At 41.7% G+C, this 288,358-nt stretch overlaps 3 protein-coding genes across 6 annotated transcripts; all 3 read right to left on the bottom strand.

The window, feature by feature from the left end:
* Positions 1–14,016: 14,016 nt before the first annotated feature.
* On the bottom strand, positions 14,017–17,618 carry CYP26A1 (cytochrome P450 family 26 subfamily A member 1). Its single transcript, XM_075842401.1, has 7 exons — positions 17,409–17,618; positions 16,938–17,162; positions 16,116–16,400; positions 15,882–16,028; positions 15,632–15,766; positions 15,272–15,427; positions 14,017–14,605 (listed from the first exon to the last, which is right to left on the bottom strand). Exons 1-7 carry the CDS (start codon positions 17,595–17,597, stop codon positions 14,264–14,266), a joined length of 1,479 nt encoding a protein of 492 aa, XP_075698516.1. The 5' UTR covers positions 17,598–17,618; the 3' UTR covers positions 14,017–14,263.
* Positions 17,619–50,054: 32,436 nt separating this feature from the next.
* On the bottom strand, positions 50,055–64,795 carry CYP26C1 (cytochrome P450 family 26 subfamily C member 1). The gene is made up of 7 exons (XM_075841008.1): positions 64,723–64,795; positions 63,759–64,159; positions 62,652–62,876; positions 61,832–62,107; positions 58,446–58,601; positions 54,335–54,910; positions 50,055–53,228 (listed from the first exon to the last, which is right to left on the bottom strand). Exons 2-7 carry the CDS (start codon positions 63,963–63,965, stop codon positions 52,857–52,859), a joined length of 1,812 nt encoding a protein of 603 aa, XP_075697123.1. The 5' UTR covers positions 63,966–64,159; positions 64,723–64,795; the 3' UTR covers positions 50,055–52,856.
* Positions 64,796–71,172: 6,377 nt separating this feature from the next.
* On the bottom strand, positions 71,173–281,392 carry EXOC6 (exocyst complex component 6). 4 transcript variants are annotated; one of them, XM_075841004.1, is made up of 23 exons: positions 281,277–281,392; positions 220,214–220,385; positions 213,572–213,619; positions 213,396–213,486; positions 210,220–210,265; positions 197,273–197,477; positions 196,276–196,431; positions 195,019–195,087; positions 184,598–184,681; positions 184,464–184,510; positions 183,838–183,958; positions 179,931–180,002; positions 166,159–166,256; positions 162,258–162,363; positions 160,194–160,303; positions 155,660–155,771; positions 154,195–154,329; positions 152,051–152,230; positions 145,068–145,097; positions 127,053–127,194; positions 114,741–114,814; positions 72,581–72,693; positions 71,173–71,798 (listed from the first exon to the last, which is right to left on the bottom strand). In XM_075841004.1, exons 1-23 carry the CDS (start codon positions 281,390–281,392, stop codon positions 71,666–71,668), a joined length of 2,460 nt encoding a protein of 819 aa, XP_075697119.1. In that variant the 3' UTR covers positions 71,173–71,665. The 4 variants fall into 4 exon arrangements, with proteins under 4 accessions (XP_075697119.1, XP_075697120.1, XP_075697121.1 ...); XM_075841005.1 differs by lacking the exon at positions 281,277–281,392 and adding an exon at positions 266,389–266,622; XM_075841006.1 differs by lacking the exon at positions 145,068–145,097.
* Positions 281,393–288,358: the final 6,966 nt, after the last annotated feature.

Here is a 288,358-nt window from a genome sequence, read left to right as displayed (position 1 = left end):
GTTCACAGCCTCAGCGTCTGCAGAGAGGAAGCTCCGTGTCTAGTCCTCCCCTGTGTCCTTCTCATGTGCCCTCCTCCTCTCCTGTGTCACTCTTCTGTGTCCCCTTGCTTCCCTCTCCTGCCCCCCCTCCTGTGTGCTGTGTCCCCCTATTTGTCTAACAGACCAGCTACTTCTGCAGCTGGTTATATCTGCTGTCCTGGGATGCCTCTGCTGCTGCAAGAGACTGCATGAGAGATCCTACATAGAAGGTAAGTGTGTGTATGAGTGTGTAAATGTGTGTGTGTGTGTGTGTGTGTGTGTGTGTGTGTGTGTGTGTGTGTATATGATTCTCGACTATATATGAGACTGTCTGCATTACCTTACAGATCCTACATAGAAGGTAAGTGTGTGTATGAGTGTGTAAATGTGTGTGTGTGTGTGTGTGTGTGTGTATATATGATTCTCGTCTATATATGAGACTGTCTGCATTACAGATCCTACATAGAAGGTAAGTGTGTGTATGAGTGTGTAAATGTGTGTGTTATATATATGTGTGTATATATGTATATATAATCTGTGTGTATGTGGATATATATGATTCTCGTGTACATATGATACTGTAAGGACATTCACACATTGTAGTTTTGCAGCAATAATTTAGAAACTGTTTTTGCTGTGCTTTTGTGTAAATAGTGGGAAACTGATGTGTAGACTATATAGTGTATATACTGGTATTGTGTGTGTAGACTGTGTAGCAGTATTGTGCGTAGTGTATGTTGCAATATTATAGGTAGTAGCGTAGCTATAGGGGTCGCAGCGGTCGCAATTGTGAACGGGCCCCAAAGCCAGGGGGGCCCACGGCCCCCCCGCACCACATCAATAAAAAGTTACTATAGTAACTCGGGCCGCAGGCCCCTGTTACTATAGTAACTGACGGTACTTACCCTCCTGGTTCCGGAGCGCAGTGGAGGTCCTGACGTCACAGCGCTGTGCGCAGCGCATGACGTCACAACGCTATGCGCCGCGCACAACATCGTGATCCTGGATAGAGCTAGGACAGAGCTTCCGCCGCGGCTGAAGAGGAGGGTAAGATTAATATCCGTCTGCTGAAGCTGATTGGCGGGGTCCGACTCCCGGGAGCCTGCCAATCAGCTGTTTTGAAGGGGCCGCAGGGTTCGTACGAGAGCTGCTTCCCCTTCATTCCGGTCACTTCATTCCGGTCACACTGTGAATCGGTGTCGGCAATTCACAGTGTGAGCAAGTAAGGGAAATGAAGGGGAAGCAGTTCTCGTACGAGTGCTGCGGCCCCTTCAAAACAGCTGATTGGCGGGTCCCGGGAGACGGACCCCGACACATCAGCTATTGATGGCCTATCCTGAGGATAGGCCATCAATGTTTAGGGACTGGACAAGTCCTTTAAGCCTACGATGTAGCAGGTTTAGAGGGTCCATGAGACAGGATCACAGATTGTGTGATGCTGTCTGCAGGGCCCTGTATCTAAGCCAATCACATGGTAGGCTTAGATACATGGCCCATGTGTGATCCTGTCTGATGGGCCCTGTATTACTGTATAAGATTACTTTCTGAGTGACCCTGTATATAAGCCTACCTTGTGGTAGGCTTAGATACAGGGTCCCACAGACAGTATCACACATGGGCCTTATATCTAAGCCTAACACATGTGTTACTAATCGTTTTTTGTGTGTTTTCTTACACAAGATTTTAGATTCCAGGACTACTTCGATGACGGCTTTTTTTATTATCAATAAAATGGTTAATGAGGGTTGTGTGGTTTATTTTTATTTCAATAAAATATTTTTTCTATGTCTTTGTGTTTTTTTTTAAACTTTATTACTACCGCCTTAGTAATGGCCGCCGGCTGAGTGACAGCATCCATTGCTAAGGCGGGGCTTAGTGTTAGCCGGTGCAGAGGCTAACACTAACCCCCTTTATTACCCCGGTACCCACCGCCACCAGGGGTGCTGGGAAGATCCGGGTACGATCCAGTACTTGACCATCTGTAGTGATGGTCGGGCAATGGGGCGGCCGCAGGCTGTGGAAGGCCTTATACAGTGAGCCTTCCCACCCTGGTAATGCTAGGCTGCTGCTGCTTTATTGTATCTGGCTGGTTATGAAAAAAGGGGGGGACCCCACGTCATTTAAAAAAAATAAAATACAAAATAATTGGAAAGAACGATGTGGGGTCCCCCCTAATTTTCATAACCAGCCAGATAGAATACAGCAGCAGCAGGCAGCATTACCAGGGTGGTAGGGGCCACTGTTTTTGGCCTTCTCCAGCCTAATACTACCAGCCTGCGGTCGCCCCAGTGTCTGGCCGTCACTGCAGATGGTCGGGTATTGGTTCGTACCCAGCTCTTCCCAGTACCTCTGGTGGCGGTGGGTACCGGGGTAATAATGGGGGTTAGTGTTAGCCTCTGCACCGGCTAACATTAAGCCCCACCTTAGTAATGGAGGTTGTCAATCAGCCAGCGGCCATTACTAAGGCGGTAATAATAAAGTTTAAAAAAGCACAAGCACATAGAAAAAATATTTTATTGAAATAAAAAAACAACCCCCATTAACCATTTTATTGAGAATAAAAAAACGCTGTCATTGAAATTGTCCTCGAATCCTAAGTCCAACTCCGAACCTGTAAAAAAACACAAACACACAAAAATAATCAGTAACACATAAAGAAGCAAAATTATTATTCTTACCTTTCCTGGGTCCAGCGCTGGAGCCGCAATGTCAGCGTGCTGGGCCCTGTATCTAATCCTATCATGTGTGATACTGTCTGCTGGGGCTCTGTATCTAATCCTATCATGTGTGATACTGTCTGCTGGGGCTCTGTATCTAATCCTATCATGTGTGATACTGTCTGCTGAGCCAATGTATCCTATCCATAGTTTATAGGGTCGTAGTGCTATACACACACACACACACACACATTTTTTTGGCCAGACACATATATATTGGGGCTATTTCCCCTGACATTTTAAGCCCTTAGTGACATCCCTGGCTGCTAGTGCTGCATTGTTGGGTCACTTAGGAGACCCAGCGATGCAACTGAAAGCTGCAGACTGTCGGCCATGAGAAATTTGTGGGTGGGGGGGACCCAATAAGAACTTTTGCATCAGGGCCCATGAGCCTTTACCTATGCCCCTGATTATAGGTGTATGCAGTATATAGCGGTATTATATGTGAGTGTAGTATATAGCAGTATAATAGGTGTGCAGTGAATATAATGGTACTATATGTATACAGTTATAGCAGTATTTTTTATACAAACAATATGTAGTGGTATTATATGTGTACACACCTATAACACCGCTATTTAATGTACAGAGTATAAAGTGATTTGATTAATTATACCTGCGGCATATGTTGGACTCTATATGTACAATATATGGCAGCATTTTATATTTATATATATATATATATATATATATATATATATATATATATATATATATATATATATACAGTACATGGGGGTATTATTCAGTCACTATGCGGTTATGGTGTGGTGGTATTATTCAGTAACAGTATGGGGGTATTGTTCGGTCACTATGTGGTTATGGTGTGGCGGTATTATTCAGTCACTATGTGGTTATGGTGTGGCGGTATTATTCAGTAACAGTATGGTGGTATTATTCAGTCACTATGTGGTTATGTTGTGGTGGTATTATTCAGTAACTGTATGGGGGTATTATTCAGTCACTATGTGGTTATGGTGTGGAGATATTAGTCAGTAACAGTATGGGGGTATTACTCAGTCACTATGTGGTTATGGTGTGGCAGTATTATTCAGTAACAGTATGGGGGTATTATTCAGTCACTGTGTGGTTATGGTGTGGAGGTATTATTCAGTAACAGTATGGGGGTATTATTCAGTCACTATGTGGTTATGGTGTGGTGGTATTATTCAGTAACAGTATGGTGGTATTATTCAGTCACTATGTGGTTATGATGTGGTGGTATTATTCAGTAACAGTATGGAGGTATTATTCAGTCACTATGTGGCCATGGAGTGGTGGTATTATTCAGTAACAGTATGGAGGTATTATTCAGTCACTATGTGGTTATGGTGTGGCGGTATTATTCAGTAACAGTATGGTGGTATTATTCAGTCACTATGTGGTTATGATGTGGCGGTATTATTCAGTAACTGTATGGGGGTATTATTCAGTCACTATGTGGTTATGGTATGGAGATATTAGTCAGTAACAGTAGGGGGTATTACTCAGTCACTATGTGGTTATGGTGTGGCGGTATTATTCAGTAACAGTATGGTGGTATTATTCAGTCACTATGTGGTTATGATGTGGTGGTATTATTCAGTAACAGTATGGAGGTATTATTCAGTCACTATGTGGCTATGGAGTGGTGGTATTATTCAGTAACAGTATGGAGGTATTATTCAGTCACTATGTGGTTATGGTGTGGCGGTATTATTCAGTAACAGTATGGTGGTATTATTCAGTCACTATGTGGTTATGATGTGGTGCTATTATTCAGTAACAGTATGGGGTATTATTCAGTCACTATGTGGTTATGGTATGGAGATATTAGTCCGTAACAGTATGGGGGTATTACTCAGTCACTATGTGGTTATGGTGTGGCAGTATTATTCAGTAACAGTATGGGGGTATTATTCAGTCACTGTGTGGTTATGGTGTGGAGGTATTATTCAGTAACAGTATGGGGGTATTATTCAGTCACTATGCGGTTATGGTGTGGTGGTATTATTCAGTAACAGTATGGGGGTATTGTTCGGTCACTATGTGGTTATGGTGTGGCGGTATTATTCAGTCACTATGTGGTTATGGTGTGGCGGTATTATTCAGTAACAGTATGGTGGTATTATTCAGTCACTATGTGGTTATGTTGTGGTGGTATTATTCAGTAACTGTATGGGGGTATTATTCAGTCACTATGTGGTTATGGTGTGGAGATATTAGTCAGTAACAGTATGGGGGTATTACTCAGTCACTATGTGGTTATGGTGTGGCAGTATTATTCAGTAACAGTATGGGGGTATTATTCAGTCACTGTGTGGTTATGGTGTGGAGGTATTATTCAGTAACAGTATGGGGGTATTATTCAGTCACTATGTGGTTATGGTGTGGTGGTATTATTCAGTAACAGTATGGTGGTATTATTCAGTCACTATGTGGTTATGATGTGGTGGTATTATTCAGTAACAGTATGGAGGTATTATTCAGTCACTATGTGGCCATGGAGTGGTGGTATTATTCAGTAACAGTATGGAGGTATTATTCAGTCACTATGTGGTTATGGTGTGGCGGTATTATTCAGTAACAGTATGGTGGTATTATTCAGTCACTATGTGGTTATGATGTGGCGGTATTATTCAGTAACTGTATGGGGGTATTATTCAGTCACTATGTGGTTATGGTATGGAGATATTAGTCAGTAACAGTATGGGGGTATTACTCAGTCACTATGTGGTTATGGTGTGGCGGTATTATTCAGTAACAGTATGGTGGTATTATTCAGTCACTATGTGGTTATGATGTGGTGGTATTATTCAGTAACAGTATGGAGGTATTATTCAGTCACTATGTGGCTATGGAGTGGTGGTATTATTCAGTAACAGTATGGAGGTATTATTCAGTCACTATGTGGTTATGGTGTGGCGGTATTATTAAGTAACAGTATGGTGGTATTATTCAGTCACTATGTGGTTATGATGTGGTGGTATTATTCAGTAACAGTATGGGGTATTATTCAGTCACTATGTGGTTATGGTATGGAGATATTAGTCCGTAACAGTATGGGGGTATTACTCAGTCACTATGTGGTTATGGTGTGGAGGTGTTATTCAGTAACAGTATGGTGGTATTATTCAGTCACTATGTGGTTATGGTGTGGTGGTATTATTCAGTAACAGTATGGGGGTATTATTCAGTCACTGTGGTTATGGTGTGGCGGTATTATTCAGTAACAGTATGGTGGTATTATTCAGTCACTATGTGGTTATGATGTGGTGGTATTATTCAGTAACAGTATGGAGGTATTATTCAGTCACTATGTGGCTATGGAGTGGTGGTATTATTCAGTAACAGTATGGAGGTATTATTCAGTCACTATGTGGTTATGATGTGGCGGTATTATTCAGTAACCGGTGGTATTATTCAGTAACAGTATGGGGGTATTATTCAGTAACCGGTGGTATTATTCAGTAACAGTATGGGGGTATTATTCAGTCACTATGTGGTTATGGTGTGGCGGTATTATTCAGTAACAGTATGGAGGTATTATTCAATCACTATGTGGTTATGGTGTGGCGGTATTATTCAGTAACAGTATGGTGGTATTATTCAGTCACTATGTGGTTATGATGTGGCGGTATTATCCAGTAACAGTATGGGGGTATTATTCAGTTACTGTGTGGTTATGATGTGGCGGTATTATTCAGTAACAGTATGGGGGTATTATTCAGTCACTGTGGTTATGGTGTGGTGGTATTATTCAGTCATTATGTGGTTATGATGTGGCAGTATTATTCAGTAACAGTATGGGGGTATTATTCAGTAACAGTATGGGGGTATTATTCAGTCACTATGTGGTTATGGTGTGGTGGTATTATTCAGTAACAGTATGGAGGTATTATTCAGTAACAGTATGGGGGTAATATTCAGTCACTATGTGGTTATGGTGTGGTGGTATTATTCAGTAACAGTATGGTGGTATTATTCAGTCACTATGTGGTTATGGTGTGGGGGTATTATTCAGTAACAGTATGGAGGTATTATTCAGTAACAGTATGGGGGTATTATTCAGTCTCTATGTGGTTATGGTGTGGTGGTATTATTCAGTAACATTATGGGGGGTATTATTCAGTCACTATGTGGTTATGATGTGGCGGTATTATTCAGTAACAGTATGGAGGTATTATTCAGTCACTATGTGGTTATAGTGTGGTGGTATTATTCAGTAACAGTATGGGGGTATTATTCAGTAACAGTATGGTGGTATTATTCAGTAACAGTATGGGGGTATTATTCAGTAATGGTATGGTGGTATTATTCAGTAACAGTATGTGGTATTATTCAGTCACTATGTGGTTATGGTGTGGCGGTATATTCAGTAACAGTATGGGGGTATTATTCAGTCACTATGTGGTTATGGTGTGGAGGTATTATTCAGTAACAGTACGGGGGTATTATTCAGTCACTATGTGATTATGGTGTGGTGGTATTATTCAGTAACAGTATAGGGGTATTATTCGGTCACTATGTGGTTATGGTATGGTGGTATTATTCAGTATCAGTACGGGGGTATTATTCAGTCACTATGTGGTTATGTTGTGGCGGTATTATTCAGTAACAGTATGGCGGTATTATTCAGTAACAGGATTTGGGGTATTATTCAGTCATTATGTGGTTATGATGTGGCGGTATTATTCAGTAACAGTATGGGGGTATTATTCAGTAACAGTATGGGGGTATTATTCAGTAACAGTATGGGGGTATTATTCAGTCACTGTGGTTATGGTGTGGGGATATTATTCAGTAACAGTATGGGGGTATTATTCAGTAACAGTATGGGGGTATTATTCAGTAACAGTATGGGGTATTATTCAGTAACAGTATGGGGGTATTATTGGTAATGTTGGTGTTACAATCTATGTAAATTACTGTGGTGGGGGCTGTGGGGAAGTGTGAGTGTGGCAGCAGATGATCAGGGTAAGAGACAGTCTGCAGAGTGGCATTTGATGACTCTGACATGTAGGTGATACTTACGTGTGGGATGTGGGCACATAACTTGTGTACAGCCCAGGGCCTAAGATCATATTAATCCACCACTTGCATCAAGTCAGCACAGGCAGACCACTACAATACAGCAGGTAGAGCAAAGAAACCAGCCCAGGACGTGCCGCTTCAAAACAGCGCTAAGCGCGATCCGTCCTGGACTGGCCTGAATGTAATTGCAGAGAGTGACGCCACAAATGAGACTGGCTGCCGCGGAGAGATATGGGGCCGTGCAGGGCAGACTGTACTATTTGCACAGCTCTGATTGGCAGTAAGAAGAATTCTTTAAATATTTTCCATACTTCAAACAGCACTTTAAGGCCCTGTTCACACAGAGTTTTTTGCAGGAGGAAAATTCTGCTTCAAAATTCCGTTTGAGATTTTGAGGCAGATTTTGTCCCTTCCTGCACGTCGTTTGCTGCATTTTTCGCCGCGTTTTTCGCTGCGTTTTTCGCTTGCGCCCATTGAGTGCTATGGGCAAAAAACTCAGCGAAATACGCTTTCTCTGCCTCCCATTGATGTCAATGGGAGGTCAGAGGCGTAAACGCGTGAAGATAGTGCATGTCCCTTCTTTCTCGGGAGGCATTTTCAGCTGTTTTTTGACGAGTTTTGCGGAGCGGTTTCCGCGCCAAAAAACTCGTCAAAATACTCCATGTGAACAGGGCCTAACAAATAAACATCAAATGTTTTCCTATTTAAAAAATTTATATATTGCGTGTTTGTGTAAAGCTAGTAATATGAAAACTCTGATAGATTTGGGGGGTGGCGCCTTTTTATAGTCCGCCTCAGGCAGCAGAGGGGCTAGGTTCACCCCTGGGCAAAGTGAGATGCTCTATACAATGTTATGATGGGAAACTTTGGCCTACTTCTGCAGAATAATGCACCCTGCTACACTGCAAATATTGTCCAGGAAAGGTTTGAGGAGCATGACAAAGAGTTTAAGGTGTTGACTTGTCCTCCAAATTCCCCAGATCTAGATCCAATTGAGCATGTGTGGGATGTGCTAGAAAAACAAGTCTGATCCAAGTCAGCCCCACCTCAGAATTTACAGGATTAAAGGTTCTGCTTCTAATGTCTTGGTGCCAGGTGTCACAAGACCCCTTCAGAGGTCTTGTGAAGTCCTTTCCTTAATGGGTCAGAGCTGTTTTCGTATTACGAGGGGGACCTACACAATATTAGGCAGGTGGTTTTAATGTTTTGGCTGATCTGTGAGGTTAGAGAATAAGAAGCATAAATGGTATGTAATAATCGATGTGTACTAGTCACAAAATAGATAATAGAGATTACTCATGGGGATCACAAGTGCCTAAATAATGTAGAGAATTTTGTCAGATTGTACAGCAACACAGCCACAGTAATATTTATATCATGGCCAACAACGAGCCAGTAAAGAAACTTTCTAAATATACGCTAAAAAAAGACAGTAAGCATTAGTGTGAAAACCATCCCAACTATTTCACATTGGTCTACTTGATGTTATATCAATAATTTATTATACATTGATATGTTGTACAGCCAAGTATCAAGCCACGCCCCTGTAACACCTTTGCCACGCCCCTTTGAAAGACAAAATTATGTTTAGATTTTTCATTGGGGTGCAACTCAAAGCTTCATCTTTATCATATATATTTAGAATCAAGCAATAACAGCTTGCTTTAGGAAAGACTGTTCTGATCTCACAGAACTGGATCCAATCACTAAATATGGCCACGTGAACATCACTTAATTGGTCATTGTTGTTTCAACAAACTTTGTAAAAAGCATAATACAAGAAACTTTGTAATGTGTCTTAATAGAGAAAATTGCATCCTTCTCCACTTAAGAGCTACTTCTTCTCCTCACCCCCGGCCTCCTGCACTGATCATTGCCTCTCAGTTCACTGCTTAAATCTATCTTGAGAGAGGAGAGGGATTACCAGCTCACTGAGGGATCAGGTTACAGAAAAAAATCTATGGAGACAGGAGGAGGGAGCTGCTGGAGAGCCAGACACACTGCTGCAGCTTCTGCTAAGTGTTTTATCTCACCTCAGTTCTAGATTCACAGCTACACTGCTCATTACTGCTGTATAATGTTCTACATACTGCTGCTGCTTCTGCAGGTGTGTTACAGAGAGAAAGGAAGAAAGGAGAGCAGGATCTCTTCTTTTCTCTGTGTGCAATGTATAGGAGACATCATAACAACTAGTTTCCATCACCTCTGGAACTGAGCTCAGTAGAAAATGACAATTAGGATTAGAGAATACAGAGGCAAAGACTGGTGACAGATGATATATACAGGTCATATAATAGCCAGAAATAGTGTTATTCCTCATGTACACACACAACAGCTTATTTAGAAAATGTACCTGAAACGACAGGTAGGCTTTAATGTAAAGTCTGAAACATATTTATTTATTTTAATTTTTTGTTAATGGTGATCTGGGGGAGAAAAAAACACCAAACACATGCCATACCTAGAATAAAAATAAAACAGTGTCAAAATCCCCAACAAATATGCGTGGTGTGAATAGGAATTTAGTCTATTCACTCATAGCAAACATAATTCTGTAATACGACAGGTGTTGGAGCATTCAATTATTTATTTTCTAGAAGATTTCGTATTATATGAATACTTTATTACAGATCAGTTGAAGGAATATTTTTTTATTTATACATTCCGACCAATTATGGACAGTAGGAAAAAACATGGAAAAAATATGGAATGTGAATAAAAAATCCTATTAACATAAAAAACACCATAGCCATTTTCTTGTGTGAACCCATTTAGCATTATTATAAGGAATGTGTGTTGCAGGGATATAGCTGATATATCATTAGAATCATTTTATCGATATAATATATAACAGCCTGGTTGCTGGTTAACACATCAGGATCGTTTGAATTATTGAGTCTGTAACTTTCTATAGAATAAAAGTCGTAACTGCTCAGAATTAATCGATTCTTTATATTTAAGCAATTGTCCACTTATTAACCATGTCCTCAGAACACTCAAAGAGATAGAGGATAGGGACATGCTGCTTTGAAGTGGGATATATCACATGTAACCGAGGGGACCTCAATTCATGAATCACATTCTGTGGTTTCCTCAAGATTTGACGGATCACTTTTACACAGAGGTCAGCCTCATGTGTCCAGCAGTACTGACTGATCACTGGCCGACAACATCACTTTCAAATTAATATTGTCAGCCGGCACCTCCTCTGTGAACTCAGAGCTTCATTTGTAAACTAGTATGATGAAAAGGGGAATTAATTTAAAACAGAGCGCCCATATTTGCACATCCCAAGTCATTGCACATAGGATGACACTTATGAAAAACTAGTTTAAAGGACAAAAGTGCTACAATCCAAGCGGCCGATCAGATGCTGTTATTTTCAAGAAGAGAAAATCAATTAAATGCTTAAATTGCTTAAAGGCTATGTACACCTTTGAAAAAAAAACATTTCATAAAAATGTGTATCAGTGTGTTTGGTGCAACTTTCTAATTACATTTTATTAAAAATTATTTTTACTTTTTGAGATACAGCTGCTTTGTATCCTGTATACAGAGCAGCTCTATCTAGCACTGAAACCTGTATCTGTCAGGTCAGCAGGACTGACGGGTTCAGTGACAGCGGGTCCTGCGTGCCAAATGTTATCGATCACATCTATGTTATGAGCTTAGATGTGATCAGTAACAGCTTGATCCGACCCACTGACACTGAACCCGTTTGTGCCACTGACCTGACGGTTACAGGTTTCAGCGCTAGATACAGCTTCTCTGTATACAGGATACAAAGCAGCTCTATCTCAAAAAGTAAAAATTAATTTTAATAAAATGTAATTAGAAAGATGCACCAAACACACTAATGCACATTTTTAATTAAAACATTTTTTTTTCCAAAGGTGTACATAGTCTTTAAGATGACACACATTCCACCAAGCGTTACTTTTTACAGAAATACATTAGGTATCGGTTACACACTGCAATTGTCAGCATAAAAAGATTGGCATATGCATCAATAATTAACTGTGGTTGTCAATTGTCCATCCTAGTAATCTCACTCTGCCTCTACTAAAGAGTGTCTGTAGTTGTCTACTTCATCAAAAATGATGGGAAACTACTACAATCAACATCACAATGCAATATCGGGGGGCTTACTTTTTTTTGTATGATCGCCTATTTACTCAGGGAGATGTGCTGCCGACTAGCGACCATTTTATTGGCCGCATAAAAGATCCGATCAACCGATAAATAAGCGTTTGCTCGTTCATCAGCTGATCGTTGCCCTGTTTGCAAATGGCAACCATCGGTAATGGGCGTTCGTATGAGAGTTCGCTTGCCCGATTCTTGATCCATGTAAAAGGACCTTTAGAGACATCTCAGTTATCCAATTTGAACTAAATCCTAAGGTTAAGTTTACGCTAGCGTTAGTATACATTTACCTCTCCTCTGTCAGAGGAAGAGAGGATCGAAAGTTTCAACGGAAAGCAACAGTTCCGTTGGAATTACCATTGATTTTAATGGTAATTCTTTTGTTTCAGTTGCTTTCCGTTTGTCTCCGTTCGCTAGGTTTCCGTTTTTTTGACCGAAGCAAAAGTGCAGTCTGCAGAACTTTTGTTTCCGTGAAAAAACACTGAAACCTAGCGAACGGAGACAAACGGAAAGCAACTGAAACAAAAGAATTACCATTGAAATCAAAGGTAATTCTAACGGAACCGTTGCTTTTCGTTTAAACTTTCGATCCTCCCTTTCCCTGACTGGAGAGGTAAATGTATACTAAGGCTAGTGTGAACTTAGCCTTAGGATTAGCCACAAAATATAACAAATAAAAAACGGACCTGTAGAGATCACCTAGGAAGTTGGGTTAAAATAGGGGGTCAGCGTGTACCGAGGCTGTCCATAAATTCCAGTTAGCTAGGAATTTAAGGCCCTATGACATGGCCATTGATCATTCAAACGAGCGTTCATATGAACGCTCATTCCTCATCATTGACCTGTGTAAACAGGGCAACGATCAGCCGATGAACGAGCAAACCGTCATTCATCAGCTGATCATATAGTTTATGCAGCAATAAATATCATTGTCGGTGGCACATCTCTCTGTGCTGTCAACATGATGGAAATACGTGGGGCGAACAATCATAGCAACGATCGCTGGTCCCCATACAGAACCAATCATTGCTCCTTGCGAAAGGAGCAAACTAGCGGCGATCTGTCCCGTTAATCAGCGCTCATTTTCACGACTAATATTGTCCTGTGTTAAAGGATCTTTAGGGGTCAGTTGTTTAGTAGACCTAATTTTTATGAATGTGTCAAATCCACTGTTTAGGGAGGTTGTATGTTCACACATTGCAAAATGGTAGTTTTTGTAGGTGTAGATCCTAAAAGAGAAGTGTAGAGGACAGTCCCGGTTTCAAACAAATTGTGCCATGTGATAAAGGACTAAGTAACAAGGTTGCCCCATTATCATCCTATCTACTTTGCATCCTGAAGGTTTTAAGATGTTGTATGTAATGCAGATTCCGACATTACATACAATGACGTACATTGGGTACAGTCAGGGTTATGAAAAAAAAGGAGTGGGAAAAAAAAAAAAAAACAAAACAAAAAAAAAAAAAAACGGCACGAGCAAGTTTAACTAGTGAGGTTAATGTCTAGCCTTCACTGCGAGATGTGCTCATAGAGATAGGAGTGACAGGACTAAGCTTTCACGAAGGTTAACAAAGGTTCAGCAGGTCAGGACAAGGCCATTTTATCAGTCACGTCAGGCGGTGTTGATGTAGAGAAGTCGTTTTCCTCCCCGGAATTATTTCAGTTCATTCATTTTGGGATTATGAGTAAACATGAACGTTCGAAGACAGAGTTTAGTTTGCATGCAATGGATTTGTATTGTATTAAAAAAAAAAAATTACTACCAGTTTATTAGGAGGGGTCTATTTGCCCCATTGTTGGATGGACATACTCGATATTCAAGTTGTTTGTCATAATACGAGCAGAGATTTTCTTGAGAAGCATGACCTTTGTTACAAAAGTGTGCTTTGATTTTGCAAAGTTATAAAAACGAATAACCAAAAAGGGTTCCTGCCAAACTTAAAGGGTCCAAGTCAATACCCTTTACCGACAGCCAATGGTTCAGGGCATCTATGGGGGTCCAAACTGGATACCCTTATAACCAGATGACTATACAAAATATCCAGGGTGTAAAAGAGTACGGGAAACATACAACTTTTCTTGGAGATCAAGGCTTTATTGTAACACATGGAATTCATATATATACAGAAATGTACAAAGATACAATATTGCCCAATGATAAATGCAAAAGGGCTTTTAATACAATTTATTTATCTACATATATCATGGGCAGATGCCCACTTTGAGTGCTCAGAAGTTTTACGGACACAATATAAATAACTACAGTACTGTACAAATTAAATATAAAATAAATGGATTTATAAAAGCAGCTATATACAGTAAGATGCTATGTATATATATAGTTTTGTGTTTTTACATGAGTGAGTTGGCTCTTAAACTGTGCTTTTAAATGGTTTGAATTGTGTGGGAAGATTGTCTACTGGATAGACAATGGGACCAGTCTTCATAGTTGGTGGCCCATTTAGGAGTTCCCAATCACAGTTTCGGCACAACTCAACGATAAAAATCTTCAGGACGATCTTGGCAAACTCTTTGCCCACACAGTTCCTCACGCCTCCTCCAAATGGAATGAAACTAAATCTGGAGGAGTCTTCGGGGAATGGAGTTAAGAAACGATCGGGGTTGAACTCGTCTTTGTTGGGAAAAATCTCAGCAACATCATGTGTGTCGGCAATGCTGTATATAACATTCCAGCCCTTCGGAATCTGATAGCCCTTGTAAGAAAGAAGAAATACATAAAAACCAAGGCAAGGTAACGCAGGTAATAACACTACGTAGGTGCGACATGCAGCACTGGCCAGTCTTACAGGATGCTATAAAACAGAAAAAAAAAAAAAAAAAAAAAAAAAAGCCTGCAATTAGGGTCACCATGAGCCAATTGACAAGCATGAAATTGCCTGCAAGTTGTCAGATGTTCTGTTCACTGCTGTAAAGGACCTTGTGAACTTACCAGGGTTAGATCAAAGAGTAGTGCACTCTACATTCAGAAGAACATACAATAAAATAAAGCCAACAGCCACCTCCTACAATAGCTCTAATAAATACTAGCCCTCAAATAAATTCAGGTTCCCTTTGTAGGTCTGTCAAAAGAAACAAGTGTGCGGGCCGATCGAGAGGAGACACATGCCATCTAAATTCATAGAAGGGTTTTATCCAGCATTTTGGAATTTCTAGCCAAGTTACTTATTTTGAGTCGGCTGAAGTGTTACCTTTTGAAGCTCACATTACCCCATTTCTATAAAAATTTCATAGACCCAATTAGGTTACTTAATATGTAGGCAAGAAGCTTTGATGCCATTCAAGTAGGTTTATGGTTGAATACAGTGTATGTGAAGGCTATATATTAACCCAATTCACATTTTATATGTATATAGACTTACATTCAAGACAAAAGTCTTCAAAGCAACTCGAAATCCTCCAGGAACAGGTGGGCTGAGACGAAGGGTCTCCTTTAAGACACAGCCGGTGTATGTAAGTTGCTGTAATACATCCAGTGTCAACGCTTTCTTTTCTTCAGGATTACTTAATAAGAGACCCTATAAAAGAAGCAAAATACAAACGGTTAGAGAATGTAATGTGTGTGAAGAGGAAATTTACAATAAGTCATGCCACTTCTAGCATTTTTGAAACCCAGATTCCTTTTTTGATATCTGCCAACGTGCACTACATGGCAATGACACTGGGTATTTATGCAGCTATTTTATTACCACCCACAGAGAACAAGGTCAAGAAAATCTTACCTTAGAGTCCAGCTCTTGACGGACTTTCTGCACAACCTCCTTGTGAAGTCCAAGAAACGTTATGAGAGATGTGGCAGCACTAGCTGTGGTGCCGTGTCCACCAAACAGCAGTTCAGTCGCGGATTCTTTCAAAGCCTAAAGAAAAGAAAAAAAAATGGCAACGTTTTATTAGACTGAAACTTTAAGTGATATCACAAGCCTACGATGCAGCTGTAGACATTTTAAAGGAGAAGCAAGCTAAGATACATACCTGCAAGTTCACAGGTTCTCCAGCCTTCCGGCTATGGTCAATCAGCAACTGCAAGGCGTCTTTACAAGAGTTCTCTGGCTCCCTCTGCAACTTTTCTTTTATGTTTTCTTCAATTTTAGCATGAATTATATTTCTCGCTCGCAGACCCTAAAACGATGCAAATAAATAAAAACTATTACAATCTTTTAGACAAGTTCTAAAAACACAAGACATCATAAAATCCTTAGCGCTCACCTTGTAGAGGCCACTGAATGGGACATCGATGGGAAGGGAGAAGAGATTCCGCATCATTTCCTCAAATGCTTCCACCAGTGGTTGCTCATGCGCTGGGTCCATTTGTTCAGGCTCAAAGCCCAGAAGAAGTCTCATGGCTATACGGAACATGAGGCGCTTGACGGCTGGGTAAACCAGCACACAGGAATCATTCTGCATCCACAGATGAATGGCATTGCGCATCTCCTCCTCCATGACTGGCACATATTTCTCCAGAGCGTCCCGGGAGAAGGCTTGCATGATGACCTAAGACAGGAGAAGAGACTTGTTACTACCAAGCCACCAACATTTTTTTCTTCCGGAGGATTATATGACATTACAATATGTTAAGGACTTTTCATTAATAAGAGGTTAAAAGGTTGCTGCATATCTAAGTAATCCTTGTTGGTAAATGAGTTACCCCCCCTGGAAGCTGCACACTGGGGAAGGGATTAGTGCCCCTCCCTGTCCCAAGCCTAATGCAGTAAATGGATTAATCAGAACCACCCAGAGAGCTGCACTAAGACTTCATTAAAAGTTCAGTTACATCCTATAGAAAATGTGGATCACAATTAACATGTTGACCCAGGAGCAACAGGTTATTTGCAGTTTCTAAACAGGCCAAAGGATGGCGCTGCTTCCACACACAATAACTGTGACATAGAAAAACATAAAGCCACCCAAATGTATCCGGATACATCGCACCTACATCATATAATAACTGATCTAGAATCTGAGCACTGCTCTCACGCGTATTTACGCACGGGAACCGCATCCGCTGTCTATAAATCCTGATCCACTCACCTTCTTCATGTGCTTGTGCTGGCTGCCATGCAGGTTGGAGAGGCATCCGGACCCCAGGATGGTACGGACAGAAGCCGGCCAATGCACAGACACAAGCTTGTGCTCCCCAAGAAGGATCTGGCGCACATTCTCTGCGCCCATGATGCGCACTGTGGGAGTTCCAAAAAGATGCGTCTTGTAGATGTGCCCGTACTTTCTGCGCTTCAGTTGGAGGAATTTGCGTCTCTGGAAATAAGACAAAACACGCGATCAAGCAATTGTCCAGAGGAATACATCACAACCCATGTTTTCCCCGTTGTACTAAACCCGTCTGCATCTGCACCTGGCTATAACCTGTCTGTTCCAGTGCAGGTGCACTGCGCACAGTCACCTACTGCAGCAATAAAAAGCATCCACAAAGAGGATACAAAACAGATACAGTTTGCAAATACTAGCATGCGCTGATGTACGTCTTCTAAGGAATGCACCTACCTGTAGCACCATCTGCAAGGTTTCTCCAAAGAAAGGTAACCCCATAGTGCCAGGAGGCAGCGGGTTCTGGCAGCCAGTGTCTCTACAGCTGTAACAATACAGTTCCCACAACTTGGCTGCAGTGAGAAGCAGCAAGACTGGTAGTACCAAGGTGCACAGGGCACTGGTGACCAGAGTGGACAGCTCCATGTCGATAGTAAGTGATTGTGATCAGTACTGGGCTCCCCTACACACTGTTTGCAGACCCCAGTGTCGCCCTTATATAGCACTTTCAGGTCTGCCCCCTTTTTTTTCTTACCTTGCTCAGATAAATTAGTTCACACAAAGTTCATCTTTAATTGCAGATTGTAGCATCAGTGCAGGACTCCTCCCCCAGGGACAAGGCTGCCCAAAATCTTTAACCATTTGGATTCTCTTCCCACCTCCAGAGCTTCACACAATCAGCAGCTTTTGCTTTGAAAAGGTGTTAATTTCCCCAGCACAATGTCCAGTCCCTTAGAGCTATGCAAGTAAATGGTCCATTTAATAGAAGGGTGTGTGCTATTTACTTTTCTAATGCATCCTGGACTGAGGCTTAATCCCAATAGAAAGAGAGAGCTGGACATCCAGGAATAGGGAGAAGACACAGAGCACTTTTCCCTATACACATATAGGATCACTGTATGGTTACATTAGAACAATCTATTCCCCAGAATCTCACCGGATACTGATCAATGGATGAACATGTCTTGCTCAAGGCCTGTTTACGCTAAGCAATTACCAATAAGTGATCACCAATTTGCCATATTCTTCCATTTTTTTAGACTTCTATTTACTCCTATTGAGCAGGACAGGAGATGATTCAGACAAAATATTTTATAAATTAGAATAATTTTATAATTTCTCATAAGGACGTTCATTTTTATTCAACTTCTTGTGAATGCATAAATCTGGAGAATCTTGTATCACAGATCATGTAAGGCTCTGTTCACATCTGCGTTGGGGTCCCGTTCTGACATTCTGTCAGAGCTTTCCGTCAGAAAGGGACCCTGAATAGACACAAACCGACACAGACGGAAACCAGAGGTTTCCGTTTCCATCACCATTGATTTCAATGGTGACAGATCCGGTGTCCATGGTTTCCGTTTGGCTCTGTTGTGCACCGGACCCGTTGTTTTCCTGGAAGCAATAGCGTTGTCGACTACGTTATCGCTTCCGGCAAAACGACAGGTCCGGTGCACAACAGAGACAAACGGAAACCATGGGCACTGGATCCGTCACCATTGAAATCAATGGTGATGGAAACGGAAACGTGTCAGTTTGTGTCTGTTCAGGGTCCCGTTCTGACGGAAACCTCAGACGGAACGTCAGAATGGGACCCCAACGCAGATGTGAACAAAGCCTTATGAGGACACCTTCTCCTGGTCCAAATTTAGTCCAGATCTTGATACTATAGAAATTACCACTAGGATCCCAAAATGATCTACTTCTTGACTAAAACATATTTTTTATGTTGCCACAGTCAGGATATGCTGCAGAGTTTCCGAAACAGAATTGTGTGCGGAAATTCTGCAGCATTTACAGTAGCAGCAAAGTAGATGAGCTTTCTGCAAATGTCAGCCACACGGAGCAGGAAAACAAACGCAGAAAAGTCATGAGGAAAGCGTTCTGCGGAGTGGCTTTTAAATCCGAAGCATGTCAATTTCTGCTGCATATTCTGAGCGGAGATGCTGCGTGTTAAGGAGCATAAATTCCGCACTGAAATATGCAAGTTGAGTTTTGTTGCAGTTTACCGCGGAAGATTCGCAGGTTCATGAAGATTTGCTACAATGCTTCACACTTAGGCCTGATTCACACAAACGCTGCGCATCTCAGACGTGAAAAATTGCAGTTTTTCACGTCCGAGGTGCATCCGTGCTCAGCGCTGCGGGACGCGATGTCACGCATCCACCATAGATGAGAGTCTATGGAGGGATGCGTGAAAAGATAGGACATGTTCTATTTTCCCACAGACCCTTCACACGGTCCGTTGAAACAACGGCTGTGTGAACGGTCACATTGAATTACATAGGTCCGTGGGACGGCCGCTGTTTCAACGACCGTCCCACGGACGTTTAACACGCTCGTGTGAATCAGGCCTTAAACTTCATGTAAAAACCCTGCTGAAAATCCCCAATGATTTCCGCGTCAACATTGCATTTCTGCAGTAATATTTGTTGCGGATTTCTGTGACTAACTTACCAGAATTTTTCTTAGAATCCGCTGCAGATTTTCCATTGAGGAAAATCTGCAGCATATCCTGCATGTGGGAGCATACTTTTAGGGTACGAATACACACGGCATATTCAGGGCCGGATACACTGCTCCAGCCTCCCTGGATGACGTTGCAGGCCATGTGACCCCTGCAGGCTGTGATTGGCTGCAGCGGTCACATGGTCTGCAACGTCATCCATGGAGGTTGGACTGGAGAAGAAGCAGGGAACTCTGGGTAAGTATAACTTTATTTTTATTTTTTTCTTACTTGCGATTTTTGCGGCAGACTCTGCCTCAAATATCGCAACACACACCACTTTGTTGCAGGTTTAAGCCCCCCATTGAATTAAATTGGAAAACCTGCAACAGAAGAGCTGCGATTCCGCAGCATTAATTGACATGCTGCAATTGAAGAAACCGCACTGCAGGTCAATTTATGTGCGTGAATTTTTTGGGGTGCCATTTTTCCGCAGTCTGGGGAGGATATTTATTGAAATCTCACCCACACTGCTGCTACTGTAATACGCTGCAGATTTTCTGCAATTAATCTGTTACGGAAAATACGCAGTATTTACGCTGTGTGTTCGTACCCTCAAGCTGCATGCACATAGATGTCCATTTGACTAGCGCGTGCACTGCGGCAAACTGAGTCCCTGTGCTTCTAGGGAACATGGTGCATGCCACATATAAAATCAGAAGCATACAGTGGGGCCCCATAGACTGCAATAGGTGACGTTTTATGGTTCTGTATAAGGGTATGTTCACACGAGGGCGTCCGTTACGGCTGAAATTACGGGGATGTTTCAGCCTGAAAACATCCCCGTAATTTCAGCCGTACAGGCATGTGCAGGCGCTTGAACGCCGCGTCCATTACGGCCGTAATTAGCGCTGCTATTCATTGGAGTCAATGAATAACGGCTCCAATTACGGCCAAAGAAGTGACAGGTCACTTCTTTGACGCGGGCGTCTATTTACGCGCCGTCATTTGACAGCGGCGCGTAAATATACGCCTCGTGTGAACAGACAAACGTCTGCCCATTGCTTTCAATGGGCAGATGTTTGTCAGCGCTATTGAGGCGCTATTTTCAGACGTATTTCGGGGCAAAAACGCCCGAATTACGTCCGTAAATAGGCCGTGTGAACATACCCTAACTCTGAGTTTGCACAAAGTTTCAGACAGAACTGTGATCATTTTCCAGTCTGGAGAATCGAATTGTACAAAATATCCTTATATCTAAATCCAACTGTGCACAGAAGACTTGACACTATGCCCAGTAACCTGCATAAAATTAGTTTTTTTTGTTTAGGCAAAGGTGTAGCAAGGGGGGCTCCTGGGTGCCGGGGGGGGGGGGGTGCTAACAAGCTACTTTGCATTAACCAGGATATTTAAAAACAGGGATGGGGCAGTGAACAGAACTTTGAAGGAAACCCTAATTACAACTCTAGTTTAGACCGGGGCTCCATGCAATGGCACGTGATGCGATCTCACAATGCAAAATCACATTCAATAATTAATTTGCAGTTTATGCACATAGCAGATAACATGCATAACATTTTATGTGCTTTTGAATGAGATTTTTTGCAATTCAGGCTGGTTTTAGGTGTCTATATTGTGGCCGCATTTTAGCATTAATTTTAGCCTAAGAGCCCTATGGAGATATAAGTTCAGTAGAACCACAGGAGATCCAGGTTTTGCAGCCGTAATACAGACGCTATTGTACGCCCCTCTGATAGTGTCATGATAGTGAAAAATATTGGCATGTTGCTCGGTTTGAGTGCAAATCTTCCTCTGTCTGACCAGCTTAAGGCCAGGGCTTGACCCTATGTTGACTATCTTGGCTGAACTTTTCATAGTGCCACCAATATGAAGCATCGCCGTTGTCGGGTATTTAGTATCCTCTTTGTGTGATGAATATTATTTCAGAAATAAACCATAAAAATAACGATAAAGTTCTATGGAGATATTGATTGACATTCCGAGGACTGGGGTAAGATTTGGGCATATTGCAGGAGCTTATAGAGCATAATGAGGTGCTTAGATGTGGAACATCAAACACTGTGTACAGCCGGAGACATTCCTCCTATGTTATACCATTAGCCTGGCCTGCAGTTCACCCCTGTTCTCGGATTGTATTTACGTTCAGGGTCCTGAGAGGAATAAGCAAGGAAGAGGAGCAAGTTCTTAAACTTATGATGCAGGGCTAATCGCTGGTTCAAACTCAGGTCAGCAGGGAAAGCAAGGTTATATTAATAGGTAAACAGCCAGCTATTGCCTCCCACAAATAGATCACATCCTCACTGTAATACTATGTCCTATGGGGACATCAGATGATCATAGGAGAAGAGAGGGAAGTGTATTGCCCCTGGAAATCACCCTGCAATGCATTATATCATCATCACCCATAATGCTGAATATACATCAACAAAGTTCATTGCAACTACAATGTCAATCAAAGTCATTGCCAGACCTATTATACCACTGTATGTGCAATACTGAATGTAGCATGTAGCAGCACAGGTCGCCGGTTTGTGTATTTGATCTTAGTTATTTATTTTTATTTATATTTTATCTATGTTTTATTTATTTTTGTAGAAGTACCAGCAACACAATATTATGTATTGACTCTAAAACAGGATATATAGTATAAACGAGACTCACACTATCTGGACTGCTGTAATTTTCTCATGCATATGAAGTACGACTAGTAAGGTTTGCTGGAACTTGTAGTCTTGCCTATTGTTTGTGTTTTACTGCAACCCCCCCCCCCCCCAGAGGATAGAAGCTTATAGCTATAGAGATGATGTATTAACTCCATTTACTCTTTATAATGCAGGGTATGCTGAGTCTTGTGTCACATTGGAAAGTCATAAGTTTTTCAAATGTACAAAACCGTAAGTCTGGCTGGGTAATAGGCCATGTTGGGTGTTGTAGTCTTGAAACAGCGGCAAAGTCACAGGTTGCAAATGTGCAGCCACGTGTAAGGCTGTAAATACCTGCAGTTTAGTTGCTGTGGAAATAATCAGGAATGTCAAATTATTGCCCAATGTTTCATATATGTACATATCATAGTGAGAAAATATATTATTGCATTGCATCAGCACCAATGCAGCCTGATTCCGATGCGGTGAAGGAATTTCATGCCCCGTCATTACACATACGTGCCACCATTCTCCCTGGGATTGGGGCTGGATTTATAGCAGACCTTGTCTTTCATCTGAACAGGAGAGGAATTGATCAATGGTCAAAGTTGTATCTGCAGCCATCTCATGGGGCGCTCACTACAGGGCCCTAGGGTGCAATCTCGAATAATATAATCAGAATGGGTTAATAAGTATTCCATACATCCTGAAGTCATGTGAGATATAATGTTTATTGATGGGAATTTGATTACCCTAAAATGACCCTGTAATATGACTGGGTTTAGGAATCCAGCTCCGTGCTGCTCACCCTGCAGGGTGTAAGAATAAGCCATATGTATCTCAGTAGGTACAATTTGGAATTCAGACCTTCTGCTGTGTTTCAATGAATGAAGTAATTTAATACCAACCTGTGTTACCTTACCTGGCTGTGCAATGCTGGGCATTGTTGTGGAAATGTGCCCCTCACACCTGACTCCAGGTGGCATTATTGTCATTTCCATACATGGAGGTGAAAACATTAGGAACAATGTATCCAGGGCGACTCTGAATGTGCATTTAAAATTCATCGGTGGGATAATGATACTGGACGCTGGGCCCCGCATTTAACACAGAGGTCATGTTTTGGCAAAACAAACTTCTCTGCTCTTTCCATACAAGTCATGGTGTTGTTACTATTCTCCCATTCAATGGGTTCACTGAAAACCTGCTTGGATGGTGATATCCTGGGAAGAGGATGAATAAAGTTTGTCAAACGCAGGGAGTATTTTTATTGGAAACAAATGTACAGCTAAAAAACAATAGTGGAAACTAATGCCATAAAGGTATGTAATAAAAATCAAAACAATCACCTATAAGTATAAGGCATTATACTTGTGATTTATGTCCATGTTCTATCCGTTGTTCAACGGACAGCACACTGACCTATTGATTTCTAATGGCCCCATGCACACGACTGTGGTTTCCACTGATCAATGTGCGGGCCGTGGGACAGAGACGTAAAATTTAGAGCAGGTGCTATTTTTGTCCATGTTTGTAGCTCGGTCCTATGGAACATACGGAATGGATGCAGAGGACACACTGATGACACACACACGGCAACAATGGACAACGGGTCCGTTGTTTACAGGCTGCAAAATACAGACGGTCATTGCATGTAGCCTATTATGCCTCGATTTACGCCTGAAAAGACGGCTCCAATACGTCGGCAAACATCTGCCCATTCATTTGAATGGGTTTGCCGATGTACTGTGCCGACGACCTATAATTTTACGCTTCGCTGTCAAAAGACGGTGCGTAAAATAACAGCCTCGGCAAAGAAGTGCAGGACACTTCTTGGGACGTAATTTGAGCCGTTCTTCATTGAATCCAATGAAGAACAGCTCCAAATTACGGCCGTCAATGACGCCTCGCAAAATGCGAGTACATGCAATTACGTCTGAAATGACGGAGCTGTTTTCTCCTGAAAACAGCTCCGTAATTTCAGCCGTAATGGTCGATCTCGTGTGCACATACCCTAACAACTATTGTAGTCTCCATTACAGCTCCCACAAGAGTTGTCATCCAGCTTTCACAGCCTCCTGAGTGGTATTATCCATTAGCATGTTCACAGCATAAGGACCTGTGGAAAGCTGGATGACAACTGTGGACGTGCTGGTGAGGAGGAACAGGCGACTAAAAAACCTCCATACTAGCGCTTGATGGGCGTCCCGATGGTCTAACATTTATCACTTATCCTACGGAAAACCCCTATGGCATGAATATTAAGCTTGTCTGTACTCACATGTTATTTCAATGGAGAAGACCTTACATATCTGGCACCGCTTATGTCGAGGAAAAACAAGAGTACAAAAAAACGAACAAAAAATAATGAGGTTTTTTACTTTCAGAATTTTATGACATCTTTTTTCTGCATTGAAACAACATAAATGTTACAAAACTGCAAGAGATAGATCTGGCTGAAATTTGACAAAAACACATGTTCACATATGGTGCATTTATCTGACTCAAAAATCCAATCACGTGTATTATGTCAGAGATTTTATCCATTTCAATGCAGTGGGTGAAATCCGTGACATTTCTCCTTGGAAACTGCAGCAGAATAGACTATTTACAAATCATGACCCCAAATCTCCGCAAATTTGCTCCACAGAATATGAATTTATAAAACATGACCTGCATTGCATTGTACTTTATTGCAAACAATTCCTGATGGGGCAAATATTGTTCTTTGAGTATTGGGCATAAATCAGCTGGGGGGGGTCGTCGTAACTCATTCAATTAATAAACGTATGCAGTGCCGGAGATGGACGTGACTGCTTTAGAAATGATTTAAGCCATGGGATAATACTCCATGTTTTCCATTTTTCAATACAGGGGATTGTGCAACTCCGGTAATATTGTCCATGTGAACAGCTGAGGCGAGCGGGCACTGCAAGTAATGATCTCATTGCCTGTACAGCGCTGAGAGCTCCGTCTGGAACACCACGTGAGAATATATGGGGTTCCTAGAACGAACCCTGAGAGGTGAAAGATTTGCAAGTCTCAAAAGTTTTGCATAATGTTCTAGGAAGGAAGGTGCAGATTCCGAAAGAAATAGAAGTCTATGCAAAAAGACAAAATGTGCTTCACTGTTGGGCTATGTTCACACGCTTAACAAAATACGTCTGAACATACGGAGCTGTTTTCAAGGGAAAACAGCTCCTGATTTTCACGTTTTTTTAAGCAAACTCGTGTTTTTCACTGCATTTTTTACAGCCGTTTTTGGAGCTGTTTTTCTATAGATTAAATTAAAAACGGCTCAAGAAGTGACATGCACTTCTTTTTCGCGGGCGTTTTTTTTACGCGGCTGTATTTCCCATTGAAATCAATGGGCAGATGTTTAGAGGCGTTCTGCTTCCACTTTTTCGGCCGCCAAGGTCCGAAAACGGGCGAAAATAAGCCGTGTGAACATACCCTTGGGGAGAAAGTTCCTTTTGGGTGGATAACACGCAGCGTATTTAGGAAAAAATTCCACGTTTTGAGTGTCGTATTTCCTGGCTTCTTCAACAGCGCTTTTTGGCTGAAAAAATAACACTGTGACGAGATGTTAGCTTAGAGACAATGGGGAAATATAAAATGTCCTAAATGTCCGTTTTTTTAGCTCTTTTATTTTAAATTTTGTCTTCAGCTTTTGTTTCAGTGCCGTTTTTTCTAAATCGCATCAAGCCTGCATTTAGTGGCGTTTTTCTCCCATAGACCTCCATACTTTTTTTTTGCCTCGTCAAAAAAACTCATGTGTCCACGTTTCTTTATGGCGCTTTTGGTAGCATTTTTCTTTCAAATAAATCATCTGTAGCAAATAGGAATCTTTGCATCACATGATCTTTGAATCACACGATTTGCAATGTGAAAGCGCAACCTAAAAAAAAAGGCAGGTGGTAAAACACTATATTGAAAAAAAGCCACCAAAATCACTATATTAAAAAACGCATATACTATTAAAAAAAAAAAACTTTTTTTAGATGCGTTATTTGGGGGGAAAAAGCTACACGAAAAGTGTGTGTGTGTGTGTGAAGGATGCGCAGTGTATCCCACCTGGAACCTGCGGAAAAAAACTGCGGCAAAAACCTCTGCGAAATACGCTCTCTCTGCCTCCCATTGATGTCAATGGGAGGTCAGAGGCGTAAACGCGCGAAGATAGGGCATGTCCCTTCTTTCTCCCGTGAGGTGGTTTTACCGCTCGCGGGAGAAAACCGCCCCGCCTCCCATTGAAATCAATGGGAGGCATTTTCGGCCGGTTTTTGACGAGTTTTGCGGAGCGGTTTCCGCTCCAAAAAGCTCGTCAAAATACTTTGTGTGAACAGGCCCTAAAGTATTCAGCACTCATATAAATAAATATGGTATTGAAGACCTTTCCATGGTGCTGAAATTTGCAATCAATATTGTTCGTGGCAAAGTCTTATTTCAAATCTCTGCCAGACTGGGGGTTTTCTACTCAGACCAGGGGGACACTGCACTTCTCACTGCTGAGTGGGGATACAACGTGACAACCTCTGTTTTGTCACTTTTATAATCTTGCCCTCTCTTCCTAGAGGCGGGTAACACTAATTCTGCACTAATTCAGGCGTAATAATTCTTATGTAATATCAAAACCTTGTTTGCAAAGTGATGTTTGAACCCGGGATTGTAGAGCTTCTTCTAATTCTAGGAAATGTTGAAACGTATGGCAACTGACACTGTCCCCCATAGACGCCTAATGGGTAAATTAAGGACTATAGGTTTAGAAAATATAGTTTGTAATTGGATTGAGAATTGGCTCAAGGACCGTATCCAGAGGGTTGTGGTCAATGATTCCTACTCTGAATGGTCACCGGTTATAAGTGGTGTACCCCAGGGTTCAGTGCTGGGACCACTATTATTCAACTTATTTATTAATGATATAGAGGAAGGGATTAATAGCACTATTTCTATTTTTGCAGATGACACCAAGCTATGTAATATAGTTCAGACTATGGAAGATGTTCATGAATTACAGGCAGATTTAAACAAACTAAGTGTTTGGGCGTCCACTTGGCAAATGAAGTTTAATGTAGATAAATGTAAAGTTATGCATCTTGGTACCAACAACCTGCATGCATCATATGTCCTAGGGGGCGCTACACTGGCGGATTCACTTGTTGAGAAGGATCTGGGTGTACTTGTAAATCATAAACTCAATAACAGCATGCAGTGTCAATCAGCTGCTTCAAAGGCCAGCAGGATATTGTCGTGTATTAAAAGAGGCATGGACTCGCGGGACAGGGATGTAATAATGCCACTTTACAAAGCATTAGTGAGGCCTCATCTAGAATATGCAGTTCAGTTCTGGGCTCCAGTTCATAGAAAGGATGCCCTGGAGTTGGAAAAAATACAAAGAAGAGCAACGAAGCTAATAAGGGGCATGGAGAATTTAAGTTATGAGGAAAGATTGAAAGAATTAAACCTATTTAGCCTTGAAAAAAGACGACTAAGGGGGGACATGATTAACTTATATAAATATATTAATGGCACATACAAAAAATATGGTGAAATCCTGTTCCTTGTAAAACCCCCTCAAAAAACAAGGGGGCACTCCCTCCGTCTGGAGAAAAAAAGGTTCAAGCTGCAGAGGCGACAAGGCTTCTTTACAGTGAGAACTGTGAATTTATGGAATAGCCTACCGCAGGAGCTGGTCACAGCAGGGACAGTAGATGGCTTTAAAAAAGGGTTAGATAATTTCCTAGAACAAAAAAAATATTTGCTCCTATGTGTAGAAATTTTTCCGTTCCCTTTTCCCTTCCCTTGGTTGAACTTGATGGACATGTGTCTTTTTTCAGCCGTACTAACTATGTAACTATGTAACTATGTAACTATGTAACTGTATGGAGAAATGTTGAAAGTATAATTGAACTTCACCCATGTGCGGCATCTTCAGAATCCTGTAAAGACAAATACATGGAGTCAGAAGTGTCATAGGAATGATGCCAGGGTGACTATCGGAAGGTGGGGCACAGACTATTGCTCCATAATTTTGACTCCTATTTAACAGTCAATCCTGACAGGTTAATAACAAGTTAGCTTGTTACGTAGGGTCATATAGATGACCACACTATAGAGGTTATAGGAGAGGTCACTAGATTTATATAGTTCTTTATGCAACTATTGGAGAAGAGACAGCAATATACAGATTCAGCCAGCATGTATACAGTGTTGAGTCGAGTCCCGTCCCGTCCCCCTCCACACCCTGAGAACTCATAATTGGCTCAGTTCTGCATTTCAACACAGAAGTATTTTGCAATGACCTAAATGTTTTGTAAGGAAAAATAGTTTTTATTGTAGCAAAATAAAATTGTAAAAGCAATAATCAGAATACTAACTTGAAGCTTCTGGGCTCCAATGCAATCCGTAACAGGGCCCCACCTACCATGGGCCATACATATTGGGCTGCGTTCACGTGTGTCAGGACTCCGGTCATGGGTTCCGTTGGACCTCTCCATCAAGGGAACCCATGAATGGAATCCAAACTTAAACAAACGGAAACCATAGGTTTTCGTTTGCATCACCATTGATTTCAATGGTGACGGATCCGTTGCAAATGGTTTCCGTTTGTCACCGTTGTGTAAGGGTTCCGTTGTTTTGACGGAATCAATACCGTAGTCGACTGCACTATTCATTCCGTCAAAACTATGCTTTCAATTTGGATTCCGTTCATGGGTTCCCCTGACGGAAAGGTCCAATGGAACCCATGAACAGTCTGGACGCAGATGTGAACGCAGCCTTACTGGTGTCTTCTTATGTCTGTTTTATATACTGATGACCTATCAAAAGGATAGGCTATCAGTATATGATCAGTAGGGGTCCGACGCCCGGACCACGTACCGCTCAGCTGTTCCGGCTGCCTTCTACGCCGGAAGCAGAAGGCTTTGGTCACAGTATATGACAGTATATGCTGCAGCCTATTCAAGTGAATAAGAGCAGAGCTGCAGTAACCCAGAAAGGCCGCTATACAGTGGTTGGAGCCATCTGCTTTTGGCATGGACCCATCATAGCTTCCAACACCCAGAGGAAGCCTGAGCAGCTGATCGATGCGGGGTCCAGGTGTCAGACCCCCACGAATATATACGAATGACCTATCCGGTGGATAGGTAATCAGTATAATAAACAGCCCCCAACCTGGACAACCCCTTTAAGGCTTCTTCAGGCACCAGGGCCTAAGTGTGACTGCTACAGTGGCACCCCTCCCTCATAGCTACGGCCCTGCCAATAATGGACCGATCTCCTCCTACATAGTCTAATTCTCAGCCTGATCATTACATAGGATGCTAGATTTCACCGTCTGGGGCACGCTTTACAGATCAGGTCATATGAATTATTGGACAACTCTGCATGTTTTATTATGAAATTGCATTATAGGGAATGATCTAATAGGTTTGTATTGGAAATGCTTCCTATTTTAAAAAAAAAAGAAAAAAAAAAGGTGATTCCGATGACGTGAAGTCACACATGAATGGCAATAAAATCGATCATGACACAACTTCAGTTGACTGTGCTGGAAATTTTGCAATAGTTAGAAAGTGAGTTGATCCGACCATGATTTTACTGCGACTCGTGTGACTACATCCCGCCGTTCTGCCCCAACCCAGAGGCTCATTTACATGGGAATTATTATCAAGATTTGCTGATTTTCGATATCGTCGTTCTTTATCAATTATGATCCATCAAAAATGTTCAGTATCGGCGACCAATCTAGAAATTCCGCTCATAGCAACATTTACGATAGTTATTGCTACCTAACACATGCCTCTCACGAAAGTCATCGCTAGACAACAACGACTTTCTTAAAGGGACCCTCCTGTTTTGGTAAAAATGTTATGTTTGCTGGGGAATGCAGCGTTTACTTACCTGGTGCCCTGTGTTCTTGTAAAGCACCGATGCCCAGGCATCCAAGATGGCCGTATCGCCTCTCAAACTACGCAATGCACACTGTGTTCAGTAGACACTGTTCCCTGCTATCCGATTGGCTAGTGCTGCTCACTATTTTGTGTGTGAACATACCCTAAGGGTATGTGCACACACACTAATTACGTCCGTAATTGACGGACGTATTTCGGCCGCAAGTCGATGTACGATGTACGATGCTAGAAGTCCCTGCCTCGCTGCAGGACAACTGTCCCGTACTGAAAACATGATTACAGTTGTCCTGCAGCGAGGCAGGGACTCCTAGCATCGTACATAAGTATGATGCTAGGAGCCCGGCTCCCTGCACTGTGTTCGGTCCGGTACTTGCGGCCGAAATACGTCCGTCAATTACGGACGTAATTAGTGTGTGTGCACATACCCTTAGGTGGCAATAGCTATTATACACATACAATGAAAGTTGGCCTGAAGTGGTCGATCTTGACAACTTCGACTATTACTTAGAAAAAATAGGGAAATTATACGATGGCCGACTGCTGTCTGCCAAAAATGTGATCCGTCTCTTCGTCAACTGTCGGCTGAAATTACACTGATCATTTGCCACTTTGCGCAGGGCTTACATATTCCTTTTTTAAACTGTCAGTTTAGCCTGGCATATTGATGGTCAGATCAGTCACACGAAGGCTCATACAAACAATCAGACGTACGATTGATTAGCCGCATTGCGCCGATACTTATCGTATGTGTATGGTGATGGAAATATCAAAAGGCCTTCATGATCTTTGCTAAAATTAGAATGGTATTGCATAGGGAAGATCTTTCGATGAGATGCTAGATTTGTGGTCGGAGTAAATTGCCTGTGTATGGCCAAATCACTCTGCGACAAAGAGATCGCTCATCAGTCGCAGCGTCTCCTGCAGCCACACCTCCGGCCCCGTCATACACCCGCATTATACAGGACACAGGGCCGGCGCTGCTGCAGGTTGTCGGCGCTGCCGGGCTGTGCACTGACACATGACCCCGGGCTGCTCTCCCATTCCCAGGCGCTGACCTGCCGCTGACCTGCACAGCACGGACCGTGACATGTGGGTGAACCCTGCAGCAGCCCGCTCGCCAAGTTCACTGCTCCTCAAATAACGAGCAGCGATAATTAGCGCAGGAAAGTCTCATTATCTCCACAGCCCTGCGCCCTACAGGCGGGAGAATAGCACATGCCCGCCAAGGAGAAGCTTGGAAAAGGGTCAAGAAATTAGCGCCTTTTCATGGCTTCATAAGAAAAAAAGAGAATTAATTGCTGGTAACTCTTTGTTTCCATTTGGCTGCGGCAAGCGAATGTAAACTGGAAGCAGAAGCAATTAGTTCCCCTCTCAGGCTGGCACTGGGCGAGCCTGGCACCGGGGGTAGGGGCTGCATGTTAGAAAGGTGGGTAAAGAAAGTAAATTACCTCAGCAAAAGGGGGGGGGGTGGAGTCATTTCCTGGGCAGTGAAGGGTTAACTTTTTACTGCTGGACTGCCCTGCAGAGCATCTCTCATATAATACTGCCCTGCAGAGCATCTCTCATATAATACTGCCCTGCAGAGCATCTCTCATATAATACTGCCCTGCAGAGTATCTCTCATATAATACTGCCCTGCAGAGCATCTCTCATATAATACTGTCCCGCAGAGCATCTCTCATATAATACTGTTCTGCAGAGCATCTCTCATATAATACTGTCCTGCAGAGCATCTCTCATATAATACTGTCCTGCAGAGCATCTCTCATATAATACTGTCCTGCAGAGCATCTCATATAATACTGTCCTGCAGAGCATCTCTCATATAATACTGTCCTGCAGAGCATCTCTCATATAATACTGTCCTGCAGAGCATCTCTCATATAATACTGTCCTGCAGAGCATCTCTCATATAATACTGTCCTGCAGAGCATCTCTCATATAATACTGTCCTGCAGAGCATCTCTCATATAATACTGTCCTGCAGAGCATTTCTCATATAATACTGTCCTGCAGAGCATCTCTCATATAATACTGCCCTGCAGAGCATCTCATATAATACTGTCCTGCAGAGCATCTCTCATATAATACTGTCCTGCAGAGCATTTAGTATATACCTCCACTGTAGCATTTTATATATATATATGTCCAAAGGGAGCTGGTGCTGCTGGACGGTGGACTACCTATATATATATCCTCATACTGCAGTGCTATACTGTCCTGAACACTTCACCTATATCCCCATCATATTACACTGTCCTGCAGCATCTCACACATAGTCCCAGATGAATATATTTCTCTGCAGAGCATTTCACACTTGGCTACATTATTTGCACATTGCAGGGCAATAATATATTACGGGTTATAGGTGAAATGCTCTGCAGGACAATGTGGCAGTAAGGGGTTAATGCTGTTTTTAGGATGGGGTGGGGGTGGACAATAGACACAGGAGCCCTCAGTAGCTAATTAAAGTTAGTCATTGACGCCTGTACCCACCGCCTACTGGTGTAAGCACAAAGATTCACCTTAAAGACAAGGTCAGCAGGACAGAAGCTCCTGGTTCACATAAGGGTCAACCTGCCAACAACTGTGTGTGCAACCTTCTGCAGATCCCTGTCACATCAATGGAGGCTTTCAGGTCTCTCACAATAGGAAGAACCCACAGACAGGAGAATTTGGGGAAGATGAGGTGACATGGGGGTGTCTTCTCCTGCGATGGGGGTGGAGCTGGTGACGTCACAGCAGCACTTTATACATTTCTAATTCTACCTGTGCAGGTGGTGAGTAGATGCTGTCACCCCTATATTACTGCACGGGGCTAGCTGCTTGTTCAGATAAGGAATCTGTGAAGGTGACAAGGACATTCTTGCAGGTTGTTGCTGGAATATGTTCAGGAATGTTCTGTACAAGGCACTGACTAAACACTTTTACTTTTATGTCTTGCTGCTAGATTTACCTGTTCTGTATTAGTACAGCATCGGGGGTTCTCCAATATTAATGTGTTTTGCCAAGTTATTGGGGGTTTGTTTGGGGACCCATTACTTCCGAGTGGTTCAACCATACTTTTCAGAATGGGAAAAGTAGTGGAAAACTTTTTTTAGGCTGTGTTCACATCAGCGTTGCCCTTCCATTGAGGGGTTCCATCTGAGGTTTCCGTCGGATTAAACCCTCAGGGTATGTTCACACGGCTTATTTACGGACGTAATTTGGGCGTTTTAGCCCCGAATTACGTCCGAAAATGTGGCTCAATAGCGTCGGCAAACATCTGCCCATTCATTTGAATGGGTCTTACGATGTTCTGTTCCGACAGTCGTTTTTTTTACGCCCTGCTGTCAAAAGGCGGGGCGTAAAAAAGACGCCCGCGTCAAAGAAGTGCCTGTCACTACTTCAGACGTAAATGGAGCCGTTTTCCATTGACTCCATGGAAAAACAGCTCCATTTACGTCCGTAATTGACGCAGCGAAAAAGCGCCTCAACATGCCATTACGCCTGAAATTACGAAGCTGTTTTCTCCTGAAAACAGCACGTAATTTCAGCCGTAACGGACGCTGCCGTGTGAACATACCCTTAGCGGAAAGGCAAACTGAAACTTTAGCTTCCCTTTCCCTCACCATTGATCTCAATGGTGACGGAAACGTTGCTAAAGGTTTCCGTTTGTCCTCGTTGTGACAGGGTAATGTTGTTTTGACAAATCAATAGCGCAGTCGACCTCACTATTGATTCCGTCAAAAACAACGGAACAATGGTGAGGGAAAGGGAAGCTAGTTTCAGTTTGCCTTTCCGCTGAGGGGTTAATCCGACGGAAACCTCAGATGGAACCCCTCCACAGAAGGGTAACGCTGATGTGAACAGGCCCTTAAAGCTAAATTCACATAGAGTGTTTTCCTGCGTTTTTAATGGTGTTTATCTCTGGTTTTTTTTAGGTAAGAACCACCAGATGTTACTAGACTATTGTGAATTATTGAAAGGACTACATACCAAGCATTTTGGTTTGTGGCTTTTTTGGGGACAGTGGAGATTTGTTTTTCAAAACACCACATGCTCTGGGTATGGCTCCCCCCCCCCCCCCCCCCATAATCTTCTCTATAGACATTGAAAAAATGCTTGTACAAAATGGCACTAAACAAACGCCATGAAAATGCATGTAAAACCGCTATAAAAAAAACACTCCTTGCCCTGCGCCATAATACCAGGGCACATCTAGTGTGTTGCGGCTTGCATTTAGTTAACGTGAGCTGCTGTTCCATTACGGGGCTGTGACGGCAGACCACTTGCAGGTGTTGGCTGTAATATACTTGTTAGGAAACGCCTGTTCCCTTAAGATTACCATGACTACGGTTCTGGCTTCTGGGCGTGTCTGTTTTACCTTGAGCCCATCTCTTTTGTCTGTCCTTTTGCCTGTCAGGTGTAAATTTGTATTTAATCCCACCTTCTTCCACCTCTCCCTTGCTTGTGATTCTCCTATCTTCTGGTGTTCTGATCCAGCTCCTGACATTTTCTGCACTTTTGACTTCTGGATCTCGTGAATACTGACCTCAGCTTTTCTCTCGATTACCCTCTGCTTACCGATTCTGATTATCTGCTCCCGGCTGGTTCTGACCTTTGTTTTGCCTGATTACCACTTACTCTAGTTTTGGACTTTCAGTTAACCCTCTGGCTGTCTGGTTTCCAGCTCAGGTTTGCCTGCATTGCACCTCTAGTCCAACACAGTACTCTGCTAAGACAACCTGGGTTCCAAGCAGCAAAGACCATCCCACCTTGCGGTCGGCTCTGGCGAACACCTTAGAGTAGCCTTAGACTCTGTCGATCAGAGTGGTTACGGATTTGAGGTTGCGGTTTTACATGCACGCTCTCTTCTGGCAGACTCCAGCAGCCTTTGGAAAATCGATCAAACTTGCATTGCCATAACAATACTAAGTGGTTACCTCACCTCATCGCTGCTCTGTAAACGCGACCGCAGTATGCAGATGGGTAACTATGGCAGCTAAGGGCCTAACAATGGCCCCCAGGTCTGTAATACATGGAAGCATATTTGGTTTTATCAGTATATTGCACAAAATAAGTATTGCAATGTATTATACACAGTCAAGTCACATTATTATGACCACCAGCTAATAACCAGAGTAATCGCCGTGTGCAGCATGGAGAGCAGCTAGACGGGCTGGGAGTGACTCAATAAGGTGCTGGTAGGTTGTCTCAGGTATCTGGAACCATGCTGACTGCAGTGCATCCCACATTTGCCGGAGGGTGCGTGGGGGAGGATCCATAGATTGAACAAGGTGATCGAGTTGGTCCCACAGATGCTCAATTGAATTCAAGTCTCGCGAATTAGGGGGCCAGGGAAGTACTTGGAAGTCTTGGTCGTGCTCTTCCAACCACTGTCGGCCATTTCTATCCGTGTAAGATGTCGCATTGTCTTGCTGGAAGATTTCATCTACCCCAGGGAAGACAATCGGCATGTATGGGTGGACGTGATCTGCAACGATGGATTCATACCCAAATCGGTTCAGAGTCTTCCACATGGATGAGTGGTTCCAGAGAATGCCACGGAAAAATTCCCCAGACCATAAGGCTGGATTCACACGAGCATGTTTGATGAATAACTATGTACATAACTATGATGCTAGGAGCCCGGCTCCCTGCAGTGTGTTCGGTCCGGGACTTGATGCCGAAATACGTTCCGTCCTTTACGGACCGAACATGCTCGTGTGAATCCAGTATAATGCTGCCGCCACCAGCTTGTGTACTTCCAGCAATGGTTGCAGGGTGTTTGTTCCCTAATGTTTCTTACCTGACACGCCAACATCCATCCGTTCGATGAAGCAGAAAAAGTGACTCATCAGAGAAGGCAACCCTTTGCCAATCATCGGTGGTCCAGTTCCAATACTGCCGTGCAAATTGAAGCTTTTTTTCCGATGCACCTTTGTTAGCATAGGAGCAGTGAGCATCCGTCTGCTTCAGAGCCCCATACGCAGTAGGGTTAGCTGAACTATTTTAGACACACGTCTAATAGCCCCCTGGTTGATTTTCACGGTGAGCTGCTCCACTTTAGCGTGTCGTTCAGCCCTCGCGCATATTTGTAGCCGACGTTCCCCTCTCACATCAATGGCACATGGTGCTCTGCAGTTTCCACGTCGGTTATTCCCAATGGTGCCATTTATCCACTCACGATACACTGTCGCCACAGCAGCACGCAAACTGTTCACAAACTGCGCTGTTTGAGAAATACTTCCAACCTTGACCCGAAAGCCAATAATCATCCCTTTTTGCAACTCTGATCGCCCCTTTTACCCTTGGCAACAACGAGTGATATGTGTTCAGACAGCCGACCGCACACCTTATATGCCCACCCCACATCACTTCCTTCATGGGCCGACGTCGATAATAGAAGGTGGTCATTATAATGTGACTCGACTGTGTATAGTTGATCAAAAGGTTAGGTGTTCAAGTCCCATAGCGGAACTATAAAAACATGGAAATATTTTGTATTTGGAAAAATGTTCAAAAAAAAATGAAAATCACCTTATCTTCTTTGCGCAAATCCTTTTATTTTGGACACAAGTGTAAAAATTAAAAACAATACATATTTGGTATTGCTGCATTGTAACGACCAGTACGATTAAATGGACGCAATACTGATACCACACCGTGAAAGCCGTAAAAAGGAGACTAAAAAACGATGACAAAATTACTGTTTTTTCATCAGCATGCCTCCCAAAAGGCAGATCAAAAAGTGATTAAAAAAATTACTATGCACCCCAATTTGTACATCAAAAAAACAAGCCCTCCTAGTAAGAGCTCCTTTGACTAAAAAATAAAAATGTTAGGGTTCTTTGAATGCAGAAAAACAAAAAATTGTTCTAAAAAAAAAAAGTGTTTTTATTGGGCAAAATTAGAAGAGAAAAAAATATACGTTTGGTATCACAGCAATTGTTTGTACCGCATGGTAACCGCAGTGAAAACAAAACCCAAAAAACAATAGTTAAAATGCTGTTTTTTTTCCTGCCCTCCCCAAAAAAAAAGTTAATAAAAGTTATACATTATATGTACCGCAAAATGGTGCCATTAAAAAAAAAATACATCTTGTCCAGCTACTTTCTGGCTGATAGAAAAATAAAATAAAAATGTATGGCCTTTCGAAATCCGGTGATAAAAAAACAAACAAAAAACAATTGCTGCGCTCTTTGGTCGCAGATTTTTTTGCAACAAAATCTGCCGCATGTGAATCCACCCTTAGGAAGAATCAAAAACCTCCAGTTTGTGTGGGGGGGGGGGGGCGGGGGCTGTGTAATATAACCCTTCATACACACATAAACCACAAGTAGCCTGCAGTGCTTGTCACAGGGGGTCAATAAATCTATAATTAGTAAATGTGGACCTCTCGCTTTTAAAAAGGGAAAAAGGCATGCAACATCTTAAATTAAGGGTTAATTTACACCCCGCCAAATGTTTCACCATTAAAGTCTAAGGGCAAGTCAGCATATGCAGTATATCTTAAAAGTATTCCCTGATGTATACTCTGACCGTGCACCACAGGCAGGGTGTGAATTAAGCCTGTTGTATCAGATAATTGCATGAAGTAAAAAAACGACTCCCCAATATTGTCATTACCCATTTAGCAGCGTAAGTATTAAAAATTCTAGCATACAGATTCCCTGCACAACTACCTTGCAGATACTTAAACAGGATGCATAAAACAGTTTCTATGTGCTGATGGGCAGAGATGCAGGTCATTAGGGGTTAATGTGCAAGAAAAAAAAAAGATGTCTGACAGATTTTTACTACAATTGTTTACAGGGCCGGCGTCCGCACCCGGCGAATCCAGGCAAGTGCCGGGGCCCACTGCTCTTGGAGGGGCGGCCCACTCAGCTCCGTGTGCCTTACGCTGCCAAGCTGCAATTATATTTAACATAGCGGCGGGGCGCGGCGCCAGATTGTCACCCCCGTAGGACCGGAAGATCCTCTAGTAGGCCAAGCCACTGAGCTGCATCGGTAAGCTTTGCTTACTAATGCAGAACAAACTCTCTGCCCCACGGCTCACACTCAAGGGACAGTAGCATACCGGTGCATGTGTTGTAATCACGTCAGCGTGACGTGATTACGTGACTGCGCCGGGTACCAGAAAGAAGACACAGGACGGAGTGACAGGACCCATCAGCTCATCGTGGGAACGGGTAAGGTGAGTTTTTTTTATTGGCGCAAAGTGGGCCTAACATCTATATAGGGGCACAATCTGGGGGCACAAACTTGGGGCCTAACTTCTATATGGGGGCACAAAATGAGGGCCGTTATACTTCCGCCGCGTTTCACTATTTCTTTTTGCTGTTTTTTATTTTTACTCTACTTCTATAAATATTATATTACTTGAGATCTACTAAGCAAAACACAGCAAGTTTCTAACGCAAATCGTGCCAAATCGGTCAGTGCTCTGCGTGGCGTAGGGTATTCTAGCAATGATCTGCAGTTTCGGCTAATGCCTGCTGAGCATTGACCAATGTCAGAAAGGGGCTGGTTATGAGAACTGCCGCTACCAGCTAGAGGCTATAAGATTGGATTCACATTTGGAGTATTTTTACATCACGGATTTGGCCGCAGGGAATCTGTATGTTTTATATGTGGATTTTGATGCCAAGCAGCATTTTCGCTGCAAATTCGCTGTGGCCAAATCCGTGAAACACTTTTGTAATTTTTTTTATATATTTATCTATGTTATTTATATGTGTGTGTGTGTGTGTGTATGTATGTATATATATATATATATATATATATATATATATATATATATATATATATATATATATATATATATATGTATATGTATATATGAGATAGAAAGCAGCAGCACTCCAGTATGAAAAAATTGTGGTTTATTCAGTCAAACACACAGCTATATATATAATATAATTACACACTGTTGCAGTTCTTTAACAGTTAGCATTCTTCACTCTCCAGGAGAGAGAAGAAGTCTAAAGCGTTAAAGAGGCTCTGTCACCACATTATAAGTGCCCTATCTCCTACATAAGGAGATTGGCGCTATAATGTAGGTGACAGCAGTGCTTTTTATTTAATAAAACGATCTGTTTTCACCACTTTATTAGCGATTTTAGATTTATGCTAATGAGTTGCTTAATGCCCAAGTGGGCGTATTTTTACTTTAGACCAAGTGAGCGTTGTACAGAGGAGTGTATGACGCTGACCAATCAGTGACCAATCAGCGTCATGCACTCCTCTCCATTAATTTAGACAGCGCATAGGGATCCTTTTAGATCGCTATGTGCTGTCTTATACTACCACATTAACGATACTGAAGTGTTTAGACAGTGAATAGACATTCCACGGGATGTGTATTCACAATCCCTGCACTTCGTTACTCTGTCTGTGGTAGTTACAGCAGAGGAAGCGTAATCTCGCGAGATTACGCTGTAGATGACAGGTTACAACGAGATTACGCTTCCTCTGCTGTAACTACCACAGACAGAGTAACGAAGTGCAGAGATTGTGAATAATCGTCCCGTGGAATGTCTATTCACTGTCTAAACACTTCAGTATCGTTAATGTGTTAGTATAAGACAGCACATAGTGATCTAAAAGGATCCCTATGCGCTGCCTAAATAAATGGAGAGGAGTGCATGACGCTGATTGGTCAGCGTCATACACTCCTCTGTACAACACCCACTTGGTCAATAGTAAAACACGCCCAGTTGGGCATTAAGCAACTCATTAGCATAAATCTTGTAGATAGCGCGCGCACACACAGCCCCCCTTGTAAATAGCACCACACAGCCCCCCTTGTAGATAGCGCACACACAGCCCCCCTTGTACATAGTGCCACACACAGCCCGCTGCCCCTTTCTACATGCTGGGAGGGTGCAGCACGGGAGTGGACCAGTCCAGTCCCCTGACCTGAGTCATCTGACCTCATGTCACTGACGTGAGGTCAGGTGACAGGTAAGGTGACTGGACTGGTACACTCCCTGGCGGTCACAGGACCCAGTCAGAACGCTGCTGCGTGATTTCCTGGCTCTTCCTAAAGCTGCTGCAGGTGTCCGACATACAGGGCGCCTATTAGCAGCGATCAGCTGCTCTGCAGTGCCCCCCCTTCCCTACCACCTAGTTGCGCCTGGGGCACATGCCCCGCTTGCCCCCCCTAGCTACGCCCCTGCTGTGGGGCACTATCTTCCAGGGGGGTCTATATGTGAGGCACTATCTACAGAGGTGGGCTATATGTAGAGCACTATCTATAGGGCAAGCTATGTGTAGGGCAGCATGGTGGCTCAGTGGTTAGCACTATTGCCTTGCAGCTCTGGAGTCCATATGTGGGCACTATCTACAGGGGCTTCTATGTAGGGCACTATCTACAGAGGCTCTATGAGGGGCACTATCTACAGGGGGCACGGTGTTTGTGTGGGACACAGTGTATGGTACTATAATAATCAGGGACACAGTGTATGGCACTTTTATAGTTAGTGGTGCAGTGTATGGCGCTTTATTATCCATAGAGGTGTGGAGAATTTTAACTTCGTTTATAGGTGCAGAAATGTTTTAAAAGTGAGAAGCTGAAGACATCTGTGCAGAAAACTGCAGAAATGGGTCGTGGCCGGGAGAAATCCATTATAGAGGTCTGGACCGGAGGAAGGAGAAAAAGAACTAGAATCTGAGACTTCACCGGTGAGTCACTTAATATAAATGTCTGTTCTGCCTCCAATCAGTACTCTTGTTACTGTATGATCTGCAGCGAGATGATGGGTGGTATGATTTTTTTTTTTTGTGAAACAGCATCTCCCAGCATATCCTTACCATTGTTCGGGTCATGCTGGGAGCTGTAGTTTTACACCGTACAAACCTATATGGCAGGGGTTGCACTAAATTGAGCTGTGTTTGTTATGGTGCTGTATATTTGTACTGAGCTTGGCTCTCATGACGTATATATGTACTGAGCTTGGTTCTCGTGCTGTATATATGTCAGAGCTTGGTTCTAGTGCTGTATTTATGTACTAAGCTTGGTTTTGGTACTGTATATATGTATGAGCTTGCTTCTGAAGCTGTAATTATATAGGATATATTTATAATAACAAAATTGCAGGGCAGATGGAATTGTTCTCAATTCATTGTATATTTCATGGGAACCTGTCTGGTAGTTTTAACCCTTTGAACCGCCACCATGCGGTAATACATGACCTGACAATATTTGCAAATGTATGTTTTTTTCAGATGCAGCAAAATCTTTAAAATTAACTTTTAAAACGGCGCACACTATATGCTAATTACTCATTAAAGGGTCATGGGGCGGTGCCACTATCCTGAAGAGTCACCTTTCCATGTTTGATTGACATCCCCCTGGCTGATACAACTTTCTCGGATGCGCCATTGCCTTGTACTACTTGGGGGGCTGTGTGGCACTATACACAAGGGGGGCTGTGTGGCACTATACACAAGGGGGGGCTGTGTGGCACCATACACAAGGGGGAGCTGTGTGGCACTATACACAAGGGGGAGCTGTGTGGCACTATACACAAGGGGGGCTGTGTGGCACTATACACAAGGGGGAGCTGTGTGGCACTATACACAAGGGGGAGCTGTGTGGCACTATACACAAGGGGGAGCTGTGTGGCACTATACACAAGGGGGAGCTGTGTGGCACTATACACAAGGGGGAGCTGCGCGGCACTATACACAAGGGGGAGCTGTGTGGCACTATACACAAGGGGGAGCTGTGTGGCACTATCTACTAGGGGGGCTGTAAGGCACTATTTACCCTATCTACAGGGGGCTGTGTGTAGTGCAATCTACAGGGGGCTGTGTGTGGCACGATCTACTAAGGGGGAGGGCTGTGGCACTATCTACTAAGGGGGATCTGTGTGGCACTATATACAGAGGGAGCTGTATAGCGCTATATACAGTGGGGGCTTTATGGCGATATCTACAGGGGGCTGTATGGCACTATCTACAAGGGGGAGGTGGGGGGCACTATCTACAAGTGGGGTGTGACATTGTCTATTGGCTGTATATCACTGTCTACAGGGGGGCTGTATGGCACAATCTACAGGGGGCAATATCTATAAGGGGGGCTGTGTGTGGCACCTAGGAGGCCCCCAGTCAAGAGTTTGCTATGGGGCCCAGTATTTCCCAGTTACACCCCTGGCCATAACGTTTTTATTTTTTTGTCAATAGAGTGGTGTGAGAGCTTATTTTTTGCGGGAGGAGCTGTAGCTTCTATTGTCACCATCCAAAGTACCATATAATGTACTGGAAAACTGAAAAAAAAAAAAATTGTCGGGTGGAATTGGAAAAAAAAAATAAAATTCCTCCACTGTTTTTTGGGTTTTGTTTTTACAGCTTTCACCATGTGATAAAAGCGACAACATAAATTTATTCTGCGTCTCAATACGATTCCGATAATACCAAATTTACATATATATATATATATATATATATATATATATATTTAGTTTTTATTATATATTTTACTACTTTTACAAAGAAAAAACTATTTGTTAACAAAAAAAATGGTTCTGTTCCACCACATTCTGAGAGCCATAACGGTTTTTATTTTTGCGTCAATTGAGCGGTGTGAGGGCTTATTTTTTGAGGGATGACCTGTAGTTTTTATTGTTACCGTTTTTTTGGTACATATGGTTTTTATTTTTTTTGTTTTTTAGCTAAAGTGACCAAAAAACAATGATTCAGGTGTTTTAATTTTTAGTTTTTTTACGCCGTTCACTGTGCGAGTTAAATAATGGTATATTGTAATAGTTCGGACTTTTACGGACACGGCGATACCAATTTTTTAAATTAATATTTGTAACTTTGTGCTTGGGGGAAAAATGGGAAAAAAGGGTTGTTTTTTTTAAATTGTAATATTTTTGGATTTTTATTTTTTTTTACACTTTTTTATTTTAAAAGTATTTAATTTTTTTTTGCACATTTTATTCGTTTCCCTGGGGGACTTGAACCAGCGAATGTATTGCAGTATATTGTCCCTTTTAGAGGCTTAGCAGAGGCAGACAGAAGGCAGACAGAAGGCAGACCTGGGGGCCTTTATTAGGCCCCAGGCTGCCATGAGAACCATCTGCGCTCCCCGATCGCGCTGCGGGGGGCCGTTGGGCTGTCGGTGGGGGCTGCGCCTCCTCCTAAAGGTTTAAATGCCGCGGTCGCTATTGACCGCTGCATTTAACTAGTTAAACAACCAGGGACAGCACGATCGCTGTTCCTGGCCGTTAGAGCAGCGTGTCAGCTGTAATACACAGCTGACAGCTGCAGTGTATGGATCGGGCTCCAAGCATCCCCCCGGTCCATGACGTGTATTTTCGTCATGGGTCGTTAAGGGGTTAAAGAGCCGTAATCTGGCCATACAAATTGGATGTATGTCGGCCAAACCCGACAATTTTGGCGGGACTAGACGACCATCTAATGTTTATGGCAGCGTCCCGACTGTCCCCCGTCGAAAGATGTTGGGAGAGGGAAGGTTCTGGCATGTTGAAATTCAACATGCCTGATCTTTTTGTTCGTTAGTAGATCAGGCAAGCAACTTTCTCCCTATTGAAAACCCAAGCACAATCGGCCGAGTGTGTATGGGAGAGTTGGGAGGAGTAGCTGTTGGCTATCTAAACTATATGGCCAGCTTTAGATCCTACATAAAAGACCTGACAACAGAGGGAACTGCAATAATATCAGCAATAATGTCAACATATACTAACCATAACCATATTTAGGCCCAGCTCAATGTATCAAATTAGATTGAACCCACCAGCCCCAGATGTAATTTGTTGTGTCTACTGTTCAGATTGCAAAGGTGAAATTATGTCAAAAGCTTATGGAAACACTTCTTCTCAAGGTTTTGCATGTTTCCTTGCAGCAATGTAGTCATCTCCATCCTTTCCTTATGTCTATATAGGACAATGACAATCACTGCCTCGCTGCGGGAAAATTGTCCCATACTGTAATCATGTTTTCAATACGGGACAGTAGTTCCGCAGAGAGACAGGGCCACCTAGCATCATAGATAACTATGATGCTAGAAGCCCGGATCCCTGTACTGTGTTCGGTCCGGGAAATGTGGCCGACATACAGACAGTAAATCACGGATTGAACACGCTCGTGTGAATCTGGCCGGTTGGATGCTTTCATCTATACACTCACATTCTTGAATCTATTTTCCTAAAATGTATTCTTTGGTTTTGATTATTGTTCAATTTTCCTAAATTATCTTTGTCTTTTAGATGCCCTGTTTTTCCCTCCCTTACACCCTATTTCCTTCATCACTCTTTGCATGGCAGAGCACTTCTCAGCAGTTTTTCCCTCCTTTCCATTTTTAAGGACGTTGCAGCGATGCTTGTCGTTCAATTTCTTTAGGCACCAATTGCACTCTTGTCCTTACCTTGAATGTTTACCAACGTTAAACACTTAAATTCTCACATCCAAAAAGGAGAAAGTTCGAATGAGAACTCCCAAAGTCAACATTCTTCTTGAAAACGCATTTTAGAATATTTTAAAGTTTCCCTCTCAATATATCCCGCTAACATTCATGACAAAGGGCACTACAAAAAAATCAGATGTTATGATCTTTTTCTCCTGCACATTCTGTTCAGTAGGCTAATAGTATTTAGATAGCTGTCTAACCATGTGTTTGGCTTACAATCTCTTGACAACTTAGATGTTGCCCACTAAATACATTTTCCCTGACCTATAACCTATATAAGGGAGCACTGGCCGGCCTCTCAAAGTCTCTCTGTAATAAGGCGTCTGATGGAACACGGCACGATTTTCATGCGATATTCGACATAAAAAACCGTCTGTATACCTCCATTAGTAAACCTCACCACTCTGCCCAGAAACAGCCCCATTCTTGTCCCTGGGCTGTGTCTGATGTTGCCACATCGAAAATCTCATTACTGCATTGGTCCGTATTAACTTCTATTCATTTATCATGCGATTGAAGTTGCAGGCTACCTCAGGCTCCAGGAGCACATTGTCATGCGATATCTCAAACTGCAACTTTTGTAAGATAATTTTATCTGTAAGAATAGATTTCACAACGTATTGCAACTGTGACACATGGACCGTGAAAACCAGCGCCAATCAACGAGACAGCTCGTTGATCGGCACTCATTTGCTCCTTTCACAACTCCCTGAGGTGCTGCCGACAACGATAATATTTTATGCTGCATAAACGATACAATCAGCCGTTGAATGAGCGTTTGCTCGATCATCAGCTAATTGCTGCGCTGTTTACACGCTCATTTGCCAGATCATTGGTCCGTGTAAAAGGGTCTTGAGTCACTTACAACAGTCACGAGACACCAAGGCAGTAGTGCAGCTTTCCTCCAAGTCCTTTTTATGCAGGGTGGCTCCATGTGGGAAACACAAGAATTTTCATTGTTACAAATGCTGCATTGAATAACCTCTAAAAGGCGACACCTGGCCTCCTAGTTACATATAACATTATTTTTTTATTGCTATGTGACCAGTGCATTATACTGTATCAAAGTTTGCCCTTTACTTGGTTACTCTTTTGTTTCACTGTTATATGTGAATGGGTAATTAGATGTAAGGTAATTAGGATTATAGTACATCATTTCAAACGGCAACTTTTAAATCCCCTCTCAATGTGCTGCAAGGCCGTTTCCCAGGGAGAAGCAGTCCCTTTCAAATGGATGGGGATTAAACCTTCTATATGGGGGGGAAGGGCCTTCTTAGAATAATGAATGAAGACCCTAATGTCAGAGGGTTCACCCTTTTACAAAGTAATCTGTATTTTATAAATTAACTTCTCAAATAAATAGATAGATTGACATGTGAATTGGCCCTAGTTTGTTACCAACAGTGCTAACTAAAACCTAATGTACATGCCAGCTTTAGGCTGGATTCACACAAGGAGTCTTTGGCCTAAAGAGTTTTTTTTCCATCGTGGACAATTCTGGCATATCCACTGGATAGGCCATAAATGTCAGATAGATGCTGGTCCCACCTATGGGACCCGCACTTATCTCTAGAATGGGGCCCCTGACTCCTGTCCTGCCTTACCCAACTCCCGCTGCTACCCGGCCACTGTCTCATAAGGTGGTCGAGAGTAAGAAAACAGCAAAGCTTGCTGAGCTACGCTATTTCCGTCACTCCCAGAGAAGTGAATGAGAGGTATGGAAACAGCGAGCTACGATATTTCTGAAACTCAGGAGTTACGAAAACAGTGCAACACTCCTTGCTATGCTGTTTCCGTTACTAACATTTACTTCTATGGGAGTTATGGAAAGAGCGTAGTTCAGCGAGCTTGGCTGTTTCCGTACTCCCGACCACCTCGTCAGACAGTAGCCAGGGAGCGGCAGGAGCCAGACAAGGTGGGTGGGGGGACGGGTACAGGTCCCAGAGGTGGGACCTGCATCTATCAGACATTTATAGCGTATCTTGTGGATATGCCATAAATCTCCAAGATGGGGAAACCCCTTTTAAAAACTGCATGAAAACAAAATGTGTGACTGCTTATCTCCGCAGGATCGGCTGACTGTCTAATGTGTATCAGGGTGTTCCAACCCTATCCGGACTGCAGATCTTGGGGGGTAAGAAGGATCGGGAATGTTGGATTGCAGAGGGCAACGACTTATTCCCCTCTGCCCACTGAAAACACACATGCGATTGGTCAAGCAAAATAGCATTCGGCTGACAGCTATTGTAAGTGTATGGGCAGCTTTAACTAGACAAGGTTGTGTATTGTCAATGCATAAATACTTAGAAAAGTACAGGTCACCTTTTAATATTACTCTTATTACTATGTATGTAAGTCTTACTGCCATTTTCTCCTTGATAAAAGCCCTTCTAGTGTGGGGCAGCTCCATCTACACAGTGTAGTGTATGATTTAATCTTGGTTGTGTTTAAAGTGTAACTAAACATCCGACAAACTTCTGACATGTCATAGTGATGTGTCAGAAGTTTTGATTGGTGGGGGTCCGACCACTAGGACCAGCACTAATCGCTAAAACGAAGCTACAGAAGCGCTCGTGTGAGCGCTCAGCCGCTTTGTTTCTGTTGGGCCTTTTGTGGAAATCATTGTATCGAAGTACGGGCACAATAGAAAGTCTATGAGCCTGTATACCGATGCACCAAGTTTCTGAAAAAAGCCGAACAAAAACGAAGCGGCTGAGCCCTCACACGAGCGCTTCTACAGCTTCGTTTTAGTGATTGGTGGGGGGTCTCAGTGCTCGGACCCCCACCAATCAAAACTTCTGACACGTCACTATGACATGTCAGAAGTTTTTCGGACGTTTAGTTACCCTTTAAGGGCTTGTCTGAATTTTTCTAGAAACCGTGCCATTCTTGTCTATAGGCTGTGTCTGGTATTGCAGCTCAGCTTCATTGATTCATGTGTCCAGTTTTATCCACCATCATCATCTCTTCCATTTCATTGGAAGAAGCAGGAATGATGTTTATAGAGATGAGTAAACCTTGCCATAACGTGACTTTTATCATCATTGGGTACTCCAGTGGCATAACTGCCACCACAGCAGCTGCTACAGGCACCATGAAATGACTTAAACGAGCGCCAGCACCTTGTGTGCGGCGCACATAACACATTTTTTTTGGTGTGGGGTCTGAATTAATTATTTAAAGGGTCTGAATTTATTGAAGAGTCTGTTCTTGGGTCTGACTTAATTTTGGATTCTGGGGTCTGAATCGAGCAGATTTAGGAGGGGGGGGGGCAATGGAAATAAGCGTGCCCTAGAGCAAAGATTCTGTGCTTTAATATGATACCAAGATATAAGCTGTAGCCCATATACTGTAGTTGTGGCAAGTGTTTCATTTTACATATGCCCTTGGTACGGAATGGGTTAACGTTTAATCATAACATATAATTATATATTAAAATAGAATGTGTCTCAGCAAGCACAGGAGAAAGGTAATTGTGTATATGGCTCCGTGCATGTAGTGGGTGTATGTATATTGTATGTGCGTAAATATCTGTAGTGAACATGTGTACGTGTGTATAGTGTCTGTGTGTATACTGTATGTGCGGAAATATATGTAGTAAGCATGTGTATATGTGCGTGCATGTAGTGAACTTTTATATGTTTGTGAATGTTTACGCGCGTGTGTGTGTGTGTGTGTATATATATATATATATATATATATATATATAGTGGGTGCATATATGTGTTAATGCATTTGCGTGTGCTTGTGGTTAGTAAATGCATTTGTGTACATGCATGTAGTCAGTGTGTGTATGTTTGTGTATTTATGCAGTGATCATGTATATGTAGCGTGTGCATATATATATATATATATATATATATATATATATATATATATTAAAATTGTGTTAAGGGCACTGTTTTGCGTGTAATATTTGGGCACTTGGTAATGATATTATTTAGATCCAATATGGTATTAATTTTTCTACTCCTTTATTATCTGTTCACCATATGGCAGTTCTATTTGAGCATTTATGGCGCTATTCTTTTTTGGCATTGTGCTTTTTTTGGTGTTATTGTTGGTTGACATTGTTATATTTTGCATTTATTTTTGTAATGTTGCCATTATTATTTATATATAATATTGTAAACATAAAGTGCTGCACATTGACTGAAGGGACAAGTGCCTAAGGCACTATGACCTATTAATATGGCCCAGCTTTCACATGGAAGGGCAATTAAAAGTTTTCTATAGGGGCCTGAACTTTCTGGTTACACCCTGGTGTACTTCATGGCTAACCAGACATCTATAAGCACTCATACCGCTATGAATACATTTATTATGTATAGTGCTGCATAGTAACCATTGCAGGCATGTCATACTTCAGTCCGGCATGCATACCCCTTATGAGTCTGGCTGTATACGGTACAGATCACATGTTCTCACTAGTCTGGACAGCATGGCTGCTTGTTACCCATATTTAAAGAGGCTCTGTCACCAGATTTTGCAACCCCTATCTGCTATTGCAGCAGATCGGCGCTGCAATGTAGATTACAGTAACGTTTTTATTTTTAAAAAACGAGCATTTTTGGCCAAGTTATGACCATTTTCGTATTTATGCAAATGAGGCTTGCAAAAGTCCAACTGGGCGTGTTTAAAGTAAAAGTCCAAGTGGGCGTGTATTATGTGCGTATATCGGGGCGTTTTTACTACTTTTACTAGCTGGGCGTTCTGACGAGAAGTATCGTCCACTTCTCTTCAGAACGCCCAGCTTCTGGCAGTGCAGACACAGCCGTGTTCTCGAGAGATCACGCTGTGACGTCACTCACAGGTCCTGCATCGTGTCGGCACCAGAGGCTACAGATGATTCTGCAGCAGCATCGGCGTTTGCAGGTAAGTCGATGTAGCTACTTACCTGTAAACGCTGATGCTGCTGCAGAATCAACTGTAGCCTCTGGTGCCGATGTGGCCGACACGATGCAGGACCTGTGAGTGACGTCATAGCGTGATCTCTCGAGAACACGCTGTGTGTCTGTGCACTGTCAGAAGCTGGGCGTTCTGAAGAGAAGTGGACGATACTTCTCGTCAGAACGCCCAGCTAGTAAAAGTAGTAAACACGCCCCGATGTACGCACATAATACACACCCACTTGGACTTTTACTTTAAACACGCCCAGTTGGACTTTTGCAAGCCTCATTTGCATAAATACAAAAATGGTCATAACTTGGCCAAAAATGCTCGTTTTTTAAAAATAAAAACGTTACTGTAATCTACATTGCAGCGCCTATCTGCTGCAATAGCAGATAGGGGTTGCAAAATCTGGTGACAGAGCCTCTTTAAGAATAGAAATCAAGAAAAATTCACCTATTTTAATATAGGGACTATGCGACGTAAACATGAAGCCGGTATTTGCAGGATATCTTACAAATAATGTTATATCTAGACCCACACACACTGCGGACACCTCCAAAACTTTTATTTCCTTCTAAAATCAGTGCATTTCCAGCAAATCAAGGCACAATAGTTGGCATGCATTGTCATCCCCAAAATGTCTCCAATTAGCTGCCCATAGACATTAGAGGGAAGAGGACCGTTTTATAGACAACCAGTCATATGAAAGCCAAGTTATTAAGTTGATAACACCCAGAATACCCCAGACTGTATCATCCGCTGACGTAAGTCTACGGTGCCCTACACCAAAGAGTATGGGCAAACTACGAAGGTAGGAAAGGTATCCAGTATTGGCCAGCAAGCACAAAAATAGTTCAGTCTCTGATGAATGGTGAAAACATTTGTTTGTTAAATTTTAGAGTAAAAGTTTCATCCAGTTGAGTTCAAATCATGAGTTAGATCACACTTTTATCTAATGTCTTTGGACAACTGTATACAGACATGACTACAGTAGCACCCAGACGGCAGTGTTTTCATTATCTGGGTTTTTTCTATGTATTGACGTGTAACATAGGAATGCATGATTGATATTCATAGGTAGTTATGAGCATTAATTAAATTTCTTAATACATACATTATAAAATTATTACCACTGCTGTAAGAGATTTGCTATTTTGGTGCCATGCAAGTCATCCAACACCAACAAAATATGCAGTTGTATATTGTTCTAGCTCTCCATGCCAAAGCAAATACTACATTTCCAAACAAGGCTTTAGTTTTTGTTTTGTCTTGTTTTTATACAAAGTTATTTCATATGTGAAAATAGTATTTGCATTCATAATTAGTGTGATATATGTGCATGTAATAAGCTTACAATCAGCAAGCACATCAGTTATATACAATGTATACTGCATGACTATGGCTGGAAGAATTTAGTATACTTTAGTTTGGAAATATTTTGTAATGCAATGAATATCAGAATTCCCTCATATCCTGTTATTATTTGAATCGTCCCCTTAAGGAAAGTTCCAATTATTGTTATTTTCCAAAAATGTGAGTGACTTACAAGATGTAAGTGTAAAATGTGAAATTCTCTTGCAGTCAATGGTATACGTGAAAGAAAGGTGGCCCCCATGCAAAGATTGAAATGGGCCCCCCATTATGGTGCCAGATTAACCCAAGCACCTAGTGTTTGTTTCCAACTCCACGCTCTTCTCATGACTCCTTGGTCACTTCCATATTCGCTTGTTTGCTGAAAATGCAGTTCCTCTGGAGAGAGAAGTCCTTCACAGGTCTCACCACCCAGGACAATATGATAGGGATAGGACCAACCGACCTTACTCCAAGGGACCCATAGCCTCTATTGGATCAACGCCTTTGCCTGCAGCATTGCTATAAGAGGAGACCACAGTAATAACACTAGACTAGTTAATTGTTTTTCTGCAATTTCGTAAAATATTCTTTTTGGGTCACCAAAATTGACCTACACTCCCAGATTTATTAAATTCAATTGTTCACAATTATAGACCCAATTACTGTTCTCCATTTATAGCATGATCATTACTTCTGCTAGTCATCAAGCTATCGACATTAGATAGAAATCTGCCGTCAGATATTACCAGCCGAACAACTGCAGATTTGCCTTATATTCCCAAATACTTCTTAGACAATATACAGCCAAATATCATCATGACAACAAGTGACGAAAGCATGTTCTATTATAACATCTGACTTTCTTCAAAAACCCATCCATGCAATAAACTTACAGTTGATTATAGGACGACATTTTTTGGACACGGCACATTAAGTTTTAAATAGATTATCCGTCTAGGGCTGGCATTGGGAGTGAAGAGACGTGACAAGAAAGTGACTGACTTTTGGCATGTATAGCTGGCTGAGGTACCTATTAGCCAAGTTTAGACTCCGTGTTATATATGTGGGAACCAAATGGTTAATTAGTCCAACATACTTCTTAAAAAAGTGAAGCCATTGCATCTTTCTGTCAAATACAGCACTATTCTAGCCCATGGGCTGTGCTCATTTTTATTCAAGTGAATAAGGCTGAGATGCAATACCAGACACAACCTATGTATAGGAGTAGCGCTGTTTCTTTAAGAAAGCAGCCATGGTGTTCTAATCTCATGAAACCCCTTTAGGTTGGTCGGTTGGATATTTTATCCCTTTGTGTTGATTGGTCTGAAAATCAAACTCTGTATGTTGGGCTGTTGACCACATATGACTACCACCATTGGTCTAGATTGTTTAACATGTTGGAGAATTAATTTCTTTCTTTTTCACTACAAATCGGCAAGGATCACAACCTTGCGATGATGGCAGCACCACTGGTGGGAGATGGCTCATCATGCATAGGTGTTGGAGTAATACCCTCATCATTCACGGCTAGCCTTATGTAATTCAATATCCAACTAATATGGTATCCACCATATCTTGAAGCAGATCTTCTAGATCTGTTGTTTTGCCTGTTGGGTCGAAAATACCCCAATTATGGTGGATGAGAAGACATTTCTAAGTAGACATGTTTGTAAAGCAAACTTTATACAGTTCAGAAAGGTCTTATACAAGATCAATACAAATGGTAAAATACTAGCATTAGATTAGTGTGTTTTATGAAGATACCTCTTTATATTTCAAGCTGAAATACCCAGAATTCAAATGTCCGAAATGTTCTTCTTTTTACAGCTCAATATCACCCACATCTCTTAATAGCTAATTACATATAAATATTACATTATAAATAATATAATCTCTTGAACCTACATTACAGATAGTACAGACACCCTGCCTGGAATTCCGAACAAAATAATTTAGGATAAGTGTTAGGAGCATTGATGGTTGTTCGGATCGATGGAGCGATCATACTTTCTCAGACGCTGTGTCATTGTCACTAGAACTTAAAAATCGGAAGATGAGCTGCAGTCCATCTACGGGGTGCACTATAGGGACAGTTTGCATTTTAGGGAAGTTTGGTGTAGCTAATTCCCATTTAGCAGTGCCCACAAGATCTATGGCGAGGATTTTCAGTATGACTTGTGCAAGTTCTTTTCCAATACAGCTACGCACGCCGCCACCAAATGGAATATAATTGAATCTGCTGGCTTTTCCATCATCTCTTTCTGCAAGGAACCGATCGGGATCAAAAGAGTCAGCGTTCTGATAAATGGCCGCGGTTTCATGAGTATCTCTAATACTGTACATAACACTCCAACCTTTGGGGATTTGGTAACCCTGCAAGGTATAACATTTAAAAAATCAATACATTTAAAGCAAGGAAAAACAATTGCATAAAATCACTGGAAAAAAATGACAAAAACAATGTTTCACAAAGGTAAGTAAATATGTATCATTCTGGTAAGTAAATATGTATCATTCTGGTAAGTAAATATGTATCATTCTCTCATTCCGTCAACAGCAGTCTCTCTGGTTGAAAATAATCTACGATTCTCTTTTTAACCAAAAGGGGGAGATGAAGGAACATCCTTGTGATGAGGACATTCCTTGAGATTCATGGGATTCCAAGACCTGAGGTTAGTATCAGTACAGTTAGTTTCTTGGTCGCATTGCTGTATATTTAGCAATTCCAAAAGTAGTGGCAATTCCCACAACACAAGAGTGTGGCTGGTATACGATATGATATATAAGGAAGGGTAGAGCAAGGAATGCTACATATACATAAGGATGTATCATAGACACAATTAAGCTATTCAAGAGTCCCCCTAATTGCTTCAGGATCTCCGTTAATTCTGTACAAGTTGCTGAGTTGACCTAAGCGTCAGGTCATCTTCCGCTCAAGTGCCAGATTTATGACGGACTTTGGCATCCTTATGTCACACCAAATGAAACACTTGTTCTTTTGAGGGACTTTTTTTTGGCTGGATTTAAGGTACGCTTGTCATTGGTTAAAGCAATAACATGTACTGCAGTTGTAAATGATGACATATTGTCAGTATGGTCTGTAGAAGGTTATATTCCAACTATGTGTTCACCCTGCCCAGTAATGACCTTGTATATTTCAGATGATTATACATTTTGACATTAATTTGATCTCATGATACACTATTAAGCGAACTGCTCTTATATGGTTTAAATGTGGTAACATCTATGGGGAACCTTAAGACCCTGAGGGTTCATACTTTCGACACACATGTACATAGGGAATTGGCTTATATATTTATAGAGCACCAGCTCACATAGAACCATACATTAAGCCCTGCTTGCTGAATATCTGTTTCATACAAACATGCTACAATAAAGCACTGAACATGTCCATAGAGAACCAACTTGTACTCCATTTCCCCTGAGATGTAACCTGGAAAGTAAAAGTTCATACTCACATCCAGTTCAAAGGTCTGCAACGCCGTTCTGTAGCCTCCAGAGACAGGTGGGAGAAGTCGCAGAACTTCCTTCACTACACAATCCAAATAGTGAAGTCCCTTCAGTTTCTCCAAACTCAGGTTCAGCTGACAACGACATTCACATGTGAAGCCATCCTGTTCTTCTGGAAACTTGGTAGAACCCAACTGGTCAGGTGAGTCCTTCTTGTATAGTTCATTATTACAGGGGTGCTCCCATTGCATGCCATCTTGGGATCTTTTCCTTAAAATGTGTTCTCTTTCATTTCTGTCTGCTAAGATGAGTTTTGTCTGCTCCCATATCTGTTTCACGTGTCCTTCTGAACCTAGGAGGACAGATGAATGGCAACCTGCGATCAAACACTCCTCTTCTGCACAATTGTTATTGGGATTGTCTGAAGAATGGAGACACTGGCATTGCTTGATTAACCCGTGTGACGCCAGTTCCTGTCTGAGCTTGGATATGGCAGATGGGTGTTTGAGTAAGAGAAGTATGAGCGAGGTGCTGGCACTAGCGGTTGTGAAGAAGGCAGCGAACATAAGCTCAATGGCTGATTCCTGTGTAGTGAGACAACAACAATTAATGTCATCCTAGAAGCTGATATTCACAAATACTGAACACTTCTGGGTTCTTTACTATACCTGCTGAATAAAATGGAGCTATATAAACAGAAGATAATAACAATAATAAAGCCAGCTACATAAAGACTGCCGCCATAAGGGTATGTTCACACAGGAATTTTGAGGCAGACTTTGACCTGCCTGCACTTTCTTTTGCCGTGGTTTTTCGTGGTGTTTTTCAGCCGCGACCATTGAGCAACGCAGGCAAAAACCGCAGCGAAAAAAAGATTTCTTAGCCTCTCATTGATTTCAATAAGAGGTCTGATACAGAACCGCGGGAAGAAAGCGCATGAAATCAATGGGCGGCGATTTCAGTCGTTTATTGGCGCGGCTTCCAACGCGGTCTCTGCATCTAAAAAAAAGCGCCCAAAAAAAAACCACTACGTGAACTATGCCTAAAAGTCATCATTATGTGTCACAGTCAATGGAAAATAATACTGTCGTTTGACAGTATTGCATGGTCCAAATGACATGAAAGTTGTGTCAGGAATCTAAGCACACAACTATAAAAGACATATAGAAGCGTAACTATAGGGGTGCAGAGGATGCAGTCAAATCTAGGGCCTGATGGGGTCTACAGGCCATTCTGATACATAAGGGAATACCAGTGTTTATTATCACTGTACTATGACACCATGTACATTTTCTTTCAGGTTTATCACTATGTGTGTTACCCCTGTGCTGTGACATCACTTTATTAATTTTATATTATAATAACTTTACAGTGTACCGTGACATCACTATTTGTAATTTTTATGCTGTTATTTTTTATTGTGAACTCTTTATTGTGGCATCACTGCCTTGATATCCACTGTACTATTATATCACTGTGTTTGTTATGCACGTACTGTGACATCACCGTTTTGGTCATTGTCTCTGTACTGTGACATCACTGGGGCAGATTAACTATTCTAATTAAGCCAGAATTCTGGTGCATGTGCCGTGCACCACATATATTAACAATTTTAGACACTTTTTGCACCTTGTTTGACAAGGGGGCATGGCCTAGACAAATGGGGTGTGTCTAACAGAAAGGGGCGTGGGTTAAAATGCACCATGGTTTAAAATTTGACATGTAAAACTGGCATAAACTAAGCCAACCAAGAGGAGGTATAACTAAGAGAAAGTGTCTCACATGTCTAGCTAGATGCGCAAAATTACTCCTACAGCGTGCACCACTATGATCAATTTGGCGCATCTTTCTGACTACCTTGTCTAAGAACACTGTCTAAATCCTAGACCGTATTAGTAAATCTGCCTCACTTATTATCACTATGCTGTGACCTCACCATGTTTATTATCACTGTGGTGAGATATCATTGTGTGCATTATCCAGGCTATGTGACATCACTATAAGAATTATTTCTGTGCATTGACATCATTGCATTTTCAGGGATGTAAGTATATAATATAGAGGTTAGTTACAGCTGGTGCCTGAGGTGGCCCAATGGTTCCTCTATTACATAAGAGGAGACCAGTTATATGAATTGCATCTGCATATAAAATTGGGTAGCCCTGTTATAGATTTTGTCTCGGGGACCAGGAACTTCAAGCTACGTCTCTGCTGATATAGCAATAGCGTGGTAAAATCTCCTCTTTTTTTACCTCTATTGCAAGTTTAATGAATTATGTGGCGGCATCCACAGTTTTACGATAGGGCTACACAGCGACTTTGTTTGTGTGACATAAGGATGTGGCAATGCAATATCGCCAGTCATGATTGTGAATGTAGTCACGTTACGACAGTCGCAAAATAAAAATCCAAACTCGGTTGGTTCTTGCCCGCAGATCGCAAGTCTCTCGTGACTTTACATAGATTGTAATGTAAGTCACGTGAAACTTTCCTGTGACATCTCAGCAATTTATATTTTTTGGGACTGTCGCATAGTCCAAATCGCGTGCGACTGGCAACCAAATCGCATTCTGGCAACCAAATAGTAATGCAAAAGTTACAGACTAATCACAAAAATTTTTTATTCAGTCGCTCGTCAATGTTTGCAAAGTTGCCATGTAACCCTAGTCTTTCCTGGGTAAGGTGACTGCTAATATCTCCTAAGTGAAAGTCCTTGTAAATCCAATGCGGCAGGAACTATGAAATTGAAAATGCTGTGAATTTGACATCTGCACATTTCACTATAATTTATACATGCAAATTTCATCTGAATTTATTTTAAACTATATACTACAAGTTCCCACTGCAGCTGTTATTTACTCCTCCAAAGGAATTTGAGAAATACGTTTAACATATTTTAAGACTTCATACAACTATAAATATAAGAGAAAATACAATGAAAAGCTAGGGGCGTAGCGAAGGGGGGCTCCCTGGGGGATTTGTGTCCCGGATATTGACTGCCGACAAGCCAATCTGCCTTGTACATAGTAATTAAATACAGGACTAGGGTACCAAACTGAATTTTTGCCCTAGTTAAAGAAAAGTCTAGCTGCGCCTCTGGTAAAGCTTTAAATAGATAGTAATTAGAAGATTAATATGTTCTATGTGTTGTATTACTATATCTTGGCACTAGCTTTACTTATTTTATACCTGTTATTTATATATAGAACCAAGATATTCTGCAGCGCCGCACATGGTATGTACAGCAGGTCCTCTTTCCAATTGGGCTTGCAATCCCTTTTCTTACATGCGCATTCACATACTAGCACTAGTATATTTTTAGAGTGTAGGCGGAAACCGGAGTCCTCATCACGAGTAAATTGAAAAAATAGTTTTTGAGTCCAGAATCAAATCCATTTTTCACTTTATTCACCTAGTGCCTCCCCTGCCTGTATGGTAATGTAAATTAAAGGGAACCTGTCACCAGCATTTCTCCTATTAAACCAGCGACACCTGCTGGTAGTGGGTGAAAAATCATTTCTATATAACCTATAATTGTCTTCTTAGTCGGCTCTGTAGCTTTAGTATTCAGTTTTTTAGTGTTCCCACGCCATATGCGAATGAGCACAAGAGTCAAATCTTTGTTTGAAAAGAGTCATATCTTCATTCCTCAAGTCTTTCCGAGTTGACTCCGCCTCCTTACTTCTGATTGACAGCTCCTCGCCTTCACCCAGCCCGCAAATCCCGCGCTTGTGCATTGATGTCCTCTTCTGGTGTGTGCACACAAAGGGACACCGGATTATTACGATAAAAAGCGCAAAATGTTTGCAGACCGTTATTTAGAGTCGGAGGAGGAGTTTAGGAGACGGGATAACGGCAATGAACTTTTTATAGCAGCGGCCAGTGAGGGATAAGTAAAGTTCTATAGGTGAAACGCTGGTGACAGGTTCCCTTTATGACTCTCCTCTCAGTGATATAAAAAAATGAATTTAAAGGGTCGGTTGCTTTTTCTTCTAGACTACTCGGATATTATTTATATGCAAGTGGTGTGTTATTTCATGTATTTGTTGTGACCTTTGGATATGTTCCATGTTTATAGTAATGAGAGAACATTTTGACGCAGTATTGTGATTGCTGTACCTTTAACTCTTGCATGTTTAGCTCTTTGCCATTCTCCTTTGCGCTGTCTATCAAATAGTCCAGAGCATCTTCACATACTTCAGGATCTCTACTTGAGATTTTATCTCTAATAGCATCTTCCATGTATTGATGCAAAGTGTCCCGTGCTTTTATGCCCTATGGGAATACAAAATCCGTCAGCACTGAACAAGAACTAACAATATAAGTTCATATACATATAGATGGATGTATGTATAGCAAAGATATAGATAGATAATGAGAGTCTATATATCACTGTCAGTGGCTGCCACGATCTTGAAATAATCAAAGCACTCTAGCATAAGAGCCTCACCATGCTCTTCATTCAACAGTATCTGTCCATTGATGCAAGTTTGTGCACAGAGAAATAACTTTTTCCAGGCTCAAACATGTATGAACTAATACTCACAGTACCAACTTTATACGTTAACCCTCCTATGGAACTTTTTTTGAATGTTTGAAACATGTTTAAAATGATTCCATCTGAGAACGCTGAGTCCTTCACCTCAAACCTTCTCACCCCTGAAACGTGTTTAACAGAATACAAAGGATCCATTGGAGGGTTTCATGTACAAAGCTGTTAATGTGACTATGACTTCATACATGTTTGAGCCAGGAGTAAGGTATAACCCTGTGCACAAACTTTGGTTTGTAGATAGACATGTTATTAAAGGGAAAAAAATACATCTAAATCTTATGCAGCTTGAAAGTCTATTTTTCCTGTAAGGCATGATGCACACGACCACATTGGTTTTGCGGTCCGCAAAACTACGGGGAAGTTGCGGTCCATCGGACCGCAAAAAACCCTTGTTGTGCATCTGTCTGTCTTTAGGACTCCCGGATCCACAACAATTCAGCGGTATTGGTGAATCCGCAAATCCGGACCGTAAAAGGAAGTTTTTGCGGTTCCCACATCAATTTTCAGCGGTCAGAAAATCCCTTTAACAACCGTCTTTCCTCTTCCTGGCTTATTAGGGTGCAGTAACACACAGCAGATTTTGTTGCAGAAATTTTCTGAAGTCCCTTCTACAGCAAGTTTATGGATTTCTGCAAATTCCATTCAGATGAAAGGAACTGCTTTTCAGTGGCAGAAAATTTCTGCAACAAAATTTGCCACGTGTGACTGCCCTTTTAGGGCTTGTCCACACGTAGCGGAATTGCTGCATATTTTCCGTCCGGAATAGCGCAGCGGAATACAGTAGCAGCAAAATGGGGGAAATTTAACAAATCTCATCCACATGCGTAAATATTCCGGGCAGATAATGAACCTGCAGTGCGTATTTTTTCATACCGCAACATGTCAATTCCTGCTGCAGAATTAGACTGAATTGCTGCGTTTTCATAGGAGATGTCTCCATCTCCCAGCATTGTGAAAAATGCAGCACAATACGCACCATTTTCTGCAGTCAAAAATGCAGGAAATGGTGTGTTTTTGCCACTGCGGAAAGTCTAATACTTTCAACAGAATTGCTGCAGAAATTCCGTTACGTGTGGACAAGCCCTTAGGCTGGGTTCTGACGGGTTGGATACGCTGTGCAAAGGTACACAATGTATCAAACTTAAAACCCACATGGAATTCCAGTCGGAAAACTGCTCTAAATTGTGGTTCATATTTTCAGGCGGAAAAAAGTTAATACTTACCCAACCAGCGTTGTCTTAGTGATGCCTCCCTCTGTTCTGAGTGCAGCCTATGATTGGATACTGAAGTCACATGGGATGAAATGTTATCCCAGGGGGCCGGGCTTCGCTCAGAACAGAGGAACGTGTTGCTATGACAACACTCGGGAAGGAAGTATTTGCTTTTTTATTAATTTTAACCTAAAAAAAAAGGTTTATTTTTTTTCAGATTTGCAATTTTTTCAGAGGAATCGCAGCGTATTTTGACATGCTGTGGGTTTTAAAAAGCACACCGTAGGTCAATAAATGTTTTCCCTGCAGGTTTTTTTCTGCAGCATGTGATTTGTTCAAATTCCATCCACTTTGCTGCTACTGTAAAAGCTGCAAAATGTTCGCATAAAGTTACGTTGCAGAAATTCTGCAGTGTTTACGCTATGTGGGAACCCGGCCTAATAAAGTGCAAGGAAACGTGTAGTGGATTTCAGTCTGCATGGATTTGTAGTTCCATAGTCTGAAAATCTCAGGCCACTTAATTGTAGCAAGATTATCTTTAAGAATCATGCCATAATTCCTGCTGCTGCTAAGGTTGTTTCATCGCTTCTAGTAGTACAATACAACCAACATTGTGCCCTCGTAAAGATAATAGTCTCATCTATGATGCCAAGATTATTGAATTCTATTAAATCATACAATTGATTGTAAACTTGTGTTTCTATCTGAGGAATGTGTGAATACGTAATGTGAGGCCCATTGACCATACTGTTTGTAGATTTCTACTGAATGATGAAGCAGGTACAAATGTATTGACCTGATTTACTGTTTATTGGGTTTAGTTGTTGTTTTTGCTTCTGTAAGTGACGTAAGAATACCAGGATGGGTCAGAAATATCAGGGAGTCATTAAGAGTCTGCTTTGAAGAGTCCCTGGAGCTGTTCATTGTCTTGCACTCAGTTGGACAGTTTGTTGCAAGACAATGTTTTCACTCTTCTGTGTTTTCACCCTCACCGCTGATCTTACTGAACAATTACATAGCATGCCTGTTTGCTAAATGAGCAGCTGAACGACAGCACTAGAACAGCCTTTTCCGGACACTCGAATTACTATAGCGCACACGGCCTGTCCCATTCAGCATATGATTTATAGACCTTGATCCAGGCCGCTTGCTCTGTTTATGTCCATAAATTATTTTTGTACAATATAGGGTGCCGGTCATTATGTATAGTCCATTCATGGGGCATCACTGGCTTGTGGCGTGGTGACATTTATTGCAGTACATGTTGAGAGGCAGCAGCCCCAGCAGTCCTAAGAGGATGCTATCTGGCTAGAAGTCATATGTGTCTTGCCTTCATTGCATATCTATTCCCAGTTACTTTGTAAGTAAGCTACCGAGGGGGATGCTCTTTGTATAAAAGGCACATTGTAACTGAAAGGAAGCTTAGTTGTAGATAGTAGAACCAGGACACAAATCATGACATTCCCTTGTAGATTGTAAGCCCTCGCGGGCAGGGTCCTCTCTCCTTCTGTACCGGTCTGTCATTCATTAAGCTCATGTTTATTGTGCTTGTTGTTTTTTTGTCTCATGTTCTGTACTTAAACCCTTTTTCATATGTACAGTGCCCTGGAATTAATTGAGCTTTAAAATAAATAATAATATTGACCTAGCCCGAAAACATGGCAGTGAAGGCAGAGGAAAGGTAAACTGTAAGAATCAGCATGCATGATCTGGATGTGTACCTGATATGCAGTACATACCTTGCGGAGACCACTGAATGGGATATCTAAGGGAAGAGAGAAGAGATTCTCCACTAGTTGCTCAAAGACTCGGGCCAGCTCCTTAAACTGCTTCTCCCCCAGGCTAAGTCCTAGCAAGATGCGAGCAGCAATCCGGAAAGTAAGAGCTTTGGCAGAAGTGAACATAGAGATGGAGCCAGGCTCCCTGCACCAGCCATGCAACTCCCAGCTCACAGCCTCCTGGATACGAGGGATGTAGCTCTCCAGCGCTGGATGACTGAACACCTTGGCCATAATCTAGAAGCAAGGTAGGTGACCATTAAAAGAAAATACTGTAATTCCTATAGGAGACACGTCTATATCAATTCTATCACACATTGGGGCTCATGTATCAATCTGATGTGGGCAAAAACTGCCCCAAATATGTGAGGAACTGAAAGGCTCAAAAAGTACAAACATTTTATAAAATTATTACTGCACTAAAAAACCTACAACAGGCCAGACCTGTCATTTCAGGGTCCCTCAGAATCAGCTAAACTTCAGTGTCCTGCAACATTCTCATTAATATTCACAGCAACATATAGACTATATATAAAAATGATGCTATTGATACATAATCCCCAGTACATTTATCCATTGACATGAATACAATGACTTCACATTTATTCTGGCCATACAGAGGCTTAGAATCATTAGAAGATACATGAAGATAAATTAACTGTTACTTAACTGTATGGTCAGTGAATGTTCATGAGGCTCTTTACACAAACTATCACAAATCAGTACAGACAACACAATCCACCTAAACTCGTAACAGTGATGACTTTTAGTTGTTACTCACTTTTCTCTTGTGTCTATGGAGTTCTCCTATGGAGTTGACCAGAGTATTGGAGCCCAGGATGATCTGAGTGCTCTGTGGCCACTGTGTACTAACCAGGTGATGTTCTCCTAACAAGATCTTACGGACATTTTCTGCTCCAGTCACACGGATCAATGGTTTTCCCAGCAGATGAGTTTTAAAAATGTTCCCATACTTTTCCCTTCTGGAGCTGTGGAAGTTTGAGCCCTGGAGTGGCCATAAGAAGTCATGGTGAGAAAAGAGAATATCTCAGCACCTGTTATCAAGCTCTGGAAATTCAAATCACTGCTCAAAACTTTATTTCTATTACTAATATCTGCATGCATCTCTTGTAGCAATACATATGGTATACGGGCAGGTGATGTATACACAATTTATTTAGTAATGCTGCAGAAGATCTGTGGATTTCCAACAGTTTGTTTGGGACTACAACTCCCAGCTTGACACAGCCTAATTATACACACTCTCAAACATTTTTTATCACTTTATATTTAAATTAAAAAAACAATTATGTTCTAAAAAAAATAACAAGTTTATAGTATTAACAATTATCATAAAATAAATCCCTGAATAACCTGGGCACCCCAATGTCAGTCTTCAGCTATGCAGCAGCTAGAAAGATATTTTGGTATTTGTGTTCCCACAATTGCTAAAAAAAAAAAAACAACAACACTGGGAATTTCTAGTTATAGCAGTGTAAATCCTTCAATTATTTAGCAGTAGAAGACAAATTTACTGGGAGTGGGAGATAATCTACCACTAGAAAAGCTCTCCTGCTGCTTGTGGTTCCACAACTACTAAAATAAACTCTTAAAATGAATAAGCATGACTAGTTATAGAACTATCCATTACTGACAGTGGAATATCAAACTGTGGCTCTCCTGCAAAGGATATGTTGGTATTCTTGTTTTTCACAGTTGCTAAAAGTTAAACGTAGTCTTATAATATTAATGGATGGACATTGCAAAAGAGTAAATCTGCTACTAAAGGATACATTTGCTTAAACAACACGTGAATCCAATATATTAATAGATATATTCCTTAATAGAAACCCATGAATAAGTATACAATGCATACGTGTATTCTTACCTGTACAAGCCAGTGAAGAGTTTCTCCAAAAAATGGCCATCCCATAGACCCCTTGGGTAGAGGTAAATTGCTGCTTCGGTCTCTAGTACTGTGCCATCTCAGAGACCATAACTGGTGAGATACGGCCAGGAGTAGAACCAGGGACAGGACTGATGTAAAAGCTGCTTCCAAGAATGACATATAATTGAGGTCTGTAGTGAGGAACATCTCGTTGTCTCCAGGAGGTAGGAGGCTTCAGCTTGGTTCTTCTAATGCAATTAGTGTCACCTCCAACTGTACAGTGACTACCAGCTCTGGAGAGTCAGACTCACTCACTGAAAATGGATTAATTGACACTGGGAGGCGTGTTACTTTTCTGAGATGTTTAACACTTTGATTAATCCATGAAGATCTCCCTAGCTCTTAAATGCAAGAGAAGAAACAATTCAGTAAACATGAAGGAGACCTCATCTCTTCAGACTGCCTAAAAAAACCTCCAACATCAAACAAAGAAAAAAAATAAAAAAAGATGTTCTCTAGGTGATTTAAGATCTCCCCCTCCTTGAATGAGTTATTTTTAGTCTTGAAAGGAATAAATAGTGAGCACTGGAGACCCAGCTATGCTGATTATAAGGCTAAAATTGCAGCTTTCACATTATTATTATATATTTGGTATGCTATAGAGGGTGATCTATTTAGGTGTCCCTGTCCCCCCCCCTTTCCCATCTCAACAAAAAAAAAGCTTAGCCAAGATTTATTTCTGAAGATAAGGGGCATAGCTGCAGGCTACACATCTATAGTGCAATTTCCACATTAATACTACCCTGCTGCTTCCTTATTCCTGCCCAGAACTACAAGAAGAAAAATGTATCCACACAACAGATACATTTACAACAACTTCATAAACTTTACTAACAGGTGTTATAAAAAAAAAAAAAAAGCTACAAAGCTTCTTCTACAGGATATGAAGATAGGAAATACTCACCAGCAGGTCTATGCAGCAGCGAGAGTAGAAGAACTGATTGATGTCTTGAAGGGGGTCTAGTCTATCACTCCTTAGGACAGAGCTGAGCCTGCCTCCTAGCTAGATTTATATACATATTGGCTTATAATATGTTCCACCTTCAGGGTCTGACGTGCCTTCCTGCATATGTAAGTAGCTGGGAGCATTGCTATGATTGGGCACTTGCAAGTATTGATTGTAAGGAATGTGTAGACTTGGCCAGAAGCTAGAGAGAGAGACATCTCTGTGCCCTGTGTAGGACCAGGGTACCAGTGCCTGGTGGTAGCCTCTAGCTGCAGATTATACACTATCATTATGTGGATGATAGTTTCCTTTGATAGGCTACAAATGGAGTATATTTATTGTAAACCGAGTCATTTATCTCCTGGTGACAGGTACACAGGGCAGGTTATCAGTGAGTGTTTACTCTAGATAACAGCACATATCATTTCACTTTTAGGCTGTTGTAGTATAAAGATGACTGATAGCTTCCTATTATCTTCTATTGAACTAGATGTTGTGCCCATCAGTCATTGAATAAAACAATTAGTGCTCACACCTCATCAGAGATAAAGAAACACTTCTACACCGGGTGTATAGTTACTACAGGGTGTAAGACTCCGCTCACATCTAGAAAGTTACCTAGATGTCATATAAATTGGGGCTTGCTACTGGGGTGTGAGTACTATGGTGCTGGCTGTACTGGAAACACCTGCTGTAGTGGGAGCTGCTGGTAAACGAGTTATAAAATGCTGTGGCTATTGAAGAGCAATAGAGCCCTTTACTTAAGCGCCATAAAATACTGTGGACAAGCCCAGCACCTAGGGATACACTGGCCAGCCCCGGGTCTGGTTCTACCAGGCAATGATTTGGATGGGTGTTAGATGTTTGGGATTATAAAATATCCCGTAGTGAACTGTGTATATATAGTGATGTAGAGCATTTATATACAGAGAATACACCCTGTGTATAAACAGGAAAAATAAATACAAAATAATAATACAAAGTAAAGACATAGATGAATGGACAGATTTTATATATATATATATATATATATATATATATATATATATATATATATATATATATATATATATATATATATATATATATGTTACATAGATAGACATAAAGATAGATTGATATAGATAACCCAGTATGTGTGTGCAGGAGATTTATACCGGAGCTCTAGATAAAAAAATGCGCATATATATATATATATATATATATATATATATATATATATATATATATATATAATATTCCATCTGTGTCATATTATCTATCTATCTATCTATCTATCTATCTATCTATCTATCTATCTATCTATCTATCTATCTATCTATCTATCTATCTATCTCATCTCATCCATCCAGAGGGGTATGTGGATGCCAGGTTAATAATTAAGACCTCATTCACTCACAGGTTAATGTACTACAGACGTTGCTTGGACCTATAGATCCATAATTTTATGTTTATTTGTTAATAAGAGAAATGCACAGCACAAACTTCTGCTAAACAGAAGCAAAGTTACTGCAAAGTAGCGTCGGGCTGTGTGGTCGGGGGAAGGGTTAACAGTGACCCAGTAAACAGGAGGCACTGGCCGGACTGCAGGGACTTGTAGACCTGGGCATCTGAGCTCAATCGATAGACGTGTCTTCCCAGCATTATCCATGGCGGTGCAAACATGAAATACACTTGGTAATAATTTATAGCGCCATCAGTATAAATCTCTGGAGTTTGAGCCCTCTCTGCAGTAATTTATGACTTCAGATGTAGATCTCCCATGAAGGCCAATTCCCCAGATCACAAACTGTAATAAAAGCAGAGTAGTGTGCCTTGCACATGGCTCCAGACCTGGATACAATCTTCATCTGCCAATAGCTATTTCGAAAACCACCAAAGCCAATATTTGTGAAATGCTAAGTAATTGGAAGCGATTTTATGGAGAACAAAGGGGGAGCATCAAATCCCAATGACACACAGGACTATGTATTCTGAGCAGGGACAGCACCCCACACTTACCCCATGTGCCTGGGGTAAGCAAAAAATTACTAAAATAAATCCCCTGCTGCCTGGGACTCTGCAGATATGTAGATATGTGGGAACTACAAGTCCCAGCAAAATCAATAATGATACAATGTGGCAGGAAACAATAATAGTAATCATAATAATTATAATAATCTCTTCTACCCCCTGTAAGCTCCTATGGGCAGGGCTCTTCTAATGTATCTAGTTTGAGTGAGATTTATTGCACATGGCATAGGCTAAATTTATTACACTTTTTACAGCCACCTTAATTTTCGTTATCAAAAAAGGGGCATTGCAATTTCTTATCCATTTTGCGTCATTTCTGCCATTATGGCTGATTCATAAAGTCAGGCTTCCTGCAATACTACTGATAAATCTCCCCCATTGTTATCATTTTCCTGTAACACTCAAACCCTAAACTTAAAGGGCTCCTCCACACATAGATATTTTCTGGCTCTATACATGACTAAAAAAACTTTACAGAGCCAGCGTTATTAGAATGTAAGGTGTTTTTGGTGGCATTTTTTATTTAGTGTCATTTTGTACACACCCAAAGTATGCTGTTTGGGGGGGGAAACGCCACTGACCACAAAAATGCAACATAAACACCACAAGCAAAAAACTGTGTATGTAGAGTTTTGTTGTTGTTTTTTGTATTATAGACTATAATGTAACATCAGGCTGCACAAAAAAATGTACCACAAAAACGCCATGAAAAACGTGTGCAAAATCAGCCTTAGGGAGGATTTACACGAGCGTGTAATACGTCCGTGCAGCGTGCGTGATTTTCACGCCCGTCGCACGGACCTATGTTAGCCTATGGGGCCGTGCAGACAGTCCGTGATTTTCACGCAGCGTGTGTCCGCTGCGTGAAACGCACGACATGTCCTCTGTTTCTGCGCTGTTCGCGCATCACGCACCCATTGAAGTCAATGGGTGCGTGAAAATCACGCGCACCACACGGAAGCCCTTCCGTGGGACGAGCGTGATTCGTGCAACAGCAGTAAGAAGTATGAATGAAAACAGAAAAGCACCACGTGCTTTTGTGTTTACAAACATACAAACAGAGTGTCATAATGATGCCGGCTGCGCGAAAATCACACAGCTACGCATCATATGGTGATGACACATAGTATAATGCCTTTATAACTGACTTCCACACAGTATAATGCCCCTATAACTGCACCCCACACAGTATAATGCCCCCATAGCTGCCTTTATAGCTGCACCCCACACAGTATAAAGTCCCCCATAGTTGCCCCCAATAGTGCCTGATAAAATAATAATATACATACTCCCCTAACCACGTGTCAACGACAAGTAGAGGAGATCCCTCTTCTCCTCTGGTCTGTGCGGCACAACACAGACGGGCACGATGACGTCACTGTCTTGCGTCTGGCGATACATAGTGAATGGTAGAGCAGGGACCTTACCGTCTGCTGCTCTACCATTGGATTCAACCGTCTCTGCATTCTGAATATGCAGATACAGTTTAACCTGGGGAAAAATAATTGCTAAAAACAAAATTCGCAAGATGACGACGATTAATTGCGCTGAATTTTGATTATTTTTCGATTAGTTGCCCAGCCCTACCATGGAGCCCTAGCATAATGAAAATAGGGCTCTGTACACACTAGCATTATGGGTTATAGAGTTAATGCGCAGAATAAAGCAGCAAACTACACTAATCTGCCCATCAGGGGGAATGCAAACCTGACAGCACGAAACTATGACCCTAGTGTGAACAGAGCCTCAATAGTACATCATTTGCTTAATGGGGTTTGTTTACTTCTATTGCTGGTATCATGGATGTAATACAGACGCATTTTAGTGTCCATTGGTTTCCTTGGGTTCTGTCAGGGTTGCCAACCGTCCGTAAATTCCTGGGCAGTCCGTAAAAATAAGGGTAATTTTCCTAGTGTCTATAAAAAATTTTTTTATGTGTCCGTGATGTCGTTTACGTTTTTGAAGTTGAACGAGTTTGTGCCATTTATTGGGATTGTAATTATCATTGGATTAGAGGTCACAGTACATGCTGCTGTATTCAGATCACTCCAAGGGTATGTTCACAAGCAGTTTTTTCAGACGTAATTCGGGCATTTTACGCCTCTAATTACTCCTGAAAAACGCCCCTAATACGCCTACAAACATCTGCCCATTACTTGCAATGAGTTTTACTGTGTTCTGTTCCCACGAGCCTTAATTTTACGCATTGCTGTCAAAATACGGTAAAATGACTGCTCGTCAAAAGAAGTGCAGGTCATTTCTTGGGACGTTTTTGGGGCCGTGTTTTTTATTGACTCCATTGAATAACAGCTCTAAAAACGGCCGTAAAATCCGCCGTGAAAAACGCGAGTTGCTACAAAAACGTCTGAAAATCAGGCACTGTATTTTCAGACGTTTTTAGCCACTGTGTGTGAACATACCCTGACTATTCTAAGAAATACAAAGAAGAACCGCACCACCAAAAATAAGAATCACCTTTGTAAATGTTTCGTGTGTGCACGCCTCCAGACCACGACCAACAGTCCAAAAATTTAGGAATTTAAAAAATAGGCAGCACTCCACATCGTAGTATTCAAAAAAGTGAAAACTTTTTTATTCACCCATATGATAGATTAATTATTCTCAGTTATAGACGTATATTACTTATAATCTTTATGATTCAATGTGGTTTTCAAAATTGTCCGTAAAAAATGCCTGCTGTCTGTGAGTTTTGAATAAGTTGTCCAAAAAAAAAAAAATCAGGTCTTGGGCTGTGTGGTGATCTAAGTTTGGTTTAGTAGAGCCGCAGGAGGTCTGGGTGTTGCGGTTGAAGTACACTGGTGTGAAATCAATATTAATGAGTACCCACTGTGGCCGGATTTACACGAGCGTGTGAGTTTTGCGCGCGCAAAAAATGTGGGGTTTTGCGCGCGCAAAAGGTTACTTAACAGCTCCGTGTGTCAGCAGCGTATGATGCGTGGCTGTGTGATTTTCACGTAGCCGCCATCATTATGACACTCTGTATGTTTATAAACAGAAAAGCACGTGGCATTCATAGTTTTCACTGCTGTTGCGCGAATCACGCGCGTCCCATGGAAGTGCTTCCGGGTGCTGTGCGTGATTTTCACGCACCCATTGACTTCGATGGGTGCGTGATGTGCAAAAAACGCACAAATATAGGACATGTCGTATAGGACACACGCTGCGTGAAACTCACAGACTGTCTGAACGGCCCCATTGACTAACATAGGTCCGTGCGACGCGCGTAAAAACACACGCGCGTTGCACGGACGTATATCACGTTAGTCTGAATAAGCCCCAAGTCTTATTCCTGACAGTTTTTGCGGATCAGTTTAGCCCATTCTATTCAATGGTATGTTTAAAAAACGGACCGCAAGCGGAAGCCATGTGTGTGCGGTGTTTTGCGGATCCGTGTTTTGCAGCTGTATAAAAGGACAAGGATGTGTGCACGAGGCCTTAGCAACCTATCAGATTCCATAGCAACCAATCAGTTTTCAAGAGCATTTTACCAAATACTATAAGTAACATTGACCCTTTTTCTTGGGCCTTATTCAAACAAGCACAAAACAACCGTTTTTCATCCATGAATGTCTGCGCTGCGTATGTGTGTCATCTGGTTTTCTATCCAGCACTTTCTGGTTTCACTTTTTTGTTCTGATTTAGCAACTGATCTGTAAAGAATAGACCGCACGCTGATATTCTCCATGTGCTGTCCGTTTTTTTTCATGCATTCATAGGGGAGTCTGGTCCACAAAAAAAACGAACCAGAACAGGGCATGCTTTGAGTTTCCCGCAGCGGACACATACTCTGTTGGAAAAAATGGATGTGCGAGTAGCCTCATGACTTGTATGGGTCAGTGTGATGTCCGTTGTTAAAACGGAAAGCGCACGGATGAGAAATACAATCGTGTGAATAACAAATAAGGCCCACTTTTTTTGTTTTTTATAGAAGGGGAGTTTATATACTTCCATACGTAACAACTAGCAATGGGCCTCAATGCTAATCAGCAAATGGGCCCCACTTTACCATGAACACCTCCAGCAGCGGGCGGGTTCACGATATGAAATGTTTATGGTTATTTTGGTCTTTAATCTGTCCCTTGTCTTTTCCACAGCCCCTTCACTCTCCCCCTTCCATCATCCCCAGTAATCCCTTACTGCACCTCCCCTCTCACCGGCTGCTACGATCATGATGGCATGTGCGCCATTTTTATAGGCAGCAGAAAATTTCTGGCAAAACTCCAATTTTTAGAAGTTTACCCCAAAAGTTGCTTGGTAGGTTTAATGTTATCTTCTTAAGCCAGGAATCCCCTTTAATTTTATATATATTTTTTTAATTCGACCAGATTATAAATCTTTAAAATTAACTCCGTTGTCAGAAAAGAAACCACAATATTTAGTATTTTCATTAACATTCCTTTTATTCCTGAAGGAGATTAAAAGCAAATATTTACAAAGTATAGTTGAAAATCACAACCCCTGAGAACCAAATCTATAGTAAAAGTGGCTGCTCATACACTCACATAGGAAGACATGTCCATTCAGAAGACAATGATCGGGGTCTGCGGGGTAATCATTAGCAAACCCTTCATCTCAATGACTTCACACGACTTACAAAACTCATCTTAAAATGCCCTAGAATCAGAAAAAGTGGCAGGCGTTAGCAGCAATAGTTAAAATACAATATTTATAGTCCATTCATTTGCGGTACACACCAATGACTGGTTCCAATCCTGATGCCACTTGTTTGCGATATATAAAAACATTATAGTTACAAAAAGCAACCGTAAAAACATTTAGTCCTGTCCGATCCGACACGTAAGGCGCACACTTTATTCTGCAGCAAAGAAATGTGCTGATTATAGGCTTCTGTACACTACGGGCACCACTAAGATTGCTGGGACATCCCATTCACCAGACTTCTAAGCTGCTTCACCACGGTGTCTATTAACTTCTGTCTGTCCCGGTCATTCTTCCTGAATTGAGCGAATATATTATTCTTCTTGTTCATGTCTTTCATCCTGGGGACAGGAAGAGAAAAGTGACAGCCTGTAATTCCATATCTCCGTACAATGACACAACAGGACTGCCTTCACGGTAGAAGCTTAGGCGATGCAGGCAAATCTATACGTATTATTGGGCAGCAGGGTTACTTATTTTCAGTAGCTGGAGAAAAATTTAAATGGTAGAAAGATAGATAAATATGACATGATAGTAGATAGATATGAGATGATAGATAGATGATGGTAGATAAATATGACATGATAGTAGATATTAGATAGATAAATAAATAAATATATAATAGATAGATAGATATGACATGATAGATAGATAGATAGATAGATAGATAGATAGATAGATAGATAGATAGATAGATAGATAGATAGATAGATAGATAGATAGATAGATAGATAGAATAGTAATAACACTTCCCAGTTTTTATCATCGTAGGTTTCTATAGCCCAAAAACTTCCCAGGGACCATGTCCATAAAACACATACATGTATTAATATACTATTATTTCAATGATAAATTCCTGTTTATACCATCAACCACATACAATAAAGTGTCAGGATACAGGGGTAGCACGCCATTCTGTCACCCAAGGCAAGGTATGTGCAAGGTTCTTCACCATAGGCTCGCACACATATTCGGGACGTCTGATAATGACTGTTTGGAATATCTCATGCTTGTTGCAGGTCATCCATATACATCGGCCCCGGAGAGAGACCTCTATGTGCTATTATTCGGAGGAGGGACCGTAATTTTACTATAGAAATTATCAGAAGGCATAAAAACTTACTTCTCGAGTAGAATGAGAGCCGTGCTTGGGTTCACTCTTAGATATTTGGAGTTCGGTTGACCATAATCTGCCAGATATGTAGACCAATCCCAAATCATGAACAGGTCGAGAAGCTAAAAGACATAGAAGATCATCCTCATCATTATCAACCAAGGCTGGATCAGAGAAATTAACACTTTAATGACTGATTTGGAAGTTGCATAAATACAAGGTAACGAGTAATAAGAGAACGTCTAGTGGCTCATTGTACCAGGGAGATAGCAGTGTGTAATACTTCCGTTTCCAATGGTATTATTAGTGACAGGGTGGGGTATGTGGAATTCCTTGCTAATTTAAACCAGATTCTTTACTAGCTCTAATTAAGTGCATTAAACATCCCCTACTAGATTATCCTCAGCGGGGAATCCCAGGCTCAGAAGAAGAGCGCAAACTCCAGGGAATGCCTCCTTCCCAAACACAAATAAAATGATACCCCCTGAGCACAGATCATTATTTTAGAACTGCTCCAGAGGTTGTTGGTCAATACACTAGTAATCTTTTAAAAGCTAATGTGTCTAAACTAAAACAGCGAACCATTTATTCAGCTTTAAACCCATAATCCCTTTAAGCCATTTCAAACCCACTTCCTATCCAGTTTATAATTGTTTGCAGCACGTAAGTACCCTGCTTATAAACTTTACTGACCTTGCTGTAGCTTCCTGGGATCACCTATATACAAAAATTTACAATTACCCAAGTATGTTATTAACCGGTACATGTGATGTTATTAGCAGTGAGAGGGATCCACAAGATCTCAAAGTGGCCATGATCACGATCTTAAAGGCGTTGTCAAATTTGGAGAATCCCTTTTCGTGAGAAGGGGTCCCCCGATGATAAACCGATTATGGGGACCCCTAGTGATCACTTGTAATCTGTTTGGCAAGAAGTGCTCGGTTTCCCTGCAGCACCACTAGAGGTGAAGTAAAGCATTACACAGTGCCCATTAGAATCAGAAATGTGTAATACATGGATTTGCCGGGTACTCCAAAGAGGGAGAGAGGATCATTGTAGCCGCCCATCTCCACTTTAGGGTCCTAAATAGGGGACCCCTCTACTAACGCATAATTCCCTAATAAATGTAGCTCCATATTGAATAAAATATTAATTTCAATTGATTTATAGGTAATTGATAATACTGTGAAATACTGAAATAGGACCCACTGCTATGAGAAAGCAGCTTTAAGATGCTTACATTTTTTTTTAAAAAAAATCTCTTCCTTAAAGAGACAGCAGACTAAGCTGTACAGTCAATTTTGATATGCAATTGTGCTACCAAAATCCTCTTTGATCAGTGGCGCTCAATTCTAAACCCCATTTTTGCTCTATTGTGGCATTAAAGGAATTGGCATATTCCAATATATTGGTCATATCATGGTAATTAGAGAAAAAATAAAGGGGAACTGTAGGGTCAAAGGAGCAATAAAGCTGAGATTTATGGATTTTTGGAAACTGGATAGAATTGTGGCCTCTTCTTTGGTTATATAGTGACCTTAATGTAAACTCTAACACCCATCTAATTTAACAGACTCTTAGTATAATGGCTTTCACGCTTTCCCTATGTACATCAGACAGAGCGGGAAGTAATATTTAACTCTGGGGGTGCGCTGGAGACGTATTTTATTGAAATAAATCGAGGCATTCACAGAGTGGTCTATGGCTGAGGGTGAGGGGTGCATCTGTTCTCTTCAACTCTACAGGGTCTGCTATAGAAAGAAAGCTCGGCCTGAATGCAGAGGCTCCCACTGTGAGTATGTGATCAATCCTTCCATTTACACAATGGACCCCCCTCTGGCATATGTTAGCTTTCTCCATAAAACAGTTAGCTGTCTTTCTCTGTCAATCAAACCTAACAATTTTATTATTTCCTGAAATCTTTACTCATACTGACGGCTGTTGTGAAGGAATAAAGTTCCTGCACAAACAAAACAAAAAACACAGCGGTGCCTTATAGGAAAGGAAAGGGCTACATTCAATGAAATCAGGAGCGGGGAGACCGCAATTGGGACCCGTCTACATCCCTGGAGCACACTTTTTGTCTTATAAATAATTTGCATTGACGACATCCGGGCACTATTTTATATAAGGCCGGCTTGTGTTTTTTATGCTCGGCTACTGATCAAGAAATTAATCAGTTGCCATTACACATTAAGCTAAATTATTAAAATAAAAACAAAAAAAGGGATCCTGTAATAAAATGGACATGAAGGATTATTTAAGGCTTTATTCACATTGGTGCCATAATGCTGAGCCGGATCCACAGATGGGGATCCACAGAACCCACTGACTTATAATATGTCCGAGTTCTTTTGAGGTTTTGATAGTGAGAGAATAGCACTGAATGCTGCGTTAATTTTGGCATAAAAAATTATGATACCCCCAATTTAGGCTCCTGAGGGCTATGTGAACAGAGACTAATGAGCTCCTACCCAATAATTGTGCTGATGGAAAATGTCCATCTACTACTACAGTGCTCAAAACTATTTTTCCATTTGTAATCCGTCTTTTGTCATTGTCGGTTACTAGGCTTAATATTCGAATTTCTATCAAAAATGAGGGAAAGAAAAAGTGGAGCAGTTGCCCATTGCAACCAATTAATTCAGTTACCATTTTTGATGGCCCTTTGTAAATTGGAAACAGCAGCCTGATTCGTTTCTATGGACGACGACTCCATTATTTGTTTGTACTACTTCTACTAAATCTCACCACTAGGTTCTGAGTGAGCAGCATTTATTCACCCAGGGGCAGCGTGGTCTTGTATCCTAGGGAGCACTCCACGCATGTCCATGGACTGAGCAGTCAGGCTGTACCTTTCTTTATGTCATTCCTTGCTGCTGTTTGTGTGTATATCTTGGCTATGTGTAGTCATCTCGCAACATAGGCCTGTGATGAAACGGAGTCTGAGAGCCGAGCTGTCAATCACACAGAGGTCCCACCCTTCTTCAGCTGCTCAGATGTGCAATCCAAGTGGACAACCTCAATTTCTATCAATGGCTTTGTTGATCGTCTTAATGCAGATTTAGCCTCCAAGGAACCATTGGGCAGATTTACTAACACTGTTTAAGTTTTAGACAGCGGAAACTAAGACAAGGCAATCAGAAAATGTGGCAAATTTATGGTGGCGCACCCTGTATGATTTGGCGTATCTTGCTAGACATGTTAAACACTTTTTTTCTCCCTTATACTACCTATTAGTTGGCTTAGTTTCTGCCAAAAAAATGTTTGGAGCATTTTTGGCTCAGTGTCGCATTTTAATTCACACCCCTTCCCATTAAGCCATGCCCTCTTGCAGAGCGTGTCGATAAAAGTATCTAAAACTGTTAATAAATGTGATGCACAGCATGTATGTCAGAATTCTGGTTCAATTCTCTGTTTCTGAATTAAGAAATGCTGGATAGCAAATACGTATTGCATCCATCACACTTATTCCCAACTTTTTACAGATCCTGAATAGCTTATTACTTTTCATTGTTATACAGAATTATTCCTCCTTTCTCGCCCTGCCCTATGATTCCATCTGTGTCACTGCAGCTCAGCCATTCATGAACTAGGAGGTTCAGGATGAACAGTGCTATGTCTTCTATTAAATTAATTGAGGAAATAGAAAAATGGAAGTTGTAAGATTTAAAGGGGTTGTCCAGGCAGGGAGTGGTTTTTCATACTGATGGATAGGTCATCAGTATACGAATGGTAGCAGTCCGACACCTGGGCTCTGGACCGATCAGCTGCCTCCAGGTACCAGAAGTTATGCAGTGGTCGGTGCCAGAAGCAGATGACTCCGTACACTGTTTAGCGGCGGTGCTGGGTTACTGCAGCTCTGCTGAAACAGCTGATCATTACGGGGTGTGGGTGTCGGACCCCCACCAATCATATACTGATTACCTATCCTGTGGATAGGTCATCAGTATGAAAAATTGCCCCCTGCCTGGACAACCCCTTTGATATATAATTTTTAACAATATGTAATAATTTCATAGTGGAGTCATTTTGGGGTTATGTCTAATAATGTGCACAGTATTATCAAGGCTCTGTAATAATAATGTAATTGGGGGTGCAGCCGGGTTTGATGGGGAAAGAGGTATAAAACAATTTTTTTTCCACCGGCAGCTCAGAGAAATCACTTTTTAACCAGACCGAACATATACATTCCACTGCGCTAGACGCAATTATATGCAATTTCAGATAATGTTCCTGATCTTCTGACTCAGTAATGTGGGTATTCCTTGATGTCATACCATTCATTACAAGAAATACTCGCCTCATACAAGCACAATACATGAGCTCAGAATCCCCTTCAATTTAGACGAAAACATGGAATCTATTTAACATGAAGCTGCCGTTTCTTTCTTGTTTGTATTTGGTCCTGTTATATTAGTTACAAGGTTCGGATAGCACTAGGTAATGGTGTGGGTGCATGAGTAGGGGCCCAACCCGATCCAGTAGAGAAAAGAAGTACTATGCACACCAATATGGAATTATTTATCCAAGTAAATAATTTATTTATTTGTAGCCAGTGACAGCACTGTCACTGGCTACAAATAAATAAATTATTTACTTGGATAAATAATTCCATATTGGTGTGCATAGTACTTCTTTTCTCTACTGGTCCTGTTATATGTCATCATCATCTTTGCCTCCAGGTGGGTGCAGTTTTTGCCATGCTTTCAATGCCAAAACTTTTGTGACCGCTTATTTTTCACAGCAGCCTATAAATGGCCATAGACCAGTGATTCCCAACAGTGGCAGTCGGCTGTTGTGCTGCTGCCATACATTGAGCACCTCTATGTATCCCTATGGATTATGACCTCATGAATAATTACAAATAACTAGACATAGAATATCATGAAAAACCTAGCCGTGTCATTGCTATTAGCTGTATGCACACACCCATTTGGTCATGAAAAGGTTAAAATCTACTCCCAGAGCTTCAGCAACATTACAATACACAACAGACCCCCCTGGAAGTGAAATTGCCAATAGATGTCTTTCTACAGGGGGATAATCTGTTCTCTTCATTCTCAAAACTGAAAGTGATCTGTCCGTACCTGGCCGGCCCCATCTATCTTACTTGAGCGGTTATCTTAAGGCACTTGGCACTCACAAGCTGAGGACGATCCATTAATGGCAGGGCGATTGTGTCATGTCACCACGGTGCCTAAAATTCATTACAAGTTTCTCTCCTAAATGCTTTGTTTGTTTTGTTGTAGGAATGAATAAGGCCTAATGCTTCAGTAGGAGACAGATTTTATCTCGGTTATCCTAGATTGCAGCTAAAGCTGTCTGTACATTTTAAACCCCATTTAATTTCTGTATCTGAGATTATATTTTCAATAAGTACTTTGGTTTTTCATCATTTCCAAGGAGGCGAGAGATCTTCTTGCTGAGAAGGTATCATTTCTTTCAAGCGCATTTCCACCTTAAGTTAAAAAAAAATCCCCAGTAAATCAACTTTCTTGAGTCGTCTTCTTTTGTCAAGTTGGTAACAATTTAATTCAGCCGTTTCTTAGTTATATCTGATTCTTTCCTATGTGTTTTCCTGGAGTGACAACAGGAAGTGGCCGCCATGACAGCTCCCAAAGTAGTAGTCACCAAGTATTTCCAGACTCAAATAGAAAATCTGCCAAGTTAAACATCCAATGCTTCTATATTGCTGCACAACTAGGTAGATTTGCCATTTGCAGTCTAGGTCTAGGAACTCCTGTGAGAATAGTAATGGCAGCTATACGTTAGTAGGGCTAGACCTTAGGGATGCGCGATCTGTGTGGTTCCACAGGGTGCATTAGCTGCTATTGCTGTAGACGCTGCCTCAAATGGCCTTGCACCCTATGCTAGTGACCACCATAACTGCTTGAATGGGGATGAGCTGCAATACCAGACACAGCCGATGGACCAAAGTGGCCCTGTTTTGGGGAAAAAAAGCAGACCCTTTTCTCTGAACTTGGACAACCCCTTTAATTGAAATGCAGTGTTAGCGCAGTACAAGGTTTAAATGTGACTAAATACTTTATTTATAGAGCTGTTATTTAGTCACTGTATGTTGGTATTATTTGAGCACTGTATGGTGGTATTAAGTTTGTATGACATTGTGTGGCATTGCTATTTAGGCATTGTTCAGTATATTATTTTTGTAGTGTTTAGTGGTGGTGGCAGCTTTATGGAAGTGTTATGTGGCCAAAGTATGACACTTAAAAAACAGTTGTGTAACGGATGTTTTTTTAATGGCCGACACTGCATTTTTCAGAACAATGAAGTTCTATGGGTGTATTCACACGTTTTTTTTTTTTAACGGCCTGTGAATGCTGGCCGCCAAAAAATGTAACATCTTCTATTTTTGTCCATTTTCATGGCCCGATGGCCACCATAAAAGTCAAAGGATCAGTTTTTAATGGCCGTCTTTCAGAAAGCCATGCTTGTGACGGCCGTTAAAAACTGATCCTGGCCCTCACAAGGAGACTTAATTGTATCTGCGTCCTTAAGAATGTGTTACCGACACGCACTCACAATCCCAATGAAAACTACTCTGAAGGTCTGACAAAGATCTTCCTTGCTCTTTGACTCACAAGAGGTGTCCTGGTCACCTAGAACACCACTCTGGCATAACCCGCTTCTGCCGCAGTTGAGGGGTTCCCCTAACCCTAGTGAGTGTGCTACCCTGGGTATATTAACTTTAGAGGATGTAGTAGAGTATTATAAAATAGCTACTTTTGTGCAACTTTGGTCCAAACACCAGATCGCGACTCCTCTCAGGTTCTGCTATTTCCAGCTTAGACATGCCCTCTGATCGCAGTTTGCAGGATATAATATCAGACTATGTACAACCCCGGTGGAGGATTGGGTAACACAGGAGAGGTTGGCTAAACCATTCTCCACACTTTATAGGCAGTTGTTAACGGTAGCTTCTAATAAACTTGCTAGAGCCTTGGATCGTTGGTCTCAGACTCTTTCCTCTGTATCTCCAGATGATCATAAGGAAATGCTATCTGCTTTAACAGGTCCCTTAATATCTAGAAGGGACTGACTTTTATACAATTGAAATTTTTCCACCAAATTTACTACACCCCTTCCAAATTATTTAGAAAGGGACATATACCTACTCCTGTCTGTCCACGGTGCCACGGAGCTGAGGGCTCCTTCCTACACATGTTCTGGGAGTGTCTGATAATTAATACTTTCTGAGCTGAGGTATTAGAATTTATTGAGCTTAAAGTAGGACTTCCTCGTATACATCCAAAACTTCCTACATTGACAGCATGGATTACTCTGGTTAATTCTACCTTGCCACTCTTTAAGCTCCCTTATGAAGCCCTGATAAATTTCTGAAAGTGTGGAGCTCTTGGACAGCCAACCCTCATACTAGCTCATAGTTTGCTATTGCTCAGATTGCTTGGGTCTAGAATTGGCTGACGTCTCTCTGCGGTCCCCCGTTCCTCTGTTAACTGCTGCCATTGACTGGTTCTCAGCAAATTTTTTCTTACATTTTCTTCTGATAAGGAAAGGCTATTTGTTCAGTTTTTTATTATGTACTTACTGATATGTGAAGTAATACATTTGTATGTTATTGCTCAAAATTGACTTTGTTAACTCGGTACTGCTGTACTATTTGCTGTATGTAATATTGTTTTGTACTTCCCCATTTTGTACCGCGGTTTGATACGTGGTCTTAAATAAGTAAAAAAAAAAAATGTGTTACTGATCGGATACAAATGTATGGGGACGAATGATCGCAGTAACGATCATTCTCCCCCATACTCCCGATCACTTCTCCGTTTGAATAGAGGAAGAGCGTGTGGATCAACAAGCTTTATTTTCAATGGGCTCTCGTTATTCGCTTGTGTTTACAACCTATTATCTGCCCATGTAAAACCACATTTAGAATTGGCGATATAGGAGATAAAGTAGTGATTCTATGGGGCAAGCATTTTTCTGAACATTCTGTCAGTAATCCCTTTGAGGAGCACTACAGTCAGCTTCACCCCAGCCTGTAATGGCTTCTCCCAGACAACAAGAAATAACATTCAACTAACCGATTATCCCTTTAATATTTGCTGCCTATTAGCTTAATCCATCCCCTTAGTAGCAGGGGTGATTCTGTTAACAGAACAGACTAACTGAATTAATTCATAAAACACCAGGCTGCCTTAAATGAAGCCTGCTCTATTGCCCAATGTACTCCTGCCAATAACAGGAGCAATTCCAATACTAGATACACGAGAGGATTGCTGTTAATATACACTCCTCAACATTGAAATTGCAGTACCAAGAAGAGAAGGTTTTGTAATTGTGGAAATCACAGGATCGTTAGACATGTTAATGATATGAAATTAATAAAAAAATGGAACCAAATTATTCCAAATATCTTAAAATTATTCAGTATCAAGTTTGAGCGCCACGCGCAGAAATACATGCACTTACATGCCTTGCCATGCTATCAATGAGGTTGTTAATGGTTGTCTAAGAAATGTTATGCTACGCTGAATGCACTTGGGCACGCAAATCATCAAGATTGTTGCTGACCAATAACGTCCCAGATGTGCTTGGTGGGACACAAGTCCAGAAATGCTGCAGGCCACGGTAGCACATTTAGGCCAAGCAGGCTGCTGACAAGAGCACGAGCAACATGCGGACAGGCGTTGTCTTGTTGAAAAACGGCTTCTGGGATGCTTTGGAGAAATGGCCGTACCACTGGTTCCACGACCAAATCAATGTAAAGCCGAGCTGAAATGAAGACTAGAGGGGACCGGCTACCGTACATTATGCCAACCCACACCATAATCCCAGCAGTAGGACCGGTGTGACATTCCCTTGTGAAGACCTCTTCATGGCTTTGCCTATGTGGTCTCCAGACCAATATCCAGCTATCATTGCGTCCGAGACAAAAGCAGGACTCATCGCTAAAAAGGATAGACCTCCATTCCAGCCTCCATTGCCGTGCACCATGATAGCTTTTGTGAGCGGTGGCAGTGGTCAATGGAACACCCGTAGCTGGACATCTGGCTCGTAGCCCAATGTCGTGCAAACACCTTCTGATGGTTTGTTCCGACACTGGTTGCCACTCTAGCATAGGCTTGAGATGTGACGTGTAATTTCACTTGCAGTACAGAATGGATCACTATGCTCCATTCTTCCAATCAGCCTCCATGCACCTCTTGCTGTCATTCCCATTCGTTGTTGTTCTCCCAACCTCCGGGACACGCGACGTTGAACAGTGCTGTTATCTCGGCCTAGGCGCACTACGCTGGAGTGATGAGCCAAGGTCTCTCAGTTCAGGGATTCTGTCCCTCTCAGTTTGCGACACGTTGCGATAACTGGCACATCGACGTACAGGAGGCATCGCACAATCATCCCACACCACTTGATCAAATTTTTGAGGTTTTGTGAGGCTAAAAAACTTTTATGCCCCGCCCACATGCCACAGATTGGAGCGAGGTGCTTGAAAACTTGATAATTTGCAGATCTTAGTGACACCTGCTACTTCCTTGGTTTGCATAATCTTACGCCTTTCCCTTTCTTGGGGTTACAACTTCAATGATGAGGAGCGTGTTTCCTTACGTTTAGGTTGGGGGTACACATAGACTCCCCCAAGACAGTTGTAGTCTATTAAAATAAATTGAGTTGTGTCACAGGCACGTAAATGAGATTTTCATCTACCAGTCACATGGCAAAATATCAAGAAGAAAGAAATGGGGGCAATAAAAAAAACAACCAGGGATTCTCATTAGGGAACTGCTATAATGAGCATTTTCCTTATATTATCTGTAAAGCAGCTCCACAATAAACCTACATCACCAGAGTCCCATTGATTATTAAAGGTCCATTGTGGCTCAACAGCCTTGCACTGCTAAGGATAACAAACTTCTTTAAAAGTGAAGATGTTCATATGCTAAATAGTTTATTAAATCCTCATCATCAAGTGACCTCTCCATTTGATTGTATATGTAATTACCTTTTGTAAGGTGCAGTTTACTTGATAAACATGTTACAACACTTGCTGCTGATCTGTAGCTCTGGGTAAAAACCATCGTTCCCCAGCCCGGGGCTATCATTACCACAGAAAAAGCCGTTATAAAAACACATAGGAAGCTGAATGGGGGTGCAAGAGGAAAAAAAATAAAATCCCTTTCTGACCTCTGAATAACCCAAGCAAGAGATTAGCCCATTTCCAAGCATGTTGTCATACTGTTAGGCCAATTGCTACTATTGACACTTTGCATAAGCACCTTAAACAGGGCGCTTAAAGAGGACCGTCGTGCCAGTAACTCACTATTATTTTTTTTTTGCCATGGGATTTAAATGAATAAAAGAGTGCCGGGGAGTTTCAGCAAGTTGAAAAGGTCAAAACATTGATGGAACAAGTCATGCACGGTGCTCAACAGATATCACAAATCTATCAAGGGATGATAATTCACACACTCTTCTCATAATGCGATTAGGAATTACATGAAAATATATTCCATTGTAATTCTGTATGTATTTCCTCTCATAGGGCAACATATCTAAAGTGGGTGGCTTAGAGGAGTACAAGTTCAAAGGATGTTTCTAGTATTATTCAGTAATATGTATTTAAATGTGTCTGCGGGTTCTAAAAGATGCCCATACACATTAGATTAAGGGGGTTGTCTCAAGAAGACGACCCCTGTCCATATGCCCTATTGGGAGATATAGATGGTCTATCTAACTGGTCGTCAGCAGGGCCGCCATCAGGAATTTCAGGGCCCCCTACAGCTAAATTTTCTGGGCCCCCCTACCGTGGCACCGCCTGTTAACGGTACTCCGTCCAGCACTATATTATGGTACCCAGGGCCGCCATCAGGGGGGGTATTATGGGTACTGATGTGAGAGGCCCGGCCAAACCTAATTGAAAGGGGGCCCGGCAACTGCCGCGACTTGCCTTTGGTAGAAAAAAAACAGGCCCCTGCAATGGGGCTTGTTTTTTTCACCAAAAGAATGTCGTGAGCTGCGGGCCCCCCTTTCAATTAGGTTTGGCCGGGCCTCTCACATCAGTACCCATAATACCCCCCCCTGATGGCGGCCCTGGGTAGCATGGGGGTCGTCAAACACTGCCGCCCGTGCGACCGATCGCGCACACCCGCAAACTCCCGCGCATGCGCACCCGCCTGGAACTGCGCACCGAATTTTGAGGCAGATTTTGACCTGCCCACACTATCTTGCCGCGTTTTTTGCCCGCGGCGATTGATGACAGCAGACAAAAAACGCAGCGAAAAATGCATTTTCTGCCTCCCATTGATTTAGATGGGAGGTCAGAGGCGGAACCGCGGCAAGAAAGGACGTGCTGATTTTTCTTTTTTCCGCGACTGGCTCCCATTGATTTCAGATTAAATCAATGGGAGGAGGTTTTGGAAGTTTTTTTGGTGCTGATTCTGACGCAGTGTCCGAGTCAATATCAAGGCCCAAAAACTCTGTGAACTGGGCCTTATTGTTAGGGCTTATTCAGACGAACGTGTAATACATCCGTGCAACGCGCGTGATTTTTACACGCCTCGCACGGACCTATATTACTCTATGGGGCCGTTCAGACTGTCAGTGATTTTCACGCAGCGTGTGTCCGCTGCGTAAAACTCACGACATGTCCTATATTTGTGCATTGTTCGCCCATCACGCACCCATTGACGTCAATGGGTGCGTGAAAATCACGCCCAGCACTTCCGCAGCCGTATAAACTATGAATGAAAACAGAAAAGCACCACGTGCTACAAACATACAAACAGAGTGTCATAATGATGGCGGCTGCGCGAAAATCACCTAGCCACGCATCATACGCTGCTGACACACGGAGCTGTTATGGACCTTTTGCATGCGCACGCAAAAAGCACACGCTTGTGTAAATCCGGCCTTAGGGTAGGAACACACTAGGCATGAACGCTGCGGATTTTATGCAACACATTTTATTGTGGATAATCCGCAGCGTATGCGTATTACAGTCGCAGCCGAGTGGATGAAATTAGAACAAATCTCATTCACACGCTGCAAAAATAATGGACCTGCAGTGTGGCTTTTTAAGCCGCAGCGTGTCAATGTATTCTGTGGAATCGCTGCTCCTCTGTTGCGGAAATGCTGCGGTTCTGCCGCAAAAATCACACATGAGAAAAAAAAAAAGTGCTGGTGACGCGATCCTCTATTCCGGGCTGTGCTAATAATAGAGGATCGCGTCACTTGGACTACGGCCGGGGCAAGTCTAAACTTTTTTATAAATGTAAAAAAGTACCTTTTTTTTCTCATTTGTGATTTTTGCGGCAGAACCGCTGCATTTCCGCAACAGACGAGCGGCGATCCCACAGAATACATTGACATGCTGAGGCTTAAAAAGCCAAAAGCCACACTGCAGGTCCATTATTTTTGCAGCGTGTCGATGAGATTTGTTCTAATCTCATCCACTCTGCTGCGACTGTAATACGCTGCGGATTGTCCACAATAAAATGTGCTGCATAAAATCTGCAGCGTTCATGCCTAGTGTGTTCCTACCCTAAGGCCGGATTTACACGAGCGTGTGCTTTTTGCGTGCGCAAAAACGTGGCGTTCTGCGCATGCAAAAGGTCCATAACAGCTCCGTGTGTCAGCAGCGTATGATGCGCGGCTACGTGATTTTCGCGCAGCCGCCATCATTATGACACTCTGTTTGTAGCACGTGGTGCTTTTCTGTTTTCATTCATAGTTTATACGGCTGCGGAAGTGCTGGGCGGGATTTTCACGCACCCATTGACTTCAATGGGTGCGTGATGCGCGAACAATGCACAAATATCGGACATGTCGTGAGTTTTACGCAGCGGACACACGGACACACGCTGCGTGAAAATCACTGACAGTCTGCACGACCCCATAGAGTAATATAGGTCCGTGCGAGGCGCGTGAAAATCACACACGTTGCACGGACGTATTACACGTTCGTCTGAATAAGCCCTAATAATAAGGCCCAGTTCACTGAGTTTTTGGGCCTTGATATTGACTCGGACACTGCGTCAGAATCAGCACCAAAAAACTTCCAAAACCGCCTCCCATTGATTTAATCTGAAATCAATGAGAGTAAGTCGCAGAAAAAAGAAAAAGTAGCACGTCCTTTCTTGCCGCGGTTCCGCCTCTGACCTCCCATCGAAATAAATGGGAGGCAGAAAATGCATTTTTCCCTGCGTTTTTTGTCTGCTGTCCTCAATCGCAGCGGGCAAAAAACGCAGCAAAAAACGCAGCAAGATAGTGTGGGCAGGTCAAAATCTGCCTCAAAATTCTTTAAGGAATATTGAGGCAGATTTTTTCGGCCTGCAAAATACTCTGTGTGAACAGGGCCATACTTAAACAGCACTTTCACACACTTTACTCACCATGTCAGAAGAGCTGCTCCCACTCCAGTCCTCTTCAGGCGATGTCTTCGGTCCAGACGTCGTCCTTCACCTCCAGGCTCCAGAAAATGGCGGGGATCGTAGAACTGCCGCCGCGCAAGAACTAGACTCCTCCCCCTCTCCTTACGCAGCTACGCTCTGGAGAAGGAGGAGGAGGCGGAGTCGGACGAGGAGGCGGACGAGGAGGAGGACGAGGAGGAGGACGAGGAGGCGGAGTCGGACGAGGACAAGGAGGACGAGGAGGACAAGGCGGAGGAGGACAAGGAGGAGGCGGAGGAGGACAAGGAGGAGGCGGAGTCGGAGGCGGGCCAGCAGGTAAGTAACCGTGCGCCGCTGTCCCTGTGTGGCTGTCCTTCCCCGTCGATGTACTTGTGTTGCTCCCTCTCGGCGGCGCACCTGGTCGTTCGCACGTGGGCGCGCGCTTGCGGTCGTGCGCGCTTGCGGTCGTGCGCGCTCGTACGCGCGCAAGCGGCGGTGATGAGAGGGGGGCCCGCAGCTCGGGGGCCCGCAGCAGCTCACGACATTGTTTTGGTGAAAAGAACAGGCCCCATTGCAGGGGCTTGTTTTTTTCTACCAAAAGCAAGTCGCGGCAGTTGCCGGGCCCCCCTTTCAATTAAGTTTGGCCGGGCCCCCTACAGTACTACCCCTAATACCCCCCTGATGGCGGCCCTGGTCGTCAGATTTGATTCGATCTCTAACAGAGGCAGACAGAGGCTCTGTCACCAGTTTATAACTGCCCTATCTCCTACTTAATGTAATAGGCGCTTTGATGTAGATAAGTACTGGGGGTTTTTTTAAATTAAAAATGTTTATTTTTCACAAAGTTAAGAAGGTTTTAAGATTTATGCAAATTTGTTCTTAATGCTCAACTGGGCGTTTTTTTAACTTTTGACCAAGTGGGCGTTGTAAAGAAAAGTGTATGTCGCTGACAAATCAGCATCATACACTTCTCTTCATTTGTGTCCAGCTGTACTCACAGCACAGCGTGATCTCGGGAGGCGATGTCTGGTCATTCTCCCGACACTCCGGTGAAGTTACTGCGGGAGTAAGTGAAGGCACAGCGTGATCTCGCGAGAGCACGCTGTGCTGTGAGTACAGCTGGACATGAATGATGAGAAGTATATGATGCTGATTGAAAATAAACGCCCAGTTGGGCATTAGAAACAAATTTGCATAAATCTTAATAATAACTTTGTCAAAAATAAACTTTACAAAAAAACAACAACAACAACAACCAGTACTTATCTACATCAAAGCGCCTATTAGATTAGGTAGGAGATAGGGCAGTTATAAACTGATGACAGAGCCTCTTTAAAATCTATTTATTTGAAAAAAAAATTGTCACTTGGACACAGACTGAAGTATAACTGCTCAGTATAAATGCTTGACACAGAACAATACGTCCATTTTTGGTAGTACTACAAGACCTGCAAAACAATGGGTGACGTCACGTCAGTGACATATGTATCAGCAGGCAGTGGCACGCTATCAGGATCAGGATTATTATTATTAAAGAAGATTTGTGAATGATGTGATGAGGATTGGTGATTAAAAAATGAATGTATGAACTGTATGGGTGCAGCAGCACACAGTCACAGCAATAGCTGCCTGTGCCTGCCTAACCAACACACTCACTGACTTCTATCGCTCCATAAAATCTATCCCGCTAGCAAATTATTGTAAACCTAAATATCTAATCTCTTCTCCTCAGTATGACACTAATCCACTATCTGTATTGTGTTCTACTATCTCTCACTCTCTGTCTGACGACCTTTCTCTCCTCTCTGTATCCAAACAAAGCAGCAACATTTCCTGGTTGGGCTATTTATAGTGACTATAACTCATATGTCATCCACTGAATCATCAGTGACTCACACCCTATACCCCTAATGATTGGCCATGCTTGAGGGAGGGCCACCTGCAAGGTATTATTGGAAAGCCTGTGGGCTGCTGCCCGAGGTCATATGATCAGGGGCGTAGTTAGGGGGGCAGGCAGGGCATGTGCCCTGGGCGCTACTAAGAGGGAAGGTGGGGGGCGCCAGGGCCGCCTGCTGCTTCTCTAAGGGGAGGCGTCGCCACTGAAGCCAGCCGCCGCCACCCCCTCCTGCACTATAGGCGATAAATTTCACAGACTCAAGCGGCGCGATTACTTTGTGCCGCTAGCGTCGTTGAAAGGCGCTGATTGACAAGGCAGCATGACTTGCACTGTTAATCAGCGTCTTTCAATGATGCAAGCGGCGCGATGAGGTCATCGTGCCGCTGGCGTCGTTCAACCCCGGTAGACCTGCTCAGAAGTGAACGCGATTAACGGGAACGGGATTAAGGTGAGTATGTAAAGTTGTTTTTTTTAATCCTAATAAAAATGTGAATGACATTATCTATAGGGGGTCTCTATCTACAGGGCTCGGGGGGCTATATACAGGGGTGGGCTATATGTGGAGCACTATAGGGGAAGCTATATGTGAGGCTCTATCTACAGGGGGGATATAGGTGGAGCACTATAGGGAGAGCTATATGTGAGGCACTATATACAGGCAGGCTATATACAGGGGTGGGCTATATGTGGAGCACTATAGTGGAAGCTATATGTGAGGCTCTATCTACAGGAGGGCTATATGTGGAGCACTATAGTGGGAGCTTTATGTGAGGCACTATATACACGGGTGGGCAATATGTGGAGCACTATTTATAGGGGGAGATATATGCAGGGCACTATCTACAGGGGTGGGCTATGTCTACAGGGTGAGCTATATACTCTATGAGTAATGGCTCTTGTGAGCTAGAAATGCGTCAGAGAGGACGGACATTTTATGTATTGTGTCCACTTTGAGCTGTTCAGCCTTCCGCTGGCTATCTAAATAAATAAAGAAGATTTATTTTCCAAATTCTAAAAGGAGTGCTGATCTTTTCCTCTTGAATGCTGTTCCTATAGCGTGGAGATCACTGTCTTGTTCGTGCACCTGGGAGGATGAGCTGACATTTCTATTCATTTATATATACAGGGGTGGGCTATATATGGAGCACTAAAGGGGAGCTATACACCGCATTCCAAATTATTATGCAAATGTTATTTTTCGCTGATTTTCCTAAATAGTCGATGCAAATGACAGTCAGTAAAATCTTCAAGCCATCAACCGTTGGAGTATAATGCAAATTTTATTGAACAAATCACCTAATGATAACAGATTTTTTTTTAGAAGTAAAAAACTAAAAATGCACTGTTTCAAATTATTATGCACAACAGAGATTAAAATATTTTAAAGGTTGTAAAGAGAACTAAAATGGTCATTTGTTAAATTTGCAGCATCAAGAGGTCATATTTACAGAAATCAAAAGCTCTTTCAATAAAAAAAAACCATAACAGGCCAAGTTACATGTTAACATAGGACCCCTTCTTTGATATCACCTTCACAATTGAGGATGCTCCAAAGGTTCTCAATAGGGTTGAGGTCAGGGGAACATGGGGGCCACACCATGAGTTTCTCTCCTTTTATGCCCATAGCAGTCAATGACACAGGGGTATTCTTTGCAGTATGAGATGGTGCATTGTCATGCATGAAGATAATTTTGCTACGGAAGGCACGGTTCTTCTTTTTGTACCACGGAAGAAAGTGTTCAGTCATAAACTCTACGTACTTTGCAGAGGTCATTTTCACACCGTCAGGGACCCTAAAGGGGCCTACCAGCTCTCTCTCCCCTTGATTCCAGCCCAAAACATGACTCCGCCACCTCCTTGCTGACGTTGCAGCCTTGATGGGACATGGTGGCCATTCATTCCCCAACCATCCACTACTCCATTCATCTGGACCATCCAGGGTTGCACGGCACTCATCAGTAAACAACACGGTTTGAAAATTAGTCTTTATGTATTTCTGAGCCCACTGCAACCATTTCTGCTTGTGAGCATTGTTTAGGGGTGGCCGAATAATAGCTTTATGCACACTTGCAAACCTCTGGAGGATCCTACACCTTGAGGTTCGCGGAACTCCAGAGGCACCAGCATCTTCAAATACCTGTTTAGCTGCTAAAATGCCATTGCAAAGCAGCACTCTCCTAATCCTATTAGGCTGGGTTCACATGACCATGTTACGTCCGTAATGGACGGAGCGTATTTCGGCCGCAAGTCCCGGACCGAACACACTGCAGGGAGCCGGGCTCCTAGCATCATAGTTATGTACGACGCTAGGAGTCCCTGCCTCGCTGCAGGACAACTATCCCGTACTGTAATCATGTTTTCAGTACGAGACAGTAGTTCCACGGAAAGGCAGGGACTCCTAGCATCGTACATAACTATGATGCTAGGAGCCCGGCTCCCTGCACGGTGTTCGGTCCGGGACTTCCGGCCGAAATACGCTCCGTCCATTACGGTCGTAACATGCTCGTGTGAATCCAGCCTGAATTTGTCTGGCAGAAACCTTCCTCATTATGCCTTTATCTGAACGAACCCGTCTGTGCTCTGAATCAGCCACAAATCTTTTCACAGTACGATGATCACGCTTACGTTTTCTTGAAATATCCAATGTTTTCATACCTTGTCCAAGGTATTGCACTATTTCACGCTTTTCGGCAGCAGAGAGATCCTTTTTCTTTCCCATATTGCTTGAAACCTGTGGCATGCTTAATAATGTGGAACGTCCTTCTTAAGTAGTTTTCCTTTGATTGGGCACACCTGGCAAACTAATTATCACAGGTGTCTGAGATGGATCACAATGATCCAAAGAGCCCTAAGACACAATACCATCCATGAGTTTAATTGAAAAACTAATAATTAAATGTTTATGACACTTAAATCCAATGTGCATAATAATTTGGAACACGGTGTATGTGAGGCACTATATACAGGAGTGGACTATATGTGGAGCACTATTTATAGGATGAGATATATGTAGGGCACTATCTACAGGGGTGGACTATATGTGGAGAACTGTCAACAGGAGGGGCTACATGTGGGGCACTATTTTCAGAGGAGGCTATATGTGGGGCACTATATACAGGGGGGCTATATGTGGGACACTACAGGGAGCTGTATGTGGGGCACTATCTACAGGGGCTCTATGTAGTGCACTATCTACAGGAGGCTCTATGGGCGGCACTATCTACAGGGGGCATGGTGTGTGTGTGTGTGTGTGTGTGTTTGTGTGTGTGTGGGACACAGTGTATGGTGCTATTATAATTAGAGGTGCAGTGTATGGAACGATTATATTTAGGGGCACAGTGTCTGGCACCATGAGAACTTTATCTTTGTTTATAGGTGCAGAAATGTTTGAAAAGTGAGAAGCTGAAGACATCTGAGTTGCAAACTGCAGAAATGGGCTGTGGCCAGGAGAAGTCCTCATAGAGGTCTGGACAGGATGGAGAAGAAAAGAGAAAAAGAACCACTAGAATCTGACGTCACCTGTGAGTCACTTAATGTAAATGTTTATTCTGCCTCTGATCAGCACTGTATGATCTGCAGCGAGATGATGGGTGGTATGATTTTTTTTGTGAAACAGCATCTTTGAACATATCCTTACATAGTTTGGGCCATGCTGAGAACTGTATACAATTTAGTGCAAACCTATATGCTAGGGGTTGCACTAAATTGAGCTGTTTTTCTGCAAGTGTTGTATTTATGTACTGAGCTTGGTTTTGGTTCTGTATATATGGACTGAGCTTTGTTCTGGTGCTGTATATATATGTATGAGCTTGGTTTTGGTGCTGTGTGTGTGTGTGTGTGTGTGTGTGTGTGTGTGTGTGTGTGTGTGTGTATATATATACTGAGCTTTGTTCTGGTGCTGTATATATGTACTGAGCTTTGTTCTGGTGCTGTATATATGTACAGAGCTTTGTTCTGGTGCTGTATATATATGTACAGAGCTTTGTTCTGGTGCTGTATATATGTACAGAGCTTTGTTCTGGTGCTGTATATATGTATGAGCTTTGTTCTGGTGCTGTATATATGTATGAGTTTGGTTCTGGTGCTTTATATCTGTACTAAGCTTTGTTCTGGTGTTGTATATATGTACTGAGCTTGGTTCTGGTGCTGTATATATGTAATGGGCTTTGTTCTGGTGCTGTATATATGTAATGAGCTTGGTTCTCGTGCTGTATATATGTACTGAGCTTGGCTCTGGTGTTGTATATATGTAATGAGCTTGGTTCTGGTGTTGTACATATGTAATGAGCTTAGTTCTGTTGTATATAGAACTATATTGCTTGTAAAATGTACAAATGGCTTTATGCTCGAGTTACATTAAAAAAAATGTGGGGAAAAAATGACACCTCATTGATTGGTAGAAAAAACATACATGGTGAGGGGGAGAGGTTGGGGGGGGGGGCAAACTGAATTTTTGCCCCGGGTGCTGGAGAACCTAGCTAGGCCTCTGTATATGATCCTTAACTGTCTTCTTCTGATCTGTAAAATGGCAGCCGCCATTTTGGGTGATTCATGCAAGACAAATGGGAAAAGTTTGAGATTCACAAAAACCCCAAACTTTTGGGAATTTGTAAAGAATTTGATTTGTGTAGAATTGATTCGCTCCTCTCTAAACACGGGCATACATCCCTGCTCTGTGGCGTCAAACAGAAGTGCCGACCATTGGTCAGTGGATCTCCAGGATGCAGTAGGTGGTGAGAATGGCAGACCTCAGCGCATCCACTCATATCTCAAGTAACGGATTTTCCAAATCCTCGTACCACTGGATAAGGTTTCAGGAGTCTGGGGAATACGGTTCAGCTATACTCTAAGGCTCCCTTTTTTTCATTCTTTCTATCCCCCCCTATTTCCTGTTGTTCTTGTTTCTTCAGTGCCTATTGCTGGATTGTTAGGATACACAAAAGATGACTATGTATGTAGGGGTAACATGATCCTTTGCCGTATTGTTATGTTATTGGACTATTTTTGTCATCATCAATGGACTATTTTGAGAATTAAAAAAAACAACAACTCATGTCACTCATGTTTTAGAACTATTCAGAATAGACATGTAATAGTACATTTTCTCCTGTAGCTGCCACTGCAGTGGAAATCTCTGGTTGGCTGCAGCTGTTTGCCTGGGGAATTGGGAGCCGGAACGACATTCATACTCAAGGAGTTGTATGCGGTGAGACAACCCCTTTAATGTCTACTAAACCAGTCCATTTCAACGTGATCTGCTGACAATCTAATGTGTATCGGGGCTTCTTGACTGCCATCTGACAGTATATTTTGGGGTAAATGAGGATCAGGCATGTTTTATTTCAGCATATCCATACAACATTTGATTCCCATAGTGTATGACATTTGTAAGCCCTATCCCGGCTCTGGCTTTAGATTGCCCCCCAAACTACCAGAAATTACCTTTTAATGAATATTTGAATTAACTTCGCCCAATTTTGTGGTCCGGTTTGCAAGACATTAGTTTGTTCTACTGGAAGATCAACCACTGTGGGAAGTGTGTGGTAGTGACTTGCCTTCCTCTCTCCATTTAAACAACCGTGCAATCTTTGCAAACAGATATATTTTATGTATAGCCAGCTTTAGAACTAGAGATATAAGAGATAAAGTATGATCTCATGGGGCATATTTTTTTCTGGGCTTCCTGTTAAGACCATGTCACAGAACGCTTGTTCCCGATAATTTCCCAGTGTAATCAGAGCAATGAACAGCCGATGAACGAGAAAATGCACGTTCATCGGCTGACTGCATTGTTTTAACTTTTATCGTTTTCGGCAACACATCTCTGTGTGAAAGGAGCAAACGAGCGCCGATCAACGAGACAACTCGTGTCGGGCCGTGTAATACCAGTTTTAGTCATTCCATTGAAAAACACTGCAATCAACCTCAACTCCATCCTGAAGTGGCTGAAAAGAGGGGATAATAGACTAAATTCAACTGGTCAAAAAATTTAGATAATCGAAATCTTTTGGACACATTACAACGCAAATGAGTTCTATAGATATCTATCTATCTAACGAGGTATCGGCTTTTGGAAACATAGCTTTCTCTTTTATTGGTCTATCTTGGTCATAAATTTTTAAATCTTAAGATGCTGATTTTACGATCACAATAAGTCATATAAATTCAGATTTCCATCAGTGATGTCTCAGAATGACTAGAAGCCGATTCCTGGAGTTCCTGCTGACTACTAGTGACTTTTGCACCATTTTCTCTTCTTAGATACTTTGATCACTGAAGCAAACCCTTTCTTTTTCCCTGGGATTTAGGATTTGGAGCCCCTGCCGTGAAATGTGTATGAGGGATAATGGACAATCCTGGTTTCCCTCTTAAATGTTTGCGGCTCATGAAATGAAGTCTTCAAGGATCATGACCTGAATACGTAACAACAATGCAACTCCATGAGCCTTGTTTTATTAAACTGGAACATGTTCTATGGGCAACAAATCTCTGATGCTCAAGTTTCATGCATTCGGATTAAAAACTAAGAACTAAGTTGATAAGATTCTCAGAGCTAAGATCACACCGTAGGAATCCAGACTACAACTTCAACGTGGACTGAGCTAATCTCATTGATAGACACATCTACATTTTTCTTATTTGATGGTTATCAGGCATTGCTAACCCCAGATTACTACACAGGCGCTTATTAGAAAGCATTATATACTACAATGTTGTCAGCTAGGAGGACAAGTAAAGTTGTCCAACTCTATGGCACACTGCTGTTTCCGTATATTTCCACGTAAATTATTTTACGATGATATAATGTATTGTACGGTTCTTATTCACTTTAACGCCCCTAAGGGCTATTTTCTAGGAGGCCAGCAGCACCAACTTGCAAGTTATGGTATTAGCACTTGTCTACTGCAAAATATTAGCAGCCAGTATCGGGGAGGAAGTAGGGGCAACAAAAATTAGGTTGACTGCACGGCCTACATAGGATGTGTGATAGTGGAGGTGTGCAGTGGTTCCAGTGGTTGTACTAAGCATTTAAGAGGCAGAATGGACACCCCTGTTGCACGCTATGAGCCTTGTGGAAATTAAGATGCTCGCAGTAAGGATGGGTCTCATAGACATCAGTGTGATCTACTCGAATACTTGATGGTACCTCAAAAGAAATATGTACACTGCTGGAGTATTAGAAGGTGACCACAGTGATCACTGGACAGTGTGGAGATCCAGCCTGTGTCAACATTTTATGCTTGACACTATGAAACAATCCTACAATCTACAGACATGAGGTCCAGAAATGTTGCAAATATAACCCTAAGAGCCAGCCATAGAAGCTTGGATTGACCAAGTGTGAATGTTTATTTCAATAAGGAGAGGGGGCTAAACCGCTGCCAGATACATCTGGCAGCCGCTTATCACCCATGGAAACAAAACATAGGGCATGCTACAGTCCAACATGACTGTTCCTTCTTTCCCACTAATGGCAAACCTTGGGAGACTGTAGGGATGCCCCTGTACACATTAGATCGTCTGACATTCTGGATAAAATCAGCGGGTTCACTCAACTCTAATCTAATGGGTATCACCAGTTTAAGCCAAAACATTTATGTGACTATATGATAATAATTATAATATACATACACCCAAATATATATATAATTTTATTTTTTCTCTTGCAGTTTCAAAATTAGGTCTAAGAGCCTTACAAGAAAATGAAATGTAAAAACAAAAAATGAACTGTCCGCAGCTTGTTCTTGCACGAGTAAGTTTATCATCAATCATTAGTAATACGATTCGTCCCAGAAGTCCAATCTGATCACAGGGCTTTTTTCTAAGTTGACATTTACAATGATTGGTTTGTACATGGCTTCCTTCATCTTAGAAACATAGTTCTGCATATTTCTTTAGCCGCAGCCTAATATCATCCAGATAGAGCTGTTTAAATTTGTCTGAATATAACATTGCTTAAAGGTTTGGATCACAAAATTGTAAACAGCACTGCCATGGTAAAGTATAATAAGGGGGAGCCGAAAAAAGAGCAAAGTAACCAAGATCATGTCAAATTCCCCGTGTGTTCCTGTAATTTCATCAGCAAAGTTTACACTTCTTTTCTAAAGACTACTTAAAACCCAACATTCCCAATCCTTCTTTACTCTGCCATCGGGGAACTGTTGGGCTGCCCCATACACATTAAACCATTAGCCGATCCTGCCAAAATTGTTAGGTTCAGCCTTCCTTAATTCTGATCTGTCAGTATACTATGCGTTTGTGCCATTCGGCTAATAGGTGCTTACAAAGAATACAGTGGGCTCACAGGTATGAGTGGTGTATTCATATGGGGAGTTCACTCCCGACCCCTCAAAACAGTGACTGACTGCTTATCACTGCTGACAGGGGCTGGATCATTCACTGTCACGAGAGTGCTCCCCTTTTAAATACATGGGACTCCTAACTATGAGTCCGCTGTATTCTTTGTAAGCTCCTATTAGCCAAATGGTACAATATTTATTTAATGCCATTTGGGCTAATAGGAGAATGGACCTGCCCCCAAACTATACTGCCCTTAAACACAAAAGCATAGTAAGCAGACATCCACTTTAATCTAGTCATACGTCCTGCAGAAATTAAAGACCATGCAAAGAGACATAACTTGAAGCTCCCAGGTCCCAGTGAAAAACCTGTAACAGGGCCTCCTATCTACCATGTGACATTTATAATACTGGTGTCTTCTTATGTGGCAGAAGGTCCCCCTCAGACACCAGGTGCCACTGCTATCTCTGCACAGCATATAGCTACGCCCCTTCATGCAATTATATTCCTGTAGGAGCATTCAACCATTGTACACAGGATGTGCTGCTTATCCCAGGTGTATAAAGGGGAAGGGTCAGACTGGCCCACCAAAGTACCCTCTGGGGGGGGGGGGCTAGTCTCTAATATAATAATGGTCCTCTATTACAACAGGGCTTTAAACGTCCAGCAGAAGACAACCCCATTTGATGCTGACTTTGCCAATCACTAGGATGTACTTCTTATTTATTGACATATACTTGATGTTATGTTCTATGTCCCATGTGGACATGTATACGTTCTGTATAGATGGAGAATGGGCTCTCGAAACCACGGAACCCCAGTCTGACACTGATGTGGAGCTGCTAGACAGCCTTGAGCATATTTGGTTAAGATGTAATAAGATTGCCCAAGTTTTTGGCAGTCCCTCCCCCACCATCCTCTAAGCTAAAATGCTACTATTCCTAAAAGTGACAACCAAGATTGATGATACTCAAGAAGATCATTATTAGCTTGCCTGCTCATCTGATTGTCTCGTCTGATGTGTGTGACCAATTTTAAGGAGAGAGTTTGTGTGTGGCTAACTACCGTTAGCAACAGCAAGATGATACTGATTTAGGTTTCAGACAGCCATCAAAAGGTCTTCTTCTCCCATTAATCATGGTTCAAAAGAAGACAGAGATTATTTGGACACTTTCTCGATGTATAAAAATACTCTGTTCACTCCGAGTGATGTGTGAGTTAAATACCTTACCTGCTGATATGGGAATTCACACACAGCACTGATCACTGGTTGCTCTGCTAACCAAGACGCTAACTGGTTCCAGGCTTCTGTTACCCAGATTCTAACCTCCATCTCTTCTGATGGCCAAAAACACAGAATTGTGTCTGTTGGTAAATACTAGACCTACAAGGTCTGCAAAATAATTACCACTGAGTGTGGTTAAATACTTGTGACCATATTAAGTATTTAAGTTGTAAGTGGAAAAAAAAACCTCCCAACGTCGTGGATCCAGACTAAAAGCCATAAGTGGTGCCAGGGCAGATTTGGGTAAAAAGATTAGTGGCAAGATAGCGCTGGCTACATAGCCTGTGGCATCAGGTGGTCTTAAGTAGCTAAGGCTTTTTGTTTTGCCTAGGAGGGTGGCGTGTAGGCTGGAAAATGCTGCAGTGGGATTGGGTAATTAAGAGGGTGGACTTAGGTGGAGGATTTAATAAGCAAGCTGACTGAGGTGTTATAGTGACGTGTGGAGCTCAAAGGCGTGAATGGTTAATTGGTTGTAATGGTAGAATGATTTGGTTGGGCACAGCAAGCGAGCTGACTAGCAGGGTGACTTAGTGAGTGTACACAAGACATAAGCCAGGTTCCCAGGTAAGGTTCTGGTAGCCATTTCGTCAGCCAGATGGTAGACAGGCTTGGTCGGCCCAGCCGTATTTCGTGCTGGTGGCAGGCGTTTCTCTGCTTATAGTGTGTGGTGTTGCGATTGGTCAGGCTCGATTTTCATTGAATGGCCATGTCAAGAAATGCTAATAGAAGTGGCTACGAGCCAAAGGTTATTTTTTTTTTGCCAAGTACTTGCGTGTGATATATGTAAGGGTGTGGGTTAAAAGGAGTATAGTGCGATAGAATGCACACCTTATGCTCATTTTTCTCTATTTAACATATCAATACTACCAAAAGGTTGAATGTGGGTGGACCACAAAGTCCTGAGGTTTGACGTACGATATGCCTCAGTCACTAGAACATGGGGTATTTACATGTAGATAATCAGATAACTTAGAATACTGGCCTCCATATATTTTCCCCATATAGATTATTCTTGCTCTGCCATTAATTCTATGAGTTTACAAGGAACATGTGTTTCATGGTGATTTAATACTGCTCCTCAGCACCATTATTTATTACCGATAATACAGTTTTACTGCTCTTCATTGGTGTAACATACGGTGAATATTTAATCAGCTCTACAATATCCATCCCGAGCAAGTTACAAGCACATTCATAGTGGTGACATGTAATTTACTCTTATAACGTAGGGTTCCCTTTTCTCAGTACAGACCTGCATACATCTGTCAGGTTGTCCTAATCGCTGCATTTGTAAGTCTATTATGAATATCAAAATATTTGCACCTTTACCTAAATATAAAAAGGTGTTAATCTGTGGATAATTACCACATTAGGTTGGGGCACAGGGCAATGATTGATTTTTTACAAAATAAAAACTTTGAAGAGAAAAGCATCTTAACAGATAGTCTTCACTAAAAATCTAATGTTTTGTATCTACAGTTCCTATGCAGGCCTATGTGTCTCCATGGTAACAGACAACAATTTTTCCGCAGACATACTCCGTTTCAAGTGTCCCCTCTATTGTACTAACCTACTGAATGTCAGTTAGCAAGAAGTAGGGAACAGATGGAAAGGAGTACGTAGTAATTAACCCCCGCCGACACCACACGTCTGTGGCGCTGGTGGGAGGTATTTTCCGCACTGCACCGTAAATGTAAGTCTAACACTCTGCTGCAACGGCCGGTATCTGAACTCACTGTGATCTTAGCCATTTAACCCATTAGATGCTTTGGTCAATAGCGACAGCAGCACCTGAGTGGCTTTATAGAGGGTTGAGGGCTCCCTCTGTAAGCCTATCGGTCCCCACAAGACACGATCGCAGCTTACTGATAGCTTGCCATGGCAGCTGGATGCCTAACAACAGGCCCCCAGGTCTGCCATGAATGTAAGCCTGGAAGGTCCTGCTTAAGGCAAAGCCATATAATCTTTGTGTCAATATAACACCTACAGTTGTAGAAAATCCAGGCACACACTTGCTTATCTTTTTCTTTCTTATTTTACTGAAGATGCGTTTCGGCTCACATACAGCCTTTCTCAATGATAGAATACATGATTGAGAAAGGCTGTGTGTGAGCCGAAACGCGTCTTCAATAAAATAAGAAAGAAAAAGTTAAGCAAGTGTATGCTGGGATTTTCTACACCTGCATTGTGGGGTTTTTCCCTTCCACGGCACCACGCTGCCATCGAAGTGCTGACTACTACTTGGATTATAGTATAATACCTACAGGCCCGCTACACTGACATTCAGAAGAAATGCAGTAATGTTATTGCATTTTCAAGTCCCATAGTTGGACATAAAAATAAGCTGTAAAAAACAAAGAAACAAACAATGCTAGAATTGCCTTTTTATGTTCATCTTACCATCCAAAAAAATGACTAAAAATAATCATATGTAGATGGTGCCAATGAAAACTTCAACTCATTCTGCAAAAAACAAGCTCTCATGAAGCGCCATCAGCGGAAAACTAAAAATGTTACGATTCTCAGAATAAGGCAAGACAAAAACAAGTTAAATATGTTTTTATTGCGCAAAAGTATTAAAACTAAAAAAAACGATATCCAGAGTATATCCACCTCTGGAACCCACCAATCATTAGAACGAAGGTCCCGTGACCCCCGCTTCTTACTGTAAGATCGGGTAGACAAATTTTGGTCAGTTAGAGACTTCCGGGGAGCAGTTTTCATTGATTCCGTCTGAAAGTGCCACTGCCTCTGTTGGTCCCAGCGGTCATGACTGGCCACATGATTGTAAGGATGTCGGTAGTAGGAGGCTGCTGCTGAGCCTAACTAGACCCAGCACAGCCCTAACCGTGACAATAGTCACTATAACAGGGCTGATTTACCCTATAACTGGGTCTGCTTTTACAGTGGAAAGGTATAGTGTAAAAAACTTTTAGGGACAGAACAAAATAATGAAAAAATAATAGTAAAAATAAATAAATTAAATAAAATACCCCCCAAAAAAACCTTACCCCACCAATCATTGTCGTAACGCTAACCCTGACTCAATTACCCTAAAATAGACATGAATTATATAAATTTATGGTAGACAATGATGATCACAAGTATAAAGTAAACTTTACGGTAACACTATATTATTACTATAAAAAAAATTAGCTATGAAATAAAAAAGCATATTTTTTTAGGATTTCGAGCCTCACCAATCGCGAGACCACACACTATAAGCCTAAAAGTTATATAAAAAAAAAAAGAGCCCAAATTAGGTGTATAAAAATGCTGAAAAAAGAAACCTGCATTCTTCACGAAAAAAACGTAAAAATCACGTTGCTAGCCCAACAAATAAAAAAAGTTTTAGCCGTTAAACTAACGCATACTAAAAATGTACTGATCCACTGAAACCAGTAAACATAGCTGTGATTGTATGCGACAAGTTGCTAATAAAAGTCTGTCTGATTCCATAGCTTTCCTTCAACTTAAGGCTCTATGAACGCTGTTTGTAGTGTACGTTTGGTTTTTACGCTGAAAATATAGCTCCAACATATGAAACAGTAAACCGTAAAATAAAAAGTATTCCAACGCACATTACCCAAACGTATGCCAAAAGGACACTCCTTGGTATACGATAGGCCCAATATAGGCTATGGACACATTTGACATAAACATCAGGAGAATTTCGAGGCATATACGGTGAATGTACACTACCATTCAAAAGTTTGGGGTCACCCAGACAATTTTGTGTTTTCCATGAAAACTCACACTTATATTTATCAAATGAGTTGCAAAATGACTAGAAAATATAGTCAAGACATTGACAAGGTTAGAAATAATGATTTTTATTTGAAATAATAATTTTCTCCTTCAAACTTTGCTTTCGGCAAAGAATGCTCCATTTGCAGCAATTACAGCATTGCAGACCTTTGGCATTATAGCTGTTAATTTGCTGAGGTAATCGTGAGAAATTTCACCCCATGCTTCCAGAAGGCCCTCCCACAAGTTGGATTGGCTTGATGGGCACTTCTTGCGTACCATGCGGTCAAGCTGCTCCCACAACAGCTCTATGGGGTTGAGATCTGGTGACTGCGCTGGCCACTCCATTACAGATAGAATACCAGCTGCCTGCTTCTTCCCTAAATAGTTCTTGCATAATTTGGAGGTGTGCTTTGGGTCATTGTCCTGTTGTAGGATGAAATTGGCTCCAATCAAGTGCTGTCCACAGGGTATGGCATGGCGTTGTAAAATGGAGTGATAGCCTTCCTTATTCAAAATCCTTTTTACCTTGTACAAATCTCCCACTTTACCAGCACCAAAGCAACCCCAGACCATCACATTGCCTCCACCATGCTTGACAGATGGCGTCAGGCACTCTTCCAGCATCGTTTCAGTTGTTCTGCGTCTCACAAATGTTCTTCTGTGTGATCCAAACACCTCAAACTTCGATTAGTCTGTCCATAACACTTTTTTCCAATCTTCCTCTGTCCAATGTCTGTGTGCTTTTGCCCATATTAATCTTTTCCTTTTATTCGCAAGTCTCAGATAAGGCTTTTTCTTTGCCATTCTGCCCTGAAGGCCAGCATCCCAGAGTCGCCTCTTCACTGTAGACGTTGACACTGAAGTTTTGCGGGTACTATTTAATGAAGCTGCCAGTTGAGGACCTGTGAGGCGTCTATTTCTCAAACTAGAGACTCTAATGTACTTGTCTAGTTGCTCAGTTGTGCAGTGGGGCCTCCCACTTCTCTTTCTACTCTGGTTAGAGCCTGTTTGTGCTGCCCTCTGAAGGGAGTAGTACACACCGTTGTAGGAAATCTTCCGTTTCTTGGCAATTTCTCGCATGGAATAGCCTTCATTTCTAAGAACAAGAATAGACTGTCGAGTTTCACATGAAAGCTCTCTTTTTCATCGAACCCACAAATGTAATGCTCCAGATTCTCAACTAGCTCAAAGGAAGGTCAGTTTTATAGCTCCTCAAAACTGTTTACAGCGGTGCAAACATAATTGCACAAGGGTTTTCAAGTGTTTTCTAATCATCCATTAGCCTTCTAACACAGTTAGCAAACACAATGTACCATTAGAACACGGGAGTGATGGTTGCTGAAAATGGGCCTCTATACACCTATGCAGATATTGCATTAAAAACCAGATGTTTGCAGCTAGAATAGTCATTTAGCACATTAACAATGTATAGAGTGTATTTCTGATTAATTTAATGTTATCTTCATTGAAAAAAACTGTGCTCTTCTTTCAAAAATAAGGAAATTTCTAAGTGACCCTAAACTTTTGAACGGTAGTGTACATAACAAACGTGGTCTGAACATAGCCTAAATGAGCACTTATATTTTATTGAATCATATATTAAACTCGATGCAGCTACATCATTGCTAAATGTTACCTTATGTTTCAAGTGAATGACGCATAAACAAAACATCAAAGCTATCTGCCGTAAGACCGTTTGGGATGTCATGTGACAATATTTCTAAAAAAAGAAAACACAATCGTCTTCCTGAAAAAGTATCTGAATCATTGAAAAATGTCCAGATGTTACAAACCTGCCCTGAAGAGATGATCACGCCAAGCCACGACCAGACAGGACGCCTTGAAGTTGAGTGCTCACTACTTGTGAAGTGACAACTGCTGGACAAGTTTCGAACATTATACTCTTCATATCAAAGAAACTGTTACATGTTCCAATCCCTTCAAACCCTACACGTCAAAAAACTGTCCAGCAGGAAATCATTAAGCTGTCTGCTCAATGTGGAAATCTGATCTCCTCTGTCAAGCTCTCATGTAGAATAAACAAAGAAAGCTATTTTTCTTTAGGGATTTACACCTATACCTCACTCTTCAAAACAGTGGCTGCGGAGTGAGGTGGTTTTCCATAAGGCTAATGCCGTCCACACATGGTGATCCCATTGTTTGTATGACAAGATAATTCTCCAATCTGGCCTCATGGGTTTCAGTCAGGGACGCTGCTGTGACATCACAAGTGGGTTTCAGTCAGGTAATCAATATGACATCACAAGTGGGTTTCGGTCAGGTAATAAATATGACATCACAAGTGGGTTTGACTTAGGTACGCTTCTGTGACATCATATGTGGGTTTCAGTCAGGTATGCTGCTGTCACATTACAAGTGGGTTTCACTCAGGTACACTGTTGTGACATCACAAGTGGGTTTCAGTCAGGTAATCTGCTATGATATCACAAGTGGGTTTCACTTAGGTACGCTCCTGTGACATAACATGTGGGTTTCAGTCAGGTAAGCTGCTGTGACATCAAATGTGGGTTTTAGTCTGGTATGATGCTTTGACTTCACAAGTGGGTTTCAGTCAGATGCGCTACTGTGACATCACAAAGTGTTTCTCCCAGGTATACTGCTGTGATATCACAATTGGGTATATCCAATATCTGCCGGTTTGCCATTTTGGCTCTGTAACATTGCATTATGGTATCTATATTTGTGTTGATACTTTAATTCAGTGAATCCCAACCAAATCACCTTTGGGGAACCCATGGAAAATGTTTTTACTCCTGGGGAACCCCTACTCCCATTCGTAACTCAAAGAAGCTTTGTGTAGGAGAGGGCAAAGCACGGTTGGCAATCACTGAAATGGATTATACCACTGAACGCTAGTGCTAAGTAATTTTGCTAAAATAATAGGAAGTTTTTTATGGATCAAGAGTAACAATATTGTAGTAAGCATATCCTCAAACATTTGAAAGTGGAACAGTGGTAAAACACAGCCTTGGAAAAAACAGAAATGTAAAAACAATGTTGTGTGCACAGTAAATATCTGATCAGTACGTCATGGGGTGCACAGTGACAAACTTTAGTGATGACTTTTAATGTTTCAAATGTATTTGATGTGCCCCCCAGTAGCTTCCACAGAGTGACTGCTAAAAATGCCAAAAATTCAAGTCACAAAGTGCTTGCCATAGATGCTGTGTATTATACCAATCACAGATGCCCCCATTCCGGGACAGATGCCCGCATAGACTAACCACAGATACCCAACATTCTGCCTGTCACATGTACTCCCTGAGTGCCTGCCACAGACAAACCCAAGAGTGACTGACAGAGATGCCCCCTGAGTGTAAGCCACAGATCCCCCCACATTCCAGGGACAGATGCCCATAAATCCAGCCACAGATGTCCCTCAGAACCCTTGACATGTCAGAAGTTTGTATTGGTGGGGGTCCGAGCACTGAGACCCCCAACCATCGCTAGAACGAAGCAGCTGAAGCGCTTGTGTGAGCGCTCAGCCGCTTCGTGTCTGTTCGGCTTTTTCCGGAAATAAATGTATCAGTGTACGGACTCAATAGAAAGTCTATGAGCCCGTACTCCAATACATCGGCTTTCCGGAAAAAGCCGAACAGACACGAAGCGGCTGAGCGCTCACACGAGCGCTTCAGCTGCTTAGTTCTAGCGATTGGTGGGGGTCTCAGTGCTCGGACCCCCATCAATCCAAACTTCTGACATGTCACTATGACTTGTCATAAGTTTGTCAAACATTTAGCTATACTTTAACAGATATCGGTGCCAATGTGATTTACAGTGACATTTTCAGGGGAAACATACCACAACCAATAAGTTGCTGCCGATTTCTTGGATTCCTTCCAATTCCGCTGATCTTTTTGGCTGAATTTAAGAAAAATGCGGGATTTGTGGTCGTCTAGTTTATAAAAATTTGGTGCTTCACTGTCAAAATCGGTACACTTGGAGCGCATGAGTAAGTGCCATGCAGCAGATGTTGTCCTTGACCAGCTGTATTCAAACGCACCTTAAAAACTGGATAAGTGTCCAAATCAGAGACAGTGAAAGTGACCTCAGCAAGTACTGTTTTAAGATATTTCATACATCTGCAATACTTACCGATAAGGTGCAGATATTCATAAGGATTGTAAAGATTGCAAAATCTCAACTATTAAGTCAGATCAGGATCAGGGCAAAAAAAAAATCTGTAGGTTACTAAAATTTCTTGGTTTTTCCAAGAAGGTGTGAAGAAATATCACTAATTGGGAAGGGAATCCAAGTGGAGCAGTGACCAGCACACATTCCTTGGAGCTCAATGCATCTCCTGAGATCAATTACAACTTCTGAAATGTGTTAAGGTTCGTACATTGACCTTAACACCAGAAGATGTGAAAGGCTCCTCAGAACAAATACTCATTTTCCGAGTGCAGCATCTGGAAGCCTGAAATGGTAGGGATTATTCCCAAATGTACAGATTAGAGCAAAAGAAAACACTTTCAGATAGTCTGTGCTTTGATAAATAAGAAAAAAGTATTTCCGTAGCTTATTATCTCAGCTCAGCTCCTCAGATACATTGAAAAGCTCCGTTCAGGAGATGGAATTTTTTTCAGGTGCTTTATTTAGGGAATCAACATAAAAAAAGAATGGTTGGACAGAATATCAGAATTCTATTCAGCAACATTTAATTTCTGGAGGTGACAAGACATTGTATGGAGAGATCATAAGGCTTTACTGGCAATTATTTCCTGGAAGAGATAACCTTGTAATGTGATGACTCTTGGCAAACATATAGTAATATAATACTGAAAGAATAGTCTTGTTTTCATAGCAATATACTTTCCTTAAAGAAATTCTAATATGTGATCTATCAATCTACAGTATCTATGTATCGAATATCTGTCTTCTCTATTTAATATATTTCAAATATCTATCTATCGATCATCTAATATCTATCAATTATTTATCCAATATCTATCCAATATCTAATATTTATATCTATCTAAAATCTATCAATTATCTAATATCTATCAATTATCTATCGAATATTTATCTATGTAATATCTATCTAATAGCTTTCTATCGATCTATTTATCTAATATCACCTATACTACCGTTCAAAAGTTTGGGGTCACCCAGACAATTTTGTGTTTTCCATGAAAACTCACACTTATATTTATCAAATGAGTTGCAAAATGACTAGAAAATATAGTCAAGACATCGACAAGGTTAGAAATAATGATTTTTATTTGAAATAATAATTTTCTCCTTCAAACTTTGCTTTCGTCTTGGAATGCTCCATTTGCAGCAATTACAGCATTGCAGACCTTTGGCATTCTAGCTGTTAATTTGCTGAGGTAATCGGGAGAAATTTCACCCCATGCTGCCAGAAGCCCCTCCCACAAGTTGGATTGGCTTGATGGGCACTTGTTGCGTACCATACGGTCAAGCTTCTCCCACACCAGCTCTATGGGGTTGAGATCTGGTGACTGCGCTGGCCACTCCGTTACAGATAGTATACCAGAGGCCTGCTTCTTCCCTAAATAGTTCTTGCATAATTTGGAGGTGTGTTTTGGGTCATTGTCCTGTTGTAGGATGAAATTGGCTCCAATCAAGCGCTGTCCACAGGGTATGGCATGGCGTTGCAAAATGGAGTGATAGCCTTCCTTATTCAAAATTCCTTTTACCGTGTACAAATCTCCCACTTTACCAGCACCAAAGCAACCCCAGACCATCACATTACCTCTACCATGCTTGACAGATGGTGTCAGGCACTCTTCCAGCATCTTTTCAGTTGTTCTGCGTCTCACAAATGTTCTTCTGTGTGATCCAAACACCTCAAACTTCGATTCGTCTGTCCATAACACTTTTTTCCAATCTTCCTCTGTCCAATGTCTGTGTGCTTTTGCCCATATTAATCTTTTCCTTTTATTAGCCAGTCTCAGATATGGCTTTTTCTTTGCCACTCTGCCCTGAAGGCCAGCATCCCGGAGTCGCCTCTTCACTGTAGACGTTGACACTGGCGTTTTGCGGGTACTATTTAATGAAGCTGCCAGTTGAGGACCTGTGAGGCGTCTATTTCTAGACTCTAATGTACTTGTCTTGTTGCTCAGCGGGGCCTCCCACTTCTCAAAGGAAGGTCAGTTTTATAGCTCCTCTAAACAGCAAAACTGTTTACAGCGGTGCTAACATAATTGCACAAGGGTTTTCAAGTGTTTTCTAATCATCCATTAGCCTTCTAACACAGTTAGCAAACACAATGTACCATTAGAACACTGGAGTGATGGTTGCTGGAAATGGGCCTCTATACACCTATCTAGATATTGCATTAAAAACCAGACGTTTGCAGCTAGAATAGTCATTTAGCACATTAACAATGTATAGAGTGTATTTCTGATTAATTTAATGTTATCTTCATTGAAAAAAAACTGTGCTTTTCTTTCAAAAATAAGGAAATTTCTAAGTGACCCTAAACTTTTGAACGGTAGTGTATATATCTAATATCTTTTTATCTATCTATTATCTTTCTTTCTTTCTATCTAATATCTTTTAATTATCTATCTAATATTTATCTATCTATCGAATAACTATCAATTATCTATTCAATATCAATTAATTATCTATCTAATATTTATCTATCTATGTAATATCTATCCATCTATCATATATCTATCTATCTATCAATTATCTAATATCCATTTATCGATCTAATATCTATCTATCTATCTATCTCGTATCTATCTATCTCGTATCTATCTATCTCGTATCTATCTATCTCGTATCTATCTATCTCGTATCTATCTATCTCGTATCTATCTATCTCGTATCTATCTATCTCGTATCTATCTATCTCGTATCTATCTATCTCGTATCTATCTCGTATCTATCTATCTCGTATCTATCTATCTATCTCGTATCTATCTATCTCGTATCTATCTATCTCGTATCTATCTATCTATCTAATATCTATCAGCTATTTAATATCTATCAATTATCCATCTAATATCCATTTATGTAATATCTATCTAATAGTTTTCTATCTATCTAATATCTATTTATCTAATATCATCTATCTATTTATTTTCCTAAACTTGTAACATTAGTTCTGATAAACATTTTATATCATGCCAAATTACATGATTTAGCGGACTCTCTAACTTTCCCCTCATGGCCACAGTGCCCGCAGGAACCCTTTTTACACAAGTAAACAGCAGCGGAGCAATGATATAGCAAAATAACTGCACTGATGAGTATACAAATGGATAAAAAGTGTATACAAGTGAATACATTTTACAGTGTGATTGGTTGGTAGGATGCGAGGTAATGTAAAGTGTTTGCACTGCCGCCAAGGAAACTTAATTTCTCAAGATATAAAATTTCAAAATTAAAAAAAAACAACAAATTATGGATCATATCCCTCAGACTATGTTACTAGTACCAGTGTATGGGTTGTTGAGATAACTGGCTTCCATTAACTAGCTTGTGTGGCAGGGAGATCAAACTGTTTCATTTACAGGTCAAGTATTCTTTAGAAAATAAAGGGCAATCCTGCTGATCTGATGTTGAGCTGTGGTGTCTGCTAAAGTCCCAAACCTCCTGCTCTGCAGCCTAGATGCTCAGACGCTCATTGGTATCAGACTCTCCCTGTCATCAGCTCCTCTGAGCAAGGCAGGACACATCAGGGGCTTGACCCGGGGGCGCTGTCCGGGTGGGCAGGTAAATCCTCAGCTACTGGACCAACTTCCTTATCTTTCATATGCTAGAACCATGCAAGAGTATCACATTGTAAACCTCCAAAAAAAAACAGAAGCTTGACCTATTCAAGGAATTTTACAAAAGGAAAAGGCTCAGTTACTTTCCAAAAAACACTTGAAAAAAAAAAAAAAAAAGCTGTCATTCAGCGTATTACTGTGAGCGCATCGCACGAAAACAAACAGAAAGCGAATGATATGTAGATCTTCTCAATGTAACATCCACAGTGATCCTAACAATAACAGTACATTCCACATTTCTATGGAGCGGACCTTTGGGAACATTCCACAGTTAGATATAACGCAGTGCATTGTGGAACTTTAGATGTCAGTTAATGGGGTATTCTGATTTTATAAAATAAAGGATGTTTATTGTATCTGTCCTGGTCATGTGATGCAAACACAGGTGCAGGGCTCGTTGCAGTTACAGCTCTCAGAGATCTATCTTGTAACGAGCCGTGCACCTGTGTGATCATCACATGACCAAGACACATTGTTACCCACTGGAAGTTAACAATGGAGGTTGCCATTGAGTGACTGTAAGCAGACATCAAGAAAACTATGAGGAATTGATACAAAAAGTATATTGGAAAGTTGTAGAATTTTTCGTTATACTGTACAATGAATAACCTTTATTTGCTGAAACCGGAATACTCCTTTACACACCACGACTTTTCAAACCACCAACATATGATCAGTAGTTTGATATGTCGTTGGTGAGAATCTGATGGACATATTCTCCTGGCCGAGGAAGGAGCACCACTGTCGCTTACCGCTGGCTCTCGCCAGAGCTGTGAGCTACGTAGCAATGCCTATTGGAAATTTTGCTACCAGTTACGATTAATTGTCGTAAAATCATCATTATCCGTGGCACAATCAATCAAAATCAACTATTTTTTATTGTTTATCATTGACCTTTTTCTGCATTTAAATTGACTAATTATCATCGCTTGGAAATGTGAAAATAATTAGCTAGTGTGTGAACAGGCTCTTACCACAGTCCTTAGGTCACACATGTAATGGCAGAGTGCAGCTAAACCGCTCTCTATTTTCAAGCACGATCTGCAGAATTTTTAAATGAACTATGTATGTGAATGGAGAAAATAACATGAAATAATGAAAGAAATCAGTACAAAAACAGTTAAGCAATACTAACAATGAAACTACTCAGTCTATACACCCCCTGAACCTGTAGTTACCCTATATTAATCTACTGGCACAGAGATATCAGGTTTTCCAAAATTCATCAACTCCTATGTCCAAGTAGCATTAAAGGGGTATTCCCAACGCAAACATTTATGGAATATCCACAGGATATGCCATAAATGTCTGATAAATGCAGGTCTTAGCTCTAAGACACGCACATATCCCATTTTACCAGGTGCAGCGGCCTGAGGCCACCACATCTAGGCGGAAAATTAATGGATAGATACAGCTCTCACCATTTAATTCTATGAGAGTTATGGAAAGAGCCAAGCCTGCAATCATGATAACCTGTTGAAGGGATCTTCCAGTCGTATGTACTTAAAGGTAATCATTGTATAATTCAAAATTCTGCAACTTTCAATAGGGGGTTTCCATTTGGTAGAATTTTTAAGTTCTGAACTTGCACCTTCCTGTGGATAGGTGATAAAGATTGTTTATTGGAAAACATTGTGCTGCTTAAAGGCGGCCCTATTACATGGGCCAATGATCAGGCAAACGAGCGTTCATAAGAATGCTCATTCCCGATCATTGCCCTGTGTCATACCAGCAATAATCGTTCATCGGCTCTTTTATGAAGAATTAAAAAACCTCGTTGTCGGCAGCACATCTCCCTGTGTAATCAGGGAGATGCGCTCCCGACATGATGAAAATGCGTAAGGACGAGCGATCGTAGTAACGAGCGCTCATCCCTATACATAGCTATCATTGCGCCATGTAATAGGAGCAAATCAGTGCCGATCAACGAGCTGTCTCGTTGATTGGCGCTCATTTGCACGGCTCATGTCGTGTAATAGTACCTTAGGTGTGGGATTTATCAATGTATAATTCCCCAGTGTTGGATAGAAAAAGTAAAGTCATAGGAGAAAATGGATCAACACCTGGAACAAGCCCAGTGGGAACATCCAGGTATGTATATAGAGGAGATGTCTAATGGAAAGGTGTAAGCACTGGTTTTACTTGTACACCGTTCTTACTTCATAATCCATTTTGGAAACTGTAACCTTTCCGCAAGATTTTTTCTTCTAAATCTAGTTTTTTATTTCGGACTGCAAGGCTCAGGGGAGAAAAATAATTTCACTAACCCTGACACCAGACCCAGTCAAGCCCAAGAGGCTCTTAACGATGTAACTTAAGTATTTGCAAAGCTATGTTTTTTTCTGAGATGTGGTGTCAATTTCTCTCCCTAAAATAAAGATTTCTGGTAACGGTTATATTCACTGAAAAGCATTACCACCATCATCCATACTTCACATATTAGTGTGTTTCTTTCACAGATGGTTTATTGAATTGAACCCGATACATATTCTCATATTCATTTTCCCCTTTTCACCTTCCTCGACAGTTTTAAAAGTGTCTAGAAAATGGGGAGTAACGAAGAGGGGTCGTAAAATGCATCAAATCTATTAATGTGAATAATTTTTTTAATGAAAATTATTGATCTAAAATATTCCAGCCATGAGGTGGCGTAAGTAAGAAACTGTCTAATGTGTCTACAAATTGTGTCAAATTCATCATGCCATATACGCCATTTTGATAAATTTAGCGCAAAAATTTAGATAAATCTCTCCCATTGTGTATAAAAAAATTCAAAAACAAAGATTATATATACACTATTCAGCCAAAACATTAAAACCACCGGTCTAATATTGAGTAGATCCCCCTTGTGACGCCAAAACAGCTTGGATCCATCGAGGCATGTACTTTACAAGACCTCTGAAGGTGTCCTGTGGTATCTGGCACCAAGATGTTAATAGCAGATCCTTTAAGTCCTGTAAGTTGCAAAGTGTGGCCTCCAATGGTCGGACCGGTTTTTCCAGCACGTCCCACAGAAACTCGATCAGATTGAGATTTGAGGAATTTTGGAGGCCAAGTCAACACCTTCAACCTTTTGTCAAGTTCCTCAAACCATTCCTGAACAATTTTTGCAGTGTGGCAGGGTTAATTATCCTTTAGGAAATACCGTTGCTCAGAAGGGTTGTACTAGGGCTGCAACCATGTTTACGTAAGCGATAAGTGTCAAAGTAACATCCAAATGAATGCCAGGACTCAGTTTCCATTTACATTGCACAGAACATAACACTGCCTACACCAGCCTGCCTTTCCCATTGTGCGTCCTATTGCAATCTCTTCCCCATGTAATTGACAAACTCGCACCCGACCATCCACATGATGTGAAAGAAAACTTGATTCATCAGACCAGGCCACCTTCTTCCATTGCTGTATGGCCCAATTCTGATGCTCACTTGCCCATTGTAGGCACTTTTGGCAGTGGAGAGGGGTCATCATGGGCACTAACTATTCTGCGGCTACGCAGCCCCAAATGCAGCAAGCTGCAGTGTAATTTGTGTTCTGACACCTTTTTATCATAGTCAGCAGTAACTTTTTCAGCAATTTTTGCTACAGTAGCTGTTCTGTGGGATTCAACCAAATGAGAATTGGGCATCCATGACCCTGTTGCCAGTTAGACCCGTTGTCCATTCTTAGACCACTTTTGGTAGGTACTAACTAACACCTGCAGTTTTGCAAATGCTCTGACCAAGTAGTCCAGCCATCACAATTTGGCATTGTCAAAGTCACTCAGATCCTTACGCTTACCCATTTGTCCTGCTTCCAACAAATTAACTTCAATAACCAATTGTTCACTCGCTGTCCAGTATATCCCACCTCTTGACAGGCACCATATAAACAAGATAATAAATGTTATGCACTTCACCTATCAGAGGTTTTAATATTATGGCTGATTGGTGTATAAAAATAGTAAAAAAGTACAAATACCAGAAAAAGAACAAAAACAAAGATTGCCACCGCTAATTCAATCTATACCCCAACTACACATTGACAACCAAATAATAACATACACCAGTACCTAAGTTGGTAAAAGTAATTCCACTCTCCCCACTACATGCATGTGAACCCAGTCTCTTTTATGCTCGAGTATTTCACTGGGTTGATCGCTCGAGTCATGTGAACAGCTCTGTGTCCAACCACTGAATGAGGCAGCTCTGCCAGTCTTACATGGGAAATCCCAGCAATATCTGAAGCACCAATCAGCTGCCTGTATACAGCCGAGTCTCTGAGTATGCAGCAGTGAAAACTACTTATCACCTACCATAACAATATGCAGCCAGCAATTATTTATTACTCAGAAGGTTACAATAAAGTATGATTTACAGGAATAAGTGCTTCCCATTTCTTATCAGAGTAAGTATTTATAGGGCACAAGAGCTGAACACGGATTCTGAGTTACAGCATTTATTCTATCACAGAACTGCATTCACAATTTTTCAGGCTTCAGAGCTGAAGTCTCCCGGCAGTCCTTACTGGCTCAATGTCTGCAAAAAGTTTGGTCTATTAATTTGAATTCTGATTTTGTTCCTACAACAGCTACTGTGCAGTAATCTGATGTACAAAAACTACTGTTCCACAGCATTATAGGTGCTCAGCTAAGATGTTAGTGGTGTGTCTGTTTACAAGCTTGTCGACTGTTTCCAATAATAACCAACAGAGTTATGAATACAGCTCTGGTTGGATCTGTTCACACTTTTTTTTTTCTTCCGTCGGAGGTATAGGTCTGTATAGTATTCTCCGACATATACTTCTGACAGAAGGTTGCGACTATTGTATCACCAATAGGCTCCCATTGTAAAAAAATACCAAAAAACGTATACTGCACGGTATCTTTTCTTTACTGAATGCCTCTGTATGGAAAAGCGTAGCAGATGGTTTTCCTACACAGAAAAGAAAGTTATGCCGGCGCATAGCGTTCCAGCTTATGCCAAAAGGACACACTTTTGGCATACTCTGGGTGCATGGAACTCTATGGATACGTTTGGGATATACGCCAGGAATAAACACCAAATGTAATTAAAAAACAAAGTGTGAACAGAGCCGAAGACCTCATGGACACAGATTGCAATATGAGAGGTACGCAGACTGCAATATGGTAAGCATGAACACTGTATGAACCTATATTACGGTCAGTGTGGTTTCACATAGTGTTTCCATGCACCTCCATGTGCCACAGTATTTTCCACTAGACACAATGCTTTAGGGGAGAATATTATCTATAATACGGTATGTGTTGCATATCACATTTGTTTTCCATGGAGTCCTTGAGTAAAAAACCTCCATGTTGCTCAATGTTAAATTCAGATGTTCCCCAGAGATCCGTACAACATGGATCCTAAATATGCTTTTTACAAAGTTACTGAATCTTTCATAGAGATTATATTTATATATAACCTGCAAAATGGTGCTCAATAGTGAACACACACTTTCAATTTTAATGATTTTGAATCTTACATTTTTAAATATTTTTGTTGCATGAAGTACAGGAATATATATATATATATATAGTATAATTGAAATACATATTATATGTCAGATGATATTAGACTAGATAGTGTTACATGGTGTCCATATATATAAGGTTACCTAGAGTAAACCGCGTCCCTTGAAATGCTTTATCTCAAGAGAGGGTTCTCTTCCAAGCTATAATGAGTTCTACAAAGTAGGTCCAGTTACTGGAGATGGATCCTATAGGATTATTTTTAATACAATTACACTTACAGATAAATGAACAATACATGGATAAATAAAAAAGACATCTTACTTGTCGGAGGTCGATGAATGCCAACTGCAGTGTATCTTCCTGGAATCCGGGAACAGGGTCAGAACTTGCAAACACTGAAAAAGCAAATAAAATACAAATGGTAAATAGATCACATTGATAACTGGCGTTAATAATACATTTATAATATTCGTTGCCACCAGAGGGTTAGCCTAGCCCACCACCGTTCCTCCGCTGGACCAGCAGAAGACAACCCCATTTGAAGACAGTTTCAAGCCATTTACTTGCTGCTAGGCAGAAACCTTATGGAGCTGATTCACAAATAACCTATTAAAATGTATTAATAATGATATGTCCTCGGAGTGCAATGATAATAACGGCATAGTTTAGAATGCAGAGAAAAGCAAACCTGCAAATGTTCTGTACAGATTAGTGGTGGGCCTCATTTCCTCTGGTGGGGTCAATGTAGCATTGAATATGCTATCTAAATATATAGAGAAAGGACCATGTCTGGCACACGAGGAGCCAAAATGCTAATTCTGCCTACAGAATCTTAATCATAATGATAAATGTTATCAATTTCTACGTTGGTGATGATCATTAGGCAATCACCAGTGAAACGACCAACAAAAAGATATACTGGCATAACAACTATTGCAGGGATATTTCTGTGCAAAGTGGTTAGGGACCTCAATATGGACAAGTATTACAGATTTTTCTACCTGTACTAGTGTCCTTATCCATGTCTGTATTGTGTCTGTTTTTTTTTTGTTGCTATAAGGAGGTTGTCAACTGAGGACCACCACCATTTGTGAGGCAGCTACTCCAATCAACTGATCGCCAAGGATCCAGCTGCTCGAAACCCTGGAGATTAAATTTCTAAAATGTACACAGCACCAAGTGAAGTCAATGGACAACCAATTAATACATAGTTGCACAAAATCTTCTTTGCACTGGCTCTGTGCTTTAGCTTATAGAGGGGGTCCTAAGTAGGGGGCCCCATCTATGCATCCATCCTGAGTGGACAATCCCCTTTAATGCATCGTAAAGTGTTTATTAACACAGCCTTCAAAAATTGCAGGCAACGTTTCAACTCTTCCAGGAGTCTGTGCAACTTTTGACAAAGACTCCTGTGTGAGTCGAAACGTTGCATGCAATTTTTTGGGGCTGTGCTAATAAACACTTGATTTTTTTACCACATGGATGCGGTCACAAATTTACTTACGATAGATATAAAGATCTAAAATGTGGGATTTTTTGGACGTTGTGGAAGTTTTAGCATCTTTTGGATCTTTCTAAAGTGAGTGGTGTAGGAGTCCAAAACTATAATCCCTTGAGTCATATCCCTCTCTTTAATCATGGCTGGATGTAAATAAAGATCAAAATATTATTTCAGCCTCAGCTGACCACTATTGTTAAAATACAATACGAATAAAGACAAAAATAAAAAATACTGCCATACTGCCGAAACATTCAGGACCTTAACTATAGAGTCAATATTGGCGGCAAATTCACTCATGTGAATGAGGCCAAGAACTTGTAATCATCTCTGTCTGTAACAGAACAAGTCAAGTATACGACGCAAAGGTGAGATGATTTAAGGTGGTATTGTTGTAAATCCTTAAGGTATAAAATCATTGGCAATCATTTGTCAACTGTTATTTACAATATTTCATAAAAAGCACTTTATATGCTACTCTTTATAACTTCATTTGTTATGAGCCCCTTGTAAAATTGCCATCACACAAATTACTACTCATAGCACTAAATCTGTATTCTTAACATGTCAGTTATGCAGCTTTTTTCTCTCAATTACATTATATTCTCAAGATCTTCTCTGACTTAAGTTCAAAACATGCAACATGCTATGATCATGGAGAGGGCTTATTGATGCCCCGAGGGGAACGATTACAGCAGGATTTTGAATGATACTAATTCCAAAGCTGTCAACATATATTAAACATCTGCTTTTGTTATAGCGTCTCCTCCATGAAATAGTTCACCTCTTGTGAGACAGCCATTAAAAACGAGACTCTTAGAGGTGGGAATGAGCTTAACATGCACACATCAAGTGTAAGCCTCTAAGCACCGGCCTGGAATGCCATTCTCCACATCTAAAGTGGATGTCACCATAGAGACATCTGGAGAGAGAGAGTGATTTTTCATTGGAGGTTCTTGAAGTCTTTAGAAAAAAAACCTTAAAGGGAAGTTAAATATGCTTGGATTACCCAAATTGTAGCATCCGTCAATGTGGACTTTAGCACTACTTTGTTAATGCCTTGAAGATAACTTTAATTTCCATCGAACTTACTACCTATTGTCGGTCTCTATTGTAAGTAGGCGCTGTTCACAAATAACACCAAAAAAGACATATAAATCATATTTATAAATATATAAATAGAGTCGGCCATAAAATCAAATCATTCAACAGCAGGGCTCTCCGATATAAGATACAGGTGTGTGTCCCCCTATCCTTATAAGACACCTTCAATTTAAAGAACCCCATTTACATCACTGCCCACGACCCTTGGGAGAAACTGATGTGAAACACCAACCAGGTTGCGGGACCCCCAATGCAGTGATAAAAAAATACATCTGTGCTCCATATTTCCTCTGTTACTTTGTAACTCTGACAAAATCTTTTTTTTTTTTTAAATAAGATTTGTCATTTTTGAGGATATGAGATATATCGTTGACCAATAGTTTGCACTTACCACTTTATTACTTGGCTATTACTTGTAGTATGATATGAATTGTTTCACTGTGTAATATTTGTATATACGGTATAACCCTCCTGTTAGTGACTTTTAGTCATTATATAATTGTTCGTTATACATAGGCTGGTGTTTAGAGAACATTGTTCCTGTTACCAGGGTCTTGTTGGCTGCCTTTTGTACTTGCTCTATTGGAGTAAACGCTAAAAAAACCAGAAACCTCATGGATCCCATTAAAAGTCATTGGGATTCATCCTGTTTTTTTGGGATCCATTAGAAAATGGATCCGTCATACCCATTTTGGCTTCATTAAGAATGAAAGCAATGACAGTAGTGTGAACAGAGCCTAGCATGTGTCCTATGGAGACAATAGGACCCTCAGTTGCTTTACTCTTGTGGTTACAATACAAAGTGTAACCCGTACTATAAGAAAATATACAAATCGGAGCAAATTATAACAAATGCACTGCTCCCTAGTGTATATCAGATTCTATCATGTCACTACTAGTATGGTTGGCTAGAAAATAACAGGCAATACTACCTGGAATCTCCAGAACACGCACTATAACTGTGATTTACACTACCGATTCTAAAATAATGTTAAATTGCCCAAAAACGGAGTGAGCGCAGGGCCTGGCGGCTGTAGGGGGAGACAGAGAGGACTGATATCCATGTTCTTGCATGAGGCTTTAGGTACAGAGTTGCATATTATTTTGCAATTATTATACAAGAAAACCTAATCGCCCAGTTACAAAAAGAAGGGCACTATCTTCACCCAAAACAAACCTCAATAGGGTTAGCAAAATGATGCAACACATTTGCGACACAATTGCGCACTGATAGCATCTTGTAATAATAAATATCTTAGGACCACTTTCAAGTTTATGAATAAAAAACAATTGCACATGGACATACGGCAACCACTACCTCCATAATGCGGAGATGTCAGATCAGTCCTCGCTGGCAATAATAAAGCACTGCAGAGAAACACAGCAGTAGTAAACAGAGGAGGAACCAAGTTTTATAGGACACAAGAAAGATAAAAGTGCCTCCTATCTGCCTTATATCCTTCCCTGGGGAGGGACTAATCATGTGATCTCTCCTATACAGATGGCCATGCCTAATTTATTCTTCACATTACACACCTGCCCTTATGAATGCCATCACAACACATCATAAATCATGGCTTCCAGTTTGGAATGTCATATTTTCTCGCCGTGCATGGACTTATAATGTATAATGCACTCATTCATTGTACTTTGCGAGTCACCATAAATACATAGTATTGTGCTGGAGCCGCCTAAAGATCTGGAGAGAGTGCTATTTTTGACTATATTATTAGCAAATAAAATAGAGGACTATAGAATATTTCTTATTATGCACACAAGCTTTTAGACTATAAGGTGTATGAAAAACGTATGTTACACACCCCTGTAAATATGTCCTATTAGGGCATATGGACACCATAGAGCGGGGTCCCCCGCTCAGAACCCCCTCTATTAACCAAAAAAAAAGTAGCTGCAAGTAGTGGCTCACTTTCTGCTGGACTCATCACAGCCACGTATTAAATGGTCGTCTGTTCATTTAAATTGGCACCTTTGTAAGACTACATACAAATATAAGACCATCCAATAACTTATGGCCGGGGGTTTCAGAAGTAGGGCTTGAGAAGTTCAGCAGATGATCGGGTCAGCTTTCTTGAAAGACAACCTCTTTTATTTTTACAACCAACCAGATATCATAATTTTCCAAATTGACTTTTTTGGTTGTCATCACCTCCAATAGCAGATTTAGGCTGGATTCACACGAGGTCATTACGTCCGTAATTGACGGACGTATTTCGGCCGCAAGTCCCGGACCGAACGCAGTGCAGGGAGCCGGGCTCCTAGCATCATAGTTATGTACGATGCTAGGAGTCCCTGCCTCGCTGCCGGACAACTGTCCCGTACTGAAAACATGATTACAGTACGGGACAGTTGTCCGGCAGCGAGGCAGGGACTCCTAGCATCGTACATAAGTATGATGCTAGGAGACCGGCTCCCTGCACTGCGTTCAGTCCGGGACTTGCGGCCGAAATACGTCCGTCAATTACGGACGTAATGCCTCGTGTAAATCTAGCCTTAGGCTCATTCTTAGAAAAAAATATATAGACATAACCTTATATAGCCCTGAACTTTGAATAGAAATACAGTATACAAACCCTGCAGACCTGAGTATTGTAATACACTCCTGCGTGGTTATGGTACCCAGCCACAGCAAACCTTCTCATTACTGGGACTGTAAGGGTATGTTCACACGGGCTATTTTCGAACATTTTTTGGGCCGTAAACGCCTCCAAACATCTGCCCATTGATTTCAATGGGAAAAACTGCGTTCTGTTCCGACGGGCCATTTTTTTCACGCCGCCGGTTTGAAAAACGGCCGCGTAAAAGAACGGCCACGAAAAAGAAGTGCATGTCACTTCTTGGGACGTCTTTGGATCCATTTTTCATAGACTCTATTGAAAAACAGCTCCAAATACGCGAGTGGCTAAAAAACGTCTGAAAATCAGGAGCTCCGTATTTTGAGACTTTTTTATTTTGCGTATGCACATACCGCTAGGCTGGAATCACACATGCAGTTTTTGATGCAGTTTTTTGTGCCTTAGGAGTGGATAATTAGGGGTGGATCCAAAAAGAAGAAAAAGCATAAGGGAAAGACTGATACTTCTCCTTTCATTTGCACTTACTCCTGTATTTGATTCTAAAACTGCTACAAAAACTACATGTCTTTAGAGGAGTTGACCAGGATTAGAAAAGGATCTGCTTTTATTTCTAGAAATAGTGCCGCTCTTGTCCATTAAGGTCCTTTTAAACGGGCCAATGATTGGCAAATGAGCATTCATAAGAACGCTCGTTCCTGACCATTGCCCCGTGTAAACAGCGCAACGTTCAAACGATGAACGAGCGAACGCTTGTTCATCAGCTGATGGGATCATTTATGCAGCTAATAAAAATGGTCGCGAGTCGGCAGAACGTCTCCCAGTATAAACAGGGAGATGTGCTTCCGACATGATGGAAACGTATGAGGACGAACGATCGTAGTAACAATCGTTCGTCCCCATATTACCGATCATTGCTCCTGGTGAAAGAACCAAACGAGCGCCGATCGTCGAGATGTCTTGTCGGTCGGCGCTCGTTTTCACGGCCAATATTACGCCAAGTAAAGAACTGTTAGTGGTGTCTGTTGTTTCATCTCAGCCCTATTGACTTGAATGGAGATGACCTGCAGTACCAAACACAGCCCATGGACAATTGTGGCGCGAATTTTGGTGGATGGGAAAAAACAGTTACTTTTTCTAATCCAACCCTTCAGAAACGAAACGAAATCCTAATCTATCTCCCCCACTCTTGGAAACGAGGACTCCTGGTAATGAAGACTCAATTTTCGTGTAGGGCTTGACTTTAAAAAATGCCTACTATTGTATTGTATTGTAGTATATTATCGTTGGTCTTTTTTTGTGTTTGAGTTGTGCAGTAATAGTTGTCATACATTTAGCAAAATCTGATTGAATGCTACAAACATGTTTATAGGAATGTTCAGTCAGATATGTGACGATATCAGCGAAGCTCACATTATAATAACTAATTATTTAAGCCTCGTAATTATCACACATTAACTTCAACTTCCCTTTAAAGCCGTTTCCAAACGAAGAAATAATGATAACGAAAACCAGTTGAGCACCTCCCCTCCTGCGTCTGTAAAACCTAAAAAGCCATTTATCAATACAGTAGGAAGCTACCTGCCATTTGTGAGTTATTTGCACACTCTGAGTGCTAATGGAACTGTCACCATTGTAGCCATTAATCCCAAAATGTCAAAGGAGAAAAGCTGGAGGAGGCCGATGAGAAAGGTTATAAATCACGAGGAACACAGGGATGCACAGAATCTGCCTGACAGACCTTATGAATGAAATCCAACAATAAAAGCAGCTTTTAGATCCAGATCTGCTCCTATCTGACAATCTTCTCGCTGCACAATGAGCTGTCATTAGAACAATAGAGAGTTCTTCATTGTATTTTGTTACCATGTTGTTGTTATTCCCGACACTTTGTAATATTGTAAGCTATCATGTAACATTCACCGTCGTCATTTCGAAGTACATACATCAGCAGGAGTCCCGGTATTCTCAATAACAGCAATTATTGAAACATATTGCGGATATTCAGAGATGTTATTTGTCAGAATGGTCCATATGGCCATCTACAATCAGTCATGTGTCAATTAGCGCTTCGTAAGATAGATCTTTTATCTTTTAATGAAGCAGCAGTATGAAGCCATCACATGTTGACTGGGCATACAAATCAGAAATGTTGATCGCCTAGTATTTTACATTTATTGTGTCCTATTAAAACACTTTTTTTTTTTTTTGGGCTGACTCTATAAGTTGTTTTCTTTGGGAGCAGTAAGGAATGTTTTGTTTTTTTCCTCATTAAAATACTGTATCACATTGACAGATTCATTTAAGGGGTTGTCTGGTTTAGAAAACCCCCTTTTTTTTAAATCACCCTATTAGGGCATTCTGGAAAGAACATCTCTCTCTGGAGGACCAGGCATGTTCATCCATCACATGGACAGTCTATTGATATCATTGGCCATCATGTAATGTCTCATTTCCCCAGTGTTGGCAGTGCAGAGGAATGTAACATACTCCTGCTGGGTTTCCCCAAAGTTTACAACTGATCACTGCAGAATTGGTCCTAGCAGTGGGACACACTGTGATCAGTTTTTTTCAGGGTGGAGAGGGGTAGTGAGAGACTTTTAACAAAAAAATATTTTAACCCCTTTAAATTGGCATGACATTTTTTTTTACTAAGCTGAATCCTTGGCCAGTTTTCCATTTCCTTATTTGCTAATGGTGTAGGACACTGGGAGGGAAGAGATCATTTTAAGATCGACATCCCTTTCCATAGTTCCATAGCTGCACTGGTGGCCTTCCTTGAAAGTAAACTACTGGATATATGTCATACATATGGATCACTCTGATTATTCCTCTCTTAAGATGATATTTTAAAGATGCAAAATTTGTATTCACAACACCACACAGATAGAAAATAAACACCAACTGAAAAGCAGTAAGGAAGTATGCATATTGTTTATAAGACTAGTATATGTTGGGTGTCGCGCCCCATATATAACCAATATTGGGCAGTTTTTGACAGGCCAATAAAACCAGTATAGTTCTAGTAGTTTGTCCTGAGTGTCCAATTTCACACATACAGTTAGGTCCAGAATTATTTGGACAGTGACACAAGTTTTGGCATTTGACCTATTTACCAAAACATATTGAATATACAGTTATATAATCAATATGGGCTTAGAGTGCAGACTCGCAGCTGTAATTTGAGGGTATTCACATCCTAATTTGAGGAAAGGTTTAGGATTTACAGCGCTTTAATATGTAGCTGCCTCTTTTTCAAGGGAGCAAAAGGTAAATGGACAATTATCTCAAAAGCTATTTAATGGGCTGCATGGGCTATTCCCTCGTTGATCCATCATCAATTAAGCAGGTAAAAGATCTGGAGTTGATTCCAGGTGTGGCATTTGCATTTGGAAGCTGTTGCTGTGAACCCACAAAATGAGGTCAATGGAGCTCTCAATGAAAGTGAAACAGACCATCGTTAGGCTGAAAAAAATGAACTCCATGAGAGAGAGAGCACAAATTTTTGGAGTGGCCGAGTTAACAGTTTAGTACATTGGTATACAATGCTGGCATACAGCACACTGGTGATCTCGTGAACTCCAAAAGGCCTGGACATCCACAGGAAAGGCAACAGTGGTGGATGATCACAGAATCCTTTCCATGGTGAAGAAAAACCCAATCACAACATCTACCTAAGTGAAGAACGCTCTCCGTGAAGAGGGTGTATCAATATCTAAGTCTGTCATAAAGAGAAGACTTCATGAGAGCAAATACAGAGGGTTCACCACAAGGCACAAACTATTAATCAGCCTCAAAGATAGAAAGGCCAGATTAGACTTTGCCAAACAACATGTAAAGAAGCCGCTCAGTTTTGGAGCAGCATGAAACTAAGATCAACCTGTACCAGAATGATGGGAGGAAGAAAGTATGGAGAAGGCTTGGAACGGCTCATGATCCAAAGCACACCACATCCTCTGTAAAACATGGTGGTGGCAGTGTGATGGCATGGTGGGGGCAGTGTGATGGCATGGAAATGGTTTCCGTTCGTCTCCATTGTGCAAGGGTTCCGTCATTTTGACAGAATTATTACCGTAGTCGACTACGCTATTCATTTCTTCAAAATGACGGAACTCTTACACAACGAACACAAACAGACACCATTTGCACCGGATCGTCACCATTGAAATCAATGGTGATGCACACGGAAACCTATGGTTTCCGTTTGTTTCAGTCAGGGTTCCGTTCCGACGGAAAGCTCAGATGGAACGTCGGAACGAAGCCCTGACGTAGATGTGAACAAAGCCTAAATCACTCACTATAACCACAAATATACTGGAGCTATAATATGCCCATTGACATCTCAGTATGTTTTTGAAATTTGGTAATAATCTGCAGTACCCGGAGGAAACCCATTTACGCACAGCGAAAAAATAAAAATTAAATGCAGATTGTGCTCTTTGCCAAAATTGAGTCAATGACCCCCGTAAGGCAACAATGCTACCCATCATGATGCTGAATGTGTTTAAAGGTTTTACTCCAACTATAATAAAAATTGTATTTCGGAGGAGGCCTTTTTTGGTGGTGCCGCCTTTAAGCAAATTTCTCAGCATATTTCCTAAACAGTTCTTAATATATGTTTAACTCAGGTCATTAGTCAAGACGTAAACTTGCTGACATTAATAGGTAACCGTATAGGAAAAAAATCCAAAATATTTGTTGAATGTTCAGTAAATACCTATTCCACCCACTCAGTGGCCTCTAACCCCAATCCTTGACCACAAGAGTCGCCAGTCTGTCTGGAAACACGTCTAATAAGGGCACACAATGTGTTGATATCATGACATGCCGATGGCACTGTCGGGAAAACTTAGGAGCATTTAATGGTGATACTCCCTAGGCTGTCCCATATACTATATCTACATTTCCTTAGTGGCATAATTCATTAGTGAGATTCCTGTAGAAAACCTGACACGTCTACTATGGATTAGAATGACCTGAGTAGAATTTCCTCGGGGGAATATACACAATGACACAGTGTTTCATCAACTATTAGTATACAACAAACAGATTTGTAGCACTGGTAGCAGAATAGTCTGAGACGGGATCCTGGAATGTTCACACTTACTGCAAAAGTCTGAAATTTAACATCTACATCTAACACACTAGGGCCAATTTTCATAGGATGCTCATTGACCTCTCAGTATGTTTTTGAAATGTGACGAGAATCTGCAGTACTCGGAGGAAACCCAATTTGCACAGGGAGAACATACAAACTCAATGCAGATGTTGCCCTTGATCACATTTGAACCCAGTACTACGAGGCTATGGTCTGCTTCAACTCTCTCCAAATAGCATGTAGATGGCTATAAAACTAGGTACACCAAAAGCATATATTTATTATACACATACATTTATACACATACATTAGTGTGCAAAAGTTACAAAATACAAAGAAATCTGTTTAGATTTAAGAGTTGATACTTTATCAAGGTGTATGGCCATTGTGCCGGCCAGTCATCATAGCTAAAAAAAATACTTTGGCTCCATATTTGCACCAATCACGGGCTCAACACAGTGACCTTTCAGTTTAAATATTCCTTACATTGTGTGTAAATCTCCCAACTTACCAACTCCAAAGCAGCCCAATACCACCACATTTCCTCCTCCGTGCTTGACAGAAGGAAACTTTTACATATGTTATTCTCTTTCATCCAAGCACCTCAAGATTAGACTTCTTGGTCCATAATACTCTATCCAATCATCCACCATCCAATCTCTCTGTTCTTTTTTCCCATTTCTATTTGCCTCCTTCAATTATGGATTTGTTATTGAAGTTCTATTTAATGAAGCCAATTTAGGACCTGGATGGTTTCTGTTTGTCAAGCTAGATTCTGGTGAACATCTAATGTGAAGTTCCTCTTCTTTTAAAGATTTGTTAAAATCAGATCTTCTCTCAAAACCAGTGATTCTCAACCTTATCACCATGTGAAAAAAATTAAATTAACGGGGGAACCAATTCTACTTCCGATTCCCACCTCAAAGAAGCTAGGTGTGGGGAGGCTAAAGTATTCTATAATTTTATATTTTGTTTGAGATTTGTTGACTGTGTTGCCTGTATCCATGGCAAGTATTTGAGTGCCATTCCTACTGCTGCCATCTTGGAAACCCCTGACTAGGTACCAAGCCATTTAGAAATCACTGTGCAAGACAGTAGAAGACACCTTTGTATTCAATTTCAGCAATATGACACATGGCATAGCCTTGAGTTCACAAAACAATAGATTAACATGTTTCTTGAGAAAAGCGATTCTTTTTGACCATTTTCTTTTTGGCCAATTGACCTTTCAAAATGCCAATTCTCTACATAAGTGAAGCATGGAATCATAGGTAAATATAAAATAATAAATTGGTCATTTCAAGCAGAAGTAGTCATTATCTCTGTGTATCAGAGCTGTGTCATGTATCGAGCGGTGAACTTGTGTGTCCACTAGAAGTAAAAAATGAAGGTTCCTAGTGAATGACTACAAGCCGAGATCTTGAAAAGCCACGCGGAAATAATACAGAATGTATATAGGAAAATTTGCACAAATATGTATTTTTATTTATTTGGTGACACTTGAATAGCCCTTTAGATAATTGTCTATTAAAGCTGCCATAAACAAATAGTGAATTTAGGAAATATGACCAATTATGAGCATGCATAGCATAGATCCCCATCTGTAAGGTAAGAACAATTTCAATAAAACGAATGATACATCCCGGCACAATGTTTACACTGTGTTAGCCCTAAGGGGGTGGTGCATGACAAAGGGACTCCCTCTGTGTTTTTTGAATCTCTGTGTCATGCACCAACCCCTCAGGCCCTCACAGCTAGAACACAGTTTATACATTTTATCCTCAGTGTTCCTTTAAATTAATAACACAAATTAGAAAATCAGTTAGGGCCTGTTCACATCACCGTTCATTTCCGTTCCGGGGTTCCGTCGGAGGGTTCCGTCGGGTGAACCCCGCAACGGAAAGTGAAACTAACAGCACAGCTTCCGTTTCAGTCACCATTGATCTCAATGGTGACGGAAACATCGCTAATGCTTTCCGTTCGTCACCATTCCGTCTGGTTTCCGGTTTTCCGACAGAATCAATAGCGTAGTCGACTGCGTTATTGATTCCGTCGGAAAACCGGAAACCAGACGGAATGGTGACGAACGGAAAGCATTAGCGATGTTTCCGTCACCATTGAGATCAATGGTGACTGAAACGGAAGCTGTGCTGTTAGTTTCACTTTCCGTTGCGGGGTTCACCCGACGGAACCCTCCGACGGAACCCCGGAACGGAAATGAACGGTGATGTGAACAGGCCCTTAGTTGGTAAATTTTTGTTATTGAGAACTCATGTCATGTGTTTAGTAACTGAATGCAGAATGCTACAGGTCAGAACTATGTTACTTGTGAATATACTCACATTCACACTGGATAACATCTAGGTTGAATTGCTGAATGGCTCCCATACTGATTTGCTTCAGCTCACTGTCCAGCAGCATTTGTGTAAGTGACGTGGAAAGATGCTTGCAGGCTGACATACATGCCGTTTGTGCAACTTTTCCCTGAATTTAAAAAATAAATAAAAATCGATATAAATCCCAACAAAATTTAACATTTTTCAATTGTAAATCAGTATGGATTTCTATACATAAGGTAATTGATAATATATATATATATATACATATATATATATATATATATATACACATATATATATTACATAGGTATGTCACACTGAATTATACTGAGTGCCAACCTAAGTAATTACATTTAACTACGGCCCACACTAGTAAAGGGGTCTAAAGAAACAGAAGCAAATAATATTCAGTGAGTTATCAGATCTCCTATGTGTCAAATAACTGGCATGGATCCATCTAATGCTGAGATGAACACAACCAATATGAAAGTTCCATTCACTCAGATGAAGTTACTCTTCGAACAAACTTATTCTTAAAATGAAGAAATATATATTTACCATCCAGGCCCTCTCAAAGTTTTACAGATGCTTTATTATGCATTTGCTTTCCTATGCATATCACTATTCTTTCATTCACATCTGCGTTGGAGGCTCCATTTGGGGCCTCTGTTGAAGATCCGGCCAACATCACGGGAAACAATAGCGCAGCATGCTGTGCTATTGTGTCCAGTAAAACCACAGCCCCCCCGACGGAAACCCGATGGAACTTATTAAAGTTAATGGATTCCGTCGGCCACCGGAGGTGTCCGTGGTGCAACATAACAGGTGTGTCCGGTATTTTCGTTGCTCGGCTCCTTTGATGGAGTAGAGAAACAGCAATATCAAAAGCAGGTGTTAACATTGTTTATTTAAGAACAACTGCTCAACCACTCAAACGACATGGAGGTGATGTGACCCCAAAATTCAGATTGGTGAAGATTTTTTAGAACCAACTGTACACTGGGGTCAGCTGATTATCTCATGTGTATGGAGGCCTCCCGACAGAAGATATTGGAATTCAACATGCACCATGAATTGTTCCTGTTGGAGATAAGCCACGGTTAGAGGTTCTGGCAGCGGCTTATTCCTTTATCCCCACTGAAATACACATGCATGCTTGGCCGAGCATGCAAGTTTATGGAGTTGAAAAATAGCTGTTGGCCGAACAAGCTTGTTTTACTAATAGAATTATATATTCATTTAGATATATAGGCCTGTCAAAAAGTTTAGGATGTATTCACACTGGCGTTTGTCTACATGTTGCTCTATTATTCTATTGAATTCCATGCCATCGGTTGGCATTAGGCAGCCTTCATACTGTATCCCATTACAGTAACTCCAATTCTGTTTTGATCTGTCATGGATCTATTAAAAATGGAAGCCACTTGAGTGAAAATACGAAACAAAAAAGTGCCAGTGAAAAACAATGGGCACAACCCGGTATTGTTTAGTAGCAAGTGTTGTTCCTATCAACAGGTATGTGCCGTATTTCGGGATAAAACAAATACTGCTGCTTTCAGCTATGCCAAGAGACTTCATGCATAAAATAAAGATATGGTCAGCATGGCCAAGAAAAATAACCAGATTCCAGCTTTCATTTTCCCAGAGAATGTTGAAATTAAAAGCAGTGATCAGATTGGTTCCTTTTTGCCACTTTTTGTTAGAACATTTGTTTCCCACTGGAATTTGTTGGTAGAAACACAGCTGGGCCAAGTTGGATATTTCCTGCCCAATTCTATTGTTTTCCTTAAAATAATGGCACAAAAGATGTCTGGAGCTGCCCATATTACAAATCTCTACTGAAACTACATAAACGGTCAACTGGACCGCCATACATCTCATCGGGGGGGACATCGCTAATAAAGGGGGTTTTACACAGGACGATTATCGTGCAGACGAGGGTTCATATAACACACGTTGCGGATTATTGCCCTGTGTAAACAGGGGAACGATCAGCAGATGAACGAACAACCGCTTGATCATATGCTGGTCGTATCGCTTTAGAAAAGTGAAATATTATAGTTGCTGGCAGCACATCTCCCTGTGTAAACAGGGAGGCCCGCTGCCGACATGATAATAACGTATGGGGACGAGCGATCAGAATAATGACCGCTCGTCCCCATCCACAGCTCCGTGTGACAGGAGCAAATGAGCGCCGATCAACGATGTCTTGTTGATCGGCGCTTGCTGCACCGGCCGCTTATCGGACAGTATAAAAGGGCCTTAACTGTTGGCTGATGGCTAAGCTGCTGTTCACCTGTATCTCAAGTCACCTTAAGGCTCTGTTCACACTTTTAGTACACTGGTGTAGCATCCACGTTTTTCCATCCTTTTAAAAAATGGAAACCGGACAGACCTATTACAAGTTGATAGGGTTTGTTGCATCCATCATGGCTTCTGTAGAAATACAAGCCATGACGTCACTGTGAGCAGAGTCTAACATGCAGATCTATAAGTGATATCAGATGATACTTTATATAAGACCTTTCATACTTTATTGATTGTGAGTTGCTGAAATATCTGCCTACGTCCAGGATCACACATGCAGAGTTTGGCGCAGTTTTTGACAGAGGAGTGGACAAAGATGAAAGGAGATACATCAGTCTTTTTTTTTTTCATACCTTTCCTTTTGGGTCCACTACTGGCTTTGACAAAATAAATATGAGAAAAAAACGACTCCAAAAAGAGCATCAAGACTGTGTGTGTCCTGGCCTTAAAGAAATACTGGTGGCAGTCCCTGTTACTCTTTGGAAATTTACTAGCTGTCATAACTCCTCTGGTTAAACAAGCCTAGCTAATCTACCATGAGAATCAAGGGTTCCTGCTAAAATCACACGTCTCCTGCTCACTTGGACCCCATTACAAGGAATGTAGGGACAATAACAATCCAAATGGTAATTACAGAGATACATGCCACCATTCCCCCGGCAGAACAGTATCAGTGTGTGCAGAGAGCAAAAAATGGAAAAAAAGAAAAATCAATGGTCCACAGTTGATTTAATTACAATGTAATATGTCTAAGATACCTAATGGCTATGTCATTTTGATTTAATGGAACAACTAGTGCATTTTAGTTTAATGTACTGCTCCATTAAATAAGCTCTGTCTCCTATTTGTTCTGCAATGATAATGAAATAAATGTATAGGCTGACAAATAGGTTGTCAAGAGAAATTCTATCAAACACTTTGTTTTTCTTCTTCCTGAGGCAAATGAAAAGTTGAAGTGATTAAAGAAGAAACAGAAACTTTTTTCAAAGTTCTTCTATTACTGTAATCCAGGCCCATCCAAAAGTGGTCAACACAGAGAAATGAAGACACAGAATATGTTCTTCTAGAAACTAAAATAACTAAAAAGTTTCACCTGAACTCACACAGTAGAAACACCAGTAATGCACTGCGCAAATTTCCAACAGGAAGGGTCAAAGAACAGAAATGTGGCGTATAGTATTAAACATACAATATATAGTGAACCGTCAGAAGCCCTCTTGACCACCATCTAGAATCATATCTATAGCATTTCCCCATCATTTCTTGAGACAAGAAACGTATGAAGATGTTATGTATGAACCCTCTATGTGCGGCTCATTTGGCGAGGAATAAATAACGCTACGATAGGGGCTCCATGTAGGTTCAAGAGAACACTAGGTCCACTATTGTATAGAGCATATGAAAGAAATGTCATATGTCCTCTTATATTTAAGCTAAACCTGTAGGGACTGAGGACTTTGTTTTTACTTGGTCCTGGGATCAAATCTGGTCATCTGCATGGAGTTTGTATGTTCTCCATGAGTTTGAATGAGTTTCCTCTGGGCACTCTGGTTTCCCCCAAAAATATACTGACGGCTTAATTGGCTTTCTATAAAATTGGCCCGTGTGTGGGTCTGGGATAGAGAAATTAGCTGGTTAGCCCCACTGGAGACAAGGGCTGATATGCGTTATGAAAATTTCTGTACCATGCTAAGGAATATGTTGGTGCTATATAAACTACTGGAAATAAATACATACTTAAACCAATGGATTAGGATTTATCATTAAAAAAGATGAAACGTTTTATCCTTAGGAATAATAAAGACCAAAACCCTGACTGATTTCAATGGTGACGGATCCGGTGCAAATGGTTTCTGTTTGTCCCAGTTGTGCAAGGGTTCCATCGTTTTGACGGAATAAATACCGTAGTCGACTACCTATGGTTTCCGTTTGTCTCAGTCAGGGTTCCGTTCTGATGGGGAGCTCTGACAGAACATCAGAACGGAACCCTGACAGATGTGAACGAAGCCTTAGACTTTGTCAATTAAAACATTCTTAACAGTGTCCAATAAACCCAGAGCACGTTCCTAAATTTTTCAAAACACATAAAACCATTTATTAGGGATTATTGCACATTATAACAAATTGTAGGATTTTTACTAAATGGACCAGCTTTTGGCAATTTCATTATTATTCATTGACACACATTATTTCTAAACCATACCTCCCAACCTTTTGAATTGTCAAAGAGGGACACTCATGGTTCGCGGTGTAAAAGAATAATTTTACATACAATTAAGCATTTTTTTCATTGACAAATCTCACTACAGATATTTTTAAGGTGTAAATTGTAAATCACAAAATAATATACAAGTTTGGGTCTAATATGGGACTGTCGCTCCAAAAGAGGAACACTTGGGATGTATGGCTCTACACTAGCAGAAATTTCCTTAGATAAAAAATTTTTTTTGTTGAGATCTTTATATAGAAATCCAACATTTTCACGAACTAATTTCCAAGTGTCAGTGACAACAGAAAATGGATTTTTGTTAACTTTTAAAATTTTCTTTCTTTTTATGCTAAACACTATCTTATTATACCTATCAGAAAACTTCTGGCCAAGCATGCAAGTTTATGGTGGGGTTGAAAAATAGCTGTTGGCAGAACAAGCTTGTTTTACTAATAGAATTATATATTCATATATATGGGCCTGTCAAAAAGTTTAGGATGTATTCACACCGGCGTTTGTCTTTATGTTGCTCTACTATTCTATTGATTTCCATGCTATCGGTTGGCATCAGGCAGCCTTCATACTGTTTCCCATTACAGTAAATCCAACTCTATTTTGATCTGTCATGGATCTATTAAAAATGGAAATGTGAAAATACAAAACAAAAAAGTGCCAGTGAAAAACAATGGGCACAATCCGGTATTGTTCAGTAGCAAGTGTTGTCTATATAAAACAGGTATGTGCCATATTTTGGGATAAAACAAATACTGCTGCTTTCGGCTGTGCCAAGGGACTTCATGCATAAAACAAAGATATTGTCAGCATGCCAATAAAAATAACTAAATTCCAATTAGCAATTAACAAAATACAAAGTGAATGAACAAAAAATAAATCTAAATCCAATCAATATTTGGTGTGACCACCCTTTGCCTTCAATACTGCATCAATTCTTCTAGGTACACTTGCACACAGTTTTTTGAGCTTTTGAAGGAACTCAGCCGGGAGGTTGTTCCAAACAAGGACTAAGCACAGATCTTCTGTGGATGTAGGCTTTCTCAAATCCTTCTGTCTTTTGATGGAATCCCAGACAGACTCGATGATGTTGAGATCAGGGCTCTGTGGAGTTCATATTATCACTCGCAAGGAACCTTCGACAAACAAATTGCTTTCTGTTACAGCCAAATATTTTGACTAATCAGTCCAGAGCACCTGCGGCATTTTTCTGCGCCTATGTTTTCATGCATAGTTGAGTCGTTTGGCCTTGTTTCTACGTTGAAGGTGTGGCTTTTTGGCTGCAATTCCTCCATGAAGACCACTTCAAATAGTAGATGGGTATACCTTTTCCCACTGGTTTCTGACAGTTCTGAGCTGATGGCACTGCTGGACATGTTCCGATTTAGAAGGGAAGTAAGAATGATGGGTCTTTGATTTGCTGCACTAAGTTTCCCTGGCTGACCAGTGTGTCTTCGGTCCTCAATGTTGGCCATTTCTTTGGGCTTCTTCAAAAGAGCTTGTACAGCACATCTTGAAACCCCAGTCTGCTCTGAAATCTTTGATTGGGGGAGACCTGGCTGATGCAATATAACTATGTGGTGTCTTGATGCTGTGCTCAGTCTTGCCATGGTGGACCAGTGACATGAAGCGGTCTTCCACAACATCACCTTTGTAGCAGAGTTTGGCTGTTCCTCACCCAGTTTTAAGCCTCCTACACAGCTGTTTCTGTTACAGTTAATGATTGTGTTTCAACCTACACATGAAAATGATGAACATTATCACCTGTTTTGTATAATTGGTTAATCATACATCTGACTATAGTCCTACAAAATCCATGACTTTGTGCAAGTGTATCTAGAAGAATTGATGCTGTTTTGAAGGCAAAGGGTGGTCAAACCAAATATCGATTTAATTTAGATTTCCCTAACACTTCTATTTTTTAAAGCATTCTTACTTTGCAGCATTTTTCCACAACTGCCTAACTTATGCACAGTACTGTTTGTATGTATATATATGTATATATATATATATACACATATACATACATAATTTTCTTTTGTGAGATCTGATTGCTTTAATTAAATCTCTCTAAAGCTACAGCTACCTCTTACAACTCCTCAAACTCTTTTGTCTCTGTAAAAGTAATAACTTCGCAATCACAAATGATAACAGATCAGCTTTAAGGGCACATTGTATAAGGACCGTTTCATTGCACTATTAGGCTAAATGGCACGAAAAAAATTAGCTGTTTGGCTAAAGAATGTATTCATGATGGAAGCGCTCCCCTCATAAGTGTAGATACATGAAGATATACGCAAGCCGTGCGCTCCCCTTATGAATACAGCAGACTCATAACTTGTCAGGCTAAAATTACAGTGGACCTGTCCCCATACTATGCTGCCTTTAAAGGGGTTTTCCCACTAAAAACATTTATCACCTATCCACAGGCTAGGTGATATATGTATAACTGCTGGGACCCCCACCACTGAGAGCCCCACCACTGGGACCACGTTCTACCTAACTGCACGATTGCATTGGAGGCTTTTGAATGCAGCGGCGGTTGCGCATGTGCACTGCCGCTACATTTAATGTCTATGGGGCTGACAAAAACAACTGAGCACGGTACTCAGCTGTCTCAGTCGGCCACATAGACATTGAATGTAGCGGCAGCGCACATGCTCAACTGCCGATCCATTCAATTCCTCCTCACTGCGATCTTGCAATGAGGAGGATCAGGGGTCGGGACCTCCGATCTAATGATCTGTGAAAGTCCCAGTGGTGGGGACCCCAGCGATCATACATTTATCACCTATCCTGTGGTTATTTTATTTTTTAACCTCATACAACTCTATAATTACATATTCCAGGCAATGCTGAATGAATTTGATACGGTTTCCCCAATATTTTGCAGACTAGGTATATATGGTAATTCATGGCCGGCTCATTCTGTGTTCTGTCATCGGTCTCATTACAAGCTCATAGGAAGTCTTTGTGTTCACAATGCATCTCGTCCCCCTTATTGCGGTGTGGCATATAGTGTATTTTCTTTCTTAATGCATGAACAATAGCATTGTTCTAAGACTCCAACTTCTAAGTCAGTGATTGATGGTTGTATTTCGGCATTGGTCTCTTCCAGCCTCTGCACCATTAATCACATCTAGAGCCTGAGCACCTACTCTAACACAAAGGAGTTCTGGACAATTATTATTATGATGACACGACACGTGTTCAAGAACTCTTCCTATAATAGCACAACATAACCTATACCCAAAACAACATGGGAAGTTCACAGTACCACCACTCATCAATTTACAGGGAAATTCCACCAGCTCAAACTCAGTACCAATTACGGAAAGGATGTACAAAGTCACGCAACTTTTTATGTAATTTTTATTTGTAAAGTATTTTTCAAAATTGAATTTTTCTTTCAAGCCCTTTAATTCTAACTTAATTTCCCATTTCTAAGGCTACTTCTAGACTTGTTTTTACCATAGATTTCTCTACGCATCCACAGCAATTCTACAACAGAATTGACATGCTGCAGAGTGTCCGATCAATGTCCTGAGTTTTGCATTGATTTTTTTTCTACTACACGTGGATAGGGTTTTGAAAAACCCATTCACAAATATTGTACTGTAAATTGTTACGGACAATCTGCGACAAATCCACAACGTCTGATCTCAACCTAAGGGGAAGAATGCTCTTTGGGAACTAATTGGCAAAAGAGTGTGCTATAATTTGATGTTATATGACATAAACCATTCAAAAGAACTGCTTAGACCTAAGTATAAGTACAGTTCAATAAAAAAAATAGTAAAACATGACAAAATTCAGGAGCCCTATAAAATAATACAAAAATAAACATCACCACAATGATAACATTAGTTAATAATTGTGGAAATGAGGTTGAGATATTAAAGGGGTTTTCCCATCAGAGACATTTATGACATATCCACAGGATATGTCATAAATGTCAGATAGATGCGGGTCCCACCTCTTCGACCCGCACCTATCCCTAGAATGGGGCCGCCTAAACCCTGTTCAGCTGCTCTGTGTTGTGGCTGAATTGTGTGATTTCCGACCATGAATTATGGAAACAGCGTAGCTCGCTCAGCTACGCTGTTTCCGTAACTACCATTCAGTTCTATGGGACTTACGGAAAACCCCATTAAGTACTTTCAAGACTTCATACAGGGAAAATCCATTACACTCTATCATATACTCTTGTATTATGCATATTATATTTGTATAGATTTATTGCAGATAAGATCTATATAAATACAGGTTAGACATTTGGCTACATAAGAGATAAGAAACATCAAATGTGCCTGTATAGTCACCTATATGTTATTGTAGACTAACTTAGGGCGTCAAGTAGTTTAAATGTTGCCCTGCTTTCCATACGTATAAAATCGTATATATAAGATTTCAAGGTCTCATGCACACAAACGTATAACAGCTTTGTACAGCCACCAAGTTGTACGGAGCCATAATAGGGCACCAATAGACTTCTATTATACCCTACTGTATTTCCAGATGCCTCAGACTTCATACAAAGCTTTTTGTCAGGTTCCATATAAAATTGCACCATGTTTCATCAGGCCCTGTATTTTTTAGATATTTTCCCTTACTAACATTGCTTCTAAGGTAGAATATCTCCATAATATGGCAACATACATAGCACCATATGACGGCACAGACTACAGATCCACAGGGACTGCGTGCCTCCATCCAGCCTCTGTGCACACGGTTCTGACCTATATTTGCAAACCATTTAATTTCTGAAAAGTAGTTCAGGGTGTTACGGCTAAGACATCGAAGACATATATTACCAATTAATCTGACAGCAATATATTACCAATTACATGACCACAATGCTTCACATTCAAGAAAGGGCAGCACCTGCTTCGAACGTCTTCAGTATCCAATAGGTTCTTTTAGTAAAGCAGAAGCTCTAGTTGTTTGATAGAAAGAAACCCCTTCGACTAGGTTCTAATATTTCAAAGGAATTTGGAAAAAGGGAATCTGCTGACATCCTAAATCCTTTCTATAGTGGCCAAAAAGCTTTCATTCTGAGAACAATTGTGGTCAGGAGACATAAGCTCTCAGAAAATTCCCAAAAGGTCAGCCATATGCATCCTTCCATGCCACCTTCACGTTATTGGTCTCCACGCTCTCTAGATTCAAGCTTGATGCCTCAAAAGCAGCTTTCATCATTCACAAGTGTGTCAGTCAGTATGATTTATGGACTGCATTCAGGAAAGTCAAGGCACATAGGATGAGAAATATGACTACAATCTGCTAATTTGTTTTGCATTGAGCTACTTACTACTCAAAGACTTGAAGTCGGACTGAAATCGGCAACACAATTAACCAGCCGGTGACAGATTCATCCATCGTACCTGCCAGACTGCGCCAATCAAGGACAGCATGAGGCGACATTTGGGGAGAACAGTGAGGAGCCCTATTCTTTAACTTTTTGCTGATTGACAGCTTCTGAATTTAGCTCGTCGAGGTGGGTCATCCTTTACCCACTGGCTTTTTACTACAAGCTGTGAAATAAGGCTCTTACTGCCAATCAAAGAAACAATGACCCAACACAAATAACCAACCCCCCACCCTTAAGGAAAAATAACACAAGAGCTTAAAGGTCATTCCAAAATAACGAAACATTAACAAATAGAAATCCTCTAGAATACATAATTAACATAAATTTTTTTTGTTAATTTACATTTAATATGTATAAAGAGAACTACAGAGTATCAGATATTACTATGAATCTTAGACTTATAGAAAACATTTTATATATATGTGTGTGTGTGTGTGTGTGTATATATATATATATATATATATATATATATATATATATATATATATATATATATATATATATATATATATATATATATATATATATATATATATATATATATATATATATATATATATAAAATTATATTAAAACACTGTATGGATTCTGTAGATAGAAAAGTACATCATGAGCCACAATAGCATTGGAACCTATTTTTGTTTCAACCTGTTCTGGGGCCTGTTTTGGCAGTAAATGTCCCACTCTCATTTGTTCAAGCAATGTATACATTGAATTAAAAGTATAAAATCATTGAAATTAAATTGTATCTCAATTTAAAATCAGTAATTTTTATATTGACTGCCCCAATTGTACAATGTTATTGCATGTCTAATACAAACCCTAAATCTTTACTACCTTGTCTGAACTGCTTGAGACAACAGCTAAAGTGAATGGAGACATACATAATGTATGTAGATATAAATTATATATATATATATATATATATATAAAACAGTCCTTCTCAATGAATTAGAATATCATCAAAAAGTTAATTTATTTCAGTATTTCAATTCCAAAAGTGAAACTCATATATTCTATAGATTCATTACACACAGAGTGATCTATTTCCAGCATTTTTTTCTTTTAATGTTGATGATTATGGTAACAGTTAATGAAACCCGAAAATTTAGTCTCTCAGAAAATTAGATTATTCTATAAGCCCAATTAAAAAAAAAATGTTTAATACCGAAATGTTGGCCTACTGAAAAGTATGTCCAGTATATGCCCTCAATACCTGGTCGGGCTCCTGTTGCATAAATTACTGCATCAATGTGGCGTGGCATGGAGGCGATCAGCCTGTGGCACTGCTGAGGTGTTATCAATGCGGCGTGGCATGGAGGCGATCAGCCTGTGGCACTGCTGAGGTGTTATCAATGCGGCGTGGCATGGAGGCGATCAGCCTGTGGCACTGCTGAGGTGTTATCAGTGCGGCGTGGCATGGAGGCGATCAGCCTGTGGCGCTGCTGAGGTGTTATCAATGCAGTGTGGCATGGAGGCGATCAGTCTGTGGCACTGCTGAGGTGTTATCAATGTGGCGTGGCATGGAGGCGATCAGCCTGTGGCACTGCTGAGGTGTTATGGAAGCCCAGGTTACTTTGATAGCGGCCTTCAGCTCGTCTGCATTGTTGGGTCTGGTGTCTCATCTTCCTCTTGACAATACCCTATAGTTTCTCTATGGGGTTTAGGTCAGGCGAGTTTGCTGGCCATCAAGCGCAGTGATACTGTGGTTATTACACCGGCTATTGCTACTTTTGGCAGTGTGGGCAGGTGCCAAGTCCTGCTGGAAAATGAAATCATCATCTCCATAAAGCTTGTCAGCAGAGGGAAGCATGAAGTGCTTGGAAATGTCCTGGTAGACGCTGCGCTGACTCTGGACTTGATATAACACCTCAGCAGTGCCACAGGCTGATCGCCTCCATGCCACGCCGGATTGATGCAGTAATTCATGTAAAAGGAGCCCCGACCAAGTATTGGGGGCATATACTGTACATACTTTTCAGTAGGCCTACATTTTGGTATTAAAAATCATTTCTGAAATTGGGCTTATATAATATTCTAATTTTCTGAGACACTAAATTTTGGGTTTTCATTAACTGTTACCATAATCATCAACATTAAAGAAAAAAAATGCTGGAAATAGATCACTCTGTGTGTAATGAATCTATAGAATATATGAGTTTCACTTTTTGAGTTGAAATACTGAAATAAATTAACTTTATGATGATATTGTAATTCATTGAGAAGGACTAATATATATATATATATATATATATATACACATATACATATCATTATCAGGGTAAAATAAAATCAGCTAAAATTCACAAATCACAGGTAGAAAATAGGATCTTTGTTGCATGGAACTTTTTGGAACAAGCCTTCCAGGGACATGATTGAAAGTTAGAATCTTTCTTAAAACTTTATTTAACATAACAATGGCAATGTTATTTTGAGTGAAAGGTTACCCTTAGGCCACCTTATCTGCATATGTCACAGGGAATCTCTTTTAGGAAAATTTCTCTTGACTGACAATAATGGAACTTATAAAATGCAGTCATCTTTATACAATGTATTTACTGTATTGTGTGTGAACGTCAACGAAATATAATAACAAAACTTTACACAGCGCCACATAGGCAGGAACAAAATCAATTGACGAGTTCACTTTCACGGTCCGTTACCATTAAAAAAAAAAATTCTATATAGCATTGTGAAGTCATGATAACTGGTCTACTCCTTTCTTCTATATCTACTTAAAGGGTAACTAAATGTTCGACAAACTTCTGACAAGTCATAGTGGCATGTCAGAAGTTTTGATTGGTGGGGGTCCGAGCACTGAGAACCCCACCAATCGCTAAAACGAATCAGCAGAAGTGCTCGTGTGAGCTCTCAGCTGCTTCGTTTCAGTTTGGCTTTTTTCGGGCTTCAATGTATCGGAGTACGGGCACTTGTGCCGCTTTGTTTTAGCTATTGGTGGGGGTCCCAGTGCTTGGAAACGCACCAACCAAATCTTCTGACATTATTTAGTTCCACTTTAATGTAATAAGTCATACTATGAGCAGAATGGACAACAAAACCACAGGTCTCTACTGTATAAAATATATTTTTCTTTATCAGTTCATTTCTTTTTAGCTACAAAATTATGGAGACTCAGGAGTTTGTTAGGGAATATTTCATTTTCAACTTCGTAAATTACAAGTGTAGAGTCTCTATTATTTAATACAGATAGTACATTGGCCTATTGTGGCCAACAGACCAAACAGAACCTGGGCAAGACTGGTAGACATGTGCAAGCTACTTTAATGTTTAACTATTAGCAACTGACGAGTCCCGACAAACAGCTGATTTTGTCAGGGGAAGTCACAGCCAGCCAGGAGAAATGTTGTATTACATACAACCATTCAGATGAACGGCCGTCCATGAAATACATGGATTGCCCGAATCCTCGTCCATGATGTCCATATGGAAAGAAGCTGTCATAATGCGACAAGTTCACCTCTACTTTGGAATATATTATGGAATTCTCTTATATACATTAAACAGCTGATATGCTCCTCCTGCTTGATCCTGAAGACAAAGGTGACAGGTCTTTTTTAAGAGGTTGTCTGATTTAGAGAACCCATTTTTACATACCCTATTAAAGTCAACAGAGGGGAGTCTCTCATTCAGACCTGCCATCAATTAGCGGCTACAAAGAGCATCTCTCTCTGGAGGACCCGGCACGTCTATGCATTTGACAGACAGCACATTGATTACAATGCAAACTACGTGATGTTCTATTTCCCCTGCAGTGGTGCTGCAGGAGAATTGAACACTATCTGGAGATTACAGCTGATTGTTTGGGGTCCCAGCAGAAATCAGCTTGTTTTCAAGTGACCCTTCTAGAAAGAAGGATTATACAAGCGGACCACCCTTATATTGCAGATTCTTTAAGGTAAGCCAAGTTAGATTTTAAAAGTTGCTGTTGGGACATTTTAAGTCCCCCCCCCCCCCCCCCAAAAAATAAACTTCTAATCCAATAATTATCAAAACTGTATTCACTTTAACATGGGGAAATATTTTGCTACCATTTGAATATGCCTCTGACCTTACCTAGGGACCTGTTTGTAGATTAAGCAGAAATACATGTGACTACCAGAAAATCAAAGTAGCTTCAAATGTAAATCAAATTGGAGACACATGTTGACAAAGACATGCCGTCAGTGGCTTCATGGACCGGGAATATGTTGTTCTTGGCAAACTTTCAAGGAGCATAAAATAAACCAAGTTTCATTGCCATTGATAAGGCGACATAAAATTCTACAATCTACGGACCTACGAGAAGGTCAGTCTTCAAAAAGTATAACCCTTCCTCCAAGTCGGCAACAACAATGAAGAAGATCTTAAGACGCAGTGTCTTGGACTCCACGAGGGTTATGTGTCTGACTGCATAACGTTCTGCTCCACAAATAAAAGATTGTAATTAGTTTAGAATATCTCTAATGTTCTAGTGTGAGCCTCGGAAAGATTAGACAAACCACAGAGAGGCAAGTGGAGATTTGTAATGACAGGATTCCCTGTGCCAGTAATTCATTCTGGTCATGCTTAAAATATGTACGGGCGGCTTTATCACATTCTCATCAGCACATAATATTAAACCTGAGCTGAAGCACAAGCAAACACCCCACTCCGAGCTTGGCTAGGAAAAGGTCATTGTATTCCTCATAATTCATTCTCTACTCTGGTGACATTTACTGTATTCCCAGCAAATTAATCCCATCCCAGAGAAAATGCTAAACTACCATATTCACGTCTGGTAGAAAGCAGCACAATATATAAGATATAATATACATACATATATATATATATATATATATATATATATATATACATACATACATATACATATATATATATATATAATGTGTATGTATACATTTTTGCAAATCTTATAACACTGCCCTTAGTATAGAGCTGTTACCTACTGCGATTAGGCTAGGGATACACTCCAAACCTGCTGGATTTTTTGCGAATGTCGGGTCACGGCTCATGGTTGCAACGCGGCCACATTGACTTTCATCATCTGCGATGTAGGGAGAGCGACACAGCGATCTTTGGTTGAGCAACCGGCGCACTACCCAACATTATCACCGACATGCCCATAGACTTTCATTAGTCAAAGGTATGCCAAATATGTGTAATTTTGGTATATGTCGGGTTGGCATTCCCATCAAAAAATGTATACCATGTATTAATATTTTACAATGGGAGTGAGTGGCAGACCTATGCAAATGTATACATCTAGAGCATAAATTATAGACACACTTGAAACACCAAACATAAGTCCTGAATGAAATATGAACAAGTGAAATTCTAAATTGTATGTACAAATATATTATTATATAATAATAATAATTCTAGAAAAAAACACTACTTATCTTGAAGCCTCGAGCATACATTAGAATTACTCTAGGGTATTTGCACCACGAACATAGACTTTAGCACTTAGTAATGCAGAGTCTTGTGAGCTATAGGAACCCATGTGCCCTATTTATACTGTCACATTACATACACATGATATATTACATATGATCTGCCGGCAGTAAATCTATGCTGTCGTGTGGGCTATTTGTGCCTAGCTTGAAAACAATCCTTATTTAAAGGGCCATACACATAATTACAGTATATGAATCTATAAAATGCATCTGAGCAAATCCATGCCATCAGCTGTTTGCCTCTAAGATACAAAGCAGTGCGCACCATGCAGCAAAGTATACATTTTATATAGAGGCCGGACCTGTTTAATATGCAGAAGATACATGTATTATTCCGCAGTGATGAATGTCACTGGTTCCTCAAGATTGAATTAAAAAGCTAAGGCAAATGCAACGTAAAGATTTTTCTATGAGCCTGATATTTATAACATCAAGACCAATTTACTCTTAAAGGATATTTTAGGCTCTTCCTGTAGTCTCATGTTTATACCAATATCCCATTCCACCATCACCATACTTATAGGGGTCCAGTAAGCTGAGATATTGGAAGATATCTTAAAGGGAATTTCCTATTTTATCTAAATAAAAATGAAAGGGGAACTGACAGGTGTCCAACGCTAAAATGACAGGTCTCCAACACTACAATGACAGGTGTCCAATGCTAAAATGACAGGTCTCAAACGCTACAATGACAGGTGTCCAACGCTACAATGACAGGTGTCCAACGCTACAATGACAGGTGTCCAACGCTACAATGACAGGTGTCCAACGCTACAATGACAGGTGTCCAACACTACAATGACAGGTGTCCAACGCTACAATGACAAGTGTCCAACGCTACAATGACAAGTGTCCAACGCTACAATGACAGGTGTCCAACGCTACAATGACAGGTGTCCAACACTACAATGACAGGTGTCCAACGCTACAATGACAAGTGTCCAACGCTACAATGACAGGTCTCCAACGCTACAATGACAGGTGTCCAACGCTACAATGACAGGTCTCCAACGCTACAATGACAGGTCTCCAACGCTACGACAGGTCTCCAACGCTACAATGACAGGTCTCCAACGCTACAATGACAGGTGTCCAACTCTACAATGGCAGGTGTCCAACGCTACAATGGCAGGTGTCCAACGCTACAACGGCAGGTCTCCCACGCTACAACGACAGGTCTCCAACGCTACAACGACAGGTCTCCAACGCTACAACGACAGGTGTCCAACGCTACAATGGCAGGTCTCCAACGCTACAATGACAGGTCTCCAACGCTACAATGACAGGTCTCCAACGCTACAATGACAGGTGTCCAACTCTACAATGACAGGTCTCCAACGCTACAATGACAGGTCTCCAACGCTACAATGACAGGTGTCCAACTCTACAATGACAGGTCTCCAACGCTACAATGACAGGTCTCCAACGCTACAATGACAGGTCTCCAATGCTTCAATGACAGGTGTCCAACTCTACAATGACAGGTCTCCAACGCTACAATGACAGGTCTCCAACGCTACAATGACAGGTCTCCAACGCTTCAATGACAGGTCTCCCACGCTACAACGACAGGTCTCCAACGCTACGACAGGTCTCCAACGCTACAATGACAGGTGTCCAACGCTACAATGGCAGGTCTCCAACGCTACAATGACAGGTCTCCAACGCTACAATGACAGGTCTCCAACGCTACAATGACAGGTGTCCAACTCTACAATGACAGGTCTCCAACGCTACAATGACAGGTCTCCAACGCTACAATGACAGGTGTCCAACTCTACAATGACAGGTCTCCAACGCTACAATGACAGGTCTCCAACGCTACAATGACAGGTCTCCAATGCTTCAATGACAGGTGTCCAACTCTACAATGACAGGTCTCCAACGCTACAATGACAGGTCTCCAACGCTACAATGACAGGTCTCCAACGCTTCAATGACAGGTCTCCAACGCTTCAATGACAGGTCTCCAACGCTACAATGACATGTGTCCAATGCTACAATGACAGGTGTCCAACGCTACAATGACAGGTCTCCAACGCTACCCTATCTGGTATCAGCATAGAATAGAAGTGAAGACGCTGAGCTCGGGGATGTAAAATTTTTCATGATTTGATTCAGTATTTACTGACGGGACTTTTAGAGAAAGCCTCTTTGTCTTACATACAGTATGTATCAGTTTTTTCATCATTTATAAGATCATGGCTTGCTGTCAATGAATGATGTTTTTTAAAATTTACATCCAAAGGTGTCAAATCTATCCTGAGTGGATCAGAGCTTTCTCTTGTATTGAGTTGAGTGAGCAGAACTAGGTCAGGAGGGCTTTTAGCCTCTGGATGTTTCCATTCACTGACAACAAGTAGAGATATTGAAGAAATGAAACACAAAGTTGCAGACATTTTTTGTTATACAATGAATACCCTTAATTTACAGAAAACCACAAATCTTCTTTAATATATTCCAGAATATCCTTGACAGTTATATAGTTGGGTAAATAAATGTATAGATTTACATTATTTACTGCGGTTTATTTGATATATTTTCTTATAAATATTATAAAAGGGTGTAATACCTTTGGAATAACTCACCGATCGAATCTAAAGGCCAATATGCATGTTTAGTGGACACAGTAAATGACAATTTTACAGCTGGAAGCTACTTACCGACATAGCTCCATGGTCATTGCTGTTATTCTGAAGGGAAAGCAGCAGAGCAATGAAAACACAAAAAGGAAGAAAAGTAAATAGCAAAGAAGTGTTAGAAGCAGAGAGCAGAAATAGAAAAGCAACTGAGCAGGTTATACATCAACATTAGTCTAAGCCAGAGACACCATGGAGTTTACAGATATAGCAGACTTGGTTTGGTCGCTGTAGTAGTGCTGAGTTTGTCATTTGGTTCATTTCTATGTAATATGATGTGAAAACAGTGGTTTTACATAGGACTGCAGATAAACCTACTGCAGTATCTCGAAGGTACTATTACATCTTAGTAAGCTATCATGGTGCAAAAAAAAAGCACTAACAAGAAGTTCAGCTCCACTATATCTGTATTTACCAAGTTCCTGTTAGTGTTATGAAGGAATTATCTAGTTTACTATCATTTGTGGGTGTCATAAGAAAAAAAAGAAAAAATAATAATAATAAAAATTAATTGTATATAACAAGAAAGCAGCAATATAGAGTAGGGTGCAGTTCCTCGCCAGACATAACAGATACCGGTTAGTAAGTTGAGAGGTGCAAAATGAGGGGGTACATTCATCACTGTCTGTAGTTCAGGAAATTCACAGCTGCTGATGTCATACACACTATGTATAAATATGGCTGGCAGGATGGTAGTCCCACCATAACAACTTATAACCTATTCACAGGATATATGTGTTTTACCGCTGGGGGTTCCATAATTAGTAACCCCACCTATTATGAGAATGGTGGTCCTGAGTCCCGTATTCTCTATGGGACTGATGGATATAGCCAAGCATTTTACTCGGCTATCTCTGTGAGTCCCATGGAGAATGAATGGAGCGGTAGCACTTATGAGTGACTGTCGTTACATTCAAACAGGGGACATGGGACCTCCATTCTCATGATCGGTGGGGTGAGATCCCCACCTATCAAACACTTATCACCTGTGGATAGATAATAAGTTGTGGTGGGACAACCCCTTTAATTTATCCCTCCACCTATTTCACAGAGGGCACTGTACACCTTTATTTAGTGTGCTTCACATTACATCAGTGGGTTTCTCTAGTGTGAGAAGTTCATGCCAAACACTATTTGAAATGTACCTTAAACAGGAAACTGGAGTAATTGCTTTAATAAATCTCCCCTATGTGGAAATAGGCAAAATCATCAGATCTAGGACTTTGCTGCATATTGTGTTATTATTAAAGGGGTTATCTCATGACAGACATTTATGGCATATCCACAAGATATGCCATAAATGTCTGGTAGATGTGGGTTCCACTTAGGGACCTGCACTGATTTCAAGAACAGGGGTCCCCTGACCCCGTTCCTACCTGGTGAGGCACAGTGAGCAAAGATGTTTCAGTTTCTACCAAACTACCAAAACAGCTTAGCTGACTGTTTCCAGAAACCCAACCACCTTCACCGCCAGGATGCAGTGGCCACCTCACCAGGCAGGAACGGTTTGGAGGACCCCGTTCTAGAGATAGGTGCGTGTCCCAGAGGTAGGACCCACATCTATCAGACATTTATGGCATATCCTGTGGATATGCCATAAATGTCTGTAGTGAGATAAGCCCTTTGCGGTTAATGTATAAACCGTATGCAGTAAACTCCTTAACTCCCCCGAGTGGTGGCTGTAGACAGCTAGAATTATGTTTAACTCCATTGGGGGAATTTACCAACTTCTCTATGCCTGTTTTCTGGCGTAGAACAGTCAAATGAAAAGTCGCAAATTGCGGGACAAAAAGTTGGTGAAAGTTAGTAAAAGGGGGAAGGGCCTTACTTACTCCAGCGGAACAGAAAGCTAAGACTGGTGTATGAATTGCCAGTCTTAATCAATCTGTCCCATATGTCTATATACGGTATTTGGAACTCTAGATCAGAAAAATTTTACTTCTGCCACAATAAAGATACATTAAGAAATAATCAGAACAGAATTTTGGACCTATCTAGATATAAAAAGACGTAGACTTAATAAAGAAGGAAGTCACATTGGATGTTGTTGTCTATTTTGCTATTTTTGTTCCATCCTAGCAATATGTGCAAATCCTCATCTGAGACTGAAGAGCTAATAATGAAATATCAGGATACTCATACGCACTATTTATAATATATAGTGCAATACAAACTGGCGTTAACCCCATGTTCCTGATCACAATACAGCTATCCTTTATCAAAATGAGACCACAGATGGTAAAATGATTTGTCACTCTCAGGGCTCTAGTTAGTTAAAAGGTTTTTCCCATCATAGAAATTTTACATAAATGTCTAATAGGTGGGTCTCCCACTTCTGAGAACCCCATCCACCAGGACAACGGGGACCGTCAGACTCATATCCTGTGGATATATGCCATAAATGTCAAATGGGAATACCCCTTTAAGAGGCATACATATATAGATGTGTGAAACGTATTCAAAGGGCAAATTTTTTCCACAATTGCAAATATAATTCTTGTAGATTTTTGAACTTGAGATGAGAGAATTTGTAAAACATTGCATTGCTGGCATTTTGTTGGAAAGCGAATTGCCGTGTTTTGAGCATAAAGAAAATGAAGGCTCAAATGATGAAATACAGATCCATCTTTCACCCTCTATTGCCCTAAATGGGGAACCACGACGAAATAATAGGAAATTTGTCCATCAAATTTTCACCGATTTGTTCCTCACTACTGAACTTTTACTACACTAACCAACTTTTTACATTTTACTTTGAGTTCGATTTTAGAGATGTCTCCCGATGTAAAGACCGATTGGGACCAGTGGATTGATATTCATTGAGGATGCAGCCAATCAGTTTACTAGGGACTTATGACATCACTTCTGCAAGACATTCAGCCCATAAAACTGGTAAATAAATTCTGGAAGTGCCCATTCTTTACACATTCATGTAGATATAGAGGTTAATTAATCAAAGTAGTGTACATTTTTGTGCCTGCTAGTACAGTACCTGGAGAGATTACTGAAAACTAAACTAATGAGCTATAATCTTTAGCTCAATGTACCAAATATGTTTTATACCAAGGCATATGCCGTCACTCTGAGGATTACTATGCAGAATTAGAAATAGTCAAAGAGGATAAGTGTTAATTATCCACAGTTTATGAAGTCGGACGATGATTGAGGCACTTGACAGAGAATACTTAAAACCACTTGGGAGAAGATAAACCAAGGAAAAACAATTGTAACATTCAGAAATAATTGTTAATTGAAAATATATCAAATACATTTATATACAGGATAGATAGATAGATAGATAGATAGATAGATAGATAGATAGATAGATAGATAGATAGATAGATAGATAGATAGATAGATAGATAGATAGATATCTACATAAATCATTCAGCCATAACACTAATACCACTGACAGGTGAAGTAAATAACTTTGATTATCTGGTTACAATGGCGGCTGTCAAGTGGTGGGATATATTAGGAAGCAAGTGAACAGTCAGTTCTTGAAAGTGACGTATTTGAAACAGGAAAAATAGGCAAGTGTAAGGATCTGAGCGACTTTGACAAGGGCCAAATTGTGATTGCTAAACGACTGGGTCAGAGCATCTCCAACATGGCAGGTCATGTGGGGTGTTCCCGGTGTGCAGTGGTTAGTACTTACCAAAAGTAGTCCATTAAAGGACATCCAGTAAAAGGTCATGTGGAGTGAAGGCTAGGCTGTCTGGTCCGATCCCACAGAAGAGCTACTGTAGCACAAGTAGCTGAAAAAGTTACCGCTGGCTATGATAGAAAGGTATCAGAACACGCAGTGCATTGCTGCTTGCTATGTTGGGGGCTGCGTAGCCGCATACTGGTCAGAGTGCCCATGCTGACCGCTGAAAGCACCGACATTGGGCACGAGAGCATCAGAACTGGACCATGGAGAAATGAAAGAAGGTGGCCTGGTCTGATTAATCACATTCTTATTTTCATCAGGTGGACAGCCGGGTGCGTATCATGTGGATGTTACATTGACACGTACCACTTACCTAAACATTGTTGTACACCAAGCACAACTTTATTTCCCTAATGGTATGCGTCCTGGCACTGCAAAAATTGTTCAGAATTAGTTTGAGGAACATGATAAAAAGTTCAAGTTGATTAAGCCTCCAAATCTCAACCCGATTGAGCACCTGCAGGATGGGCTGGAAAAAATCTTCAGAATCCGCCAATTTCAGCGGGATCGGACATCAACCAAATGTGCATGGGTGCAGCCCAACAGTCCCCCAATGGCACATATGGGGTGATAAGAAGGAATGGGTATCTAATGAGGATAGAGTAGGATCGGAAAGATAAAATGCAACTTTTCTAGTCCATGTTTCTCTTCCCTTTGATGTTGTGGTACTTTCCTGCAGCCCCAATGGACAGAACATTTTCAGTGAACCGGGCCAAAATCATGATATCTGCCAATTAGAATCGAATGTCTATGACCCGGTTAAGGAGTGGCAGTGCCAGTCGTTGAAAAGCCTATTTCCTTTGTACATATAGCGTTAATATTAACATATATATTTTAGTGGATAGTATTAATTTATAATGATGTCAATCATTAGCTTGTAGCTTGATTAATAAGGTGGATGTAAATGTGGAAGCGATGTGCATGATGGATAAGTGACCAGAGGGAAAGGTTTGCAGGTTCAGTTGAGGACCCTTGACATGATTTCAGCCCTGGGCTCATTGATAATTTGCATCCCCTACTGATGACCTCAACTACAACTGCACGGGATCCTTTAGCCTATAGAATATATATTGATAGCCATGTTTAGTGACAGCAGTTATATCATTTTTTGGGTTTTGACTAAAAATGCACTTGATAATAGGATACACCAAAATGCTAAATTTTTTGGGGAAGAAAAGGAAGTCTAAAGCCTGTTTTCTATGTTACATATAAGCCAAGGTTATGAAGGGCAGCTGTTCCATTAACTTATACCTACTAACATGATAGGGCTCCTGCACTTTGCTTTATCTACCATAAGTTTTGTTTGCTCCTTTGTATCAGTATGTTTTCCTATCACAGTGTCCCAGATAGTACTCAGCTAACTGTGGGCACTTGCTCTGATCTAATAGCGCTGCCACCCACAGTCCCCAACTAAACTTCCATTCAGTCTTCCAACTAGTGACACGTTCCAGATATGTTTGTGGCGTTCATAGCTATGTTCTGGCTGAACGCGCCCACTCGCATATGTTACCATGGAATTCTGCCATGTGCACTGGCACAGTTTAAAGAGACCGCGCTGAAGTTTGTTAGGTCACATGAGCGAGTCTGGACTATAGAGAATGATGATTAACACTCCATAGCTTATCATTTTATTTTAAAAATGAGAAGACGTAAATAATGCAACAGAAAATAGTTCATTTTGATTTCAAACCTGGAAATGTATTCAATAGATGAACACAGTATGAATATAAAATGCTTTAGCCAAGAACTCCAGCTACTTACTGATAACACAGAAACCAAGTGTTTTTCAGAATTGTGAATTTAGCTGGACAAGATACACCTAGATTTTATTTTTTTGTCTGAATGAAAGTGTATCTCAAGATTTGCAAAGAAGAATTTACTCTTGTATAGTAGCGGATGATGGGGGGTGGGGGGCGATCTGAGCAGAGCAGCAGTGGGGACAATCAAATTTACTGCTGTTGCCCTGCAAGTCTGTCAGCAGAATACAGGCTGCTGTCATAAGACAACCGTTGTCTAATGACAGGCTGCTCTGTTCTGTGATCAGATTGCTCCCACTCATAGGAAGCAATGCTGATAATATAACTATATTAGGGAATTTATGTTTAATCAGATTCCTAATATGAAAGTAGGGGTTCAGCCAAGTACAGATAGTTTCATCAAAGATAAACCTACACTTTATATGAACGTCGCAGTGAGGTTTCCGTCCTAAAAACATCAATGACTTAAAGGCTATGGAAACCTTTGGTGCCTTTTTTATGTATTTTGTTTTATAATCTTATAAAAGATTTTGCTTTGTTTCGTTCTGTAGCTTCTATGTATTACTGTACATAGAAGCTGCAGAATGACATAGTCAGACTAATCCGTCAGTGAGCTGGTCTGACGGCTCGGCTGACAGCCACTCCTGTGTGCCTCTGACACTTAATCTAATCCTAATATTGATAAAATCTAATTCAGCACACTGACAGATTCGGCTGACAACATCGTTCTGCAGCTTCTATGTACAGTGGATACATAGAAGCTGCAGAATAGAAAGAAAGCAACATTTTAAATCAAAATATATGACAAAAGTGTATTCCAAAATACATACATTACATTAAATATGGCACCAAAGTTTTTTATACACCCGATATAGGGACCCTGACCAATATGGTAACCCTGCTGAAACAACTAACTGTATTATTTCAGGTTGACAACATGGCATACAACAGGATTTAATTTGACTAGAATAGGAATGAAATGTCCTCTTCCCATTCTAGAAAATGTTTCTGCATGTTTAAGCAGAGCGCAAAATGTTGTCTATATAGGGTAGTCCAGGACCCTATAGGAATAACATTATCAGATCCCTGTATCCTCTGACCAAAGGCTAAAGAGGACTGTCAGCCACATGATCGTTTGTATGACACTTATCACTCTCAAGTCTCCCAATGCTAATAAGTGGCTGGCGGACACCACAGGTGCTGCTTCGGTGGCAGAGGAATAAAAGGATCAGTCGTTTTTCAGTCAAGGGTCTGCCATTCTTTACAGACATAAGATTGTCAGTGGATCCCATTAAAATGTGAAAAGTCTAATGTCTAATGTGCTCGGAAAATATCTATCAATGCTATACTATACCAGTGAGTGGAGTGAGAATCATCATCACTATTTCTTAGTATATAAACCATTATCTGATAATAGGGTGTCAGGTGTATTCTGATGTGGGATTTGGATGCTATATTCAGAAGTAGAGAAGATGTCACAGTTATGTATACAGCCATACAACAGTGGTAGAAAAGCGTAGTAATATCTATAAACTTACAGGCAAGTTGGTAAAAACTTGAAATGTGCTTCGTAAAAAATTAATCAGGTCCATTAGGTACCCGCTGGCTCTCCCATCTGGCTCTGACATTGTCCAGTCGTAGTCCGCCAGCTGGACAAATTCATCAATTTTTTGGTTGAGTTTGGTGTAGATTTCTTCCTCGGCTGCATGCCTGGCATCCTAAACAGAATAGTACACAGGTTAGACTCTTGTCCATTACAATAAATCAAATTGGATATTTTGTTATACTCCAGAGCAAGATGACAAATAGAAATTTGCTTTTAAATTTAGATCTACAATCTCGTAACTCATTAGTGATGCCTTGAGGATAATTAATCAAAGTGTCAACGTTCCAGCAGTAACTCACTTACAGCCAAGTCTCCCGTCCATCCTTTACTGGTGAGCAAAACGCCCAAATTAGCGAGTGCGTTATAGATCATTTTTAAAAGCTTGTTAATCAGTAAAGAAATGTCCTGGAGAAGAAACCGGTGAGGGCGTAGAAAATACATTTTCTGTATGGAGGTGAAATTTACTTGAGGTCAGATGAAAGTTTCATGAGACTACGTGGACGTTTGTGTTTATTAGGAACGTGTCTTCCTTCATTACCAAACACAGAATACAAAAGCATGTCAACTTTGGTCCAATTTCATGGCATAAATCTAATTTACATACTTTCAAAAAGTTAGAATCAGTTTAAGACTTGTTGCAATCATTGACCTTGAGATACAACAACTCCCAGCATGCCCTGACCGTGTAATGACGGGCAAGGCATACAGTTATTTTTAAATACAAGTACTGCTTTACAGGGGTTCAGTGGCCACATATTGTCTACCTCTGCCCTGAAAATGCTGTGAAGGCAATGGGATAATCCTCTACTACATCAAGGTGTGGCACCTATGACATTAGGGGTAGAGCACCTACGATGCATTCCCTGTGGATGTTGAAGTGACAATGATGCAATTCTTTTATTAAAAAGGTTTTCATTTAACCCATAAAAATAGGTTTCAACAGGTGAAAAAAATATTCAAATATACTTACCGTTAAGTCCCTCGCTGCTTCTCGCTGTCATTGCAGCGCAATTACTGACTGCTGTAAATATGTTGCACTGGAGACATCATTGTGCTGCAATGACACCAGGAATTTGCAGGACACCTGAGCTACAGGGAAGTGTATTACAATTTTAATTTAAGGTAGGTGTATTACGATTCTGAATTTACAATACCTATTTTTAAGGGTTGGAAAACCATACCAACCCCTCATCTCAGACTACAGACACAGATGATTTTATGGCAGTCTGTAGTCTGTATGGCGTTAGACTGCTGTTAGATCTGTAGTTGGGGGAGGAAAGATGAACCAGAAACGTTGAAATCCTTTAGCAGCCCAGCTCACTATAATTGACAGGTCTCTTCCTATAAACCGGCGGTGGAAGCTGGAGGGGAGCCACCCAGTAGTCACTTCTCCCCGAGGCGGGCACCTAACAGTGTTAAAGTTATGTCTTCTCTAAGACACGGACAGCATGACTAAGTGACAGGTCCCTTTTAAGGACGCACAATAAAATGGCATATTTTACATATCCTAATACTACTCTCACTGACGTGCCAAGACCTGCCGCCACACAGTAAATGGCAGATTGAGTCTATGTACACACGGTACGCTGCTTCCTTCTTAAGGTGTCTACAGGTCGAGCTTTAGAGCTCAGTCACATTCTATTTTGTATACAAACAAAACTATTTACTGCACTGTGCCATCTCCTCCTGGCACCCGATAATGCACAGGAAACAAAACAAAGCCTAAAGTGCTACTGTCACACCATTATTCATCTACTTTGCCTAGGACTGCAACAAATAAGACAGATGTGAGACGAACTGGCAGGCAATTGTTCAAGGATAAAAGGAGCATATATATATATATATATATATATATAACAATTATTATTACAAAGAACAATTTCCACTGCCCAGTGACATTTTTGTTTGGTGACAATTGATCTTCCATACAATTATAATTGAATTTAAACCAATAGGTGTCCATGTAATACGTGGCTTGGCCGAGTCCTCCAGCGCTATAGCCGATGTTTGCCGCTCCATGCCCAATATTTTACTTTACACTTTGTTCACTAGGCTGTGTATTACAATAGACCTTACCTTGAAAGTGGACAGGCCATAAAGTCTTGTGGTGTGCACAGTCTCAGGTGAAATATTTGTAATATTTGTAATGAAATCCTCCAGGTATTTACAGGCTTGTTCCAGGTGCGTGGTGTTTATGATGATTTGCACAAGCTACAAAGCAGAAAAGTAACAGGTTTGTAGCACTCAGTCCCACCTTATTGTTAAGGAGCCATTGTTCTTTCAGACGGTACAGAAATACATGGCAATTACTGCATTACAGGAAACTGCACCGTTATATATAGCTGGGAGCAATGCTTGCTTCCTTACCTTGAGGGAAAACCCCAATACTTTAACAGGTTAAAAATAAGATTAAGGTCTTGTTCAGACAGGTGCTATGGCAGAAATTATTCATGACCCACATTAAACATAGTGCAACCGCCCAAAAGATACTGGAAACTTTGGAGTCATAAAGACACATTAGAAGTGTTTATTGATGGCGGTCTGTAAGCTGGGACCTCCACTAATCACTATAATGAAGGGGCCCATAGACACATCACAGGCTCATTAAAGTCTATGGGCACTGCATCAACATTAGCTCCAAGATTTTAAGGAAAGTGGAAATCTCCAAATTAAAAACCAAAGAGGCAAAGCGCTTGTAAAAGTACCAGAACGTTCACTCAATGGGGGTAGATATGGAGACTGGTGGTCAGTTAAGACATCTTCACATCCCTGACCAGTCACTACAATTATTTCCTTTTCTTATAGAAAAGTGAAGGAGTGTGTTCATTGCACAGAAATTTTCCAATATGACGAGAAATTTTATCAGTTACCCCCTGTAGGGTCAGATTCTTAGCCTTATTACTGAATTGGGCAGCAAAATGGGCTGAAAACTGGACGACCACCCACCTTTATAGATACATTTCAGATTATATATTGCGAGTGTATATATATATATATATATATATATATATATATATATATATATATATATATATATATACATATATATACATAAGCATTAAAGGGGTAGTGTCATCATAGACAACCCCTGATATAAGAGCCGATATGATGAGCCCCTCAGCAAACAACTGATTTGTCATTGGCTGCTCACTTTCCCTATAGCGGCCGCTACAGGGGAAATGTAGTATTACACGCAACCATTTAAATATAAATGGACAGACTGGGTATAACATAGTCAGACATGCTGCTTGTTAAAGGCTTTTAATTCTGGTTCATAGGGAGGGGTCCTGAGCAGGGTATATAGGGCATATGGACAGGGGTTGCCGAGAGTAAACAAACCCTTTAAAAAGAAAGGTTATTAAAAATGCCCAAGCATTTACAATGTATGTAAAATAATGCCAATACCGAGTCAGAATAAGAACAGATCAGGGAAGTCTTGTAGTATCTATGTATATGTGATAGTAGAATTTAAAGCATTTTTGTTGTCCAAAGAGACCTAAAAGCCAACTTGCTAATTCCTGCCATCGATGTTAATACTTACTTCAGTCAGACCTATGTGAGGCTTTTTGATGAGGTTTTGCAAACCGCTGCTTAAGGTTCTTGTGAGAAGTAAGTTGGTCGATTTCCGGAGCAGATCATCAATCTCTGTTGAGCTGAAATCAATCATAAATTGTGTTTCTTTAAAAAAAGAAACCAGTAAAAGTGAACTAAGGTGAAGTGTGAATTAAGAGAATGTCGTATATGTTCCTACAACATGTTCTCTGTCTGCAGCCACAAGTGTCAATCAGGACATTTACAGATTTCCTTCCACCTCAGGCGCCACTGAGAACAAACCTTTGACACTTACACTCGGATTGAGTCTCATATGGGAATTATTACAAGGACAGAATATGCAGAAATCCCAGAATACGAATGAAAGTGTTTCTTTGTATAATGACTTATCTGTGACTCTATCAACAGCGGAAGGAAATAACATTTGCTATTTACTTCACTAGAAAAATTAATAGAGGCCTATACAGACAATCGAGATACAATAAGTATATCTGCCACCTTTAATCAAAATTAGAATACAATATGACATTATTGCATGAAATCAGTACACTATTGTAATATATGTACACAGCTTATGGGGAGTATTGTAAAATGTATGCAACATCCAGATCAACCTTTAAAAATGAAAAAAAAAAAAAAACATTTGAAGAGTTTCATGTGCAGGGTTACATAATACGGTGTCAAAAAAATGCATAAATAGCAAATCCTTATTACATTTTCCATGCAAATCTGTCACAAGTTACTGTTAATGGCACTGTTTTACTTCTCTATCATGCACCCTAAAATTGTATGTGCTTTTGCAGCTGCTGCTTGGCATTCAGTGCTGCTACTTAGCTTACTTTGTTATCCCAAAATGTATTCCATTTAATAAATACGCAACCATAATATTGTTACGACCTAGGTGCATTACTTTACATTAAATTTGATCTGCCATTTACCAGTCCAGGCTACAAGTTTGATAAGGTCTTTCTGTAATATTTCAAGTCAAGTTTTGAATATTCCGCAAAGTTTTATATTCTCTGCAAAAACTACCTTTCTACTTCTTTCCATTCCATCTGGAAGGTAATTAACGAAAACACTAACTTTCTTAACAGAATCATCAGAAACGAAATAACGTAAAGCTGTCCAGACAAGGAATAAACAATCTGCCCCAGAGAGGCTGCAGGTAAGTGCTGCCATCAGGTGTATATACGCAGTACTGCAGCATGGGGCTTGTTAGGAGGTTATTGGCAGTAAACTGTGGCATTAATATGTAAGAAAGATGTTATTATTCTATAAAGTAGGGTAGTGATATTCTACTTGTCACCATTGCTCAGCCGGGGGGGGGTTATGCACATGGCAAGGCCACATTGTACAGCAGCACAAGGTTCCTATGGTTCAGTATGATGGACCCATATACACTCAAAGTCGAGTATTCTCCCCAAGAAGCCCTGCATAATGCAGAATATTTTGAATACTTATAAAAAAAAAACTACTGTGTGCCTCCACATGATATATACAGTTTGGGTTAATAGGAGTCTAGAATACGATTGTGTGCAGGGGTCCTAATTCGTCAGAACCAGTAGCGTGGCGTCCATTTACAAACCAGTTTGTCATAAACACAGATAATTTCTCGTGTACGTTTTTCAGTAGTTAATGATTCTTCACAGTTTTCATCTGCACTATTGACATTGAATGGAGCGGCAGGGCGTATTCTTGACCGCCGCTCCATTCAAGCTCCTCCTCCGGCAAGCAGACATTTATCACCTTCCCTATGGTTAGATAAATGTCTATCTTGGCACAACTACTTTAAGAACATATTCATTTTTGTTCTTCCTTTCTTCAAGGGATATTTTTACTTTTATTTTGGTTAGTTTTATTTGTTATTTATTGTTGTTTTCTTCTCCTCTTTCTCATACTTAGATATATATTATCGATTGTATTTGTATAAAACATTTTTTAATAAAGAATAATTTAAAGTGACAAAAGAATCTAAGCAAAGGTCAGGGACAATGTCCACTATACAGCCGCAACAAAGTTTGGCTGCAATATACTACTGTATGAAATTTCCTCCAAGGTTTGCTAAAGCTCTTAAAGGGACTCTGTCACCAGTTTATTAATTCCCTATCTCCTAACTAATCTAACAGGCGGTTTGAAGCTGATAACTACAGTGTAAATTGTTTTAAAAAAATGTTTATTATTTGCAAAGTTATGAGCATTTTTCAAAATATGTAAATGAGCCTTTATTTTCCTGAGGTGGAGCCTCCTCACAGCCTCTGACGCTGTCCAATCAGCATGAAGCTGCTTCACACAGTGTGAAACTAAAGCTGGAGGGAAGGGGGATCACTTCAAACGACTATATCTTGGGCTGTGGACCACCTAGAACAGTTCCGGTGGCATATGAAAGAGGAGATTCTAATCGTTTATATGACACCAGGATCGCAGTTCTAGCTGTGATACAACTGGAGATATCACCAGTTGAATACACAGTCGGGAATGGAAGCTGTATACTATATGATCATGCTGTGTTGCTGGGAAGGGAAGAGGGATAAGCTGTATGCTGATTGGACAGCCTCATACAGAAAACATTACACCGCCCAGAGTGAAAAGAAAGAGTCCCCTCCTATTCGGCTATTAGAGCCACATTAGAATATCTAGAAAAATGCTCATAACTTTGCAAGTCAAAACTACGGAACCCGACGGAACCCTTGCACAACTGAGGCAAACGGAAACCATTGGCACCGGATCCATCACCGTTGAAATCACTGGTGATGGAAACGGAAACCTCTTGTTTCCGTTTGTGTCAGTCAGGGGCTCCGATCCGACGGAAAGCTCAGATGGAACGTCGGAACGGAGCCCTGACGCAGATGTAAACAAAGCCTAATAAACGTTTTTTTAAAAACAAACCATACTGAAGTTATCAGCTGCAACGTGCCTATTACATTAGTTACCAATTTGTGTATCTATTTATGTGATTTTTGGATGAAATTTAATTGTTCTCCCCTTTCAGTATCTACTGCACTGTAGCATGGTAACATTTCCATACTTTGTTTAAAATATGGGTGGTTCTGGGAAACTAAAAATTTACTTAAAATAAGAAGAAAGCAAAACATAAAAAATAAAACATTATGAAAAAAAATACATACAATAAAAAACGACGTAAAACTATAACAAAGAAAAAAACAAAACTTACCCCATGACAATTTTGCCCACGTTAGGGCGTGTCCAGTTTACACACTAGTTACATAGCCCCATGACCATATCAAACTTGAATTATTGCAATTAGGGCACACAGAAATTGGATTTTTTTTCCCCATAGCAACCAGTCAGATCCCTACTATGCTCTAACCTGTCCTAGAAGAATGACAGCTGGAATGTGATTGGTCGCTCTGGACAGCACCTCTACTTCTTCACTTAAGCGCCATCGTTACAGTGTGATGTCTAGTTGTTGTGGGCACGCGTCACATAATTAGGGTGGTAACGCTTCATAATGACTGCGGCGTGGTTTTTTTCACTTGAATTCAAAACACCCATGAGCTCTCGTCTGGATTCGACAACATGTTGGTCAGTGTATTTCTCTACATGTGTTTTGTGAGTAAATATTTACCGGTTAGGTCAAAAGGTTACTCGTTACTATGTGTAAATTGTACTCGGGATCAATTAAGGATGTGTGAAACTACTCTCATTTACATTCATTAACAGATAAGAAATAAGAGATAAGCTGGAAGGTGGCTTCTGGCTGCTGTGTTTTCATGCTGGGCTCTCAAATGTTATTCTAACTGATTTAAACCCAAATCAGGTATAGAAAGACAATTAAATAAAATGCGTATCACAATGGAACAGGTTAATCTGCTCAGACTAAACAAACACCTTATATTAGCAGCCATCCCATAGAGTCCAAGTGATACAGACTGGGTTTAAATGCTACGATCTTGTATGATTTATTTCATATAGCATCCGGCAATAATGACCTTGTGCATATCTGTCATCTCCGACCGAAGATAATCGTTGCAATCATAACTAAAAATGACTGAAAAATTGCGTTGAAGTGAGATCTTCGAAATAATTTAGCATGTGCACCTAAGCTGTACAAGACATCTTCATTCAAGTAGAACCCTTTCCCTGGCAGGATCCATATATAATAAACATTGCTTACTCATTTCGCAAGATTACTAATGCAGTTACATAAAAATGTGAATGCTCATATTGTGGGTACTATGTCGCTGGGACATTTTTTAACTTTCAATTTTTTTGCCATTTTTTTTAACTTTATAACAGTTTTGAGGAATGACGATATTTTACAAAATGTCTCTGAACTTGTGAGAAATGTCTCTATCATTAAACATGGTTTTAAACTCTGTGTCAGGTTTGACATGTTGCACATGTGCTTAAAAGTCTGTTATCAGATGTTCTTAAATGCGTCCCACCAGTGGCCATAATGCCCCTGGCACACCTCTTTTGAGAAAACTCAAGTAAGGAGGCCCCAACACACAAAAATGTCTATGAAAGTTAAGGATGGCCATATTCCCAATCGTGGCACTTACCTTCGATGGAGTGATTCCGAAAATTTAAGGCTTGCATAAATAAATTCTTTGACCTGCATATAAATCTGTGGGACAGACTGAGACATTGGGAGTTTCTTTGGAAAAGATACCTTGAAAAAGAAAAGAATACTCAAAAAAGCATGAACACTCTAAAAAGAACATATATGGTTGCGCTGGTAGTGCTCATGGACTTTTACCCAAGACGGTGCTAAGACGAGCAAAATTAACTCAACGTCTTGTTGACCCTCTCAATATCATTGAAGTCAACTGTTAAATTGAGGTCACATGTATCTTTCTCATTCTACAGTCAGTCTGAGGACTACCATTTCATAAGAGTCAGAGAACTCGGCCAACGCAATCACTCATACTAATGATCATCACTTTAATGCAGTACCTACTGCAACCCCTGACAAAGCCAGGTGCGAAACGCGTGTTGGGGTGTTCTGACAGTGTTGTGGCAGTGGAATGGCTCATGGTGGGTTAAGTAGTGTGTGTCATGAGGTTTTCATGGTTTATTTATAACTATTACCATTTATGATATTGCGGCTCTACTAGTTAGAGGTTGCGTAATGTTGGCATATATATATAGTAATACGCATGGAACATGGTTTATATACATTGATATTGCATGCATAGCACCACCATTGTTTGCCCTGCCCTATGTTCAACACTGTCTATCTCTTTTACTGACTGTGCATTGTATTTATGGGTGTAAATTTTTAAAGAGTCTTGACTAACTGTGTTTGTCTTCAATAAAGATTTTTTGTATTTTTCTATAATACGATTGATTTGGTCTTATTGTAGCATTTAGGGATATTTTTTGGGGTGTTCCTACTGCACTATAGCATGGTGACCTTTCCATACTTTGATTAAAACAATATATTGTTGTTTCTGGGCGAGTAAAAAATTGATTTAAAAAAAAAAAATATAAAAATGAAACATTATGTAAAAAAAAAAAAAAGACACAATAAAACACTATGTCAAATTATAAAATATAAAAAAATACTCAAAAAGCACAAACACTCTGTCGAATATTTAAAAAAAAAACACATCAAGATATATATGGTTTCACTGGTAGTGCTAATATCTCATCACTTCTCATGGGCTTTTACTCAAGAAGGTGCTAAGACAATACAAAATGAACTCAACTTCTTGTTGACCCTCTCAATATCATTGAAGTCAACTGTTAAATTGAGGTCACATGTATCTTGGCCATTCTACAGTAAGGGCCTGTTCACATCAGCATTGCCCTTCCGTTTGGGGGGGTTCCGTCAGAGATTTCCATCGGGTTAACCCCTCAACGGAAACGCAAACTGAAACCTTAGCTTCTGTTTCCCTCACCATTGATATTGACTGCGCTATTGGTTCCATCAAGAACAACGGAACCCTGTCACAATGGTGACAAATGGAAACCTTTAGCAACGTTTGCGTCACCATTGAGTTCAATGGTGAAGAAAATGGAAGTTAAGCTTTCAATTTGCCTTTCCGTTGAGGGGTTAACCCAACGGAAACCTCAGACGGAACCCCTCAACGGAAGGGCAACGCTGATGTGAACACATACTACTACCACCACCACCACCACCACCACCACCACCACCACTACCACTACTACTACTACTACTACTACTACTACTACTACTACTACTACTACTACTACTACAAAAGCAATATTCATTGAGTCTTAAGAAAATGGTGCAGTTGCCTGATTGTCAAAAAACAATACATAGTGCTTGATGAAAAACATTGCAGTGCTTCCAAAATGTTTGCATCAACTCACACATTTTAGTCTTGTATGCTAGAAATGTACAATTTGGTAAAAAGGTGTCAATGATTAAATATGAGGTTAATTTCTTCCCATTCACTTCATCAAACATCATCTTCACACATTCCTTTCCTCGAGAAGGACACTAGACATCTAATTGAATGACAAATACGCTAGATTTCCATAAATGCTAGATAAGGACCCCTGGCAGATTGATACAATCTCGCCAACTCTTTACATTAAAGTGATTTTTACTGTATAGTACCAGGCATGTCATACAAACACCTACAAAGCTTACTTACCTTGTCTCCTTCTGGATCTTGGAAAGGAAATTTGCTAATTACAGCCATGTACTCCTCCTCGTTTGCTACAGGGATTGGGCTGTAGTTATCCGCTTCAAAAATATCCCTAAAGTCACAAAGTCAGTTGATTAAAGATCTAGGTAAATGTATATCCTCTGCATTATCACAGTGGATGGAACTATTCTTGTAAACTGAGCAAATACTACTCCCTTTGAAGGGATTGTCTGGTTTAGAAAACCCATTATAAAATCCCCTATTAGGAAACTCTGAATTAATAGAAGAGAGGCTCCCAGTCAAGAACTTCACCTATTGGCCAGAGAAGAAAAGTTTCTCACTCTGGAGGATCCAACACTTTAATGCATTACATGCAGCCCATTGATTTAAATGGGAACCATGTAATTTCCCATGTGGTTGCACTGCAGGGAAGTCGAATACTTGCTGTTGATCACTAAGGGTATCAGCAGCAGGATGAGCTTATTGTTGGGGACCCTTCTAACAAAAAGGGATTGTGCAAAGGAAAATTACACAAAGAAGTGCATATGCATATCAAAGGCATATACCATACCCATAATGCATGCAGGAGAAGCAACACAGCGAACGTCCGCCCCAACGCGCGTTTCGGCACTAAAGCCTTCGTCTGGGGGTGGCATTGAATGGTAAACCCACCATATTTAAATGGAGACTGGCCAATTACAAGAGCATATGTCCAGGTGAAAATGCACCAAAAAAATTAGATTGTCTCACTGTTTGCCTACTGGTCAATGACCGATGCTTCCGGAGGACGGCCACTTTACTCACCGAGATGACGCGACCAGTAGGTAAGCAGTGAGACAATCTAATTTTCTTGGTGCATTTTCCCCTGGACATATGCTCTTGTAATTGGCCAGTCTCCATTTAAATATGGAGGGTTTACTGTTCAACGCCACCCCCAGACGACGGCATTAGCTGCCGAAACGTGCGTTGGGGCAGACATTCGCTGTGTTACTTCTTCTGAATCCATTATGGGTATGGTATATCCCTTTGATATGCAAGATGCACTTTTTTGTGTAATTTTCCTCCTCCATGTCTATATTGACCTGTTATATGTTTTACTATTGCATACCTTATGTGCATATACAGCACTTTTTTGGATTTATACATGGTCACTATTATATAGCTCTTTTTGGGGGGCGTTTCATTGGCTCACTTTGTACTTTCTGTCTATCTTTGGAGATGCACAGCGCATCGTCCTTTTTATATCTGTTGGTCTATGGATTTTTTCATTTTATCTACTGTGTTTTTATTATGTAATTCAATAAAGATTTTTCTATTTTTTCGTATACTATTTGTCTTCATGGCATCTGTTTCTTGTAGGTTTATATATATTTTGTGATGCTTTTTGGGATCACACCCTAGAATCAGCCCGTATATATCACATATATTGATTGTTTAATTATATAATTGGGCATTGGATCCATGCTGAGTTTTTGGTTAGGTTACTTTCTCTTTGTGTCTTTAAGTAAATTATGCCGACACTAAATGTACTGCCTCCCTGTCTCTTTCTTCAAATGATATAGGCACAGATAGTGCTGCCTCCCTCTCTCTGCCTGCAAATGATACAGGCACAGATAGTACTGCCGACCTTTCTCTCCCAGCAAATGATACAGGCACAGATAGTACTGCCGACCTTTGCTATCATGCTGGAATGCTGTGATTCCCTCCATTGTTTATCCAGGCACAGCGACATCAAAATGAGTGTCACTACGCCTGGTACTGCAGATCAGCCCAATTAAGTGAACGGGGCTGAGCTACCAGGCACTGCCACACTCATTTGGATGTTGTGTGTCTGGATAAACAATAAATAAGGCCCTTCGTAGCGCTGGCCGTGGGGGCCAAACCCCACTAATCATACATTGAGCGCCTATCCCAAGGATAGGCAATAAATTGAATATTGTGGAAAAACCATTTCAATTCACCAGCATCCACTTTCCCAATACCTATATAATTTGATCAAAGAAATGTTTATTTTTTTTCATTTTTCAACAAGGCATTCCAAAAGCCATAACTTTTTATTTTTCCATTGACAAAGCAGTATGTGGCTTGCTTTTTGCGGAATGAGTTGTAGTTTTTATTTGTACCATTTTGGGGTACAAATAATTTATTGATTAAAGTTTAATATTTTGGGGGGTTCGGGAATGGAAAAATAAAAGGCAATTTTAGCATAGCTTTTTTTTATTTCTTTTTTTATGCCGTGCAGTATAAATAACCTGTTAACTTTAGTCTATGGGTCAGTACGATCATGGCGTTACAAGATTTGCTAAATAATAGCATGTTTTATGGTTTTAGATAATGTGTTCTTTTTTTTTCTGTGTTGTTATAATTACAATGGTATCATATATCTATTAAAACTTTTTTTTACGATTTTTAAAAAAGCAACGATTGATTAAAAATCAATATGGACACAATTGTGGCTCCCAAAATATGTGTCAGATAGTTAGGCTACAACCCTTTTACCAGCTCTCATAGCAAATATGACAGCCAACTTTCTCATAGATAGAGCTAATAAATGGGTGAGCAGAATTTTTTATAACTTGACAGAAGAGGGCAACTAAATGACTTTTCCTTACAAAACAATTTTTGACTTTAGTGATCTAGTCCAGAAAATATGGATACAAATCCAGGAGCAGATTTAAGTGATCTTACTTCCTGTGGTAATAATAGATCATGTAATAATGTTCAACATATTCCATGCTTTAAACCGTCCACAATATTACTGAGTTCTCCCCCATAACCCTCTTTAGCAAAGAATTTTAATTGCCACTGCTTAGGTTTTTAGGGTATAAGATCTACAGTATCGAACATACTGTAGAACCTAGGGCAGTGAGCCTTACAGGTGAGGCACCCCCCAGTTCTTGATGAGGTGCTGCGCCTCCCAAGCACCCCGATTCTGCAGAACAGTCCCAGGTTATGAAGCAGAGGTGCTCTATCACAGAACACTTCCTCCGGGAAGACATTCTCACGCACAGATCAGCACCAAGATAAGAAGGTATAGTGTGCAGGGAGGTGGAAAGGAAAGAAATACGCTCACTCGTGACACAGTGGCTAGAGTTGGGGCACTTTGGCTAACACTCTCACGATGGTTAACTCTGGGGCCACATGGCACTGTGGGATCTAAGGATTTTGCCACAGCAAAGTATCAACATCACATCTACAAGTCCCTCTTGAAGTATTAATGATGATCACTGACAAGGCCCAAATGTCACATATTCCTTAAATTTTACATTTACATCTGTGTAACATCCGTGTTTCTAGTCCGCATTCTGGTTTCACTACTTTTGTCTCTATTTCCTTAGCAGCTGGCTGTGAAACCGGTCAGAACACGGATGTCTTCTGTGTGCTGTCCGTTATTTTCACCCAACTATTGACTTCAATGGGCGACGTGGTTTGCAAAAACGGACCAGAACAGGATATGCAGAGAGTTTCTCGGAAACATGCTCCATGAAAAAACACGTATGTGTGAATAGCCCCATTGAATTGCATTGGTCAGTGTGCTGTCCGTAATAAACGCAGCACACGGATGTGAAATATATTTGCGTGAATAAGGCCTAAGAGATAGATGACATAATGTTCCTCAAAATGCCAATTGTGGAGGGCAGAATGAAGTGTGACACCTATGCTAATAAACATACAGAACCTGACAGTTCCCATCTCCAGACCACCCACAACCAATCACACCATGTCATGACATGGCATGATATTTGGGCACCCTGATTTCAGATGGCCATTTAGCGGCTGTTGTTGTACCCACTAGTATAGTGTTGTTAAAGAAGGCTGTAATTATTTTTCATGTTTAATTTAAAGAGTGTGGTAGGGAATTTTATTTGCAAATACAAAGGGAAAATCATTTAAATGTGTATAATACCTGAACAGTCCAGCCCATTTTTTAAGCAGGCTTTCATTATATTTGTCCCTAACTTCATACAAAAGATCAAATAGCCTGTTCACCGGAAATCCGTATCCCTAAAAAAGGAAAAGAAAAACCTGTAAGTGTACAATGTTAGTGATAATCATTTATTCTTTCTTATTGTTCCCACAATCTAGAGCTGATATAGTCTGACTGGTCGGAGAGATTCCGAAAGTCAGACGCAGAACTGACTTTTTTAAGACAAGGGAACTTTTCATAATTGACAACTTGAAGACCCCCGCCATTGTGCTGGGAGCGCTCGTCGAATATTAAATGTACCTCAGGAAGACGCAGCAAGGAGATTGGACCGTCCCATATCTTGCGCAACTGTCAGATGCCATAAGCCTTTCTGGCAAAGCTGCTATAAATTATAATGTAAGCTTTTCAGGAAAGGCTTCCGCTCTCCCTGTTGCGTCTCCGCAAGCACATCCAAGCAGGATATAACTGGAGGTGGACTTTAAATAGAATTTTACACATGTATTTAACCTGACCCATACATACCTCAAACCTTATCAAAACTTACTATCCACATATAACAAGCTGTGCTGAAAATCCCATCCAAAAGTACAACTTACTGCGGTAAAGGCGTAACCTCAAGCTCCTGGGCCCTAATGCAAAATCCGAAACAGGGCTCCCACCTACCATGTGCCACTGACGGGATATTCCCATCATATAATGTTATAGCATATCGCTAGGAAAGGCCATAACATTAAGGTCTGACCTCTGGGATGTCTGCGAATCCCAAGAACGAAGAGACCGAAGCTCCTTTGGCTTTGTTAAGTTTATGAGGCTGTGCTGCAGTTACCTGCAAAGCGGTGCTCCCCCCTCCAAAAAAAACAAACAAACTTTGAAAGAGCCGCAGCACTAGTTGCTTAATTTTGAGGATTGGTAGGAGTCCCAGCTTTATAAGAACAAACATTTTATCCATGTATTATTTTTTGCATTTCTCTCTATATATAATTCAGTTGTAAGTGCACCATGCTCTACAGCTCAGAAGCATGTCGTCTCCGTTTAGAAAAATCCAGTAGGCATTTTAAATAAATATGTTTCACAAATCTCTGCACATTTGTTTTAAAAGCATATCTGTCACGATACTATGCTGCCCTGTATAAAGAAATATTGACAAATAGCAGCTAAAAAAGAATACAGCGGACTCATAGTTATGAGTCCGTTGTATTTATGAGGGGAGCGCTTCCCCCGCCTTTCCCAGACCCTCCCACCATTGACTGATGGCTGTTATGTATACATGCAGATACATGGTAGCAGTCAGTCATTGGTGAAAGGGGCATGAGGAAATACGGGGAGAAGCGGAGGTAGAGCTCCCCTTATAGCTATGAGTCCGCTGTACTCTTGTTAGCAGCCATTAGCCGTACGGATCTACCATTGTGCCATTTGGGTTAATGGTAAAGACTTGTCCCAATACTATGCTGCCCTTCAGCGGGAGATAAATAATTAAGATAAAACATACTACCCTATGGATCGCTTTTTTACTGTTTTTTATCTTTGTCTCTGCACTATCCGGCCTCTTACTGCCCCGGTCAGACCGTGTTTTTAGTCATAGTAGAACAGCAGCTCTTAGGTACCTTAGGACTTCAATCATTATGGAATATTGCAAGAATCAACTGGTACAAAGGGAAAGACTGATAATTATATACGACTAAAAAACAACCTACTACTAACAAATCTGAAATTTCCACAAACCGAGATCTCTGATTACAATCTGTTGTATGACAACTTTCACAATCTGGAACACTTACTGAAAGACTAAATACAACATCATCTCTACTTTACAATCTTACAAATGTATCTAGGAGAAAAATAACTTTTAGACTAGATGGAGCACTAACAAGCAAAACTTTGCATTTAGAGAAAGAGACTTTAGATTAGAAAGCTACTAACCTAAACCGTGATCATATGGACCACAGCGGTAAGAATGTTACATTTTGGCAACATACCCCTGACAATAACCAAATACAAACTCAACTCCCACGTATCGTATCATATTAGACTAGACCTAACCACAATGAAAATCACCCAATTTTTCAACCCAAACATGGAGAATTTTCAACACAAACCAGAATGTAAAACCTCCTAAACAAGTACAGAATTAATACATCTAAAATTAACCTTCTAAGTAAAGATCTCTTTTTTTTTTGTCCAACAGGAGAGATCAATAAATCTGATCTTTTTGTGGACCTAAACCTTAAATTGTCCTAGGCCGTGTAAACGAGCACCAATTAACAAGATAGCTTGTTGATTGGCGCTCATTTGCTCCAGTCACAAAGACAAGCACTCGTTACTACATTATTATCATGTCGGCAGCGCGTCTCCCTGTTTACACAAAAAAAGTGCTGATCTATTAATAAAAGATCCAAAAATGCCTATCTAATACTTACCAAAAGTACACAAAAAAAGTCAAAATCTCCTGGAGAACCAACATGATTGGGACTGGGTCACATTACAAAGAAATTATACTACACAAAGATGTGGTAAATTTGAATCCCTATCTACGAGATACCTCTAGTCTAATGTCTGAACCACAAAAGATCAGCCTTATTTCTGTCACAAAGCTTTTGGAAAAAGATAGAAAAAAAAGATACAAAGACTGTATGTTATTGAAGGAATTTATTTAATTCTAACAAACTTGTTCCGTTTTTATGACAAATTATACCTACAAACAAGTAGGACTGTGATAGGAACGAGGTTCGCAAACCTATACATGGGAAATTTTGAGAATTTATACAACAACAACCACCGCAATTGGACCAGTAATATTATCACATATAAAAGGTACATAGATGACCTTATATTTATATGGAATGGAACAGAGGAAAGTCTCCACGATTTTATGATTAATAACGACTGGGGTGTCTCTTTTACTCTAAAAAGAAAACTGCACCCAACATATTGAATACTTGGATATTGAAATATTCTTCACCAATAACAAATTAACCAAGAAAAAAATTCTTCAAATCAGTGACAGTTATAGCCTTCTTAGTTTCAAAAACTGTCATTACAAAAAATAGATGCTACATGTACCATTTCGACAGTTTAGGAATGTTTGGGAGGGATTGTACAAAAGATTCGGATTCTCTATTTCAGACTTAGGTTATGAAAAAACTCTTTGAAAAGCAAAAATATCCTAAACAAGTTATAGAGGAATCCTTCAAAAAAGTAGATTATCTATCCCAAACCAAGTGTATACAGGCAAAAACGCTAGGCAAAGAAGATCTGGATACATAAAATAACTTCATTACTACATATAACCAATGACATAAAAAAGAATCTAAAATATTCTTACCAAACACTGGCATATTCGTCATAATGACCTTTTCCTGAAAACACACCTTCCACCAAACCCAAATTTAACTTACAGAAGGGTAAAAACCCTCAAAAGCCTCGCGCCCAGTAGGCTTCCTAAACTAAATAATAAAGAAAACAAAACTTCTACTACATGCAAAACCATTGAGAGCTTTCGAGGCAATCGCCCAAAATGTAAATGCTGTAGAAGATTGAAAAAAAATAAAACAAACACTTTCGAGAGCTCTAGAACAGGTCATTCGTGCCATATCAAACTTACATTGCAGATCCGGATATGTAATAAACATCTTGGTCTGTTCCTGTGGATTACATATATAGGACGACCAATAGGATCAATGAACATACTTCCACTGTCACCACAGGATCTGTATAACCCAGTGTTTCAAGACATGAAGCACTGCACTGGTCCATATGTGATTTTCAATTTTTATTACATTACTAGAACAGATCTTGATGGACGTGCCAAACAGATTTGAGTTGCTTCAAAAAATAGAGAAATGTTTTTGAACTATAAGTTGAATACCATTACCTCTTATGGACTTAATGATGAATCTGAAAATATTTTGAATTCATGAAAATCCTTAATTTATTAATTAATTTAATTATTTATGTATTTACAAATCTCAGATTGTCCAGAAACGTAATTTTGCTTGACTGTTGAGGAAAAAAATACACTTCTTTCCACTGTTACTGCACTTGGTTGTAAATAATGTGCATTGTGGGCAGGTATTTCTAATTGTCCAAAGAAAGTCCAGCATTGCCTCTAATAAAATGTTACATTTATTTCTTGATTTAAAATAGTGTCGGCATTATATCGCTTACGCGTTTTAAGACCCACTGGCTATTAGACAATTTGTTACCGCTTATACAGTATATTTACGTATATGAATGCCATTTCATTTTGATATATATCTCCAGTGGGGAAGTTTTCAATGTCCTAAATGTAAAACTATTAATATAATTTACTTTTAATATATTTTAAGAAATAGATCTTATTCTCCATAAAGTAACTACTGGTGCTAGCAGTAATCGTTACCATTGTTATGCGATTAGATATCACTCATATACATCATAAATCCAGAGAAGTTTAAGAAATAAAAGTTGAGCTGTGATTGGTTGCTATGGTTAACAAGGACAATTTTTGTGTCAGACAGTTTAAAAAAAAAATGAGGCCCAATGTTTCCACACCACGCACTTCGATACAGTGGTACCATTCCATTCATAAGCGTACCCATTGTCGCATGTGCGATCACTTATTTCGCCTTACAGCATCCCTAGTTACCACTTATTTAGATTCTACACCACGCACGTCACTTATAATGTTTTATAGTGTTCCCAGCAATCTATCATCCTACACGCATGCGCAAGTGAATCTTTATTAATAATGGCCGCCTGTTATCCAGTCCTCGTGACTCTCATAGCGTCCCTGAGGAATAACCAAATAATTTGTCACATAATCCCAGAGATCATATATATTTAATGCATTAGTCTTATATGTATCTAACTAATTTAACGATTTTGTACGAATATATTGTATTTATTTATGTGTCATTTTATTAAAACTGATGCTTTTTTTAAAATGTATATATTGTATGGTTGATAATTGTCAATGTTATATCTGCTTTGCCTAAAGAAAGGGTTTAAATTCTGAAACGATTTACAATAAGGCTGTGTTCACACAGAGTTTTTTGCAGGAGGAAAATTCGGCCTCAAAATTCCGTTTGGGATTTTGAGGCAGATTTTGACATTCCTGCACGGCGTTTGCCGCAATTTTTGCTGCGTTTTTCGCTCGCGCCCATTGAGTGCTACGGGCAAAAAACTGCGAAATACGCTTCTCTGCCTCCCATCGCTGTCAATTGGAAATCAGAGGCGTAACCGCGCGAACATAGGGCATGTCCCTTCTGAAATCAATGGGAGGCATTTTCGGCCGGTTTTCGACGAGTTTTACAGATCGGTTTCCGCTCCAAAAAGCTCGTCAAAATACTCTGTGTGAACAGGGCCTAAGAGGTTATAATAAACAAAAAAGGATTGTATTTAACATACAAAGGTTTTTCTATTATCGACGTGGAGCTCAGTTCAGAAAAAAAGGGATTTTCTTTTGTACATAATATTTACTTAAACAGGAGAGCATAGTGTGATGGCAGATCCGCTTTAAAGCACCTGTGTTGTGAAAAATGGTCTAATTTAAAGAAGAGCACCTACTAACCAAGTGCGCTGTCTTCATATCCTAAAATAGAGTTTGGGTGGGCTGTATACTTTGACTAGTATCCAGCTGGAAAGAACATTGGTGGAGGGGATTTAACTGTATGGCCTGGTTCAAGAGCATAAAATGCGCCGAAAACGTGCCTAATTCCCATAGTCAATGAGTCCTGATTACGTAGCTAAAAAAACGCACCAAAAAACACATTGAAAACAAATAAAAAGCGCCTATAGTTTAAAAAGCGATTTATAAAAACGTTTGCATTGTTCACACGTTTACAAGTTGTTGTTTTTTAACACCCTATGAACAAGGCCTACGTCAGCTGCTCTTAGCCAATTATCTCACTGCTGTAAAACTCCCAGTATTGCTGATTGGCTGAGAGCCGCTAAACGAAAAACAACCGTTCACAATACAATACTTTTCCCAAATGTTCTTTTCAGCTCGATGTCAGGCATGGTATATCCCCCCCCCAAAAAAAAAAAACTGTTCTGTATAGTGGAAAATATAAAGCCCCCTTAGTTTAACACTTTATTGGTACATGTGCTCTGGTATTAGTATAATGCTGTGAAATTAATCAACAATTAATTAGTTTCCTAGTAGTGCCCCATGAATAACATAAAAAACAGATTCATTAAGGAAACATGTTTTAGCAAACAGCATTTTTCTTGACAGTTCGCAGCTGCTAGAAAGCAGGAAAATTTACATTTGCCAAGTGAAACTGTGAAAGGATTATTGTTCATCAGTTAAAATGTATGAAGCAATATGTGTAGAGCAAAACTTTGAAAGCGTAGGCATAGCCTTTCCGCCCGGGCGCTTCTTAACTTAGTGACCGTCGCTACCGCTGTAGCAGCCATAGCGGCTGCTAGCGGTGACACCGGGAATGAGGGCGGTGGTGCCGCTAGCAGCCGCTGCAGCTGCTATAGCGGTAGCGACGGCACTATAGCAGAGCAGGGAGGTATCTCCCTGCTCTGCTATCTAATAGCGCCACTGTAGCTCCCTGAAGGAGCGGAATCCCCATGTGGCCGGGGATTCCGCTCCTGGAGCGCTGCTTGATGTCTCTGCCCATATATGGACAGTGACATCAGGGGAAACTCCTGAAGGGGGATCGCCGGTTAAAGCGTTGCAGACGCTATGACCGGGGATACCACTCCAGGAGAAGCCAATGACGTCATAGACACAGACGACAGGAGCTTCTCCTGGAGTGGAATCGACGGTCACAGCGTCAGCAACGCTGTGGACGGGGATTCCGCTTCAGGAGTTTCCCCTGATGTCACTGTCCATATATGGACAGAGACATCAAGCAGCGCTGGCGCTGGCATCCCTGGCCACATGGGGATTCCGCTCCTTCAGGGAGCTACAGTGGCGCTATCTATACTGGAAGGTGTGGGGGGGGGGGTATCTATCTACAAGGGGGCTGTGGGCTGTGTGGCACTAATCCTTTAGCTAGACTAAATAAAAGTTATATCTTAGTTTATTTCCACACATTTATTTGATAGCTGGGAAAGCTGGGTATTTTGTGTGCTCCTGCACAGTTGTCCTTTTTTGAATGTCTATTGCCCGCCAACTATCAGGGTCATTTCGTAGTCCTTGCACTACAAGGGGGCTGTGGGCAGTGTGGCACTACCAACCAGGGGGCTGTGTGGCACTACCAACCAGGGGGCTGTGTGGCACTACCAACCAGGGGGCTGTGTGGCACTACCAACCAGGGGGCTGTGTGGCACTACCAACCAGGGGGCTGTGTGGCACTACCAACCAGGGGGCTGTGTGGCACTACCAACCAGGGGGCTGTGGGGCACTACCAAACAGGGGGCTGTGGGGCACTACCAACCAGGGGGCTGTGTGGCACTACCAACCAGGGGGCTGTGGGCAGTGTGGCACTATCTACCAGGTGGCTGTGGGCTGTGTGGCACTACCAACCAGGGGGCTGTGTGGCACTACCAACCAGGTGGCTGTGGGCTGTGTGGCACTACCAACCAGGGGGCTGTGGGCTGTGTGGCACTACCAACCAGGGGGCTGTGTGGCACTACCAACCAGGGGGCTGTGGGGCACTACCAACCAGGGGGCTGTGTGGCACTACCAACCAGGGGGCTGTGGGCAGTGTGGCACTACCTACCAGGTGGCTGTGTGGCACTACCAACCAGGGGGCTGTATGGCACTACCAACCAGGGGGCTGTGTGCTGTGTGGCACTACCAACCAGGGGGCTGTGGGCAGTGTGGCACTACCTACCAGGTGGCTGTGGGCTGTGTGGCACTACCAACCAGGGGGCTGTATGGCACTACCAACCAGGGGGCTTTGGGCTGTGTGGCACTATCAACCAGGGGGCTGTGGGGCACTACCAACCAGGGGGCTGTGGGGCACTACCAACCATGGGGCTGTGGGTTGTGTGGCACTCCTTACCAGGGGTCTTTGCGGCACTCCCTACCAGAGGTCTGTGCGGCACTCCCTACCAGGAGGCTGTGTGGCACTCCATAGCAGGGGGCTGTGCGGCACTTCCTACCAGGGGGCTGTGCGGCACTTCCTACCAGGGGGCTGTGCTGCACTCATTACAGGGGGGTGTGTGGCACTCCCTACAGGGGGCTGTGCGGCACTCCCTACAGGGGGCTGTGCGGCACACCCTACAGGGGGCTGTGCGGAACACCCTACAGGGGGCTGTGCGGAACACCCTACAGGGGGCTGTGCGGCACACCCTACAGGGGTCTGTGCGGCACACCCTACAGGGGGCTGTGTGGCAGACTCTATATGGGGCTGTGTGGTGCTCTTTACAGGGGGCTGTGTGGCGCTATCTACAAGGGGGCTGTGTGGCGCTATCTACAAGCGGGCTGTGTGGCGCTACCTACAAGGGGCTGTGTGGTGCTACCCACAACGGGGCTCTGTGGAGCTACCCACAAGGGGCTGTGTGGCACTACCTACAAGGGGCTGTGTGGCACTACCTAGGGGAATCTGTGAGTGGTGGGCTGATGGTCATTTTACTGTGAGTGGTGGGCTGATGGTCATTTTACTGTGAGTGGTGGGCTGATGGTCATTATACTGTGAGTGGTGGGCTGATGGTCATTTTACTGTGAGTGGTGGGCTGATGGTCATTTTACTGTGAGTGGTGGGCTGATGGTCATTTTACTGTGAGTGGTGGGCTGATGGTCATTTTACTGTGAGTGGTGGGCTGATGGTCATTTTACTGTGAGTGGGGGGCTGATGGTCTTCAAGTGGTTTCCGCCTCTGACCTTCAATTGAAATAATAAGAGGCAGAAAATACCTGCAGCGCTCGTTTGGAGCTTTTTGTCCTGCGTCTTTTGCATTCGCTTCAACAGCTTAAGAAAAAACACAAAAAAAAGGTCAACAACGCTGACAGTTGCTGAAGGAATTTTGAGGCAGATTTTTTTTGCCTTACAAAAAACGTGTGTGAACATACCCTACGAGTGTAGTGCTTGTTCTTAGCCGTTTTCTGTCTTTCTCGAAACAATTTTTGTTAGTGGGCCCTGAGCAAATGTTATTTTTCCTGTGCTGCCACGAGTCCGAAAAGGTTGGGAAACTCTGTACTAGGCTACAGGATCCCGTCATGGAGCAGCTCGGTTCGTCATGGGAACGGGCCTAGGTCAGTACAATTTTTGTTTTGGGGCACTGTCTACAAGGGGGAGGTGGGAGACTGTATGACACTGTCTACAAGGGGGAGGTGGGGGACTGTATGGCACTGTCTACAAGGGGGAGGTGGGGGGGCTGTATGACACGATCTACAAAAAGGAGGTGGGGCATTATGGCACTGTCTATAGGGAGGCTATATGGCAAAATCTACAGGGGGGCACTCTACTGTGTGGGGGCCACTAAGCGGACATTATACTGTGTAGGGGTGCTACAGATGGCATAATACTGTGGGCACAATTAGAGGACAAAATACTGTGTCCTTGAAGGGGTTGTAATATATTATTAAATATTATTATTATACTGTATGGGGGCACTAAAGGGGCATTATAATTTTTTTATGGGGCATTTTTTTTTAATGATGGGGTGGGGCGCCGAAAGATAATTTCGCACAGGGCGCCATCTATTCTAGGGCCGGCCCTGAGCGTAGGTTATCACTGATAAAATATTGACCATATTGTATTTCATTTTGTTCTTAAAGATAAGATATTTACAGATAGAATACTATTCTATACCAGGCCATCTAAGAATACTAAAGTATACTAGAAAGATAAGAGCGCCCACTTGCTGTTACGCCCTATACCTGTAGAGAATGAGTTGCCGGAGTAATCAAACTATGTCAACGTTTGTTATTCACATATATACATATATATATGCTTGTGTATATACACAGTCGAGTCACATTATTATGACCACCAGCTAATATCCAGAGTAACCGCCGTGTGCAGCACGGAGAGCAGCTAGACGGGCTGGGAGTGACTCAATAAGGTGCTGGTCGGTTGTCTCAGATATCTGGAGCCAGGATGACTGCAGTGCATCCCACATTTGCTGGGGGGTGCATGGGGGAAGATCCATAGAGCGAACAAGACGATGGAGGTGGTCCCACAGATGCTCAATTGGGTTCAAGTCTGGCGAATTAGGGGGCCAGGGAAGTACTTGGAAATCTTGCTCATGCTCTTCCAATCACTGTCAGACATTTCTAGCCGTGTGTCATGTCGCATTGTCTTGCTGGAAGATTCCATCTGTCCAAGGGAAGACAAACAGCATGTATGGGTGGACGTGATCTGCAATGATGGATTCATACCCAAATCGGTTCAGAATGCCTTCCACATGGATGAGTGGTTCCACAGAATGCCATGAAAAAATTCCCCAGACCATAACTGTAAAGGATCTGCCAGACACAGATTCTGTGTTGACGCCCGTGCTTAATCAGTCTGCATCTGCTCCTAGATCTGATAGAGTGACTCGATCTGCTACCACTCAGGCTGGTAGGCTGAGGAGTGGGAGAACCTATCACAGCCTGGCCAGACGGTTCTAGCTCCCACCCTCTGTCTATTTATACCTTAATTTGCTTCTTGTCTTTGCCTGTGATTCTCTTGTTTCCTGGTTCTGCTGTTCCAGCTATTACTATTGACCTCTGCTTCATATTGACCCTGGCTTTACTGACTACGCTCCTGCTCTGCGTTTGGTACCTCGTACACTCCTGGTTTGACTCGGCTCGTTCACTACTCTTGTTGCTCATGGTGTTGCCGTGGGCAACTGCCCCACTTCCCTTGCTTTTGTGTTCCCTTGTCTGTTTGTCTGTCGTGCACATATTGAGCGTAGGGACCGTCGCCCAGTTGTACGCCGTCGCCTAGGTCGGGTCGTGCAAGTAGGCAGGGACTGAGTGGCGGGTAGATTAGGGCTCACCTGTCTGTCTCCCTACCCAGTCATTACAATAACGCTGCCGCCACCAGCTTATGTTCTTCCAGCAATGGTTGCAGGGTGTTTGTTCTCTGATGTTTCTCGCCTGACACGCCAACATCCATCCGTTTGATGAAGCAGAAAACGTGACTCATCGGAGAAGGCAACCCTTTTGCCAAATATCGGTGGTCCAATTCCGATACTGCCATGCAAATTGAAGCCTTTTTTTCTGATGGACCTTTGTTAGCATAGGAGCAGTGACCATCCGTCTGCTTCGGAGCCCCATACGCAGTAGGGTTCGCTGAACTGTTGTTTTAGACACACGTCTGGTAGCCCCCTGGTTGATTTTCATGGTGAGCTGCTCCACAATAGCGTGTCGTTTGGCCCTCACGCAACTTCATTGCCGGCGTTCACCTCTCACATCAATGGCACGTGGTGCTCCGCAGTTTCCATGTCGGTTTTTCCCAATGGAGCCATTTGTCCACTCACGATACACTGTCACCACAGCAGCACGTGTACGGTTCACAAACTGCGCTGTTTGAGAAATACTGCCACACTTGGCCCCAAAGCCAATAATGATCCCTTTTTGCAACTCTGATAAATCGCCCCTTTTACCCATGGCAACAACGAGTGATATGTGAGCAGACAGCGTATCCCACACCTTATATACCCACCTAGCCAGCCTACGACACATCGCCTCCATCATGGGCTGCCGACGTCGAAAGTAGGAGGTGGTCATTATAATGTGACTCGACTGTATGTATGATAGATAGATAGATAGATAGATAGATAGATAGATAGATAGATAGATAGATAGATAGATAGATAGATAGATAGATAGATAGATAGATAGATAGATAGATAGATAGGTAGATTTAGGGTTGCCATTGGATAATTAATTTCCATTCCATTTCATGTCAAATTTATTGGAGATTAGTACTGTGCCATGACAATATATTAAAACATTAAAAAATAAATATATACATTGTGTATTGTTCAGGACTAATAATGCACATGCAGCATACAAGATGTTATCCTAAGATGGGACACTTATTGCCAGGACAGGATATTCTAGCATCAAGGTAAAACATGACATGGATCTTCTGTAACTACTCTCAATAGATAACGGTTCTCCGGTTTTAGCAAATTAATGTTATTTTGGTAGAATTAAAATGTATACTATTTTCTAATATACTTTCTGAATCAATCCCTCATGGTTTTCAAGATTTCTGCAGGCTGCCACTCAATAAGAGCCTTCAGTGGATAAAAATCTGCCCTTGTCCTGTAATGGACACACAGGTGCACGGCTCGTTACAGTTACAGTACAGTTATCAGAGCTCTCTCCTGTAACGAGCCATGCACCTGTGCGTCCATCACATGACCAGTGCAGATTTTCATCCCCTGGAAGTAAACATCAAATGTTCCCATTCAACAACTGCAAGCAGGGATATTGAAAACTGTGAGGAATTGATATAGAAAGAAATAATTGTATATTGGAAGACGGTATCATTTTTGTCTATACAAAGAACAAACCTAAAAGCATAAGGGGAAGTCCAGACATGGCAGAAAAATTCTGCAGCGGATTTTGCTGCAAATCCGTAGAGAATCCACTGCAAAATCTGAATGTGCTACATGCGGATTTTGCTGTGAATTTCCCCTTTGAATTGAAGTGGAATCCGCAGTAAAAATCTGCCGCCTTTAGGTGACAGAATGGGCATGCTGCGGATTTGAAAATCTTCAGCATGCCCTGATTTCTGTGTGGATTTTTTCCGCTACATGTGGATCTGTTTTTGAAAACCCTATTCACAAATATCGTACCGTAAATTGTTCTGGATTTTTGGTGTGGAATCTGCACTGAAAATCTGCGACATCTGAATACACCCTAAAATACCCCTTTAAAATTTAATTTGAAAGATAAGTTTATATAAATGAGAAAACATATCTACAGGAGAATTCGTTGGGAAGAGAACACGTTTTCTATCATGATGTGCCTTTATTTATCTATCACCTCCCTTTGAGGTTCAGGACATGTTGTCCCCTTTCTATGCACATGTCAAGGTACAGTTTAGCTCAGATTTATTTAGGAATATTAAAAAAAAAAGTTTTCTAACACAGAAAAAATTTGGTATTTAATTATTGTTTTCAATAATGTGACACAGAAAAAGCATTGATCATATAATACATGGCAATACTTCTGTACTGCTGTGTATTATGCCTGTCAGCGTAATGCTGACAGGCATCCTAGTGTGTACTAAGATGGCAGACATAGGGGCCATTGTTAGACCCCGGCTATCAATGCAAACCCATCAGGGGTGAGTAATGGGCTGATAGAGGGGGGCCACCTCCCTCTGTCTAACCACTTAGATACCGACTGTATAATACAGCCAGCACCCGTCAATGATGGTGCAGGCACAGCTGCTGTGCCCACGCCATCACTATGATGTACATTTACGTCATTTTGAAGGAACTGAATAGTAAATGACGAAAATGTTTGTCATGGGGGAGAAAGGATTAATGAAAAAATTCTGGCTGCTTGCATCCACCACAAGGTGGAGCTGAGTGAAGAAGGATTTCTACAGCTTCAATTCAACTCAATCATAAATCTGTATGCACATAATTCTGGAGCTAAAAAATAAATGGCATTGAAAGGTGAACATTCCCTTTAAGGGCCCACTGTAGAGCAAGACACTTAGAACTGAAGGATCACACATTATTGTAAAAGTTTGGAGAGGACTTAGGGCAAGACTTCAAATAAAATCACTTCCTATATACACGACACACTCACGTAACTGTGCACATTGAAGTGGTTCTTTCATTGGCATCCAAGTCTGTTCTTCATACAGCAGCAAATCTAATTAGGATTGTGAGTAAAGGAATCACGATTACACTGACCTGCAGAGTATCAGCGAACACCACAATCAGATTCTTCAGCTCCAACACCAGATCGGGGTCAGTGCAATATGACTGCAAAGAAATTGAATTTGTTAAGAGCATTACCAATTATTGCACCTTCTGCACTACCAGACACAGCAAATAACACGGTGAAGAAAGACACCGTAATATATTGTGATCCTGTAAAAAACGACTATTAATGTTCTGACAATCATGTTCTTCGTTTAACTCCGCCATTGCTGGAAATGTATATTCTGTGCTTCCATAGTGTAATGTCAATAATGAAGAGTTTCCCATGTCAATTCTTACCTGGAATCATGACGTGCGTTCAGTGCTGTTTCTTATGCGCCATAAAGATATATGCTGGAGTCTGCTTAAAGCGGTCGGTCACTTTAGCTATACTATTTCCAAATGAGAGTCAAACATTAAAATAGGCAACTTACTAATACATTCTTTATAGCCGTTCTGCTGTGTTTGTTAGGCGAAGAGCCAAGCCCCCTGGTTCTTATATCTTTCTCCCTCAATAGCCTGCCCCTACGTCACTCCACTCATTGACGGACACATGACAAGAGACGTCAGTCTGCAATCTCCGATGAAACCCACTGCGCATGTTTGCTTGCGAAGGTTCTGGTTAGTCAGGAAACTAGTGCATGCGCAGTGGGTTTTATCGGAGATTGCAGCGTGATGTTTCTTGTCATGTATCCCTCCATCAACAGCCATATTATGGACGGAGCACCGCATTATCTGGGGACAGGGTGCGTGACTTCACACCTAATGAAGACGCAACAGAAGTGCTAAAAATAAGGTACTAGTAAGTTGCCTATTTTGCTGTTTAACTTTCATTTGGAAATCGTCCATATATGCATGGTGTGAAAACAGCAGATCTTTCACATCCACATTTGTATGAGGTCGGCTTGTCGTGGCAGAAGGGCTCCCACAATTTGATCAAAATATGTGCTACATTAACATAGAGGGAGTGGGCCATATCTCTGGAACAGGGGTCCAGGATAAAGAAAACAGCGCTGGAATCAGGGAGACAGCACTATGCAGGTCAGTTAAGCAGTTAAACTTATATGATCCATTGACAGGTCCTCTTTAAGCAATAAGATTATTAAAAAAAAAATCTAAGAGGAGTCCGACATCAATGGAAGCATTCATCTTAGTAATATTGATATAATAATTGTTAACATCTTGTTAACCAACTCTATCATTAAAAATTATCATTAGGTGTATGAACACCTTAAAAGGGGTAGTAATAAGAAAATATGCAATTTTGGGGTGAAGCCTTTTTAAATGAATGCACCCCCACAAGAACTAGCTCTGTTTGTAGACAGCGGGTACACTATATGCAATAAAATAATAACAACAAGGAAGATGAATTTCAGAGCATGAATTAGACAGCGGCAGAGGCTTATCTCTCCTATTTCAGACAATTTATTGCTTGGCTCAATTCCATCTTCTTCAAAGAGGTGTAAAATTGCACAGGCAAAAGAAACTGGCACTGGGTTAAGGCAGAACAATGCCCACTGCTGAGATCTGTAGAGTATTGAACCCTTCATGCCATACAGATGTACAGAAGGTAATAATACTGTCAAGGCTACTTGTAATTGCACAAATCTCTGCCAAGATACAATGTAGAAACAGAATCAGAGCAATGCTGAGAGCTGGAGAAACTAGAATAAAACCTTACAAGACTGACCCGTCACCACTGAAAGAAAGATCTTACAAAAACAATGATGACCACCTTAAAGAATTCATATCACGACCAACTTTGTCTCCCAAACATTGTATTCAACAAAGTTATTTATATGAAATATAGGTTAAGTAGTTATTATGCCCAAACTAACCCATTCCACCCCATTCAGTGTAATGAATCACGTCAATATTTACGGGTTATAACCCGACCCCCGTGACACAATTATTAGCACCCTATTTTTACCTCCGAGGACCTCTCGGGAGCGTACAGCAGCATGACGTCACCCTGCAAGGTTTTCATAGTTCATTCGATATTCCCTGCTCTTGACTAATGCGCATGCCCGGATCCGACCATAGATTCTCCATGGAAGCGATCTAGTGGATGGCTCATCCAGGCATTGCACATGCTCCGCGACCCAATACTGATAAAGCACTGGCATAGCAGAACGGGAATCTGAGAATTGGGCATGGCCAGCCACCTTTGCAGAGACCGCTGGCATGTATTCTAGGTTGATGGATTACTAGATGAGGAGCGGTTTTAAAAAATGTATTATATTTCTACATTTGTTTAACTTTAGCTTTACTATTGAATTAGATGCCACCTTAATCGTGAGAATACTCCTTTTAAATACATCTATAGAGAGAGGGCTTGAGAAGTTTAGATTCAAATTTTTACAGCCATAGAGTTGTGTGATACATATCTAGCTGCTTGCACTCGCCACTAGGGGCAGCTTAGCTTATGCCGAATGACAGATTTATTATGAAGTTCAATGGAAGCTATATACAGTATATCCATCTTCCGTTAGCTCCCCCTAGTGAAGGCTTGAATGTTATAATTTTACGCTATTGCTGTATCTCCAGCGATTTGTCTCTCATTAACAGGAAAACAGCTTGAACCCACATAAAGATATATAATGAAATCAATCAGCACAGCATTTTGAACCTAAATTTAAAACCGAAATAAATAAAGCTATACTTTAATATTTATGGTTGGGTTCTATGATGCATCATTTCCAATTTTCATTACTAAATCTTTCCGACCCTGTGTGTGCACCTGCAAATTGAAACCTGTGAATGGGAAGCAACAACTACTTTAAGCACATTTCAGCTACTAGGGGGCAGAAGCATTATCCCATTGTATAAATTAAAGTGTATATTTTTTGCCTAATGATACAGATATTGGGGCACCTACTAAAGAGACTTGGTCAATTGCGCTTTTAGGTGAAGTTGGACATTAAAGGGGTACTCTGAGACTGTGTGAACAATGTTTAGTTAAAAGAGTACAGGAGATGGTCAAAGTCTCATAACATAAAGTAGAGGCTAATATAATAGGATAAAGGGAACTGAAAATCCGACAGAAAAAGCTGGTCTAGATCAGAAGTGGACTTCTTGATGAGGTGGGCTTTTGGCGAGGTTTCACTGTATATGTTGGTGGGGGGTTGTCCAGTTTGGGGGCTGTTTTTTATACTGACGACCTGTCCAAAGTAAAAGGACCTTAAGTGTTAAATGTTAGTGCAGCTCCACCACAGGTCAAATGGAGTATTACACAAATAATCAATCAATGGGTTGCCTGTGTAATTCATTACAGGACAGGTCCTCCAGAGACAGAGACGCTCTAAAGAGGAGATGAGTGTCCTGTACAGAGGACCTTCCTCTATTCTCTCAGAATTCTTTAATAGGGTATATGACAATAGGTTTTTGAAACTGGACAATCCCTTTAAGATCGTGGTAATAAAAAAAACATGAACAGTTAGGGTCTACAGTAAAGGTGTCTTGGCTGGGTTGATTTTGGAGCGTGGGTATTTGGGATGATAATTAGGGACTATTTCCTGGTGATGCTCTCCGTACTGAACTATTCAGTCTGATCTAATGAAGAGGTCAGTTGAGACTAATGAGGACAGATTGCAATAATAACAGCAGATTAACTCTGCATATTCTAAAGTGCAGGATTAAAAGTGCGTTTTGGGGGCCCAATCAGTTGTAAATCAGAGAAGGATTATGCAAATAGCCCATGGCTGTGGCTCACAGCCTGAGTCTTCTGGGAAAAAACAAAAGCCTAGCAGGTCTTCTTCTCAATCTGAACAACATCTAATTACAAAAAAAAGCACAATGATGGAAGAGTAATTTCTCACTTCGACATTATCCTGCTTTTCAGTATACACTGGTCTTTTCTTTGCTAAGAGGACAGTTCCTGGGGATCTTTCTTACTTACGGAGTGTGTGCGAAGGGCTGCGATGATCTTTGACTGTGCCATGGTCCACAGCTCTGTTGTGTAAGTTCCTGTTACCAATCCTTGTGTCACATGTAAAATGTGATCTTCCACCACGAAAAACCTGAAGCAAGATGAACACCATGATCATTACACGGAGTAGTAATAAATGCTGGGTCCGGCTGCAATACGTCTTTTACCAGTACAGCCTCATATGTGGCTTATCTTCAGGGTTCAGCATGGTGGGACAAAACACCCCCTGTTGTATATCATCAAAACATGAAATAAGAAGTAGATAGAACAATGTGAGGTAGAAGATATGTGGATAGATATGACATAGATATATAGATATGAGATCGATAAATATGAGACAGATCGACCGACCGATCGTTCGTTCGTTCGTTCGATCGATAGATCGATAGATTTGGGATGGAAGAATGGAAATATATTTAGAAGGAAACTGCTGTACGAGGTACTTACAGATAAACCCAAGTGAAAACAAACTATTTGAAGTCTCAACAAAATGCATGATTACAATAAAGACGTGTCAAAATATTTCCATAATTTCCATTTTTGGCGGAGTGTGGTCTCATCTTTCACCAGATGCAGTCTTCAGCATGAAAACTTACCCTACAATCTGGCTGAAGTATTTCCTATATCCTTCCACTGTCTCGTGCTTTAACAGAAGGAAGACGGAAGAAATATTAATGTCTCCATCTGGAGGCTCATACAAACATCTTTATAATCTATCACATATATTTACCATGTTTGCCTGCGGTTGGAGGACTAATCGCGCTTGTTTTCTTCTCTGTTTTCTATAGTAGTTTTCAAAGACTTCTTTATCACCCTTAAATGAAAAAAACCATAAACATTACAATTGGTCTGTTGATTCATCATGTTTCCTGAAAAATTGGAACCAGTAACACGTGTGAACAGAGCTTGAGTGTTTCATACAATGTTGTAATGAATAGAATTCTGGAAGAACAGATAAAAAATGGATTGGGAATAATAAGACAAATATACATGCTACATATGTTATAATCAGAGTGATTACCATAACACAGAAATGCTGCACTTGGGACTATAGGGGAACCAGAAAGATCCGGATGAACAGCATTACAGACCTCCGCTATTAGATTAATCCAGTCTTTGTTATGAAAGAACTGATAAAATTTTTTATTTGAACAGTAACGTCATATACAAAGGGCAATCACATGGAGCCGCCTATACGACGGCACTTAGAAACCCTACCGTATGCAGCAATACTTACAAGGCAGAATACCTCCATAATAAAGCATGCAACAATATTTTCTTATCACAGATTCCATATCAATCCCTGTGGAAAAACTTCTGTGAGGAATACAGAGGTACAGTATAGGTCCATATATTTTAATAGCAAGGGGGAAAGGGATTCTATTACAGATGCAGGGGGCCCTAGCTGACTAGATCTGTTACAAATTGTCATTATAATCTGTAAATAATGTTGGAATCTATGGAGAACCAGGAGGATCAAGATGAAGAGCATTACAGACCCCCTAAGTGGGTGTTTGGTACTGCATTGCAGTGCATATGCAGTGAAAGAACCAATAAAAAAAATGGATATTTTTGTGGATAATTGAAATTTTAATTCTATTTGTTTTTATGAATAGGAATAACGCATCTATAAAAGCAAACTATGGGGCACCAGGAGGATCAGGATGAACAGCATTACAGACCCCCATCAAGATTGAGTGGGCATAATATTAGAATATATTTAATATAAAAAACAAACACTGTAATAACGGGCGTCACAGAGAAATACAGCTACAATTTACAAACCAAATACCATAAAAGTTTCTAAAGACCGAAGGCCTGCGAAGATAAAAAGTTATCCATAAAAATCACACGGATTAAAATAAATCAATAAATTACATATATCTGGATAAATAGATATATGACAACAATTCTATCGTTTGTTGTGCAATCCAGGTGATCTATCCATGGAAAACACAGCTTAGTCGCTTGTCTTGCTCGCTCCCACAGCACCGTCAGCTTTCATGGTGGACGTGTCCGTTCCTAATTCACTAAGTTGCGATGAGGTTTTGATGATGAAACACATTGGGTGCCCGTGATTGGTCAGTAGACAACCAAGTTATATGCTTGTCCGTGATCTACACTTGTAGGTGCACTAAGAATGAATGTGTCAATCCAGTCTAAAACAGGGAAATAGCAGGACAAGTTTGAAAACTCTACCCGATGTGGCAACATTGTGAAGATGAAGGTGGGAGTGAGCAAACAAGCTGTGTTTTCCATGGATAGATCTCCTGGAGTGCATAACAGACTATGTGATCGAGGCCTAACAGGCTGAGTGTTTATTTATTTTACTTTTTATCTTAGCGGGCCTTCGGGACTTTAAAAACTTTTATGGACTTTAGCCTATAAACTGAGACAGTATTTCTGTTAATGTTTTTTTTCCCCTCTGTTTGTTTGTCAGTTTCTGTTCTGTAATTGAGCGGCAGGTAATCAATATCATACTACAAAATGTTTAACTTTCACTGATAATTTTTTTCGATTTTTTTTATTGACCAGTATACTTACTTAATTTCAACACAATAAATGAGTGTTTGATTCTGAACTATATTGCAACCGATTGGAGCAGAGCAACGAAAATACCGAACACATCGGTTCCGTTGCACCACAGACACCACCGGCACCTGATGGAACCCGTCGGGGTGACCATAGTTTTACCGGAAACAATAGCGCAGTCATTTCGGACGGATCTGCGACGGAGGCCCCTAGCAGAGCCTCTAATGCGGATGTGAACGAGGCCTATGTTTAGCATCTGTGAAACAATCTATGGGGCATCCTGTAACAGCCCTTTGACCTAATTCACAAGCATGACTACACTTTATCTAGTGCTTCTTTATAAAGTAATCAACCAACCTGGCACTAGAAAATAACTTCTAGAACGAGATACAGTAAAGAACTGAATAAAGCAAGTTTACCAACATAGTCCATAAATAAATCCTGGCTTAAGGACTTTTCATTTCTCCCCTTAATACAGAAAACTCTCCTTTCTTTGTAAGTGACATCCTGGTGATCTCATTAAGGAGAACCATTCAGAAAGAACCATCTGTGCGTTTGAAACCAGTGCACCACGAGCGTCTCATCTACCTAGTGAATACACCGTCATTTGTATGCAAGAAGAATAAAGCAGCTTAGCATTTTGATTTTTTTAGGGGCACGAGGTTATCGCTGGGTCACAGTTACTTAACATTCCATTACTTGATACCATCACTCCCCCCTTCCGAGCCAAGAACACAATAAGAGGCACGCGGAAAAGGTAAAGTAGCTGCACACAAATAACTCACACAAAGCAAGGTAGTGGACAAACTCTACTCCAACCAAGCCTGTAACATAATACATTGGAATAGAAAAAATAAATGGAAGAATAATCTTGCTCATGTCAGTTTTTTCATTTGGCGAAATATTTATGGGAGACGCACGCTAGCACAGCCACTTCTACTTTAAAGCCGATGCAACAAGCAGCCGCAGTCTGAGGACCCCTTTTCTCCCGATAGGTAGGGGTCCTATTGGATACGTACTAATGCCATAAATTCTTCAAATGGGGACATATTTTTAAACACTATAATAATCATCATCTGCCAAGAAAAAGTGTAAGCATGTCCACCATTGGAACAACATGGGTCAGGGGCAGATGTTCTTTTTCTCTGAACCACACCAGTACAGGAGTGGCACTGGGCAGAGAATAAAACCCAAAGGCCCGGACCTATCGTGTTAATAGTGTTCCAAGGGATCAATCGCTTAAAAAGACAAAGGGGACCCTTCATCCTAATGGGCATAGGGGGTGCAGTGGTCATACCCCCACTGATCAGTTAGTGATGACATATCCTAATATGGTGGGGAAACCCATTCACGAGTGAGATTACAGAAAACCAATGAAATATAGAATATCACATAAATTATTTGTCCACATTTATCGTTCTTTCAGCGGCATCATGAAACGCATTAATGACGAAAGCGGCGTGTAAATCGCTTGTTTTACCTATGTTCCACATTCTAATGCATATAAGCTGCACACGTCACACTCCACTATAGGTTTCTAAGAAATGCTCATAAAAATAAAAACATGCCACTACTGCAATGTCTGATCTAATTCTTCATACTTTTCACGAGATGATAAAGGCATGTGTAAACAGTTGCAGCAGCAGTAGAGGAGGTGGCATGATGTATCCCCTGATGGCTATATCCTCCCCTGCATGCACACACATATCTGCTCGCCCGCTCTGTTAAAGCCATATTGTTTAATAAATTACCGCAAACTTAATTTACTACGGAGTTTTCACTCAGATCAAATATTAACATGTAATTAATATTTTGAAAAATGAAACACATGACAGTATTTTTCGGACTGTAACCCCTTCAGGACCCAGCCATTTTTGGAATTTTCCGTTTCTTTTTTTCCTCCGCTCTTTCCAAAAGCCATAACGGTTTTATTTTTCCATCAATATAGCCATGTGCGGGCTTGTATTTTGCGGGACAAGTTGCAGTTTTTCACGGTACCATATAATGTATTGGGAAGCTGGAAAAAAAAATAATTGTGGAGTGGAATAGGAAAAAAACAGCGTTGCCTCAATGTTTTGAGGGGTTTCGTTTTTACGGCTTTCACCATATGGTAAAAATGGCATGTTAACTTTATTCTACCAGTCAATACGATTACGGCTATAATAAATTTATATATATATTTTTTTGTTTTACTACTTTTACAAGGAAGAAACTAATTGTTAAAAATAAAATGTATGTTTTGTTGCCACATTCTGAGAACCATAACTTTTTATTTTTCCATTGATTGAGCGGTCAGGGGCTTATTTCTTGCGGGGCGAGCTGTAGTTTCTATTGGTACAATTTTGGGCTACATGAGACCTTCTGATCACTTTTTATTTTATTTTTTGTGGGATATGAGGTGACCAAAAAAACCTGCAATTCTGGCGTTTTATATATTTTTTCTTTTTACGGAGTTCAGCGTGCGCATTAAATAATGCTATAGTGTAATAGTTCGAGCTTTTACGGACGCAGCTATACCAATTTTGTCGTTTTTTTTATTTTTTACATTACTTCAGAGGAATAATGGGAAAAGGTTGGTATTTTGAACTTTTAATTAAATTGTTTTTACACTACAAAAAACTTTATTTAACTTTTTTTTAAACATTTCATTAGTCCCCCTAGGGGGCTTGTACCAGCGATCGTTGGATCGCTGGTACAATACACTGCAATACCAATGTATTGCATTATATTGTCATTTTTACAGGCTCCTGTTAAGTCGTGCCAGAGACACGGCTTAACAGGACATGAAGAAAGGCAGCCCTGGGGGCCTTCATTAGGCCCTTGGGCTGCCATGACAACTATTGGCGGCCCCCTGTTTGTAATGTCTTAGATGCTCCGATCGTGCTTGATCGCAGCATCTAAGGGGTTAAACAGCCAGGAACAGCGCGATCACTGTTCCTGGCCGTTAGTCCCAGGTGTCAGCTGTAAAACACAGCTGGCACCAGATGCGTACGGAGCAGGCTAATAGGGTGAGCCCGCTCCAAACATCACCCCCCTACCACCACCACCATGCAATAGTACGTTGTGGCAAAGGAAGAGGTTAATGCTGGGTTCCCACAGTGAAGATTTGCTGCGGGCACCTAGCCTTGGGGTGGTCTTACACGGCCCGACATTGGTTGTGTAAACGAGAACAGTTCAACGAGACAGCTCGTTGATCGGCTCTCGTTTGCTCCTTTCACAAGGAGCTAGTATGAGCGCTCATCCCCATACATTTCTATCATGCCAGAAGCACGTCTCCGGGGAGATGTGTTGTCGATAACAATAATATTTCAGCATTTAAAACGATACAATCAGTCGATGAATGAGCTTGAAGTTTGCTCGTTCATCGGCTGATCGTTACCCTGTTTACACAGGGCAATTATCGGGAACGGGCGTTCTGTGAACGCTCATTTGCCCGATAATTGGCCGGTGTAAAAGGGCCCTTAGAGACACCAGATTAAAGGAATCACATAGGTCTAGACAACAGAAAAAAATACTTCATACTAAATAAAACTTCCCTTGTGGTCTAAGATAGCGGAGGGGGTCAATGTTTCTAGTTCTTGTAGTCTAGGTTAGTACCCCCTTTCTTGGTGGTCGACGGTTAAAGAGGGGTTTCATATTTTATTACCTGGTGGTCTAGGATATATAAGAAGGTTAATATTTTGTTCCCTCGTAGTCTATTGTACAAGAAGTGTTTATACCTGGTGGTCAGATGGCTTACTCATCTTCAGCAATGTGTCAGGTGACATCCTATCGGGAAGTTGAATGTATATTATGTTCAGGTTCCCCTCCTGCCCTGCACTGATAATACAGAATAGAGCCGGGCAGAGAGAAAGACAACTATGTGACTGTGAACAGCCGCATTATTCTCTCTATGATCAGGTAGAGCGCTCTAAGAGTGCTGACTGATAATTATAGAAGAAGTCAAGTGGGTCTGGCACTGTAAGGCCCCCTAATGCAAACTATAAGATACAAAAACATTTAGGCAAGATTTTTGTCTTGTTAAAACGGTTTCTTATAGCCTGAAAAATACAGTATACCCAATCTAGTGTGTATCTATCTATCTATCTATCTATCTATCTATCTATCTATATATAAATTCTAATAAGGCATTTAAAAGGAGCTCAAAATACGTCACTCATATTATTTTAGCAAAATTTCTTCTGCTCTAAAACTCTTTCTCTTGTTTGCTGTCTTCACCAAAGTAACATGACAGGTTTAAGATTTATACCTTGTACATCTTCACGGACAGACTTGATTTGTACAATTTCACTGCATAATGTTCCCTTTGCTCAGCCATGATACAGTATATCACAGCAGTCAAACTTTGCAGGTTCTGCATTAAAAATTCGCATTTCCCTCCTAAACCTGGAATTCTTTATCGTTATGACACAACTATAAAATTTTTATTACAGGAAAACAGGTCTGAGAAGATTTATTGCTCTTGGGAAGATAGAGGACTAATCACGAGAATCTCAATTGAGGAGCGCAGGGAGACTATTAAGAGGGAAGATGGCGGTTTTCATGTGGTCGAAGTACAATAAAAAGACAACTAAAGGTCAGTTTTGCTGTTTACTGCTGAACGAGGAATAAAATTGTCATCGGATTTAAATGACTTAATTCTAAAACCAACAGAAACAAACACTTGAGAGACTTATTGTAGGGCATTTTCTATAATTAATGGCGTTTATGATAGTTAAACTAGTTTGCTTAGAGGTGACAATTTAATAACAGGCTGGACTGACCTGCAATGGAGATTAACTTCTAATACCCGCCATATATGTTACAAGAAAGTGCCAAGAAACAAACAAATTTCTACATTTCTATCTTACTGTTTGAATGTATGGATGACAACCTGTCACATTTTACCGCAAAACTTGCTGAAGAAATCTTAAGGTCAGGATGGAAAATACTTGTCTTTTAAGATGAGAATATGTGCATGTCACACAGTGCCAATGTAATAGTTGCATATTGTGCCATGGTAATAGTTCACCACTATATACACAGATCAGCCATAACATTAAAACCACCTGCCTAATTTTGTGTAGGTCCCCCCTAATGCCGCCAAAACAGCTCTGACCCATCGAGGCATGGACTCCACAATACCTGTGAAGGTGTTCTGTGGTATCTGGCACCAAGACCTTAGCAGCTAACCCTTTAAGTCCTGTAAGTTGCGAGGTGACTTGTTTTTCTAGCACATCCCACAGAAGCTCGAGCAGATTGAGATCTGGAGAATTTGGAGGCCAAGTCAACCCCTTGAACTTTTTTTCATGTTCCCCTATCCATATCTGAACAATTTTTGCAGTGTGGCTGGGCGCATAACCTTGTTGAAAGAGGCCACTGCTAATAGGGGAATACCATGAAGGTGTGTACTTGGTCTGAAACAATGTTTAGGTAAATGGTACGTGTTAGAGTCACAGCCACATAAATGCCAGGACCCAAGGTTTCCCAGGAGAACATTGCCCAGAACATCACACTGCCTTCGCCGTCTTGCCTTCTTCTCATAGTACATCCTGGTGCTATCTCTTTCGGGTCAATGACGTACATGCACCTGACCGTCCACATGTAGTAAAGGAAAACATGATTCATCAGACCAGGCCACTTTCTTCTATTGCGCCATGGTCCAGGTCGGATGCTCATATGCCCATTCAACGGCAGACAGATGTCTTGGGCACTCTGACCAGTCGAGGGCTAAGTATCCCCAAACGCAGAAAGCTGTGACGCTCTGTGTATTCGGACACCTTTCTATTATAGCGAGCAGTAACTTTTTCAGCAATTTGTGCTACAGTAGCTCTTCTGTGGGATCAGACCAGATGTGTTAGCCTTCACTCCCCAAGTGCATCAATGAGACTTGGGCTCTCAATTCCAGTTCACTGGTTGTCTTCCCTGGAACACTTTTAGTAGAATCTAAGCACTGCATACCAAGAACACCCCACAAGACCGGCCGTTTTGGAGATGATCTGACCCAGTGGTCTAGCCATCATAATCTGGCCCTTGTCAAAGTCGCTCAGATCCTTACACTTGCCCATTTATTCTGTTTCAAACACATCAACTTAAAGAACTAACTGATCACTTGCTGCCTAATATATCGCATCCCTCAACAGGCGCCATTGTAATGATATGATTAATGTTATTCACTTTACCTGTCAAGTGTCTAGTTTTAATGTTATAGATGAGCAACATCAGTACCCTTATAACCTGTTATATTAGTGACCAAATAATAGCACAAGCCAAATCAGAGATATTATAATCGTTCTTCCGTAGTTTCTATATAATGGCACTTATCCACAGTGTCCATATAATAGCACTAGTCATAATGTACACATAATAGTAACCCCTATAGTATTCATTAAAACGTATAACCAATAGTGACAATATAACACCAGAAAGAGACAGATAATAAGATGTCAGCATGCGATCCAATCATGTAGTTTTAATGGGCTAAACACGTACACAAGGCAAAATTTTGGATCCAGTTAGAGCCTTGAAAGGTCACCTTGTATATATGTTTAGCCAAATAAACCTACATGATAGGATCGCATGATGACGTCTCAGTATCTATCTATATATAGTTGGTTTTAAAGGGCTTGTTTGGCAAAGGAATTTTATTATAAAATGCAGGGAATAAGTGTCTAATACAAATCTAACATGTCTGGCAATATTTTGGGGTAAATACATTATTACTCATCATAACCCCCTGCCATCAGTGCCACTGTCTGGGCCGCTGCTTTTATTTTCCTAGATGGTGGGAGTTCTTACATACCCCGTCACCGCAAGGCCGGGTCTTTGCCTAAAAATAAATAATAATGATCCAAGCAATTGGAGTAATTGTTACTGATTACATTCGAGCAGCGCTGATTCACACCCCTGCGCTTGTCCAGGCTGCCCCATTCTATTCTGTGAGATGGTGTACTGATGGCCGATGTGGGGCCGGTGCGCTGTTAAAGATAGGCAGGAGACACAGAAGATGAGAAAAGAAGGACTGTGGATGTTTAGCCTCCGCAATGGACACAGCAGGTGGACATGCCCAATAGCAACAAGAAATAACAAGGAGCCTCAACATGGTAAGGGGATAACTTTTAATAGAATCTTTTTCTAAAATTGATTGCAATTGAAGAAATGTAGAACAAATTGGGGAAATGCATTTAAATATGGACACTGTGCTTAGACTACCCCTTTAAGGCCGGTGGACTAGCCCTGATGAACAGTCTGTTGCAAATATGCAGTCAGTGAAATGACTTAAAAGTGCTGTACCCAGTTCCCTATTTTTGTCACATAATAACACCAGCCAAAGTGCTCATATAGTAACACCAGCAAAAGTGCCCATATAATAACCCAAGCCACAGAGCCCATACACTATAATCCACTTACCTGCTTTATACCCATCAGCTGTTCTCCATCTCCAAGGAGTTACATACAGGGAGCCTATCAAAGTGCGCCAAAGAAAAAGGAGCTTTCTACGCTGAAAAAGTAGTCTATGAGTGAGACGTTCTCCTTGTTCAGCTGTGTGGAGTTATTCTAGTGCCTGAGGCTGCAGAGCCAGCGGGAACACGTGCCCCAAACTAAATCCTCACAACGTGATTAATAATTTGTGTTTGACAATAATAACTTTAAAGTCTACCTAACTTTTCAGAATAAGTGTCAAATGTGTGTACGTGATGAATAACAATATTTCTGGGCATTATATTACTTCGAGTCTGCAGAGGGGAATAATGCTAGAAAATGCAGAATACATCCCTAATTCACAGTTTTCTCTGAGGTAGTGGGCAGAGTCTTACTGCTACTATGCCTTATATACACTGCAGACATAGAAGAGGAGAATCCTGTACGTCTGCGTGTGCTTTTCCTCACTCTGACCCTGCTTCCCCCCTCCATAGACTTCTATGGGCAGCGTGTCTGTGTTTGTTTCTCTTCCCCTGCTCCCTCCTTTCTCCATAGACTTGTATGGGCAGTAGCATCTGTGTGTGTGTCTCTCTGATTCTGCACCCCTCCCCTCTCCATAGACTTACATAAGCAGCTTGTCTCTATCTCTAGGTATTCTCTTGCTCCCTCCTCCTGCACCCACCTTTCCATAGACTTCTATGGGCAGTGTGTCTGTATCTTTCTGTCCCTGCTACCTCCTCCTGCTCCCCTGTTGCTAGACTTCTATGGGCAGCATCTGTGTCTTTCCTTACTCACTCCTCTCAGCATGTCGCTCTCCCTGCTCCCCCCCCCTTCCCTCTCCACAGACTTGTATGGGCAGTGTGTGTGTGTGTGTGTGTGTGTGTGTGTGTGTGTGTGTGTGTGTGTGTGTGACTCTCTATCTCTCTGCTCCCCCCTCCTGCTCCCCTCCCCTTTCCATAGACTTCTATGGGCAGCATCTGTGTCTCCTCTCTCTTTCTGCACCCTACTGCTTCTATGGGCAGGCTGTGAAGAGAACCCCTCCCCACATTTCCTGCAGTCCGTCCCCTTTGCTCTGTAACTAGAGACAGATTTTGCTTGACAACAGGAGGTGGACAGCAGATTACAGAAAGCCTGCCTAGTAGCAGACGACTACGTATAGATAATTAATTTCATTACTACAATGTATATATTTTTAAAGATATAAAAAATTCCACTTACCAAAACTGTATAGATGTGTAGGCACCGATATACAGGAGTAAAGTCTACCAAATCCTGGACACTAAGGACCTGCAGAAAATATGACATTCACACTTGTAAACATGGACTTAACAGTTGGATTTAGGTATATTGCTGTTATATATATATATATATATATATATATATATAAACACAAGGCACTTAGCCTAAAGACTTTAGTACCCTTTCAACTACTGTATCAGAGTTAGAATATTCCAGGACTAGCCACCAGTTGTCAGATGACCTAAAAAAACAGGTAAATTGTAGTTGGTGCTATACACAGACTTTTTGTGGTGTGAGAGCTTTGAATTATTCCTATGTACTGCAGATGTCGGGAGATATCTAAAAATTGAAGGTGTATTGCTGCAAAAAGTTTGTGTGTAGCCACAGCCCTATTATGCGTGCATATACAGTACATTAATGTAGTGAACATTGTGTAACACACAGTAATCACTATATGATTAGGCAGGACTACTGGTAATGTTGGCCAAACGTGGGACAATTTAATCCTTATTAGAGAAGTGTTCTGATATATTTTTTTTTATTAGCATGCTAAACAGGAAAGGATTATATGCAAAAATACATTTCCTATAATAATACCAACGGGTATAATGGGAAAAATTGTTCCTTTGAACGGCTCACATGTATTTTTCACATGCACAGGTGAAGAACTGTAAGAACATTTTGAAAGCAGATTTCCATTGGTGGTAATGGATCATTTTAGCAACATACAGCAATAATCATTAATAATGATTGCTTTTTTGATCAGATGACTAATAATTATCATTATGTATATGGCCAAGATAACACCTACTGCCCCCTTGTAAAACGATCTAACTAATAGAGGTATAAATACTTCTGCCACTGTGGAAAGATAAAGATACTTGAAGAGAATGGACTCAATAATCCACCGATAGGATGAACTTGCTATGCCTAAAATGAGAAAAAACACACGACTAGCATTAAACCCACCCCCCACCCCTGTGATTTTGGCTGTTGCTTCGCTGCCTTCTTACTCTTCCTCTGGATTTGGAATCATTCCCAGTACTGGAACCACATTACATGGCAGTGGCTGATGGTTATGCTTCCTCTTTGCCTATTTCGGCACCCAGATTCCCTATGATCACTCTGAAATCCTTCCATTCCTTTTGATTTTGGTTCCTACTTTCTGAAAATGAGGCTTTTGTGCAATGTACAAATGTTCTTTATAACACCAGTAAAACCTATGCTAGGAAATACCTCTTCCTCTGTGTCCTCATCTTCTAGCATTTGACTTTTTGGTGTAACCCCATTCTCCCTTCCCGTAGTATGACCATTTATGATGTACATGGGTTTTTTGTATCCAACGTTGGTCTGTCTGTGCAGTGCAGCGTGAAAAGTTTTCTGCTGCTGTGCCTGTTTTATTTGGGGAAATAGAAATATAACATACATTAATATTAAAGGAAGTAAAGCATACCACATTATACCACGGCGACCAAGAAAATGGCAAACATGAAGACTTTGTAGGCTTAAAAGTTATCTTTATCTAAATAGGACAAAAATGATATCCAAGTCCCTATCCATATGCCCTACTAAAGCATATGAATGTGATAGGGGGTGGATTCGGGCCATCCTCGTATAACATGGACGGCCATGTAATACTACATTTTCCTTGCAGCGGTTACTGCACGTTATAATCAGCACAGAATTTTAGGGCATAAAACGACATGGTGTTAAAAGGTGGATATTCACTTTGAAGCTACAGCAAATCTAAAATGCAACAGTGATACAACATCTAATATTTACAACATGTACAAGTCCACGAGGACCATTCTGACTACTCTGGATGCCAAATAAAAGTTAAATATATTAGAGGATATGTCATTTATTACACACGGTATCTTAACTAATTCTAAGCCACATGGGCAATCTCTTGTGGCACAATCACACCACAGAAAAAAGAAATCACCCATCATTAATCTGCTGTTTTGAAATGTTCCACTTTAGGCAAATCCTTTCCATGCCGCAGGTTCCTTTGCAACCAGCTGGTCGCGGGAGGGAGGGGGCATCTTAATGAAAAAAACTATTACTTTACTTTTCCAGGGTTAGGTAAGAGGTAATGCGCTCTTCACAAACTAGTATCTTTCTTCATAATTTTGCGGGAGCAAGAAGCGTAAAAAAAAAAATCATTTTGAAGTGTAACTCGTCTTTTGCCATTTGTAAGCAAGCTTCAAAGGGACAAAGATATAAAACTTACTTGTTTCATGGCAGTCTCTCCAATTTTGTCAGAATGCTTCCTGATACTTTCAAGAAAGTCTTTGAGACCAGACATGGAGATCTCCTTGATCTCTTCTCGTAACTTAGGAAGATTCTCAGCCATTATCTGGCAGAAACGATACTGGGACACTTTGGGGAGATAAACATGTTCAAGTTGTTCCATTGTCTTTAGAGCGGAATAATACCTGCGAATGAGAAGAGGAATATCAGGGAATGTGAAAATATTGCCACAGTACAAGGTAACGGACCTCTCTGCACAAACCCCTGTTCTCTGTTGGAGCGGTGGTGACTGTATAAATAGCAACTCCATAATATACTGCCAAATATCCTGTCAGCAGACGACAAGCTTTTGTAAGACATCCTATAATCTGCTAATAGGCTGGAGGGTAGCCACAAGGAATATAAACTCTCCCGACTGCCCTGCAGCTTTTTTCACTTGTACCATAGTAGCACAGTTCGTAAGATTGCAAAAGGACATCTAATAAACCTAATATCCTAAGAAAAAGGCAAAACAATCCTCTGATGCAAAACTATAAACAGTTATCCATGTGTGGTCTAAGTAATGATTTGTACTATATTCTTGTCTATGCCCCTTCTGATGCCTCTTATGATCTTATCCGCCTTGGCGGCAGCTGCCTGGCACTAGTTGCTACAGTTCAGTTTGTGGTACACGTCTTTGTATATGTTAGTTATATCCATTGTTTTTCCATTATGTATGTGATAAAGGGGAAACAATTCTAATAACAGGAATATAATATGGAAATGTTATTTAAGTATGCACCCACCGTCTATAATGCAGGTAGCTTAATGTGGGCTGAGCAGAATTCAACCTATCAAGTTAGAAAAACCATTATTGACATCGATGTGGCATGAGTCACTTCCTACCGATGTGTTATATGAAAACTATGGCCTTTTATGTCTTATTAAGGAGAACCAGTCATTACTGTGATGTTTTAATAGGGTATGTACAGTATTTTATTGATTTCATAATGTATTGTGCAAAGCTTTGTATCTCAGCGCTAAAAGTTAGGTATTACAGCTTTACAGGCAAGATGATGGGCTACATTGCATTTCTTTGACTGGTATAATTGAAATGTCTTAGTAAAGTGTAAAGACCATCTTCTAAATTCAACTCTGAACATGAGGCCTCATACACAAAATTAAAAATTGCGTAAACTACAATAAAAACATTTGCCGACTGTTATAGAATCACCAGTTGAGCAATTCCCAGGGTGAAAGTTTATGGAATTGCTAGGTGAGTGATTCCCCAAAGGCTGCTGGAGACTGTCAGGAATGAGCATGCAAATAAATCTGCAACCCCAAATCCGTCACAACTCTGATCAACAAAATCCAAGACTACTCTCTGTTTTTTGCAAGAGCCCACCGCACGGTAGGTTGGGCTTTGCTGCATAGAACCCAGGTTGTTTTTAACAGAGTTCGGTGTTGGATAAGAGGTGCAATGCAAGCAATACCAGAGCAGATAACAAGACAGCCTAAGGGTAAACAAAGTCCAAATCACAAAGCTAGTGGATATGATGGATTGCAGAGGTCAAAACCAGTTGGGAGCAGATAGTCCAAATCAGTAAGCAAAGGGTAATCCAGAGACAAGCCGAGGTCCGGTTCCAAAAAGTGCAAATAGTCAAAGGTACAAGGTAGTCAGTAGCTTGATCAAACACATGGAATCAAGGAAAATCACAAGCAAAGAAAACAGAACCAACCCAGGTTTTAAATATTCCACCCTTCAATCTGATAGTAAGAAAGACAGAAAAGTGGAATAAGCTCAACAACTAAAACCAGAACCGCCCAGAAGGTAGACTAGTATTCATGGTAATCTTAAAGGGACAGACGTTTCCTAACACTGACATTTCAGTTAAAAACTATACTTTTTTTAAACGCATTTGTTAACGTGATGCTCCAGGTTGGCTTAATCCAAGTTAAAGTGTTAAGTTCTCAGTCCTTTTCGATAATCAAGGAAAAAGCCCAGAGATTTTAAATTCCATTCCGGTAAAGAACTTGACAGACTAGGAGAGATTTATTATAGATGCCAGTTGCTAATGACAATAGGAGATTAGGCATGTAGAATAGTGACTGAACATAGGGACATCAGATGTGGAAGGGGCACGGAGTCAGAAAAAGGTGCTACACAATACAAAGTCATCCAAGCAGAAGGGGCATGTCTGGTCAGCAACACCAGTTGGCAATGAAGAGGTATCAACAGGTCACAATCAGAAGGTACCTCTTCTAGTAGTCAAACAGAATGGATCACAACAGGTCACTGGGTAGTAGGTCACAGGGTCTCTGGGGCGAGGTTTTAGTACAGGAGTACTGGCACTGGTTTTTTACTTTTAGAAGAATCTATGTGTACTACAATGAGAGATATGTGGAGGATGGTGTTGCACATTTTTTACAAGCCCCCTTTTGAGATGCCCCAGAACTGTGATATCAGTTAGCTACAGTCATGTCCTCTTCATATATAACCAAGCTGCTGCTCTCCACTGTCAGGGAGTATGCGAGACCCACACGAGCTAAGCCTTTCGATAAAAAATGGAAACACCTGTTGACCTAACAGCAAAATCTACTGGTGAACAATATGACGTCTACCTGTGGATCATGATCTACTATTTGGCCACTACTGGTCTAGGTTATTATGGAAACATATCAAAACGCCTAAGAACTTCACACTTTATTATAACTCATCAAAACTTGCAAAAAAAAATATGTAAGCTGTACACTCGTCCCTCTGTTACTTCAAATATAAGAAAACACAAATATTTCAATGCAAATGCTATTTTGTTGGGCACGGATCCGTGGTCGAGGTTAATAGGATCAAACTGGCAAGACGTTAAAATAAATAACGTGGTCAGTGAACGTGTAAATCTGTAGGTCGGTGTAAGCTGTAAATTAGAATGCCACAGATGAGTTTCAAGACTCTTTCATCCAATTTTCAAAAGAGCAGCTCCACATGGCGTGACCTCTTGGGAGATAATTCCATAACGGCATTAAAATCATATAAATGGTTTTATTCAAATTATACAAATCAGCTTATCACAACACTGTTGGTTCATCTGGGAGGTTTTTCAATGCGGTTACTGAAATCAGAATTAGCATAATCCAACTTAAACCCATTCTTGAGCCCCTTGCTAATTATATATATCTCCAGCTCAAGGCCTTGCCCTTTCAACATCTGCTCGGATGGGAGCTTTGAGTCTTTTTTAATTTGTAGGTCATTTGCAGGTCAAGATTTATGTTGTATTGCTTGCATTCGACATTTGATACAATTACTCATTGTCGTAATAGTGTTCATCCTTAGTGCTATTGTGTCGGATACATACAATTTTCACTGACAAATCAAGTTTCCCGATTAAAAGAATAAAGGAACAATATATATATATATATATATATATATATATATATATATACACACACAGTGGAGTCACATTATTATGACCACCAGCTAATATCCAGAGTAACCACCATGTGCAGCATGGACAGCAGCTAGATGGGCTGGGAGTGACTCCTTAAAGGAACAGTGTCATCAGAAATAATTTTTTTATATGTTAAAGATGTTAGTGCTTTATTAAAAACTTTTATATTTATTTGTGTGTTTGTGTTTTACTTTTTCTTATTTTTACACTTTTTCTTCCCTATGGGGGCTGCCATTTTTTGTTCCATTTCTGTGTGTGTCGATTAACGACACATACAGACATGGAATACGGCAGCCACAGTCCCATAGGGACTGCGAACGGCTCCCGTCCCATTGACTGCAGTGTACGGCGTCTGTGTGGGAACTGCGCATGCGCCGCTCCCACACAGTCCTATTCGAAATTGGCGCCGTCCGGCGCCATTTTCCTGTGGACCGGAAGTCGCGGCCGGACAGTAATATTACTACTTCCGGTCGCGGCTTCCGGATTTCTGCACTTGCACCAGCGGCAGCAAACGGAGCGGACGGGCCGGAGGGAGCCGCGGCGGCAGGAGCAGGTAAGAGATTTCAATGTATGTTCGTGTTTGTGTGTGTTTACTACTGTATGTAAACCTACTACACTGTGGGTTAGCTCAAAAAATGGTGACACACAGTGTAGGAGGTTACACCGTTCAAACCCCTCGTTTATCCCGGCACTAGCCAGGATAAAGGAGGGGGGGATGCTGAGAGCTCACTAGAGCGAGGGCTGTTAACCCAATGCTGCAATGCTGCAATTTTGGGAACAGCGCCATCTAGTGACCAAAAATGGGTAGTATTATAAATTAGAAATAATTTATAATATTTCCTGGACTCGTGCAAAAAAATAAAAAAAATTTGAACAATGTTTAACCACCCACACACTAAATGTTTAATTTTTTAAAAAAAAACATGTTTTTCTGGCAACACATTCCCTTTAAGGAGCTGGTCGGTTGTGTCCGGTATCTGGAGCCATGCTGACTGCAGTGCATCCCACATTTGCTGAAGGCTGCGTGGGGGAGGATCCATAGAGCCAACAAGACGATCGAGGTGGTCCCACAGATGCTCAATTGGGTTCAAGTCTGGCAAATTAGGGGGCCAGGGAAGTACTTGGAAGTCTTGGTCGTGCTCTTTCAACCACTGTCGGACACTTCTAGTCGTGTGACATGTTGCATTGTCTTGCTAGAAGATTTCATCTGCCCCAGGGAAGACAAACAGCATGTATGGGTGGACGTGATCTGCAACGATGGATTCATACCCAAGTCAGTTCAGAATGCCTTCCACATGGATGAGTGGGCCCAGAGAATGCCATGAAAAAAATTCCCCGTGCCATAACGCTGCCGCCATCATCTTGTGTTCTTTCAGCAATGGTTGCAGGGTGTTTGTTCTTTGATGTTTCTCACCTGACACGCCAATGTCCATCTGTTCAAAGAAGCAGAAAACGTGAGTCATCGGAGAAGGCAACACTAGGTGGTGTAAATCCGATACTGCCGTGGAAATCGAAGCCTTTTTTTTCCGATGCACCTTTTTTAGCATAGGAGAAGTGACCATCCGTCTGCTTCGGAGCCAGCTTTGACAGTCAGCTGCTCCACTGTAGCGTGTTGTTCGGCCCTCGCACACCTTCGTAGCTGACAACCTCTCACATCAATGGCACGTGGTTCTCCGCAGTTTCCACGTCGGTTATTCCCAATGGTGCCATTTGTCCACTCACGATACACAGTCACCACAGCAGCAGGCGAAAAGTTCACAAACTGCGCTGTTTGAGAAATACTGCCACCGTTGGCCCATAACTCAATAATTATCCCTTTTTGCAACTCTGATAACTCGCCCCTTTTACCCATGGCAAAAATGAGTGACATGTGCTCAGTCAGCCTATCGCCAGTGGCGTAGTGTCACGGCGCGGGATGTGAACCCACTGGGCCGTACAGCGTAGCAGGCTAACAGATGACCAACTATGTACAAAACAAATGTCTATAGTCCAGAACGGGTACCTGAGGCAATGTAGACAGTAGCGGAGACACAACTTAACTTTCACTGTAGATGGCTAGTAGATGCAGCGGAAGACACGACTTGACTCTCACTGCAGATACGATAGCATGTGATACAGGGTACAGGCAGCAGGAACGGGTAACACTGGGAACTGGAAAACACTGGGAGACCATTTGCAAGACAAACTTAGGTATACAACAACGCTCAAGCAAGGATCAAGTGGGCAGAGCCCTTTTTATAATCCGCCAGCCATTTTGGCTAATTATTGAGTAATGACAGGTGGACGCGTACTGGCCCTTCAAGGCCGTGCGGGCACACGCGCCCTGCGGGAAACAGTCCGAGAACCCGGAAGTGAGCGCCGGTATCTCCCTGGAGGAAGATGTCGCCGAAAACACAGATGTCCATGGCCGGGACCGTCAGAGGGTAAGTCTGAACGACGGCCCTCGGCCATAGACATTACAGTATCCCCCCTCTTACGCCCCCTCTTCTTGGGGCCAGAGCGGGAGAGAAATCTCTTCACGAGGACAGGGGCATCGATGTTCTCCTCTGGCTCCCAAGACCTCTCCCCTGGACCAAACCCCCTCCAATCCACCCTCACTTCGAAAGTCCCAGACGAACCGCCAGGAGCCACTGCGGAACTAGGAGGCCTGGAATAGCCGTTCAGGACCACAGGCTTCAGCAAGGAGACATGGAAGGAGTTAGGGATCTTGAGGGTAGGAGGCAGCCGAAGCTTGTACGACACAGGATTGATCTGTAGCAGAATCTCGAAGGGTCTGAGGAACCTGGGAGCAAACTTGCAAGACGGCACCCTCAGCCGAATATTCCTGGAAGACAGCCAGACCTTTGTACCTGGAAGAAACTGGGGGGGGGGGGGGTTCTCGTCTTCTAGTGTCTGCCTTTCTCTTCATGCGGTCCACTGCCAGCAGAATAGAAGATCGTGTCTGTTGCCATATCTGCAGAAAGTCCCTGAAGGTAGAGTCAGCTGCCGGCACCTGAGACATAGTAAAGACAGGCGGGGGTATTCAAGGATGTTGGCCGTAGACGATGAAGAACGGACTAGAGGTGGTGGACTCACTAGTATGGTTATTATAGGAGAACTCAGCTCACGGAAGCAGCTGCACCCGGTCATCATGCCGTCTGGAGACAAAGTGCCGCAGATAGTTCTCCATAATTTGGTTAACCCTTTCGACTTGTCCATTGGACTGAGCATGATAAGCCGAGGAGAAGTCCAACTTTACAGCGAGGAGGCCGCAGAGTACTCTCCAGAACTTCGAGGTGAACTGGACCCCTCGATCAGAGACAATATGCAGAGGCAAGCAGTGCAGACGGAAGATGTGTTGAACGAAGAGGTCGGCCAGTTGAGCAGCAGAAGGCAGACCAGTCAGGGGAACAAAATGAGCCTTTTTAGAAAATCGATCCACCACCACCCAGATCACACTGCATCCCGCAGAAAGAGGCAGATTTGTGACAAAGTCCATAGCAACATGCCGCCAGGGGGCATCGGGCACAGGCAGTGGTTGGAGCAGACCGGCTGGTCTGGAGTGGGCAACTTTGTTTGCTGCGCACACTGTACAGGAGGAGACAAAGTCCATGACGTCTTTGGGCAGCGTGGACCACCAGAACTGACGGGCAATTAGGTCTCGGGTCTTACGGGCACCCGCGTGACCTGCCAGCTTGGAACTGTGACCCCAGCGAAGGATTCTTCCTCTGTCTGCCAGATGTAAAAAAGTCCTTCCCAGAGGAATGTCTCTAACTTGCAGAGGGTTAACAGAAAAGATGCAGGAAGGATCGATAATATTCTGTGGGGACTCCACAGTGTCCTCTGTTTCAAATGACTTAGACAAGGCATCGGCCCTCACATTCTTGTCGGCAGGTCAGTAGTGGAGTTCGAACCGTAACCGCGCAAAGAACAACGACCACCTGGCTTGACGAGGATTCAGCCGTTGAGCCGTCTGTAGATAGGTCAGGTTCTTGTGATCCGTGAAGACCAGGATAGGATGAGCTGCGCCTTTCTCGCAGGTGTCTCCACTCCTGCAGGGCCAGCTTGATGGCCAGTAACTCCCGATCCCCAATCGAGTAGTTGCGCTCTGCGGGAGAAAACAGCTTGGAGTAGTAGCCACATACCACCGTCTTGCCTTTCGAACCTCTCTGGAACAAAAGTGCACCAGCACCAACAGAGGAGGTGTCCACCTCTAACGAAAACTGTAGGGATACATCAGGATGATGAAGAATAGAGGCTGACGTGAAGGCCTTTTTTAAGGTTTTAAATGCAACTTCAGCCCCTGGAGTCCATACCTTGGCATTCATACCCTTTTTAGTGAGGGTGGAGATGGGAGCTGTCAAAGAAGAGAAGATGGGAATGAACAGTCGGTAGAAGTTGGCGAATCCCAGGAAGCATTGTACGGCCCTTAAGTCTTGGGGGCGTGGCCACTCCTGGAAAGCTTTGACCTTCTCAGGGTCCATTTTGAGACCCTGATCAGAGATGATATAGCCCAGGAAGTGTAGAGACGTCTCTTTGAACACAGACTTCTCCAGCTTGGCGTAAAGATTGTTCTCCCTTAATCGAAGAAACACTTGGCGGACATGACCCTGATGAGTCCCAAGATCTGGGGAAAAAATCTAAATGTCATCGAGATACACCACAACACAGACATAGAGGAGATCACGAAAAATGTAATTGACAAATTCTTGAAAGACCGCGGGGGCGTTACACAGGCCGAAGGGCATGACCAGATATCCGTAGTGACCATCACGTGTATTAAATGTAGTCCTCCACTCGTCACCCTGACGAATCCGGATTAAATTGTAAGCCCCCCGCAGGTCTAGCTTGGAACAAAAATTTCGTTCGCCCCTCCGTATGCGATCAAAGAGTTCTGAAATCAAAGGCAATGGGTACCTGTTCTTCAGACAATTTGTGGGAGGGATCCTCCAGCTCACCTTGTTGCAGATTTTCACTGCGCTCTGCGCCTGGATCTCCGTGACGGCACACAGTGTAGAAGACAGGAAAAAATACCAAAAGCAGATGATCCAGCGCAGTCCAGTTTATAATAGAACGTTGTTCCAATTTTATTTAGATGATTAAAACAGAATAGTTCCCGAATGCAAGGGTACACACATGGATAAGGTGGCATAAGGATAAGGGCAGAGACCTTTTTATAGTCCAGCAGCCATCTGGGCTAATTATTGAGTAATGACAGCTGGACGCGTACTGGCCCTTGAAGGCCGTGCACGCGCGGGCGCCCGCGCACTGCAGGAAACAGTCCGAGAACCCAGAAGTGAGAGTCGGGGTCTCCCTGGAGGAAGATGTCGCCGAGAACACAGATGTCCATGGCTGGGACCGTCAGAGGGTAAGTCTGAACGACGGCCCTTGGCCATAGACGTTACACATAGCTATAGAGGTCGCAACTAAGACTAGGGGGCCCATGGGGCCCTTGTTGCCACACAGCGCTGACCGCATTGGTCCCAGTTCCAACTGCATCTGCATGGCTCCTTGCTCCAGCATTCTCTGTGCCGTGAGTGGCTCGGCGCAGACATGCGTGATGTAGTAATGTCATCACGCCTGTCTGCGCCGAGTGACTCATAGCACAGACCAAAGGAGGAGAAGGATCTCCTCCACTCATCGTGTTAACGGGGATAGGTAGGTAATTATTTTATTATTTTTCTATCACATATGGGGGCACTATACTGGGTATGGGGGGGCTGATATGGGGGCAGCTATAGGAGCATTATACTGTATGGGGGCATTATACTGTGTGTGGGAGCATTATACTGTATGTGGGGCATTCTACTGTATGGGGCAGCTATGGGGTCATTTTACTGTGGGGGCAGTTTTGGTGGGCATTATGCTGTAAGGAGGGCAGTTATGGGGTGCATTATGCTGTGTGGAGGGCAGTTATGGGGCATTATGCTGTATGGGGGATGCTATGGGGGCATTACATGGTGTTGGGCCAGCCATGTGGAGCATTATATGTATGGGGCTGCTATGGGGAGAATTATACTGTGTGGGGGAATTATACTGCAGGGGCAGCTATGTAGGACATTATACTGTGGGGGCAGCTAAGGGAGGCATTAAGCTGTGTGAGGGCATAATACTGTGGGGCAACTATGGGGGCATTATACTGTGTGGGGCAGCTATGGGGGCATTATACTGTGTGGGGGCAGCTACGGGGAGCATTATACTGTGTGGGGCAGCTATGGGGAGCATTATACTGTGTGGGGGCATTATACTGTGGAAGTAGCTATGCGGGGCATTATACTGTGGGGGCATCTATCAGGGCTTTTGGGCATTGTTTATAATGTCATCAAACGTGCATTCAGCGCTATTCCTCCTTTCAAATCTGAAGAAGCCTTCAACGCAAATGTGAATATAATGTGAATATAATATAATATATTTTATATAATAATAATGAATGTATTATAATATAGAATATTATATTATGTGTGCATTTAATCTACTTTGAAGTAACTGTTCTATGAATAAGCAATAAATAGATTAAAAGGAACCCCCTTTATAAAAATAAATTTTTCCATTCTAATTACTCATTAGTCTTTCAGTCATCCTAATAAATAATTTCTCAGTGGTCTTTCTTTTTTTTGTGTGGTTATGGAGAAGCTAGTGCCAACTGGAAGATGTCTTCAAATGGGCTTTCCTACCATATGCATTTATGGCATACCCACAAAATGTGATAAATGTCTGATAAATGGGGGTCCCACATCTGCTCCCTAAATCTATTTCTGCCAGGTGAAGTGTAGATTGAATGGAGGTTGCCACGCATGTGCAAACCTCTCTCCATCCAAGTCTATAGGAGTTACGGAAACAAGCCAAAACAGCTGATCTAATTGCCAGTAAGTAAAAAATGTAACTATAGGTGAAGTATTCACACCCAATGAATAGGAACCCCATGACATTGGATAGTTGTGGGGGCCCTGTTAAAGATATTGCATCAGGATCGAGAAGCTTCCTATTTATGCTTCTGGAGCGGAGACATGTATACTATCTGATAAATATATGTTATTTTAAAAGTCCTTTCCATCAGGTATATTCCAGCAATTTTTCCTAAATAAATTGTTTCTGAAAGTTATACCAAATTTTTAGGGCAGGCTCACATTGAAGTGCAGGCTCTCTTTTATTATTGCACTGTAGAGCGATAATAGCTGTAAACATATACATGCGTTTTAACTTGATCATCATCATCATCTGCTTCCCTAGAGATCCCTCATCACAAGGTGCCCGTACAGTTTTGGTAAAACTGATAGGTATTTGGGCACCATGATGTATTTCTTACAGACTCTGTAGTGATCTTTGCTACTTTTCACCATCATGACTTCTTCATAACTTCATGACTTCTACCTACCAGATACATTGATGCCGGATTAAAGGAATTGTATTTTATTGTACATTGAAAAAAAGGTAAAAGAAGATAATGAAATTATATAATTTGATAAACTCAATTAATGTCTTGTATAAAGAAATGACATAAACAGGACATGGAAGGTACATGGAGCCATATAAATAGGTACATGGGAGAAATATTTCTGGTCTCTGTATCTGTAAAGGACACATTCAAGGTCAATGGTCTCGCTGTTTAAACTGTAAATTCATTTCTAATGTGTTATGATAGATTAAGTAGATATTAATGAACTTGAGAGGGATCATTATTCCTCTCTTCCAACTGTGCTCCCCAAGGATGTAATTTATTATCGCTCCTTAAATTGTTTTAGATGGTATAAAATATTAAGGGATAATATTCTATCTCCTATGATTATATTTTCATTACATTTCATGCTGTTTAACTAAAAATTGTTTTTCTGAACCCTTCATCACACTTTTGACAAATTGCGCTATTTATAAGCAACATCTGTTCCCTGTCAAAATCAGATATATGAGGAGAAAGAGTAAATATATACGGCTAAAGCCCCATGCACACGAACGTGCTGTTGTGGCCGCAATTGCCCCGAAAATCCATGGGAGAATTGCGGCCCCGTTCATTCCTATGGGCCCATGCACACGACCGTGGTTTCCCAGGCCATGTGCATGACCCGCGATTTGTGGGCGGCTCGCGGGTGACACTCCGCGGCTGGCCGATCCGAAAATCACGGCTGTGCACATGGCTATGTTCGTGTGCATGAGGCCTTAGGGACAGTTTTCATCAAGGAGTAGATTACTCAGGGGTTGAGAACCGCAAACTCTGTTCCTTTACAAGGAGAACCAGTACCTTCCAAGAACTGCTTCAAAGGCACCTCACTCAGCCACTCACTCACAAGGTAGTCACCTATAGCTGGCACTAGAAAGACCGTTTTCTCTCTTCTGGAGGTGAGCTATTTTGCACACTTTTCCCAGGGAGCATTGCCCTTAAGACTCCCTACCAGCTGGATCTCCGCAAGGAAAATCAGTACCTTCCAGGAGCTGTGTCCAAGGCATCTCGCTCAGTCAACCAAAACCTTACTCTGTACTGATGAGGAGAAACAACTCAGAAACAGTGCTGTCTACAGATGTGTTAAGAGCCATAGAAGAGACACCCAAGTCGTGTTACAACGCTCTATAACGGGTCGGACATTGACTTGAAGGGTAATCACCTATAGGTGGCAGTAGAGAGAAAGTTTTCTTTCTACCCGTGGAGAGCAATTTTGCATACTTTATCCAGGGAGCATTGCCCTTAAGAGAACCAGCTGGAGAATCACTACCTTCCAAAAGTTCCTTCTCAGGGACAAGTCAGAACTCTTTCTTCTACAGTGGCCAGTTCAAATCTGTATAGAGGTGTAACTTGAAGCTCCTTGGCTCCAATGCAAAGTCTGTAACAGGGCCCCCACCTACCATGTGCTCTTTATAATACTGGTGTCTTCTTATGTAACAGAGGAGCTTTTGGGCACCCTCAGGCACCAGGGCATGGTTGCAACCGCTACCTGTGCACCCCACTATAGCTATACCTCTGGCTGTATATTCTGCATTACAGAGTATCCACAGTCAGACAGTTCAACCTCATGGGAGTCTAAAGGGGCAGGTTTAGGAGGGATGGGTGGTTTTGGCCTCCCTCTAAACAACAGTAATATATATATTTTTAATCAGCCATAATCTATTAGATTAATCTAATAGATAATCGTCACATTGAATCCTGGCAGTGTCCAGGACCCTGTATGCGGCGGTGGCTGGAGCTGAAGAGGAGTCGGGAGCAAGGAGAGGCGAGTATATACATATAGAGGGGTCTGTTCTGGTCTGATTTAATTTAGGGCTCTGGTTTTGGTCTGAATTAATTTAGGGGTCTAGTCCAGGGTCTGTAGAAATGTAGGGATCTGGTCTGAGGTCTGAATAAATGTTCTCCAAATCCCCTGTATATCCATAGAGTAAATTGATAAAATTCAGTCTGCCTACAGTCACCACTAGGTGGAACTTAGAAACTTACTGAAGAAAAATTTATTCTTGAGTTTAATGGAAGCTCTGTCTCCAGTAAGCTTCAAAGCTCTACCTAATTTTTATTTGTTGCATACATTGTTATTACACTTACCTTTTTCCGCTCATTTGCTCCTTTAATTTGCTGTACATTTCTAGGGCTAAACATAGAAAGAGACAAAAAAAAAGGAAAACTATTCAAAATAATACTACAACTTTTATAAAGTACACGTTATTGAGAAAAAATAAAAATGTATTCTCTAAAAATATTATGGTTAAAATGTAGATGACCCCATAAAGTAGTGGACCTCCCAGTAATTCATACCTTACAACACAGTATGTACCAAGCCCTGTCCAGGTGATCAGATGCCAAATCTTCACAATAACATTCACGCCACTGTAGAAAACCATGTAGTATTTACAGCCTGATGAATTTTATTTTAAAGTGAAGCATGCCCTATGCCTGCCAATTTGATGCCGTTCTTCTTCTAAGTAAAAAAAGCCCTTTTTCACCAAATTGCATCATAAACTCATGTATTAATAAATGCTTTGTGCGGCGGAGGCAAGACACCACTACCGCCTGAACAAAAGAGGACTTAAGGGTTGTGCGGCCGTACTGCCGCACAAAACCACAACAGCATTGGGTTTTACTGGCAGGAGTTTGCAGTTTTTGGCTGCGCCTTTTTTTTTTTTTTTTTACGTAATGCATATTAAAATACCTTTAAAAAAAACACACAGCAAAGCAAAAAAAAACTCCCTCATTAAGATGCCCAGTAACCTCAACTGAACGGCCCTGTAGTTCAGATGTTGCAAATTTTTCATCCCATTCACTTGCATTGTATTGTACTATGTTGCAGAAATCTGCTGCAAAACTGCCACATCTGATCATGGCCTTATAGTATTTTTGCTTTTTTACACAACAAATGAATAGCTTTATGAATCACTTGACCATCTATGTTCTAATCAAGTCCTGATATTAAACGTAGTGACAACTCCTGAGCATCTCTCAATTTGATCATTTTGTTAAATGTTGAAACTTTTTGAGCAGAAAATAACAGATAAGGTAACAGCTATGTCCTGTGGTCAAGCGTCATCTCCAGTTTTCACCTTTGGTGGTTTGAGGCAGGAAGCCTCTGGCCACACAAACCCTGAGAGGCCCGACGCTACAATTAACAAAGCTCAGATTGTTACTTTTGTTTCTTAATTAACAAATGCCCCTTTCTGGCCCCCTGAAGCACAAAGCCAGCTCTACCCAGAGAGGTACAGTGCTCATAATAAACTGCTTGGGTAGCAATTTAAATTTTTTGCTTAGAAAAAGTAATTTTAATATCCATATATTGTGCACATTAAAAAAATAAATAAATAAATATATATATATATATATATATATATCTCTTCTAAACAAAATATTATAATATTGCCCCAACTATCTATAAAGGAAATTAGAGGTCCATTCGAGAACTAAAAGAAATTAGAAGACTTTCTGGAAAAATGGCAAGGTGACATACGTCAGCCATTATGAATGCAAAACAAACTCCAGATATTTGGATCTCAGAAACGGGCCAAGACTGGATTTGTAAAACTTTAAGAGAACCTTAAGGGCAACCAGAAGGTCATTGAGGCTACAAGCAACGACATACATTCCAAAGCAAAGTTCAACATGAGCATCTTAAAACCATGTTTTTCAAAGCAGCAAAAAAGAAAGATGACTGAACCTAACATTCTCACCGCCCCCCCCCCCCATCCCTTATTTATCTGGCCTAGAGGAGGTAGGATAAGGGGCTGATAGACACCTCTTGTGACAGTAATCTCCAGGAGGAAACAAAAAGGAACAGACAGGTTGACCAGAGTAAGAATCAAAGCTGTCAGATGCAGTTGAGGGCACGTTCTAAAAGTCCACATAGTCATAAGATTGTCTACATATCTCATTGAAATCGTTGGTATCTGCAGACAAAAATCTAATGTCTAATTGCTGGCCATACACTATATCTTTAAGACGGCTGAAAAGCCCCACTTGAAGTGGCCATACACCTAATATAGCCGTTCGTCCGTGAGCTATTCCTCTTAACCCTTCAAACACACTGAAAAACACATCCACGTTGGGAAAAGCTTGTATGTGTATCATGTAGGGGGGGAGGGGAATAAGTCGCTGCCGGACACCTCGGGTAGTGACTTATCTCCCGTGGGAACAAAGGCTCTATCATGTTGAAATCCAACATGCCCGATCCTTCTCTCACCTGACAACGGCCATTTCGGAAGAGTCAGTGCCTATTTATAACACAAATAATAGTGTCAGATAACTGTGAACAGGCGATCTGCTGCGTTGTATTTTTCTTTTCAGCCCGCTGGCTGTTGGCTAGACGCCGTCTCTGCCGACTGACCCACAAACATGCAGATTGACCGAGCATGCATGTTTTATTTAAAAAGGGGAACCGATAGGCCAGAGGTGTCTCTCCAGTTCACCTGGAGAAACAAAGGGTCTGCCATATAAAAACTCAACATGCCTTATCCGCGCTCCCGCGCCCCCCCCCCCCTGTAAACTGTCGAGATTCCTCTATACACATATTAGATTTTGGACGATCCTGCAAAGATTGGCGGGTTTTAACATCATTCATCTATTGTGTATGGCCAGCATTAGGGTATCTATTGCAGATCCCTTCTGATATCTTAAAGCTACTTATAGAGATTAGATATCATTTTGGCACACCCCACTGATTTTTATAACAATTAACAATATAATGTCAGTAGGGACTGCAAGACCCTCACTGGAGTGTTTATATTGGAAGAAATATTGAACTAACTGACCAGACAGGATTGATTTTCCCTATCCACTTCTAGTGTTTCTCACAAAATAAATGGTGACAGAGGCATCTGACCATACTCAATAGAGTAAACACGCACGTTCGGCCAAGGCAAACAAGCATGTGAATGGGGGAATTGTCGTAATGGACTATAATTGTTGGTCAAAGGCTTTTTCAGACAACAATTATTTTATGTCAATAGCCAACTTAAACAGCCAACTGCGCCAAAGAGGATTGACTGAGAAGAACCATGGCATCGTCATCCACAACAAAGTAACATTTTTGTGATTGAAGCAGGTTCAAAAATGACTAAAGCAGAAAATGCCCATAAAGGTCAGCACCTACATTTTTTATCTATGCAGATCGCCCTTATATAATCCATATGTAACAGTATTTCACATACATATCTCAAATAAGAGTAAAGCTCTTACTACCGTCCGCTGATACAGAAAAAAAAATACATATTTCAGTATTTTTTAATATAACTCACCCGGAAGGCACAATTGCAATTTGTCCACTACAGTTGCAATATTTCTTTGCTGTGTCCTGCAGCGAATGGAATCTTCTGTTTTAGCAATGACCTAAGATATAAAAAGAGATTTTGATCCAATTTGGTAAAATTGTAAATTTTTACCTAATTGAATGTGTAATAAGACAATTTCTTACCTCCTTCCCCGCTTCCTGAAATCTTCTGTTGGTATCAGTAACTTGGACCTTAAAGAAATGGATTTTGCCTTTGTTATAAGAAATAAGCAAATAGTGCCCTAATGTAACTGCTCACCCTTGTAATCAGATCACGATTCATGAGAGACTTAGAACAAAAAACGGGCAAATCGAAATTAACTCTACAGTTTGAACTTGAACTTTCGATCACAAAGGGCTTTTGTTAACTTTAATTACTTATGACGGTTCGTACTAACAGATTCTGTGGCAAACTTCTCGAATTTACTTGGGATTTTTGAACTCTATTTGTTCCTGTGGGTCTGTCAAACAATTCAAATCATTGACCCAATTGGCCACTGGTCCCTTTTTGATAACCTCAATGAGGTCTATGCCCCATTCATTGTCCACATGAGATGGCAATGGCATTTTTCTTGTAATTAAACATTCATACATTGCTGAATGCAAACACTGGGTGGTTGATTCACATCAAAAGTGGAAATCTACAAACCCCAGCAAGATTTCCATGCTGCAGGTGCAGGAAGAGCGCGACCTCATATTTTCCCACATATTGAGCGGACTCATTAGGTCATCATAATAAGGAAGCACATTCGGGTTGATTGAAAATCTCATTAATTTCAGAACAAAGATGTTCAATGACCTCATTGATGCCGCGTTTTGTCCCCTGTTATCTGAATATCATTAATATAATGGTCTTCCAATCAGAGGCTTTGCTGAACTGCGCTCGACCTGTCTGGTGTGCAGATTTTTGTTTGCAGAAGTGTAAAGGGAGCTAAAAGGGTTGGTACAGTGTGACCTCTGCCTAAACTCCTGACACTTCTCTGGAAGATGAAGCGTAATCTTCCCAAAGCTCAACACTAAGCACAATTACAAGTGATATCCCACACGTAATTGAAAATTCTAGCTCCATCCCAAGGGGTACGAGGGTAATTTGGCAGTGGTTGCTGGAGAGGGATTAAAAGGGAAAGAATGTTTTTGTGTTTGGCATAAAACCCCCTAAACGACGTCTGTGCACCTGCAACACAAAACAACTGGAGAAAATACGGAAGACTATTAGCTATTGATGTGCAGGTGCCAACGCACTGTCGAGACTTCTGACGCAGGAGTCAAGTGCACGTACGTACTAGAAACACTGTATGGTTTTGGCAACGTGAATAAGATACTAAGCTAATGAGGATAATAATATTAATGGACAAAATGCATGCAAAGAAATCCTGCTTTCTTTGGCCTGCGTCAGGGCTGCTCATCGGGAGGCATGCGGGTTGGGCGAATTTACCCAACGGTTTTTTATTTTTCTTAGGTTTGAATACACTAAATGCTTTGTTTGTGTGACATTTTCAAAGAACTTCTTTCTTGAGACAGGGGAACATCAAACAAGGAGATCAATGGGTTAAATATGAGGGAGATAACCGATCCAATTATACAGCTTTCAAAAAAACATTGTTTAGGGGGACAGTAAACTTTGCCTAGCATCCAGCTAAAGAGGACAATTGGAAGAGAACCATGAGAAGAGCTCAGGTTGTCAGTCAGCTCCTCTAAGCCAATCAGCATCACTGGGAGTCTTCTCAGCAATGCTGATTGGCTGAGAGTAGCTGCAAAGTGTTCTTTTCTGCTAGATGCCAAGAATATAATGTGAGCACCTCCTAATTATGTAAAATATATGTATATAATATTAGCTACAAATTTTGAGCGTTAGACATAGTTAAAGGGAACCGGTCTCCAGCATTTCTCCTATTGAGCTCTAATCACCCCCTCGCTGGCCGCTGCTGTCATAAGTTCATTGCCAATATCCCCGCTCCTAAACTCCTCCTCCGACCGAAACAACGGTCTGCAAACATTTCACGCCTTTTATGGTAATAATCCAGCAGTCCCGTTTGTTCCTATTCTTTTGCCCACCTACCGCCGAAAACTGTCCCGCCCTGAATGCTAAACTCTTGTCTGAGATAGAACTAATGCGCCCGTCATGTATGGTCCAATACCCTTCTGCTTCGTCCAGGCCTCAAATCTAGTTACTGCGCATGCACCGCTATGGTGTCCCGTTGTGCACACGCACCAGTACAGGACATTGATGCGCAAGCGCGGGATTTCGTATGTGCTGAGGGAGGCGGGGAGCGGTCAAAGAAAAGTGAGGAGGCGGGGTTAACTCGGAAAGCCTTGAGGAATGAAGATATGACTCTTTTCGAACAAAGATATGACTCTTATGCTCATTAGTATACGGCACAGGAACACTAAAAAATGGAACACTAAAAAGGTACAGAACCTATTTACAAGATAATTATAGGTTACATAAAAATGATTAATAGGGGAAATGCTGTTGACAGGTTCCCTTTAAGGTTTTCTATTGAAGGTATTAAAGACAACCCCTTTAATCCAAAAGCAGCCACGGCGATCAGCTAATTGCGGGGGCTTCGTTCTTGAAACCCCTGCAAACAGCTGATTTTTCCGAAGGAATAATGTGGTCAGCTAATTATTTCCAAATGTATAGTAGCACTACATTGCATCCATTCATATTTCATAGGACTGGTTGTCTATGTAAGGGTATGTTCACACGGCGGGGGTCCGTAACGGCTGAAATTACGGGGATGTTTCAGCCTGAAAACATCCCCGTAAATTCAGCCGTACCGGCATGTGCAGGCGCTTGAACGCCGCGTCAATTACGGCCGTAATTAGCGCTGCTATTCATTGGAGTCAATGAATAGCGGCTCCAATTACGGCCAAAGAAGTGACAGGTCACTTCTTCTACGCGGGCGTCTATTTACGCGCCGTCATTTGACAGCGGCGCGTAAATATACGCCTCGTGTGAACAGACAAACGTCTGCCCATTGCTTTCAATGGGCAGATGTTTGTCAGCGCTATTGAGGCGCTATTTTCGGGCGTAATTCGGGGCAAAAACGCCCGATTTACGTCCGTAAATAGGCCGTGTGAACATACCCTAAGACTTTGTTCACATCTCGTTTTGAGCCTACTTCAGCTTGATTCCAGGTACTGTGCAACAATCCTTAAAGTGAATATCCACCCTTGTACAACATTTTGTTTACTTTTTCATTTAAGTAGGTCAAAAATTCTGTGTTGATTACATTTTATATATCTTTATATGTATAGACATAGATCCCCCATAGTTCTGGTCTGTATGCCTCCTTAAATCGCATTCCTTGCTGTCTGGTTTATCTTTATTATAATATTTTCTCCTTGGATGGTTTTCTATCCATATTTTACTTTATTATTTATGTACCAGTTTTAGCACGCACTTGTAAAGGATCTGCCAGACACAGCTTCTGTGTCGACGCCCGTGGTTAATCAGTCTGCACCTGCTCCTAGGTCTGATAGAGTGACTCGATCTGCTACCACTCAGGCTGGTAAGCTGAGGAGTGGGAGAACCTATCACAGCCTGGCCAGACGGTTCTAGCTCCCTCCCTCGGTCTATTTATACCTTCATTTCCTGCTGTCCTTTGCTTGTGATTCTTTACTGTTTCCTGGCTCTGCTGCTCCTGCTATTACTACTGACCTTGCTTCATTTTGACCCTGGCTTTACTGACTACGCTCCTGCTCTGCGTTTGGTACCTCGTACACTCCTGGTTTGACTTGGCTCGTTCACTACTCCTGTTGCTCACGGTGTTGCCGTGGGCAACTGCCCAATTTCCCTTAGCTTCTATGTACCCTTGTCTGTCGTGCACATATTGATCGTAGGGACCGTCGCCTAGGACGGGCCGTGCAAGTAGGCAGGGACTGAGTGGCGGGTAGATTAGGGCTCACCTGTCTGTCTCCCTACCCCGACATTACAGCACTATTTGCACTTTACTATATGAGGCTGTGGGACCCGACCTATGTGGGGATCCTTTTTTCATGGGTAATGTTACTGCCAATGTACTTGTTTTTAATTATTTTGTCTCTCGATAAAATATTGTCTATTTTTCACTAGAAATGGTTCATGTGTGATTTTTTATATAGGTGTTCATAGATTTAAAGGCATGGTGTCGCCCCAAAAACATGTTTTTTTTTTAAAATTTAAACATTTAGTGTGTGGGTGATTAAACATTGTTCAAATTTTTTTTATTTTTTTCGCGAGTCAGGAAATATTATAAATTTTTTCAAATTTTTCAAAATTTATAATACTACCCATTTTTGGTCACTAGATGGAGCTGTTTGGAGCTAGTTCCCAAAATTGCAGCATTGCAACATTGGGTTAAAAGCTATCGCTCTAGTGAGCGCTCAGCATCCCCCCCTCCTTTATCCTGGCTAGTGCCGGGATAAACGAGGGGTTTGAAAGGTTTAACCTGCTACACTGTGTGTCGCCATTTTTTGAGGTAACTCACAGTGTAGTAGGTTTACATGCAGTAGTAAACACACACAAACACTAACATACATTGAAATCGCTTACCTGCTCCTGCCGCCGCGGCCCGTCCGCTCCCTTTGCTGCCGCTGTTCCATGTGCACTTGTCCGGAAGCCGCGACCGGAAGTAGTAATATTACTGTCCGGCCGCGACTTCCGGTCCACAGGAAAATGGCGCCGGACGGCGCCAATTTCGAATAGGACTGTGTGGGAGCGGCGCATGCGCAGTTCCCACACAGACGCCGTACACGGCAGTCAATGGGACGGGAGCCGTTCGCAGTCCCTATGGGACTGTGGCTGCCGTATTCCATGTCTGTGTGTGTCGTTAATCGACACACACAGAAATGGAACAAAAAATGTCAGCCCCCATAGGGAAAAAAAAGTGTGAAAAAAAGAAACAGTAAAACACAAACACACAAATGAAAATAAACGTTTATATTAAGGCACTAACATCTTTAACATATAAATAAAACATTTGTGATGACACTGTTCCTTTAAATATTAAAATTCTGCCTGCCTGCAGTCACCACTAGGGGGAGCTTACTGCACACAGTTATACATTGAACTCAATAATAAAACAGTATGCAGTAAGCTCCCCCTAGCGGTGGCTAAATGGGGGCACAATTTTTATAATTGAAATCGGTTAAATCTGTATAAGAAAAATGAATCTCTGACTATTATAAAGATTTATTAGTAAATAATCAGCACACAATGTTGGACCTCAAAACAAGATGTTAAAAGGTGGAAATTCACTTTAAAGATATTGCTTACAGGTCATTCAGACTTAACTGGTAGCAATAGTTGTCCAAAAAGTACTTAACCTATACCAGAGATTTACTGGTGGAGCAGCTTAAGCTAAGTCATACAGGATTTTCTGGCAACAAACTGACACGCAAATGTTAAATTAAACAGTTTAATTAGTGCGATTCTGAAATATCCGAGAATATTAAACATAAAATCCCCAATGTAACAGATATATGCTTTGGCTTTAAAGCCAGCCTGACATTGAGTAATAAAGCTGGTCCAAAACACTTGTCCAGTAAGGTTACCCCTAGATTTCCAATTCTACTTATAAATTAGACCAGTGTTTCTCAAATACATAGGTCAAGTATTCCGGATTCCTTAAAGAAGTTGTCCAAGCTGAAGTCAAGCTGACAACATTTTACTTAGAAATCTGTAATAAAATATACTAAAAGAGCATAAAGTCTCAAGAAATGTAATGTTATAGCCTTTATTATACTGTCTATCATAATTAATGTAAACTATAGAGACCCACGACCTCCTTGTCTGTGTGACGTATAAGTGGTCATGTCCTGCACAAACAGAAAAGCTTATGGCAGCTGAATACATGGTAAAAAAAATAGTTCAGTGCCTGTACAGATGCAGTAATGACCCGTGGCCATGGATAAAGTGGTCCTGTGTGTATATTACGTCACCAGTGCACTGTTACGTCACACACGGGCCTCCACTGTTTACATGTAGAGCAGCACTTTTCTAGAAACAAATATAGAAATTAGGAGACGACACCATATTTACTATTTTTATTGATTTAAAGGCTATGGACACGTTTGGACTGAAATTGTACTTATTTTTTTTATTTGCTTCCTAATTGTAAAATTAAGCAACTTTATAAATAGTCATTATTAAAAATGTCCTACCATTTTGCTGCTGGTTGTGAAACTCCTTCACCTTGCTGGTTGACCTGCTGTTTCTGACATAAATCCAACAGCACACTGATCATGTTGGGGCTGAAGTCATCATCTCTCTCTGCTCTCCCCTTCAAGAGACATAGCAGCACAAAAGGGAGAGGAGGTTGTATGCGGCAGATCAGAGCGTGGAGAGGAGGGAAGCATCAAAGTCTTTAGGGAGGGCAGATGACACAAGCTGTCAGTATCAGAGTGTAGATAGGGATGAGAGCACACAGGGGCAGGGAGGTGCAATCACACAGGCCATCAGCATTGAGAGAACACAGTACATGGATGAAGTTGTGCTGAAACATGACAGCTAGTGAAGATAGCAGCATCCTGAACACACAGAATTTATATCCAGCATGTATTACTGGAGAGACACGCCCACTGAATATCAGGGTGTCTGAAAATTTATGAAGGAATGGAGATTGCAGCCTGAAACTTTGTACAACTTTTTTAAACTCCAGGTCACCACTAACATATCTAAAAATATTTTTTTTCCCACGTCCAAAATGCCCATAGCCTTTAAATCTGTTTCTTTTATGACCATAAGCATAGGTAAAAAGCCCTGAAGATAATGGAGATTAAACAATTAGTTTGACTCCTTACCTTCAGCTTTTCAGCATCAGCCCTGACTTTTAAGAGCTCATTTATTGCATCTACAAATCCTTGATGGTGAAAATTGCACATTTTTTCAATTTCACGGTCATGATTTCGAATCCGGGTATCAAGCTTTTCCATAAACCTTTGGTGAGCATTTGGCTGGTCATCGTACACTGAGCTGTGGAGAAACAAGAGGTGCGTGGATGTCAGTACTTAGTTACCAAACTAGACATTTCAAAATGCTTAGAATAAGATACATGTAATATATGGGATAATGCCCCCCTACTGTACATTATAAGAAGATTAGGAATCACTGAGGAGTTCTGTGATTATAGAATAGCACAAGGCTGCAGGCCAAATACATTTATACAAGTCCTGGAACTTCAAGATGATTACTAATATTCTTATAATGTAGAATAGGGATATATTACTCCTTATAACAAACCCCTCAGCGACCGCAGAACCTCTTTATGAAGAGTAAGGGGGGAGATTCCTATCCACTATTTAGTAACTGATTAAACCCCTTAGCTTTTTTGTAAAGAAGGTTTGCAGCACCTGTATCTTTATGTTCTGCAGCAGCTGGGGCACAGAACTGTATACTTCACACTGCTAAAGCCGTTTATTTAAGAAAAGTGGTTTGACTAAGTGTCCATCAATCAGTGGTTGGCATAGGAGAAGGAACTTCCCACAAAACTGACCTGTTTTCTACAGGAAAAGATAAGTAGTGTCTATGTGCATTTAGCAAACGGGGCTTGGACGAGGCTTAGTGAAAGGGGTCACCCAAGGCCCAACACTTACTGAAATTTCGCCAGAAACCGGCGCAAATTATAGTGGAGATCTGTGCCAGCTTGTAGCGTATGAAACGCTGGTCTTAGTAAATCTGTCCCATAGCCTTTAAAAAGGTTTTACGAGGTAACAAAAAAAATCTGGCTGGGGGGGGGGGGGTAGTGACTTAACACGATAAAAGTCCTATGACTCACCTGACAAATCCTCCGGCGTTGCTCCCGACACTCTTTTTTTTACAGTGATGCTGCGATGACGTGCCCGTATACCCACATGCTCGCTGCAGCCAATCACTAGCCTCAATCGCATAGGGTGCAAGACCGCTGAGGCAAGTTATTGTCTGCCGTGATGACATGGGTATATGGGCACATCATTGCTACAGTACAATAAACAGAGTGGTGGGGAGCACCGAAGTGGCTACACTGGAACACCAGGGAATTGGTCAGGTAAGTAATGGGTCTTTCAGAGTACGGTCCCACATAGTGGCGACCGCGTGCGACAGGAACAGACGAAATCACAGCCACATGCGGTGGTGTACTCATTCACACAGGAATATTCTTCATACATTCGTGTCTTACGATCAATCGCCCTTAAGAAAATTTGGGTGAAAAATGGTGTTTGATACTTTTACTGATCTACAGACAGAAAATCTGATAATGTTGAGAGGAAATGTACCGTGTTCCAAGCCATACGAAATCCACTTAATACCGGGAACACATAGTTATTTATGTAAGTATACAAAACCATTATTTACGTGGGTATTTCCCCTGAAATCCACAGTACAGAGCAACCTCAGTACTGCAGATGAGGAGCTACAGCTTAAAGTGCATGCATTGTGCGCCACCTAGTGGATACCCTAGGACTTTCAAAGAATGTAATGAGTTTTGTATTATAAGTTTTACTTATTTATAACTCTAATATTATGAAACAATATTAGAATGTGGTGTCTTTTAAAATAGGCAGTGCTTGGCTCAGCAAATCCTACCACATTTGATGACAAATATTTGTATCCAATTACAAACTATTAATTATCATACTTACAATAAACTTCACAGCATCTCAAATGCCGAGCGCCAGGGAGATGCCATATTACTAGATTATACAGACTGCGGATTGTCATTGTCATCACGTTTTTGCCCTACGTGTAGCATGTATGTCGGGAAAGCTCCCAACGTATGCGGTAAACATGTCCAGAGGGCTCCTTTAGTCTGACCCAGGCAAAAACTGTATACGTCGGGCTGGTAAACGTCAGTATACCTTTTTATTTGTAGGATGGAGCTACGCTATTCCATCCCGTGGGAGGCTGCAAATAAACATATATCACACGGTATACTTTTTTTCCGTATGGGAGGCCATTGGTGACGTATGCCAATGTATGGTGACGTATGCCAATGTATGGCATACATCACAGCTATACATTTAACATATACATCATGGGCTATTTCAATGGCCTTTCATGACATCTGCGTTAAGTGTACAGCATTACACTCTATGGTGATGGATGGCGCAGTTAAGGCATCCGTCCCAGTCGACATTTAACGTATACATCGGGAGCTTTACCTGCTATATGGGTTAAACGTACAGCCAAAACAGGATGTGCGCAGACCCTTACAAGAGGCTCAACTCTGGGTCTGAAGAGCTGTCATCAAAATAAAAGCCAGAACGTAATTTCTGCCATAAAATGCTTGGTACAAGGGGGTTGAACAACTTGAGACATAGTTTATTGACATTTATATAGTTAGCAGTGTGCCAATAGATCATTTTCTGTTTTCCTAGTGGCAGTCCAATAAAAGTCAATGTAAACGTTACACACCTTTGACTGCCGTCGCCACTAGGGGGAGCTCATCAATACGGGGCTCCACTGCGCTGCCCTCCAGCCACAGCATAATCAACCGTTTTGCGATGGTCGGTAATATTCCTTGCAACTTTTTTTCCAAAAGGAAACATTGTGGTTCGCTCACATTAATCCTTTCATTTTACAGCAAGCAACTCGCAGGCATCGCATTAAGAATAGGAGCCCTACCCTTATACAGCTAGTAGTGCGTTCAATGGGAGCTGTATAGAGCCAAATGCAATAAGATCTCCCTAGTGGTGGCTGCAGGGAAACAAAACTTTATATTTATGGCTGCGTAAAGGGAAGCAAAGATGCGGGGACGTTCTGGAGATAAGTGCGGGTCCCAGAGGAGGGACTTGCACCTATCAGAAATTGATATGACATAAATGTCTATGACGGGAATAACTCTTTAAATCAACACAATAGGGAAAATGTATAAACACTGGTTAAAAGGAAATATGGAGCAGTTTCCCATGGCGAAATTCCACCTCATTATAATCTGAAGGCAGAGACCCAACCAGCTGCCACGGCCCACTACTCCATTTTTGCTTTGCACCAGTTTTGACACATCTCCCCAATGTGCCTGTGATAACAATGAACCCAAATCCCAAGACAAGAAGAGTTGTCATGGTGACATGGAAGCAGGGGAGTTGCAGGTATCCGTCTGTATCTTCAAGGACTAATAGCACTAGTTAGAAGTAAGCCATGTTGTTTTTATTAAATAAATGTTATTTTATTCAGTAAGTTATTGTGTTACAAGCACAAGAGAGTGTAATGTAAAATAACATTATACACAATACCCTAAAAATCCCCCCACCGCCCACCCTCCGGATCCAAGAGGGGAAAAAAAAGAAGGGGAAAAAAGGGGAAGGCATCCATCTCTACTTCACATCAATTCCAGATACCCCAAAGCTCTTCCCATTTATATAGTTGGTGCAGCTTTTTAGCTCTTATCTTCTCATACATTTGGATTTTTAGAACAATATTTCTCCATTCCGGAAAAGAGGGGGGAGACTCTGCCATCCATTTCCTTGCAATAACTAGTTTAGCGAGTAGGAAAACTCTCGGGACGGGACGGATTTGTGTTTGTGAAAACTTTGCCATTGCCAGATCTTCGGTACAATTCAAAAGTTCCAACTGAGCAGATTTCGGGATCTCCTGATCTAACTTGGATGATACTTTTTTAAATATCAAAGACCAATATGAGTCAATATCAGGGCATTTCCATACCATACGCCAAATAGATTGGCATCTATGGCATTTTGCCTCCACAATTAAACCCAAAATAAAGGGCCATGTTGCTGAAAAGCGAACAATCAAGCGTGCAACTATCTGTACGAAAGAAGCATTATTCATTGCTATAAAACAACCTTCTTATCATATTTGTCCCGTCTAATTATATAATAGGGTAACAAGCCGACTCATTTCTGAAACCGTTTCCTGAACCTTAGCAGAATGAGAGGTAAACTTGTGGTTATATAAATGGAAAGTGAAGGCTGCACCAAGCAATAATCCATTCAATATTGTAGGAAGTTTTTATCCACTCATTGTAGACAATAAATGATACTCGTCTACAAAACACCAATAATCACACTAGAGAACGTGGCGGCTGCAGAAAGCCATAAACACACATCTCCTCCGTATGTATGTTTACCTTCTGATCCATCAATTACGCTCTATCCATGTCCTTAATGCAATAAACCCTCATAAGATTTAATTAAAAATAGTAATTTAGTGATAGGACTAGAATTCCTGATGCTGACGTGTCACAGAAAACCATGGATATCAAAAGTAAACTGAAGGGGGCGAGTTATAAAATAAAATACAAGAATTCAGAGACAAATATAAGAACCGTCAACAGGAAAGTCTACAGATAGATGAGGACATCTGTACAAACGACTGAGAATTGCACCTCTTGAAATGCCAAGTAGGGTATCAGAAGTGACCCAACCCCTGATGTCTTAGAGGTTTTCCAGTTTTAGGCGTCATGCACACGACCGCAGTTTTTGTGGCCATATACTATCCGTAATTGCGGAACCACAATTGTGCATAGTATAGAATGCATGCTTTCCTATGGGCCAATGAACATGGTTTCCACGGTCCGTGCATTGCCCGGAGCCCAGACCGCAAAAAAATATAGGACATGTCATTATACGGTCTGCATTTGCGGTCTGGGCTCATTGAAATGAATGTACATCTTGTTTGTGCACAGTCCGTGATTGCAGACGGCCCGAGGATGACACTCCGCGGCCCGTCCGTGCCGTAATCACGGACCGTGTGCATGAGGGCCTTAGATTTTTAAAAAAATGTGAAAATCCATGTATAAATGAAAATTCTTGAAAATTGCTCCAGCCTCTTAATAAATCTGACGCATCTTCCCGCTGGCCATGTGGTGCAAGAACCGTGTGCCAACCATCTCCTCCCTCCATGGGACATAAAATAAAAAATAAGCATACTCACCCCAGCGCTCCTCTTCTGCCCTCCGGCTCCTTCAGCGTGCAGCGGCTCTTACAAGGGGCTTATATGATACGTAGTATCAACGTCCTGAGTGCTGTGTCACATACAACGTGCTGATGCTGCCCGGCGTCAGTACATTGTATGAGCCGCAACAGGTTGAGGGAGCTGGAGGGGGACCAAAAGAGATGAAGACGAGCAGTGAGGTAAGCAAATATTTATATATTTTTTTTAAATGTACTTATCTGATGGAAGGACAGTCTGATGGGGGGGGCAGTCTGATAATGGGGGGGGGGGGGGCAAGATATAGTGCCTAGCACGGCTTTCTACCTTGCTACGCACCAAAGAGTGAAATCTACGCCAGTTAGGAACGGACATATATTTCCACTATAATTCATGTCGTAAATTATGATAAATTTGCCACCCCTTTTGCAAAACCACACGCCCTTTCCATAATTGTTGAGGGTGTCATAAAAAGGCCATAAGACTTTGGGTCCTTGTGCGACTTTTCTATGGAGGAAAAACCGGCATTTAAATTCATAAGGGGAGAGAAGAAAACCAGGACCGAATATCCACTTAGAAATACTTGATCTATTTCGGCTCAGCAAAATATAAAAATGTAGGAACATGAGGTTCTCCGTTTAGACTGGCATATAAAGGTCGATAAATTCCCTCCTTTGTTTTAACTCCTCATCATTTAGTTTGCTGTCAGTGAATAAGAACCCATTCACCCATCGCAAATTGGATAAAGCGGGATCCAAAGTATATTGTGAAATAAAGCAAATTGGCGAGTTCTGATCTACACTAAAGGGGTTGTCCAGTTTCAGTATATAAGTGTTATTCTTTGTATAATGAAAAGTTATACAATTTTTAATGTCATTCAATAGGAACCTTAATTTTTTTTACTCCCCGTGGATAAAAATCTGTCTATGGTCATGTGATGAACACATAGATGCCTGGAAAATCCGCCGCAAATACAGTAGCAGCAAAGTGGAGGAGATAAAACAATTCTCAACCACATGCTATGTAAATACTGAGCGGAAAAACGCTCGGAAATTGACCTGCATTTATTCCGCAGCATGTCAATTGTATTTGCGTAAACACTGCTTATTTGTTGCAGGTTTTCCCCCTTGAATTCAATGGGGACGTAAAACCCGCAACAAATAGCAGATGTCGTGTTTTTTTGCAGCGGGTTCGCAGCAATTCCGCCGCAAAAACGCAACTCTGCAAAAAAAATAATAATAATAATAATCTTATACTTACCCAGGAGTCTGTGTTTCTTCCTCCAGGCCGGCCTCCTGGGCTGACGTTTTATCCCATGTGACCGCTGCAGCCAATCACAGACTGTAGCGGCGATCACATGGGATGAAACATCATCCCGGGAGGCCAGCCTGATGATGTCAGAGGGCCGGCCTCCTGGGATGACGCTTCATTCCATGTGACCGCCCCTGCAGCCAATCACAGGCTGTAGTGGTCTCCTGGGATCAACCAGGAAGCCGGCTAAGTGCTGCAGTTTTCCGCTGCGGACATTCCGGGCCAAAAACTGCACAGGGCGGGTATGCTGCGAGAACTCAACCAAACTGTATATTCACATCCGGAAAATTTGCTTCAGAAATTTCTGCGACTGCTCTGTTCATCTGAATGGAATTTGCAGAAATCCATGCAGGAACAACCCCATTCAGATGTATGGAATGACGTTTCTAAGATGAACATGCCCTAACGTTACCGTTATCAGAGCGGTGTCTTGTAACAAGCCATACACCGGTGTGTCCATTACATGACCACGACAGATTTTTATCCACTGGAAGTAAACAATGAATGTTCCTATTGAATGGCAGCAAGCAGAGATCTTAAAAACCATCAGGGATTAATACTAGACATTTTTTCATTTTTTTTTTTTTATAGCTGTTCATTATACAAAGAATAATATTTAATTGCTGAAACCAGAATATCCTTTTATATTCCATAACTTTCTAAATCATTGTTTCCTTCTGTTAGGAGGGTAAGGTGGGTATACTGGAGTGTATATAACAAGCCATACACCTGTGTGTCCATCACATGACCAGGACAGATTTGTAGCCCTAGACTGAATGACAGCAATCAGAGTTCTTGAAAACCCGTGAAGAATAGATATAGAAAGTATATAGGAACATTGCATAACGTTTCTTTAAACAAAGAATAACATTTGCTAAAACTGGAACATCCCTTTAAATTATCAATATAACTGTGAGGTACACTTTAATGAGGTCCAGGTAGGCATAGACATAAGATATGTGTTGGCACCGTACAATATAATGACTGTGGTCGACCATAGTTAGTAGCAGATCCCAATAAAAGAATGCTGATGAAAAGTCAAGAAACGATCCAAGAAACTGTAAAAATGCTGGGAAAACATCACATCCAACCAATACATCAAATATTTCCATTTGTTTGAGGGGGTTTTTTTTCATAGAAGGGGATGAACTGTATTAAATTATATCTGACTATATATTTGCGTGCACTTGAGGAACCAACCTGTCATAGGAAGAGAAATATTATTAAATTGGCACTAGGGGGCACTGTAACACCACAGCATATTAACGAACTTCATATAAAGCTAGTCACACAGAATAACCTATAAAGTTGTGTCAGCCTGAACGTCCATAATACAGTTCCCATAACACAGCAGTGCCGACTGAGTAATTACTGCTTAGAAAAGTGCCAACCAGAGCATTGACCATATGAATGTGCCAGCTACAATGCCCCTATATCTCCATGTCGTGCTATGGTCTCTTCTTCTGTTACAGAGAGTTATATATAAACAGCCACTTACAGTGGATATAAAAAGTCTACACACCCATTCACAGATGAATAATTTCAGAACATTTTCCACATTTAATGTGACCCATAATCTGTACTATTCCATTGAAAAACAAACTGAAATAATTTACGACTCATGCACACGACCGAGTGTGCCGTCCGAGTCCCGTCAGTAATCCGAGGAAAGATAAGACATGTTCTATCTTTCCTCAGATCGGAGACTCGGACCATTTTTCATGGACCCGATTCACCCGCTGAAGTGTATGGGTCCGTGAAGACTATCGGGTGCCACTCAGATGCCGTCAAAAATTGCCCGAGTGGCACAACGGTCGTGTACAAGAGACCTTAGAGGGGAAAAATAAAAATAATGTGGTTTCATAAGCGTGAACCCCCTCTTATAATTGGAGATGTGGTTGTGTTCAGAATTAGCCAATCACATTTAAAGAGGCTCTGTCACCACATAGTGGCCTATCTTGTACATGATGTGATCGGCGCTGTAACGTAGATTACAGCAGTGTTTTTTATTTAGAAAAACGATAATTTTTGACAGCGTTATGACCTATATTAGCTTTATGCTAATGAGTTTCTTAATGGACAACTGGGCGTGTTTTACTTTTTGACCAAGTGGGCGTTGTGGAGAGGAGTGTATGACGCTGACCAATCAGTGACCAATCAGCGTCATACACTTCTCTCCATTCATTTACACAGCACATAGCGATATAGCTATATCGCTATGTGCAGCCACATAAACACACTATAACGTTAATCATGTATCATGACAATGAATATACATTACCTCCAGCCAGGACGTGATGTGTATTCAGAATCCTGACACTTCTGTAGCTTCTCTGTGATTTACTGCACAGCAGGCGTAGTCTCGCGAGATTACGCTGTAAGCTGTCATTCACAGCGAGATCTCGCTGTGCTGTTCTGTAGTCTCACACAGACGCTACAGAAGTGGTCAGGATTCTGAATAGACATCACGTCCTGGCTGGAGGTAATGTATATTCATTGTCAGGACACTGCAGTAACGTTAGTGTGTGTGTGTGTATGTGGCTGCACATAGCGATATATCTATATCGCTATGTGCTGTGTAAATGAATGGGGAGAAGTGTATGGCGCTGATTGGTCAGCGTCATACACTTCTCTCCACAACGCCCACTTGGCCAAAAAGTAAAACACGCCCAGTTGTTCATTAAGAAACTCATTACCATAAAGATAATATAGGTCATAACTGTCAAAAACGATAGTTTTTCTAAATAAAAAACACTGCTGTAATCTACATTACAGCACCGATTACATCATGTACAAGATAGGCCACTTATAATGTGGTGACAGAGCCTCTTTAAACTCATGTTAAATAGTAGTCAGTACACAGCTGCCATTATTTAAAGTGATTCTGAGTGACCCCATATAAAGTTCAGCTGTTCTATTAGGATTTTCCTGACATTTTCATTGTTACATGTGACAGCAAAAGCCATGGTCCGTAAAAAGCTTATAACACATCAATGGGATCTGATTGTTGAAAGGCATCAGTCAGGAGAAGGGTACCAAAGAATTTCCAAGACATTAGATATACCATGGAAGACGGTCATCAAGAAGTGGATTACATTTGGCACAACAGTGACATTACCAAGAACTGGACGTCCCTCAAAACTTGATGAAAAGACAAGACGAAAATTGGTCCGGGAGGCTACCAAGAGGCCTATAGCAACATTAAAGGAGCTGCAGGACTTTCTGGCAGGTACTGGTTGTGTAGTGCATGCAATCTCCCGTATTCTTCAAATGTCTGGGCTGTGGGGTAGGGTGGCAAGGCGGAAGCGTTTTCTAACGAAGAATAACATCCAAGCCCGGCTATGTTTTGCAAAGACCTACATCAAGTCTGCCAAAAGCATGTGGGAAAACGTGTTATGGTCTGAAGAGGCGAAGGTTGAACTTTTTGGCCATAATTCCAAAAGGTATGTTTGGTGCAAAGCCAACACTCCACATCACCAAAAGTACATCATACCCACAGTGAAGCACGGTGGAGGCAGCATTATGGAGCATGGTGGAGGCAGCATTATGGAGCATGGTGGAGGCAGCATTATGGAGCACGGTGGAGGCAGCATTATGGAGCATGGTGGAGGCAGCATTATGGAGCATGGTGGAGGCAGCATTATGCTTTGGGGCTGCTTTTCTGCAGCTGGAACTGGGGCTTTAGTCAAGGTGGAGGGAAATATCACATTTATGCAACCACATTATTTTTGTTTTTTATTTTCCCACCTAAAAGATTTCAGTTTGTTTTTCAATGGAATTGTACAGATTATAGGTGACATTAAAGTTGGGAAAAGTTCTGAAATTATTCATCTTGTACTGACTTTGTAACATGACAAAAACCTGCCATTTTAACAGAGGTGTGTAGACATTTTATATCCACTGTACATGTAGTTATTTATTTCTCAAACAATCTCTGCAGTCAGAAATTAGCACTGGAGAAGATGGGCGTTCCAGAATTGCCTGACTAAATCCTCGGCACTAGTCTAACGTAGTGTTGGGTAGCCAGGAGCCGCATGAAAAAGGCCTGCGACCTGGATGTGGCTCCCAAGACAATATATATATATACATATCTCATACATACATATATATATACACATACATATATCAATATATATATATATTTATACATACACACAAGAAAATGTCAACCGCACAGTCCAAGTTTCATAAAGATGAGGGTGCAAGCCTGCCAGGGACATGGCCAAGGTCTCCCAAAATATATATTTCCAAAAAACAGGCAGCACACCAGAGATTTAGCAAAAAATAGAAAAGGTGCTTTATTCCATCAATCCAAATAGCAACGTTTCAGCTCTTCAATAGAGCCTTTCTCAAGCTAGTGAACACATACTCCAACAGCATATATATAGGGGAAATACAATTAAGAGGGAGGTGCTTGCATTAGGCGGTAATTTACCATAAACAACGCAAATATAATAAATAGCAAATGAACAATCATAAAAAGTGTTACAAGCAACACATGTAATGTTATGACCTGCATATATGCAATTTTTGCGGTATGGCAAGACACATTATTCTGCAGAAGGAGGCCACTGTCATTAGGGAATACCGTTGCCATGAAGCAGTGTACTTGGTCTGCCACTATGTTTAGGTAGGTGGTACGTGTCAAAGTAACATCCACATGATGATCTTTTTAAGCAATTTGTGGTACAGTATCTCTTCAGTGGGATCGGAGCAGGCGGGCTAGCCTTCATTCGCCATACGCATCAATGAGCCTTGGTAGCCCATGTCACTGTTGGTGGTTCAGCGGTTGCCTTTCCTTGGACCACTTTTGGTAAGCACTAACCACTGCACACCGGGAACACCCCACAAGACCCGCTGTTTTGGAGTTGCTCTGACCCAGTCGTCTAGCCTTGGCGATTGTTAGTCACTCAGATCCTTACAATTATCCATTTTTTCTGCTTCCAACACATTAACTTCAAGAACTGACTGTTCACTTGCTGTCTAATATATCCCACCTCGTGATAGACGCCATTGTAACGCGATACTCAATGTTATTCACTTCACCTGTCAGTGGTTTTAATGTTTTGGCAGATCGGTGTAAAACCACACCTGCTGATTACTGAGGAAATCTTATTTATTATATTTTAGCCAGTTGCTTGATGTTTCCGCAGATGTGCTATTAAATCCAGCCCTGCTTCTCCTCCACTTTTTCACATTATGCCAGGTGCTTCCTGTGATTGAGCAGCAATTTCTCCAGCAAACACCATTGTTAATATGCAATAGCAGAGCAGATGTTACCCAACCAGTAGGAGACACTAGAACCGGCGAAGGCTTCGCTGGAAAATGAGTCACTAAAGAATAACGCTGATCATAAATTGGGGCCACGCTACTAAGAATATTACACAGAGCTGTAAAACTCTCTACAATGAAGCCATAAAATCCATCATTATGGAGTACACCATTAATTCTAGTACCTTCTGACCGGAGTTGCATGGATATGGAGGACACGACGGAGCACAGATATCAATATGCCATACATTGGCATAAGTACGCTGGAACAATTGTCACTTATAACATGTCCTACGTTTCTGGGACACCATTTTGCTTTGTCGGTGAAGGGGGGTGTCAAGTAACGTAATGCAACATATGTTTTAAAATTATAATTTTTTCTTATTTATTTTTTACACGTCATAGTCACTTTATGCAAGAGAGACAATTCCATAGCATTCATATATCCTTCTATTGAAGGGCCCAAAGAAGAAACAAATGTTTCCAACATTGGTCCAAGTTGTATCAGCATGCAGTACCTGGAATGATCTGTAAGTGGCACTGTGCGCTTTGTAAGGCAACAAAACATCTAAAAACACAGCAACTAGACGATGAATAAACAATGTAATAAACAGCTGAAGTCAAAATGAGTTATTTATATTTGTAATATCAATTAAGAATATCCTAGAGACTTTAACATGTGACAAGAACAGAAGTAAATTAATTCTCACTACGAATAATACTTGACAATCATGGATTTAACTGCTGATACACAGTGGTGCCGAGGCTGCAGTCGTACCTGGGACCTTGCACCATATAAAAGGACAGAAGTGTGTAATAGATAGATAAATCGATCGATCGCTCAATAGATAGATATGAATTCCCCTCAGCTGCCGTAAAGTGATTCAGATAATAAAATGCATATTAGGGAGTCACTTAAAGAGGCTCTGTCACCAGATTTTGCAACCCCTATCTGCTATTGCAGCAGATAGGCGCTGCAATGTAGATTACAGTAACGTTTTTATTTTTAAAAAACGAGCATTTTTGGCCAAGTTATGACCATTTTTGTAGTTATGCAAATGAGGCTTACAAAAGTCCAAGTGGGTGTGTTTAAAAGTAAAAGTCCAAGTGGGCGTGTATTATGTGCGTACATCGGGGCGTTTTTAATACTTTTACTAGCTGGGCGTTCTGATGAGAAGTATCATCCACTTCTCTTCAGAACACCCAGCTTCTGCCTGATCACGCTGTAACGTCACTCACAGGTCCTGCATCGTGTCAGACGAGCGAGGACACATCTGTAATGGCAGGAAGGAGGTGAAGGGAACAAGTGAGCCCTAATCTACCCACCGCCCTGTCCCTGCCTACTTGCAACGACCCGCCCTAGGCGATGGGGTACAACTTGGCGGCGGTCCCTACGCTGTCTAAGTGCAAGGAGTACAAACAGGGAACACGCAAGGGAATACAGTAGCCCACGGAACGCCGCGAGGAAACGGAGCGGTGAATGAGCCAGTCAGGATCAGGAAGTAGTGGAGTATACAAACGGGAGCACGGAGCAGAAGCAAGCCAGGGGCAGAGCAACGCAGGATAAATGGAACTGAAGCAAGGCAGAAGCACGGCAGAAGCAGGCTGGAGCAAGGCAGCAGTGGGGCCAGGAATTCAAGAAGAACAACAAGCAAGGAGGAAGAGAAAACGGCAGGTATAAATGGACAGGGGGCGGAGCCAACTCTGACTGACCAGGCCGCGATAGGCTCTCCCACTCCTGAGCCTGCCACCCTGATTGGTGGGAGCAGGTGTCAGTCTCAGAGGTCTGGCCTCAGGTGTCGACTGATTAATCCTGGGAGTATACCCAGACGTAGTGCCTGGCAGATCCTTTACAGTACTCCCCCTTTTATGAGGGGCCACCGGACCCTTACTAAGAGGACCCGGTTTAGTGGGGAAGAGAAGGTGGAACCTCCTGATCAATACCCCAGCGTGAACATCTCGAGCAGGTACCCAAGTCCTCTCCTCCGGCCCGTATCCTCTCCAATGGACCAGGTACTGGAGGGAGCCCTGGATCATCCTACTGTCCACAATCTTGGCCACCTCGAATTCCACCCCCTCAGGGGTGAGAACGGGAACAGGAGGTTTCCTCGAGGGGGACCAGGACGGGGAGCAGCGTTTCAGGAGGGAGGCATGGAAGACGTCGTGTATGCGAAAGGATGGGGGCAGCTCCAGACGGAAGGATACAGGGTTGAGGACTTCAATGACCTTATAAGGCCCAATAAATCGGGGAGCAAACTTCCTGGACGGGACCTTAAGGCGCAAGTTCCTCAACGACAACCACACCAGATCCCCGACGACAAAAGGGGGTTAGCAGAACGTCTACAATCAGCCTGAATCTTTTGTACGCTCTGGGACGCCTCTAGGTTCTTCTGAACCTGGGCCCAGACTGTGCACAGTTCCCGATGAACGTCCTCTACCTCGGGATTATTGGAACAACCAGGGGAAACGGAGGAGAACCTAGGATTAAACCCGAAATTACAGAAAAACGGGGAGACCCCTGACGTGTTACTGACCCGGTTATTCAGGGAAAATTCGGCGAGGGGAAAGAATGAGACCCAATCAAATTGACAGTCAGAAATGAAACACCTTAAATATTGTTCCAGGGATTGGTTAGTCCTTTCCGTTTGGCCATTAGTTTCGGGATGGAAGGCGGAGGAGAAGGATAGATCAATCTCCAACTTTTTACAAAAAGCTCTCCAAAATAAGGAAACAAATTGTACCCCTCTGTCCGAAACGATATTGACTGGGGCCCCATGGAGACGCAGAATGTGTTTCACAAACAAAGAAGCTAACGTCTTGGCGTTAGGTAGTTTCTTAAGGGGCACAAAGTGGCACATCTTGCTGAAGCGGTCTACTACCACCCACACCACCGACTTGCCCTGAGATGGAGGCAAATCGGTGATAAAATCCATGGAGATATGGGTCCAAGGTCTCTGGGGAATGGGCAAGGAACGTAGTAAGCCCGCAGGTCGGGACCTAGGGGTCTTGGACCTAGCACAGACCTCACAAGCGGCGACGTAAGCCCTAACGTCTTTAGGCAACACAGGCCACCAATAGTTTCTGGTAATGAGGAGTTTGGTACCCAAGATGCCAGGATGACCAGATAGAGCGGAGTCATGGTTTTCCCTGAGTACCCTTAGCCGGTATTGCAGGGGGACAAACAGTTTGTCCCCAGGGAGGTTCCCGGGAGCTGAACCTTGATCAGCCGCGATGTCAGAGGCTAAGTCAGAATCAGTGGCAGAAACAATTATACCAGGGGGTAAAATACAAGCAGGATCCTTCTCAGAAGGAGGATTAGCCATGAAACTACGTGACAGTGCATCAGCCTTAATATTTTTGGACCCAGCCCTATAGGTAACCAAGAAATTAAATCTGGTAAAGAATAGTGCCCAACGAGCTTGTCTAGGATTAAGCCTCCGGGCAGATTCTAGGAAAACCAGATTCTTGTGGTCAGTAAGGACCGTTACCTGGTGTCTGGCCCCCTCCAAGAAGTGACGCCACTCTTCAAAAGCCCATTTAATGGCTAAAAGTTCGCGGTTGCCAATATCATGGTTACACTCCGTGGGCGAAAACTTCCTAGAGAAGTAAGCACAGGGGCGGAGATGGGTGAGGGAGCTGGTACCCTGGGACAAGACGGCCCCCACTCCCACCTCGGACGCGTCAACCTCCACAATAAATGGCTCCCTTTGGTTGGGCTGAACCAGCACGGGGGCCGAGATAAAGCACTTCTTGAGGGTCTCAAAAGCCTGGATGGCCTCAGGGGGCCAATGGAGGACATCAGCACCCTTGCGAGTGAGGTCCGTAAGAGGCTTAGCGACGACCGAGAAGTTGGCAATAAATCTCCTGTAATAGTTAGCGAACCCCAAAAAACACTGTAGCGCCTTCAGGGAGGCAGGTTGGACCCATTCCGCCACAGCCTGAACCTTGGCAGGGTCCATGCGGAATTCATGAGGAGTTGACCTAAAAATGGTATCTCCTGTACCCCAAACACACATTTTTCGGTCTTCGCAAACAGATTATTTTCCCGAAGGACCTGGAGGACCTTCCTGACATGCTCCACGTGCGAGGACCAGTCCTTGGAAAACACCAGTATGTCATCAAGGTACACTACAAGAAAATTACCCAGGTAATCTCTCAGAATTTCATTAATAAAATTCTGGAAGACGGCAGGGGCATTACACAACCCAAAGGGCATGACTAGGTATTCGAAATGACCTTCGGGCGTGTTGAACGCAGTTTTCCACTCATCCCCCTCTTTGATGCGGATAAGGTTATATGCCCCCCGTAGATCGAACGTAGAGAACCATTGGGCGCCCTGAACCTGATTAAAAAGATCCGGAATCAAAGGAAGGGGATACTGGTTCCTTACTGTGACCTTATTCAAGTTCCGATAATCAATGCACGGCCTAAGACCACCATCCTTCTTCCCCACGAAGAAGAAGCCAGCACCTACAGGAGAAGTCGAGGGGCGAATGAAACCCTTGGCCAGGCATTCTTGGATATACTCCCTCATAGCTTTACGTTCAGGACATGAAAGATTAAATATCCTCCCCTTAGGAAGCTTGGCACCAGGCACCAAATCGATGGCGCAATCGTAATCTCTATGAGGGGGCAACACCTCGGAGGCCTCCTTAGAAAACACATCAGCGAAGTCCTGAACAAACTCAGGAAGCGTGTTTACCTCCTCCCGGGGAGAAATAGAGTTAACCGAAAGACATGACATCAGGCAATCACTACCCCATTTGGTGAGATCCCCAGTATTCCAATCAAACGTGGGATTATGCAGCTGCAACCAGGGAAGACCTAATACCAGATCGGACGATAATCCCTGCATCACTAGTACAGAGCACTGCTCCAAATGCATGGAGCCAACACGGAGTTCAAAAACAGGAGTATGCTGAGTAAAATAACCATTAGCAAGAGGAGTGGAGTCGATACCCACTACCGGGATAGGATAAGGTAAATCAATAAAAGGCATTTTTAGAGACATAGCAAATTCCACAGACATGATATTAGCAGATGAGCCCGAATCCACGAAGGCACTGCCAGTGGCAGACCGGCCAGCAAACGAGACCTGAAAGGGAAGCAAAATCTTATTGCGTTTAGTATTAACGGGAAATACCTGTGCGCCCAAGTGACCTCCCCGATGATCACTTAGGCGCGGAAGTTTTCCGGCTGCTTATTCTTGCGCCTGGGACAGGTGTTCAGTAGATGCTTGTCGTCCCCACAATAGAAGCAGAGACCATTCTTCCTGCGAAACTCTCTACGTTGTCGAGGGGACATGGAGGCCCCGAGTTGCATAGGTACCTCCGAGTCCTCTGTGGAAGAGCGAGGAGACGGGACCTCGGGGGGAATCGCAGGGCAGTCAGAGGGGAAAACATTGAAACGTTCAAGCTGACGTTCCCTGAGACGTCGGTCAAGTCGTACTGCTAGGGCCATAACCTGCTCTAGGGAGTCAGAAGAGGGGTAGCTAACCAGCAGATCCTTCAGGGCGTCAGATAATCCTAACCTAAACTGGCACTTTAGGGCCGGGTCGTTCCACCGAGAAGCTACACACCACTTTCTAAAATCAGAACAGTATTCCTCAACAGGTCTCCTACCCTGACGTAAGGTCACCAGCTGACTCTCGGCCAAGGCAGTCCTGTCAGTCTCGTCGTAAATGAGACCGAGGGCAGAGAAAAACCGATCAACGGAGGAAAGTTCAGGGGCGTCAGGAGCCAAGGAGAAGGCCCACTCTTGAGGCCCTTCCTGGAGTCGGGATATAATGATACCCACCCGCTGGTTCTCGGAACCTGAGGAGTGAGGTCTTAGGTGGAAATAAAGTCTGCAACTCTCCCGGAAGGAGAGAAAAGTCTTACGGTCCCCTGAGAACCGGTCAGGTAACTTGAGGTTGGGTTCTAAAGGTGAGGTGAGGGGTACTACAAAGGCAGCGTCAGACTGATTGACCCTCTGAGCCAGGGCCTGGACCTGTAGGGAGAGGCCATGCATCTGCTGGGTCAGGGTCTCAAGGGGGTCCATGATAGCGTCAGCGTAGAAGAAATGGTAGACTAGGTAAGGGCTTGTTATTATGTAATGGCAGGAAGGAGGTGAAGGGAACAAGTGAGCCCTAATCTACCCACCGCCCTGTCCCTGCCTACTTGCAACGACCCGCCCTAGGCGACGGGGTACAACTTGGCGGCGGTCCCTACGCTGTCTAAGTGCAAGGAGTACAAACAGGGAACACGCAAGGGAATACAGTAGCCCACGGAACGCCGCGAGGAAACGGAGCGGTGAATGAGCCAGTCAGGATCAGGAAGTAGTGGAGTATATAAACGGGAGCACGGAGCAGAAGCAAGCCAGGGGCAGAGCAACGCAGGATAAACGGAACTGAAGCAAGGCAGAAGCAGGCTGGAGCAAAGCAGCAGTGGGGCCAGGAATTCAAGAAGAATAACAAGCAAGGAGGAAGAGAAAACGGCAGGTATAAATGGACAGGGGGCGGAGCTAACTCTGACTGACCAGGCCGCGATAGGCTCTCCCACTCCTGAGCCTGCCACCCTTATTGGTGGGAGCAGGTGTCAGTCTCAGAGGTCTGGCCTCAGGTGTCGACTGATTAATCCTGGGAGTATACCCAGACGTAGTGCCTGGCAGATCCTTTACAACATCGGCACCAGAGGCTACAGTTGATCCTGCAACAGCATCAGCGTTTGCAGGTAAGTAGCTACATCGACTTACCTGCTAACGCCGATGCTGCTGTAGAATCAACTGAAGCCTCTGGTGCCGATGTGTCCGACACGATGCAGGACCTGTGAGTGACGACACGGCGTGATCTCTGGAGAACACGGCTGTGTCTGCACTGCCAGAAGCTGGGCGTTCTGAAGAGAAGTGGATGATACTTCTCATCAGAACGCCCAGCTAGTAAAAGTATTAAAAACGCCCCGATGTACGCACATAATACACGCCCACTTGGACTTTTACTTTTAAACACGCCCACTTGGACTTTTGCAAGCCTCATTTGCATAACTACAAAAATGGTCATAACTTGGCCAAAAATGCTCGTTTTAAAAAAATAAAAACGTTACTGTAATCTACATTGCAGCGCCTATCTGCTGCAATAGCAGATAGGGGACAGAGCCTCTTTAAGTCCCTTTTACATTCGTTGATCGGCGCTCGTTTGCTCCTGTCACACGGAGCTATGTATGGGGATGAGCGATCGTTACTTCGATCACTCGTCCCCATTCATTATTATCATGTCGGCAGCGCTTCTCAATGTTTACACAGGGAGATGTGCTGCCGACAACGATAATCTTTTACTTTTTTTAAACGATACGACCAGCAGATGATCGAGTTTTTCTCGGTCATCTGCTGATCGTTCCTGTTTACACAGGGCAATTATCGGAAACGAGTGTTCTATTAAACACTCGTCTGCCCGATAATCGTCCTGTGTAAAACCCCCTTTAAAATGCAGTTCAGTAGTGGACCTAAAAGTGGGACTTCACTTTAATCTGACTACTAAAAGTGATCTGGATGTGTCCTTTAAATTCTTGTATGTAGAAGACTTCCAGTTGTCAGCACGGTTTTAAATTTGTCATGATACTGCACCATATTTTGTAAAGCCAACTCTTTCATATAGGTCTCCAGGGATGGGGACATGTACGGTATGTGTCTGGAATGTAAGTAAATAGTGTTATGTCCTGTTCTTCACAAGCCCGAGAAATCCAATAACATCCGGAAGCATTCATACAATTCAATTCTCCACCGCTGCCCTTTAAACCTGTCACCATTTACGGCAGCCTGCATTCTTACTATAGAGAGGTGGGCCCAAGTGCCAGTTTACAGGCTGATCGTAAAATGCTGGTTAGTAAAATGCCAGATCGGAGGACATTGCTTTAGTCATTATGACAGATTCAGTGACGAGGGCTGCCTCATAAGGACAAACCCTTTTTAGTTTGAAGGCAGCCAAATGATCAGCTGATCGCCGTAGGCCGGCTTCCTGGAACCACTCAGGATTGTCTCTTATCTCAGGGGGAAGCCACATCTGGCCATACATCTCTCCTCAATCACCAATCATGCAATACACAAAGGGGCTGTGTTTGACAGAGCGAGAGGTCATCAATATCTGATCGGTGGCAGTCCGACCCTCGACACCAACACTGATGAGCTGTATTAGGAGCCGCCGTGCTCCTTAACTTCTTACACAGCTTTGTACTGCACAACGGCGTCACATTCGTAGTGGCTGTGCACAATATTACAGCTTCCTCACATATGGGACCTTAGTTACTTACTTCTTGAGATCGGCAGAACTCAAGAGGTCAGACCGCACTTATCATAATGTTAAAGGCTATGTACACCTTTGATTTTTTTTGTTTCTTTTTTTAATTAAAATGATGTGTTTTGTGATTTTAAGCACTTTTTTATTCTTTTTTTTTTTTTAAGATGTACAACGGGTGTTTTGGGTAGACATTCCTATCGGCAGATGGGAGAATGGTGAATGTTTAACTTCAGTAACTTTCATTTATTTTAATTGACAGTGATAACAAATGCATGGCCTCTCTTGCCTAACCATCCTATTCCAAGGATTCTGGGGGTATCAGCAGTCATTACCTTCCCCCAAAATCAGTGCTATATACTCCAATATATACATACATATACTGGTTAGAAGACCCTAAAACTCCAGTGTACACATGAAAATCCATACAATCAGATGCAGCCCGGCACATAAGGATGTCCTTCAGCCCCATTCACTTCAATTGTGCTAAGCTGCAATACCACAAACAACCTGCAGACAGGTGTGGCACTATTTTTGGAAAAAAAAAATTTCTTATCCTAGAATAAAGTGCCTGTGATTTCACCTTTAAGCCACTCCATAATACTTATGTGCAATCCAGGAAACGACCAGCATTTAAAGGTGCAGATTCCGATAAACTGTTAAAAGCTACATAATGACAAAATATGGATAGTAGTGTTAAAATAATAAACATGCTCAGTGGTGTCTGCGCCGCTCGTAAATGACTGTTTTCTTTTTGGAGCGTAGGCTTTGAAATCTCCTGGATGTGCGTTTTCACGGTGTTATTTTTTTTTTTTCTGGCTAATAGCATCCTGTTTCTGGGAGCAGGAAGGGCTAGAGCATAGCTTGCCTGTTAACATTGCTTCCTATAGCCGGGGTCAATGCTCTGTATGATCTATCTGAGGGGAGTCATTGTTCATGTGGGGAGCCCTGTAATGACCGGCTGGTAACGGACACGCTCGCTTGAAAGGTTGGCGCTGATAATCTATAGCTCCACATTTGCAATTGACTTCCTCTTTCCTGTTCATTGTGCTGGCCCCAGATAGGCACCTTTCCTTTATCTTATGCAGTTGGCCGTTGAAATAACAAAACAATAAAATAAAGACTGTTTGCTTTGGGTTCACTTATTTTAGAAAGCCTCAACTAAATAATGTCATTTGCACATTTGCCTTTTCCTGTAAAACCTGAAAAATGAGCACAATCCCCGAATCTGCCTGAAAAGCTTTCTCCACCTAACGTATATTTTCAGATGTACGCAGCGGCAACTCCGTGCTGAAACAGGAGGCAGACGTTTCTATGTTGTTTTATATACTACATAATGGAACACCGTGTAGCCGTGTGCGCGGTCCGTGATTACAGCACTGACGGCCCAAGGAGTGTCCTCCGAGGACCGTCCGCAATCACGGATCGTACACACGCAAGATGTGAGGAGCCCTTTTCGGTCCGTAAAATGACTTGTCCTATTTTTTCGCGGTCCGGTCTCCCAGACAATTCATCGAAACCACGGTCATGTGCATGGCCTTTAAGATCGCATGCGTTCTATAGTATCAATTGCGGATAGTATGCGGCCGCAAAACCACGGTCATGTGCATGATCATGTGTATAAGGCCTTAGTAATACAATTTACATTTTTCATGGAGATGCAGTTTAAATTAAAGCTTCACCTTTCAGAGACGTTTTCATATATATATATATATATTCGGAGAACACATAAATGACAGCTCAATATAATGTTATTTTCCGGCCTAACTGTAATCTGTGTGTCCATCACATGATCAGGATAGATTTCTATCCCCTGGGAGTAAGCAATGAAGATTCCGATTGAATGGCAGCAAGCAGAGATCTTAAATGCTATCACAAATTAATAAGTATATAATATAAGTATATAAGTGTATAATAAAAAGTTATACAATTTTTCCAATATACGAAGCATAAGATTTATTTGCTGAAAACGGAATACCACTTTAAAGTCGATAGGTTACTACACAATTGAGAAAAGGGTAGTGTTTATATATAATAAATCATAAAATATAATATAAAACTTCAGTGAAGATCAGTTTAACATGTGATCGTGGGAATTGAGAACGGTTGTACTAAATATAAATATGCTCTTCTAGGGGGTTGTGGGAAATTCAAAGTATGAATGTGCTTCCCATGAAATACGGGAAAACGCTCTGCATATAAATATAGGAACTCCTGTGTAGACTGTGCTGCAAGACTATGTTCACACGGCAAACAAAAAACGGCTGTAAAATACGGAGCTGTTTTCAAGGGTAAAACAGCCTCTGATTTTCAGCCATTTTTTAAGCATCAAGCATTTTTTACGGCCGTTTTTGGAGCAGTTTTTCTATTGACCCAATGAAAAACGGCTCCAAAAACGGCTCAAGAAGTGACATGTACTTCTTATTACGAGGCGTTTTTTTACGTGCCATTTTTTTCAAACGGCCGTAAAACCAGAAATGAAAACCTGGTAAACGTGTTATTATTGTGTAATGAAACCGATATAATAAGTGACAGAAATGTCACAGTCTTGTCATGTAAGCGACTATTCCAGTGCATGGGATCCCACACATCAGGGCCGGCTCCATCGTAATATGGGCCCTAGAGGGCGATAAAGACTCTGCGGGCCCCACTAGAACTAAACTTCTTTCACCCCTCAAATACACCATACAACAATAATGCCGCCACGGTATGTTCATTTTTTATTTTTAGTGGTTTATATTTTTTTACACATATATTTTTCTGTCCTTTTTATCAAAGAGAGAAAAAAAAGTGGCAAAAACGTCACGTGTGAACATAACCTAAGAGGAAGCTGCGTGTTTATAATTTAACCCTTTCACTGACAGAAATGTGGGTGCTGCATTTATTCAGGTGGCCGGAAGAATTTTTTTGTTTTTGCCTTCCCACATTCAAATTTTTTGATTTTCACGTCGAAGCAGCTATATGGGGTTTAGATTGTTGCGAAACAAGTGGAAGGCTTTTTTAGGCAACATTTTGTGATACACATACTGTAGTAAGCGGTTTAACTTTTACTATTAAAGAAAAGTAGAAAAAAAAATTGCATTTCTGCCATATATTTTTTTACGCCAATTACCGGTCACCACAAATAATTTTATTTTAAAGGTTGTTACGTTTGCGTAATTTACTGTTCTGTGATATTTATTTCACAAAGGGGTTATCACACGAAGGATATTTATCATCTATCCACAAGATAGGTAATAATTGTCTAATTGCTGGGACCCCCACCGATCACTGAAATGGGGGCCCCGAGTCCTCCCCATTTCTGCTCGGGAACAGCCAAGCACAGCCATCAGCCGTATAGACATTGAATGGGGCGGCAGGTCGCATTCATGACTACTGACCTATACAAATTCCTCCTCACTGCGGTTGTTTTTCGGACGGAATGTGCTGCAGGGTCCAGGTTGGATAAGCTGCATTGTTTTTATAATATTGCATCGGAAACCGTGCATTTTTTTCCTCAGCGGTTTTACTGGCGCATTTAGTGTTAAACATTGGTTAAAGCAAAGAATATACGCACCTGTGGATTTCGCTGTAAAAACCGCCACAACATAATTTTTTTGCAGAATTTCTGCTCCCCATTGAAGTCTCCGCACCGCAGAAGACTTTCCTCACGACTTTTGTGCAGGGTTTTTTTCCGCAGCGTGGGCATGAGATTTTTCTAAATCTCATCCACTTTGTTGCTCCCGTAAATGCTGCAGAATTTCCGCACAGAATTCAGTTAGGGAAATTCCGCAGCGTTTACGTTACGTGGGAACCCGGCCTAAGGATGCAGTCACACGCGGCAGATTTTGCGGTTTAAATTTCTGCGAATATGAATGGACCTAATTTCCAGTCACAGAAATTTCTGTAACAAAATCTGCCGAGTGTCTGAGCTGTATACACTAAACGGTATGTTTTTAATTGAGACTACTTGCGTGGATGCTTCATTTTTCTTTGGAGCAGTAAAGCGCTAATGTTGCAGGTGAAAAAAAATCTATCAAACTTTGGCAAATTTTTTTTAGACTTACAACAGACTTGGGGTATGGAGCGCTGTATTAGAAACCACATAGATCTACGGCAAATCTTGGGGGTTTCTTTGCAAAAGAAAACATTATATGAACCGGCTAATAGAGATCTTTATTTCACAACCGTACACTGGCTATGTGACAAATCTGGGCTACGAGTGTAGTCGTCCTTTACGCTTTAAAGAGGTCAATCAATAACATAAACAAGAAATAGAATAATTATTGAATGGCTGTAAGTAGAACACAGGAACACCACAGCACATTCACCAAAATAGGAAAAATTATTCTAGAGGTCACTACAACTTCGACTAAATTCACACCACATACAATGTTTATGTTCCGCCGGATAATTTGAAACGGTCTGCCAAATACATAGACAGACATACGCCAATGTACGCCTATACGATGGCATACGTCTGCCATAGGCTGCCATTTAAAAAAAACAAAAAACTTATTGCACACTGTATGCATTAATAGGCTGGAGTTGTATTGAAATGTTCAGTCCACTACCCTGTAAATACAATTCGGACTGTAAGATCCCCACTTATCCCAACCAAATGTATGTAAAAAGGACACCCTTTAAAGGACACCCTTTAAAGGACACCCTTTTGGCAAAGATTTTACCAGTAAAGTCTGAGAATACGTCCGGATATACATCTGCAGTACACGACCCGTAATGTGAATTTAACCTAACAGGATATGCTCACTACAGGATTTCTACTTGGTAAGAAGACGCTGATAAGGGGCAATGACATGATCAAATCTATACAATGGGGAACCTAAAGCAGCTTAAAGGGGTTGTCTACTACTGAACTGATGACCTATCCACTGGATAGGTCATCAGGAAATGATCTGTGGGGGTCCGACACTTGGAACCCGCACCGTTAAGCCGCTCCGGCTGCCTCCGAGCACCAGACGTACATGCCGGAAGCAGTTGGCTCCGGCCACTGAAAAGTGGCCGAGCTGCAGTACTGCAGCTCATCTCCTATTCACATGAATAGAAGCAGAGCTGCAGTTCGGCAGCACCGCCGCTATGAAATTTACGGAGCAAACTGCTTCCGGCTCCGTATATCGCATAATGGGCCATAACATCCGGTGCCCGGAGGCAGCCGGAGAGGCTTAACGGTGCGGGGTTCGGTTGTCAGACCCGCACCGATGACCTATCCGGTAGACAGGTCATCAGTAGTTCAGTAGTAGACAACCCCTTTAAGGACTTATTCACTGGAGCGTGTCGGATGTGCGCCCGCAAAATACAGACAGTTTTTTATGCATGTGACTGTCCATGTTGCATATGTGGTTTGCATGTGTCATCCGTTCCTCTCGTCCGTGTTTCTCCTCTGCGAGAAAGTCCTGGTTTAACTTTTCTTTTTTTCTGTGCATTGCTTTAGCAACTGATCCGTGAAAAACAAACAGCACACAGATGTCATCCGTGTTCTGTCCTTGTTTTTCACGGACTGAGGCCTCATGCACACAAACTTATTTTTTTCCTCCCGTAAATAATGGCGTAAATACGAGTACTTTGTCACACGTATTCGACCCGTATTCCACCAGTATTTACAGACCCGTGCCCGTAAATACGGGTCCGTTTTCACCAGTATTCCACCCGTATTTACGGACCCGTTTTCTATGCAAAGTTGCATTGCACTAATCGGCAGCCCCTTCTCTCTATCAGTGGTGGAGAGAACGGGCAGCCATTTTGGGCAGAGTTTCCGCAGCGGAACACAGCGATTGTAAGTAAAAGAAGCTCATACGTACCCCGGCCGTTGTCTTGGTGACGCATCCCTCTTTTGACATCCAGTCCTACCTGGATGACGCGGCAGTCCATGTGACCGCTGCAGCCTGTGATTGGCCTGTGATTGGCTGCAACGGTCACATGGGATGAAACGTCATCCCGGGAGGCCGGACTGGAGGAAGAAGCAGGTAAATTAACTTTTAATACTATTAAGGCCCCATGCACACGAACGTGCTTTTGCGGCCGCAATTCCCCTGAAAATCCACGGGAGAATTGCGGCCCCATTCATTTCTATGGGGCCATGCACACGACCGTAGTTTTTATGGTCCATGCATGGCCCGGGAGCCCGCACCGCAGAAAGAACGGACATGTCTTATTACGGCCGTCTTCTGCGGTCCGGGCTCATTGAAAATAATGGCCGCGATTTGCGGGCGGCTCGCGGCTGACAGTCCGCTGCCGGCCGACCCGAAAATCACGGCCGTGCACATGGCTACGGTCGTGTGCATGAGGCCTAACTCCAGCGGTAGTCACTGTCCCGGTTGCTGAAAGAGTTACTGCCTATTAGTTAACTCTTTCAGCACCCTGGACAGTGACTATCCCCTGACGACGCTTAGCAACGCTCCCGTAATTACTGGTGCACACACGTATGGGCCTGCCCGTGCCGTAATTACGGCCTGAAATAGGACATGTTCCATATTTTTCAACGGCCCGGGCACCTTCCCGTAGGCAAACGGGAAGGTACCCGTAGCCAATAGAAGTCTATGGGCCCGTAATTACGGCATGTAATTATGGGCGTTTTTACGTTCATGTGCATGAGTCCTTATAGACTTTAATAAGTCTGAACCGCAAAAACGGACCAGAACAGGACATGCTTTGAGTTTCATGCAACGGACACACGCTTTGTAAAAAAAACACGGGCAGCACACAGACGTGAAATACTATATATACGCGTAAATAAGACCTTAGGCATAGAGGAGGACATCCCACACAGTTGGCACCCCTGAACCATGAAAGGAGTGACCAGATTATCTATAAACCTTGAGAGTATAAAAAATAGAGTGAAAGGAAAAGAATAAATAACGTATTCCTTATTCTAAATTATCAGAGGTTGAGGTTCCAGGCCGTCTGCAGTTTGTCTACTTGTTTCCCTATGACAACACTTCCTTCACTTTCATCAGGGAGCTCTCTTCTTTCATTTTTAACCCTGTGCTGGAAAATAAGAGAGCTGAATTCTGATTGTTTGCTATAAGACCCAATGTCCCTATGATAATACTGAACTGCCGGAACACAGAGACAGGAAATGTCATCATGGGGACACAGGCACAGAAGCACGTCTCACAGAAATCCTGTCACTTCTCATGATGTGCAAATCACAATACAGGCTGCTGTAAACTGCACTTGTATTCTGTAGAATTTGCATTTTGGGCAGGACATTTTATGTGCCCCGCAGGAATGACTTTTGCTTGAAAACAGAGCAATTCAAATAAGAACCTCAGTCCCATGTAAAGAAGACGAATGTAATAGCAGCTACGAGGCTGCGTGCACTCTGACCTGGTTAGTTTCACACATGAAGGTACATTGAGGAATCAGCACATTCCAGAGAATATACAAGTAATGGCAAGTAAGCGGATTCCTTCAATCACCCGAATTCATCATTGTGCCCGTTGCCATGATTTCTAACACCGGTGGTAAATCTATGGCTATGATGACGTTTTATCGCACGCGACCACTGCAGCCAATCACAGGTTGCAGCGGTCACCGAAATCTAAATAACGGAGAAGGGTAGAAAAAAATGTAAAGTGTCCCAGGGTTTGTGCAGCCCTGCTCATTACATGCTGCACTCAGCCGCACACGTATGGGCAGGTGAAAGGTTCTCTTTAAGGGTATGTTCACACGGCCAAATTTCAGACGTATACGAGGCGTATTATGCCTCGTTTTACGTCTGAAAATACGGCTCCAATACGTCGGCAAACATCTGCCCATTCATTTGAATGGGTTTGCCGACGTACTGTGCAGACGACCTGTTATTTACGCGTCGTCGTTTGACAGCTGTCAAACGACGACTCGTAAAAATACAGCCTCGTCAAAAGAAGTGCAGGACACTTCTTTCAGACGTTTTTGGAGCTGTTTTCTCATAGACTCCAATGAAAACAGCTCCAAAAACTGACGTAAAAAACGCCACGAAAACGGCGCGAAAAACGCAGCGAAAAATGCGAGTTGGTAAAAAAACGTCTGAAAAGCAGGGTCTGTTTTCCCTTGAAAACAGCTCTGGATTTTCAGACGTTTTGGTTGACTACGTGTGAACATACCCTAAGGGTATGTGCACACGTAAACTGCAATTACGTCTGAAATTACGGATCTGTTTTCAGGGGAAAACAGCTCCGTAATTTCAGACGTAATTGCTCGTCCTCGCATTTTGCGAGGTGTCATTGACAGCCGTAATTTAGAGCTGTTCTTCATTGAATTCAATGAAAAACGGCTCAAATTACGTCCAAAGAAGTGTCCTGCACTTCTTTGACGAGGCTGTTATTTTACACGTCGTCTTTTGACAGCGACGCGTAAAATGACAGGTCGTCGGCACAGTACGTCGGCAAACCCATTCAAATGAATGGGCAGATGTTTGCCGACGTATTGGAGCCGTATATTCAGGCGTAATTCGAGGCATAATACGCCTCGTTTACGCCTGAAAATAGGTCGTGTGAACCCAGCCTAAAGGGGTTTTCCCATCAGAGACATTTATGACATATCCACAGGATATGTCATAAATGTCAGATAGATGCGGGTCCCACCTCTGGGACGTTCACCTATCTCTGGAACGAGGCCCTCTAAACCCCGTTCTACTGCTCTGTGTTGTGGCTGAAGCGTGTGATTTCCGACCATGAATTACGGAATCACCGTAGCTCGCTATGCTGGTTCCGTAACTCCCATAGTAGTGAATGGCAGTTACGGAAGTAGCGTAGCATGCGAGCTACACTGTGTCTGTAACTAGCATTCAGTTCTATGAGACTTACGGAAACACCGTAGCTCAGCGAGTTACACGCTTTCCGTAATTCATGGTCGGATTTTTTTTTTCTGAGTTGCGTTTTTTGCTGCAGAAACAACTGCTATTTGTTGCGGAATAAAATTCTGCACCGCAGGTTAATTTCTGAAAGTTTTTTTTCCGCTCAGTATTCTGAACGAATTCTGTTCACACGGGGCGGTTACTCTGCCTAAAAGCACGCAGCGTATCCGCCCTGTGCGCCACAGGGTATTCCGGCCAGCGTTTACACAAATACAATTGACATGCTGCGGAATAAAATACTGCACCGCAGGTCAATTTCTGAGCGTTTTTTCCCGCTCAGTATATACGCAGGGTGTGGATGAGAATATTTTATCTCATCCACTTTGCTGCTACTGTATTTGCATCGGATTTTCCACAACTAATTCAGTTGCGGAAGAACCGCAGTATTTACGCAACGTGTGACCTATAGACAAATTTTAGGTAATGTCTGAACCATCATTGCAGTCAACCAATTCTACTATTTGTTAGCAGACACGAAGACTAATCCTGGCAGCATGATTTATGACGTGTTAAATAAAAGAAAAATATAAAAGCCTTTGTAAGTTATTGCACAGGTTTCGTTGCGATCTTTAGTGTTCTCTAGAAAACACGGATTCTCTAGGGTGGGAAACAGGTGTTTCCAGATCCCTAAATGAAATGCTTTATTAACATCCAGTACGAGGACACTGCCAAGATTCTTAAACGTACCGCGTATCCAAACCACATTATCAACAGGATTGCGGGACTAATCAGTACGAGAATCCATTCTTATTATTATAAGCGGCTCAAAGGTGATAATAACCTAAAATGCTGCACCACAGATGGAAATCTAATAGAACAAATCACTAACAGATTTCAATCACAAAGATCCATCAAAAAAGAAACAGTCAGAACATGTGGATGAAGAATGGGAATCTGAGCCCAGTCACGGTTACGATACGCCATGGGTATCACGCAATCCTCTACCGGGGATTTTTATAATTGAAGGTTTTTTTTATGTAATCTAAAATTGTTTGTTGAAACAAGCAAATTGTTATTGACTAACAATTTCGCTCTTGGTCGGAGTTTGCATCGCCCAATGGCTCTAGCACACAATGAAAAACTCTACAAGAGTGAAATGCAAGGCTGGGTTCACACGACACGGTCAAAAAAAAACTAATTTTGTCCGCGAAGTGTGAAGCCAGCCTAAGGCCAGTTCTAAAGCTAAACTTTTTAGGGCTTGTCCACACTCTGCGGAATTGCCGCGTTTTTTTCCGGCCGGAATTTCGGATGGAAAAAACGCAGAATAGAGTAGCAGCATAGTGGAAGAGATTTAAAAAACCTCCTACATCTGCTGCGTAAAATTTCTGAGCAGAAAATTGGCCTGCGGTGCATATTTTTTGGACTGCAGCATGTCAATTCCTGCTGCGGAAAGTGTCCAGAATTGCTGCGTTTTTCAGAGGAGATGTCTCCATCTCCTAACATTGGGAAAAACGCAGCAATTTCGTTTTTGCCGCAGTGGAAAGCATTTGACTTTCAACGGTATTACTGCAGAAATTTTCTGCAGCAATTTCGCTGTGTGTGGACAAGCCCTTATAGTGCTACTGATTAATTTTGACATCTTCCCCCAATGAAAAGGTGAATGCGATAAACTGAAAATGGGAGGTTTTTCACGTTGCGCATCTCGGACGTGAAAAACGTCCGCTTTTCACGTTCAAAGTGCATCCGTGCTGCAGGATGCGATATCACGCATCCCCCATAGACTAGACTAGAGGATATGTCTTATTTTCTTTTTTCTCAAAGACCATTCAAACAGTCCGTTGAAAAAACGGCTGTGTGAACGGCCCCATTGAATTATATAGGTCCGTGTGACGGCCATTGTTTCAACGGCCGTCACACGGACAATTAATACGTTTGTGTGAATAAGGCCTTATGGTGAGAGCACACCTATGAACCTGGAGCATATTTAGTGCTGATGTAAGAGACGAATTTGTAAAAATTCTAAACTGTAAACATATCTGGTGTTACATGCACATCCGAGCGACTGTCTAACGGTAAAGATCAGACAAAGCTGAAATGCGGTCCGTCTGGTTCCACTTTGGTGCACTATTCTTCTTGTCAAAAATTCTGGAATTTGCAACAGAGACTTACTATGCTCTGACTTATACTCTTAGCTTAGATATATGGCACATTTAAGCTTAAAGGGAATTTGTTACTAGGTTTGGAGACACTAAACCATCGGAAAGTCGTTTTGTAGTTAGATTTAGTATTCCAAACCTGCCCTCGCCGAAACCAGCCATTTAGGCAATAGTTAGTAAAATAACTTCCACGTTATTGAGATCAGTCCGGGAGTGGCAGTGGAGCAGGGTGCACTGTCCTCGGCCTCATGTGCGAAATGCGTATGCACCCAATGTGGTTGGACTCCCTACCCGGACTCCTCTCGGCAACTTATAAGTTATTTTACTAACTAGTGCCTAAACGGTCGGTTTCGACATGAGGTTTGGAACACTGGACCCCAGCTGCCTAACAACATGACATATGTTTACAACTTTTACATTAATCTAAACTGCAAAAATACAAAACGTTATGAGCACTGGAGGCTAAAAAAAACTATTTTCTCTCTCAGATAAATATTTTATCTTTGTATATGTTTTATACCGTGGCTTCAGCAGTTTACAAAACCCCACGATGGGGGTAATCACTTCACTGTTATAATCTGAGGCAACCTCACTTCCTCAGAAGAGGTTTTGTAACCTTGCAGATCACCGTCCCATGTTTAACTGACTTCCTTAGTAAGATTTAATCGCACTGAAAATGACTTGTGCTGTAACAGTAAGGGGATATAGATGTCTCTTATCGTCCTATATATTACATGTATTTGCTTGTGTAAAGATGGTATCAAAAAGAAGTCCTGTGAGAATGTCTTTATCTCGAGTACGAGCACCAAGATAAGAAAGCGTTGGGAGACAATCAGTGGTCAAATACTGCCCAATAAGTCATAGGCCGGAAATCCCTACTGATATTACCAGCTTCCTTCTCACTTTCTTACCAGTATGTTTGAGTAGAATACAATAAACGCTTAGGCTTGGTTTATATGGGGCAATGGTGTGGCTTTTTTTTTCCGCTTTAGCATTATATGGCAGTTCCTTTATGTGAAATAGAAGTAAATGAGAATTTAGGATGTCCCATATATGTAAGGTGGGGATTTCAGTTGGTTTTAGGCCATATTGCCTATGACAATTTTTCCAAAGTAATTAAAAAAAAATTTTGAGAACTTTTTAAATACCGTATTGCACATGCAGTATTTAATAGGAAACTATTTTATGCACATTTTAGGACCATGAGCTACTACCTATGAAAGTCAGTACAATGGGAAAAGTACGGTATGAGCCCACTGGCATTAAATGGGTTGTCTGTAAATACCCCATATGGATGCCATGGAAGTGAGGGGGATCAGGACCCTCCTCAATTACCCAAGCACAAAGCCAATGGAATAAGTGTCTCCCACTTTGTTAGACTTGACACAACAAATATTACATTTCATGTTATATTGAGTAAAACGTAAAAGGGTTTGTGTGGCGACAGAAAATTATTAGGAGTGTACTCACTGACTGCAGTATGTGAGAATACACTAATATACATTCCCGAACCCCTGATTATATTTTAATAATTTTATACAGCGCTGAAGGGACTGGAAGACTAGTGGCACAGTCTAACTTCATGAGGACACGATTACATAGCGTACAGCGGGGGTCGGTCACATGACGAAGAGTCGTGTCATTATAACGTTAGACTGCGCCCCGGCAGCGCCGTAAAAAAATCGATTAAAATGTTATAATCAGCGCGACGGGGGACTGAAATGTATATTAGCGCGTGCACTGCAGTGAGTACAATGCTAATCATTTTTCATCCCCACATAACCCCGTTAAAGGGTCTATTGAGGATTGGAAAAACATGGCTGCTTTCTTCCAAAAACAGTGCCACGTCTGTTCATGGTTTGTTTCTGGTATTGCAACTCTACTCCATTGAAGTGAATCGGGCTGAGCTGCAATACCACCCAGAACTGTGGTGCTGTTTTTTGTTTTTTTTAAGAAAGTAGCCATGTTTTTTTAAAGAGTAACTTTTGTTTCATAAAACTTTTGACACAAGTTTTGATCAGTGCAGTCCCGGTGCTGAGATTGCTGAAACAAAGGAGCAGAAGTTAGTGGGGATCTCTGCACCCGAACCTCCACCGATCAAAACTTCTGACATGTCACTATGAAGTCAAAAGTTTTATGAAACACCAGTTACTCTTTAAACCTGGACAACCTCTTAAAAAGCGGTTGCCAAGTAATGGAAACTTGAATTGGAACAAACTGCAATACCAGACACAGCCCATGGACAAGAATGGCGCTGTTTCTTTAAAAAAAAAAAAATGCAAAGCTCTTTCTCAATCATGGACAATCCCTTTAATCAGCATCAAAATGGATGTCAAAGGGTAGAAGTGCTATAGAAGATATGATGTATATCATCCCAAAATGAACTGTTGACCTATAGTAATTATATGGTGTATGATGCCAGGCTGCGTTAGGAAAGAGCGTGCAAACTAGGTAATGATAGGTATCCTATGAGAACATGTCAGGACTGTGTTCATCTCTACTCCTACACAGGATTACCCCATCAGAGTAGATGTGGCATATAGATTTGAAATGTGTAAGGGTATGTTCACACGCTTAACAAAAAACTTCTGAAAATACGGAGCTGTTTTCAAGGGAAAACAGCTCCTGATTTTCAGACGTTTTCTAGCAACTCGCGTGTTTTCGCAGCGTTTTTGCTGCGTTTTTTACGGCCGTTTTTGGAGCTGTTTTCAATAGAGTCTATGAAAAACGGCTCCAAAAACGTCCCAAGAATTGTCCTGCACTTCTTTTGAGAAGCCGTCATTTTACGCGCCGTATTTTGACAGCGATGCGTAAATTTAAGGCTCGTGGAAACAGAACACCGTAAAACCCATTGAAAGCAATGGGAAGATGTTTGTAGGCGTATTAGAGGCGTTTTTTCAGGCGTAATTCGAGGTGTAAAACACCCGAATTACTTCTGAAACCACTGCGTGTGAACATACCCTCATCCTTCCAACTGAGCGCACAATAAGGTCTTGTCCACACACACAACGGAATTGCTGCAGAAAATTTCTGAAACAATTCTGTTAAAAGTAGCAGACTTTCCGTTGCGGCAAAAACACACCATTTCCTGTGGTTTTTACGGCAGAAAATGGTGCATATTTTTCTGCGTTTTTCACAATGTTGGGGGATGGTGACATCTCCTCTGAAAAACAAGGCAATTCAGCCCACTTTCCTCAGCGGGGATTGACATGCTGTTGTCCGAAAATTACACACCGCAGGTCAATTTCTGCTCGGAATATTTACGCAGCGTGTGAATGACATTTGTTAAATGCCATCCTCTTTGCTGCTACTGTATTCTGCTGAGGTTTTTTCCGGCCACAATTCCGAACGGGAAAAATGCTGCAATTCCGCTTCGTGTGGGGGAGCCCTTAGGGTATGTGCACACGATAACGAACATTATGTCTGAAATTACGGAGCTGTTTTCAGGAGAAAACAGCTCCTGCATCTCAGACGTAATTGCTCGTACTCGTGTTTTGCGAGGCGTCAATTACGGGCGTAATTTGGAGCTGTTCTTCATTGGATTCAATGAAAAACTTCTCAAATTACGCCCCAAGAAGTGTCCTGCACTTCTTTGCCGAGGCTGTTATTTTACGCACCGTCTTTTGACAGCGACGCGTAAAATTAAAGGTCGTCGGCACAGTACGTCGGCAAACCCATTGAAAGCAATGGGCAGATGTTTGCCGACGTATTGAAGCCGTCTTTTCAGGCGTAATTCGAGGCGTAAAACGCCTCGTTTACGCCTGAAAATAGGTCGTGTGAACCCAGCCTTACTCTCACTCCCTGTCGCACAAAACAGGGGAATCCCATGTAAAGGATTTAAGAGATTAAATGCTAAGCCCGTTAATTTAACCCTACAGGTTGCAGAGAACAGTTATAAACTCTAGTAGTCACCTAAACCACTTCAGGAGGCACGAAGAAGTTTGATAAATTGAGAATAATTCAAAAAGTTAGGTGCCAGTAGCAAATTTTTGGGTGCACTAGCAATCTGGCTCCTGGAATTAGTCTGCCCCTGATTATCTTGGTATCTACAAGCCCCACACAACCCCCCTCCCCTGCCCAATGATGACAACTGTCATCAGGCGCCTTCAAACCACGCAAACAGGCTGAAAGCTAACTATCAATGCATTGCCGCCAGTAATGGGGACAAAACATTCAAAAAATTAGGGGTTTCTTTTTGAGGAACAACAAAAACTCAAAACAAAACGTGTAAACGATAAACGTGTAATTGTGTGATGGTCTCACAATAACGAAGTTTCCATGTCCCTATATTTTAGCCTGCAGGAGATGGGAGCTGTATATTTTATATTATGCAGAATATAAAGAGACAGATATTTTTTTTTACTTTAAAAAAAATCTCAATATTTCCCAGGTTCAGAAAAGAAGCAATATTGAAATTATTTTCAGAAAAGCAGATAACTTTTTCTTCTCTTGTTCCCTTGTTGGCTCGTATATGCTACCAATCCATGAAACGTGGAAAAAAACAGCAGATGGCCCTGGGCAATGAGGCATGAACGTGACGTTATGTAGAAGTCCTCTCTGTGCTATTGTTACTAGGACGGTACAACAATAGTGAAGCAGCCGGAGGAACAGACACATGGAGTTGTAGATACGATACATCCATCCTATGTAGAACTTGTTCAGCCCTACTATGTGCCAACTCTCCGGGCTCTGCCAGATCATGATAAATATTAAAGCCTTGTTCACACAGTGGAGTGGATCCAAAAAAATTAGAAGTCCTTTATTTAGGTTCCACTCTTGGTTTTGGCTAACAAAAAATCCCCAAAAAAGCACATCATCAAAAATCGCCCTCTGCAAAAACTTACTTAAAAACCTAACTTAAAGGGTAACTAAACGTTCAACAAACTTCTGACATGTCAGAAGTTTTGATTGGTGGGGGTCCGAGCACTGAGACCCCCACCAATCCCTAAAACGAAGCTGCAGAAGTGTTCGTTTGAGCGCTCAGCCGCTTTGTCTCGGTTCAGCTTTTTCCAGAAATCAATGAATCGGAGAACAGGCTCAATAGAAAGTCTATGAGCCCGTACTCCGATACATCGGCTTTACGGAAAAAGCCAAACAGAAACTAAGCGGCTGCTTCTTCGCTCTAGCGATTGGTGGTCTCAGTGCTCGGACCCCCACCAATCAAGACTTCTGACATGTCACTATGACATGTCAGACGTCTGTTGAATGTTTAGTTACCCTTTAAAAGGAATGTATCATCAATGTATTATTTGAATCAGGTTTATAATATAAAGTTTTTTCAAAAATCTTGAAATATTCCAGTTTTCACACCAGTTATGTTTATTTATTTTTCAACTTTTCAATTTTTTTTTGTACATGACTAAAAACTAACTATTTTATAATTGGTTTTTTTAATCCCCCTGATAGATGTGAACAAGCGATCATTAGATCGCTGGTACAATACACTGAAAATACTTATTTATAGTAATGTATTGGGATTTTTATCGGCTCCTATTAAGCCCTGTCCTCCCGGAGCTTAATAGGAGCACCAAGATGGCAAACCTGCAGCAGTATATATTGCAGATATATTTCGATAGTAGATCACGATATTAGACATTTTCAATATTGCTCTTCTAACAGATGTTGTACAAGAATTTTTCACACAGTGATGCACTCAGGCAATGCATCAGCCAGGAAGCTGGTAATTCCTACAAATTTGTCCTAGGTCTATTGGTGGCTTCATCGGATACATCAATGCTCCCGTATATACAAACATAAACGCCATAATTTAAACCGCTACAAGTATTGGTGTTTTGGATACACACAAGGTCTCCATGACAACACACCTGACAGGAATCACCATCTTTGTATTTTCAGCCTTTAGAAAATTCAGACGACCAGTATAGTTTAGGATTATGGGGTTATCAAAACACACCAAAGTCTTAACGGGGTCCGGCGATCACCTGATGGCTGCAGTTCTTGCTTTAGAAAGCTCTAGCTAGCCAGACATTTCCCCTACAGCGGCCACTGCAGGGGAATTGTAGTATTACATGAATGGCCATCCATGTAATACATGGACAATCTGGGTCTACTAGTGCCGATCTTTGATAGTGATCTCTGTGCACTGGTTTAGAGGAGGGTCCATATATCCATATAGGGCATGAGTAAGGGGGTTGTGTTAGTGGAAAAAACCCCTTTAAAGGAATTTTCGACTTATTGTAAAGGGGTTGTGCAGACTTACAAATCATGGCTAATTTCTACTAAAAATTATGCCACACCTGTCCATGTGTTGTGTGCAGTATTGTAGTTCAGCTCCATTGCAGTGAAGGGGGCTTTGCTGCAATACCACAAACAACCTGTGAACATGAGTGGGAGTGTTTATGGAAAAAATCAGCCATGTTTTTTAAACCTGTACAACCCATTTAATACATCTGTTGCATAGTGAATTCAACTGAAATAAACAGGTTATTACATAGAAATGTCTGAATCTGTCCGAGGGTCTTTAGTCGCTCAATAGAACGCCTCAGTTAAATAAATAGCAGGGGTTGAAGGTCACAAAACCCCCAGCAATAACATCTTCTGGCAGGTTACTGTGACACGTCAAAAGATGAAGAAACCAGCACCCCGTCAGCACTTAGTACTCACATAGTCAGCGGATTACTCTCTAGAACAAGTGCAAAGCCAGACTCACACGAACTAGTGCAAACTAGCACGGGAAAAACTACACTTTTTCATGGCCGAGTTGCATGTGGGTCCCGTTTTCAGGTATCCCTATAGATTTGAGTCTATTGAGGGATCCATGAAAACAGAAGAAAATTTGAATTCAGATGACCGTAGTATACGTTAAAACAACGGTCGTCACATGGACGCATGTATTTCAATGGGGCCGTTCACAAGACTGTTGTTTCAACGGAGCGTGTAAAGGGTCCATTGAAAAATAGAACAGGTCCTATTTTCTTGCCTTTTCATGGATCCCACGATAGACTCAAGTCTATGGGGATCCGTGAAAACGGGACCCGCACGGGTACAAATCGGACGTGAAAAACTGTAGTTTTTCACGTCCGAGTTTGCACTCTATCGTGTGAATCTGGCCTAAAGCTGTAAACTACACCCAGGATTGCCACCCCCAGACGAAGGCATTTGCGCCGAAACGCGCGTTGGGGTGGACTTTGGTTGTGTGCTCTCTCCTGCATGTACTATGGGTATGTTATATCCCTTTTTAATATGCTGTGTTAATCTTGCATATGATTGCTTTTCCTTCAGTTTATATTGACCATTTGTACACTCATTGAATTTATGTTGCACATCGCTGCACTTGTGTACGGGTTACCACATTATTTCTATCCATTCTATGGTGTATATCTGCATTTATAAACATGCATTGACTATGCACATGGCTTGTTAGCGTCGCTCGAGTCTAGATAGATTATACATATGGCTTACTATGATTGTTATATACCTTTAGACTGAGTTCACACGTTGCGGATTTGTCGCAGATTTTGTTGCGGTTTTGACGCAGATCTCACCCTTTTGCATTGCAAAGTGTAAAATCTGCGCTGAAAATCTGCGTCAAATCAGCCTTAGGCTATGTTCACACGGGGTATTTTGCCGAGTTTTTTGACGCGGAAACCGCGTCGCAAAACTCGGCAAAAACGGCCCGAGAACGCCTCCCATTGATTTCAATGGGAGGCGTCGGCGTCTTTTTCCCGCGAGCAGTAAAACTGCCTCGCGGGAAAATGAAGCGACATGCCCTATCTTCGGGCGCTTCCGCCTCTGACCTCCCATTGACTTCAATGGGAGGCAGGAGAAAGCGTATTTCTCGCTGTTTTATGCCCGCGGCGCTCAATGGCCGCGGGCGAAAAACGGCGCGAAAATCACCGCGAAAATCGGCGTGCAGGGAGAGGAATATCTGCCTCAAAGTTCCAAACGGAATTTTGAGGCAGATATTCCTCCCCCAAAATACTCTGTGTGAACATAGCCTTACTGTGTCTATGTAGCACATTGCTACATTCATATATGGTAACTATACTATTTTTACACCATTTTATGGTTGTATCTGTACTTGCAAATATATATTTATTCATATTTGGCTCACTAGCATTTCTATGCACATTTATTGTGTTTATGTAACATATTGACACATCTATATAAGGTCACTCCATTATCTTTATACCATTTTTTGGTTTGTACTTATACTTATATAATTTTTCTCAAGGTTTGCTATGGATACAAATTTGTAATCTATGATTATTTGGTAGACACACAGCTCATTGTCCCTTTTTAACTGTTGGTCTATGGATTCCTCATTTTATCCCTTGTTTATTGTCTTGTATTATGTATTTTTCTATTTTTCATAATTTTTCTTGTTTCTTGGCATCAGTCTTTTCTAGGTTATATACACCCAGGATTTGTAGTAGCTAAAATAATAAACACATAGTCAATTATAAGACGAGTATTGTACCGAGAGGACTGGAGCCCGAGGGCGATGCCTACGAGTGTCACATGAGCGAGCAGCCTTTATTGCTGACACAATGCTATTTTCATGTGGTTTCAAATCACCACATAAATGAGACATCCATGACGGCGTTCCCCGTCTGACAGTGAACGTCTGTCCTGGAGGAGACTTCACATCGTATATATTCAGCCAAGATGATGACAAAATGACATTACAATAATTGGATAATGCAATTCATACTGCAAGAATGAAGATCTTAGAGACCTACTGTTTATTCGAGATGATCGCTATACATAACTTACAGGCCATCTATCCCCTTACTGTGCAGCCGCTGTATAAGCACTAATCAGAAGATCAGGGGTTAAAATCTTTGGCACCTCGTATGCCATTTAGGGCCCCAGCCTTCTGGCATATGCAGAGAGGAGTCATGTGACAACTTACACAGAGTGGGGACTCTCGCGGCATCAGAGTCCTGGTACATGAGCTCGCATCTGATTGGCCACGAAAATAAAATATTAATAAAAGTATACCTTAATTAATTTTTGAGTCGCGAAACCTTGTGGTCCCACGATTTGAGTGCATATGACCCGCTAATCTTTTATTAGGGGGGCACCTTATAAATGAATCAAGCAGCCACCCACAGATGCCACCATAACAGGGTATGTCAGCCACAAGTGCCCCACATAGTGTCTACCACACACATCCTCTACAGTGCCAGTCACAGATGCGTCTCTTACATCCTCTACAGTGCCAGCCTACAGTGCCTCTCTTACCACTTCTCCTTGGTGGTGGTGCTGGTGCCCCACCATTTTCCCATAAATCAGAAGTCCTAAACCAGCTAAAGGGGTTGTTCAGGATTAGTAAAGCATGGCTGCGGTCTTCAAAAAACAGCACCACACCTGGCCACAGGTTGTGTGCGGTATTGCAGCTAAGCTCCATTTAGCTGTGGAGCTGAATTTAGAAGAAAGAAGTCATGTTTTTCTAAACCTGGACAACCCATTAAAGAGTGCGTGATATCCTGACATAAGTCCAGCACCCAGTACTTAAGATGGCTTGATGATTTAAGGTAGAATGGTGCATTACAAGGCGGCCGAATTTCTACGGGTTGATTGACTCCTTGACCACCTCTGGTCTAGGTTATGGTATTTTCTGTGGTTTTATATGGATGTGAAATTTGGAATGAGATGTGATGCGGATTAATGAAAGATATCAAGAAACAACAAGTGGAACATTGAGTCACACAATCCGAACCTTATACTTGAAGCTTAAAGAGGACTTCTCACCTCTTCTGAAATGTCTATTTTAGTAAACCCTCGTATTCCCCATGAAATAACAATTCTGGAACATATTTTCTTAGAACTGTGTGTAATTCCTCTGTTATTCTTTCTAGAAATGTATGAATACATAAATTGACAACTGGGTGTTACCTTTCCCCTTGTCAGAGAGGCGTGTCCCTACGGTGTCACTCTGCCAGCACTGATTGGACAATGTCAGGCTGGGTAGGGACACACCCCCAACTGGTAACACCCAGTTGTCCATTTATTCATACATTTCTAGGAGGAATAACAGAGGAAGCCCTAGTTCACTGCAAAACATTAATTATTTTTAGAAGAGTCTAAGTTAAAAGCGGAAGACCAGGAATAAGATGGACAGATATACTCAAAAGTCACAGACCCATCAATGAGAAGCCTGAAGACCCAAAGAGAAGTTAGGACATCTCGAGAAACATGACCAACTTGACTTTAGATCAAATTCAATACAATTGTAATAGTAATAACAACAACAACAACAACAACAACACTATGTACAATAAAGTCCTCCCCATTACAATAGATATTATACATTGTAACTCATTAAAATAATATAGAACGTCCGATGTTTTGGAATATAATACATGGCCCACTGAAAGAATTGTCTACCTATGACTAAACCAGCTGCACAGGACAGGTAAAGTCATCCTAATAGGTGTACATTATATTTAGTTGTCATTTTTAGGCCCAGGCCATGGTCACATAGTGTTGCCTGTAAACAGGTAATAAACAAAGCAAAAGCAGCCAAAGCATTAGTAAGCAAAAAGGTCCAAGTGCTAAACCTATAACTGGATTCACTACATGACCGACAATTTCTTCATATATATATAGATCCTTAATAGTAACGGTAAGCAGTGGCGTACAGAGAGGACCAGGGGCCCCATAGCAAATATAAAAAAGGCCCTTTCCAGGTGGTGCTCGACACCACTCCACTCCTTACCACCCTGTGGACATGGAGCCCCCATCCCATTTTCGACTAGGTTTTCCACATCCTTGTTTGTTAACATTGCAACACCAGCAGCAACCACATGAGTCATTTCTGTGATATTACAGCATAGTGGAAGCATAGATTGTATAGATTTCCTGCAGATCAGATGAGCATTATTTACCTGCAAATACCGTCATGCAAGGAGATTTTCCAATCAGAATAATTTTGCATGTGGACGCTGTAGCAAAAATTTTTTTTAAATAAAATTGCTTTGACTCTCATGGGAAATATTCAGCAGAGTTACCAGTACAATCCAGTACGATATTTTAAAGGCTATGTACACCTTTGAAAACTAAGGGCTTGTCCACACGTAACGGAATTACTGCAGCAATTGTACTGAATTCCACTGTGATTTGTTAGATCTCACCCACTTTGCTGCTACTGTATTCTGCTGCGTATCTTCCATCCGGACGGAAAACACGCAGCAATTCCGTTACATGTGGACAAGCCCTACAAATATGTATCAGTGTGATTGGTGCAACTTTGTAAATACTTACTATTAAAAATTATTTTAACTTTTTCAGATACAGCTGCCTTGTATCCTGTATACAGAGCAGCTGTATCTGTCAGGTCAGTGGGACTGACGGGTTCAGAATCAGCGGGTCCTGCGCAGGATCCACCTGTTATCGATCACATCTAAGTTATGAACTTATATGTGATCGGTAACAGCTCGATCCTGCGCAGGACCCGCTGACTCTGAACCCGTCAGTCCGGCTGACCTAATAGATACAGCATTCACTGCAAGATACAGCTGCTCTGTATACAGGATACATAGCAGCTGTATCTGAAAAACGAAAAACTATTTTTAATAAAAAGTATTTACACATTTGCACCAATCACACAGATTCTGTTTTATTTTTTTTTTAAATAGTTTTCAAAGGTGTACATGGCCTTTAAGGACTAGATTAAAGAATTTTTTAGAACCCGGGTGTTATTGCTTTAAAGTATTTCGCTTATCACCACAGATGGAGAGATTATGTTATATTGTGGTCAGAATAATATTTTTGTCTATCGCCTCCTTATAGGATGCAGTGTGTCGGGTAAATGGGGGTGGGGGTGTGAAATGTTCACATATGAAGTTTTTACTTTGATGATTGTTTACTAAGATTATACTCCTCTACGAAAGACCTATTATGGAACCACGTGTCACAAGTGCGGCTTTTAGGGGAGATACACAAATACAAGTCGCTGTCTGGCCGAGGGGCCGTTCTGACATACGCTTTTAACACAAACAGGTGCGGCTTTTAAAGTAATTTTCAATGTCGGCACGGTTTTTACAGGTAGACTGCAGTTTTACTTGCAAATGTTATGTCAACAGTAGTCATTGAAAAAAAACGCACCTATTTGTGTAAAAAGCGCATGTCAGAACGGCCCCTCGGCCAGACAGCGACCGCCATATATGTGTCCCTACCCTAAAAGTCACGGTTGTGACGTGCAGTTCCATAATACGGTTTTTCATAGAGGTTTTTGGCTGCACCTCACCACGGACAGGGGCAGCTTCGCGTCGCTACCCTTTGGCTATGTTCACACGGGGTCTTTTGCCGAGTTTTTTGACGCGGAAACCGCGTCGCAAAACTCGGCAGAAACGGCCCGAGAACGCCTCCCATTGATTTCAATGGGAGGCGTCGGCGTCTTTTTCCCGCGAGCAGTAAAACTGCCTCGCGGGAAAAAGAAGCGACATGCCCTATCTTCGGGCGCTTCCGCGTCCGACCTCCCATTGACTTCAATGGGAGGCAGGAGAAAGCGTGTTTTATGCCCGCGGCGCTCAATGGCCGCGGGCGAAAAACGGCGCGATAATTGCTATTCACACGGAGTATTTTGGGGGAGGAATATCTGCCTCAAAATTCCGTTTGGAGCTTTGAGGCAGATATTCCTCCCCCAAAATACTCCGTGTGAACATAGCCTTTGGCTGGAATCACACACACACTTTTGATGCAGTTTTTGGCTCAGTTTTTTTTATCCAAGGCCAAAAGTGGATCCGAAGAGAAGGAAAGGTGTAAAGAAAAGACTGATGCGCCTCCTTTAGGTCTGATTCACACGAACGTGTAATAGTCCGTGTGATGGCCGTTGAAACAGCGGCCGTCACACGGACCTATATAATTCAATGTGGCCGTCCACACGGCCGTTGTTTCAACGGAGCATGTGAAGGGTCCGTGAGACAATAGGACATGTTCTACTTTTTTGCGCTTCACGCATCCCTCCATAGACTCTAGTCTATGAGGGATGTGATAACGCGACCCACAGCGTACAGCACAGATGCACCTTGGATGTTCACGTCCGAGGTTCGCAACGTTCGTGTGTATCCGGAATTATTTTGTGTCCACTCCTGTGTTTGGCTCAAATAACTGAGCCAAAAACTGCGTGTGTGATCCTGGCCACAGAGTTTTTTGCAGGCAGAAAATCTGCCTCAAAATTACGTTTGGAATTTTGAGGCAAATTTTGCTCTGCCTGCACGACCGCCTCCATTGAGCGCCGCGGGCAAAAAATGCAGCGAAATACGCTTCTTCCGCCTCCCATTGATGTCAATAGGAGGTCAGAAGCGTAAACGCCCGAAGATAGGGCATGGCCCTTCATTTTCCCATGAGCCGGTTTTTCCGCTCGCGGGAAAAAAACGCCTCGACCTCCCATTGAAATCATTGGGAGGCATTTTCGGCCGTTTTTTTTTTGCATTTTCTGACGCGGTTTCCGCGTCCAAAAACTCAGTGTGAACTGGTCCTTAGAGTAAAGTTCAAACATACTGAATTAGCAGCGTGAATTCATCACCACAAATCTGCTGCAAAGTACAGTACAAGTTTTGAAAACCTCATCACATGATCAGCGCGGAACCGATATTCAGTTACAGATCTGTAAACGCTGTCAAGTTTAATTTAGTGCTGGAAAAAAAAATTGGTTACAGAATTTCTATGTTTTTGATCCTAAATTGTTATGAATTTTTTTTCTTTTCAGCTGGGAGCCCTGTATAGGGTTTATGTTGATCTAAGTCTGGCTCAGTAGAACTGCTGGGGGTCCGGGTGTCGGGGCCACAGTGCTAATCCTAAAATGTCACTATATTACAGTCACGTGTATATATTATATGCACGCTGCTGCTACAATATGTGCTAGTGTGACCACTTCAGGAGTCAATTAGACTTTTTTAGTAATTACTATGTGTATTTGTACTATATATATATGACTATACATAGATAGATGACCAGAGTATGTTCATACAGGGTGGACACGCTGCATAAAAGTACACAGCGTGTCCGACCTACACCCAGCAGGGAATTCTGGCCGAAAAACTGCACATACTGGTAATACAGATTTTAGGCCGGAATCGCCACTGCGGAAAAAGTCAATACTTACCTTTACTGGCATTGCCATAGCGCTGCGTAATTCCGTTTTCCGTGCAGCCAGGCCTCCTGTGATGACGCTACAGCCTGTGATTGGCCGCATCAGTCACATGGGATGAAACGTCATCCCAGCAGGCTATGCTACATAAAGAATAGCTAGGGGAACAAGGAGGCTTTACTATGACCACGCCAGAGGGGTAGGTATAGATTTGTTTTAAAATAAAATTTGAAAGTTGTATTTTTCCAGATTTGCAATTTTTACGAAAGAATCGCAGCTGTTCCACCACAAAATCGCAACATTTGTTGCGGCTTTTACCTCCGCAATAAAAGTGCAGCAATTCCGAGAGTAAACTGACATGCTGCGGATTTTTAAAAACGCACCGGAGGACAATTTATTTTCTCAGTAGATATTTTTCCGCAGCGTGTAGATGGTTTGTTCAAATCGCATTCACTCTGCTGCTACTGTAATATGATACGGAATCAGCCCAGTGTGAACTTACCATTAGTCTAAACTTGGAAGTCAGCGTGAATGTATTGGGCAGTTTACCTGTTTTGTACCAAAGTGATGTCACTATATAAATCATTAGTAATAAAAAATAAAATAAATATATATATATATACACACAGACACACTAGACATGTATACGCTATATACTCTAGTAATGGATCGTATCTACGCTACATAAGCATATGATCTATATTAGGCACTATGTATACTACTGTATTATATTATATACACACTATACATGTATACACTATATACTATATCCTATCTATACTATATAAGCATATGATCTAAGACTACTATGTATATTACTGTAATATATATATACACACACTATACATGTATACGCTATATACTATATCCTATCTATACTATATATGTGTCTGATCTATATAAGTCACTATGTATACTACTGTATTATATTATATGTATTTTTATATACACACATACACCATATAAAGTCATGTATCTATATCCTAGTGGCTGCATACAATGTATCAAGTCCTGTAGAATAATAACACATAGTAACGACACGTCACCCCATTACTTCCACCTGCAATATGACAGGGGCATATAATAACAATAGGGCAGTCAGGGAGATGCCCCTGCCCCGGGCACCGGGAGGATGTGGTGATGGGGGCGGCAGGACCACTATCAGGCCAGTGTGGGAGGGGGAGAGAGACAAAGGAGGAAATCCGATCCCCCAACGAATCAATGAGCCCTCATTCACCTGGAGCCCTCCCTCCTTCCCGGCCTCTTACCGGAGCGTAGGCCCTACGCAGGCCGTGTCTGTGCTTTCTATCTCCTGCAATATCCTTTCGTGCTCGGTGACGCTCTCCAGGCTCTCGCCCTCCGCCATCTTGCAGAGACTATTAAGTGGCCCGGGCTGCCGGTGACAAGCTGCGATGACTGGTGGGCAGGAGGTAGAGCGATGCTGACAGCTGCCACTAGGGGGCCCGGACTGCCGGTGACAAGTTGCAGTAACTGGTGTGTAGATAGTAGAGCGATGCAGGCAGCGGCCGCTAGGGGTCATCAGAGCAGCTGCTGTAAAGTGAGGCGGGCCAGTACAGGTACATCTGCTGCTCCTCACACAAGTCACTCATCCAGGGGCAGAATATATATGTATATGTGTGTATGTATGTATATATATATATATATATATATATATATTATATATATTGTGCAAATAAATAAATGCACTAAGGAAAAGTGTGTAATTTTTATTATTCAAAGTGATGTAGGGTTGATTAGGAGCTACAATTACTATCCATTGAGGTTTGGGCTAATGATATTATTGGGTTAATAATATTTTTTTATCATGATCTACGGTGGTTAGGAGGTTAATACATTTTATTCCTGGTGGTCTAGGGTAGTAAAAGGGTTAAGGCGTCTGTGCAGTTACAGTGGGGCCTTACCCTTATACGATCTAACACCGGCATGGAGAGATGTTCCTGCACGACATATAATTGCCAATGCCCAGAGAGTATCGTGCAAGAGTCCAATTAGTTAGAATTGGACCCGTACATGACACTCTTACGGCGGCGTCTCTCCACGCTCGATGTTAGTTCGGGCAGGAGAGTGTAAGGGCGCAGTCACCCGTGGCGTACTTGCGTTATATTTTCGAAGTGTAAACCTACGCTGCGGAAAACTTTACAATGTATGCCTATGGGAAAAATATTGTTTGTTTGTCTCAATTGCAGAATATTTTTCCCATAGGCAAACAATGTAGTTTCAGCAGCGTAATTCTACACTGCGGAAATACAAAGCACGTACACCACATGTGAGCGCACCCTCGCTGGACTGACACTTTAATGGTAATATTCCTGATGTCGTCTAGGGTTACTTGCCTAAGAGTATGGCCACCTAAAGGTGCCATACCATTAGAGGAATGTTTGTCAAACCTACTGATTTTATCAGGATCGGCCGACCATCTAATGTGTATGGGGTCTCACGACGGCAGATAACGTCATCAATATCAAAGTCCCGGAAAACACCTTTAATAATGCTGATGGTCTGCTGATATGAGCGGCCGCACACATGTGACACTTATTTTCTCCTCTTTTCCTTTTTTAACCTTTTCCTGTGATAACTGCGCCTAAAACTACATTTCCAGAGTGACCATATCCACGTGACTGCATGTATACCATACCCCCTAACAACTTAGCTAGGGATAACCTATCATTAAATTTACACAGGACACCATACTTGTTTCCTTTTAACGTGGGTTGACTCGGGGTCGGCCACAGCTTTTATTTATAAATAAAAATATTGAAAAATAACGGTAACTTTTTTAAGTAAACACCCGTATGCCAGCCGCCAACATAAGTGGGCATGTAGGTAATTTACCTTCCAAAACCGCCAGCTGTGACAAATAAACAATATCATACATTTTTAATGCACAGAAATTAGCAAACCCAACTAGAAAAATAGTGCAAATAGACGAGAAAGTATATGTACAAAATCACCCTTACTATTGGAAAGCAATGCCCGTTATAGTTCTAACTTCCAAGCACTGGTAAACCCCTTGTCAGGGGCGTAACTAGGAAAGACTGGGCCCCATAGCAAACTTTTGACTGGGGACCCCCTCCCCTGGGTGTCACACAACCACCCCCCCCCCCCTTTGTAGATAGTGCCTTTTTTACAGCCCCCCCCCCCCTGTAGATAACGCCATACAGACCCCCCTGTAGATAACGCCATACAGCCCCCCCCTGTAGATAACGCCATACAGACCCCCCTGTAGATAACGGCATACAGCCCCCTGTAGATAGCGCCACACAGCTCCCTGTAGAGAACGCCATACAGCCCCCTGTAGAGAACGCCATACATCCCCCTGTAGATAACGCCATACAGCCCCCCCTCAGTAGATAACGCCATGCAGTCCCCCCTGTAGATAACGCCATGCAGTCCCCCCTGTAGATAACGCCATGCAGTCCCCCCTGTAGATAACGCCATGCAGTCCCCCCTGTAGATAACGCAATACAGCCCCCCCTGTAGGGAACGCCATACAGCGTCCCCCTCCAAAAAAAATGCGACCTATAGCGTGTCCTACAAAAGACATGTATCCCCTCTCCACAGGATAGGGGATACATGTGTGATCACTGGCAGCAATAAGAAGAACGTGGAAACGAAAGTCCCCCGAAGTTCTCCATCACTAACCTCTGACTTCCGGCGTCTGCGCAGCTCAATAAAAATGAAAGGAACGCTGGTCACGCATACGCACAAGCGCGACCGGCGCTCCATTCATTTCTACGGAGCTGCCGATACAGACCCCGGAAGTCCGAAGTTTGTGATGGAGAACTTCAGGGGACTTTCAGTCCCCCGTTCTCCCTATCAATGCCAGCGATCACACATGTATCCCCTATCCTGTGGATAGGGGATACATATCTTTTGTTTAATGGCAGAGCGGGGAGATACCTCCCTGCTCTGCCATAGTGTTCAATGGCGTCGCGCTGTAGCAGCCATAGCGGCTGCTAGCGGAGCCTCCGGCCATGGTGGGGGCCCGTGCCGGGGGGCGACACGGGCCCCCTCATGCCGCGGGCCCCGTAGCAGCCGCTACGGCTGCTATAGCGGTAGTTACGCCACTGCCCCTTGTTATCCTTGTTGCTTTTTTTTTTTTTTTCACAAAATTAAACACCTATAAAAGCAATCTGCAAAATGGGCGGGAAGGAGTGAGATTGCGGCCAAAAGAGGCCCGAGGCGTGGGAATCCTTCCCTTATATCTCCTAGGAAGAAGAAGGGGGGTGAAACCATAACCCCTCCCCTGGATGGAGGGGGGAATGAATCGGAAAAATATGGTAAGGCCCACGTTAACCGCTGCCATGCTGTACCCGAGAGGGACTTACTCCCTAGCTGGGCTGCACTTTAACCCCTTCCTACATACAGTCCAAGACCCGGCGGTTAAACACCTATGGGTCTACTATTCTCAGCTGTTTTTAGTTTGTGAATGAGAATGCAAATGTTTCATAATGTTTGTGTCATTTTGGCGCAAATCTTAGATGTGAGTTTAATTTATGCAATTTCCAACAAAATCAGATGGAAACTGAATAATAAATGTGGGCAAATGTATATAGCCAGAAGGAAATTACTGTGCCTATATTAAAATATTTAAAACACACCTAAAGCGTACCTAACTTTTCAGGTGACTTTTCAGAATAAGTGCCATATGTGTGTACATGAGGAATAACACTATGTCTGGCCCTTATATGACTTGTATGTGGTATTATTTAGCAGTTTTTCCCTCTGCAGTTTCTATCTCTAATTCTCCGTTTTCTTTGAGCTAGTGGGCTGAGCCTAGCTGCTATCATGTCTTCTATATACTGCATGCAAAAGAGGAGAATGCTGCTCTTTTATCTATCACATATATAGGCAGTAGCAGAATGGAGGAGATTATACAGCAGTAATGAGCAGTGTAGCTTAGAATCCATCACTAGGGTGAGAAATAACACTTACCAAGAAGCTGCAGCAGGTCTATCTGTGTCTTGCTCACTCAGCTCATGCTCCTACCTACACTACCGTTCAAAAGTTTAGGGTCACTTAGAAATTTCCTTATTTTTGAAAGAAAAGCACAGTTTTTTTCAATCAAGATAAAATTAAATTAATCAGAAATACACTCTATACATTGTTAATGTGCTAAATAACTATTCTAGCTGCAAACGTCTGGTTTTTAATGCAATATCTACATAGGTGTATAGAGGCCCATTTCCAGCAACCATCACTCCAGTGTTCTAATGGTACATTGTGTTTGCTAACTGTGTTAGAAGGCTAATGGATGATTAGAAAACACTTGAAAACCCTTGTGCAATTATGTTAGCACCGCTGTAAACAGTTTTGCTGTTTAGAGGAGCTCTAAAACTGACCTTCCTTTGAGCTAGTTGAGAATCTGGAGCATTACATTTGTGGGTTCGATTAAACTGTCCAAATGGCTCAAAAAACAGAGCTTTCATGTGAAACTCGACAGTCTATTCTTGTTCTTAGAAATTAAAGGAACAGTGTCATCACAAATTATTTTTTTATATGTTAAAGATGTTAGTGCTTTATTAAAAACGTTTATATTCATTTGTGTGTTTGTGTTTTACTTTTTCTTATTTTTACACTTTTTCTTCCCTATGGGGGCTGCCATTTTTTTTCCATTTCTGTCTGTGTCGATTAACGACACATACAGACATGGAATACGGCAGCCACAGTCCCATAGGGACTGCGAACGGCTCCCGTCCCATTGACTTCCGTGTACGGCGTCTGTGTGGGAACTGCGCTTGCGCCGCTCCCACACAGTCCAATTCGAAATTGGCGCCGTCCGGCGCCATTTTCCTGTGGACCGGAAGTCGCGGCCGGACAGTAATATTACTACTTCCGGTCGCGGCTTCCGGATTTGTGCACTTGGACCAGCGGCAGCAAACGGAGCGGACGGGCCGGAGGGAGCCGCGGCGGCAGGAGCAGGTAAGAGATTTCAATGTATGTTCGTGTTTGTGTGTGTTTACTACTGTATGTAAACCTACTACACTGTGTGTTAGCTCAAAAAATGGCGACACACAGTGTAGGAGGTTACACCGTTCAAACCCCTCGTTTATCCCGGCACTAGCCAGGATAAAGGAGGGGGGGATGCTGAGAGCTCACTAGAGCGAGGGCTTTTAACCCATTGTTGCAATGCTGCAATTTTGGGAATAGCTCCATCTAGTGACCAAAAATGGGTAGTATTATAAATTAGAATTAATTTATAATATTTCCTGACTCGTGAAAAAAATAAAAAAAATGTGAACAATGTTTAATCACCCACACACTAAATGTTTAATTTTTTAAAAAAAAACATGTTTTTCTGGCAACACATTCCCTTTAAAGCTATTCCATGCGAGAAATTGCCAAGAAACTGCAGATTTCCTACAACGGTGTGTACTACTCCCTTCAGAGGACAGCACAAACAGGCTCTAACCAGAGTAGAAAGAGAAGTGGGAGGCCCCGCTGCACAACTGAGCAACAAGACAAGTACATTAGAGTCTCTAGTTTGAGAAATAGACGCCTCACAGGTCCTCAACTGGCAGCTTCATTAAATAGTACCCGCAAAATGCCAGTGTCAACGTCTACAGTGAAGAGGCGACTCCGGGATGCTGGCCTTCAGGGCAGAGTGGCAAAGAAAAAGCCATATCTGAGACTGGCTAATAAAAGGAAAAGATTAATATGGGCAAAAGCACACAGACATTGGACAAAGGAAGCTTGGAAAAAAGTGTTATGGACAGACGAATTGAAGTTTGAGGTGTTTGGATCACACAGAAGAACATTTGTGAGTTGCAGAACAACTGAAAAGATGCTGGAAGAGTGCCTGACGCCATCTGTCAAGCATGGTGGAGGTAATGTGATGGTCTGGGGTTGCTTTGGTGCTGGTAAAGTGGGAGATTTGTACAAGGTAAAAGGGATTTTGAATAAGGAAGGCTATCACTCCATTTTGCAACGCCATGCCATACCCTGTGGACAGCGCTTGATTGGAGCCAATTTCATCCTACAACAGGACAATGACCCAAAGCACACCTCCAAATTATGCAAGAACTATTTAGGGAAGAAGCAGGCAGCTGGTATTCTATCTGTAATGGAGTGGCCAGCGCAGTCACCAGATCTCAACCCCATAGAGCTGTTGTGGGAGCAGCTTGACCGTATGGTACGCAAGAAGTGTCCATCAAGCCAATCCACTTGTGGGAGGGGCTTCTGGAAGCATGGGGTGAAATGTCTCTCGATTACCTCAGCAAATTAACAGCTAGAATGCCAAAGGTCTGCAATGCTGTAATTGCTGCAAATGGAGCATTCTTTGACGAAAGCAAAGTTTGAAGGAGAAAATTATTATTTCAAATAAAAACCATTATTTCTAACCTTGTCAATGTCTTGACTATATTTTCTAGTCATTTTGCAACTCATTTGATAAATATAAGTGTGAGTTTTCATGGAAAAGACAAAATTGTCTGGGTGACCCCAAACTTTTGAACGGTAGTGTAAACTCTCCACAGACTTGTATGGGCAGTGTGTATGTTTCTCTTTCTCTCTCTGCTCCCTCTGCCTGATCCTCCTCCCCTCTCCATGGACTTGTATGGCCAGGCTGTGATTAGACACACCCAACTTCCTGCAGTCCGTCTCTTCTGCCTCCTCCCCTCTCCATAGACTTCAATGTGCAGTGTGTCTGTTATGATGGGGTAGGGAGACAGACAGGTGAGCCCTAATCTACCCGCCACTCAGTTCCTGCCTACTTGCAACGGCCCATCCTAGGCGATGGCGTACAACTGGGCGATGGTCCCTACGCTCAATAAGTGCATGACAGACAAACAGACAAGGGTACACAGAAGCTAAGGGAAATGGGGCAGTTGACCACGGCAACACCGTGAGCAACAAGAGTAGTGAACGAGCCGAGTCAAACCAGGAGTGTACGAGGTACAAATCGCAGAGCAGGAGCGTAGTCAGTAAAGCCAGGGTCAAAATGAAGCAAGGTCAATAATAATAGCAGGAGCAGCAGAGCCAGGAAACAGGAAAGAATCACAGGCAAAGGAGGAGCAGGAAATGCAGGTATAAATAGACAGAGGGCGGGAGATAGCTCCGTCTGGCCAGGCTGTGATAGGCTCTCCCACTCCTCAGCCTCCCAGCCTGACTGGTAGAAGATCGTGTCACTCTCTCAGACTTAGGAGCAGGTGTAGACTGATTACCCACGGGCGTCGACACAGAAGCTGTGTCTGGCAGATCCTTTACAGTGTCTGTGTCTCTCTCTCTGCTCCCGCCTCCCTTCTTTAAGATGTATTGACTGGCAATAAAGAGATCCCCCCCACGCACACACTTCCTGCAGTCCGTCTCTTCTGCTCTGTAGTTAAGAACAGACTTTGCTTGACAACCGGGGATGGACAGCACATTACAGGAAAAGTTTTGGCCATACGGCTAAAGCCCCCTCAACTCCAGTGAACCAAACTTATATAACCATGAGGTTCTATGGTGATCTACATTTGATTCAATAGAACCGTGTTGGGTCCAGGTGTCGTGTTTGTAATACAGATGATGCCATACTATGAGGCTACATGTAGCGGCTGAGGAGCAGACAATCAGTCAGAGACTCATGCGGTTTTGCAATATGATTTTTTTGCCTTCCAGATTATAACATGCTTTGCCTGTAAAAAATGTATGACACCATTCAGGTCTCTCATATGTTAATTACAGCAGCTATGACAGAGAATATGGAGAATTCTGCAAGGCAGGAATATTGTCATATTCATTATCAGCTGTGGCCTAATTCGACTCTGCGGCACATGTTTGTATCACATTGAGATCACAGCGGGGTAAATGAGAGGGGAGGAATTTTATATAACAAGTTTTTTTTTTTTTTTCATTTCAACAAGAATATGTCGAGCAGTTTGTGCTTTCTAGTGGAAAATATGAAATATTAGGGCTTTTGACTTCATTGGACGTATAAAAATAAAGGGCTCGAGGTCTTAAAAAGGAAGAAATAACTCGCTGGAGGCTATTTTCTTTCTTTTAATGCACATATAAGAAAACCGTTGTGATAGATATAGATGCAGGCTTATTCTACACACCTTCATCTTCATATATGCAGTCTCAGATATGTGTACATCCACATCTAACAGCATCTGCATTGACATCTAGACAAAGGTGTGTGTGTGTGTGTGTGTCTGTGTATATGCAGTGTGTGTATGTATATATATATATATATATATATATATACCTCCCAACCGTCTCGGATTCAGCGGGACAGTCCCGGGCGACCGGGGGTATGTCCCGCTGTCAAACTAATTCTGAAGCAGGGAACCATCAGCTCCCTGCTTCAGAATAAGATCAGAGCAGAGGTAGTAGAGATTCCGCTCAAGGAGTAGCCACTGACGTCACTGTCCATATATGGACAGTACCATCGTGCACAGCGCTTCCAGTAGCGCTGTGCCCGGGGAGTCCTCGGTGAGCAGAGGAGCTCCCTCTGCTCCTCCGCTCTGAACTCCATTCTGAAGCAGGGAGCTGATAGTTCCCTGCTTCAGAATTAGGGTATGTTCACACGCAGTGTTTTCAGACGTAATTCTGGCGTTTTACGCCTCGAATTACGCCTGAAAAAACGCCCCTAATACGCCTACAATATAATATGCTTGCAATGGGATTTACGGTGTTCTGTTCCCACGAGGCTTAAGTTTACGCGTCGCTGTCAAAATACGGCGCGTAAAAAGACACCAGCGAAAAAGAAGTGCATGTCACTTCTTCGGATGTTTTTGGAGGCGTTTTTCATTGACTCCATTGAAAAACAGCTCCAAAAACGACCGTAAAATATGCAGCGAAAAACGCGAGTTGATACAAAAACGTCTGAAAATCAGGAGCTGTTTTCGCCTGAAAACAGATCCGTATTTTCAGAAATTTTTGGTCACTGCCTGTGAACATACCCTTAGTGGCTACTCATTGAGCGGACTTCCCGTTGCCGATGATCTGGCCGGGGATTCCGCTCCTAGAGGAAACCCCTGACGTCACTGTCTATATATGGACATTGATGTCAGTGGCTCCTTCTGGAGCGGAATCCCTGGGCAGAGTCGGCAATGGGGATTCCGCTAAAGGAGTAGTCACTGACGTCACTGTCCATATATGGACAGTGACATCAGGGCTTCCCTCTAGGAGCGAAATCCCAGGCCTATGCTCTGGCTGGGGATTCCGCTCCTAGAGGTAGTCCCAATGGTGCTATCTACATATATATTGTGGCACTATATAGGGGCACTATCTACAGGGGACAATGTGGCGCTAGGCACATGGGCACTATATACATGGGCACTGTGTCACTATCTGCAAGGGCACTGGTACTAGGGGCAACTAAGGCGGCATTATACTGTATTGGGCAGCTATGGGGCATTATGTAGTATGGGGGCATTATACTGCATGGGGGCATCTGTATGGGCATTATACTGCATGGAAGAATATGTGTGGACATTATACTGTATGGGGGCATCTGTGTTGGCTTTATACTGTATGGTGGCAGCTATGGGGGTATTATACTGTATGGCTGCAGTTATGGGGGCATTATACTGTGTGGGGCAGCTATTTGGTATTATACTGATTGGGAGGCACTATGGGAGCATGATACAATGTGGGCTGAATCGGATGTGTATGGGCAGGTATTGGGTGGGATTAGAGGCATGGCTTAAAAGAAAAAAATTGGCGCTGCGCGTGCCGCAACGGTTGTCCCTCTTTGTGATTCTTGAAAGTTGGGAGGTATGTTTTTTTTTATATATATATATATATATATATATCGCTTTATGGTAGTATTAGGTGTCGTGCACAGATGCTTATTGGCTGATCCCATGTAATGCTGCTGTAAGCGGTTCTTCCTTCTCTGCAACCTGTATACTGTCTACACCTAAAAGAAGTCTTACTGCAGTCTACACTGCCTTGCACAAACCCTTTGGCCATCATCAAATTTCAAAGAAATTGTATGTCCGCCCCTATATTATACCGCCCTAGGTACTTGCTTATGGTTGCCTAGTGCCAAATATGGGCCTGGTTGGGAGAAAAAATGGGCCATTGATCCCTGAACAGCCAGTTAGTTATTATCTAAGAAATTTAAGAAGAAAGCGCCTCATGGTGCAGAAATCCCAATAGCAAAAGTAGTGACATACACAGATGTAGTCTCTCCCCCGAGTCTTTCTGGCCACATAGTACATGGGGTTTACTATGCTTAAAGAGGCTCTGTCACCACATTATAAGTGGCCTATATTCTACATGATGTGATCGGCGCTGTAATGTAGATTACAGCAGTGTTCTTTATTTAGAAAAACGATAATTTTTGACGGAGTTATGACCTATATTAGCTTTATGCTAATGAGTTTCTTAATGAATAACTGGGCGTGTTTTACTTTTTGGCCAAGTGGGCGTTGTACAGAGGAGTGTATGATGCTGACCAATCAGTGACCAATCAGCGTCATCCACTTCTCTCCATTCAGTTACACTGCAGATAGCGATATAGCTATATCGCTATCTGCAGCCACATAAACACACTATAACATTACTGCAGTGTCCGGACGATGAATATAAATTACCTCCAGCCAGGACGTCATGTGTATTCAGAATCCTGTCACTTCTGTAGCGTCTCTGTGATATTTACAACAAGGCAAGCGTAATCTCGTTTGAAATGACAGGTTACATCGTAATCTCGCCAGATTGCGCTTGCCTTGCTGTAAATATCACAGAGATGCTACAGAAGTATCAGGATTCTGAATACACATCACGTCCTGGCTGGAGGTAATATATATTCATTGTCAGGACACTGCAGTAATGTTATAGTGTGTTTATGTGGCTGCACATAGCGATATAGCTATGTCACTATCTGCAGTGTAAATGAATGGAGAGAAGTGGATGACACTGATTGGTCAGCGTCATACACTCCTCTGTACAACGCCCACTTGGCCAAAAAGTAAAACACGCCCAGTTGTTCATTAAGAAACTCATTAGCATAAAGCTAATATAGGTCATGGTGTGAGGGCTTATTTTTGCGGGAGGGGCTGTAGTTTCTATTGGCACCATTTAAAGTACCATATAATGTACTGGGAAACAGACAAAAAATTCTTTATGGTGGGGAATTGGAAAAAAACGAAATTCCTCCCATAGTTTTTTTGGTTTTTGTTTTTATGTCTTTCAGAGTGTGGTAAAATGACAACATAACATTATTCTGCATCTCAATACGATTACGGCGATACCAAATTTATATAGTTTTTTTTCATAATTTACTACTTTTACAAAGAAAACACTATTTGTTAAAAATAATTAATTGTTTTGTCTCATCACCATTCCGATTGAGCAGTGTGAGGGCTTATTTTTTGCAGGACGAGCTTTAGTTTTTATTGGTACCATTTTTTGGGACATAGGATTTTTTGATCACTTTCTATTTCATTTTTTTTAGCTCTAAGGTGACCAAAAAAACAACAATTCGGGTGTCTTAATTTATTTATTTATTTTTACACCGTTCACTGTGTGAGTTAAATAATGGTATATTGTAATAGTTCAGACTTTTACGTACGTGGCGATACCAGTTTTGTTTTGTTTTTGACATTGTGCTTGGGGAAAAATGGGAAAGTTTTTTGTTTTTTTTTTTACTTTTCATAAATTCAGGCAGAGCATGGCACGGCAGCACATGTGTTTTGCTCTATAGTATGTGCAACATGCGTATGATAGGTCTTTCAAGATGCACGAAAAAACTCCTATATCCTAAAAATCCCATGTCTTATGCCACATTCCTGTTTGACCGGTAAACTATTGGTCACTGATACCAGATCAAGTCTCTTACCGTGTATAGATTCAATCAAGTATGGGGCTGAACAGTGAAAGGGATAGGAGGGAAGAATTCTCTGTGTTTGATTTCCAGGGAGACCAGAAATAAAGGATGAAGAAGACCCTTTGGGTGACCAAGTGACAGAGAGATAAGACCCATGGAAACTTATATGACTGGCAGGAAATACCGTATTTTTTGGACTATAAGACGCAGTTTTTAGCAAGAATAAATCTTGCTTAAAAGTCCCTGCGTCTTATAATCGGCAGTCAAGGGACCCGTCGGCGTCAGACCCTCTGACCGCTTCTTACTTAAACCCTTCCCGACCCATGGTGTGCCGGCACATCATGGAGCGGAGAGGGGATTAAATTCGGAGAGGGCTCGTGCTGAGCCCTTTACATACACTGCAGGTTTCAGCTGTGTTTTACTGCTGACACGCTGCTCTAACGGCCAGGAACAGCGATGGGTCAGGAACAGCGGGTCCCAGAACACCTCCGGGACCCGCACCTATCTCTAGAATGGGGCCCCCCTAAACCCCGTTCTATCTTATCCGCTGTTTCTCGGCTACTTCCTGTTTAGGTGGTCGGAAGTTACGGAAACAGCCGAGTGCTCGCTGAGCAATGCTGTTTCCGTAACTCCCATAGAATTGAATGGGAGTTACGGAAACCGCGTAGCACCGCAAGCTACACTGTTTCCGGAACTCGTTAGCTCCGAAAACAGCGTACATGGTCGAGTTACGGAAACAGCGTATCATGCTACGCTGCTTCTGTAAATGCCATTCACTACTATGGGAGTTATGGAAAAACAGGGTAGCTCAGTGAGTTACGCTGTTTCTGTAACTCATCCGTGTATTGTACCAGCGATCTAATGATCGCTGGTTCAAGTTCCCTAGGGGAACTAATAAAATGTGTCAAAAAAAAAGAAAGTTTGATAAATATTCAAGAATCATGAGTGTAAAAAAATATTAAAAGTTACAAAAAAAGCGTTTTCCTATTTTTCCCCAAGCACAATGTAAAAAGTATAAAAACAGGAATTAAATAAAAAGTGTACCAAAAAATGGCTCTCAGAATGTGGTGAAGCAGAAAAAATAATGTATTTTAACAAATAGTTTTTGCTTTGTAAAAGCAGTAAAAAATGAAATTTTTTCCAATACTTTGTTGTCTAAAACCTAGGTGCGTCTTAGGGTATGTTCACACGAGGGCGTCCGTTACGGCTGAAATTACGGGGATGTTTCAGCCTGAAAACATCCCCGTAATTTCAGCCGTACCGGCATGTGGAGGCGCTTGAACGCCGCGTCCATTACGGGCGTAATTAGCGCTGCTATTCATTGGAGTCAATGAATAACGGCTCCAATTACGGCCAAAGAAGTGACAGGTCACTTCTTCTACGCGGGCGTCTATTTACGCGCCGTCATTTGACAGCGGCGCATAAATATACGCCTCGTGTGAACAGACAAACGTCTGCCCATTGCTTTCAATGGGCAGATGTTTGTCAGCGCTATTGAGGCACTATTTTCAGACGTAATTCGGGGCAAAAACGCCCGAATTACGTCCGTAAATAGGCCGTGTGAACATACCCTTATAGTCCAAAAAATACTCTTCTGGAAACTAGAGGCAGGGGAAGTCTAAAGCATAAACAGCTACATTTACAAGATAAAGAAGCACAGATAATGGTGTTGCCCTCCTCAAGACAAACCCTTTATCGAAAAACAACTGCCACAATGATCAGCTGATCGCCCCGTTGATCTGGCATCTGGACACCCAGACAGCAGGAGTGGAAGTGACATCCGGCCACATGTAGTAGTGCTCAGGTTCACACAGAGGGGAAAGCTCTGATGGAAAGTCGGAACCGAGCCCTGATGCAGATGTGAACGAAGCCTAAAGCGTTCTGCTTCACCTCTTTTTGGACCAATTCTGGTTTTCCCTAAAACAAACGCATATAGAAGCCATGTTGTGCTTACACATATCTAATGTGCTAAAATAAAAAAAAATTAAAAATTATGTTTTATCAGCAAGTTCAGCATTAGAACATCAAAATACTACAGTCTGCTGCCAAATTCGACAGATGCATATGTAAAAATAAATCTAAATGATTGAAAATGCCAAAACCAGCAGAAATGTCTGCTCTGCTATAAAGAGAAGTAGTTTGTTGCTAATACGCACATCTATGATGGCTTTTATCGTTATTCTAAATAACGTGTATTTCCGATTCTGCTTCTAACAGCAGCAAGGACTGTCTGCAGTCCGTGCTGCCGCCAGCTCATAACTCTGCAGTAGAACACAGAGCGTCCTGCTCGTCTCCATGGCTCCCAAATGCAAAACGGCCGCCAGTGCTATAGAATCCAGGATTAGAAAAACATGGCTGCTTTCTTCCAAAAACAGCTCCATACCTGACCTGGGTTGTGTCTGGTATTGCATCTCTACTCCATTGAAGTGAATGGGGCTGACCTGTAATACCACACATAACCTGTGAACAGGTGTGGTGCTGGAAGAAAGCAGCCATGTTTTTTTTCATCCTGGACAACCCCTTTAAGTCCTGCCCTCTGCTTATTTCTATGATTAGTGCAGGGTAGAAATGGAAAGCTGAATGTGATCAACCTGAGAGAGTCTAACGCTGGAGCCTGGAGAGGTAAGTAACCACTGGACACCAGGTATTTAACCCAAACATAAGAAGAGATTATATCAATCACCCCTTTCTTGTCCTAGACCACCATTGATGTCTCCATTATCCCCTTCACTTCACTAGACCACCAGGGATGTTACAGTTAACCACTCTAGACCACCATGGCACCCTAGCATATTAGGTATGCTTATATTAACCACTTCAATAAAATCATAAAAACTTTAGACACTTTCAAGCATTTAAAGGGTTAATCAGCCTCTAAGATACTACTACACATATCCATGTCACAGGATACAGCATGTGATTGTACTTGGAGTTCCCTTATGCATGATTTATATAGCAATACATTTTATGACGTTTTTATTGCTTGTGTGGATACTTTAGTTCAAAGACCTGATCTTATTATCTTGGTGCTTTACAAGTTGCTGTCCCCACCTGATAAGAACAGAAGTAACAGTTGTCACTGACAGCTGCTGTCATTCTGGACCAGAGCCCTCATCATTTTCATATATTACGCTGCAGAAAATGTCCCATTGTCTAACTCTTGATTCATCTGCTACAAATTTGCTTATTACAACCTATAAATTAACTTAGATGTTTTACTTGTTGCAAATAATTACATAAAACCTCGTTTGTGCATTTACATTGTATTTGCGGTTTATGCCATTTTTTAAAATATACAATGTAAGAACATAGAACAGTATTGATCAATTTAGCATACACATAGTTAAACAATTTAAAATACTTAGAAAACAGTTTTACCTTAATGTAGATCCAAGTGGCAGCTCCAAGGTCTCTATCTCGGCACACGCTTTCTCATATATTTTTTCCCCATTATGTTCCTCTAATTGCATTTCAGCTTTGCTGACTGTTGCCATAGTTCTGGATCATGAAATATACGCAATTGGGGATTTGAATTTTGTTTTTACTGAAAAATAGTGTGTACTCAGCATAAAAAGGCAAAAAAAAAATCCTTGCCCTAACCTGACCTTTAAAAAGCTGAACACGGATATATTGGAACAAACAAAGGAAACCTGGTTCTAGATAACTAAGTACAGGCAGAGAGCGGTGAATGATAGATAACCGCATGGATGATGCCTTGTCCCACATACAGCAGATGATCTCGGAAATGTTCCCGTATTGAAAACCTTAGCAATCGGCATGCAGGCTGTCTTTTCAATCGATTGGAGAAGCGTTGCGCCTGGTTTGAGATTAGCAGATCATCCGACTGATTTGTATCTTTAGAGAATTAGTGGCAAAAGGTTTTTATAAAAATACATTTATTCTAAGGGTCCTTTTAGGTTATGTTCACACTGAGTTTTTTGACGCGGAAACCGCGCCGCAAAACTCGTCAAAAATGGCCCGAAAATGCCTCCCATTGATTTCAATGGGAGGCGGAGGCGTCTTTTTCCCGCGAACGGTAAAACCGTCTCGCGGGAGAAAGAAGGGACATGCCCTATCTTCGGGCGTTTACGCCTCTGACCTCCCATTGACATCAATGGGAGGCAGAGAAAGCGTATTTCGCGCTCAATGGCTGCGGGCAAAAAAGGCGCGAAAATCGGCGTGCAGGGAGAGGAAAATCTGCCTCAAACTTCCAATCGGAATTTTGAGGCAGAAATTCCGCCTGCAAAAAACTCTGTGTGAACATAGCCTTACACCGGCCAATATTGGCCGTAAAAATGAGCGACCGATCAACGAGACAGCTCATTGACCAGGGCTCTGTTTGCTCGTGCCGCCGACAACGATAATATTTAATGCTGCATAAATGACACGATCAGCCAATGATAGAGCCTTTGCTCGTTCATCGGCTGATCGGTGTTCTGTTCACGCAGGGCAATGATTGGGAATGAGCGTTCATATGAATGCTCATTTGCCCAATAATTGGCCCGTGTAATAGGACCCTAAGTCTTTTATTTTTATATTTTAGGTACATCCAAACTGTTCAGCCTCATCACACTGCCGTATAATGGATCTGTGTTATAGGGAACGTTAATACGGCACCCGTAGAAATCTATGGTCCCATACAGATCCTCTGAAAGCCTCATATTTCACATGAGGGCACACAGAGTTTTTTTTCTCATGAATACATAAGGAATTGTGAGAGAACAAATGGTGCCATGTATAATTTCATGCTTAGGGTATGTTCACAAGCTTAAAAAAATGTCTGAAAATACGGAGCTCTTTTCAAGGGAAAACAGCTCCTGATTTTCAGCCGTTTTAGAAGCAACACGGGTATGAAATTAGAGGCATATGGAAGTACAGTTGAGTGCCATTTTACAGATTTGTACAGATTTGTACAACTCGGAGGCCTCACACAGACCAAACTGTCGTTCTCAAAAGACGTTCATCAAGTCTCACGGCCTCCTGCCATGTGCCTGGTATCAGGTGTAGTAATGAAAAATGATCTACCTATTATTGTTATACTAAGGTTTTTAGACTCTATGTGTGCAGTAACTTTATGATAATAATAAATAATTTTCATCAAGACCAGTGGTGTCGTAGGGACAGTTTTCAGTGTTCCCTCTTGCAATTACATAAGTGAGGCTTATACATATTTGATTATATTTCAAGCAAGCAACAGGTGGAGAATATTATAGTGCCTCCTGGCAAATGCAGTCACCGTTTTACATAATGAATAGGCACGGAGTATTATACAGCGGCACCTAACCAGACATGCAATAGTCCAGGTGGTTATGGTAACTATATAGGTGTCAATTAATTGTACCGTCATAACAAACATGCACTACAATAAAAGTGTTACTACAAATATTGCTCCATTATGAGAGATATCAAAGCAAATGTGCATCTTGTGCTTCTTCTGACTTGCTGTAGAAAGATTGCTTGATAAGATCCAGACATTGACACCCCTACCGATGGGTTGAAGCACTCTTCTGAGCACTATGCCCCTTCAGGTCCCATTGGCTTTGCTGGGCTTCACTTTGGAGTAAAGCTGTTCGTTCGATAATAGTAAATCCACCTGCTGTTTTTATAACCAGGCATCTGTTTTACTAGAAATTTGTATTGCCCATAAAGTAAGAATTCCAGAGCATCTGTTCTTAAATGCATTGTGCCGTTCCTCTGATATTCCTCCTGGAAATGAATAAATTGACAATTGAGAGATACCATTCCCTTTGTCAATAGGATGAATTTAAGAGCGCATCATCTGTTATTTGCTTAGGATAGTTCTTCACTTTGAAACATTTTCAAATGATTTTAGATTGTTTGCAGAAGTCCATTGTGCAATTTCTGCAAATTCTTCTGAACTGGCCAAATGGTGCATTTTAGAGGAAATAATGACGAATCCATAAGGAGAAATCTTCTACAAAGAGAAGTATATTGGATACATACCATGAGATGTATTAATCCCATGGGTATGAATGAGACGTAATTTTGTAGTATATTTATAACTCTCTTTTTCAATTAATATATTTCAAGATAATCTTGAAGTTACATTATTGCCCTATATTTGCTCTAAATAATTGCATAGTTCATAAATCAAGTAAAAATAGTTATTGTTTTAATATTATATAAATGACAAATTATAAAAAACAGTGTTTCATATTTTATTTAATATGTACTTTGAGATTGAGACATCGTTCTATATTTACATCCAATTTACTGACTATTAAATTAATGGATTGGTATTCATACATATAAAAAAGAGAACTCTTTATATGGAAATAAAGGGAGAAAATACGTAACATTTGTGTTCTTGTTTTGCATATCCCTGGAGGAACAGGACGCGATGCTCTGCGGCACTGCGATTTCTGTCATCAGAATAGAGGCAGACGGAGCGCTGACAGTGAACGAGGGAGGAGCTGACAGGCCCTGAAAGAGTCCAGTACTAACAGAGGAAGCGTGGTGATTATGATTTGCTGCGCCACCACACTAGTATGAGGAGAGACTGAGGGAGCGCATATAAGGGAGGTGATTTCATGCCCAAACGGGAAGAGAGAGCCGGAGAAGAGTGGAAAGCAGAGAAAGTGCTCCGTTGGGACATCCGGTGTACGAGGGTGGCCCGTCTGACTGCAAGGCAGTAGAAAGCTGGAGGCTGCAGATAGAGGTGGATGCCGCAGAGTGACCCAAGCCTATGCGTAACGTAGGCAGATCCACTGTGGTACAAAGCGAAGTGGGATTCAGAAGTCATGTGCAAAAGGGGAGTTTAGTACGTTGTGGGGCAGACCAAGGAGATAGGTGGCCTGGTGGGTACAAGCGGGCCATTGATGAAGTGGCTCTGGGAAAGTCTACAAGGGCTGTGGGAATGGTTATCTCTAGCAAGGGAACCAGTAGGAAATAAGTGGTACAGTTCTCAAACCCAGGGGGGGGGGGTCTGTAGTCAGCCCGGTAGGAAGCTACAGTGGTTCTGGTTGCCATTGAGGCCTGAAATGTGGCCTAGTATTTGTAGATCACGGAATGACTGGATTACTGGAGAGACATAGGAGTAGGTAGCGGTGGGTTCCCCTTGAGATCAGGAACCTGGTGAGTGGGCTTATGGAGGGACTTGAGGTGTCAGAAGGAGACCTAGGTAAAGTCTGGTGACCGAGTAAAAATAGTACATATTAGGTGTGTATTGTCGAGGAGTGGACGGCGGTGTCCTGGTAAAGATAGCCCATGAGGCGTGGGACAGAACTAATAGGTAGCTATGGCCTATATGTCAAGGGCCGAAAAGGTGTAGGAAGGCACAAGAGACTGCAGATAGACGCCTGGACAAAAAGGCGGGAACTAAGGAAAAAGCTGGAAGCTGTGTGAAGGGGGACCACTCGATCAAACCCCTCATTACAAATAGGCAGCACAGTTTGGACTGAGCGAAATAATTCAAAATCAGTTATCTCTGATCCATGCATGCGCACACGTGTCCCTGACATAAAGAGCGTCCCTAGCAACCTCCGGGCGCTATTGCTGCCCAGGGCATGCATGTGTTCTTATGATCTTTTTACTATTCAGAAACATTGTTTACTTTTCTTTTGGTTTGTTTATTTTTACTATAATTTTTTTTACATTTAATTTTTTTTATACATAATGTACCCCAAAATACATCTTCGGAGGACATTTCAGCTTAAGATTTATTTTGTATAAAGCTAAAAAAAAAAAACTTCAGGACTTTAGAACTCACTTATTTTCCCTTTGGCCCAGAACTTTCAACATCACAGAAGGCTTTTGTTCAACATTTCCACTTATAAGAAGTATACAAGATGCCATTTTCTCCACGGCTAATTTGAAATAATATTTTTGATGACTTGTTCAATTAGAAGAACATATAAACGACATTTAGAATAATTGTGTTAGTGTGGGCAGATGTATATCATTGAATTGTAAAGAAGATACATTGAGCAAAGCTTGGCCCATAAACAGCCTGGAAAGTTCATGTGACTGATATTGAACAGTTTACTCCAGCTAAAGGGGTTCACCAAGGCAAATTAAAGGGTAAATAAACTTTCAGAAAACTTCTGACATGTCATAGTGACATGTCAGAAGTTTTGATTGGTGGGGGTCCAAGCACAGAGACCCCCACTGAACGCTAAAACAAAGCAGTGGAAATGCTCGGGTGAGTGCTGAGCCGCTTGGTTTCTGATTGGCTTTTCTCTGAAAGCCAATGTAATGGTCTATGGACTCAATAAAAAGTCTATGGGCCCGTACATCGTTACATCGGCTTTTCGAGTAAAGCCGATCAGAAATCAAGCGGTTCATCGCTCACCCTAGCGCTTCTGCCGCTACGTTTTAGCGATCGGTAGGGGTCTCAGTGCTCGGACACCCACCGATCAAAACTTCTGACATGTCACGACATGTCAGAAGTTTTCTGAAAGTTTAGTTACCCTTTAAATATAGTTAATTTATCATAATCCAGGAGGTGCCCACACTTTGTGATATATTAGCCATGTACGGTCACCTATGTATTGAAAAAAAATGGTCTCATTACTTGGTAGGAGGCATATGCCATAGTCAGGAAAGAATCACACCGTTTTTTATGAGCATTCCAACATCTCCGGCTAAGGCTATGTTCACACGCTTAACAAAAAACGGCTGTAAAATAGGGAGCTGTTTTCAAGGGAAAACAGCCTCAGATTTACAGCCATTTTTTTGCATCAGGCGTTTTTTGATGCGTTTTTTTACGGCCTTTTTTGGAGCTGTTTTGCTATTGACCCAATGGAAAACGGCTCCAAAAACGGCTCAAGAAGTGACATGCACTTCTTTTTTACGGGCGTTTTTTTACAATGGGCAGATGTTTGGAGGCGTTCAGCCTGATAATAGGCCGTGTGAACATACCCTAATAAGCAAAAGAGTGACACCAAGAAATGCAGGTCCTATAGGCAATATAGAAGCAAGAACATTTTAATATATTAATATTGATCGTATATGTTCTTTTTATCCTAATATCTACGGTTACTGACGTAAAATTCCGGAGGAGAGTATTGCTGAGTAACAGTCATGGGGAGGCGACTTCAACAGATAGATCCCTAACAGCTTAGAGGATAAGTACACAGGGTGTATTTACATGTCCCAGTTGTTGCCTTTTTGCATAATTTTTTGCCTTTTTTTTACACCAATATTAACAATTGAGGCGGCAGCAGTAGTTAGAGACGGACGGTCACATGACAGCTGCGTCCATGGGTTCCCCTATGCACAGACCTATACAAGCACCAGTTAGGTTACTGATATATTAATTTATTCATGTTAAATATAAGAATAAATCCCGCAACAAACGTGTTGTTTTTGATGCTTTTCTTGTCATAGAACTGCATCACTATCTCCCTGTGTGAACCCGCCCTTAATAACATAGCACAGACAAACCTATGTAAAATTGCCTTAGTAACATATGCGAGAAATGCAATATAAGTATCTTCAGAATATTATAATCAGGAGTAATTAATAAAGCAACATTGGGATTACCATCTATTTATTTGTTTAGTATTATAACTGTTGTGAGTGAAATCAGCCACTAGAGGGCATCAGGACACAGACATTCCCAGTATGGGCAGTCCTGCTGCAATGATATGACAGGGTCGTGTCCTGAACTTTCTATTGGTATAGATTCTGTGATTTGTAGCAGAAATACACAACTAGTCCCTTCGTAACTGCCTCATGATCTTAACTTTAATTGGTTCTGTTAATGGAAAGCATATAGTTGACATTCCACAGCTAATCCTATTGTTCTAATGCAATAATCTATACTGGACAGTGTATAAGACAATTACATTATCCATAAGAGATTCTACAGCAACTTGTGATCATCTTAAAGACATACACAATGAGAATTATTAGGCTTCATTTACATAGGACAATGTAGAGCTTGATAACATGGCCGTATTTACAGTCTGTCAAAAAAGTGATTCATTCCCAGTTATGAAAACCCAAAGTTTTTCCTATTTCTCTCTACTAAGGTCCTGTTATGGCACAAACAAAAAAATCATGCAAGGAACATGGACCACAGATAATTGTGGCCACTCAAGGCATTGGGGGGGGGGGGGGGATTAGCCTTTCTACACCAGTTTTTTGGCGTAGAAAGATCGCAAAATGGCCCAAAAGTCTCTTGGCCTTTTTTTGCCTCCTTCGCCACTTTTGTGGAAAAGGGCGTGGCTTCGGGAAAAGAGTTTTGTCGTCACAAAAAAATGTATTATAAATGTACTATAATTTACGCCAGGAAACTGGTGTAAATTAGAGTGGAAATGAATGCCAATTCCAAACTAGCGTAGCTTTCACTCTATGGGATGTAGCAAAGTAGAGGTCCATGCTGGGCTTCGTACCTTGCCCTCAATCAGACTATCCCCTCGTGGACAGTTAAATAAGAATAAAGAATAAAATAGTAAAAATAATGATACTTACCTCGCCGCTCCTCTCCTTCCCTC

This window comes from Rhinoderma darwinii, chromosome 11 (assembly GCF_050947455.1).
Source record: "Rhinoderma darwinii isolate aRhiDar2 chromosome 11, aRhiDar2.hap1, whole genome shotgun sequence".
NCBI lineage: Eukaryota > Metazoa > Chordata > Amphibia > Anura > Rhinodermatidae > Rhinoderma > Rhinoderma darwinii.
This window is presented reverse-complemented; position numbering and strand designations above follow the sequence as displayed.

Bases quoted from the DNA above. Each gene is read 5' to 3' on its own strand.
- CYP26A1 (XM_075842401.1), bottom strand. From the start codon at position 17,597: ATGGAGCTGTCCACTCTGGTCACCAGTGCCCTGTGCACCTTGGTACTA. The intron at 17,163-17,408 runs GTAGGTGCATTC...TCTTATTTCCAG, and splicing joins CCTTGCAGATGGTGCTACAG to AGACGCAAATTCCTCCAACT. The intron at 15,428-15,631 runs GTAAGATTTTCT...CTTCTTTTATAG, and splicing joins GTCAAGAGCTGGACTCTAAG to GGTCTCTTATTAAGTAATCC.
- CYP26C1 (XM_075841008.1), bottom strand. From the start codon at position 63,965: ATGTTCCTCACTACAGACCTCAATTATATGTCATTCTTGGAAGCAGCT. The intron at 58,602-61,831 runs GTATGTACTGCA...GTATTCCCATAG, and splicing joins CATTCAGTGGTCTCCGCAAG to GGCATAAAAGCACGGGACAC. The intron at 53,229-54,334 runs GTGAGTATGAAC...TATACCTTGCAG, and splicing joins TGCAGACCTTTGAACTGGAT to GGTTACCAAATCCCCAAAGG.
- EXOC6 (XM_075841004.1), bottom strand. From the start codon at position 281,392: ATGGCAACAGTCAGCAAAGCTGAAATGCAATTAGAGGAACATAATGGG. The intron at 220,386-281,276 runs GTAAAACTGTTT...GTTTCTCCACAG, and splicing joins CCACTTGGATCTACATTAAG to CTCAGTGTACGATGACCAGC. The intron at 71,799-72,580 runs GTAAGTTTTTAT...TCCTGTCCCCAG, and splicing joins GCTCTCATTCTACTCGAGAA to GATGAAAGACATGAACAAGA.